Raw genomic sequence first — 276,598 nt, 5'->3', positions numbered from 1 at the left:
AATAAATATGTCTTTTGATAATTATTTGCTGGTTCTGAGGTCTAGCTTATCAAAACCGAAAATATTTCTGAAACGAAAAATTGAGGATCGGAGTTATTCAAATATTTTGAATTAACTGAAATTATGAGGCAAAGGGAGGATTAGGCTTTTGTTATAGCGTTAAACCGCATGGCATCTGGCACTATGATAAATGATCATATATCATTAATTCAAACTCGGGTAGAAGAAGTTCCCGAAGATGCGATACATTTATTTTGGTCTAATGAAGAGACAAATAATTGCAATGCCCTTAAGCTAAGTCGAATTCCAACTGAAGCTATTTCTTCAACTGCCAAAGACTCGGTAAGAGGAATCAACTACTAGAGAATATTTTGGAAAGAGCTAAACTTTTCAAAACTTCTGAAACGCAGGGACTTCCTTATGAGTTGACACTAAAAACCACTGCCAAATATATGATTACAGTGAATATAAACATGTATGAGGGCTTGGTTAATGGGGCAACTGGACAACTTATGCAAATTGGTTCTCATTGTAATTTTCCAGCAATTCTTAGGATTAAATTCTTTGAACCCTCTGTTGGCTTGATAGCACGATCAAAAAAGCCTCATCCTCTAGAAAATTCTTGGACTCCAATTGAGAAAATTATGAGATCCTTTCAATATAAAAGAAATGAACAAATTTCAATTCAGAGAAATCAATTTCCAGTTGTTCCGGCTGAGGGAACTAAAAGTCAGGGTGCCACATATAGTAAAGTTGTAGTTCATACTCGACCTAATGCCTAGAGCTTCGATATATGTCGCTTGTAGTCGAGCAGCTTTAAAGTCGACAAAGAGATGGTGTGTGTCGATCCTCTTTTCACGGGTCTTCTCCAAAATTTGGCGCATGGTGAATATCTGGTCTGTTGTTGATTTTCCAGGTCTAAAGCCACACTGATAAGGTCCAATCAGTTTGTTGACGGACTGATCCCACGGTAATTGGCGCAAATTGTGGAGTCTCCCTTTTTGTGTATTGGGCAGAGTACACTGAGATTCCAATCGTCAGGCATGCTTTCTTCCGACCATATTCTACAAAGAAGCTGATGCATGCACCTTATCAGCTCTTCGCCGCCGTATTTGAATAGCTCGGCAGGTAATCCATCGGCCCCCGCCGCCTTATTGTTCTTCAAGCGGGTAATTGCTACTCGAATTTCTTCACGGTCGGGATATGGAACATCTGCTCCATCGTCGTCGATTGGGGAATCGGGTTCGCCATCTCCTGATGTTGTACTTTCACTGCCATTCAGCAGGCTGGAGAAGTGTTCCCTCCACAAACTCAGTATACTCTGGTCATCAATAACTAGATCACCTCTGGGGGTCCTACAGGAGTGTGCTCCGGTCTTGAAACCTTCAGTTAGTCGCCGGAGGATGGGACCATGTGATTTGCGCCCACGGAAGAGAAGGACGATGTGACCAAAGATGCTTTCTATGAGCGCCTAGAACGCACCTATGAGCGCTGCCCCCGCCACGATGTAAAAGTCGTGCTTGGCGATTTTAACGCCAGGGTGGGTAAAGAAGGTGTCTTTGGCACAACAGTCGGAAAATTCAGCCTCCATGACGAAACATCGCCAAACGGCCTGAGGCTGATCGACTTCGCTGGGGCCCGAAATATGGTCGTCTGTAGTACCAGATTCCAGCATAAGAAAATACATCAAGCTACTTGGCTGTCTCCTGATCGAAACACGCGGAACCAAATCGATCACGTTGTGATAGACGGAAGACATGTCTCCTGTGTTTTAGACGTGCGTACGCTCCGAGGACCAAATATAGACTCGGACTATTATCTGGTCGCAGCGAAGATACGCACCCGCCTCTGTGCAGCAAAGAACGCCCGTCAACAAACACAAGGAAGGTTCGACGTCGAAAAGCTGCAATCGCAACAGACAGCCACGAAATACTCTACTCGACTTGCACTCCTGCTCTCTGAGAGCACTCATCAGCATCTCGGTATAAGGGAACTGTGGAACGGCATCTCAAACTCACTGCGTACCGCTGCAGCCGAAACAATTGGTTTTCGGCAACGACAAAAAACAAGCTGGTACGATGAGGAGTGCCGTCTCGCAGCGGAGAGAAAACAGACTGCCTACCTCGCAACGTTGCAAACGACCACAACACGTGCGGAATGGGATAGATACCGAGAGCTGAAGAGGGAAGCGAGACGCATCTGCAGACAAAAAAAGAAAGAGGCCGAAATGCGTGAGTACGAAGAGCTTGAGAAGCTGGCAGACAGAGGGAATGCTCGAAAATTTTATGAAAAAATGAAGCGACTAAACGAAGGTTTCAAGACCGGAGCATCCTCATGTAGAGACCACGGTGATAATCTGGTAACCGATGTCCAGGGCATACTGGGATTATGGAGGGAACACTTCTCCGACCTGCTGAATGGCAGTGAGAGTACAACACCAGGAGATGGCGAACCCGATCCCCCAATCGATGACGATGGAACAGATGTTCCATTACCCGACATAGCAATTACCGGATTGAAGAACAACAAAGCAGCGGGGGCCGATAGATTACCGGCAGAACTATTCAAATACGGCGGCGAAGAACTGATAAGGTGCTTGCATCAGCTTCTTTGCAAAATATGGTCGGAAGAAAGCATGCCAGACGATTGGAATCTCAGTGTGCTCTGCCCAATCCATAAGACGGGAGATCCCACAATCTGCGCCAATTACCGTGGGATCAGCCTCCTAAATATCGCATACAAGGTTCTATCGAGCGTACTGTGTGAAAGACTAAAGCCCACCGTCAACAAACTGATTGGACCTTATCAGTGTGGCTTTAGACCTGGAAAATCAACAACTGACCAGATATTCACCATGCGCCAAATCTTGGAGAAGACCCGTGAAAAGATGATCGACACACACCACCTTTTTGTCGATTTTAAAGCAGCTTTCGACAGCACGAAAAGGAGCTGCCTTTATGCCGCGATGTCTGAATTTGGTATCCCCGCAAAACTAATACGGCTGTGTAAGTTGACGTTGAGCAACACCAAAAGCTCCGTCATGATTGGGAAGGACCTCTCCGAGCCGTTCGATACTAAACAAGGTTTCAGACAAGGTGACTCACTATCGTGCGACTTCTTTAACCTGATGCTGGAAAAAATTATAAGAGCTGCAGAGCTAAACAGAGAGGGTACCATCTTCTACAAGAGTGTACAGCTACTGGCGTACGCCGATGATATCGATATCATTGGAAACAACACCCGCGCCGTTAGTTCTGCTTTCGCCAGACTGGATAAGGAAGCGAAGTGTATGGGTCTGGTGGTGAACGAGGACAAGACGAAATATCTCCTGCCGTCAAACAAACAGTCAGCGCATTCTCGTCTTGGCTCCCACGTCACTGTTGACAGTCATAACTTTGAAGTTGTAGATAATTTCGTCTACCTGGGAACCAGCATTAACAGCAATAACAATGTCAGCCTGGAAATTCAACGCAGAATCACTCTTGCCAACAGGTGCTACTATGGACTAAGTAGGCAATTGAAAAGTAAAGTCCTCTCTCGACGAACAAAAACCAAACTCTACAAGTCTCTCATCATTCCCGTCCTACTTTACGGTGCAGAAGCGTGGACGATGTCAACATCCGATGAGACGGTACTAGGAGTTTTCTAGAGAAAGGTTTTGCGGAAGATTTATGGTCCCATAAGAATTGGCAACGGCGAATACCGCAGACGATGGAACGATGAGCTGTATGTGTTATTCGACGACATAGACATAGTCCAGCGAATAAATAAACAGCGGCTACGCTGGCTAGGTCATGTTCTACGAATGGATGAAAGTGCTCCAGCTCTGAAAGTATTCGATGCAGTACCCGCTGGTGGAAGCCGAGGAAGAGGGAGACCTCCACTCCGATGGAAGGACCAGGTGGAGAGGGACCTGGCTTCGCTTGGAATAACCAATTGGCGCCAAACTGCCAGAAAGAGGGATACATGGCGCGCTGTTTTGGATTCGGCTATAACCGCGTAAGCGGTGTCTACGCCAGTCAAGAAGAAGAAGAAGTCGAGCTACAACAGCAGAAGGTCTCTTCATCGTAGGAAATTTTATTCCCCATAATAAATTTTCTGAATCAGATCCAGTATTTAGAGAACTGATGGAATTGAGCACAAATAAAGCTCTAACCACAAATTTCAATTTTATGCTTTCTCGGGTATCAGCACTTCAAATTTTATTTCATAATGTTCAGAGCCTTCACGCTCACATTAACGGTATAAAAGGCGACTGCCTGATGCTATCGTCAGATATTTTATGCTTTGTAGAAACCTGGAGCTTCCCTGGTGAACATCTTGAGATACCAGGATTTACTTTAATCAACGAGCTGCGGATAGACAGCACTGAAACGAGCAACAGAAATAAACGGGGTGTTATAATATATGCAAAACATAGTGTTGTTAGCTCTATAGAACCAAAAATTGTGAAGAAACTTTATTCAGCACGCAAAGTTTTAGAAGCAGTTTTATTTAAATGTTTCAACATTAATATTTTGGTTCTATATAGAAATTCAGTTTTTACAGTCAGACATTTAATTGCAGAACTTCAAGAGGTCCTCACTACTGAGTTATGCAATGAAAATGTAATAATCGTTGGAGATTTCAATATTTGTCTTAAGCCTACAGGGATTACAATAAAAAATCTTCTTGAAGAAAAAAATTTTAGTTCCCTTCTTGGGTTAGAATACTCAACTACACCAGCAGGTACACAAATTGATTGGGCGTTTTCCAACATGGATCCTTCCCATGTAAATGCCATTACTTATGAAACAGTACATAGTTATCATGACAGTATTTGTCTTTCTGTTTTAAATTAACATCAGACATAGTATAACATTTCTTAACTTTTTCAAGGATAATGAATCGTACCAAAAAAGTATATAAATTAATATATAAATATTTTAAATTAAAAAGTTTACTTTGTACACTTTTACATTTGTAATTTTTGTTAATGTATAAGGATTTGTAAAAATACGACTAACAAATTGAATTACATAAGAATAAACGTACGTTGGATAAATGTGTACTTATAAGAATCAATATAAAATATAAGAAATTATCTTTAGAACTGTAAAATAATATATGTATATATTTGTAATAGTTGATACATTTTTTTATTTTTAAGTTTAAAATGTATAATCATATTGATGTATCAAATAAAATTCTGAATTCCTTGCCAAAAATCTAATATGTTCATACTCATAAATTTGGTTTATTTACAACAAAGTTTTGTCAACATTTTAAAATAATCCCGCACTTCTGAATCATATAGTTGCGAGATTATAGAATGTTCGGTTACAACCGAACTTAGCCTTTCCTTACTTGTTTTCAATAATTTTAAGCCTTTTTATAAAACTCAACATATACTACGTTTATGCTTCATTTCTACTCGGTTATATTATAAACGGGTAAGTTCAATCCACATGCATAAACACTTTTTCACCACGAGTTAAATGATCTACTCGGATAGAATATACACATTTTCTTTACGTATGTAGACGAGTTAACTCGGATGCATAAACGGATTTAGAGTTAAGTTGAACGTCAAATCAGATGATTTTTTGTGCCGGTGTATATTGTTTTGACAAATTGCATATACAGGGTTCCCGTATTGCCAATTTTTCGCTAAAAACCCCTACCCCACTTACTACCGAATTTTTGCGGCAAACGCCTGGTACTGTGTAGTACTACAGTAACCGGTTATTGGTTATTTTTTGGCACCGCTGTTTTTTGTGGCCCACCCGTGGTGCTGTGCGTATTCGGATGGTGTAGCGAAAACCGGTTTTTTTCCAAAAATTCGACAAGTTTGTATATTAATATTAGTATTATGTATACTCTAATTTATGAGTTTTCTTTTATATGCAATGATTTTCACATTTTTATGAGCAAGTCTCATATCACAATTTTGTTGCTTACCATTGCACTTGACATTTAGTGGACTGTATTTACTTTTTATTTAATTTATTGCTTACATGTATATTTTTTTGTATTAATGTATTTGTGTCAAAAATATAATGTTCTACATATAATTCAATCTTAATGTAATAAGAATTTCATGTTCATATATTTATGAACATTCTGCCAGGGGCCAAAGTTGTATCTTAACTTTACTTGTATATTATGTTTTATTATTTATATTTTTTAATAATGTCTAACTGGAAGTTCAAATGGAACAGTCACAGTTCTTGTTACACATTTGGATCTTATATATAAAATAGTAATGATTAATGCTATTATCAAAACTAATGTTAGCGAAACGTGACCACTTACGTGATGAAAATTTATACCTTTTAATTTTATATTTTCTGTTTTGAGGAGTTATATTTGTTGTTTAAGATGTACGATATCTTTGGTATTGTTTATTAATGTTGAATCAAAAGGTTTTATTTGTAGTTCGGAAATATCTTCAATTTTTAACCCAAGAAGCGGATAGCAATTCTTTATTAATTTCAGATTGTACGTGATGAGATGCTGTTAAAGTTACTCCTACATGCCGGAATGTGCATCCTTCTCTTATTGGCATAATGCCTTGACTATGGATTTCCATATGCATTTGTTGATTATTATCACATTCTAGATATATCATTGCTTTGCTAAATAATTTGTAAAGCCACCGATTTTGAGAAGATAATTTTATCCAAACGTTTTCATTTGTAGAAGGTTTGAAATCACATGCTTCATTTTCTCATTGTTTTAAAGCTACTGCTACTTCACATGAATTATCCGTCGCTGATTTCCAAGCTAAATTTCTAGGACATTGGTAATGATTCTCTGAGTTAGTAGAACATTTATCTAGATCTACTTGGTTTATAAGTGAATATTGATTCAAATCAAACTTGTATATTAAATATTCCGCCTTTATTTCTGAAATAATCATATTCCCTTTGTATTTTATTGGAATTGGATTTCATTTATATACGTTTGACTGTTCATACGATATTAAGGGAATTTCTATGTTTATGACTAGCCGTGAATCAACAATTAAACCTTTAGCAGTCATCGATTTATAAATTTCTTTTAATTCATTACCCGATTGTCTTCCAGGTAGTATTAATTTGTGTGGTTGTTTGTTTCGAATAAATTCAATTTCTTTATTAAGTTGCGAAGGCTGTAATAGTTTTGGATTTATGCGACCATGATTTATGTCAATTAGAAGATTAATTATTGAAGTTTGGATTTCTTCACATTCGTCCATAACTATTCCTATTGAAATGGTTAATATTTGAAACATCAAGGTTCGTTCGTTATAAAATTTATTAAGTTGTTGATTCATTTTCTCAAAATTACGGTTAACTTCATCTGTTGTCTTTTTTAATATATTTATGGTAGAATCAACTACCGATGTCTGCCTTTTAAACAATTTTGCTATATCTTTTTGGTTGTCGAAAATATTTCTAATATTTGATTCCATATTTTCTCGGTCATCAGCATCCATAATTCCAAATAATATATGGTAAATTGAACCAACGTGCTCGCTTTTTTATTTTCGTTGTTTCATAAACAATTCATTATTTGTTTTAAGACTATTATATTTGTCCTTTAAAGTTGCAGTAATCATTATTCAGGCATTTTCGTAATAGGTCAAAATTTTGCATTGATGTTCAAGTCTGTTAATAAATTCTTGTACTTCACGCATCTGATCATAATAAGTACTCGTAATAGACTACGATATTAAATTCCATTTTGAATTTATAATGTCCATTTTACTAATCATTAATGTATAATGAATTAGTTTGTGTTGCTAGCATGAGTATCGTTAACACATCAAATTGATGCTTGTTTTACTCGGTCGTTCTGAGGTTGCAGTATTTTTATACTCTCGCAACAAAAGTTGCTACGAGAGTATAATAGTTTTGTTCGCATAACGGTTGTTTGTAACACCTAAAACTAAAAGAGTTAGATATAGAGTCATATATACCAAAGTAATCAGGGTGACGAGTAGATTTGAAATCCGGATGTCTGTCCGTCCGTCCGTCTGTCCGTCTATGCAAGCTGTAACTTGAGTAAAAATTAAGATATCTTGACGAAACTTGGCACACTTATTTCTTGGCACCATAAGAAGATCAAGTTCGAAAATGGGCAGAATCGGACCATTGCCACGCCCACAAAATGGCTAAAACCAAAAACATACAAAGTGTCATAACTAAGCCATAAATGAAGATATAAATTTGGAATAAAGGATCGCACTAGGAGGGGGCATATTTGAAAGTAACCACTTCACTTGGAAAATTATATAGGTTATCAAAAGCATAATCACAGTAGGTCGTGTATTAGGGAAGTAAGAGGACAACAATTTTGTCGTTTTGGAATACCAAATCCACCGATGCCTTCCACACAAATATTGCTACCTCTTTGTGAAACAACTCAAAATGTTGACATTCATAAGGAGCACTTTTCTAGAATTCAAAATATTTTGAATTCAAACCCAACCCCTGAAAACATTTCAAATCTAAATGATTTTGATAATTTTTTATCTGATAGCCGAATAAATATGTCTTTTGATAATTATTTGCTGGTTCTGAGGTCTAGCTTATCAAAACCGAAAATTGGTATAGGTGGTCAACTAGAGAATATTTTGGAAAGAGCTAAACTTTTCAAAACTTCTGAAACGCAGGGACTTCCTTATGAGTTGACACTAAAAACCACTGCCAAATATATGATTACAGTGAATATAAACATGTATGAGGGCTTGGTTAATGGGGCAACTGGACAACTTATGCAAATTGGTTCTCATTGTAATTTTCCAGCAATTCTTAGGATTAAATTCTTTGAACCCTCTGTTGGCTTGATAGCACGATCAAAAAAGCCTCATCCTCTAGAAAATTCTTGGACTCCAATTGAGAAAATTATGAGATCCTTTCAATATAAAAGAAATGAACAAATTTCAATTCAGAGAAATCAATTTCCAGTTGTTCCGGCTGAGGGAACTAAAAGTCAGGGTGCCACATATAGTAAAGTTGTAGTTCATACTCGACCTAATGCCTAGAGCTTCGATATATGTCGCTTGTAGTCGAGCAGCTTTAAAGTCGACAAAGAGATGGTGTGTGTCGATCCTCTTTTCACGGGTCTTCTCCAAAATTTGGCGCATGGTGAATATCTGGTCTGTTGTTGATTTTCCAGGTCTAAAGCCACACTGATAAGGTCCAATCAGTTTGTTGACGGAGGGCTTTAGTCTTTCACACAATACGCTCGACAGAACCTTATACGCGATGTTGAGGAGGCTTATCCCACGGTAATTGGCGCAAATTGTGGAGTCTCCCTTTTTGTGTATTGGGCAGAGTACACTGAGATTCCAATCGTCAGGCATGCTTTCTTCCGACCATATTCTGCAAAGAAGCTGATGCATGCACCTTATCAGCTCTTCGCCGCCGTATTTGAATAGCTCGGCCGGTAATCCATCGGCCCCCGCCGCCTTATTGTTCTTCAAGCGGGTAATTGCTACTCGAATTTCTTCACGGTCGGGATATGGAACATCTGCTCCATCGTCGTCGATTGGGGAATCGGGTTCGCCATCTCCTGATGTTGTACTTTCACTGCCATTCAGCAGGCTGGAGAAGTGTTCCCTCCACAAACTCAGTATACTCTGGTCATCAATAACTAGATCACCTCTGGGGGTCCTACAGGAGTGTGCTCCGGTCTTGAAACCTTCAGTTAGTCGCCGGAGGATGGGACCATGTGATTTGCGCCCACGGAAGAGAAGGACGATGTGACCAAAGATGCTTTCTATAAGCGCCTAGAACGCACCTATGAGCGCTGCCCCCGCCACGATGTAAAAGTCGTGCTTGGCGATTTTAACGCCAGGGTGGGTAAAGAAGGTGTCTTTGGCACAACAGTCGGAAAATTCAGCCTCCATGACGAAACATCGCCAAACGGCCTGAGGCTGATCTCTGTGCAGCAAAGAACGCCCGTCAACAAACACAAGGAAGGTTCGACGTCGAAAAGCTGCAATCGCAACAGACAGCCACGAAATACTCTACTCGACTTGCACTCCTGCTCTCTGAGAGCACTCATCAGCATCTCGGTATAAGGGAACTGTGGAACGGCATCTCAAACAACGACAAAATCAACGACAAAAAACAAGCTGGTACGATGAGGAGTGCCGTCTCGCAGCGGAGAGAAAACAGACTGCCTACCTCGCAACGTTGCAAACGACCACAACACGTGCGGAATGGGATAGATACCGAGAGCTGAAGAGGGAAGCGAGACGCATCTGCAGACAAAAAAAGAAAGAGGCCGAAATGCGTGAGTACGAAGAGCTTGAGAAGCTGGCAGACAGAGGGAATGCTCGAAAATTTTATGAAAAAATGAAGCGACTTAACGAAGGTTTCAAGACCGGAGCATCCTCATGTAGAGACCACGGTGATAATCTGGTAACCGATGTCCAGGGCATACTGGGATTATGGAGGGAACACTTCTCCGACCTGCTGAATGGCAGTGAGAGTACAACACCAGGAGATGGCGAACCCGATCCCCCAATCGATGACGATGGAACAGATGTTCCATTACCCGACATAGCAATTACCGGATTGAAGAACAACAAAGCAGCGGGGGCCGATAGATTACCGGCAGAACTATTCAAATACGGCGGCGAAGAACTGATAAGGTGCTTGCATCAGCTTCTTTGCAAAATATGGTCGGAAGAAAGCATGCCAGACGATTGGAATCTCAGTGTGCTCTGCCCAATCCATAAGACGGGAGATCCCACAATCTGCGCCAATTACCGTGGGATCAGCCTCCTAAATATCGCATACAAGGTTCTATCGAGCGTACTGTGTGAAAGACTAAAGCCCACCGTCAACAAACTGATTGGACCTTATCAGTGTGGCTTTAGACCTGGAAAATCAACAACTGACCAGATATTCACCATGCGCCAAATCTTGGAGAAGACCCGTGAAAAGATGATCGACACACACCACCTTTTTGTCGATTTTAAAGCAGCTTTCGACAGCACGAAAAGGAGCTGCCTTTATGCCGCGATGTCTGAATTTGGTATCCCCGCAAAACTAATACGGCTGTGTAAGTTGACGTTGAGCAACACCAAAAGCTCCGTCATGATTGGGAAGGACCTCTCCGAGCCGTTCGATACCAAACAAGGTTTCAGACAAGGTGACTCACTATCGTGCGACTTCTTTAACCTGATGCTGGAAAAAATTATAAGAGCTGCAGAGCTAAACAGAGAGGGTACCATCTTCTACAAGAGTGTACAGCTACTGGCGTACGCCGATGATATCGATATCATTGGAAACAACACCCGCGCCGTTAGTTCTGCTTTCGCCAGACTGGATAAGGAAGCGAAGTGTATGGGTCTGGTGGTGAACGAGGACAAGACGAAATATCTCCTGCCGTCAAACAAACAGTCAGCGCATTCGCGTCTTGGCTCCCACGTCACTGTTGACAGTCATAACTTTGAAGTTGTAGATAATTTCGTCTACCTGGGAACCAGCATTAACAGCAATAAAGATGTCAGCCTGGAAATTCAACGCAGAATCACTCTTGCCAACAGGTGCTACTATGGACTAAGTAGGCAATTGAAAAGTAAAGTCCTCTCTCGACGAACAAAAACCAAACTCTACAAGTCTCTCATCATTCCCGTCCTACTTTACGGTGCAGAAGCGTGGACGATGTCAACATCCGATGAGACGGTACTAGGAGTTTTCTAGAGAAAGGTTTTGCGGAAGATTTATGGTCCCTTAAAAATTGGCAACGGCGAATACCGCAGACGATGGAACGATGAGCTGTATGTGTTATTCGACGACATAGACATAGTCCAGCGAATAAAAAACAGCGGCTACGCTGGCTAGGTCATGTTCTACGAATGGATGAAAGTGCTCCAGCTCTGAAAGTATTCGATGCAGTACCCGCTGGTGGAAGCCGAGGAAGAGGGAGACCTCCACTCCGATGGAAGGACCAGGTGGAGAGGGACCTGGCTTCGCTTGGAATAACCAATTGGCGCCAAACTGCCAGAAAGAGGGATACGTGGCGCGCTGTTTTGGATTCGGCTATAACCGCGTAAGCGGTGTCTACGCCAGTCAAGAAGAAGAAGAAGTCGAGCTACAACAGCAGAAGGTCTCTTCATCGTAGGAAATTTTATTCCCCCTAATAAATTTTCTGAATCAGATCCAGTATTTAGAGAACTGATGGAATTAAGCACAAATAAAGCTCTAACCACAAATTTCAATTTTATGCTTTCTCGGGTATCAGCACTTCAAATTTTATTTCATAATGTTCAGAGCCTTCACGCTCACATTAACGGTATAAAAGGCGACTGCCTGATGCTATCGTCAGTTATTTTATGCTTTGTAGAAACCTGGAGCTTCCCTGGTGAACATCTTGAGATACCAGGATTTACTTTAATCAACGAGCTGCGGATAGACAGCACTGAAACGAGCAACAAAAATAAACGGGGTGTTATAATATATGCAAAACATAGTGTTGTTAGCTCTATAGAACCAAAAATTGTGAAGAAACTTTATTCAGCACGCAAAGTTTTAGAAGCAGTTTTATTTAAATGTTTCAACATTAATATTTTGGTTCTATATAGAAATTCAGTTTTTACAGTCAGACATTTAATTGCAGAACTTCAAGAGGTCCTCACTACTGAGTTATGCAATGAAAATGTAATAATCGTTGGAGATTTCAATATTTGTCTTAAGCCTACAGGGATTACAATAAAAAATCTTCTTGAAGAAAAAAATTTGAGTTCCCTTCTTGGGTTAGAATACTCAACTACACCAGCAGGTACACAAATTGATTGGGCGTTTTCCAACATGGATCCTTCCCATGTAAATGCCATTACTTATGAAACAGTACATAGTTATCATGACAGTATTTGTCTTTCTGTTTTAAATTAACATCAGACTTAGTATAACATTTCTTAACTTTTTCTAGGATAATGAATCGTACCAAAAAAGTATATAAATTAATATATAAATATTTTAAATTAAAAAGTTTACTTTGTACACTTTTACATTTGTAATTTTTGTTAATGTATAAGGATTTGTAAAAATACGACTAACAAATTGAATTACATAAGAATAAACGTACGTTGGATAAATGTGTACTTATAAGAATCAATATAAAATATAAGAAATTATCTTTAGAACTGTAAAATAATATATGTATATATTTGTAATAGTTGATACATTTTTTTATTTTTAAGTTTAAAATGTATAATCATATTGATGTATCAAATAAAATTCTGAATTCCTTGCCAAAATTCTAATATGTTCATACTCATAAATTTGGTTTATTTACAACAAAGTTTTGTCAACATTTTAAAATAATCCCGCACTTCAGAATCATATAGTTGCGAGAGTATAGAATGTTCGGTCACAACCGAACTTAGCCTTTCCTTACTTGTTTTCAATAATTTTAAGCCTTTTTATAAAACTCAACATATACTACGTTTATGCTTCATTTCTACTCGGTTATATTATAAACGGGTAAGTTCAATCCACATGCATAAACACTTTTTCACCACGAGTTAAATGATCTACTCGGATAGAATATACACATTTTCTTTACGTATGTAGACGAGTTAACTGGGATGCATAAACGGATTTAGAGTTAAGTTGAACGTCAAATCAGATGATTTTTTGTGCCGGTGTATATTGTTTTGACAAATTGCATATACAGGGTTCCCGTATTGCCAATTTTTCGCTAAGAACCCCTACCCCACTTACTACCGAATTTTTGCGGCAAACGTCTGGTACTGTGTAGTACTACAGTAACCGGTTATTGGTTATTTTTTGGCACCGCTGTTTTTTGTGGCCCACCCGTGGTGCTGTGCGTATTCGGATGGTGTAGCGAAAACCGGTTTTTTCCAAAAATTCGACAAGTGGGTAGTCGGTTTTCGTAGAAAACCCGGTTTTTTTGGGTCGGTCAGTGGTCGGTTTTGCTCGTGCATTTCTGCCCGAACACTTCTCAACCGATTTATGCCGCACACCCCTTATATCTGGAAAATACGGACATATTTATAATATGTGGGAGCCTTCAATTTAATTCAATTCAGAATGTACCTCGAGTAGAGTATTTGGCGTTTATGCTTATAGGCTTTACCCATGTGGAATATAACCGTGTAGAAATGAAGCATAAACGTAGTAATATTTTCAATTTGCACATTTCTTTTGAATTTTCTCAAGTTATATGTTTAATTCTGGTTCGATGATATTTGATTTTTTTCTCTTTCTTCATATGTCTTCTTCATGTTGTTCGTTAAACCAAGTACTTACAAATCTCCGATGTTCGTTATTTAAGGTACTCAATGTAACAAATTTGGGTTTTCGTTATAAGCGGTTTTCGTTAAAACGAATATTCGTTATTTCGGAAAACTACTGCACTTCAATGTATATTGCACAGCTCTGTGCAATACTTCGAAAAGATCTCTGAAGAAAAAGAAAAAAACAACAAACACATGCAAGAGCTGTAGCTCATGAAAATTTTCATTAGCTCTGCTGTGCTACCGCTCTCAATTTTTTGCTACCGCTACGCCAGAGCATAGCGCAGAATTTAATTTTTGTTCCCGCTCCAGCTATAGTTTTTTACCTAACAAAACTACAGAGTAGAGCACATACTTTTACATTGTTATGCGAGGCTATGCTGTGGCTCTCGACAAAGTGAGAGCGGTAGCGATAGCATGGCAATAATTCTAGAAATGTTGCTGCTACAAAGTAGTAAATGAAAACCCTGGTATTAAACCACTAAAGCTATATCAACCAAATTTTCTGGAGTAATAATCCCATGAAAATGGAGAAAATCGGATTATAACCACCTCCCATACAAATTGTATAGCAAAACACTTTGTTTTAATCCATACTGTGAGAGTTTGACTCTGATTTTCTTTATTCAAATTTATTTCGTCAATACATTCCTTAATTCTAATCTCTTAACTAGGTACATACATATGTATATGTGTGTGTATGCTTAGTGTACATACACATGTGTAAATATGTATTTTATTTTTATTGCATTTTTCAGATACCAACGCATTGATATTTTATAGCTCTTTAGATTAGTGCATCTAACGCACTTATTCACATACGTACACACGATTGATACTTTCTTATCTGTTGCTTGTGTGCATTAATATTTGGAGTATGTGTGTTTTGTATATTAATATTAGTATTATGTATACTCTAATTTATGAGTTTTCTTTTATATGCAATGATTTTCACATTTTTATGAGCAAGTCTCATATTACAATTTTGTTGCTTACCATTGCACTTGACATTTAGTGGACTGTATTTACTTTTTATTTAATTTATTGCTTACATGTATATTTTTTTGTATTAATGTATTTGTGTCAAAAATATAATGTTCTACATATAATTCAATCTTAATGTAATAAGAATTTCATGTTCATATATTTATGAACATTCTGCCAGGGGCCAAAGTTGTATCTTAACTTTACTTGTATATTATGTTTTATTATTTATATTTTTTAATAATGTCTTACTGGAAGTTCAAATGGAACAGTCACAGTTCTTGTTACACATTTGGATCTTATATATAAAATAGTAATGATTAATGCTATTATCAAAACTAATGTTAGCGAAACGTGACCACTTACGTGATGAAAATTTATACCTTTTAATTTTATATTTTCTGTTTTGAGGAGTTATATTTGTTGTTTAAGATGTACGATATCTTTGGTATTGTTTATTAATGTTGAATCAAAAGGTTTTATTTGTAGTTCGGGAATATCTTCAATTTTTAACCCAAGAAGCGGATAGCAATTCTTTATTAATTTCAGATTGTACGTGATGAGATGCTGTTAAAGTTACTCCTACATGCCGGAATGTGCATCCTTCTCTTATTGGCATAATGCCTTGACTAAGGATTTGCATATGCATTTGTTGAATATTATCACATTCTAGATATATCATTGCTTTGCTAAATAATTTGTAAAGCCACCGATTTTGAGAAGATAATTTTATCCAAACGTTTTCATTTGTAGAAGGTTTGAAATCACATGCTTCATTTTCTCATTGTTTTAAAGCTACTGCTACTTCACATGAATTATCCGTCGCTGATTTCCAAGCTAAATTTCTAGGACATTGGTAATGATTCTCTGAGTTAGTAGAACATTTATCTAGATCTACTTGGTTTATAAGTGAATATTGATTCAAATCAAACTTGTATATTAAATATTCCGCCTTTATTTCTGAAATAATCATATTCCCTTTGTATTTTATTGGAATTGGATTTCATTTATATACGTTTGACTGTTCATACGATATTAAGGGAATTTCTATGTTTATGACTAGCCGTGAATCAACAATTAAACCTTTAGCAGTCATCGATTTATAAATTTCTTTTAATTCATTACCCGATTGTCTTCCAGGTAGTATTAATTTGTGTGGTTGTTTGTTTCGAATAAATTCAATTTCTTTATTAAGTTGCGAAGGCTGTAATAGTTTTGGATTTATGCGACCATGATTTATGTCAATTAGAAGATTAATTATTGAAGTTTGGATTTCTTCACATTCGTCCATAACTATTCCTATTGAAATGGTTAATATTTGAAACATCAAGGTTCGTTCGTTATAAAATTTATTAAGTTGTTGATTCATTTTCTCAAAATTACGGTTAACTTCATCTGTTGTCTTTTTTAATATATTTATGGTAGAATCAACTACCGATGTCTGCCTTTTAAACAATTTTGCTATATCTTTTTGGTTGTCGAAAATATTTCTAATATTTGATTCCATATTTTCTCGGTCATCAGCATCCATAATTCCAAATAATATATGGTAAATTGAACCAACGTGCTCGCTTTTTTATTTTCGTTGTTTCATAAACAATTCATTATTTGTTTTAAGACTATTATATTTGTCCTTTAAAGTTGCAGTAATCATTATTCAGGCATTTTCGTAATAGGTCAAAATTTTGCATTGATGTTCAAGTCTGTTAATAAATTCTTGTACTTCACGCATCTGATCATAATAAGTACTCGTAATAGACTACGATATTAAATTCCATTTTGAATTTATAATGTCCATTTTACTAATCATTAATGTATAATGAATTAGTTTGTGTTGCTAGCATGAGTATCGTTAACACATCAAATTGATGCTTGTTTTACTCGGTCGTTCTGAGGTTGCAGTATTTTTATACTCTCGCAACAAAAGTTGCTACGAGAGTATAATAGTTTTGTTCGCATAACGGTTGTTTGTAACACCTAAAACTAAAAGAGTTAGATATAGAGTCATATATACCAAAGTAATCAGGGTGACGAGTAGATTTGAAATCCGGATGTCTGTCCGTCCGTCCGTCTGTCCGTCTATGCAAGCTGTAACTTGAGTAAAAATTAAGATATCTTGACGAAACTTGACACACTTATTTCTTGGCACCATAAGAAGATCAAGTTCGAAAATGGGCAGAATCGGACCATTGCCACGCCCACAAAATGGCTAAAACCAAAAACACATAAAGTGTCATAACTAAGCCATAAATGAAGATATAAATTTGGAATAAAGGATCGCACTAGGAGGGGGCATATTTGAAAGTAATTTTTTTGGGGAAGTAGGCGTTTCCCCGCCCACAAATGGGTTATTTGTATTTAACTCGAAAACTAATAAAGCTATATAAACCAAACTTTCTGCAGTCGGTTCTCTTACTTACCCCACCACACACCATGAAAATAGTTGAAATCGGATAATAACCACGCCCACCTCCCATACAAAGGTTAGGTTGAAAATGACTAAAAGTGGGTTAACTCACTAACGAAAAACGTCAGAAACATTAAATTTTACAGAAGAAATAGCAGAAGGAAGATTTTTTACAAAATGGAAAATGGGCGTGGCATCGCCCACTTATGGGTCAAAAACCATATCTCAGGAACTACTCGACCCATTCGAATGAAATTCGGTATATAATATTTTCTTGACACCCTGATAACACGGACAAAAACTTTCCTTATAACTCAATTTTGAAATCCATCTTATTCCTTCACTTTATAATGTAAACATAAGGAACCAATGAAGATAACGGAATAAAACTTTACACAGTTAGTGCTTATCATCTCTGGCTTCACTTGTGAAAAAATTGTCGAAAACGGACCATAACTTTTAGCTAAGGATAAATTTTAACCGAAAATATGGGTAAATCTCTCAAATATCTCAATTTAATTCAGAGGAAATTGTTTTCTTCTAATAGTGTGTCTCTGTTCCAAAAAATTATTAAAATCGGGTCATAACATTTCCATATACATACCTCATTGTAGGTTTTTCAAAAGTATCTTCTCCTAGCTCCTATATACCTAATTATAGGTTTTTCAAAAATACGGTGAGCTTTATTCCGCATAGATGTATTGGTTAAATTTCTTCAATAAATTGCGAGAGTATAAAATGTTCGGTTGCACCCGAACTTAGCCTTTCCTTACTTGTTTGTTATTCTCGAAGTCAGCAAACTTGTAACATGATTTGCTTCCTCTGTTCTACTGCTGTTTGTTATCTCCAGTGGGCATAATTTGTGAACGGGCCGTTTAAGTATGCCATTTTGTAATTTACAACTCTTATATTTCCATCCTTTCCTGGATGAGTTTCAATAATTTTTCCTAATGGCCATTTGGCTGGATGAGTTTCTTCAACTTTAATAATAACTATTTGTCCTTGTACGAAATGCCATTGAATATTATCTGCTTGTAATATGAGAGCTACGGTTGAATTATTTCTGATTGCCATTTTAAAATCTCGGTCTAATCTTCTACAAGCTCGACAAAATTTGTTCCATTGTCCGAGTATATATGTTGACTTTTACCTCTTCTAGCAAAAAATCTTTTCAAAGCAGCTAGGAACGCTTCGGTTGTTAAATCACTTACTGCTTCTAAATGAATAGCTTTTGTTGTCATACAAACAAATACAACTATATATCCCTTAAATGTTTTTTGTCCTCTTCCTTTTGAACATTTTATATGAATCGGTCCTGCATAGTCTATACCAGTGGTCGGCAAACTTATACAATCAAACAATTTATTTTGTGAGAGTGTATGCGTGTTGAGAACTACTCAACTGACCAAGCGTTCTGTTCTACTGGTCCCGGACTTTTTTAGCACTGGGGAAATTAGGACCAATACTGGTTACCTAACCATAATTTTTCTAGTGTACGTTAGCTTAACACATACAATCAATTGTTTTTACTGCGTAGAAATGTGTATGAAAACATTATAAAGCAGTAAACTTTATGTAAATTACATTTTTTGCAAAACAAAAATCGATAGTACTACTACGAGTTAAACACACAATTATTAATTATATTACAAACATTTGAAATGGCGAATGAAGTTGGAAAATTAATCGTTGTGTTTTTATGAACTGATTTGCAAAAATAATAAAAAAATTAATAATCTAAATAGAAATATAATAATATATATAAAAGCATTGTCTTTTGTGTTTATACATCCGTGTGTACCAGAGAACGGCATTTGCTGAATGAAAAACATTCGTACGCGCTCAACAGCCGAATAATCACACTGTTCGGATCAGCCGATCAAACTTGCCTGAGCTCACATTTTCGTTGTTGATTTTAAATTCACTCGTGTGTGTGCGATTTTTTGTTTCACTCCGAGTTTGTTCGGCTCGTGTTCAATATAATGATTTCGGGCGCTTGCTCATTCGGTTCAACAATCATTGTTTTGAACAAGAACAACACTCAACTCGCAAAAATCAACTCGTATGATTTTACTCATGCGCGCAGCAAGCGGCACTTTTTCTGCACAGATGAAATGTGAGAAGAAGAACAAGACAAGCTACAACAACAACCTGTTAAATTGTTACGGTACATGCAGTCGTAACGCTCACATCGTGTCGTCTTGTCGCTAATTGTTTACTCATAATCGATCAACTCAAATTGAACCGAATGATGCTTTCGTCAACACAGGCTCATTTTATTGAACGCTGCCTTTTGTTCAGTGAGTTGAATTGAGTGAGAAATTTTGAACCGAGGACTCAAAATCCAAAGAATGATGTGTACGGCAAATTGAGTTGATTTTTACTCATCACTCTGTTTTTTTCAGTGAGTTGAGTTGAATGAAAAAGGTCGCGTATGAGTAAATCAAGAAAATAGTGATTTTTGCAGTTCTCTGGTGTGTACCATCCACCATACGTCCTGCTCGCTGTGAAGTCAGCAAGCAACCATTGTATAGAGAAGTAGAGAAACTCCAAAAACCCACCTCCAGAAACTACTTTTGACATTTAAGCCAAGATGGCCGCCTATGTTGAGCTAATTCATATTCCCCAAATAGGGTTTCACATAATCAAAAATTTGTGTATTATTGTTTATTACCTTTCGAATTTTTGGTAGTAAAGGGTGATTTTTTAAGAGCTTGATAACTTTTTTAAAAAAAAAAACGCATAAAATTTGCAAAATCTCATCGGTTCTTTATTTGAAACGTTAGATTGGTTCATGACATTTACTTTTTGAAGATAATTTCATTTAAATGTTGACCGCGGCTGCGTCTTAGGTGGTCCATTCGGAAAGTCCAATTTTGGGCAACTTTTTCGAGCATTTCGGCCGGAATAGCCCGAATTTCTTCGGAAATGTTGTCTTCCAAAGCTGGAATAGTTGCTGGCTTATTTCTGTAGACTTTAGACTTGACGTAGCCCCACAAAAAATAGTCTAAAGGCGTTAAATCGCATGATCTTGGTGGCCAACTTACGGGTCCATTTCTTGAGATGAATTGTTCTCCGAAGTTTTCCCTCAAAATGGCCATAGAATCGCGAGCTGTGTGGCATGTAGCGCCATCTTGTTGAAACCACATGTCAACCAAGTTCAGTTCTTCCATTTTTGGCAACAAAAAGTTTGTTAGCATCGAACGATAGCGATCGCCATTCACCGTAACGTTGCGTCCAACAGCATCTTTGAAAAAATACGGTCCAATGATTCCACCAGCGTACAAACCACACCAAACAGTGCATTTTTCGGGATGCATGGGCAGTTCTTGAACGGCTTCTGGTTGCTCTTCACCCCAAATGCGGCAATTTTGCTTATTTACGTAGCCATTCAACCAGAAATGAGCCTCATCGCTGAACAAAATTTGTCGATAAACACATTTCGAACCGAACACTGATTTTGGTAATAAAATTCAATGATTTGCAAGCGTTGCTCGTTAGTAAGTCTATTCATGATGAAATGTCAAAGCATACTGAGCATCTTTCTCTTTGACACCATGTCTGAAATCCCACGTGATCTGTCAAATACTAATGCATGAAAATCCTAACCTCAAAAAAATCACCCGTTATTATGTTGTTATTTAGTATTACGAAATTAAATTATATTAATTCTGATAGGGATGAATACCCAACATAATTGTTTGTAATGCGGTATGGTACGAAAAGTTGGCAGTAATTTAAATAGTATTTTAATTTAATTATTTTAAAGTATTTATAGACAAAATTGGGAATGGAAAATACAATTTATACATAAGTAAATATGCATGTGTATATTTTTATTGTAAATACAAATCGATTTTATGCGCTATCATCAAGGAATAAACATGAGAGAGATCATGCAGTTATTAAAATAACACTTCTTATAATAATGATATAAATTTGTTACATTATCAATTTTATGTATTTGTCTATATTTATACCTAAGACAGACATATGGTTTTCATACTATTACATGTACTACAACAAAAGCTCTAGAAACCTTGAACCAGCATAGTAACACACATGTAGTATATTGTACTAAGTTTACATTCATCAGCTGATACAAATAAATTCAAGCAAATTGTAATTATGAATAACAGGCAGGAAAATTTATCCTGACTTAGTTATAACTTCAAGCAATCTTAAAATATTATTGTTCAATATAATTATTACATATTACATATTATTACAAACATATTACATATTTTTCACATTTTTTTTCAAATTTTGTTTTTTGATATCAATTAATTTTGAATTTAATTTATTTTCTACATGTCAAAATGTCAAAAAACATATGATTGTGGCAGAAGAGCTTAAAGCTTTCGGTGTGTTCAATGCAATCCATTGTAGTACATTTCATAACACCACAAAATTTCAATGGTTTCTAGAACTCTATTGTATTACGGAACACCATTTGCTTTCAAACAAAATTCGGAAAATCGGTGATACACATATGGTTTCTGAAGCATACTACAATGTACACTACATGTCTGTCTCAGGTATTAGACAATACATTAGACCTATATACGAAGTTAAGGTTTTTTTTTTCAAATTGTGTAAATATTTGTCCCTTTTAAACAGCTAACGCTAAATCATATAAATCAAAAAAATTTACACTATATTTACAAATGAGTACAATACATTATATATTACCTATATTAAATTAAATTCTGTTCATTGTGCCCTTTTCCATAATTAATACGGATGTACTGCCTTTTTATAACTTGTTCGTTTTATTCTTTTGCTACCCTATTCCAATAAAGCTTTAATTATGAAAAGCAAAAACAACAACTAGAGAAACTGTCAAATAACTTACATGGTTGCTCAATTCTTGCTACCATATTTCTGTGGTGAATAATTATGTCACCACATTCGATAAAATGAAGCCCAAATAAATGCTTTCATTATTCTTAAACTTGGAAGTAAAAACGACTACTGTAATATTCAGTGTAAAGAGGAACCCTTTTTATATCGATAAAATATTAATTGCTTTCAAGTAATCTGTATTTTTTTTAAAACTTTTCATTAAATTTCGCAAAAATTCTACAATGCAACCATTTTCCGGTAAAAAGTCGGCCATCTTGGACGCCCAAAGAAACCTACCCCCGAGGACTACTTGACAGTTCTCCATGAACCTCTCTCAGCTGTGGATTGTTTACGTTTTATCAGCTGATAGTTTCTCTACTTCTCTATACAATGCAAGCAACTGACCTGACATCGCGTATATGGTGTAAAACTGATTGCAAGTACGTGTGTTTCACACGTACACTCAGTGTGCGCTCAGAGAGCGCTCAGCGGGCAATGGGCTGCCGATCACTGGTCTATACGAACGTGTGTAAATGGAATTGACATAGATACTCGAAATTCTGGAAGATTTCCCATTAATTGCTTTGCTACTTCTTTGCGGTAACGTACGCATCGACTACAAGTTCGAATTGTCTTTTTTATGGAATTCTTTAATCCAGTAATTCCTTCTAATCACTGATTCCATTAACCTGTTTCCTCCATGCAAAGTTATATTATGAATATTTTCAATCATTAAGGCAGTAGTCTGTTTAAGAAGCCGAAAAAAAAGCGTTTTTAGCAATTTGCAAGGAAATGATTGCGGTAAACGGAATTTTAAGACGATAGCGTACTATATTTAAGGCTTAAAAACAATATCTATTATTAAAAAATATTGAAATTTTTTCAAAGTTGTAAGTATTTTTCTGGAGCGCCTGGAGTCTGCACTTGTAAATCGGTGCCGGTGATGGAGGTCGTGCGATGCATCTGAAACAGTCGAACCAAAGGAAAGGCTAAGTTCGGGAGCAACAGAACATTTTATACTCTCGCAATTTATTGAAGAAATTTTATTATGTCCAACGGACTTTATTCCATATATATGTCGAATATGTGGGTCAAATTGTGTATTATATGTATAATATTAATAAAATTAAACAATTAAATTGCGAAAGCATAAAATGTTCAGTCACAACCGAACTTAGCCCTTCTGTTTAGTCCAAACAAATACTCCTCTGCATTACTCTCCAAAAAGTAATAGAGAGGTAATGCAGTGGAAATAAACCGCCCCAACTTCACCTATCACCATCAACCCTTTACACATAACAATATAGAGAAAAAGAAGAAAGTGAACAACACAACACCCAAACACAAACTACAAAAACCCGCGCTTTAATAAAAAGAACAAAAAAAACCCGCGCTAACAAAGTGATTAAAAACACAAACCCAAAATTCACATAAAAATCATTAACGATAAAAGAAGTGAAACAACATAAACCCATAAAACCCAGGAGATAACAAAATAAGGAAAAGGAATCCACATAACCAACAGAAGGAGGAATTAAACACTACACAACATAAGGAATTATACCACAGGTCAATATAGTTACGATATACTAACATTAATTATAACTAATTACACAAAAACAATTAACAATATTGTCCACCCACACCCCCATATAAATAAACGAAATTTATAACGTTTAAACTCAACTCAAACATTCATCTTTTCTTGAAACGGAATCGGCCTCATCGTCATCTTAACCCGACATTGTATGGTCCTATCGAGCCGCGATAGTTTGGAGGAGAGAAGAGGAGTTCAGCAACAACAATTACACCCAACAACAGTAACAACATCGTTGGAATAAACCGACACCCATTATCATCTTTGGATTTACACCAAAACACAGTGCACACAACAAAAAGTTTGTACACCGGTCACCACCAACAACAAAGACAGTCCGCGACAAAAAGATAGCACAATTAAACTTTTGCAAAATTTTCTCTTTAAAACATGTTTGTTTTTCACTGTAGCAACTGTAGTCACAACCAAAGATAACAGTCCGCTTGGTTTTCTGCACATACTAATGTACCATAGTTTAAACAAAGCAACAACTACCAAAGAAAATAACTGTTTATGACGCGTCAAAATGATAGCACAAATTGGCATAATTATGTTTAGTTGCTGTTTAATTTATTAAATTTTATTAAGATAACATACAAATTTACCCATAAATTCGGCATAAAGTTTAATAGCATAACGAAAATCGTCATATATAGTATATGAGGGCTGAGGTAATTATTGAACCGATTTCATTCATTTTCACCAGCAAGGTACACTATATCCAAGACTATACGCTCAATTAATTTGGCTAAAATATCTCACATATTAACCAAAACATATATGCGGAATAAAGCCCACCGTATTTTTGAAAAACCTATAAGTAGATATATTGGAGCTAGGATATGTTATGACCCGATTTTAATAATTTTTGGAACAGAGACACACTTTTAGAACAAAGCATTTTCCTCTGAATTACATTAAATTATCTAAGAAATTTAACCATATTTTCGGAGTTCAACATTTTCGATATCTGGGGCCTTGAAAAGTTATAGTCCGTTTTCGGTAATTTTTTCACAAGTGAAGCCAGAGATGATATACACTATTTGTGTAAAGTTTTATTCCGCTATCTTTATTGGTTCCTTATGTATATATAATAAAGTGAAGGAATCAGTTGGAATTCAAAATTGAGTTATAAGGAATGTAGTCGTGGTTGTGAACCGATTTCGCCCATATTTTATCCGTGTTATCAGGGTGTCAAGAAAATATTATTTACCGAATTTCATTGGAATCTGTCCAGTAGTTCCTGAGATATGGTTTTTGACCCATAAGTGGGCGATGCCACGCCCATTTTCCATTTTGTAAAAAACCTGAGTGCAGCTTCCTTCTGCTATTTCTTCTGTAAAATTTAATGTTTCTGACGTTTTTCGTTAGTGAGTTAACCCACTTTTAGTCATTTTCAACCTAACCTTTGTATGGGAGGTGGGCGTGGTTATTAACCGATTTCAACTATTTTCATGGTGTGTGGTTGTGTACGTAAGAGAACCGACTGCAGAAAGTTTGGTTTATATAGCTTTATTGGTTTGCGAGTTGAATACAAATAACAGATTTGTGGGCGGGGCTACGCCCACTTCACCAAAACATTTACACCCAAATATGCCCCTTCCTAGTGCAATCCTTTATTCAAAATTTTACTTTTATCACTTCATTTATGGCTTAGTTATGACACTTTATGTGTTTTTGGTTTTAGCCATATTGTGGGCGTGGCAATGGTGCGATTCCGCCAATTTTCGAAAGCAGCCCTCTCTCGGTCCCAAGGTGTTAGAAAACGGTGCCGGCGATAGCAAAAAGTCCGATCGAAAAAAACCAAAACGATCTAGATTCAGTATTAAATTATCTTCTATTTGAACTAAAAAAGTTGGACAAAAGTATAATTTTAACTACTTGCTTCGCAACTTAAAGTCAATTTTTATACTCTCGCAACAAAAGTTGCTACGACAGTATTATAGTTTTGTCCACATAACGGTTGGTTGTAAGTCCTAAAACTAAACGAGTTAGATATAGGGTTACATATATCAAAATGATCAGGGTGACGAGAAAAGTTCAAATCCGGATGTCTCTCTGTCCGTCCGTAACTTGAGTAAAAATTGAGATATCTTGATGAAACCTGGAAGACGTATTTCTTGGCACCAAGTTAAGTTCGAAAATGGGCGTAATCGGACCACTGCCACGCCCACAAAATGGCGAAAACCGAAAACACATAAAGTGCCATAACTAAGCCATAAATAAAGCTATGGAAATAAAATTTGGTATGAAGGATCGCACTATGAAGGGGCATATGTGGATGTAATCTCGCAGACTACTAAAGCTATATCAAGGAAACTTTCTGGAGTCGTTTTTTTAGGTACTTCCTTATACATTCCAAAAAATGTAGAAAATCGGATTATAACCACGCCTACCTGCACTCAGATTTTTTTTACAAAATGGAAAGTGGGCATAGCATTGCTCACTTATGGGTCAAAAACCATATCTCAAGACCTAACCGACCGATTTCAATGAAACTTGGTTTGTAATAGTTTCCTTACACCCCAATGATAAGTTGTGAAAATAGGCCAAATCGCTTCACAACCACGCCTACTTCCTATATACCAGAACTTTGAAGACGATCTGAATCGTTTACTTTACAAGAACTTTGCACAAATACTACATATATAGTGTGGCAGCCCCATTCTAAAAATCACCGAAATTGGACCATAGGTTTTCAAGGCCCCATATATCGAACATGAGGACCTTGGTGCTTCTAACCTAATATTAGGGTTTCCAACTTTCAAGGGACTTTATACAATATATATGACGAATATGTGCGTCAAATTGTGTATTATATAATATTAATAAAGTTAAATAAATAAATTGCGAGAGTATAAAATGTTCGGTTACACCCGAACTTAGGCCTTCCTTACTTGTTTTAATATGTTGTAACCGACTCCAGTTATGATCGTGGTTAACTGGTCTATATTAAAGTTATTGGGAGAGGAAGAAGCTGGTTGCTGAGGAGCAGCGATAAGTACAGGAGGTCGGATTAGGTTATTAGGGTTTGACATATTGTTAAGTTTTTTTATGTATTTATATTAATTGTTCTTTTACTCTGGAGGGTCCCTTGGGTGGTGAATCGCAGAGTTGAACTTTAATTATAAAGAACCGGAGGACTCGCGGCTCCTGATTTTATATTAAGTTATTGGCTGTACAAGCCTATGTTTACATTTATTTAAGATTTATAATTCTCTGGAGGGTCCCGTGGGTGGTGAATCGCAGAGAATTTTGTTTTTTATAAGTTGGAGGGTCCCCCCGAAGGTGGTGAATCGCAGCTTGATTTTTTATTTTTTATTGGCTCTACGAGCCCGTTGTTATGTTTTTGTTATAATGTCAGTTAAGGTTAGTAAATATACAATTAAAATTTTAAATGTAGATAAAGGTTACTAAAAAAATTTTCCTTAAAATTTTTTTAAAATATTTTCTTAAAAATAATGATTTATATGCTGTCTTTCTTTTTGTTACGTATGTATGTATTTCTTTATTGTATTTTTCTAATTATTATTTTTGTTTAATTTTTAAAATGTTTTTATTTTTTTAAATTCTTAAAAATTTACTTGTTTTTCTTTCTCCCTTTTTTATTATTTATTCCTTTTTTTAATCAAATTTTAAGCTTGTAAAATTTTCTTACTTCTTTTTAATATCTTTATTATTTCTTGGCGCCTAGGGTGTCCTCTCGTTTGGCTAGTACCTACTAAAGCTCCCACGGTGCGCACGTTTGGAGGGTGGGTCTTCTTCCTACAGGATCCTGACGCTTGTTGGGTGTTGGACCAGCTCGTCCAATCAAGTGTTTTCTATCCTTCAACGGATTTGAGGTTTGGGGTAGTAATACTACGTTGCTTCGGCGTCTTTCCCCGGGCGATTGATGTAGTACTATTATGTTGCTTTTACAGCAGTCTTTTCCACGGTTGCGTTTTCAGCCGTCTTTTCCACGGTTGATTTGATATGTTGCGTTTCGGCCGTTTTTTTTCACGGGCGATCCTTTCACTCAACACATTGCTTTAAATTATTTTAAAGTACACTTGAACTAAACTTCAGCTGCTCCCTGCTTGGGCGCCAGTTAAGTTTTCTTATTAAAACTTTATTAAAAAAAAGACGGCTTGCGTCCGCAGTTCATTTTATTAATTAAAATGAGTTCTAAAGACTAAGACTGTCCATTAAAGACTCCAACTAAAAGCTGTTGTCGACTCAAGACTGTCTACTAAAGACTGAATTCAAAATATTTCTTAAGCCTAAATTAAAGCTATGTTATTTGCTGGTCACGTTGATGTTTGTCCCCAATTGCAAATATGCTGATGCGGAGTCAGCATTTGAACGGATGCGTGTGAGGAGTCAACAACTGATGCAGAGTCAGCAGTTCATCGATTATAGGTGAAAGTTATTGACCGATGTCTTTTCATAATCAATTGTGTTAACTTATATACTTTTTATTTAATTTATTGCTTACATGTATATTTTTATACTCTCGCAACAAAGTTGCTACAAGAGTATTAAAGTTTTATCCACATAACGGTTGGTTGTAAGTCCTAAAACTAAACGAGTTAGATATAGGCTTATATACATATATAAAAATGATCAGGCTGACGAGAAAAGTTCAAATCCGGATGTCTGTCCGTCCGTCCGTCCGTCCGTCCGTACGTGCAAGCTGTAACTTGAGTAAAAATTGAGATATATTGATGAAACTTGGATTACCATAAGAAGGTTAAGTTAGAAAATGGGCGTAATCCGACCACTGCCACGCTCACAAAATGTCGAAAACCGAAAACACATAAAGTGCCATAACTAAGCTATAAATAAAGTTATGGAAGTAAAATTTGAAGGATCGCACTATGAAGGGGCATATGTGGATGTAATTTTTTTGTGGAAGTGGGCGTGGCCCCGCCCCCTACTAAGTTTTTTGTACATATCTTGCAAACTACTAAAGCTATATCAAGGAAACTTTCTAGAGTCGTTTATTTTAGGTACTACCTTACAAAAATGTAGGAAATCGGATTATAACCACGCCCACCTCCCATACAAAGGTTATGTTGAAAACATAAATAAAAATGCTTTAATTCAGTAAGGAAAACCAACAGAAACCTTAAATTTTATTACAAAGAAGGTGCGGAAGAGGTGCGCACAAAATGGTATACAAAATTTTAAATGGGCGTGGTTGCGCCCATTTATGGGTCAAAACCCATATCTCCGAAACTACTCGACCAATTTCAATGAAATTGGGTTCATAATATCTTCCTACCTTCCCAATGATATGTTGTGAAAATAGTCTAAATCGGTTCACAACCAAGCCTACTTCCCATGTACCAGAACTCTGAAGTCGGTCTGAATAGTTTACTTTAGAATATATAAAGTTAGTACTAGTGAAGATATCAACAGAACTTTGCATAAATACTGCATTTAATAGTGTGGCAGCCCCGAAATCGGAAATCGGACCATAGGTTTTCAATGCCCCTATATATCGTACATGAGGACTTCGGTGCATTTAACCTAATATTAGGGTTTCCAACGGACTTTATTCCATATATATGTCGAATATGTGGGTCAAATTGTGTATTATATGTATAATATTAATAAAATTAAACAATTAAATTGCGAGAGCATAAAATGTTCGGTCACAACCGAACTTAGCCCTTCTGTTTAGTCCAAACAAATACTCCTCTGCATTACTCTCCAAAAAGTAATAGAGAGGTAATGCAGTGGAAATAAACCGCCCCAACTTCACCTATCACCATCAACCCTTTACACATAACAATATAGAGAAAAAGAAGAAAGTGAACAACACAACACCCAAACCCAAACTACAAAAACCCGCGCTTTAATAAAAAGAACAAAAAAAAAAAAAACTCGCGCTAACAAAGTGATTAAAAACACAAACCCAAAATTCACATAAAAATCATTAACGATAAAAGAAATGAAACAACATAAACCCATAAAACCCAGGAGATAACCAAATAAGGAAAAGGAATCCACATAACCAACAGAAGGAGGAATTAAACACTACACAACATAAGGAATTATACCACAGGTCAATATAGTTACGATATACTAACATTAATTATAACTAGTTACACAAAAACAATTAACAATATTGTCCACCCACACCCCCATATAAATAAACGATATTTATAACGTTTAAACTCAACTCAAACATTCATCTTTTCTTGAAACGGAATCGGCCTCATCGTCATCTTAACCCGACATTGTATGGTCCTATCGAGCCGCGATAGTTTGGAGGAGAGAAGAGGAGTTCAGCAACAACAATTACACCCAACAACAGTAACAACATCGTTGGAATAAACCGACACCCATTATCATCTTTGGATTTACACCAAAACACAGTGCACACAACAAGAAGTTTGTACACCGGTCACCACCAACAACAAATACATATATTTAAAATTACATTACATTTATTTATATTAATAGTGCAAAAGAAATTGTTAAAATTTAAATTTCGAATTGTGTATTTAAGTTTACTTAAATTCATTTTATTTGTTCCTATCAAATTTTACTTTGCACTTACTACACATATATACATATTTATATATACGTACGTACCCAAGAGAAGAAGTGCAATAAAAAACACACCGTCAGTTATTGCACTATTTTCGTCAAAAATAACACAGCCACACAAAAAAAAATTTTGGTTCTAACCTGGGGGTCTCACTATGTAGACTTTATGTGTTTTGGGTCGTTGAATCCGAATCCGAGGTCCATTTAACCCCATCAGTTCAGGATTTTGACATAACCTCAAAAAACCAATATGGCGGACACGTTTTCGAAAAATTCATCGGATTCGCTTGAAATTCGTTACTCGGGGGTTTTTGGGGTCGCTGATTACGAATTTGAAGTCAGTTTTTGAAAATTCAAAATGGCGGATCCAATATGGCGGACACTTTTTTGAAAAATTCATCAAATTCACTTAAAATTCGTTACTCGGGGGTTTTTGGGGTCGCTGATTACGAATTTGAAGTCAGTTTTTGAAAATTCAAAATGGCGGATACACTAAAGAAAAATATGGATAATAAATCTTATTTCGGTTCTTTGTTTGAGAAGAGTACATTTTGCTTAAGTCCTATGCTGAGTAATTGGATCTTGCGTGTGTCTGCATCCAGGGCACCTCCACGTGGTGACGGTGGGCAACGGAGATTGTCCGCTATCCGGCTAAGTCCCTGGATAACGGCTTTGATGCCGTCATGGCAGACCCGCGTAAGAAACGTGTTACGATGCAGGGACTCCATCAGGACAAATCGCTAAAATAATTTCGACTGATACCTAAAATTCTTTCCACAACCATTTTGAATTTTTAAAAACTCATTTTTAATTCGTAATTAGCGACTCCTGAAACCCCTGAGTAACGAATTTCAAGCGAATCCTATGAATTTTTAAAAAAGTCGTCCGCCATAGTGGATCCGCCATTTTGAATTTTCAAAAACTGACTTCAAATTCGTAATCAGCGACCCCAAAAACCCCCGAGTAACGAATTTTAAGTGAATTTGATGAATTTTTCAAAAAAGTGTCCGCCATATTGGATCCGCCATTTTGAATTTTCAAAAACTGACTTCAAATTCGTAATCAGCGACCCCAAAAACCCCCGAGTAACGAATTTTAAGTGAATTTGATGAATTTTTCAAAAAAGTGTCCGCCATATTGGATCCGCCATTTTGAATTTTCAAAAACTGACTTCAAATTCGTAATCAGCGACCCCAAAAACTCCCGAGTAACGAATTTCAAGCGAATCCGATAAATTTTTCGAAAACGTGTCCGCCATATTGGTTTTTTGAGGTTATGTCAAAATCCTGAACTGATGGGGTTAAATGGACCTCGGATTCGGATTCAGCGACCCAAAACACATAAAGTCTACATAGTGAGACCCCCAGGTCAGAACCAAAAATTTTTTTTGTGTGGCTGTGTAATTATTGCTAATATATACATACACCCGCACTCAGTTAGATACAAACGAACTAGCGATCTAGTTCGTATAACCATTGTTAGTAGCGATCACCTAAAGCGGACAGGGCAAAATAAAGAAAACACCCAATAGGAAATCCAACACGTGACCCAGTAGGAAAATTTGCAAAAATTTGATTTCCGAATTTCTGGCCATATTTCATTCCTAAATTATAAAAATAACTGTTTTCATTAAAATTCATAACCCGTACTCAACAAAAAGCAAAAAAACTCAGATTTTAAAATTAATAAAAATAAATACTTTTTGGAATCAAACAATATTATACCCTTTCAAATAATTTCATTATCTTATAACACTCACCCAAATTATTAAAATGGAGGATTTTAAACTCTCAACCACAGATTTAATCGAATTCGTGGAAGACCATTTCCAAACACAAGCTGAAGAAGAAACAGCTTATACTCTGGAAATTAAAAGAGTAGAACTCAACTCGCTTTACGATAAAGCAAAGAAAGCATACAATGCTATTCGAAGAATTTCGAGTGACACCCGAGAAACCATCGACTTTACTAGAGTCAAGGATAGATACAAGAAATCGTATAATATGTACCTCTCTTGCTTAGCTTCCATAAATGAAGATATAGACTCACGCAAAACCCACGTGTCATCCCAACAGAATAAGGAAATAACCTCAGAAGCCTTAACGATGGATTTCGGCCCCTCAATTCAATTACCACCCTGCGACACCGATATCTTCTACAGAGATTACTCGGCTTGGCCCACATTTCGTGACATGTTCACCGCCCTGTATAACCATAACCCAAAGATCAGTAACGTCGAAAAACTCTTTCATCTAACCCAGAAGACCCGAGGCGAAGCAAGAGAAGCTATTAAAAACACACCCCTAACAAACGATGGTTTCATACTGGCCTGGAAGAATCTGGTCGAGCAGTATGAAAATAAGAGAATGCAGATAAACACCCAATTGAAAACCCTCTTTAATTTACCCGATGTCACTCAAGAAACAGGCTGCGCCATAAAAGCCCTGCAACGAATGGTTAACAACGTTTTAACCAATTTAACCCATCTTGAGATTGACACAAAAAGTTGGGACCCAATACTCATATATCTTTGTAGTTCGAAACTACCCAAACAAACTCTAGAAGCATTCGAATCCACCCTAGCTGATATTACTTCCATACCCACATGGTCAAATTTCGACTCTTTCTTGACCCAGAAATATAAAACCCTCGAATCCGTAGCAAATTTCAAGGATTCAGTAACAAAACCCCGCTCATCCCACCTTGGATTAGTAAAAAAGACTGAGGGAAAGAAATATTATACATTTCATGCCAACGTGTCAGAAAACCCACTAGCTGGACCCTCAAATTATCAAAACAGATACACTTCTTCTCAACCCCACCCGGCAGCAGAAAGTTGCAAACTTTGCAATAAACATCACCCGATTCGAAAATGCCCCAAATTCCTAGAAATGAATGTTGAGACCCGCATATCGACAATTAAAAGGTATGGTGATTGCAATAACTGCTTAGCAATCTCACACAGCTACAAGAACTGTAGTAGTAAAAACACTTGTCGCAAATGTCACAAGAGACATAACACATTGATACATAAAGAATATAATCCTCGACCTGAATCCATCCCAACTCCAATAATAACCAGTTCAACTCCAGAAACTACAATACCCACCCAAAACACAATTCAGCAAGCCTACACCAACACAATACAGTCCACTCAATTCTCAACCCGAGACCCACACAACCCAAGTAGGAAGCAGACTTTATTGGGTACTGCTATGGTTCAAGTAGAACATAATGGTCAGCGATATTATGCGAGAGCTCTAATAGATTCAGGATCGGAGGCCACATTTATATCTGAAAGACTTCAACGAAGTCTAGATATGCTCACTCAACCTTTATCAGCCCAAGTGACAGGAATAACCAACACGGTTCTAGCAACCCCCACGAAATAGCCTTTCCGATAATGTACCCACATACCCAATAAACCCAAATCTGGGCCTAAATAATATTGGCTTCACTCTAGCGGATACTCAATTCCACAAACCGAGACCCGTGGACATACTAATTGGTAGTGACATCTACCCAAATATCCTACTAGGTGGAGTAAAACAAAATATTCTAGGCTCACTCCTAGTCCAAGAGACTGAATTCGGATGGATTTTGTCCGGACCCATAACCCAACCCTTCCTAAACTCATCCAATGCATCATTTCATTACACTATTAACCCTGAGTATCTACTCACTCGCTTTGGGGAGGTGGAGGATATCCCAAAGGATCCCGTAAGTCCCAGATCTGATAAAATATGTGAAGAAAAGTTTCAAAAAACTACCCGAAGTAAATCAAATAAATCAAATACTTATCGGCTAACTTGCATAAAAAATTCGAAGCTGCCATCAAATACCGCTATTGTATTAATTGTTTAGCCAGGTCACAAAGGAAGGATGCAAAAGTAGGAATCGATGTTCTACATGCAATGGGAAGCACCATTCCCTATACATGGTCACCCAAGACTACACCCAGCCAACAAGAAAGAAGTTTTTGAGAAACTCAGATCTCAAACCCTACCAACAGAAACCCGGCCATCATCCTTACAGGCTAAACAGACCCTTATACACTCTCATAAACCCCTTAAGAGACTCAGTGACGTTGTTCAAAAGCTCTTTGACAACATTGTCCTATCTGACCCTAATACTCACACCAAAGCAGAACTAAAGCTGGAGATTGGAGCGGATATCTACCCACACATTACTCGGATTGTTCAACCCTAACTTGCACCCTATAATAGATAAGTATACTCCAGTATACAAACCCACAAACCCCACTAATACAAAATTTATTTCGCAGATACTGCAAGGCGGCCGGGATGTTTAGTCCAAACAAATACTCCTCTGCATTACTCTCCAAAAAGTAATAGAGGTAATGCAGTGGAAATAAACCGCCCCAACTTCACATGTCACTATCAACCCTTTACACATAACAATATAGAGAAAAAGAAGAAAGTGAACAACACAACACCCAAACCCGAACTACAAAAACCCGCGCTTTAATAAAAAGAACAAAAAAAAAACCGCGCTAACAAAGTGATTAAAAACACAAACCCAAAATTCACATAAAAATCATTAACGATAAAAGAAGTGAAACAGCATAAACCCAGGAGATAACAAAATAAGGAAAAGGAATCCACATAACCAACAGAAGGAGGAATTAAACACTACACAACATAAGGAATTATACCACAGGTCAATATAGTTACCATATATTAACATTAATTATAACTAATTACACAAAAACAATTAACAATATTGTCCACCCACACCCCCATATAAATAAACGAAATTTATAACGTTTAAACTCTACTCAAATATTCATCTTTTCTTGAAACGGAATCGGCCTCATAGTCATCTTAACCCGACACCTTCCTTACTTGTTATGTATTAATGTATTTGTGTCAAAAATATAATGTTCTATTTGTAATTTAATCTTAATGTAATAAGACTGTCAGGTTTATATATTTATGAACACAAATGCTATGTTGAAAAGTACTAAAAGTGCTTCAATTCAGCAAGGAAAAACACTCTAAATTTTATTTTAAAGATGGTACAGAAAAGCTGCGTTAAGCTTGGTATAAACAATGGACAATGGGCGTAGCGACACCCATTTATGGGTTAAAACCCATATTTTAGGAACTACTCGACCAATTACAACGAATTCGTTTCAAAAAATTTGTTTGCATCCCAATACTAAAGTTTGAAAATGGGCGAAATCGGTTTACAACTTATACACCACAATTTTGAAGCCCATCTGATACAAATACTTTTTACTGCATTAGAGTGTGGCATCGCCGGTGTAAAAATCGGCGAAATCGGACTATAACCTCTCAAAGCCCCAGATATAGATCAAGAGGGCCTCACTACTTTTGGCTAATTCGGTAAATCTCTCAGATGCGAACTTAGCCCTTCCTTACTTATTTTTCATTTTTTTTTTTGTTAAATATCTGATTATACATGCAGGTTCTGTAATTTACTTGTAAGTGAAATTCAAGCAAATTCAAAGCTTTTTGTGAAGAACTAATACAGGAATTCGACGTAAAATACAACAGTGCCGATACACATCAGAAGCTTATGCAAAGACGCAAGAAAAATGAGGAGAACTTCCACGAAGATGTACTACAAATGAGAAAACTGGCAGCATCGGGTTCGATAGAAGACGAAGTGATTATTCGCTACATCGTGGACGGAATAAAGGTACGTGAAGATCTGAAATATCCATTGTATATTTCAAAAACATTTAATGAGCTAAAAGAGCGTTTCGAGACCATACAGCAAATGAGTGCCAAACAGAGCAGCAGTGGCGCTGTACAAAAACAAAACTATACAAAGCCTGCGCATAAGGTTAGAGACGATGATGTAGAAAATCGAGTAATAAATAAACATTGCTTCAACTGTAGGTCATCTACTCATATACGTGCAGAATGTGAAGCAGAAACAAAATGCTTTAAATGCAACGGCAACGGTCACATAGCGAAAAATTGTGAAAGCCAAAAAATAATTGTAAACTTGCTAAAGCGTGATAAACGAAGCAAGCAAATGCGAATTGGCAACAAGTACTTTTCATTTTTGATAGACACAGGGGCGGATGTGTCACTTCTGCAGCAAAGTATTTACGAAAACAATTTTAGTAATTACGAACTAAAAGAAAGTTTTACAAAATTATATGGTTTGGGAAATATTGCGATATCGGCGATCGGTGCATTAACTTTAGAAGTCGAAGTTGATAACATAAAAACCGAACATACATTTCTTGTCGTATCCAATAACAAAACAAACAATAAAGTTATTGTTGGATATGATTTCATTCATAATACCAAGAGACGATTCTTTTAATTTCAATGAGAGTCCAACTCGTTTATCTGCAGCAGAGCGCGAAGTTGTTAAGAACCAATTAGACGAATGGTTAAAACTTGGTATAATCCACGAATCCAGCGCAAACATAGCAAGTAAAGTAGTACTTGCAAAGAAAAAAGATGGAAGTTATCGTGTGTGCATAGACTATCGTAAATTAAATGCTGCTGTGTTAAAAGATCGCTTTCCTGTTCCAGAGAGAGTCAAAAATATACAGCATTTGTAACCAAAGAGGGTTTATTTGAATTTGCTAAGGCACCATTTGGTTTTTGTAATTCGCCAGCAGTATTCATGCGGTATGTAAACTACATTTTTCGGCAAATGATAAACGATGGTATTATGGAATTATACGCAGACGACATATTTGTTTTCGGACAGACAGCGGATGAATAGTTGAAGCATGTCGAAATAGTTTTACAGAAGGCTCAAAGTTTCGGTTTGGAAATAAAATGGTCCAAATGCAAGATCTTAAAAGAGAAAATTATCTTTCTGGGTCATGTAATACATAATGGTAGCGTTTCTCCTGGAAGAGATAAAATAAAAGCTGTTAAAAATTTCATTGTTCCCAAAAATATCAGAGGCATCCAAGCTTTCCTAGGATTGACGGGATATTTGCGGAAGTTTATTCAAAACTATGCCGTCATAGCTAGACCACTAACACCGTTGCTGAAGAAAGACGCAGAATTTCAAATTGGTCCTGCACAGCAGCAAGCAATACTCGATTTGAAATCAGTACTTACGCAAGAGCCTGTTTTGAAAATTTTTAAGCAAAACGGTAAAACTCAACTTCATGTAGATGCTGCGAAATAAGGGTTTGGCGCAACATTAGTACAAGAACATGATAGGAAGTGGCATCCTGTGTTTTATTGGAGTCGAAAGACTTCACCTCAAGAAGAGAGGCTACACAGTTACTTTCTAGAAGTCAAAGCTGCGTACTTAGCTACAAAGAGGTTACGCCACTATTTACTGGGAATCCACTTTGATTTAGTCACCGATTGTTCGGCATTTAAGCAGACTGCCGCGAAAAAAGACATACCCAGGGAAGTTGTCCAATGGCTTATGTATTTACAAGATTTTAACTGCAATATTGAACACCGAGTGGGAGAAAGAATGAAACACGTTGACAGCTTATGTCGTTATCCGGTTATGGTCGTTATATCACAGATGCAAGTACAGATTCAGAAGGCACAGCATAATGACGAGCACCTAAAAGCGATAGCTACAATTCTCGACGAAAAACCATACGCAGATTACGTCATGAAAAGCGGAGTGTTATACAAACAATGGAATGGTCCGGAGCTTCTGGTAGTACCGAGAAATATGGAAAAAGATATAATACGAAACGTTCACCAATTTGGTCACATGAACTCACAGAAAACGATGCATACGATCCGACAAGATTTCTTCATAGCACATTTAGAAAAAAAGGTGAAGCAGCACATATCAAACTGCGTTGAGTGCATAATATATATATATATATATTTGGCGTAGCAACCGCTTAAGCGATTATAGCCGAATCCACCAGAGCGCGCCACTCGTTCCTCCTTTTTGCTTTTTGGCGTCAACTGGAAACACCAAGTGAAGCCAGGTCACTGTGCACTTGGTCTTTCCACCGGAGTGGAGGTCGTCTTCTTCAGCGGCTTCCTCCAGCGGGTACTGCATCGAACACTTTCATAGCTGGAGTGTTTTCATCCATTCGTACAACATGACCTAGCCAGCGTAGCCGCTGTCTTTTTATTCGCTGAACTATACCAATATCAATGTCGTATAAATCGTACAGCTCATCGTTCCATCGTCTGCGGTATTCGCCGTTGCCAATGTTCAGAGGACCATAAATCTTACGCAAAACCTTTCTCTCGAAAACCCCAAGAGTCGTCTCATCGGATGTTGTCATCGTCCACGCTTCGGCGCCATACATCAGGACGGTGATAATGAGCGACTTGTAGAGTTTGAGTGTGCATAATACACAATCGTTAAGCAGGTAAGCAAGAAGAGTTCATACATTCTATAGACAAGGGTGATTATCCACTTGCAACTATCCATATCGATCATTTGGGTATCTTAGATCCCACGTCGAAGAAATATAAGTATATTCTCGCTTTAGTTGATGGTTTTTCTAAATTTGTTTGGCTATTTTCGACCAAAACTACAGACGCTCAAGAAGTAATAAAGCATTTGAGGCGCAGCATTCTTATCAAATGCATTCAAAAATTTTTGCGACGAAAATAAAATTGAGCATATAAAAATAACCTCAGGCGTCCCGAGAGGCAATGGCCAATTTGAACGAGTCAATAGGGTAATCCTTTCTATGTTGGCGAAGTTATCAAATAATGATCCAGCTAAGTGGTATAATTATACATTTATGGTGCAAAAAGCTATAAATGCACACGTACACTCATCAACGAAATTTACACCATACGAGATTATGTTTGGCGTAAAAATGAAAAGCGAAATGTCAACTGACATTATAAAAATACTCCAAGAAGAATGGTTGGAGGTATTCCAAGAAAATCGTCGTGCTCTGAGAGAAGAAGCCAGGGTGAATATTCAGAAAGCTCAGGAAGCGCGTAAAAGAAACTTCGACAAAAAACGCAAAAGCGTCACAGACTACCAAAAAGGAGACTTGGTTGCAGTAAAAATAACTCAATTTTTGAATAAAAAATTATCGAACAAATTTAATGGACCGTACAGAGTCATTGAAATAAAACGTAATGGCAGATATGTTGTTGAAAAAGCAGCAGACTTTATGGGACCTAATGTTACATCAACTAGTGTGGATAATATGAAGCTTTGGGCACATTTCGAGGTTGATGAAGATATGTCATCTGGGACAGAAGACGAAGAAGCAGACATACACGGTAACCATGATAATCAAAAATTAGTGTGGAGCTTTCCTGTGCCCTCTTCTCTTGTGTTTCTGTAATTTTTTGTTATGAGTTAACACACTACTATCAGTTGCCAATATTATTATTACATTTTTTCTTAAAAAACTGCATACGTAGATGCTCCTTCACATAGTGATCCTCTGTACCGAATTTCACTTTTGTAGCTGAATTTGGCTTCGGTTAGTTGCAATGGTTGTTCCCAATAAGAGGAAACACACTTAGATTTAAAGGACAGCCCTTAGGTTAGGTTAAAGGACTGATCCCTGTGGCACATGAGATCCCACTTGGGCAGCTAAAAAGAAATTCCTTTGTGAGGCCGCAAATTCCTCCAAAAGTTTTAGTGACGACAGAGCGTTTTGAGTATTTGTACAGGCAAGTAATGTGAAGCAAACGACATTGATAGTAAGTATTCAAAAAAAAAAAATTTTTGATCAGTTTCGTACATTTTACGGTATTAAATGGTGTGACTTGGGGTAATACATCATTAAATTGGTTTTTAATACTGCAATTAACCAAAAACAAAATTGCCCATCGGTTGCTTTGATTTTGACTATAGCCTATAGCTCGTTTTAATGATTACTAATTAATTATTAAAATTTTGTTTTAACATTTAAACTAAACATGTTAGCTTTGGAAATATCTGAACATTATCTATTCTCACGTCCAGCAGGAGGAGGATCAGAAGATAAATCAGTACATGTATCAGCTGTTTTAGGTGAAAACTTTAATAGGTCTTTTGTTACAACCACTTAGTCAGTATGTTGGCTTTTCAGGAGATTTTTGGCTGTTCATTATAACCTCAACCAACTTCATGTTGATGCAAACATTTCATAATACAGTTACAGACGAGGACTCTGTAAGAAGTTTCGACGAAAAATGAAAGAAGCATTCTTCAACATATCGCCGATTTGCGCCCACGCCCCAACGGAAGAGAAGGACGATGTGATCAAAGGTGCCTTTAATGTTCTTTGTCAAAATTTGTGCTTGGCGACTTTAATGCCAGGGTGGCATCTTCGGCTAACCAGTTGGTATATTCACCCTCCAAGATGAAACATCGCCAAATGGGTTAAGGCTGATCGACCAAATATTCATCAAGATACTTGATCCCGAGATCGAAAAAATCACTAGCAGATCGATCAAGTTTTGATAGATGGAATACATGTTTCCGGCGCTACGCTCTGAAGTCCTAACATCAACTCGGACCACTATTTGCTGCAGCAAAGATATGCACCCGCCGCTGTGCAGCAAAGCGCGATCGGCAACAAACACAAGGAAGATTCGACATTGAGAAGCTGTAATCAAAACAGTTAGAATAGTTTTTTACACGACTTGCACTCCTGCTCTCAGTTAGCTGAGACAATTGGATTTCCAAAAACGTAAAAACACATAGTAAGACCCCCAGGTCAGGACCAATTTTAGTTTGTATGGCTGTACATATACATATGTATATTTTAAAGTGAACGAATTAGATGGAATCAAAATTGTTTATTATTATTGGAATTTCCTCTTTTATTTTTTATGACCTCTGCCAATCGTTTTGGCATACTGGCAAGATGCTTTATTAGATTTTAATTGAGAGTTTGAGTGGGTCAGTTAGGAAGATTGGAAGATATAATCACTCAAGGCCATTTCCTAAGCTCTTTTCGAACAGGTTTTCCTTTAATATATCATAATAGAGCTTTTTCAGTTAATTGTAACCAGTTTTTCAACTCCTGGCGATGAAAAGAAATATCAGGCTATGAGAGGCCTACCTCCGGGCTTGGCAGTGGGTGAAATAGTAAATGAGAACCCTGATTTAAAGGTTTTAATAAATATCATCAATAATCGTATCAATAACTTTTGAATGAGTTTCACATATGTATATACCCACATATCTATATGACGGAATAAAACCGAGTGGGGTTGCACTCCGGGAGTGGAGGCAGTAGTGAAAACTTGAACTTATGGCGCGTTGGGCACTTTTTTGGGTGATCATTTTTAGGTGCGCTCGCGACATGAGAAATTGTACATAAAAAATCAAGTTTATCAAAGCAATGTGGGCACTTTTTGAATGGACATGAAGTATAATAATATAGAAGCCATATTCGAAGAAAGTGGTTTTATTTAAATGATTAAATATTAGTAAATAGTAAATACAAAATTTATCAATCCTCATCCATAATTTCAACAACTCTTACATCATCATTATCAGCATTTTCATCATTATTATCAGGATTTTCATCAAATTCTAAAACTGCAACAATAGGTCTATGGTAACTAAAGTATGAAATAAACAATTTTTTGATATGATTTAAATCTATTTATATATCTTGTGAAAAAATAGATAACCCTTTTTTGTAGAAATTAAATCAATAAATGTCAAATGAAATATTTAAATAAATAAATATTCCATTAAAAATCAAAATCAAAAAATAAATATAAAAAACTCTCAATCTTGTCTTTCGCGAGGAACGAATTCCCATGCAAAGACTGCGTATAGTATACATATATTATAAGAATACACGCGGTGTATATCAGAGAACTGCAATTATTCCTTTTTTTGAGTCTTTGGTTGAGTAACATAAAAAATAGTATTAGTGTATATACAAGAATGATAGAAGACAAGATTACGACAGGCGTTTACAGTTAGCTTTTTGGGTTTTGAGTTCCTGTTGAGTGACAACTTTCACGACCCCGAACACGCGAGCAAAACAAAATTGCACTGTGGTACAAAGCAATAAAACCAAAGCAAAGAGCTGAAGTCAAGGCTAGTGATTAATTATTATTTAAAATTCTACGTGAAAAAATATTAACTTGAAAAAGAAGTCCGCAATGGCGGAATTAAACAACAATAGTACAAAAAAGTCTATAAAGAATTTTTTTCACTTTTCCAACCAACAAAAAAGTTGGCAAAATGGCGACCTTTTTGTAACAAAACATATAATTTTAATTATAAATATGCATTATTATATTGGATCATTTTATAAATGAAGATTTTAAGAATTACGTTCATTGTGATATTTTATCTGCACATTATTCAATTTGGTTCACTATGTTTCACATTTCCGTTTTCCCTTTGACAATTCCTCTGTTGCCTATTCCCATTCGTGGGTCGTGAACGCTTCAGCCTGTCGTAAACTTGTCTATTAACATTCTTGAGTGATTCACTAGCTACCGGTAATCACCACTCATGAATTTAATACGGTGATGTCATTGGCGGTAACCAGTTTACACTATTCTAGCTACTTCGCCATATATCACTGATGCCATCTTGGTAACAGTGCTGTATATATCGAGTACTTAAATTTTTAAGACTTAAGTAATAAAATATCAAATATTATATATATAGTTGTCTTATTTAAAGCGAAATTATTTATTTATGCTATATTTCACTTATAGAAGTTTTTAACATCAATGTGTGCCATATTATATGCAAAAAAATTTATTTAATGTATATGAGATAAGATTTATAAGTGGTGAGAATAAAATACAGCTCTCATACAAGTAATTATCTGTGGTAAGTTATTTTTGGCCACATTTATTTAAACTTTACTTACACAAAATTAAAAAAACGCATTTGTTTGTTAAGAAGGAAATATTTGAATCGCATTATACATATGAATCTAAAATATTACTAATTTAGCAATAAATAACATTTAATACTACAGCAACATTGAAAAAAAAGCGAAACAATTTGAAATAATCACAATAATAATGAAACAAATATTATTTAATTTTTATTTAAGTGCTGCTCATCAGACTTTAAAATTTATGTGAAGATTAAATGCAACACCCTAATTACCATAATTGTGGCATAAAAAGCGTATCACACAACCCAAATACGCATCGGTGGTGTGTAAAAAGATGAAAAATAATGTAAACAAACCAAAGGTTTTCTACAGTATATATTAGGGATAAAGGGATGTCCAACTTATTCCAGTGTGAGAGCGCCTCAAAATTTGCGTTTTTTAGAAAATTTTTCAATATTACCAGATCAGACAAAATGCTAATTTTTGGGCATTTAAATTAAAATACCCAACATTTATTTGGGCTAATAATTATTGTACACTTAACGATTAATATAAATAATAACTATTTAAATCTCGGTTAGCGATATTATGGTATATTAAAACAACCGGTTTTCGAACTTTCAGTGGAAAATAAAGTGAATTAATACGTATCAACTGGAAATTAATACATTCTTTTATTATTTTCCATGGAAAATTAAAATCCCCCTGCTGCGGATCACAAAACATTCCTTCAAATACCTTAAAATTTCGCGTTTCCATTTATATTTATTGTTTTAAGTTCTTGCACGGCGGTTATAAATGTCTCCGTCGCATTATTTGTCCCTCTTTTCCAATTGCAAAACGTCAAAACCTCCTCATCTCGACAAACTGTCAAAGTTTATCGGCACTGCTTGGCACAATTGTACCGACTCAAGTGCTGAACACATAGATGACGACAAGCGACGAGCGTCAAATATTAAAATACACGCGTTCTTATGGGCGCAGTTTTTTAGACAACAGCACGACTTCACGACAAAATGGTTGAAGTGTTCGCTGTCGGCAAAATTAGAAACATTTCTATTCCAATGGCCGCTGTAGAGCTAACAAGTATGACGCTATGTTGCCAGTAGAAGAGTAGAATAGCTTTAATATATCATTTGTAATAACAATCAATTTTTTAAAACAGATAAATCGACCTTTTTATACATTTTTTGCGCAAAAAATTTTACTTTACATTATATATATAAATTTTATTGAAGTGAATTGTTTCAGTACGGCAACAATGAAATTGCTGTTTGATATGTCGCTGACGTCTTCAAAATATTCAAGTCGCTTCAAAGCAAAGCAATTTCTACGCAGTAATAACAGCGTTTTCCAGACTAGATAAAGAAGCGAAGCGTATGGGTCTGGTGTGAATGAGGACAAGACGAAATATCTCCCGTCATCAAACAAACAGTCAGCGCACTCGCGTCTTGGCTCCCACGTCACTGTTGACAGTCATAACTTTGAAGTTGTAGATAATATCGTTTATCTGGGAACCAGCATTAACAACACCAACAATGTCAGCCTTGGAATCCAACGCAGAATCACTCTTGCCAACAGGTGCTACTTTGGACTGAATAGGCAATTGAAAAGTAAAGTCCTCTCTCGACGAACCAAAATCAAACTCTATAAGTCGTTCATTATTCCCGTCCTGATGTATGGCGCTGAAGCGTGGACGATGACAACATCCGATGAGACGACTCTTGGGGTTTTCGAGGAAAGCTGTACGACGACATTGACATAGTTCAGCGAATAAAAAGACAGCAGCTACGCTGGCTAGGTCATGTTGTACGGATGGAAGAAAACACTCCAGCTCTGAAAGTATTCGATGCAGTACCCGCGGAAGAGGACGACCTCCACTCCGGTGGAAAGAGTTTGTGTTTCCAGTTGGCGCCAAAAAGCAAAAAGGAGGAATGGAATATATATATATATTAGGGTGTCCCTTATATGACGAAAAAAAATTTTTTTTAGAAATTCAAAACGCATACCCTATATATTTTTTATAAATGTAAATATATACTCAAATATAAATTTTCATCTTTCTACGACGAGTGCAACTCGTGCCGACCAACCCCCAAAGATTTCTTTGTCTTAGTATATAGCCATTTTTCTGAGATATAGCCTATCTATTATTTGTGTTACTGTAAAATTGATTAAAACGCTATTAAATAAAAAAAAGTGGTTAGGTTAGACAAATATTTATTAAAAGAACCTTAAAATTAAGCAGGATAACTTCTTTTTAGAGTATTTTTTTACAATCTGGATATATGTGCCTATGTTCCTGGACACATCGTAACAAAAATTGTTTTTGCTCTTCTTCGGCTGTGATTAGTCCGTTAAAGTCTTGCATTAATTTAACGGCCCTTTCAGCAGTGTCATTTACGACTTTTAACTGGCTTACTTTTCGTAAAGCATCCTGAAAGGCAGCATTACCTTTCCCAGCAGATACATCGACGTGGAAAAACCTTGCATCTATTTGAAATCTTGAAAAAATATGGATGCTCCGCATAGAAACAAAATCATCTAGTTTTATCTGAAACAAAACAAAAATATATTAAACTTTAAATAACAAAAATAATATACATAAGATCTATAAAAATTAGACTTACCAAACAACGTATCAGATATTTCTAGCGTCGATGGAATGTAGCGCTTTCCAATATTCGGACTTTCCTCTCTGTTTAAGTTGGCAATAATTTTCCTTTTAGTCTCATTATCAACTTTATTATCAAAAAGTGATAAACTAACAGTTTCTTCACAAAGGTACCATAAATGCTGACTAAACTTGCTTATGGAAGCTTTAGATATAGCTGCATCAACTTTTTCATACGCTTTCAATGCTTAAAAAGCAAAAATCTTGGTTTGGTGCTTTAGTCGCCACCGAGCATTGAAGCCATGGTTTAACATACAATGTTACAATAAACAAACAAACATCTTGCAGAGCCTTTTTATACTCTCGCAACAAATGTTGCTAAAAAGAGTATTATAGTTTTGTTCACATAACGGTTGTTTGAAACACCCAAAACTAAACGAGTTAGATATAGGGTTATATATACCAAAGTGATCAGGGTGAAGAGTGGAGTTCAAATCCGAATGTCTGTCTGTCCGTCCGTCCGTCCGTCTGTGCAAGCTGTAACTTGAGTAAAAATTAAGATATCTTGATGAAACTTGGCACACTTATTTCTTGGCACCATAGGAAGGTTGCTTTCGAAAATGAGCAAAATCGGACCACTGCCACGCCCACAAAATGGGGAAAACCGAAAACACATAAAGTGGCATAACTAAGCCATAAATAAAGCTATGGAAATAAAATTTGGTATGAAGGATCGCACTATGAAGGGGCATATTTGGATGTAATTTTTTTGGGGAAGTGGGCGTGGCCCCGCCCCCTACTAACGGATGGATGCTCCGCATAGAAACAAAATCATCTAGTTTTATCTGAAACAAAACAAAAATATATTAAATTTTAAATAACAAAAATAATATACATAAGATCTATAAAAATTAGACTTACCAAACAACGTATCAGACATTTCTAGCGTCGATGGAATGTAGCGCTTTCCAATATTCGGACTTTCCTCTCTGTTTAAGTTGGCAATAATTTTCCTTTTAGTCTCATTATCAACTTTATTATCAAAAAGTGATAAACTAACAGTTTCTTCACAAAGGTACCATAAATGCTGACTAAACTTGCTTATGGAAGCTTTAGATATAGCTGCATCAACTTTTTCATACGCTTTCAATGCTTAAAAAGCAAAAATCTTGGTTTGGTGATTTAGTCGCCACCGAGCATTGAAGCCATGGTTTAACATACAATGTTACAATAAACAAACAAACATCTTGCAGAGCCTTTTTATACTCTCGCAACAAATGTTGATAAAGAGAGTATTATAGTTTTGTTCACATAACGGTTGTTTGTAACACCCAAAACTAAACAAGTTAGATATAGGGTTATATATACCAAAGTGATCAGGGTGAAGAGTGGAGTTCAAATCCGAATGTCTGTCTGTCCGTCCGTCCGTCCGTCTGTGCAAGCTGTAACTTGAGTAAAAATTAAGATATCTTGATGAAACTTGGCACACTTATTTCTTGGCACCATAGGAAGGTTGCTTTCTAAAATGAGCAAAATCGTACCACTGCCACGCCCACAAAATGGGGAAATCCGAAAACACATAAAGTGGCATAACTAAGCCATAAATAAAGCTATGGAAATAAAATTTGGTATGAAGGATCGCACTATGAAGGGGCATATTTGGATGTAATTTTTTTGGGGAAGTGGGCGTGGCCCCGCCCCCTACTAAGTTTTTTGTATATATCTCGCAAACCAATAGAGCTATATAAACCAAACTTTCTGCAGTCCACTTCCTAATACAGTCCAAAAATGAAAGAAATCGGATCATAACCACGCCTACCTCCCATACAAAAGTTAGGTTGAAAATTACTAAAAGTGGGTTAACTCACTAACGAAAAACGTCAGAAACACGATTTCACATAAGAAATGGCAGATGAAAGCTGCACTCAGATTTTTTTACAAAATGGAAAATGGGCGTGGCGTCGCCCACTTATGGGTCAAAAACCATATCTCAGGAACTACTCGACCGATTTCAATGAAACTTGGTTTGTAATAGTTTCCTTACATCCCAATGATATGTTGTGAAAATAGGCCAAATCGCTTCATAATCACGCCTACTTCCTATATACCAGAACTTTGAAGACGATCTGAATCGTTTACTTTGCAATATATAAAGTAAGCAGTAGTGATGATATCGGTGCAGAGCTTTACACAAATACTATGTTAATAGTGTGGCAGCCCCATTCTAAAAATCGCCGAAATCGGTCCATAGGTTTTTAAGGCCCCATATATCGAACACGAGGACCTCGGTGCTTCTAACCTAATATTATGGTTTCCAACTTTCAATGGACTTTATGCACTATATATAACGAATATGTGGGTCAAATTGTGTATTATATAATATAAATAAAGTTAAATAAGTAAATTGCGGGAGTATAAAATGTTCGGTTACACCCGAACTTAGCCCTTCCTTACTTGTTATCATTAGCGTTCATACGAAATTGAGACTGCAGTAAACATATTTTCAATGAATATATGGCTCTTGACATCCATCTTGCCTGGTGCATAGCTCCAGGAGGTCTGATTTTTATTTTACATTCTTTATCTCCTCCCAAAAATACTACACATAGCTCTACCAATTCCCGATAGTCATCTCTTACAATACATCAACAATCAACAAGGATGTAATATCAGTCTCAGCAGTATAATTCTGTATGAAATCAAGGCAGAGTTCAATATTATTAGAATCGATGTTTTCCAATTGTCTATTAGTTGCTTGTTTGAGTTTGATTTCAAAGACAGATTTTAGGACCAGCTCATAAATATGATGGCGACAAGCAAATAGCAGCAACTCTCTCTCTAAAATCTGCTCTAGAAGAACACAAGCTCCACTGAAACGGCCGGTATTAGAAGCAGTTGTATCGCAGCACATTATCTGTACTTTTTCATTAAGATTCCAATCGGAGAGGGCGATTGGAACGGCATTGGCTTGATCCTTACCAGAAGAACTGTCTAGTTTTGGTACTGCGAGAAGCTGTTCTCTATTGTCAAATGAAGCAATAATTGGTAAACGTTCTTCTTTTGAACTTCGCACGTCCAACCCAGGTAAAAGTTTCCCATCCCAATGAACTGTTACTACATCAGGTACAGTGGCTCACAGCTTATTTCGTGTAAGCGACATTTTTGATAATACTGATATGAAATTAATATTTTTGCTCTGAACTAAATGAACGAATGATGCAATTATATTGATAATTTAGTTTTAAATACAAAACATGTAAACAAATTTACAGAAGTATTCAAATTCAATATTTTATTAAACAAAAACCAAAAACACTCATAATTCATGGGTCACAGCTTATTTCGTGTGTTGATTTTCGTTCATGTGATACATGCAAATAACGGATGCAGAAAACTAACGGTAAATCAAAGTGTGAACTATGAATACTTAAGAAGCAGTTTATGTTCTAAAAACAATGCAGATCAGTTGCAATTACGCGGTATATCAACATGGGTCCACGCACTTCAATTGAAAAACGCGAATTAGTTATTAAACATTTTCAAAGTGGAAAAATGCAAAAACAAATTGCTGAAATGGTTGATTTAAGTTCATCTACAGTTCAATATATAATTCAGCGCTTTGTACTTGAAAATCGCGTGCATAACAAGGGTCGAAAGGCTCCTAATAAAATTTTTAATGAAACGGATGAGAGGTGGATTTCAAAAAAGATTAAAAAAGAACCAATGTTAAGTGCTCCAGCGGTGACCAAAGATGTTGAAATGTTTCTCGGCAAAAAATGTCATCCAGAAACTGTGCGCAGAATATTAAGGGATTCCAATTTTCATGGGCGAACAGCATGGAATAAGCCTTTTATAAATAAGAAAAATAAAAAATCCCGTTTACAGTTCGCAAAAGACCATTTAAACAAGGACAATGCTTTTTGGAATACGGTTATTTTCGCCGATGAGAACAAGTTTAATCTTTTTGCGTCAGATCGTAAAGCATACGTATGGCGGAAACCAAATACTGAGCTCCAAACAAAAAATTTACGCGCAACAGTAAAACATGGCGGCGGTCATGTAATGGTTTGGGGGTGTATGTCATCTGCAGGCGTTGGTCGATTGGAGTTTATAGACTCAACTATGAATAAAGAAGTGTACCTAGACTTACTGAAGCAAAATTTGCTTCAAAGTGCAGAAGATCTGGGTATACGTGACACTTTTCGCTTTTACCAGGACAACGACCCTAAACATAAATCTGGTCTTGTACAAACTTGGCTCATTTGGAATTGTCCACACCTCCTCCAAACACCTGCACAGTCACCAGATTTGAACGTTATTGAAAATGTATGGCACTTTCTGGAAATTAATATTAGAAAACACCACATTTCTAGCTTCCAAACTCTTAAAGCGGCTTTGAAGGAAGAGTGGGGTAAAATATCGCCAGATTATACAAAAAAATTGGTGGAATCAATGCAAAACCGCATGAAAGCTGTAATCGAGCAAAAAGGCTTTTCCACAAAATATTGAAATTTTATTTTTGTTTACTTTTTATAACTTTTTAGTAAGAATTTTTATACCACACGAAATAAGCTGTGACCCATGAATTATGAGTGTTTTTGGTTTTTGTTTAATAAAATATTGAATTTGAATACTTTTGTAAATTTGTTTACATGTTTTGTATTTAAAACTAAATTATCAATATAATTGCATCATTCGTTCATTTAGTTCAGAGCAAAAAATATTAATTTCATATCAGTATTATCCAAAATGTTGCTTACACGAAATAAGCTGTGAGCCGCTGTATATTGTTCTGAAAGTCAGCTTTTATTGCTTCTGCTCTGGATTTTCTAGTCTGAGTACGAATTCGCTGAATTGAGGATTTGCTGATGGTGAAATCATCGCTACTTAGACCAAGTGCCTCTACAACTGCATGAAGAATGTAAACAGAGTCTCTTATGCTGAGTTGACACCGATCCAATGTCGGAACAAGTTTAGGTGTTACAATATTTTTTCCACCTCTTTTTTTAGTGCATGGAGCTTCTTCTGGTACTGCGTTTTGTGTATCCAAAATCTCTTCTTCCCCTGAATCATCTGAGTTTATTACATTAATGGCTGTTGAAGTTGATGGGACTGCCAATAACTCCCTATGTCTGACATTTCTTTCCTCTTCTCCTATCTGTCTTTGTTTAGCTCTTTCTTATTTATCCGCTAACTTTCTGTCCACACCACCAAGACATCCTGGTCGACCTGGCTCCCGTTGTTTCGTCAGAAATAGTTTCTCTTCCTCTATTCTTATCATATCGAAAGCATTAGCATGTGCGATATCAAATAAGTTATCAAGATTATTCTTAAAATCATTTTCACGATTTTTAAACGTAACTTGAGTTTTTTTGATATTTTTTTGCAGTTCTCTCCATGAATGATATAGGTCTATTAGTTTCTTTACGCAGTTGGGAAATGCTTTTGTGGGAATTCTTGCCTTTTCCCAATATATGATACACTCCCTAATCACTAAATTTCCACTTTCACAGACAGTCAATTTTACTTCTCGAATATTATAAAACAATACAGCGAGAACTTGTCGATTTGATGGTAATTTTGCACCACTAATTTGATGGCTAGGCAAACCGATAAGGAAAATATTTTGTTTATCATTTCGTAATTCAACCGACATCTTTATGCATTAAACAATTGCACTCTAATGACCTAAAACATAAATACGAAATGGCAATTGCAACCCGTCGCTACAGGTTGCAGCGCTCAGTTGCGCGGTTCGTTCTTGTATGAACAAGTTTCAATCGCAAGTCGGCACGGGTTAACGTTGATAAAACGAGCTGATATTTTTTTTTAATAGTATTATGCTAAAACAAAACTTTTAAGAAGGTATGCATAAAAAATTAAACACTTCGCAATTTAAGGGACACCCTAATATATATATAATAACAGTTGATTGTATGTATTAAACTAACGTACACTATAAAAAACGATTGTTAGGATACCAGTATTGGTCCTAATTTAAGTAATCCTGAAAAAGTTCGGGACTAGTAGAACATAATACTCTGTCAGCTGAGTAACTCTCAACACTCATAAACTCTCACGAAATAAATTGTTTGAATGTATGAGTTTGCCGACCAGTGCTGTAGATCATGCTCTCTTCTCTCTCAAGTACAGGGATGGGCAAATCCCCCACAATTAAACGACCATCACAAAATGAGATTGTCGTTTTGATCCATTTTTTCTCTTGGTCCGTTGGGCCATCACTTTGAGAAATGGTCCATTTTGAATGCAATACTTTAGGAAATTTAATTTATCCAATAAATTAACAAGCTTTTTTCATTAACTCTTCAATAAAATTCAGTGGCAGCTTTGCTAATTGGTTTCACAACCCTGCAAGACAGGTACCGGCGAATTCTCCGGTGAAATGCCAGGGAGCGGTACCCGCAGTTTCAATGAAAGTTTCTATGCCATTCTTAAGGGCGAATTGACAAAAGTACCCAAAACTATTGTGTACGTGTGATCGTTCATCCCTTTCTTGCACATTACATTCATCATTTAGCAATGTATATATACCTCTTGCACAATTTGGGGAATGGTATTGGTACAATCACGGATGAAAGACCCAATACTGCGAACGAAAACTCCACGTGTACTTTCAGTACTGCGACCCACAAAAGTCCAGAAACTATACCCTCTGTTTTCGGTTAGTTCTACCAAAATCCCAAATGAGAATTTAATAACAAAATCATTAATTATATTACATATTTATTTAAAATATCATGCCATTTAGTTGTTTATTATTATATTTACTTTATAAATATATTATCGTACTACACTATATATATATGTATATAGTAGGTGAAAATGAATATTTGAACAATTTTTGCTATCGGACAAAGGCTGGAGGAAGAGTGGAAAATGTCAAATACCCCGTGCGGTCTGGAAGTGTAAGCTGCGCACATTATGTGAGGACTCTTTTGGTTTCTTTCGGAGTTTTTATAAGATCTGGGGGGTTACTCTGTAAGGCGTTGCGCAAGTGAAAATGCTCGTTAATGAAAAAAAGCAACTCTGTAAGGCGACAAGCGAATTCGAAATTGCGTTTTGCGCATTTATTTTTACCCCTTCGCAATGGCAGCACTCTGTATTGCGTAAACGACTGTCAAATCTGTGCGTTTAACGAGTTTTTGATTCGATATCAAAATAGCAAACGCAACGGACAAAAAATGTAAGTATATAAAGCATATTTGTAGTTTTAATTTAAAAAAATAATTTTTTAACAGGGAAAATTCTAAAAATAAACAAACAAACCCAACACAATTCGAAATATTAATAAATTACATGAAAACACATTCGGAACTTTCCAAAGGACAGCTGAAAACTGTGGACGCGAAAAATGCTGCAAATAATTTATGGAAAGAGTTGGTATGTGACCTTAATGCTGCAGGGCCACCATCACGCGATGTCTTAAAATGGAAAAAGGTAAAAAAGATTAATTATAAATGATTTTTGAAGCACATACTAATTAATTATTTAAAGGTTTGGTCGGATTATAAAACCCATTTGAAAGCAAAAATGCGGCGGAACAAACTAAGCATCTCTGGAACTGGTTGTGGTCCTTCAAGTCATTGCTCCTTAACACCGTTGGAGGAGCAGGTTAGTGAGCTTCTGGCAATGGAAATATCCGTCAGTGGAATAAGTGGCACTTTAGAATTTGGTGCAGCACAGTTAACGCAACCAAGTGAGTCAGACATCACAACCGACGAATTCCGACAGAATGAACCAACGTCAGTGGATGAAATGCCACATTGTTCACGTCGAAGAGTCGCTCCGCAAAAGAAAGATAGCCTTTTAAATAAGCAGGTGGATAACCAAATCTCATATCACAAAGGTTCATTAAAAGTGTTGTCTGAAATTAATGAAAACCTAAAGGTGATTTCAAAATGTATGAGAAAAAAACAAAAAATGAGTAAAAGGAAATATAAATTGGCTGTTGAAAAATTCGAACACAAAAAAAGGATTGATTTGGACAAAACAAAACTAAAATTTGCAACATTAGAACTAAAAAAGCAAATGCTAGACATTAAACGGTCCGACCAATAAAAATATGGTATTTTAGTTATTGACATTGAAATCTGTTACTTATTTTTTAATACTTACTGATAATTATTTATTTATTATATTAATAGTTTAAATGAATTGTTTTGATTTAAAAACTTTTTTTTACTTTTTATTACATATATAATACTTACATATATAGATATGTATACACATGTGCAAGATATATCAATGATATATATATTAATTAATAATTAATGGAAATGTAAAAAATTAAAAAGTTTACTTCATTAAATAGTGTTATATGTTTATAAAGTAATCATACTGTTTTTTATTTGATCCCTTAAACGTTTAGCAATATTGGTTTCATTTGTATTTCCTATGGTTTCAGTATAACTAGCATCGACTTCTTCAACTTCTATTGCTATATTGGCAGGTGATTCCACATTAAAAATAGTGCAAATATTATGAAGAGCACAACATACGTTCAAAATTTGCACCACTTTTTCTGGGGCATAATGTAGTTCTCTAGCAGCTAAAAGGCATCTAAACCGCGCTTTTAATACTCCAAATACTCGTTCGATAAGGGATCTGGCTTTTGAAAATTTGTAGTTGTAGTAACTTTCAGCAGAGTTTTCAGCAGCATTTCTGTATGGAGTTAAAAGCCATGGCTCAAGCGGATATCCAGAGTCGCCTATAAGAAAAAAATTAAGTTATCAAAATAATTGATGCATATTATAGCTAACGAGTAAAATTAAAGAATGTGTATATGCTCACCAAGAATGCGAATTCCTATTTCTCCATTCACATAGTTGGTTTGTAAATATTGGCGCTCGCTTGACAAATTCCACACATGTGAATCATGACACGCCCCAGCAAACCGACCGTTAACGGCTTTTATCATCATCTTATGATCACATATCTAGGTTTTGGAAACAGTATTTATAAAAAACAAATATAAATTAAAGCAACAATTGTCTTACCACCATAGCGTTTATACTATGCTTTAATTTCCTATTGAAATATAAATGCTCATTAACTGCCGGACGTATCATTTGGATGTGAGTACCATCCACCACTCCAATTACTCCTGGAATTCCAGACACTGAGTAAAAAGCTCGTTTCGCTTCATTTTTCTCCTCTGAAGACATTGCAAAAGTTATGTGTTTTGGACACAGCACTTTCTCAATTGCTTTACAAACTTCAAACACACAACGCGAAACAGTTTGTTGAGCTAGTCCTGTATGGTGATCTTGTCCAATTTGCTGTTGATAGCCTCCCTGCGCCAAAAATTTTAAAGTTGCCGCTAATTTCACAATTTCGGGTATTCCTGTGGACCTGCATGGAGTTTTTAGCTCACTACTTATGCTATCCAACACATATTTGAATGAATCCTTGCTTAAGCGAAAGTTTTGCACAAAACTATTTACGAGTAGAAGCACAAACAATTTTAAATAATTGCATTACACTTTATCATTCAAACTTACCTTTTTTCACTAAGACTCATCACATTAGAATTGTCTCTAATAATTTTCCGCTCAACTCGTTCATTTTTTGAGTTTTCCTCCCATAACACAACGGAATCCATATTCACAGCTTTTTTATTGATTTAAAATTACTTTTATTTATAAAACAATTCAAATTTAAATATGTTTGACTGTCAATTTTCTACACTTCTTCACTTTTCTGTTATTTATTTTGTTTTCATTTTCCTTCGTTTCGGTCAGTAATGTCAACTATACTGGAGATATGTCAACTCGAAAACAGTGCAACACTGTTTACAATGCAAAAGTGTTACAGAGTACCGATTGCCCTTCGCAACGCAATTCACTTTCGCAACGCATTGCTATTCGTAACGCCTTACAGAGTAACCCCCCTGTTCTTTCATTAATTACACTAGTACTAGATTCATCTGGGAGGAGGGTTTCTATAAAATATAAAGTAATAAAAGTTGGTAATAATTACCTTATGTTTCAGGAATTCTAAATCTAACACGGCACCGTTCAAGTCTTAACATCCACGCTCTTGCTGTAGTATTTCCATTGAACTAATTTCGGTGTATTTATGTCCTTGTAAAGCGATACAACAACGTTATGGTTCCTCAATACAAGGTGAAAATGAATCAAAAAAGTCCTCCTAATTAAACATACAAAAGTTTTTAAATTTCTATGAGCACAAACATTCACTTAAATTTACCCTTTAATTTCTGTGTTTTAGCTGCTAATGGCACGGCCAAGTGCCGGTAAGCTCAAAGATACTGAAACTGCTTTGCCCTCTAGCTCATTGGCAAAACCCAGTTGAAACACGCCATGTCGTTCCAATTCTCGTGCTTGTGTTGACCAAAAGGTTTAATTGCACGCAAAAAAGTGACATTAAACGTAATATCTGGTGTGTGAATGATTTGTGTTCCATGTAGCAGCGTTTGCGTCCATAGTTTTGGATTTGCTTGCAGCACATATTCATCGCTTCGAAAGTTCTACGCTGCTACAATAAGTGACACCAATAAGTTTGCGTACCTTTAACGCGCCATATGAGGTTTGAAATATCTGTGTGGAAAATTAATTAGAATTTAAGGCAAGATAATATTATTATATTCAACAATTATTTACGTATTTAATGGTTTCGCCATTGATGTTGACCATTGTTGGCGTAGCTTCTATTGCGTGCTTCGAATTGACAGTGCAATGAACTATTTCTGTATCACCCTCTTCAATTCCATATTTTGGCTTTAGAAAACCTTTATTTTACGTTTTACTTATTTAAATATGCGTGCTTCAAAAATTTAAACTTTAATTAGGCTGCAGATCACTGAATTAAATAAAACACGCAAAATAATACTTCACAAGCAGCCATGATATAGCTCAAAACAAAACTTGTTCAAACACGAGAACTTTGGTTGTTTCTTTCTATCATTCAGTGTGCTGTATGAGAGAAGAGTTGAGTTAAATGTTTATGCACATTTTACCCTTTGTTGTGTATGTGTGTATGTAGTGGTGTTATTAAAATTTCTTTGAATGTGTTGGAGTTTCAGTACCCATGACTTGCTGGGAACTGTTCTCGAAGTTATCGAATCTGGTAACACTAAACCGCTATGAAATTGGGGAAAAGTTACGCGGTGTTCCAATATAATTTTTGATTGTGAAATATAAATACATGTATTTAGTGCTTTGTAGCAATTATGTTGTGGAAAGGAAATTGAATGGTAAACCAATTTCACTTATGTATTTTTAGATGTATAAACAAAATTTATTTATCGCATACTGCAGAGATGAAAGCAAAGATCGATAAGGTAGCAATCATATATATCCTCCAGTTGCTCGACGAAATTTTACCTAGTGATGATTCTGTAGAATTTAACGCATTAAATAACCCGGTCGTAACACGATCAAGAAATTGTTTTCATGTTGCCACACGCTCACCCTTTTTTACTACTACTACGTCTTGATTTCAATTTTTTCGGGCAAGGACGTTTCAAGTTGGTGATCAAGAAATTATCAGCTGAGTATAGAGTTCTCCAATTCTCAAATTACAAGTATCAAAATTTTAAAATTAATGACGAATAAAGTTGAAATAAGAGAATTATTCACTTTTACGAAATTGTACACAAGCAGTGCATTCGTGTTCGTTAGTGTGATCAACTTCAATGCAAGTTCTTTCCCGTGTAACGGCGGCGTAATATGTATAATGTTGGCGAAGGAACTCGGTTTTTCGTAGGGGAAATCCTCATTACATTTGGTCGGCAAAAGATTTTTTTAAATTATTTGAAATAAAATGTAAAAAAGTGAACGTATATTTCTTTTGTTTTTGGAAAAATAATCATTTACATGAGTAGTGTCACAACTCGAAAAAGCTATTTAAAGTTTTCTATTGTCTCTTATTTAGCAAATATAGAAAAATACTACACTTTTATTGACTAAACTAGTAAAGTGCTGATAATAAGTGCACTAAAAAGAGTGTACTAAAGTTTTTTCTTGGTCATAAACGTCTGCCAATTTGAATGTGTCGTTATTGCTAAAAAACAAAATGGTAAGAAGAATTCAAATTTCTTTTCACCAAAATCTATGTAACGTAAAATATGACGTTCTTTCTGAAAAAAAAAACATGACTAATAGTTAAAACAGTGAACGACGTAAACCCGTAGACGGAGAGAGCCGAAACGACCTGTCCTATGAGATTTTAATGTAAATCATCACCGCTTCAACCGTACGCTGCCATAGATATCAGGGATAAGGGGATGTCCAACTTATTCCAGTGTGAGAGCAATCGCCAAAACCGTCTTAAACTATTTATATTAATTATCCAAGCTGTTTTTGCTCTTGGGAACCTTCAAAAACTTTTTAGTAGGTACAATAGCCTCAACAAAACTGCTATTAAAAATTTCGAATAACTTATTAAAAAAATAAACGATTTCCGCGATATTAATAAAGCTAACACTATTTGAGCTTAAGGCTCCAGAGCTGTAAAGGGATAACATACCAGAAGCGACCGTATTAATCAACACTTGAGACGCGAATTTAACCCTATTTTTTTGGAAGGTATTGGGATAAATATGAGCATTTATGCGCGCACCGATAACTCGACTTAGAGTCCATTTTATAAAAATGGATTATATAGGACCAACTTACGCGACGATTTTTAAAGAAAACTTGATTTTTATTATTTTGTAAGCAGTTCCGGCTGCATTTTATCAAATGGGGGCTATCGTAAAAAAACATATTTCCATATTTCCTTGCCATTAACATTGAAAAATTAATTTCTAACGATTTTACGCTGCTTTGAGTGCAACCTGGAAAACGAGGCCAATCTGAAACAAAAATATGCAAAGTGTTTTCTGATGGAAAACTAAACTGGTGCTTTAGGTATCTGTAAGCAACGGGCGACAAGAGAAATACACCCAAAGCTATGGTTTTAAAAAAACTATCATACCGCTGACCGTGATTTTGACGTTCACAATTCAAAAAACGACTCCTAATACAAGCTCCTATCTGAAGAGGAACATTGCTACAAACTAACTCAAGAGTGTCGGACTCTTCCCCAAATGAACTATTTCTTATTATTTCCCTACATATTTCTAATTCAGTGGCCATTTGGACCAACTGAGCCTTTAAACTTCTATTCTCCTGTTCGTTTTCATCTAATTTTAGATTTGAGACAGCTTCTTCAATAGGAGCGAAATCTTTCGTACCCATCTCTATGGGTTATTCAAAAAGAGAATTAGAGGCATTAAATGTAGGCTCGACAATTAAATTAATATCAGGACCGGCCCCAGGACGTAATTTTTTTTTGTCGCATTTTTTCCGAAAAATGCCGTTCACAGGCAAAAATGTGTTTAGGTGTTTCATCCTTCATATTTTCAAAAACACCTAAACTTTCAAGCCAACATTTAAGGGTATTAAAAGAATAAAGTATAAAAAGCATGAGAAATAAAATATATAATAATAGAAAATATATATAATTTCGAAACACAATATTTTCATTTTTTACTATTATACACACAGATTTTCAACAATTTTTCAATAATTTAAATTCTCCTATTTATACCAAATTTCGATATATCGCAAATTATCGAAACAAAATTTTCACTACAATTGAAAAGTTATCTATATCATTTTTATACTCTCGCAACCTCTTGCACAGAGTATAATAGTTTTGTTCACCTAACGGTTGTTTGTGTCGCCAAGAAATATAAGAGTTAGATATGGGGTTATATATACATAAATGATCAGGATGACGAGTGAATTTGAAATCCGGATGTCTGTCCGTCCGTCCGTCTGTCCGTCTAGATAAGATATCTTAATGAAACTTGGAACACATGTTCCCTGACACCCTGAGGAGGTTGCTTTCGAAAATGGGCAAAATCGTTCCACTGCCACGCCCACAAAATGGCGGAAACCGAAAACACATAAAGTGCCATAACTAAGCCATAAATAAAGCTATGGAAATAAAATTTGGAATAAAGGATCACACTAAGAGGGGGCATATTTGGATGTAATTTTTTTGGGGAAGTGGGCTTGGCCCCACCAACAAATCGGTTATTTGTATTTAACTCGCAATAAAGCTATATAAACCAAACTTTTTGCAGTCGGTTTTCTTACATACCCCACCACACAGCATAAAAATAGTTGAAATCGGATGATAACCACGCCAACCTCCCATACAAAGGTTAGGTTGAAAATTGCTAAAAGTGGGTTAACTCACTAATTGTATAAAGTCCATTGAAAGTTGGAAACCATAATATTAGGTTAGAAGCAACGAGGTCCTCGTGTTCGATATCTGGGGCCTTGAAAAGTTATGGTACGATTTCGACAATTTTTTCACACGTGAAGCCAGAGAAGATATGCACTAATTATGTAAAGTTTTATTCTGTTATCTTCATTGGTTCCTTATGGTTACATTATAAAGTGAAGGAATGAGATGGATTTCAAAATTGAGTTATAAGGAAAGTAGTAGTGGTTGTAAACCGATTTCGCCCATTTTTTGTCCGTGTTATCAGGGTGTCAAGAAAATATTATATACCGAATTTCATTCGAATCGGTCGAGAAGTTGCTGAGATATGGTTTTTGACCCATAAGTGGGCGATGCCACGCCCATTTTCCATTTTGTAAAAAAATCTGAGTACAGCTCCCTTCTGCTATTTCTTCTGCAAAATTTTGTTTTTCTGACGTTTTTCGTTAGTTAGTTAACCCACTAATAATTTTCAACCTAACCTTTCCATGGGAGGTGGGTGTGGTTATTATCCGATTTCAACTATTTTCATGGTGTGTGGTGGGGTATGTAAGAAAACCGACTGCAAAAAGTTTGGTTTATATAGCTTTATTGGTTTGCGAGTTAAATACAAATAACCGATTTGTGGGTGGGGCCACGCCCACTTCCCCAAAAAAATTACATCCAAATATGCCCTCTCTTAGTGTGACTTAGTTATGACACTTTATGTGTTTTTGGTTTTCGCCATTTTGTGGGCGTGGCAATGGTCCGATTCCGCCCATTTTCGAACTTGATCTTCTTATGGTGCCAAGGAATATTTGTGCCAAGTTTCGTCAAGATATCTTAATTTTTACTCAAGGTACAGCTTGCACAGACGGACAGACGGACGGACGGACAGACATCCGGATTTCAAATCTACTCGTCACCCTGATCACTTTGGTATATATGACTCTATATCTAACTCTTTTAGTTTTAGGTGTTACAAACAACCGTTATGTGAACAAAACTATAATACTCTCTTTAGCAACTTTTGTTGCGAGAGTATAACAAGTAAGGAAGGGCTAAGTTCGGTTGTAACCGAACATTTTATACTCTCGCAATTTATTTATTTAACTTTATTTATATTATATAATATACAATTTGACCCACATATTCGTCATATATATTGTATAAAGTCCATTCAAATTTGGAAACCATAATATTAGGTTAGAAGCATCGAGGTCCTCGTGTTCGATATATGGGGCCTTAAAAACCTATGGTCCGGTTTCGGCGATTTTTAGAATGGGGCTGCCACACTATAAACATAGTATTTGTGTATAGCTCTGCACCGATATCATCACTACTGCTTACTTTATATATTGTAATGTAAACGATTCAGATCGTCTCCAAAGTTCTGGTATATAGGAAGTAGGCGCGGTTGTGAAGCGATTTGGCCTATTTTCACAACATATCATTGGGATGTAAGAAAACTATCACAAACCAATTTTCATTGAAATCGGTCGAGTAGTTCCTGAGATATGGTTTTTGACCCATAAGTGGGCGACGCCACGCCCATTTTCCATTTGAAATTGTGTTTGTGACGTTTTTCGTTAGTGAGTTAACCCATTTTTAGTAATTTTCAACCTAACCTTTGTATGGGAGGTGGGCGTGGTTATTATCCGATTTCTTTCATTTTTGGACTGTATTAAGAAGTGGCTAAAAAAACGACTGCAGAAAGTTTGGTTTATATAGCTCTATTGGTTTGCGAGATATATACAAAAAACCGATTTGGGGGCGGGGCCACTCCCACTTTCCCAAAAAAATTACATCCAAATATACACCAACTTTGTTGCGAGAGTATAATTATTAAAAGATATTAAATTATCTAGCAAACATTAAAATTTACTTATATGTAGTGTCCGACCAATACCAAATTTTTGGCCGATGTCGATGCCGATGCCGATTCTTTCATTAACAACTTTATTTGGTAAATTAGTATAGTAGCTAAAGAAAAACAAAGACAAATATCATCATAAAATAAGTAAACAACTCAGTTCATATGTAAATATGAAGTTGTTTAATCATTTAATTAATATTCAAAACTAAATAAATTATTATTATAAGATATATGTTGATAGAAAAAATGAGTTATTCGGGTTTTCTCAAAGCGAATCAGTAATATAGCTTTTTCCTTTAAGGAAAAAAAGTAGGTCTAGTAAAAATAATCCGTTATTTTCAAAGAGATGACTTTTGTCATTTATATCTCGCATTGTGAAAGGCGTCACATAGTGATAGTCACCCGATAGAAACTTCGGAAGCTTGTTTGAGAGGTTCTTTTGCATGCACCCTAAGTACAGGCCAGCACCAAGTGATTATTACGAGATCCTGTCTATGGCAACGTTTTAAAAATTGACTATCCTAGTTCCGAATGCTTCTATAACAGCCTCGACCAGCTCCTACTATTTTTAGTCTTCGTTTTTCACACCTACAGTTGAGCGATCGTTTTTTCACACCAACATGCCCGAAGCTTCGCAGCAGAACAAGCGAAAACAAATCAGTTGCTGTCTGAATTTTGAACAAGCAACATCTTACTCGTTCGCTAAAGCACTGAATACACTTGCAGACTTGTCTGTACTACATGTCATGTATGACATACCGTCGCATCGTGTAAAGCCTGGTCTGCATACCAAATTTTAGGTCTGCATGCAAGTATGCACAAAATTGAAATGTTTCAATTTTTCTGCTCGTCTTTACGACGGGTAGCAAAGTGTATTGTGTGATACGCAGACCGATCTCATTCTTGCTACATTCATTCTCCTACAGGAGAGAATTCAGTAAAATCTTTACAAATATGTTCGCACAAAAAGCGTTGCTTTCGTTTTTTTGCTTTTCATTTTCAGCGCATCCCGAAATTACAAGCAGCGTCACACTTGCATCATCCGATACCATAACGTCCGCTCACAGATTGCAACGAAATGATGTATGAACAACTTGTCGCATAAGTGTACAGTGAACTGACTTGCGACACGGTATGCATACAAGTCTGCAAGTGTATTCACTGCTTAAAGCAAATCAGACACTCGCTACGGCAAAATTTGTTCTTGCACTGAGCAAAAAAATGGATCAATTTTTTATGTATAAAAATGAAAATAATCTTGCGCAATATATGTTGAGCATTTTTTAAATTCTTATAAAGATATTTCTAATCTTCAAATTTCCGAATAAAAATAAATATAGAAACCACCTAACGGACAAACATACATATATGCGATTTAATGAGAATCAAAAATTATGAATATGAAATTGACGTTAATAAAATAATTGAATAAATCAAAATAAACATATTTTTTAATTATGAAAACTTTTTTCGGTGTAGCTGCTTTGTTTACTTTTTCTTTCGCTACTTGCTTCGTTTCTTGTTCTTCTTAACTAACATTTGTATAATTTTTTACTTGTGGTAGTTTGGTCGAGACTGTTCTATAATAATGGCTTTATGACAATTTTTCAGTTATTCGGATTGTTTTCCCGCAGAGAAGAGTCGGCCGAGTCTTACTCTCGAGTCTCTCACAACGCAGGGTTACCAGTACCGAGTATTGTATTAATTAAAAAGTAAATTTTAAATTCTTTAAAATTTTCTCAAACTAACTCAAAATCACAGTCGAATACAATTATTTATAAATCGTTAGACTATTTTTAATTGTTGGATAGGAGTTTTGATCTTTTATATTATGGGAAAACAAAACTGAAAATCTAAATGTGTGAAAACCAATCTAGACAAGTTGAGCAATGGGAACATAAATTTCTCATTATTTCTTTGCTTCTACGGGCATGACATTTTACAAATTTTGGTTGCTACGGACGGGCGGAACGTTTTTGGCTGTTTGAACCAGAGAACGTATAATATAGAGAAGGTCCAATTGCGGACCAGCGTGTGAATTGTCAAAAACTAACAAAACACGATGAGTGTGTTTCACCTCAGCAAGTTCGGAAGGAGAAATTTTAACAGTGCCACGTTTACAGAACTGACCATTGAACGAAAAATATACTCAGACATTAACATCGATTCTCTTGTCGTGTGTTGGGCTTTTGGCTTATATGTTTTCACATGTATGTATGTACATATATGCTGATATATTTATTTTTGAAATATTTATGAATACATACTTGTTTTTAGGCACAATGTACTTATAGACCAAAATATGTATATTTGTTATATTTTCAAAATGTACTTATGGACCAAACTATGTACATTTGTAATCTTTTATAATATGATATATGTACATATGTACTTTCATAAAAAATATTTACATATTATTATACTTAATAAATATGCACTTACGTACATATGTATGTATGTACACGCTTATCAGTAAAGAGCACGTGCACTATATACATACATATATATGTTTGTAATAAGTGAAGCATACATAAGCTTACATATGTATGTATGTACATATTTGCGTGCACACCAGAGACCTGCACAAGCGCACCGCCACTCTAAATACACCGCGTGCTTACTCGCATCCCAGCAGATTTTAGGATGATCGTTTGAGACCTCCTGGATTAATCCTTTAGGAGATATCCTATACTCCCTATTACTCCTATTACTCGTGTGTAAATACACGTAAAATTGTATACTCGTTTTTAACATTATGTCATTGGAACGCGAGTACTCCTTTTAAACTCCTAATGGAGATCTTTATGATTACTGCTATAGGAGATCTCTATGATTAATCCCAAAGGAGATCTCTATGATTACTACTATAGGAGATCTCTATGATAAATCCTATATTATTTTCAACCTGCAATTATTTTAACAAAAACAAATTTTTATAATTTTATTTTTTATTAAAGTTTTTTAATTAAATGAATGTACATGAAATCAATTATTTTTTTATATTATAAGTGTTCCTGTAGAACTGAGCCTTACATTTGAGAAACGCCTTTTTGATCTTTGCCTCAAAATCAGGGTATGCGTAATCATCTTTTAAGTCCTCTAAAAATTAAACTTGATGACATGAATTGAAATTATGTATTACCGTAAAGAAATTTATTAAAAAGTGCATAATTCTTCAATGCAACTTTTTTTTGGCTCCATCCCAATTCATCCAAAATTTTTGATAGGGGTCTCTTTGAAAATTTTTGCTTCAGATACGCCACCTATAATAAACTCAAACTGTTTAGTAACATCTTATCAAATGTATTTTGTCATACTCACAATTTCTGCCTCATGCTTATTCAAAAGCAAGGATTCTGTAGATGCTAAATCATTCATGTTTTTAATAGGAAATATCATAAATTCAATCTTCATCGTCAATAATCCGCTCCAGGAGTATAGTGTTCTGCGCCGATATTTCCTCTAGCTTCGGTATTCTTTGTTCCATGTTTCTTTCTTTCCACATCATTTTCATTTTCACTTTCCACATAATTTTCATTTTGTGTATTATTATTTTGTTTTTTATATAAATTATTGAATTTTTTATTCACTAGGCGTTTTAAATGCCTTTTAGAGTACATTTAATTGTCAATTTAAAATATTTAATACTCATTAGATATAAAACACTTACGTCTGCACGCTTTAAAAAACACAGTTGAAATGAACAATTGCTTGAAGACAAAAATTAACAGTTATTATTTCCCGTTAAATTGTAATTTTTGAATCAAAAGTTTAAGCTACGAAAAATTAAAAAATCTCCTTTATTGCTCCTAAAGGAGGACAAAAGGAGATCAATACTGAAATGAAGTAAAAAAAATCACAATAGAAGTATAAAATCTCCTTTTTTGCTCCTAAAAGATGACAAAAGGAGGTCAACACTAAAATAAAAAAAAATATATAAGAACAAAATTAAAAAATCTCCGTTACTGCTCCTAAAAGAGGTCAATAGGAGGACTCCTTCATTCCTCCTTTCATGAGATCTCGCTTTTAAATCTGCTGGGATATTTCTCATACTTGTGTATCAAAAACACTTAGCCAAATATGTCGCGATGGTTTTAACACTCACAGAATTTTTCCACTTAGCTCAAAGCGGTTAAAAAAAAACTTAACTCTCTTCTGCTTATTCATGTTATTACTTAAGCTGAGCGACAACACAAAAAAAGCGGTTTGAGTAAATGACATTCTCAAATTTTAGCAACTCTCTGAGTATTGAGTTCATTTAATACTTTGTTGTTCTTTGCACGCCTTTTTGTGTGTTTTGTATGTGATTTACACGAGTGGCAGATCAAGCAGCCGAAGACGCTGTCATCCATGTGCTAAACCCCTGTAAGAAACAGCTGAAGGTCAAATGATCAACAAAACAATAGTTAGCATGGACAAGAAATAATAATCACTTTTTTCTAAAAGCAAACTTTGACTATATTAAAAAGGGATATAAATATTTAAATTTTACATGCTAAAGATTTTTTAATACTAATTATCGTACGAACAGTCAATAGGTTGAGTTTGTTCTTGCAGGGAATGTTCCACAACGAATGACACACTTGCGTCAGCATACATAAAACAACAAAAAAGTTTGCAGTTCTTAATAAGCAACGCACAAAAAACTGATACACGACGAAAAAAGAATACACGAACAACAATATAATAGTAAACACTCAAGTACACGCGCTACTGGTGATGAGTGTGTCTTGCTTTTTCCTTTGCTGGTCTTGAGTATGATCACCACTTGTCAGTGAAAATCAGAAAGAAGAGTGTGTAAAACAAATACAATTAATATGCAATAGAAAGTATACGACAGGCTCAGTAGCTTCTCCACTCATAGTTCTTTGAGTAGATGTTAGCTCACAATGCATGTCTATGAGTGCATTGAGTGCTTTTGAAGCAGCCCAGTAGCAAAATAATTCACTACTGAAAAAAGTAAGCGAGTTGGTAATGGATTGTGGGGCAAGAAACGAAAAAAATTTCGCTTTAAAATCGTTGTTGTTATCTTCAAGAAATGTGCGAATTTTATTCATATGAGTTGGTCATCCGCACAACTGATCGACTCAGCCCTCTAAATTTCATAGGAAATAGGTTGTGTGAGAAAACCGATGCTTTTTTGTTGTTGTTCTTGGTTGTAATTGGTAACCGTTAGTCCTGCCATGACGCCGACAACTGTTGTCTTCAATTTTAATGATTGTCGTTTTTAGTAAATTTTAAGTATCGGTTGAAAGCGGTCGCGTGTGAAGTATTAAAAGTTATTTAAGTATGTACAGCAAACGTCGTCAAAGAAGATTAATTAATGCCGAAATAAATGAAATTCTGAACAATTTGCTGATAAAGCAAGTGCTTAATAAAGTGGAGAAGAAAACAAGATTCCCAGTTTGTGACGTAATGCAACTCGCGGAAATTGAAGATGATGTTTCCAAAAATAAAGGTATATACGTAAGTCTAAAGTCTTACCAACATATATGTATATAATAAATTCATTATCAGCAACTAAATCGGTGTATCAGGTGTCTATTATAAAAAACATTATTGGATCACTTGGAGTTACAAACGGAATGAAAAAAATTCTCAGCGACAGCGTCATGGTGCAGTTAAATTATGATGGACTGCAAGACAAGGTGGCATTCAAGAAGTTTGAGTGCCTAAATAATGCCATATATGGTATATTTTACTTTTCCGTAATTAATAAGTCTTTGTTTTGATACACTTTGTTTATTTTTTAGAAGCAATGCAAGTGGAAGGTTTCACTAAAGAGAATTATGAGCGGGAGCTCAAAAGAGCTTTCAAGATGGGTAAGAACCGATATCACAAAGCGGGCTCTTTGAAAAAGCAAAAAGATAAACAAATATAATAAATTAAAGTATGAAAACAATTAATTTAAGTAACATTGACATTATTTTTAAATGTAAAATCTTAATTATAGTAATTTTGTACAGAAATGGATTTCTTTATTATTTCTAATTGAATTAAAAAATATAAAACTACACTGAAAAAAAAAACTAGTAAAACCAAAGTATTCTGCATTTGCCACAAATACTTTTTGCATTAGAAACGTGCCCAAATACTTTGAGTATTTGTTTTAAAAGTGCGAGCACTGTTGAAGTAAATGCGTCAAGTATTTAAATTAACAGTGGAACACTTTTGATCGAAATACGGGGCACTGTTGTAGCAAATACTTATACATTTATGTTAACAGTAGAAGTATTTGAGATTAACAGTAATTGCTCTTGATTCAAATGTAATCGTATTTGTGTTATTGTTGTGTTTAATGATTTGCTTACATTATTTTCTAAACGCCATTTTTGCAAGTTATACCGGAACTTAATTTTGTCCGCAATTAGTTCTCTGGCATTAAAAATTTCGTCAATGTCGTGGGAATGGATCATCTGCAAAATTGCTACAAACTAAAATGAACACAATAAATTAAACTGTTCATCACTATCCAAAATTACGGACTCATTGTCGACATTTTTCGTTGTAGGGGACACATCTCTCAACGGACATTGCTCGGCAAATAACGACAGCTCAGTTGATGGTATCAACTCCTCACTCATTGTGTAAACGAAAATGCACAAAAATTGTTTTTAAACACATATTTTTGTTGAAATAAATGTGTATATAAACCATATCATACCTGCAGAGTAGACTTTTCGCAAATGTCGTCTTTTATATAAAAAAATCACTGTAGAAATCCCTTTTAAACAGCCTCCGTAAGCAGCGGGCGATGCGGCAGGCACACTAATGCAATTGCAAACTATGTAAGCTCCTTTTGCGCAGCTTCACTAAACGCGAAATGTCTTGAAGTAATCACTTTCACTTAAATTAATACTTTCAGCACATATATTTACCTATAAAACCCAAATTAAAGTATTTGCGCACGCAACACGTGTTTCTGTTAGAATGATCGATGGAAAAATGTAAGCGTCAACTTCCCTGTCATCGTATGGAGAAACAGTAAAATTAAATGCGAAATGGTTGTGACAAATACTTTTACATTTAAAACTGTAATCAAAAGAAAATTAAATACGAAACCTTTAAAACAACTATTTTTATACTCTCGCAACAAAGTTCCTACGAGGGTATTATAGTTTTGTCCACATAACGGTTGGTTGTAAGTCCTAAAACTAAGCGAGTTAGATATAGGGTTATGTATATCAAAATGATCAGGGTGACGAGAAAAGTTCAAGTCCGGATGTCTGTCTATCCGTCCGTCTGTCCGTCCGTCCGTGCAAGCTGTAACTTGAGTAAAAATTGATATATCTTAATGATACTTGGAACACGTGTTCCTTGGCACCATAAGAAGGTTAAGTTCGAAAATCAGAAAAATCGGACCACTGCCACGCCCACAAAATGGCGAAAACCGAAAACACATAAAGTGTCATAACTAAGCCATAAATAAAGCTATGGAATTTAAATTTGATATGAAGGATCGCACTATCGTCGATTCGGCTATAACCGGCTAAACGGTTGTAACGTCAATCACATACATACATACATGAAGGATCGCACTATGAAGAGGCATATTTGGATGTATTTTTTTTTGGGGAAGTGGGCGTGGCCCCGCCTCCAAATAGGTTTTTTGTATATATCTCACAAACCAATAGAGCTATATAAATCAAACTTTCTGCAGTCGTTTTTTTAGCCATTTCCTTATACAGTTCAAAAATGACCACGCCCCCCTCCCATACAAAGGTTAGGTTGAAAATTACTAAAAGTGGGTTAGCTCACTAACCAAAAACGTCAGAAACACTAAATTTCACATAGGAAATGGCAGATAGAAGCTACACTCAGATTTTTTACAAAATGGAAAATGGGCGTGGCGTCGCCCACTTATGATTTCAATTATTTCAATGAAACTTGGTTTGTAATAGTTTCCTTACCTCCCAATAATATGTTGTGAAAATAGGTCAAATCGCTTCACAACCACACCTACTTCCTATATACCAGAACTTTGGAGACGATCTGAATCGTTTACTTTACAATATATAAAGTAAGCACTAGTGAAGATATCGATCATATATCAGTGCTTCTATCCTAATATTCGGGTTCAAGAGTGGAGTTCAAATCCGAATGTCTGTCTGTCCGTCCGTCCGTCTGTGCAAGCTGTAACTTGAGTAAAAATTAAGATATCTTGATGAAACTTGGCACACTTATTTCTTGGCACCATAGGAAAGTTGAGCAAAATCGGACCACTGTCACGCCGAAACCGAAAACACATAAAATGCCATAACTAAGCCATAAATAAAGCTATGAAAATTTGGTATGAAGGATCGTACTATGAAGGGGCATATTTGGATGTAATTTTTTTGGGGAGGTGGGCGTGGCCCCGCCCCCAAATAGGTTTTTTGTACGTATCTCGCAAACCAATAGAGTTATATAAACCAAACTTTCTGCAGTCGTTTTTTTAGCCACTTCTTAGTACAGTCCAAAAATGAAAGAAATCGGATAATAACCACGCCCACCTCCCATACAAAGGTTAGGTTGAAAATTACTAAAAATGGGTTAACTCACTAACGAAAAAAGTCACTAACACAATTTCAAATGGAAAATGGGCGTGGCGTCGCCAACTTATATGTCAAAAACATATCTCAGGAACTACTCGACCGATTTCAATGAAACTTGGTTTGTAATACTTTCCTTACATCGCAATTATATGCTGTGCCTACTTCCTACATACCAGAACTTTGAAGACGATCTGAATCGTTTACTTTACAATACAGTATACTCTCGAAAAGTAAATTCTTAGAAAGTAAATAATCGCGGAAAAGTTAATCACCTTTAAGATTGATTACACATGCACCTCGAAAAAGTAAATTTTTTAATTTACTTTTCAGAGAGTGTGATAAAAAATTCTAAACGAAGCAAGCAGCGTTTTTTACGATGTTGCAAAAACTCTTACTCTCTGGTTTATCGCGTCTTTTTAGTAAATAACTTGATCCACTGGTTTAAAAATGAAAACGATGCAAATCAGGTGTCAGATTTTTTGAATTGTCGTACAAAAATGGCCAGAAAAAATATTGCAAAAGAAATTAAACAAAAGAATATTCAAGATTTTTTCTCTTCATAGTAAATACATATGTATGTATGTAAATGTAAATATGTTTTTCATGTAAATCCAAATCGCTCATTTACTTGAATAGTGTCACAACTCAAAAAACACGATTTTTGAGTTGAGTATGCAGAAATGTGCTCAATTTCATCGTCCATATTGTATAAAAATTTCATTCCGATGCGCAGAAAAATAAGCGGTGGAATAAGAATGTGCCGTTATTAAACTTGTTATGTTGCAATATTGTTTAACCACAATAACGACACTTCTCAGTTGTGCCAGAATTAGTTATACTTTTTTACGAAACAACGACATATTTTGTGTTACAACACATATTGTCATAGGGTGAAGTTGGTTTTATTTTCAGAAAGAACGACATATTTTGTGTTGGAACGATATTGGTGAAAATTAATTAAATTTTTCATATTGCTTTTTTTCAGCAAAAACGACACATTTGACTTATGACAGCGAAATTGATTTATATTTTTCACAAATAACGACATTATTCAAAATGGGTCACATTTATGCCCAAGAAAAAGCATTAGTACACTCTATTTGGTCTATTTCTGCTCAACATTGTATTTAATATATTACAGGCCACTAAATTTGTCATTAAACTGATGGCAATTTTCTATATTTGCTAAATAAGGGACAATTGAAATCTTTAAACCGCTCTCCTGAAAAATCGACTTTTTTGAGTTGTGACACTATTCAAGTAAATGAGCGATATGTTTTATTGAAGCAAATAAATGAATGCATTTTTTAAGTTTAAAAATGCATTTAATATTATAAAAATAGATAATTTATGTATATATTTGGAAAAGTAAATTATTCGAAAAAGTAAATTACCCAAATACCAATCGATTTACTTTTCGAGAGTATACTGTATATAAATTAAGCATTAGTGAAGATATTGGTGCAGAACTTTGCACAAATACTATGTTTATAATGTGGCAGCCCCATTCTAAAAATCGCCGAAATCGGAGCATAGGTTTTTTAGGCCACATATATCGAACACGAGGACCTCGGTGCTTCTAACCTAATATTATGGTTTCCAACTTTCAATCGGACTCATTGTCGACATTTTTCGTTGTAGGGGACACATCTCTCAACGGACATTGCTCGGCAAATAACGACAGCTCAGTTGATGGTATCAACTCCTCACTCATTGTGTAAACGAAAATGCACAAAAATTGTTTTTAAACACATATTTTTGTTGAAATAAATGTGTATATAAACCATATCATACCTGCAGAGTAGACTTTTCGCAAATGTCGTCTTTTATATAAAAAAATCACTGTAGAAATCCCTTTTAAACAGCCTCCGTAAGCAGCGGGCGATGCGGCAGGCACACTAATGCAATTGCAAACTATGTAAGCTCCTTTTGCGCAGCTTCACTAAACGCGAAATGTCTTGAAGTAATCACTTTCACTTAAATTAATACTTTCAGCACATATATTTACCTATAAAACCCAAATTAAAGTATTTGCGCACGCAACACGTGTTTCTGTTAGAATGATCGATGGAAAAATGTAAGCGTCAACTTCCCTGTCATCGTATGGAGAAACAGTAAAATTAAATGCGAAATGGTTGTGACAAATACTTTTACATTTAAAACTGTAATCAAAAGAAAATTAAATACGAAACCTTTAAAACAACTATTTTTATACTCTCGCAACAAAGTTGCTACGAGGGTATTATAGTTTTGTCCACATAACGGTTGGTTGTAAGTCCTAAAACTAAGCGAGTTAGATATAGGGTTATGTATATCAAAATGATCAGGGTGACGAGAAAAGTTCAAGTCCGGATGTCTGTCTATCCGTCCGTCTGTCCGTCCGTCCGTGCAAGCTGTAACTTGAGTAAAAATTGATATATCTTAATGATACTTGGAACACGTGTTCCTTGGCACCATAAGAAGGTTAAGTTCGAAAATCAGAAAAATCGGACCACTGCCACGCCCACAAAATGGCGAAAACCGAAAACACATAAAGTGTCATAACTAAGCCATAAATAAAGCTATGGAATTTAAATTTGATATGAAGGATCGCACTATCGTCGATTCGGCTATAACCGGCTAAACGGTTGTAACGTCAATCACATACATACATACATGAAGGATCGCACTATGAAGAGGCATATTTGGATGTATTTTTTTTTGGGGAAGTGGGCGTGGCCCCGCCTCCAAATAGGTTTTTTGTATATATCTCACAAACCAATAGAGCTATATAAATCAAACTTTCTGCAGTCGTTTTTTTAGCCATTTCCTTATACAGTTCAAAAATGACCACGCCCCCCTCCCATACAAAGGTTAGGTTGAAAATTACTAAAAGTGGGTTAGCTCACTAACCAAAAACGTCAGAAACACTAAATTTCACATAGGAAATGGCAGATAGAAGCTACACTCAGATTTTTTACAAAATGGAAAATGGGCGTGGCGTCGCCCACTTATGATTTCAATTATTTCAATGAAACTTGGTTTGTAATAGTTTCCTTACCTCCCAATAATATGTTGTGAAAATAGGTCAAATCGCTTCACAACCACACCTACTTCCTATATACCAGAACTTTGGAGACGATCTGAATCGTTTACTTTACAATATATAAAGTAAGCACTAGTGAAGATATCGATCATATATCAGTGCTTCTATCCTAATATTCGGGTTCAAGAGTGGAGTTCAAATCCGAATGTCTGTCTGTCCGTCCGTCCGTCTGTGCAAGCTGTAACTTGAGTAAAAATTAAGATATCTTGATGAAACTTGGCACACTTATTTCTTGGCACCATAGGAAAGTTGAGCAAAATCGGACCACTGTCACGCCGAAACCGAAAACACATAAAATGCCATAACTAAGCCATAAATAAAGCTATGAAAATTTGGTATGAAGGATCGTACTATGAAGGGGCATATTTGGATGTAATTTTTTTGGGGAGGTGGGCGTGGCCCCGCCCCCAAATAGGTTTTTTGTACGTATCTCGCAAACCAATAGAGTTATATAAACCAAACTTTCTGCAGTCGTTTTTTTAGCCACTTCTTAGTACAGTCCAAAAATGAAAGAAATCGGATAATAACCACGCCCACCTCCCATACAAAGGTTAGGTTGAAAATTACTAAAAATGGGTTAACTCACTAACGAAAAAAGTCACTAACACAATTTCAAATGGAAAATGGGCGTGGCGTCGCCAACTTATATGTCAAAAACATATCTCAGGAACTACTCGACCGATTTCAATGAAACTTGGTTTGTAATACTTTCCTTACATCGCAATTATATGCTGTGCCTACTTCCTACATACCAGAACTTTGAAGACGATCTGAATCGTTTACTTTACAATACAGTATACTCTCGAAAAGTAAATTCTTAGAAAGTAAATAATCGCGGAAAAGTTAATCACCTTTAAGATTGATTACACATGCACCTCGAAAAAGTAAATTTTTTAATTTACTTTTCAGAGAGTGTGATAAAAAATTCTAAACGAAGCAAGCAGCGTTTTTTACGATGTTGCAAAAACTCTTACTCTCTGGTTTATCGCGTCTTTTTAGTAAATAACTTGATCCACTGGTTTAAAAATGAAAACGATGCAAATCAGGTGTCAGATTTTTTGAATTGTCGTACAAAAATGGCCAGAAAAAATATTGCAAAAGAAATTAAACAAAAGAATATTCAAGATTTTTTCTCTTCATAGTAAATACATATGTATGTATGTAAATGTAAATATGTTTTTCATGTAAATCCAAATCGCTCATTTACTTGAATAGTGTCACAACTCAAAAAACACGATTTTTGAGTTGAGTATGCAGAAATGTGCTCAATTTCATCGTCCATATTGTATAAAAATTTCATTCCGATGCGCAGAAAAATAAGCGGTGGAATAAGAATGTGCCGTTATTAAACTTGTTATGTTGCAATATTGTTTAACCACAATAACGACACTTCTCAGTTGTGCCAGAATTAGTTATACTTTTTTACGAAACAACGACATATTTTGTGTTACAACACATATTGTCATAGGGTGAAGTTGGTTTTATTTTCAGAAAGAACGACATATTTTGTGTTGGAACGATATTGGTGAAAATTAATTAAATTTTTCATATTGCTTTTTTTCAGCAAAAACGACACATTTGACTTATGACAGCGAAATTGATTTATATTTTTCACAAATAACGACATTATTCAAAATGGGTCACATTTATGCCCAAGAAAAAGCATTAGTACACTCTATTTGGTCTATTTCTGCTCAACATTGTATTTAATATATTACAGGCCACTAAATTTGTCATTAAACTGATGGCAATTTTCTATATTTGCTAAATAAGGGACAATTGAAATCTTTAAACCGCTCTCCTGAAAAATCGACTTTTTTGAGTTGTGACACTATTCAAGTAAATGAGCGATATGTTTTATTGAAGCAAATAAATGAATGCATTTTTTAAGTTTAAAAATGCATTTAATATTATAAAAATAGATAATTTATGTATATATTTGGAAAAGTAAATTATTCGAAAAAGTAAATTACCCAAATACCAATCGATTTACTTTTCGAGAGTATACTGTATATAAATTAAGCATTAGTGAAGATATTGGTGCAGAACTTTGCACAAATACTATGTTTATAATGTGGCAGCCCCATTCTAAAAATCGCCGAAATCGGAGCATAGGTTTTTTAGGCCACATATATCGAACACGAGGACCTCGGTGCTTCTAACCTAATATTATGGTTTCCAACTTTCAATGGACTTTATACAATATATATGACGAATTAAATAAAGTTAAATAAATAATAATAGAGTATAAAATGTGCGGTTACACCCGAACTTAGCCCTTCCTTACTTGTTTTTATTACAATTGTACCTAGTATACAATGTTTAAATACTAACAACAATTCAATTCTAATAACTTAAAAATAATAATTAAAAGCTAAATGTTAGAGAAATTCATTTGCTGATACAGTTGCCTTGCTAAGTCTGAAGGCCTCTTACGTTTCAGTCAGTTTTCTCGTTCAGCAGTACCGATGAGTCTGGATGCCTCTTCATTTACATTTCATTTCAATTGAAAATTATTTTTTAATGCCTTTCCACTTTTTCTGCAATTTTATGCAAAAACAGTCCTCATTCATGAACCGTTGCAATTTTGTATTTTTCCTCCACAGATAAAACAATTATTTTTCCCAAATTTTAGAACAAATTGAAGAAAACTAATCAATTAAGTACCACACAAAATTTGGTGTCAAATTATGCGAGATAATTAACATTGCATTTGAGGGCAAATTTTTATACTGTTTTGGCTTTCATTTCATTAAAATTTTATAAAGAATCGTATTATATCCTTTTATAGCTTATTTTGAGGCAAATTGTTTTAAAAAAGTAGTGCTCTAACTTAAATACTATGGAAAATATTAGATATCAACCAAGCAAGCATGGGGGGAGGCGGTATCCTGGTGACGCGCAGTGCACCTGCAAATGAAGATATAATGCACCTCTCACTCCAAAAATAGTACTTTTCAAGGCAATAGACACCGAATTACCTTTTACTGACACAAACGTGGGACAATTTGTACATTAATATTATTATAAACATTATACCGCTGGAGAATATGTATGAAAAAATGAGTTTAAAAAATTTAACATACCTAGAGATAAATTTAAACTGCAACTCAAGTTTGAATTAGGAAACACTGCACTTAGGCGTTTATTAAGTTTATCATATATAATATGAAAATAAACTGCTCTCACTATTTATTAGAACCGAAAGCGAGAAAATATTTAGCTGAAATAGCTGTTCAACTAATGTCATTCATACTTTTTCACATTTTACATGCATATGTACATATTATTATTAATTTGTAAAGACTGGTTTAAAGAACCGGTGACTTCGTATCGAGACTTTCTTTTCTTTTGACAATTTTCGTGCGCGTATTAATAATATGTTATATCTAATTTGCTTGATTTTTTTTTTCATACCACTTTATCAAGGTATTGATGCATTCAACGGATTCCGAAAACTCACTTTTAAGCTGTTCACGGTAAGGTGGTTATCGGGTTATGTGATTATTAGATTAAAAATAACCTCTATGCTCCGTGAACAGCCTATGTATGGTTATTTGCTTATTTTTACACAAACAGCTGTTCATTGTTTACAATTTTAGTTTAATGAAATTCCTACTTATAAAATGCCTAAACAAAGTTTAAAAAGCAAAATAATTGAATATAAAATAAGTTCTGCTGTTCAGGAAATGGACTTTATTGAAGGTGTGTGCTTATTAAATAATCCGAATTTTGAGGCATTTCTGTATTTCTGTAGACACTAAAATTGGAGTATAAATTAATGACAAAAAATGTATATTTATTTTTTACTTTATGATTCTTACTTACTTTGATGATTTTTGATAGTTTTAATGATTTGTGATGCTTTTCGAAGCTTTTTATTTCGGTTTTAATTTGCCGATTGTAAACAAAAAACAGCTGTTAATAGCAGGTTTTCCAATAAGAAAATCTAATTGGAAATGCCATTCGCTTAGTTTTATTTATTTTTTGTGCTGCCATTTAGTAAAATTCCAACGACTTTCTAACACTGGAAATAAGCAAACAACCACATAATCTGTAAACAAGGGCCTAGGTTGGTCAAAGTTGGTTATTTTGTCATAACTATTGTACCTCTCGAAGTGTATCATCGTGAGAACTATTTGTTCTAATCAATATAAGCAATAGAATTTCGTTTTCGCTGTCGTATTGATCATCGTTCCGCCATAGGCCATGCATGAACAACTGTATTTTTTTAAAACACATCAGAAATTTTTTGTTTAAATTTCGCAGCAACAACGAACTTCCATTTGATCTGGTAAGTGTACATGTTAACGTACAGGTTAAGGTGGATTTTGAAGCTAAAGGTATTTATTTTAACTTGTCAAATTAATTAAGACTAACATGATTTGTATTTTTTGTGAAATTAGTGTTTTTTATTACCTATTTTTTTATATTTTTTTCTGCGTCTTCAATGTGTGTGTTTTAATTCCCCCCTTTATTTATATTTTATATAGTATTTAACAGAGTCTTAAGGTAATAAAAGTGTTAAGGTTAGGTGCGGAAAGCTGCGGATGTATTTGCAATCGTCAAAATAGTAATTGCCTTTGAATTAACTATTTTTAACTTCAAACTGATCATAATTTGGCTTAGAAAGCTTGGAAAGAACCATATAAGTTTTTATTCTAATTATAATGGCTGCTGAATGGCAGTGAAAAAATTAACTATATTAAATTGGTTTATAATTTGCTTTTTTCCTACATGATTTTTATACTCTCGCAACAAAGTTGCTAGACAGTATTATAGTTTTGTTCACATAACGGTTGTTTGTAACACCCAAAACTAAACGAGTTAGATATAGGGTTATATATACCAAAGTGATTAGGGAGAAGAGTGCAGTTCAAATCCGAATGTCTGTCTGTCCGTTCGTCCGTCCGTCCGTCTGTGCAAGCTGTAACTTGAATAAAAATTAAGATATCTTAATGAAACTTGGCACACTTATTTCTTGGCACCATAGAAAGGTTGCTTTCGAAAATGAGAAAATCGGCCACGCCCACAAAATGGCGAAAACCGAAAACACATAAAGTGTCATAACTAAGCCATAAATAAAGCTATGGAAATAAAATTGAAGGGGCATATTTGGATGTAATTTTTTTGGGGAGGTGGGCGTGGCCCCGCCCCCAAATAGGTTTTTTGTACATATCTCGGAAACCAATATAACTCTATAAACCAAACTTTCTGCAGTCGTTTTTTAGCCACTTCTTAATACAGTCCAAAAATGAAAGAAATCGGATAATAACCACGCCCCCCTCCCATACAAAGGTTAGGTTGAAAATTACTAAAAGTGGGTTAACTCACTAACGAAAAACGTTAGAAACACTAAATTTCACGTAAGAAATGGCAGATGGAAGCTGCACTCAGATTTTTTTACAAAATGGAAAATGGGTGGTGGCGTCGCCCAGTTATGGGTCAAAAACCATATCTCAGGAACTACTCGACCGATTTCAATGAAACTTGGTTTGTAATAGTTTCCTTACATCCCAATGATATGTTGTGAAAATAGGCCAAATCGCTTCACAACCACGCCTACTTCCTATATATCAGAACTTTGAAGACGATCTGAATCGTTTACTTTACAATATATAAAGTAAGCACTAGTGAAGATATCGGTGCAAAACTTTGCACAAATACTGTATTTATAGTGTGGCAGCCCATTTCTAAAAATCGCCGAAATCGGACCATAGGTTTTCAAGGCCCTATATATCGAACATGAAGACCTCGGTGCTTCTAACCTAATATTAGGGTTTCCAACTTTCAATGGACTTTATACAATATATATGACGAATATGTGGGTCAAATTGGGTATTGCGAGAGTATAAAATGTTCGTTTACATCCGAATTTAGCCCTTCCTTACTTGTTTTCTTTCGTTTCTGTTTCATTTCTGCGAATTCTCAACTAGTTTATGTGACTTTTGGTGAAATTCTCTGCGTATGCCGTTGAAAAGTTAAGACTATGCTTCACAGGATCATTTCTTGAAGTCAGTCTTCATGTACTTTCTTTGCAAATCGAAAGTATTACTCTTGGTTGGTGACATATTCACATGTGTATGTATTACATTTTTTTTTTTATAGTAGGAGGAAGCATCGAAAGCCGAAGTGCGGAGCTTTAATCCGCTAAACCTAAGCTACTCCCAACACTGGACTCTCCCACGGAACCACCGGATTAAGTATTACTTCGTGGGAGTGCCTAGACATTTTAAGTCTCCTCTAAGAAACGGACGGACTGACGCCTACCCTGCTGTAAATGTCTCAGTTCTGTCATAATTAAAGCTGCTGCTTCGCTAACAGCGTGCCATTTATCGGAGGACTGACACATAAGTGCAGTCAAATTTCCACCCGTAAACTACCTCCTAAGGTAATTCTCAGCTTATCCCGTATACTTAAAAAACGAGGGCAATGAAAAAATACATGTTCACAGTTTTCTAACGACTCTGTACATATCGGACAGTACGGACTAGTGTCATGACGGAATTTGTACAGGTAGCTTCTGAAGCACCCGTGACCACTTAATATTTGGGTCAGGTGGAAATCAAGGTCCCCATGCAGTCTATTTATCCACGAATGAATGTCGGGTATTAGTCTGTAGGTCCACCGTCCTTTGGTTGAGGTTTCCCACCGTTGCTGCCACATTGTGATGCTCCTGTTCCTCTCTTCTACCTTTCTTGTATATGAGTGGGGCCCTCGAAATTCATGCATTCGGGCGAATTCTTTTCCCTGGATGTCTATGTGCGGCATACTAGGTAGTACTTCAGCTGCTTCGCTGGATATTGTTCGGAAAGCACGTGTTATGTGCTGAACACATAGAAGACGACAAGCGACGAGCGACATCTGTCAAATATTAAAATACACGCGTTCTTATGGGCACAGATTTTTTGACAACAGCACGACTTCACGACAAAAGGGTTGAAGTCTTCGCTGTCGCCAAATTAGAAATGTTTCTAATTTTGCCGACGACAATGGCCGCTGTAGAGCTGCCACTAATATGTGATATGTAAAATTATTCAAAGTTCTAACAAGTATGACGTTATTTTGCCAGCAGAAATGTAAAATAACTTAGATATATCATTTATAATAACAATCGAATATTTAAAACAAATAAATCGACCATTTTTACATTTTTTTCACAAATAATTTTACTTTAAACTAAATATGTAAATTTTATTGAAGTGAAAGATGTTAGTACGGCAACAATGAAATTGCTATTTGATATGTCGCTGCCGTCTTCAAAATGTTCAAGACGCTGGCTTCAAAGCGACATTTGTGATCAGCCGTCGCTACGTCGTGTCGTGTCGCCGTCTTTGTGTTCAGCACTTTACTCTTATTGCTGAGAGTCTGTGCACTGCGTTTATCGACTTGGCATACGCTTTTATGTCTAGCGCAGTGGTCGGCACTCCATACCACAATTGTGGCGACTCAAGTCACACCTACGCTTACGCTCTATCGTTCAGTCGTTGTCGAACCAGCAACGCGTGAACATCAATCAAGCCTAACACTTTGCAAACATGCCCTGCGAGAAATATTTCATGATTCAAAATGCTTTTAATGACATGCAATGTCTTTTATGTTACAAGTCATTTAAAGACAATAAGAAATATGCCCTTAAAAGACATTTTGTTTCTTTTCATTATGATATTAATTTATTAGATGAAGAAGCAAGGAAAAGTATTTTTAATAAAAAGAAGTTAATTTTTTTAGATAAAATAAGAAAATGGTTAATTATAATGGAGTGTTCCGATATAAATGACCATTTGAGGGACCATTTAGAAGCGAAGTTATCAAGATCTATTAGTTTAGACATAGTTAAACAAGGCAGGCCATTTTCCGATGGAAAATTTATTAAAAATATTTGTATCAAAGTTTTCAAAAAACTTAATTGTAGCCATAAGTTAATTGAAAATATCCCTTTATCTCCTCGAAGTGTAGCGCGGCGCACTAATGAAATAGGAGCTCGTTTTCTATTTGTTTAGACGAGAGCACAGACATTAATGATATGTGCCAATTAGCATTATGCGTGCGATGTGTTGACAAAAATTATGCTATATTCGAAACAATATTTTCTTTTCAAACGTTGAATTCTAATGTGACTGGGAAATTATTATTCGAGGTCATTAATGAAAAGCTTTTTTCTGTTGTGGATATGACAAAATTATCAGGAGTCTGTACAGATGGTGCAAATGTTATGATTGGAAAATGTGAGGGTTTTATAGGACAACTGAAAAATCATGGAATAGATGTTCGTAATTTCCATTGCATCATCCATCAAGTTCCACTTTCTTCTAAATTTATTAGCAAACTTCCAGTAATGAAAGTTGCAGAGGGAATAGTAAATAAAATACGCGGTGGGCATCATGCACTTATACACAGAAAGTTTGTAAATTTTTTAAAATTAATTGGTCACACAGATCTTAAAATGTTTACAGAAGTGCGGTGGTTAAGTAGAGGTGAGTGCCTTAACAGGTTGTTTGATTTAAGGAAAGAAGTTTTGCAGTTCCTTGAAACTGAGCAAATTGAAAAGCCTGCGATAAATTGTTTAAAAGATAATAATTTTATTTTGAGTTTGGCATTTTTGGCCGATATTTCCTTAAAAATAAATGAATTTAATTTGCAACTACAAGGTAGCGAAAAAAACATGCAAGATGCGGTGAAACTCCTTTGCCACTTTAAAACTACACTATATTTGCTTATAGCTGAAATAAAATCTGATAACACTGGATCACAAATTTGAATTTGTTTTGCCACTATCCAATTTGTATGTGAAATGGCTCGCTGATTTCGAAAATCGAGTTAATTTTTTTTTATGGATACGTTTTTGAGATATTTGCAATTTACCGTTATTCAACCAAAAAAAAAAGTGTCTTCATTTAATCATGTATATCTCACTGACCAGTTGAGCAATCTTACTGCAAATTATAGAAAATAAAAGTGAATGAAATTTTCTAAAAATATTGCCTACTCCATTTTTCCATAAGCCTTATAATTTCTGAGAAATTGATTAATCACTTCGAGTTTTTAAATTTTTTTATGAAAAAATAAAAAAAAAATAAACTTTGGCAAGAAAAAAAATTTAAAACAAAAGATATTTTTTAATTTTTTTTTTTTATTTTATATGAAGTCCTGTTTCTTTATAAAAAATTAAGCTACCAACGAACAAAATCCATGGATAAATAGGAAAGTTGTACATGATCAAATAAATATATCCAAGTCGCGCAAAGTCAATGTATACGTATATGCGTATGTAGTGTGTAAAGAAGGGGTGGGATTGTTTTTGAATATCATTAGAATAAACTAATAACGCTATTCGTTTAAAAAAATTAAATAAAAATATCTTGGTAAATTCATTAATTTTTTTAAGGCCAACGTCAACAGCAGGTAGTATTTTCTTTTCCCGGCTCGTTAATATGAAGGAACTTTTTTGTTTAGGTAGGTTTTGCCTTTTTTATTTTTTCGCGATCAAGCTATATATAAGGATAAATGCCCATTAAAAGTTCATAATATCTGTAAGGCTCGCCGGTTCCAGTTTATAATTACAATATAAAAAACCGTGAGCTATTTTTTAAAATAAAATGAGTAAACGTACGCGAGAATTTGAGTGTACCAACGATCCGGTACAATGAGTGTACAATGATATGGCGAGAACCTACATGCCACTCAGAAGATTGTTATATTTGTATGACAAAAGAACTTGGCTTTGGAAAATCAAGAAAAGTGATTTATGCTAACGTACCTACCGTTTCATTGCCAGTTCCACATTCAGCTGAAGTTGCGTATCCAGTTTCGTTGTCAACAGCAGTATCTGAAGGATCATCTGAATATGGGAAATTAAGTTGTAATGAATTTTTAATGGAAAACGAGAGAAACGTTCTATCAAAAGCGCAACTAAACGATTGGATTAGAGATTTGGAATTATCCAAGGAAAAAGCTGAGCCACATGCCTCTCGTATGCAACAATTTCAATTCGTGTCGCCCCATGTTAAGCTGACATATTATAGAAATCGTTACGAACCATTTGCCAAACACTATACGAAGGAAGACAATGTATACTATTGCAAAGACATTCCAGGATTATTCAAAGAGTTTGGTCAACCATAGGATTCCGAGGAGTGGTGATTGTTCATAGACAGCAATAAACTGAGCTTGAAGGCCGTATAACTTCATAATGGCAACAAAAAGCCCTCGATCCCGATCGCGCAGAAGAATCGATACCAAGGTTTCTGGGACGTCGGTATGATGGGTGACTACTCATAAGAGAAACCGATCCCAAACTAAATAAACGACAAAACAAAACACATAATCATTCCGACTATAATGTAAGAACATCAATTTAAGACAGCAATAGCACATTGTTTTAGTATATATTACAAATACATAAATAAATGAGTTTATAAAAACTAAAAACGACATGAAAATTTACTTTTTACTTAACAGAAACAGCGCATAGCTAGATATCCCACCCCTACTTTACACACTACATACGCAAATACGTATACATTGACTTTGCGCGACTTGGATATATTTATTTGATCATGTACAACTTTCCTATTTATCCATGGATTTTGTTCGTTGGTAGCTTACTTTTTATAAAGAAACAGGACTTCATATAAAATAAAAAAAAATTAAAAAATATCTTTTGTTTTAAATTTTTTTCTTGCCAAAGTTTATTTTTTTTTAATTTTTTCATAAAAAAATTTAAAAACTCGAAGTGATTAATCAATTTCTCAGAAATTATAAGGCCTATGGAAAAATGGAGTAGGCAATATTTTTAGGAAATTTCATTCACTTTTATTTTCTATAATTTGCAGTAAGATTGCTCAACTGGTCAGTGAGATATACATGATTAAATGAAGACACCTTTTTTTTTTTGGTCGAATAACTGTAAATTGCAAATATCTCAAAAACGTATCCTTAAAAAAAAATTAACTCGATTTTCGAAATTAGCGAGCCATTTCACATACAAATTGGATAGTGGCGTTCATGGTACATTTTTGCTGTAAACCAGTGTAATTATTCAAATTTCCCTAGAACTTCGTTGATTTTCTCCAAAATGAAATATGTTAAACAACATGATCATTTAGTAATTTTAGAAACTCTTTTTAATAATTTTGAAGATAGATTCAAAGATTTTGAACAAATACAACCACTATTAGCAATATTAGAAAACCCTTTTCATTGCGATGTACATAAGTCAATACGAATTTTGTTTACAATCGGAATTAATTATTCTTCGAAGTGAATGTGATTTTTCAAACCATTCAAATATTATAGAGTTCTGGAAAAATTTGGATGACTCATTATACCCTGAATTAAAAAAATTTTCATTTCAATGTTTAGCCTTATTTCCATCTACTTATTTATGTGAACAAATTTTTTCAGATTTAAAATTTATTTGTTCGAAGCAACGTAATAAAATTTCTTCAACACATTTAAAAAATATAATTTTAATAAGAAATTGTCATAAAAGTATTGATTTAGATAAATGCATTAGTAGCACAGCTTGAAAAAAAAGTCTCAAGATAAATTTGATTAAAATTGATATTAATAATAATTTATTTAATATAGTTGTATTTAGTTTTATGACTTTTTCATTTAGTCAGACCTAGTATAATATTTTTTTTTGTTCTTATTATATGCCTTTCAAATTTCTCGCTGGGTTGCTGTTTTTTCGCGCTCACCTACACAGTCACAATTCCTCTCGTGCCGACCACTGGTCTAGCGCCTGGATCCATATTGGAGCCTCATACAGGATTGCAGAGCTCATTGCTTTTGCAATTATACATCTTCGGCTGGAACGCAAACAACCTTTATTTGCCATCATTCTGGATAAGGCGTTATGCACCTTATTTGCTTTTCTAGAAGTGTACGCTAAGTGCCCTTTGAATTTGAGTTTTGAGTCCAATATTACCCCTAGGTACGTTAGCTGTGGCTGTGACCCTGTGTCACAGTCCCCTATAGTGATGGTTATTCTTTCTTCAATTTTTTTTGCAATTTCCAAGCGGTTTCTTATTTTACTTTCGTACACTTTTCCCATTGTATCAAGCTTGCACAGTGGTCGATATGATGAAGGTTCTTCTGGAGGTTTCTTCGGTTTGGGAAGAATAACCAGGCGCTGGACTTTCCAGGGATAGGGGAACACCCCTTCTTGTAAGCATGCGTTATACATTTTGACAAACAGGGCAGGTCTTGAAATAATAGCGTCCTTTAGAACTATGTTAGGTATGCCGTCAATCCCAGGTGCTTTGTTGCTCTTGATTTTTTTCACTATGGCCAATAGTTCTTCTTCCGTAACTAGGGGCGGTTATTCTGCCGCTTCGGTTTGTCGCTCAGGATATGAGATCCGATCTTGCGTTGGAAATAATGTTTCCACGACTTTTATCATAAACGCTGCGCTTTTAGGTTGCTGCGTCTTATTTTTAAACTTTGACATAGATATTCCCCATGGGTCTATGTTTGCTACTTCGCAGAGCTTTTCAAAGCAGGATTTTTTGCTACGGGTAATAGCTGATTTCAGTAGCTTCTTATTGGTTTTAAATGCTTCTCTGAGGCTGTATTCGATTTCTCTATCCCGGTTGCGCTGTAGGCGCCGTCTAGCTGAATGACAGCGCTTCCTCAGCGTGGCAATTTCATCATTCCACCAATATACTGGGCGTTGCTTGTTATGGTATTTCATTCTTCTCATTGTTGCGTCGCATGCTGTGACCAGTTCCTTACGCAGTGCGGATACTAAATGGGTGGCATCATCGCCTATTGCCTTTGCTGTACTCCAGACTATATTAAAGACTTCAGGGTCGAACTCTTTTTGCCTCCAGCTTCGCTTTTGAGAAGTGTTTCTCCTCGGGGAGCACCGTGTCTCGAGAGAACAGTACTTCCGCTATGATTGCCATGTGATCACTATTTGTGTACATGTCTCAGACCTCCCACTTAATGTGCCTGGTAAGTGCGTCATTTGCAAACATTAGGTCTATTATCGAACCTTTATTTCCTTTTTGGTAGGTGTTTTTTGTGCCACTATTTATCAACGCAAGGTTTGTTTGGCTAAGAAATTCTAGAAGTATACGCCCGCGGTGGTTTGTACATTTACTACCCCAAGCAGTAGACCATGCATTAAAATCCACAGCTATAATTATCGGCGATTTCCCTCTAGTTTCTAAGAACAGGTCCAGGAAAAAGTCTTCAAATTCTATAATTGACGCGCTAGGGCGAGCATAGCAACTTACAAAATATATACCCTGAATATTCGCCCAGGTGAAACCATTATGATCTTCTCTGGAGCAAGATGCGAACGGTTGTCCTTTACAGGACCATATTGCTGCTTTGCCACTTATGTCTGCGATCCACGTGCTTTCCAAACGCTGAGTGTATTGCTCACTTAGTAGAGCGACATCGATGTTTTTTTCTATTATTATTTGACTGAGCAAATCTTGTTCTGCAGCGCAGTGATTTAAGTTAAGTTGCAGTATCTTCATTTTTGTAGAGTCGTCACCATCTCTTGGTACTTGGGGCAAGTCGTGCTCAGGGCCGAATGTTCTCCTTTGCAGAGCATGCAACTCGCAGTGTTGATACATACCTTTGCAACGTGCCCTGCGATCCCGCAATGTGTGCAGAGAGAGGACCTATCAATCGGGTTGTTGCAGCTGTTGTTGCAGACCAAGTTGGAAACACCTAAAACAGCGAAGGATAGGTGAATATTCGCGGAGACGGCAGATCGACCAACCGATCTTTATTTTCCCGCGCTGTAGGGCTGTCTTGGCATCCTGAGCACGGAGGCATATGAGAGCAATCTGTGTGCCACTTCGGGTTTTTCGCATGTTTTTAATATTGGATTTGTCAATATTTTTCAATCCGCATTCCTTTTGTAATGCGTTGCAAATTTCTTCTGGAGTAGTTACCTCGTCCAGGTCTTTGCACATGATGGTAATATTGTGTGTTTTTGGCTGAATTGCAGCCATTTCACCAACTACTCCCTCTAGGACACTCTGGAACGTTTCAGCTCCCTTTTCTCCTTGATTCTTGAGCTCTATTAGTAGATCGCCTTTAGTGGCTGTTTTAGGGGAAAAATAAAAAAAAAAAAATCTGCGAATTTGCCGCGATAAAGTGCAGGTTAGTGCGAGAAATTAATATATTTCTAATGTGTACTTATCTATTTGTATAGATTTAGTGTCCATCTAGGTGTTCCAGTTTCTAGAACGCTGTGGTGCAAGAATATTGCGATGTTGTTGAGGAAAACTGGGACCGCACAAAAGCACGTCCACTTCACTTCACTTCACTTCTAAGGGTGTATGTATTACATATTCACATGTGTATGTACTTTATTTCAATAAAATTAAATTTTTAAAATTTCTTCGGATTGTGGGTTCGAGCCTCAACCGGGACATTAAATTTTTTATTTATTTCAATAAAATTAAAATTTTCAAATTTCTTAAGGTTGTGGGTTCGAGCCTCACCCAGGGCAGTAAATTTTTTATTTCAATAAAATTAAATTTTTTTGAAGTTATACGACTTCGTAAAAAATGTGTACGCATATGTATGATTGAAATATGAACATATTCGCATGTGTATGTATGTATAAACATATTCACATGTGTATGTAGGAGCTGAACCAATACTAGCATTCCTCAGAGAGAAATTTTCATTATAAATGATCAATGGAAGAAATGATCATACGACAAAAGGAGGTACGACTATTGATACGGTATCCGCGAGAAATATAGATAAAATAGATGTAAGACATTTCATATCGTATTTTAGTTATCATAATTCAATTGTAAATATTATAGATATCAATCCGTCAGAACCCAGAAATGATAATTGATTTGGACTTCGGTTTATAAAATGTGCATAATAAATTTTTAAAATGTGAATTTAAAAAAGTGTCTCTCGCTAGTTTTCTTTCATACAAAATGATATGCATTTCTTGGAATATCACTAAGAAGTATAACTTCATCCGCGCGTAGGGACTCCACGCACTCTTTTTTTACATTTAAATATTTTGTTATATATTTTATATGTAGTTTTATTAAGATTTAAGTTAATATAAAATTAAATTCAAATAAATTAAATTAATATAAAATTTATATTTACAAATCTACATCTTATACATAGTTTAAAGTTAAAAATGCATTTCTGAATTACGAAATTTTCCATTGTTAAAATGGAAATTTCTCACATGACTCAATAATTAAATTAAGTCATTTAATTTCACCAGCTTTTTTAAACACAACTTAGTCCATCTTGATTAAGATCAACAATTGTGTTTAAAAAAGCTAGGCTCAGATGCATATGTATATATGTGCTAAATAAAAAAAGAGAAGAAAATAGAACAACCTGAAAATATAAGAGAAAACTGAAAATAGAATAAAAGAAAATAAAAAAACCTGTAAATTGAATAAAGATAAAAATCATTTAAAAAATGTAATTAGTTCTCATTTCGTTAGTTTTACTTACCCGAAAGTAAGACGCTTTTAAAACTTAGGGTTATGGCTTGCAACATTTTACTATTTGTGCAGTTTGTCAACGCGCTTCCGATGTCTTTCCCTGCCTAATTCCTCTGTCATAAACCATTTAGAATTTTTATCTAAAAGGACAGTCACTAGGTATTCTAACAATTTCATTTTATGGGCAAGGCACTCATCGGTTTCCCAAAAACCACTGAGGGAAAACTTTTTCCGTTTTTTTTTAATTGCGGACAACATTAAACTCTGAAGATTCGAATAGTGCGCATATTTGTTGAAGAGCCTGGCGTACCACATCATTTGAAGTTGACACACTTCGAAGACCCTATCATCAGGATTAACAAGCCGTAAGTCGGTGTCTTCCTTGTTGTTTTTGTATCGCTTTTTATCTTCGTCATTGCTTTTTTACATTTTTCGCAATGGATTTTACACAAAAGTTTTTGATATATACCATAGCCTGTCTAAAATCGCTAGACGTGGACGTCTGCTGTGTCATCCTCCTCAACAAAATTTTCGCCAGAAATATTTATTTCAATGGCTAGTTGCTCACATTCCTGCTCGGTTCCCTGTAACTCTAGATGACGATCTTCGGAGCCTACATTCCAGTCTAAATTTATATCGTCATCATCCTGACAAGTACGACCCTTATTAATAAACTGATTCCTCAAAATTTTCATCGAAATTAAACGTCCAACTATATATTGAATCTCATTGGCACTAGGGTGGGTATTTATACCCTGACTTGCTCGGACTCTATAAAAAAAATGTTCCAACGCATCCTGATTCAATTTCCCCAGGAATACAAACTTTAATTCTTCTTGTTCTTTAAATAGCTCTTGGCACAATTTAATCATACCACTTACACAACCCCTTGATACACTTAACTTTAGCACCATTCGGAAGTTCAATTGACTTTAAATACCTGATGTAATCATTGAGGCGTTGGACCTTTCTAGAATCATTCTTAGCTAACGGAGATTTGAATGGATTTTTGTGATGTAATACTTTACAGTCTAGATCGTCAAAGAGGTCGTTCATCTTTTTCACAAATAATTGTGTAGGCTTTGCACATTTTATTATATATTCGTCGGAGCCTAACAGATTTTTGCTTAAGGCCATTTCAATCCCAGAAGCGACGGAATTGCTTAGGACCTGGGTGGCACCCTTTAAAGACATTTTTTCGAATACGCTGGGATAAATATGGGGCTCAGTTAATTTGGGACAGATTTTAAAATTGACGTTACTTTGATCGATAGAGTATAATGTTTTAATGACATTGAAACTAGCTATTCAGCCAGTTATATATACATACATACATTATATAAAAATAATAATTATATATCCCATATATTATATAAAAACATCTACAAAACTTGCATATAAATAATAATAATTGATAATTATTTTCAAGATATGCAACTTTAATAAACACACTAGAGGGTGCTTTCATTTTAAACAACACTGTAGTTAAATATATATATCATAATTTCGTACACGCATATCAACAAATTCAATTGCAAATATATCTTCCCGGTATTCGAAACAAGGGTGGGTAGAGAAGGTGTCTTTGGCACAACAGTCGGAAAATTCAGCCTCCATGACGAAACATCGCCAAACGGCCTGAGGCTGATCGACTTCGCTGGGGCCCGAAATATGGTTGTCTGTAGTACCAGATTCCAGCATAAAAAAATTCATCAAGCAACGTGGCTGTCCCCTGATCGAAACACGCGCAATCAAATCGATCACGTTGTGATAGACGGAAGACATGTCTCTGGTGTTTTAAAACATTGACTCGGACCATTATCTAGTAGCAGCAAAGATACGTACTCGCCTCTGTGCAGCAAAGAACGCCCGTCAACAAACACAAGGAAGGTTCGACGTCGAAAAGCTGCAATCACAACCGACAGCCGAACGATTTTCTACTCGACTTGCACTCCTGCTCTCTGAGAGCACTCATCAGCATCTCGATATAAGGGAGCTGTGGAATGGCATCTCAAACTCATTGCATACCGCTGCAGCCGAAACAATTGGTCTCCGGCAACGCCAAAAAACCAGTTGGTACGATGAGAATTGTCGTTCCGCAGTGGAGAGAAAACAGACTGCCTACCTCGCAACGTTGCGATCGACCACAACACGTTCGGGGTGGGATAGATATCGAGAACTGAAGAGGGAAGCGAGACGCATTTGCAGACGTAAACAGAAAGAGGCCGAAATGCGTGAGTATGAAAAGCTTGAAAAGCTGGCCGGCATGTGTAATGCTCGAAAATTTTATGAAAAGATGAGGCAATAAACAGAAGGTTTCAAGACCGGAGCATTATCATGTAGGGACCGAGAAGGTAATCTGCTAACGGATGTCCAGAGCACACTGGGATTATGGAGGGAACACTTCTCCGACCTACTCAATGGCAGTGAAAGTACAACACCAGGAGATGGCGAACCCGATTCCCCAATCGATGACGATGGAATAGATGTTCCATTACCCGACCATGAAGAAATTCGAATAGCAATTACCCGCTTGAAGAACAACAAAGCGGCGGGGGCCGATGGATTACCGGCCGAGCTATTCAAATACGGCGGCGAAGAACTGATAAGGTGCATGCATCAGCTTCTTTGTAGAATATGGTCGGCGATTGGAATCTTAGTGTGCTCTGCCCAATCCATAAGAAGGGAGACCCCACAATCTGCGCCAACTACCGTGGTATAAGTCTCCTCAATATCGCATATAAGGTTTTGTCGAGCGTATTGTGTGAAAGACTAAAGCCCACCGTCAACGAACTGATTGTACCTTATCAGTGTGGCTTTAGACCTGGAAAATCCACAATGGACCAGATATTCACCATGCGCCAAATCTTGGAAAAGACCCGAGAGAAAAGAATCGATACTCACCATCTCTTTATCGATTTTAAAGCTGCCTTCGATAGCATGAAAAGGAGCTGCCTTTATGCCGCGATGTCTGAATTTGGTATCCCTGCAAAACTAATACGGCTATGTAAGCTGACGTTGAGCAACACCAAAAGCTCCGTCAGGATCGGGAAGGACCTCTCCGAGCCGTTCGATACCAAACGAGGCTTCAGACAGGGTGACTCACTATCGTGCGACTTCTTCAATCTATTGCTGGAAAAAATAATACGAGAATAATACTGCAGAACTAAATAGAGAGGGTACAATCTTCTACAAGAGTGTACAGCTCCTGGCGTATGCCGATGATATTGATATCATCGGAAGCAACAACCGCGCCGTTTGTTCTGCGTTTTCCAGACTAGATAAAGAAGCGAAGCGTATGGGTCTGGTGGTGAATGAGGACAAGACGAAATATCTCCTGTCATCAAACAAACAGTCAGCGCACTCGCGTCTTGGCGCCCACGTCACTGTTGACAGTCATAACTTTGAAGTTGTAGATAATTTCGTTTATCTGGGAACCAGCATTAACAACACCAACAATGTCAGCCTTGAAATCCAACGCAGAATCACTCTTGCCAACAGGTGCTACTTTGGACTGAGTAGGCCACTGAAAAGTAAAGTCCTCACTCGACGAACCAAAATCAAATCCTGAAGCGTGGACGATGACAACATCCGATGAGACGACTCTTGGGGTTTTCGAGAGAAAGGTTTTGCGTAAGATTTATGGTCCTCTAAACATTGGCAACGGCGAATACCGCAGACGATGGAACGATGAGCTGTACGAGTTATACGACGACATTGACATAGTTCAGCGAATAAAAAGACAGCGGCTACGCTGGCTAGGTCATGTTGTACGGATGGAAGAAAACACTCCAGCTCTGAAAGTATTCGATGCAGTACCCGCTGGAGGAAGCCGCGGAAGAGGACGACCTCCACTCCGGTGGAAAGACCAAGTGCAAAGTGACCTGGCTTCACTTGGTGTTTCCAGTTGGCGCCGAAAAGCAAAAAGGAGGAATGAGTGGCGCGCTCTGGTGGATTCGGCTATAATCGCTTAAAGCGGTTCCTACGCCAAATATATACAGATATATATTCGAAACAAATTTGACTAAAGTTGAATTATTGTTTTATTTTATATACGATTGAATTGTTTGGTTATTAAGTCAATTTAAAAACTGATATTTTTGCAAAAGGATTTTAAGGTATATTAATATGTTATTAAGGGTGATCCATTTCGAGGTTTCCTACTTTAAAAAAAAAAAAACACAGAAAATTCAAATTTAATGGGTAATGTTTATTATCATTCATTGTTATTTATTGTTTAAAGATTATCCTTTTCAAATGTTGGCTGTGGCTACGTCTCAGATGGTCCATCTGTTGAATTCAAAATGTTCTCTCAATAAATCCATTCATCGTCGCCGAAATCACTAGCTTTCATTAGGCATCAAATAGTTGGTTATCAAGACGCGATAACCGTCGCCACTGTTACGTATTCACCGGCATAATTTTTGAAGAAATATAGAGCGATGATTCGACCGGCCCAAAAAATGTACCTCTACATGGATCACCCGATATATATTATTATTTTATATTTATTGTATAAATTGATAATTGAATTTCACTTTTTTATGAAAACCCAAAAGTTTTCCCTATACGTAAATGTACACTGTTATTTTTATTAACACGACTGTTTAAACTTGCTACCAACGTGAAAGAAAATACATTCGATATAAAAGCCAGTGCTTTGGCCTATAGTAAATAGATACATTTAATATTTTGCCATAAACGTAAAAATCACAAAACGCTCAAATTTAAGCTTAATTTTTTCACATATTTAGTAATTTTAAAAATGTATACAAATATTTACATTCAATAAATATCCTTTTTGTACACGCACACACTTGCTACATTCATAAATAAACAAAAACTTACCAAGGTTTAGGGTGGGCACTGCATTCGCCGTCAACTTTTTCACACCCTGTGCACTTTTCTCAAAGTGCCTAATGCATACAAATGCATTGCGGGTGGGTAAATCCAACGTTGGTGGGATCCGTAAGTTTTCCACCCACTTCCTAAAATCCTCCTCATTTTTGGGGAAAGAAAAGAATCTTTCTCCCGAATCTGCATCACATCCGCGAACGCGACACTTTCTTACATTTTTGGACATTTTTTATTAAAATTTAAATATATTATAATAGCGAAACGATTAGCAGTTTACAAAATTCCTTTGCAAGTGAATTGCAGTTTCATATTCAGGGATGGGCACCACCACAATCAAACGAGCATCACAAAATGAGATTGTGTTAGTGCGCTTACTGTGGTACCAAGCGAATCAGCGATCAAAAATATCAAGAATGATAGAAGACACGATTACGACAGTCGTTTACAATTAGCTTTTTTGGGTTTTAGGTTCCTGTTGAGTGACAACTTTCACGACCCCGAACACGCAAGAAAAACAAAAAACATAAGAAAAATTTACAAATTGCACGGTGGTACAAAACAATAAAATCAAAACAAAGAGCTGAAGTCAAGGCTAGTGGTTAATTATTATTTAAAATTCTAAGTGAAAAATGTATTAACTTGAAAAAGAAGTCCGCAATGGCGGAATTAAACAACAATAGTACAAAAAAGTCGTCTATAAAGAATTCTTTTCACTTTTCCAAACAACAAAAAAGTTGGCAAAATGGCGAACTTTTTGTAACAAAACATATAATTTTAATTATAAATATGCATGATTATATTGGATCATTTTATAAATGAAGATTTTACGAATTACGTTCATTTTGATATTTTATCTGCATATTATTCAATTTGGTTCAATATGTTTCACATTTCCGTTTTCCATTTGACAATTCTTCTGTTGCCTATTCCCATTCGTGGGTCGTGAACGCTTCAGCCTGTCGTAATCTTGTCTTCTATCATTCTTGGTATTGTCCCATCGTAGGTGCTCGTTTTATGTGCTGAACAGAGAACTGCAAAACTCACTTTTTCCTTGAATCAGCTCATACGCAAAAGTTTGTATTCAATTCCAATCAGTGAGCGAAGCACAGCGTTGAGTAAAAATCTGCTCATGTTGCCGAACCGCTCTTTCGCGTACAATGTGAGCCTTCGGTCCGAAATGCTTTGCTCACTTCACGAAATGTTTAGCTCACTTTTGCTCAGTGATTGGAAGTGAATAGAAACTTTTGCGTATGAGCTGATTCAAGGAAAAATTGAGTTTTGCAGTTCTTTGGTATACATATACAATTATATATGTACATATATATATGTATATATGCATGTGTGTGTGCCAACGGATTTTACAAAACCAGTAGCGCTGCTGGTTGCGCATTTATTCAATCACAGTGAGTTTATTCATATGTGCTGAGTTTGCTCATACCCGTTGAGTTTGCTCATAGACGTTGAGTTTGCTCTTTTGTGTGCTTGTTTTCATTCAACACGATCATTGTTGAGCCGAATGAGCGAACGCCTGGGTAGAGCTGTTTCAACACGAGCGTGAATAAACTCAGCAAGCAAACGAATTTACCGCAATTCTTATGGGCACAGATTTTTTGACAACAGCACGACTACGCAACAACAGGCTTGTAGTTGTCGTTGTCCCCAAATTAGAAATGTTTCTAATTTTGCCGACAACAATTGCCGCAGTAGAGCTGCCACTAACATGTGAAATGTAAAATTATTCAAAGTTATCACAAGTATGACGTTATTTTGCCAGCAGAAACGTAAAATATCTTTGATATATCATTTATAATAACATTCGATTATTTAAAACAAATAAATCGCCAATTTTTACATTTTTTGCGTAAATAATTTCACTTTAAACTAAATATGTAAATTTTATTGAAGTGAAAGATGTTAGTACGGCAACAATGATATTGCTGTTTGATATGTCGCTGCCGCCTTCAAAATGTTCAAGACGCTGGCTTCAAAGCGACATTTGTGGTCAGCCGTCGCTACGTCGTGTCGTCGTCTTTGTGTTCAGCACTTTACGCTCTTCGCTTGTGCGTGTTAGTGACAATCGGTGTGTGTACGTATACGATAACTTACGCTCTTTTAGCACCTGCTAAGACCTTGCCCATGCCTGTTCATATTTATTAGAAAATATTTAGAAAAAGCATATAATATACAAGAACTTTTCCAATCAAAAAGCACCTGCATGTATATATATAACAGCTTTGCTCTCTCTTATTCATACATTGGCCTGCTGTTTCTCTTTTATCATAAAATACCCTCAATTCTGCAATTTTCGGCCCCGCTAATGTTAAACTGTGGTGAAACAAGCAAATAATTTTCTGTGGTGAAACACGCTCATCTTGGCAAGTACCCCTGCGAAAAGAGGACCAGTGTGACAATCGGCACACCATAAACCTTCTCTATATTACACGTTCTCTTGTTTGAACTATAATTCTGGCACAACTGAACACACACACAGTGTCGTTATTGTGGATAAAAAATATGCTCGACTGTTTACTTTTCTACGCATCAGAATGTATTTTTTACACAATATGGGCAATAATATTACGCACATTTCGGCATACTCATGTTAATGTTATGGTTTATGGGTAGAGTTGCCAGATGTGCAGATTTATTTTTAAAATTAATTTTTTAAATTAAAATATCACCAAGATTGAAGATTTTAAAACTAGTATACAAAAATAATCTTCACTATCAAGAAATCTGAGAACAGGTGAAGATTTACTGTTTGAAAGAAAGCTTGGAGCCAGCCCAGCGCATAAATGATTTGTGAATAAATAATTTATTCAAATTGTATTTGAACATTTAGAATAAATTTTTTATTACATAAATTCGCAAAATAGTTTTTCAAATAGTTATGTTTTTGTTGCAAAAATTACCGTCATTTGATTTGTTTATTCCACTTAAAGTTAAATAAGTTTTTCGTTATAAATAAAATAAAATATTTGTATTTAATTAAACCCTTTAAAAAAATAATTGTTGTGAAAAAAGTATTTGTTCTGAACTTTTATCAATTTTTGAAGATTTATAAATATTAAAGGTTAGAATTTTAACATATTTAATTTTAACTAAAAACATTCAGGCAACACTGGAGTAATGTTATAATGAGAATGAAAAGAGAAACAGTGAGATGGAGAGAGCAATTCAAATGTCAACGCAACTGAAGTGCTGAAGTGCTGAACGCAACGACGGCTGATCACAAATGTCGCTTTGAAGCCAGCGCCTCTAATATTTTTAAGACGGCAGCGACATCTCAAACAGCTATTTCATTGTTGCCGTACTAAAATCTTTCACTTCAATAAAATTTACATATTTAGTTTAAAGTGAAATTATTTGCGGAAAAAAATGTAAAAATTGGCGATTTACTTGTTTTAAATAATATATTGTTATTATAAGTGATATATCAAAGCTATTTTACGTTTCTGCTGGCAAAATAACGTCATACTTGTGAGAACTTTGAATAATTTTACATTTCACATATTAGTGGCAGCTCTACAGCGGCCATTGTCGTCGGCAAAATTAGAAACATTTCTAATTTCGCGAGAACGACAACAAAATCTGTGCCCATAAGAACGCGTGTATTTTAATATTTGACAGATGTCGCTCGTCGCTTGTCGTCTTCTATGTGTTCAGCACTTCATGTGCCAACGACACGACACGACGTAGCGACGGTCGACAACAAATGAAGCCAGCGTCTTGAACATTTTGAAGCTGGCAGCGACATACCAAACAGCAATTTCATTGTTGCCGTACTGTAACCTTTCAGTTCAATAAAATTTACTTATTTTGTTCAAAATAAAATTTTTTGTACAAAAAATGTATAAAGAGGTCGGTTTATTTGTTTTAAATAATCGATTGTTATTATAAATGATATTTCAAAGCTATTTTACTCTTCAATTTAAATAAATGTGGCCAAAAATAACTTACCACAGGGGATTACTTGTATGAGAGCTGTATTTTATTCTCACCACTTATAAAATATCTCATCTAAATTAAATATTTTTTTTGCATACAATATGTCACACATTGATGCTAAATATAGCATAAATAAATAATTTCGCTTTATATAAGATTGCTATATATATAATATTTGCTATTTTATGAATAAAGTTTTACTAAAATTATGTACTCAATATATACAGCACTGTGTTTTTCCAAGATTTCGGCTATCTTAACACCGAGAATTCCCCACGAATAAGGTTTTCTACTGTATGTACTGTGGATTATACATGTATATATACATAAGTATGTTGTAATAATGTGGTGAATTCGTTGATTTAAGATAGAAAACTATCTCTCAACGATAGTTGACTTGCTAAATCTTTCTGTTTACGAACTAACTTTCAAAACCAGTTATTGCACTGAGCTACATGGAAACAGAAAGTACCAAAGTATGAGCGAAACTTTTTAGTGACACGTCAGATATTTTCCATTTTAAAAGACATTTTAATTAAATTTAATATTTTATGAAACAATTAACCACTTGTTAACTGCAATGAAAACATCTGATGGAAGTGAACTCAAAATTAAGAGTAATGCCGAAAAAGTTAAGCCTGTAAAAAAAGATCAGATGTAAGTGAATTTGATCGTGTGTTTGTGTATATCAGTTTGCATTCGTAATATTATACATTAGGTTTTGTTTTGTGCCATTACTTTAGATTTAAGAAACAAGCGCCAAACTTGTTGCCTCGTCTGAATTTAGTTGTCTCACATTCTGTATGTATGTACATTGTATGTGTATTCTTACATCTCTGTCAAAAATTTACGGATAACCTGACAGAAAGTTATTGAGGACATTCTACATTATGTGAATCTTAAATTTAAACTTCATTTGCGAACTATCAAAGAGACCATAATCCAACAATATAATTTACAACACAACAAAGAGATTCAGTGAGTAAAAAAGTTATTTTTCTGTTTTTTGAAATATATACAAATCTACTTATAAGAAGGATGCATCTGTTTTGAGTATTGGAGCAATTATTTTGAGATATTCAGTGAGTAAAAAGCGAGTTCTGTTCGCTGAGTATAGTACTTTTGTTTACTTAAATATAACTCTAACTATGCCTTTAATATACAAAAACATAATTTAGTATAATTTTCGGGTATTAAAATATGCCTATCAAAGTGTGTAAGTGTAGTGAAAATAAAATAAATTAATAAATTCTATTATTAACGAATGGAAATTATATTACTGTTTCTAGCTGCGTCCATGCCTTACGTTTTGTTAATCAATTGTAAATTACGCAATATACAGCCCACCGGATGTTTGAAAATCCTTAATTCGGTATGTGGGAACTAAAACAAGTTTTGATTCGATTGATTTTCACACTGTAACATCAGCAACTACTTAGAAGAGTTTCACACGAATTCATATGCAACGCCTCTATCACTCATTCTTATGGCCCATATCCTAGTATGAACCGTAACTCTAAGTACTTCACGATCGAAAACGCTTAATTTGTGTTTGCGTTCATATGTACAGTAATCCCCGCTTAAATGCCACTTGTTAGCACGCAAGACTCTTGAGAACCTTAAGCGGGAAAGGCGCTTAAATGAATCCCGCTTAAGTGCTTCGAGGTTCTTACCAAGCTTTTTCTCAAATACTTCGATCTAATATTTTTTTCTTTTTGAATGAAAGTCACATTTATTTCTTTTTTTCAATATTTGTTTATTTATTGAATCTGCTCTTTGAAGCCTAACAATAAGTTATAAAATCTTAATTCTAATTAAAACTAGACAAGCTCAACCAAGTGATTGAGTTGTTTTGGTGAAACGTTGCTCTTCAGTGTGCTTGCATATCTTTTCTTTTTAGATGTGATTGATTACAAGAATGTACTAAAGCATTAGCCAATGGGTATGGGTGATCTCGGAGTTTGGTTAAATATTTGTTTCTGCTGTTCTCTACTTCTTTCTTTACCATAAGCCATAAGAATACCAAGATCTTTATGGATATTTTCATTACGCATGTCCCATGGTGAGCAAGTGATTGTTCTAAGCATTTTTGATTGGAATCTCTGAATTATATCGATATTAGTAGCACAGGTCGTACCCCACAGTTTAATGCCGTACATCCAAATCGGCTTTATGACCGCTTTATATAACAGAACTTTGTTGTCTAGGCTAAGTTTTGAATTTTTATTTAGAAGCCAATTTAAGTTTGCAGCTCTTATCTTCATTCATGTTATTTTGCTCGATATGTGTTTTCTCCACGTGAGCCTTCTATCCAAGTAAATACCAAGATATGTTACTTCAGTCGCTTGGGGTACTAAAATATTGTTCATTTTAACTGCCGGGCACGTTTTTGGTCTTAGGGAAAATGTAATATGTTTGCACTTTTGTTCATTTACATTTATACGCCAGTTGGGTAGCCATTCTTCGACATAAATCAAATGCTCTTCTAATACTCTTGATGCTATAATTTGTTTCGGTTCACTAAAGCTGTGTCATCCGCAAAAGTTGTTGTCAAAATATAACTAGCTGTTTGAAGGTCAGCTGTATAAATTATGTATAGAGTTGGCCCTAAAACACTGCACTGCGGTAAACCAGCTCTTATTGGTCGTTTTTCAGATATGAAGTCCCCTACTTTGACAGTAAACTTTCTATTTTGAAATAAGACTCCAAGGTTTTATGCATTTCGAGTGGTAAGCTCTTTTTAATCTTATATAAAAGCGCGTCATGCCACACTTTATCGAACGCCTGAGCCACATCTAGAAATATAGCAAAACAGTACTCTCTATGTTCGAATGCCTTCCTAATTTCGTTAGTTATTCTATTTACTTGCTCTACAGTGCCATGTTTTGCACGAAAACCGAATTGGTGCGTTGGTATTACATTATTTTCATGAAGGAAAGGAGACATCTTTAATAGTAACACTTTTTCAAATATTTTAGAAAGACAGGGTAGAAGACTGATTGGTCTGCATGAAGACGGCTGTGTCAGGTCTTTCCCCGGTTTATCTATCATGATTCTTCTTCTTGACTGGCGTAGACACCGCTTACGCGGTTATAGCCGAGTCCAAAACAGCGCGCCACGTATCCCTCCTTCTGGCAGTTTGGCGCCAATTGGTTATTCCTAGCGAAGCCAGGTCCCTCTCCACCTGGTCCTTCCATCGGAGTGGAGGTCTCCCTCTTCCTCGGCTTCCACCAGCGGGTACTGCATCGAATACTTTCAGAGCTGGAGCACTTTCATCCATTCGAACAACATGACCTAGCCAGCGTAGCCGCTGTTTTTTTATTCGCTGGACTATGTCTATGTCGTCGAATAACACATACAGCTCATCGTTCCATCGTCTGCAGTGTTCGCCGTTGCCAATTCTTAAGGGACCATAAATCTTACGCAAAACCTTTCTCTCGAAAACTCCTAGTACCGTCTCATCGGATGTTGACATCGTCCACGCTTCTGCACCGTAAAGTAGGACGGGAATGATGAGAGACTTGTAGAGTTTGGTTTTTGTTCGTCGAGAGAGGACTTTACTTTTCAATTGCCTACTTAGTCCATAGTAGCACTTGTTGGCAAGAGTGATTCTGCGTTGGATTTGAAGGCTGACATTATTATCGGTGTTAATGGTGGTGCCTAAGTATACGAAATTATCTACAACTTCAAAGTTATGACTGTCAACAGTGACGTGGGAGCCAAGACGCGAATGCGCTGACTGTTTGTTTGACGACAGGAGATATTTCGTCTTGTTCTCGTTCACCACCAGACCCATACGCTTCGCTTCCTTATCCAGTCTGGAGAAAGCAGAACTAACGGCGCGGGTGTTGTTTCCAATGATATCGATATCATCGGCGTACGCCAATAGCTGTACACTCTTATAGAAGATTGTACCTTCTCTGTTTAGCCTTGCGGCTCGTATTATTTTCTCCAGCATCAGGTTAAAGAAATCACACGAGCGTAAGTCACCTTGTCTGAAACCTCGTCTGGTATCGAACGGCTCGGAGAGGTCCTTCTCGATCCTGACGGAGCTTTTGGTGTTGCTCAACGTCAGCTTACATAACCGTATTAGTTTTGCGGGGATACCAAATTCAGACATCGCGGCATAAAGGCAGCTCCTTTTCGTGCTGTCGAAAGCAGCTTTAAAGTCGACAAAGAGATGGTGTGTGTCGATCCTATTTTCACGGGTCTTCTCCAAAATTTGGGGCATGGTGAATATCTGGTCTGTTGTTGATTTTCCAGGTCTAAAGCCACACTGATAAGGTCCGATCAGTTTGTTGACGGTGGGCTTTAGTCTTTCACACAATACGCTCGACAGAACCTTATACGCGATGTTGAGGAGGCTTATCCCACGGTAATTGGCGCAAATTGTGGGGTCTCCCTTTTTGTGTATTGGGCAGAGTACACTGAGATTCCAATCGTCAGGCATGCTTTCTTCCGACCATATTCTGCAAAGAAGCTGGTGCAAGCACCTTATCAGCTCTTCGCCGCCGTATTTGAATAGCTCGGCCGGTAATCCATCGGCCCCCGCCGCCTTATTGTTCTTCAAGCGGGTAATTGCTATTAGAATTTCTTCACGGTCGGGCGATGGAACATCTGCTCCATCGTCGTCGATTGGGGAATCGGGTTCGCCATCTCCTGGTGTTGTACTTTCACTGCCATTCAGCAGGCTGGAGAAGTGTTCCCTCCACAAACTCAGTATACTCTGGTCATCAATAACTAGATCTCCTCTGGGGGTCCTACAGGAGTGTGCTCCGGTCTTGAAACCTTCAGTTAGTCGCCGGATCTTTTCGTAAAATTTTCGAGCATTACCCCTGTCGGCCAGCTTGTCAAGCTCTTCATACTCACGCATTTCGGCCTCTTTCTTTTTTTGTCTGCAAATGCGTCTCGCTTCCCTCTTCAGCTCTCGGTATCTTTCCCATCCCGCTCGTGTTGCGGTCGATCGCAACATTGCGAGGTAGGCAGTCTGTTTTCTCTCCACTGTGAGACGACAATCCTCATCATACCAGCTGTTTTTTTGACTTTTCCGAAAACCAATGGTATCGGTTGCAGCTGTACGTAAGGAGTTTGATATGCCGTCCCACAGCTCCCTTATATCGAGATGCTGATGAGTGCTCTCAGAGAGCAGGAGTGCAAGTCGAGTAGAAAATCGTTCGGCTGTCGGTTGTGATTGCAGCTTCTCGATGTCGAACCTTCCTTGTGTTTGTTGACGTGTGCGCTTTTCTACACAGAGGCTGGTACGTATCTTAGCTGCTACAAGATAGTGGTCCGATGTTGGGACCACGAAGCGTACGCACATCAAAAACACTGGAGACATGTCGTCCATCTATCACAACATGATCGATCTGGTTGCGAGTGATTCGATCCGGGGACAGCCAAGTAGCTTGATGGATTTTCTTATGCTGGAATCTAGTACTACAGACGACCATATTTCGGGCCCCGGCGAAGTCGATCAGCCTCAGACCGTTTGGTGATGTTTCGTCATGGAGGCTGAATTTTCCGACTGTTGTGCCAAAGACACCTTCTTTACCCACCCTAGCGTTGAAATCGCCAAGCACGATTTTGACATCGTGGCGGTGGCAGCGCTCATAGATACGTTCTAGGCGCTCATAGAAGGTATCTTTGATCACTTCGTCCTTCTCTTCCGTCGGGGCGTGGGCGCAAATCAGCGATATGTTGAAGAGCCTCGCTTTGATGCGGATTGTGGCTAGACGTTCATCCACCGGAGTGAATGCCAGGACTCGACGACGGAGTCTCTTTCCCACCACGAATCCCACACCGAATTTGCGCTCTTTTATATGGCCGCTGTAGTAGATGTCACAAGGACCCACCTTCTTCCGTCCTTGTCCCGTCCATCGCATTTCTTGGATTGCAGTGATGTCAGCCTTTACTCTTACGAGGACATCAACCAGCTGGGCAGGGGCACCTTCCCAATTAAGGGTCCGGACATTCCAGGTGCATGCCCTTATTTCGTAGTCTTTTAAACGTTTGCAGTGGTCGTCATCAAAATTGTGGTCTCTCATCCGAGGCTGTTTTGTTCTTTTCATTGGGGGGTGTTTTTATGTGGTGGGTCCCAAACCCTACGCACAACCGCATAAGCGGGTTTCGCCTTCTCACTTTAGCTCGCCTCCAAACGGATGTCTGTTGGCTACCCAGAGGATACTTGGTCTAAGACCGGAAGTCGTGAGCTGCTTGAGCCACATGTAAAAGAATCGTTCCTGGCCACTCCCAAGTGAATGACAGTCAGAAACTTTCCTCACTTGCGTGAACTTCTACATATGACTCCATCCTCCTATCATGATTATCTGCGACATTTTCCATGAAATAGGATAGTATCCGAAACTAGAAATTGCATTCAAGAGCAAGGAGAGCACTGTTAAAGCAATATTTGGAAACTCAATTAGCATTTTTGGAGTAATTTTATCGTGTCCTGCCGAATTTTTTCGATTGAGCTCTTTTATGATTTTAATAATTTCAGAAGATTACGTTTTAATAGACTCAAGCGACTTGTTAGCGCTATTGGATATGATCGGCGGCTTATAGCTGTTCTTTGGGCAATTAGGTTGAAATACCTTTTCTAGGTGATTTGCAAAACAATTTGCCTTATCCTCGTCACTTCGTGCCCAGTTTCCATCCAAGCCTCTTATAGGCAAGTTGGAGTCGACTGGAGGCTTCATTGACTTTTGGGCTTTCCAAAGAGAATTTCGTTTGTTTGAATTTGGCCACAGTTTCTTTATATACTTCTTCATCACGTTTAAGCCCTGTTTTTAGTTTTCGTATAGCATATATTAGTTGCAGCTGAGTAGAAGGGGAGTGATTTAACTGCCATTCACGTCTAGCTCGCCTTTTTTCATTTACAAGCTTTTCTATTTCATTATTAGGATTTTTTCTTTGGCTAATTGGTTTATTATTTCTGTTTGGTGTTGCTACGACGGCTGCATTTGATATTACATCATTAAATTCTCTTATACTTTCATCAATATCTCTTTCCGTATCTATTTTTAAATCAATATTAATGTGGCTACTCACATATTTTTTATATTTTAACCAGTTCGTTTTGTGAGATGTTAGACCCACTTTTGGCTCAACGAATATGGGTTGTTCACACAACTTTATTAGTACAGGTCAGAGACCTGCAGAAGTGCATCGCCACTCAAAATACACCGCGTGCTTACTCGCATATTTCTCATACTTGTGTGTCAAAAACACTTAGCCAAATATGTCGCGGTGGTTTTACACTCACAGAATTTTTCCACTTAGCTCAAAGCGGTTAAAAAAACACTTAACTCTCTTCTGCTTATTCATGTTATTACTTAAGCTGAGCGACAACACAAAAAAAGCGGTTTGAGTAAATGACATTCTCAAATTTTAGCAACTCTCTGAGTATTGAGTTCATTTAATACTTTGCTGTTCTTTGCACGCTCGTTTTGTGTGTTTTGTATGTGATTTACACGAGTGGCAGATCGAGCAGCCGAAGACGCTGTCATCCATGTGCTAAACCCCTGTAAGAAACAGCTGAAAGTCAAATTATCAACAAAACAATAATTAGTGTGTATATGCATGGACAAGAAATAATAATCGCTTTTTTCCAAAAGCAAACTTTGACTATATTAAAAAGGGATATAAATATTTCAATTTTACATGCTAAAAAAATTTTGAATTCTAATTATCGTACGAACAGTCAAAAGGTTGACATTGTTCTTGCAGGGCACTTGTCAGTGAAAATCAAAAAGAAGAATGTGTAAAACAAATACAATTAATATGCAATAGCAAGTATACGACTGGCTCAGTAGCTTCTCCACTCATAGTTCTTTGAGTAGATGTTAGCTCACAATGCATGTCTATGAGTGTGAGTGGACACCGCCATCGCTTTTGAAGCAAGTTTACTCTAAGTACGGAAATTAGGCACTCATGCAGTTCTCTGGTACAGGTGAATGATCAGAAGATAAGTCTGTACATGTATCAACTGTCACAAGCGATCTATCTATATTTTTGGTTACAGCGAAATCAATTAAATCTGGTATTTTGTTGCGATGACTGGGCCAGTATGTGGGCTTGCCTGCTAGAAATCTATGACCGAGCGTTCCAAAAAAGTCTTTAAATTTTCTATAGCCGTTAGATTTAAATCACAATTCCGATTTTTTAAGGATATTGTTGTAGCTTGTAACTGGGCTGTAGCATGAGATTCCCGTGCATAGTGGTTTAACTTATTTCTAACCAACACTGCTGTTCCGCCATGTGCTTTTCCATCCGGGTGATTTGTTACATACAGTCTAAATCCCGGTATTTTGAAATTGTTTTTGTGTGTTAGATTTATTTCTTATTAATAACAATAAATATGAAAAAAACATTACAAAACGTATGTACAAGAATGATAGAAGACAAGATTACGCCATTCGTTTACAGTTAGCTTTTTTGGGTTTTAATTTCCTGTTGAGTGACGCACGACCCCCAAACACGCGAGCAAAACAAAAAATTAAAGAAAAACTGACAAATTGCGCGGTAGTACAAAACAATAAAACCAAAACAAAGAGCTGAAGTCAAGGCTAGTGCTTAATTATTATTTAAAATTTTAAGTGAAAAATGTATTAATTTGAAAAAGAAGTCCGTAATCGCGGAATTAAACAACAATAGTATACAAAAGTCGTATACGTGGGCTGCTATATATATTTCTGGTCTAATAATGAAAATAGGAATATTTATCAACGAAAATGGTTTTATTGTTTTTCAAAATATTCTCCATCAAGATTTATACACTTTTGCATGCGCTCAAACCAATTTTCGAAGCACTTTTTCTGAGCGATTGTCAAATTGTGCGGGAACCAACGAGAACAAACCTTTTTTACGGCCAGGTGTTCATGCAATATCGAATGTATGCTGGTGGGAGAAATGCATAGGCTGAAGGTATGTTACATGACGGTCTTGCATTATCAGTTCACGTACGTCATCGATGTTTTCTGGCACAACGGCTGTTTTTGGACGACCTTCACGGAATTCGTCTTTGAGCGAGCGTCGGCCACAATTGAATTCGTTGTACCAGTTTTTCACAGTGCTATAGGATGGTGCTCCATAGCCATACAAAGATTTTAGTTCATCGATGCACTCTTGTCGCGATAATCCACGTCGAAAGTTGTGAAAAATGATCGCACGAAAATGTTCACGAGTTAATTCCATTTTTTGGCCGAGATGAATTTTTTAATTCCCTGTAAATAAAACAATTCACGATTAAATGACAAAACGTTCTGAGTGATGTTAAAAATGTCAAACTTTCCACTGGAAATGTCAGATTGCACCTGGCAACACTTAGTGTTGCCTAGACTAGAAATATATATAGCAGCCCTCGTATAAATAGTTTTTTCACTCTTCCAACCATCAAAAAAGTTGGCAAAATGGCGAACTTTTTGTAACAAAACATATAATTTTAATTATAAATATGTTTTCCATTTGACAATTCTTATGTTGCCAATTCCCATTCGGGGGTCGTGAGCGCGTCACTATGTCGAAATCTTGTCTTCTATCATTCTTGCGAATGTATAATATATATTTTCCTTTTGACAATACTAAGCGCATTCAATGTCAAAAATATAAGCGTGTATCACTCTATATTAATTTAGATCTATTTAAATTTTTTTGGTGAAAACCGCTAAGTTAAAGTAACTATTGTAGTCTGTGAAATGTATTGCGAAAGTATATAAATAAAGAGTTAAATTAAATACTATATAGATAGATAGGATTTTTTTATATTTTTTTACAAGAACTGATTTTTCTTTTTTAGAAATAAATGGATGACATTTGGAGCAATTATAATTTTAACCATTTGCACGCGTTATTACAAAGTCACAGAACCTGAACATGTGTGGTAAGTAATAACTATACTATTCAAATGCAGTTTTTCATTTATTAAAATTGCATTAAATCTCTTCCGTACAGCTGGGATGAAACACATTTTGGGAAAATGGGTAGCTGGTATATTAATAGAACATTTTTCTTCGACGTTCATCCACCATTGGGAAAGGTAATCTTAATAAACTGAGTAACATGTCACAGTTGTCACAAAATTAGAAACGGAATAGTTAGTGGAAATAATGATGCATATCTGATGATAAACAAACTAACGTTTTTGTGGCACATTTGAATTCTGTGCCCCAACCAAACCATAAATTTACTCAGAAATCAGGCCACATCGATCTCAAAACCTCTTGACAGGAAAGGAAATGTACTGCAGTTATTGCAGTTCAACAGTACTTTAATCTAGCTGGACATAATTGAATATGTTATATATATATAATATAATAATGCACAATATACGAAAATGACTTACTGTCAATTACACAGTCCGACAAATTTAAAAAAAATGTTTGCATCTTTGAATTTATCAACTGATTCTAGTTAATTTGGGCGCGATGAATTCAAATCTGTATTCAGTTTGTCTCTATCAGCTCTATTTTCAGGTCATAAGTAAAGTGGAGGGTATAAAAAAGCTATATCATTGAAACTAGAGCTGATAGAGACACACTGTTACAGATTTGAATTCAGCGCGCCCAAATTAACAAGAATCAGTTGATAAATTTAAGGTAAACATTTTTTTAGCGAAATTTTTTTTTTTTCAGGTCATGAGTTAAGTGGAGGGTATAAAAAAGCTATATCATGAAAACTAGAGCTGATAGAGACAAACTGATTACAGATTTGAATTCTGCCCAAATTAACTAGAATAATAAACTAATTTACTAGAATCAGTTGATAAATTCAAAGAAGCAAATTGAGTGTTGGCCGGTGTTATTCATAAAAAATAACGCATGTATATATTGGTTAATTGGCCCAAAATCTTAGAGTGCTCATTAGGGGTATAACTTTTTGAATTTTTTTGAAAAAAAAAAAAAATTTACATGGCATAACACGATGAGGAATAGTAAAAAAATGATAACTGCGTTTTTAGTTTTTCGATTTATTTCAATAACTTCACGCAGAATTTAAATTGAAAATTCGTATGAAAATTTCATACATATGCCAAGAAAAAACACCATATGAGATTATGTTATTTTCTTTGTGTCTGTTTTGTTTTGCTCTTCTTCCGTTATTCGTCGTATTTTTGCATATGACAAAAATAGATAACGGTAAATTTGAGTAAATGCTTTATGAATGATTGAAACTTCGTATAAGCGTCGCGCCAGTTGCCTTTATTTAGCTGTCGGTCTCTCATTCAGTGCGTGGCGGCTGGAGTGAAAGTGTCTTTTTTAATTAACAATGTCTTTTAAAAAAGTGGTGCTGAAGTTTTAAAAAATACAAAACAATGGGAAAACAATTTAATAACATTTGAAAAATCTAAGAATAAGAGAAGAGAAATCAATCAATAACATTGAAAACCCCTTCAGTGAATTGTGTAAGATTCCAAAACAGACCGTGATTATAGGAAGGTATAATGAATTAGCAAAAACGGAGAAATTGAAAAAGAAAAGATGCCAGATTATTTCAAACGAAATGATTGCCTTGTGGTCGAAACTAAACTTTCCGAGCATAACACGTATAGCTGCACAACGGAAGATAACAAAAGTTTTAAATGATTATTCAACATTTTTAAAATTCCCGGATGGCAGAAATGTTACAATGGCGTTCAACAAGTTATGTGATATAACTGATTTAAAAGGTGTCAGGCTAAGAACTGAGGACAAAAAGTTGTATGAACTCCAAACAACTACAAATGGAGAAGTAGGGTACACGACAGCTAAAGCAGTTTGTGTGCATCCCTCCAAAGCTGCCCTTTTAAGAAAAAATGTTCAAAGCACCTCGTGTTTAAATAAAGTGGCGCTCAACACTTCAACATCATCAGCTGAATCTGTCGAGCAGTTCGAAACTGTGCATAAGTGTTTTCTTAAACACTGGGTAAAAGAAGATTCTGCCATTCTGAATTTAAGAAGATCTAATATTTGCGCTGAAAGAGCCATCAAAGTTATTCAGGAAATTTACCCTTTTTGTAAATCAGAATATAGTTTAAATCTTAAGTTTATCTCAAATAATATCAAAATGAATTAAATAATGAACTAAAACGTATATTTATTATAAAAATGTATTTGTCTTGTACTTAAATTAGTCTTATTGCTTCTAAATCAAAATTTGTCTTCTTCTTCTTCGCATATAACATATGAATTTTTTCAATATAAATTCTGCGTGAAGTTTTTGAAATAAATCGAAAAACTAAAAACGCAGTTATCATTTTTTTACTATTCCTCATCGTGTTATGGCATGTAAAGTAGGTGTTACAAAAATAGACTACCCCTAGTGCTCATACATATGTACATTAGAAAAAAATCTCTTTTATAGGTTTTTTGTATAATGTTCTTATATGCAATAAGTAATGCACTCATATATTTTCAGTGTTAAATTCACATGGGGGTAATGAGCTGACTCCATGTACTTGTGGCATTATCTATAGTTTGCTAGAAAACATTTCAATATACATATCTTTATTTGTTAAGATAACTCACAATTTGTCCGATATATTCATCATGAAGTTCACAATAATAAAAAAAAATTGTAAAGTAGGTTGAAGTGATTCGTAGACCGATTTCACTCATTTTCCCAATCTTACTTTTGCAAAGATTATAATCGCTAAATTATAATTAATATTTACACAAATTTCTAAGTATTCTCTTCTTTGAAATATACATTATCATGTAATAAAAATATCATCAAATGACTGATTAGGTCATGGCAGAACATATAAGTATACTTTTATTTCGTGAGAGCTTAAGTTGTCCTATTTATTTTCTTGGCTTGAAAATATTGCTTTATTTTACAATGAAACCGACTTAACCAACTTAAATCTTGAAGATGCTTATTGGACTCTCTGGCTACTTAACTGGGTATAATGGCACATATCCCTTTGAAAAACCTGGAGATAAATATAACGGTACTCACTATGAAGGAATGCGATATGTAAGTCCATCTTTGAATAACGTATTATTGTTTTTAATGCATCGAGATTTTAGTTTTGTACAACCTTAGGGGCACTTATAATGCCCATGGCTTTTGACACAGTCTATGATATGACGCAATCTTGGGAAGCTGCAGTGATATCTTCACTTTATTTAATATTTGGTTAGTAAATTTTTAATTCATAAGAAAGATGCAAATTGAATGTTGTATATGATAAACAGATGTGGGTCTCTTAACTCTAAATCAATACATTCTGCTTGACCCGATTCTGCTTTTTTTCTTGACTGCTTCCGTTTGGGGAATGACCAAGATATCGAGCCTTACGATAGCTGAAAAATCGTATACCCGTTCTTGGTGGGTTTGGCTATCCTTTACCGGTACTATGTTAGCTTGTGCGACAAGTACGAAGTTCGTAGGCCTCTTTGTTGTAATGCTCGTGGGTTTGCACACAATTCATCAACTTTGGATAATATTTGGAGATATGGAAAAACCAATTGTAAGAAATAAAAAAAATAAATATATATATATTAGTAACTAACATAAACAACTTTCATTATTTATATGCATAATAAAGATGGAGACTGTTAAACAAATTGCTTGTCGAACAATTACCTTGATTCTATGGCCAATTATTTTGTATATGTGCTTCTTTTACGTTCATCTGACTGTATTGAATCGGAGTGGAAATGGTGATGGCTTCTACAGTTCTGCTTTTCAATCACGCTTAATTGGAAATTCGTTGTATAATGTCAGTATGCCGCGAGATGTGACATATGGTGCCGTTGTAACCATTAAAAATCATAAGACTGGAGGAGGTTATCTACATTCCCACTATCACTTATACCCGAAAGGTGCTGGAGCCAGGCAACAACAGGTAAATAATACATAACTACAAAGTATACATATTTACAATTGCTAAATTCCCTAAAAGATGTTAATGCCGGTGTATTGCCATTTCAATATTTCTACTCAATTGACAATTGCACTAGCAGAAAGAAAATCTATGAAAATTACTTAAAAGAACTAATCCTTTTCTTGTATTTCATTCAAAAAGAACCTTAAAAAATTAAGATTCAGAGGATCTAAATAAGTTAAGATACAGAGGATCAGGATAGGCGCTTCTACGAGTTAAAGAATACACGTTTTAATGTATTTATATAAAAATTTTAGCGAAGTAAATAAATAAAACTGGATATAAATCTATAATTTACAACTTTTTGAGAAATTTATGTTTCAATGAAAATTTCTATAACTCGAAGTCTTTCTAACTTGAAGTTTTTTTGTGGATTATGGTTATTCGAGTTAGAGAAGTTCCACTGTATTTCAATGGAAACTTTTCCTTTAGTGCTTCACCAACTGGTCACAAACACTGAGGTCCTCATTTTCTTGCAATTTTTTTGTAGAAATGAAGTATTTGTACAAAGTTTCCGATATCTTCCCTAGTGCTTAATTTATATATTGTAAAGTGAACGAATCAGACGGACTTCAAAATTGTGATATATGGAAACAGGAGTGGTTATCAAATGATTTTGCCCATTTTCGAGCTATACTATTGGAAAAATTTTGTTATGAACCGAATTGGAACACAAATAAAACTGAATACACACACAAAATCTATAAAAAAGCAAGGTAAACAAAAGCATTGATCTAAAGAAGACTCCAAAAACAAGTTAGCTTTTAGTAATTTTAGAACAAAAAATAAACACGTTTCACTATAAAATCCATTGAAAATCTTTTAAATTCGGGAATGTAATTATTCGACAGACCACTTTAAATCGCGTTTTAGTTGTGAATTATTCGCGGCACTTTTAGAAATTAATTGAGAATGGAAATGTGCATACGTCTTCAATTCTATTTTTAGAAAGTATCGTTAGTTTTCCAGATAAAACTGGTTTGCCATTTAGAATTATGGTAATTTTAGATATATATATATATATATATATTTGGCGTAGGAACCGCTTTAAGCGATTATAGCCGAATCCACCAGAGCGCGCCACTCATTCCTCCTTTTTGCTTTTTGGCGCCAACTGGAAACACCAAGTGAATCCAGGTCACTTTGCACTTGGTCTTTCCACCGGAGTGGAGGTCGTCCTCTTCCGCGGCTTCCTCCAGCGGGTACTGCATCGAATACTTTCAGAGCTGGAGTGTTTTCTTCCATCCGTACAACATGACCTAGCCAGCGTAGCCGCTGTCTTTTTATTCGCTGAACTATGTCAATGTCGTCGTATAAATCGAACAGCTCATCGTTCCATCGTCTGCGGTATTCGCCGTTGCCAATGTTTAGAGGACCATACATCTTGCGCAAAACCTTTCTCTCGAAAACCCCAAGAGTCGTCTCATCGGATGTTGTCATCGTCCACGCTTCAGCGCCATACATCAGGACGGGAATAATGAGCGACTTATAAAGTTTGATTTTGGTTCGTCGAGAGAGGACTTTACTTTTCAATTGCCTACTCAGTCCAAAGTAGCACTTGTTGGCAAGAGTGATTCTGCGTTGGATTTCAAGGCTGACATTGTTGGTGTTGTTAATGCTGGTTCCCAGATAAACGAAATTATCTACAACTTCAAAGTTATGACTGTCAACAGTGACGTGGGAGCCAAGACGCGAGTGCGCTGACTGTTTGTTTGATGACAGGAGATATTTCGTCTTGTCCTCATTCACCACCGATGATATCAATAGCATCGGCATACGCCAGGAGCTGTACACTCTTGTAGAAGATTGTACCCTCTCTATTTAGTTCTGCAGTATTATTCTCGTATTATTTTTTCCGGCAATAGATTGAAGAAGTCGCACGATAGTGAGTCACCCTGTCTGAAGCCTCGTTTGGTATCGAACGGCTCGGAGAGGTCCTTCCCGATCCTGACGGAGCTTTTGGTGTTGCTCAACGTCAGCTTACATAGCCGTATTAGTTTTGCAGGGATACCAAATTCAGACATCGCGGCATGAATTGATGAATTTTTTTATGCTGGAATCTGGTACTACAGACAACCATATTTCGGGCCCCAGCGAAGTCGATCAGCCTCAGGCCGTTTGGCGATGTTTCGTCATGGAGGCTGAATTTTCCGACTGTTGTGCCAAAGACACCTTCTTTACCCACCCTGGCGTTAAAATCGGCAAGCACGATTTTGACATCGTGGCGGGGGCAGCGCTCATAGGTGCGTTCTAGGCGCTCATAGAAAGCATCTTTGGTCACATCGTCCTTCTCTTCGTTCGGGCGTGGGCGCAAATCAGCGATATGTTGAAGAACCTCGCTTTAAGGCGGATTGTGGCAAGACGTTCATCCACCGGGGTGAATGCCAGGACTCGGCGACGTAGTCTCTCTCCCACCACAAATCCAACACCGAATTTGCGCTCCTTTATATGACCGCTGTAGTAGATGTCATATGGACCCACCTTCTTCCGTCCTTGTCCCGTCCATCGCACTTCTTGGATGGCGGTGATGTCAGCCTTTAGTTGTATGAGGACATCAACCAGCTGGGCAGAGGCACCTTCCCAATTAAGGGTCCGGACATTCCAGGTGCATGCCCTCAAATCATGATCCTTAGTACGTTTGCAGGGGTCGTCATCAAAAGGAGGGTTTATCATCCGAGGCTCGGTGTTTGTTTTAATTGGGGAGATTTTTTTTATGTGGTGGGTCCCAAGCCCTACGCACAACCGCAGAAGCGGGCTTCGCCTTCTCACTTTAGCTCGCCTCCAAACGGATGTCTGTTACCTACCCAGGGTATACTTGGTCTAAAACCGGAAGTCGTGAGCTGCTTGAGTCATATGCAAAAGAATCGTGCCTGGCCACTCCCAAGTGAATGGCAATCAGAAACTTTCCTCACTTGCGTGAACTTCTACGTATGACCCCATCCCCCAATTTTAGAGATAATTCGTTTATATTTGGTTTACAATATATTAGAATATTGTTGTTAATATCAAATTGTTGAAATCGCACTTTTAATTATTATAGTTTTAGGCTTTTTGTGTTTTTTTGTTCACTTTAAAAGGGTGCGATTCTTTTTTGGTTTGTTTCACTTTGGTGGTTTCACTTCTCCTTTTCTATTGTAGTCCTGTAGAGGGCAATGGTCATTAGCAAAGTTGGGTGAATTTCCTCTTCTTTACTTTTCTATTACTCTTCGCAGTGTTTGAGAGTTATACAGAGGAGTATTTATTTGGATAATACATATTTACTCAAATAAAGAACAATTGGTACAAACCTTTTATTTTGATCTGCAGGTAACTACTTATACGCACAAGGATGATAATAATAAATGGCTTATAAAACCTTACAACAAAGATTCATTTGTTAACATAAAATATGTTTCGCATGGTGACCTTATAAGACTAGAGCATGTTGCTACGAGACGAAATTTACACTCGCACGGTGAACCAGCACCAATCACCAAAAGACACCTACAAATAACAGGATACGGAGAGGTAAGGATGTATATATTTACATACATATGTGTCTATTTGTTTAAATGAGGAATTCACCGAATTTTGTTCTTTCCAAATATATCTTCAGGATGGCCAGGGGGATGCAAATGATATTTGGCAAGTTATATTAGTTGATGGTAAGAAAAACGCCAGTGTTAAAGCCGTTACAACAAAGTTTGTGTTACTTCATTACCTGCAAAATTGTGCTCTGACTACCAGCGGAAAACAACTACCGAAGTGGGGATTTGAACAACAAGAGGTTTCTTGTAATCCTAACCTCAGAGATAAAAATGCATTCTGGAATGTCGAAGATAATCGCAACGAGAAATGTAAGTTTGTATGTATGTGATTGGCGTTGAAACCGTTTAGCCGGTTATAGCCGATTAGTAAGAGTGTAAGTTTATTTAAATTTATTTTCGTAATTCAAGTTTCAGGTAAATAATTATGAAATAAAATATGGAGACTAATTTATTTTATTTTTGGATCAAAGACTGGAATATTTCCAGTAAGTTTGCGCTCAGCAAAAATTTAAGTTTCTCCGTTATCGAGAGCGTTTTTATATTATTTTAATCCTGTAAATATAACCACTGTAGAAATTTTATAAAAGGTGGAATATTACTTGACTAACACTCTTTCCATAGTTTACTGATTTACTGATTGTTTCCTCAAAATACTTTTGCTAATATTCTATTCTATTTTATTTATGGCTTAGTTACACAATTTTATGTATTTTTTATGTATTTTCATTTGTATTTTCCATTTTGTGTGCGTTGCTGTGGTCCGATTTCACCCATTTTCAATACCAACCTTATGGTGCCAAGAAACACGCTTACCAAGTTTCAACAAGATATCTTAATTCTTACTCAAGCTATCGCTTGCGTGGCGTCGCCCACTTATGGGTCAAAAACCATATCTCACGAACTACTCGACCAATTTCAATGAAATTCTGTATATAATATTTTATTGACAACCTCATAACACATATCAAAAATGTGTAAAAACCGGTCATAACCACGACTATTTTCCATATAACTCAATTGTGAATTCCATCTCATTCCTTCACTTAATAATATATACATAAGGAACCAATAAAGATAGCCGAAATAAACTTTGCACAAATACAGTATATGATCTGTGGCACTACTTGTGGAAAAATTGGTTAATATGTGAAATATCTGAGCCAAATTAAGTGAGCATATAATTTTGGATATAATGTATGTTGGTGGTGAAAATGAGTGAAATTGGTTCAGGAATTATCTCAGCCCTCATAAACTTTGTATGATGATTTTCGTTATTCTTAATAAAACTATAGCAATAAATTGCGAGAGTATAAAATGTTCGGTTGCACCCGAACTTTGCCTTTCCTTACTTGTTATACCCTGAACAGGGTATATTAAGTTTGTCACGAAGTGACAGTGTATATATAAATGATCAGTATGTTGAACTGAGTCGATTTAGTCATGTCCGTCTGTCTGTCTGTATATATATGAACTAATCCTTCAGTTTTTAAGATATCGTTTTGAAAATTTGCAGATGTTATTTTCTCTTCAAGAAGCTGCTCATTTGTCGGAACTGCCGATATCGGGCCACTATATCATATAGCTGCCATACAAACTGAACGATCGGAATCAAGGGCTTGTATGGAAAACTTCCGCATTTTACTAGATATCTTCACGAAATTTGGTGTGAGTTATAGAAATAATTTAATCTCCGAAAAAATTGTTCAGATCGGTTCACTATAGCATATAGCTGCCATACAAACTGAATGATCGGAATCAAGGGCTTGTTTTTTGCTTACCTTTTTCTTACGTTTTTAGATTTGCTTAAACACATAGTTACTACAAGGAATGCACCTATGAAGGGTATATTAGCTTCGGTACAGCCGAAGTTAACGTTTTTTCTTGTTTTAAATTGTTTTTATCACGAATTTATTTGATTTTTAACTCTTTCTGCATATGTACATATATCTTCTTCATGTTGCTCGTTAAACCGAGTACTTACAAATCCTCGATGTTCGTTATTTAAGGTACTCAATGTAAATAAATAGTTTTAAAAAACTAAAGAACACGATTTTAACCCATATCAAGCTAAAAAATTAAAAATTATTCTTATTATACTATGCTGATAAAAATAATTAACGAACAAGTAAGGAAGGGCTAAGTTCGGGTGTAACCGAACATTTTATACTCTCGCAATTTATTTATTTAACTTTATTTATATTATATAATACACAATTTGACCCACCTATTCGTCATATATATTGTATAAAGTCCATTGAAAGTTGGAAACCATAATATTAGGTTAGAAGCACCGAGGTCCTCGTGTTCGATATATAGGGCCTTAAAAACCTATGGACCGATTTCGGCGATTTTTAGAATGGGGCTGCCACACATTTAACATAGTATTTGTGCAAAGTTCTGCACCGATATCTTCACTAGTACTTACTTTATATATTGTAAAGTTAACGATTCAGATTGTCTTCAAAGTTCTGGTATATAGGAAGTAGGCGTGGTTGTGAAGCGATTTGGCGATTTTCACAAAATATCATTGGGATGTAAGGAAACTATTACAAACCAAGTTTCATTGAAATCGGTCGAGTAGTTCCTGAGATATGGTTTTTGACCCATAAGTGGGCGACGCCACGCCCATTTTCCATTTTGTAAAAAAATCTGAGTGCTGCTTTCATCTGCCATTTTTTATGAGAAATTTAGTGTTTCCGACGTTTTTCGTTAGTGAGTTAACCCACTTTTAGTAATTTTCAACCTAACTTTTGTATGGGAGGTGGGCGTGGTTATTATCCGATTTCTTTCATTTTTGGACTGTATTAGGAAGTGGCTAAAAAAAATGACTGCAGAAAGTTTGGTTTATATAGTTTTATTGGTTTGCGAGATATGTATGAAAAACTTAGTAGGGGGCGGGGTCACGCCCACTTCCCCAAAAAAGTTACATCCAAATATGCCCCTTTATAGTGCGATCCTTCATACCAAATTTTATTTCCATAGCTTCATTTATGGCTTAGTTATGGCACTTTATGTGTTTTCGGTTTTCGCCATTTTGTGGGCGTGGCAGTGGTCCGATTTTGCTCATTTTCGAAAGCAACCCTCCTATGGTGCCAAGAAATAAGTGTGCCAAGCTTCATCAAGATATCTTAATTTTTACTCAAGTTACAGCTTGCACAGACGGACGGACAGACAGACATTCGGATTTGAACTCCACTCTTCACCCTGATCACTTTGGTATATATAACCCTATATCTAACTCGTTTAGTTTTGGGTGTTACAAACAACCGTTATGTGAACAAAACTATAATACTCTCTTTAGCAACATTTGTTGCGAGAGCATAAAAATATTTGTATATTTGGTTAACAATCGTGAGTTCAATATGAAAAAAATTTAATACGAAGCTCCCACGTTTTTATAAAAGTGTACTTTCTTTAAGGATATGTATTTGAGTATATATGTATGTAAATATTTGGTATAATTTTATGCGCATCTTTTTGCTGAGTTGCTCATACTTTTGATCGCCTTCTTTAAATGTCAGAACATGTGTTGTCAATCGAGAAAATCCTTATGTACCAAAATGCCTACTAAATCTCCTTTCAAACTACCAAATTTTTTTCATCAAAACATGTCGTTTTATTTGTTTTCATATTAGGAAATATATACATACATATGTATATGTTCAACAAAAAAAAAAGAAAAGTTGGGTACATTGTATGCATGTATATGTATATCAAACATTTTATGTTTGAACAAAAGAAAAAACATATACAGTTACAAATTTCATGTGTTTAAATAAAGTTTAAACATATTACATAGTGTAAAAGGTTATACATTATTAGAATCGATAATTGAAATCGATAACTTGCCAGATTTATCCAGACATCGATATTCGTAGTTGCCAGAATGTTCGAGTGGTCGATGTTGCCAACAAGCGACTACATAAGGGCTGCCGGACTGACAGTAAGACACAGTTCTAATTAGAGAGTTGCCGAGTAAAGTGCCAGAAGTTATAAGTAAGAGGTTGTAAACTCGAATAACGAGTAATAAAGTGTTAAGTCCTTTGAATTAGAAATAAAGGTAAGTGTATATACATTAAATAGTGACAGATAGAAAAAAGGAAGAGACTCCATGTTTCTATGGGATATTGGATATGAATACGTTTTTGTCTCAAATGTCAGCTAAAATGTCACAGAATTCATCGCAGATGTTGTCACAGAAATGATGGAGATGAAAGCCCGGCAGCAATCAGGAAACACGCTTAGCAACAAAGTTGTCCCAACAAAGAAAGGAAATGAAAGAGCAAATAACAGAGCTGTCAACGCAGATATCAGCTCAAGTATCAGTACAGTTGGAAGAACAGGACGCACGTATATCACAAGTGACCTCGAAAATACAGGAACTAAAAAAGAAGAGCAAGATAACGTTATGGCTGATGTGGAAGAACTGAAAGATCGTTTCCGTGACCTGCAACTAAATCGACCAATGGTGTCAACAAGTTCTGTCAAAGTCAGGACTCCATCATTTGACGGCACAACTCCGTTCCAGATTTTAAACGCTAATTTGAAAAGACGGCAGTTACAAACAATTGGAGCGCGGAAGACAAAGTCACTGCGTTATTCGTGGCTTTAAAGGGGGCTACTGCAGAAATTCTACAAACAATACCCAATTGCGAGTCAATCAGCTACGAAGCGTTGATGGGTGCTGTAGAAAGACGGTATGGAAGTGAGCACCGGAGACAAATTTTCCAAATAGAACTGCAAAATCGGAAACAGAAAACTAATGAAAGGCTAACTTACTTGGATTATGCTCTTAAGTCGGCAGACTACATAGAGGATATAAAAATAAAGATTTTCTTTAATAGTATACGAGACGAGAATACGCGTTTTGCTGCACTAGCTTGCCTGGACGAAGAAATTGTTTGAAGAAATGCTGGAGAAATCTGGAGAGATACGTAAGAAAAATTATGCCGTGGTTAAATGCTTCAACTGCGTAAATAGTGGCCATATTGAAATTACTTGCAATCTAATCTAATCGATCCAATAATCTAGTTGGACGCAAACACAAAGCTGAAGAAGACCAACCAACTCTGAAAAGCAACCAATCGTTATACTAAAGCGAGCCAGTCGAAAGGGGCGCGTGCTGGCTCCCCCAAGTGAATGCCCTATAATCTCTGTCTCTAAAATAAATAGAAATACGGACAACATTACTGTTAATGTTAGTAGACGAGCGCTTTCTGCATACTGACTGTGTATACTGGCGCAACACATTCCATAATTCGATCGGATCTGGTCAACATGGAAGTAAGACCACTAGCTGGGGCAAAGTTCCACACTGCAACTGGAGATGACACTCAAGTTCTCGGGGAAGTAACGTGCGAAATTGTTATAGGAAAGATAGCCGTGTTACATAATTTTATAGTGGCAGATATCGTCGATGAAGTCATAATTGGAGTAGACTTTCTAGCCAACTAGACTTAGAAAAGAGAATTATGACTTAAACCAATATGGAAGTGCCTCTTATGTTTGGTTATGATAACAAATGCAACGTTAGACGAGTGTTAGTAACAGAAAATCAGAAGATTCCACCAAAATCAGAAGCAGTTGTTTGGGCAGGAGTAAATGGAGACTGTGGGACGGACACGTTGTGGGTTGTTGAAGGCGCAAAAGAATCTATACCAAACTTACTTATAGGAAAAACCCTGGCTATGACACGACAAGACAAAAGAGTTCCAATAAGAGTCCTTAATGAGTGTAAGTCACCAATCACAGTCCCCAAAGGAGCTATAGTCAAAGAATGTATAATAATAAGAAGGAGCAAATGTTAACTCGCAACTTTTTGAGTGCGAAATTATAAGGGAACATTGAAAACTCGCCACTTCGAAAGAAAAAAGTACACCACAGCATCAGAGAAATGGGAACAATGATACAAACAGACGAAAGTGATCTGAACAAAATACTGACTAAGGCGCTCGCATTTCCATTTTCCCTATAGCGCAGATTGTAAGCGCGAAGGAGTTAACGAAATGCGGTCCCGAGCATTTACGTTCGAATTTTGTAATGCTGAAACTTTTTATACTCTCGCAACAAAGTTGCTAGAGAGTATTATAGTTTTGTTCACATAACGGTTGTTTGTAACACCCAAAACTAAACGAGTTAGATATAGGGTTATATATACCAAAGTGATCAGGGTGAAGAGTGGAGTTCAAATCCGAATGTCTGTCTATCCGTCCGTCCGTCCGTCTGTGCAAGCTGTAACTTGAGTAAAATTAAGATATCTTGATGAAACTTGGCACACTTATTTCTTGGTACCATAGGCATAAATGAGCAAAATCGGACCACTGCCACGCCCACAAAATGGCGAAAACCGAAAACACATAAAGTGCAATAACTAAGCTATAAATAAAGCTATGGAAATAAAATTTGGAATAAAGAATCACACTATGAAGACGCATATTTGTTTGTAATTTTTTGGGGGAAGTGGGCGTGGCCCCGCCAAACTTTCTGCAGTCGGTTCTCCTACGTACCCCACCATACACCATGAAAAATAGGTGAAATCGGATAATAACCACGCCCACCTATCATACAAAGGTTATGTTGAAAATTACTAAAAGTGGGTTATCTCACTAACGAAAAACGTCAGAAACACTTAATTTCACATAAGAAATGGCAGATGGAAGCTGCACTCAGATTTTTTTACAAAATGGAAAATGGGCGTGGCGTCGTCCACTTATGGGTCAAAAACCATATCTCAGGAACTACTCGACTTATTTCAATGAAACATGGTTTGTAATAGTTTCCTTACATCCCAATGATATGTTGTGAAAATAGGCCAAATCGCTTCACAACCACGCCTACTTCCTATATACCAGAACTTTGAAGACGATATGAATCGTTTACATTACAATATATAAAGAAAGCACTAGTGAAGATATCGGTGCAGAACTTTGCACAAATACAATGTTTATAGTGTGGCAGCCCAATTCTAAAAATCGCCGAAATCGGACCATAGGTTTTTAAGGCCACATATATCGAACACGAGGAGCTCGGTGCTTCTAACCTAATATTATGGTTTCCAACTTTCAATGCACTTTATACAATATATATGACGAATATGTGGGTCAAATTGTGTATTATATAATATAAATAAAGTTAAATAAATAAATTGCGAGAGTATAAAATGTTCTCTATTGTAATAATTATTATATTTCATGAAAATATTTGATCATCTGCCAAAAATTCAGCAAAACGTTTATGCCTATGAACGCAAATCAAATTCACGCACACATTAATCAATACACATAAGTTTGTTGTCACTTTTGCCTTTTCCTCGAGTACAGTTTAAAGAAGCAAGTGGGATGGTCGATGGCAAGGAGGGGTCGCGGCGGAGTGGTCCCCTAATTTCCTAATGATATATTTATTACTGGATTAAATTATACAGAATTGAAAAAAATTTAAGAATTATTTTGAATTCATATATTCTTAATTAAATGACCCCTTAATATATCAATACTTCGCAAAACAAATAGATATCTAGCATTATATAGAGAACCCTCCGTTGAAACGCCTCTGAGCATGGTGTTGTGTCGATGGGGTAACGGCGATTTTGCGCGAAGGCGGCGTGACGCTAAATTGTGTTATTGTTGAGTTGTAGCAAAATCTGTCTGGAAAGGGCTATGTTGCCACTTTTCACTTCTGATGTGAACAACTCTTGATTTTTAGCATCGTCGTGAAGAAATAACTTGTGGGCGGCTTGAATATGCGGGGGTCAATGGTTGGTTGACTCTTCAATATTCTAAAATTGAATTTTGTCATCCTCGTTAGAAGATTTCGCATCATCATCATACTGAAACGATTTTTGCTTACCAGGCGCCCAAAAAACGAAGTGCGACGCTGAGTTCCGAATTCACGCACTTTACTTTGTGGAAGACGCGCGTTCCTTATGAATGAAATTGTTTTTGTTGTAGCATAAAACATTTAAGTGTTCTAATTAGAATACATATGTAGCGCAAACGCAAATATTGACCAATCAGGAAGCGCTTGCGCATATGATCGGTTGTTGTTTGTGTAACTTGCGCGAATGTTTAATTTTTTGCTATGTGATTGTTAGAAGGAATTGTGAAGAAAATATGTGTGTATGTTTGCGTATGTGTACATCTCTTCGGGCATACTTATGTGTGGAGCAGAGACCTGCACAAGCGCACCGCCACTCAAAATACACCGCGTGCTTACTCGCATATTTCTCAAACTCGCATATAAAAAACACTTAGCCAAATATGTCGCGATGGTTTTAACACTCACAGAATTTTTCCACTTAGCTCAAAGCGGTTAAAAAAACACTTAACTCTCTTCTGCTTATTCATGTTATTACTTAAGCTGAGCGACAACACAAAAAAAGCGGTTTGAGTAAATGACATTCTCAAATTTTAGCAACTCTCTGAGTATTGAGTTCATTTAATACTTTGTTGTTCTTTGCACGCCTTTTTGTGTGTTTTGTATGTGATTTACACGAGTGGCAGATCAAGCAGCCGAAGACGCTGTCATCCATGTGCTAAACCCCTGTAAGAAACAGCTGAAGGTCAAATGATCAACAAAACAATAGTTAGCATGGACAAGAAATAATAATCACTTTTTTCTAAAAGCAAACTTTGACTATATTAAAAAGGGATATAAATATTTAAATTTTACATGCTAAAGATTTTTTTAATTCTAATTATCGTACGAACAGTCAAAAGGTTGACATTGTTCTTGCAGGGAATGTTCCACAACGAATGACACACTTGCGTCAGCATACATAAAACAACAAAAAAGTTTGCAGTTCTTAATAAGCAACGCACAAAAAAACTGAAGCACGACAAAAAAAGAATACACGAACAACAATACAATAGTAAACACTCAAGTACACGCGCTACTGGTGATGAGTGTGTCTTGCTCTTTCCTTTCCTGGTCTTGAGTATGATCACCACTTGTCAGTGAAAATCAAAAAGAAGAGTGTGTAAAACAAATACAATTAAAATGCAATACAGTGGTCGGCACGAGAGGAATTGTGACTGTATAGGTGAGCACGAAATAATGAATACCCAGTGAGAACTCTGTAGCCTAACATTTTAAGAATGTTTTTAATTTTTTCATAAAACATGAATTTTTGTGCTCATTTATTCATTTTAGTTATTTTATTATTTAAACAAATATATTAGAACACAAAAGCATTAACTGTCTTTAAATAGCTTAAACCCATAAATATAATACATAACATAAAACGACATTCATAAAAGTTGGCATTTCGCGCAGGGCACCTATGCAAAGTGCCATAGCCATGCGCGATGTTTACTCGTTGCTGGTTCGACAACGACTGAATGATAGAGAGTACGTGTGACTTGAGTCGGCACAATTGTGGTATCGAGTGCCGACCACTGATGCAATAGCAAGTACACGACAGGCTCAGTAGCTTCTCCACTCATAGTTCTTTGAGTAGATGTTAGCTCACAATGCATGTCTATGAGTGTGAGGTGTGAGTGGACACCGTCATCGCTTTTGAAGCAAGTTTACTCTCAGTAAGGAAATTAGGCACTCATGCAGTTCTCTGGTGTGCAGTAAAGTCGAGCTGTATATGATTGTAATCTTGTAGGACGTCTTTATGTTGCAACTTGAAATATTTTGTCAAAGTTCAAATCCCACCCGAAATTCTACAATTTTATTTTTATTTTTTATGTTTTTTTTTTTAATTTTATTTTACTTTACAATTAATCCGTATTATCTTGATTATTTTTATATGGTAGCTATAAGTAAATTGCTTATTATTACACATTATTCTGGTATTCTCTAATGCGCGTGTGCAAGATCAAGCTGCGCAAGCAATCTCTGTTCTCATGTTCCTTTATATTGTGGTAAACACTTGGTTGGTTCCCTTATCGAGTGGTAACCTTTTGATTTATTCCCCTTTTGAGTGGTGTGTTCCTTTATAGTGTTCGAAATTTTTTCGATGTTTCCTAATGTCAAATAACATTTTGGCATAGCTAACATTTTCACCTTCTTATAATTTTACGTTCATTGCTATAGTAGGGCAGTTACAGGAAATTGAGGTCGTAATAAATTGCGAAACACATCTTGAAGGAAATTCTGTGGGTAAAAATGATATTTCGAACGAGATTAAAGCTTGGACCGAGGAACTAGAGGTTTACCATAAAAAGAAGGCCAAACAACTTCTTCTCAGATACTCCACCATATTTGATAAAGATGAATCCAAACTAGGTAGAACCAAAATTGTGAAACATTTCATCAACACCGGAGATGCAAGACCAATCCGCCAGCCTCCTCGCAGCGTTCCATTAGCCAAACGTAAAGTTGTAAGCCAGACCAAACGTGAAATGAGCGATATCGGCATAATTGAACCATCTTCGAGTCCATGGAGTTCACCTGTAGTACTCCATGTAGAAAGTTGGCAACATGAGGTTCTGTGTGGACTACAGAAAGTTGAATGATGTCACGAAGAAATACAGTTATTCGTTACCTAGAATAGATGACACTCTAGACTCGCTATAAGGCACGAATTGGTTTTCCACACTCGATTTGAAAAGTTGCTATTGGCAAGTGGAAGTAAACGAAGAAAAAAAGTTAAAGTTAAAGTAAAAATTTTGATGAGCACCTCAAAAACTTGAAAGAGGTTTTTCAACACATAGCCAGCGCTGGTTCAAAACTGAGCCCGAAGAAGTGTTCACTATTCAAGAAGGAAGTGAGTTATTTAGGACACAAAGTGACAACGGAGGACATTTGTGCAGCTCAAGAAAAGATATAGGCAGTAAAGGATTGGCCTAGACCCCAAAATTTACATGAATTACGGAGTTTCCTTGGACTATGTACCTATTACCGACGATTCGTTCCAAATTTCGCCATCGTAGCCAGTAGCCTCCATGAACTCACGAAGAAGAACAAAGCCTTTGAATGGAAGGAAGAACAGGAAGGTTGACAAAGTAATCCAACGAAATGGATATTTTGGTCAGCTAGAAAATCTTCATATTGCCATGCTTGGTGACGACAGATAGGTTATAAGACATATTGCATATCGATGAATTATAAAAGCAAGATCAGAGAATGCTCGAAAAATCCGAACGTTTAAAGTACCTGCATTCAACTTCGATGCCAAATGTATTATTATGTGGCGAGACTGTGATATAACTGAGCCATCTCTAACTTTAAATATGTCTGAAGAAATCTTGAAAGGCATTGTCAAAAACGGGCTTGGCACATGCCACACCCAAGCCGTGGAGCGCTGCATCATGTTGTTGGGGAAACTAAACGAGATGAGCGTCAATAAATGCCTTATATCAATACAAAAAATAGTTTAATGTGTAAATAGTATTTTAAGTAATGAAAGATAATATTTTTCTTAATAAATGTTTAAAATGTAAAATATTATTATACATATGAATGTATGTAAATGTTTCGAAATATTTTATAACCAGTATTATTACTCACATTTATATAAACAATAGTAATTAGTTTTTTTTTAAGTTCGACACTCATAACCAGCACTGAAAGGTCTTTCTTACAAAAGTTATCTTTAAAATGAATCAGAATTTGATACCCCAAGGATTTTAGTGCAGATGAGAGAAATACAAGATTATACCATGTCATTACTATTTATAATTTATTTAAGTTTACCACTGTCTTTCTTATTGGGCATATTATGTTCTTTTCTTTAACTCTAGTACCAAGTGTCAATCTCAACATGTATGCGCCAAATTTTTTTTCAAGATTTATGGAATCTCATGCAGTAATGTTTCAAGGAAACGCTGGACTTAAGCCGAAGGAGGGAGAACTGACAAGTAAACCTTGGCAATGGCCTGTAAACTATCGGGTAAGACAAGTTCTCTATAATATATTCCTAAATTAAAGATCACATCTAATTTTCTACAGAATTATATTAGTCTATGTATGACAAAAAACAAGCAATTGCTTTAAACAGAAGATGTAAAAAAATAGATGTGAAAAAGTATATATTTAAGTTCGCAAGTTCTAAACAAGTCTCTAAACTGACTTATATTCTATATAAAAACAACTAAGAAAATGACTTCAAAAATTTCTGAAATTTCTTACAAAGTATAAAAAAGTATCTCCCCTGGCTTGTCCCCTTGCTACTTTTTATTTAATTTTCGTACAATACATATATTTTTTGTATGAGATGCTAAACCTAAACTAAGTTCAATCTGAAGTGAAATAATTAAAATTAAATATTGTTAAATAAAAACACGTAAGGAAAGGCTAAGTTCGGGTGCAACCGAACATTTTATACTCTCGCATTTTATTGAAGAAAAAAGATAACACACAAATTTACCTATAAATTCGGCATAAATTTAATAGAATAACGAAAATTGTCCTATATAGTGTATGAGGGCTGAGGTAATTTCTGAACCGATTTCATTCATTTTCACCAGCAAGGTACACTATATCCAAAACTATACACTCACTTAATTTCGCAAAGAATTAACCAATACATATGTATATGCAGATTAAAGCCCACCGTATTTTTGAAAAACCTATAATTAGGTATATGGGAACTGGGAGATGATATTATCCGATTTTAATAATTTTTGGATCAGAGACACACTATTAGAAGGAAACAATTTCCTCTGAATTACATTAAATTATCAGAGAGATTTATCCATATTTTCGGTTAAAATTTATCCTTAGACGCGGAGTTCAACATGTTCGATAACAGGGGCCTTGAAAAGTTATAGTCCGTTTTCGACAACTTTTTCACAAGTGAAGCCCGAGGATATTATACACTATTACACTATTTGTGTAAAGTTTTATTCCGCTATCTTCATTGGTTCCATATGTATATATTATAAAGTGAAGGAATCGGATGGAATTCAAAACTGAGTTATATGGGAAGTTGTCGTGGTAATGAACCGATTTCATCCACTTGGATGAAACTTGGTTTGTAATAGTTTCCTTACATCCCAATGATATTTTGTGAAAATAGGCCAAATCGCTTCACAACCACGCCTACTTCCTATATACCAGAACTTTGAAGACGATATGATTCGTTTACATTACAATATATAAAGAAAGCACTAGTGAAGATATCGGTGCAGAACTTTGCACAAATAAAATGTTTATAGTGTGGCTGCCCAATTCTAAAAATCGCCGAAATCGGACCATAGGTTTTTAAGGCCCCATATATCGAACACGAGGACCTCGGTGCTTCTAATCCAATATTATGGTTTCCAACTTTCAATGCACTTTATACAATATATATGACGAATATGTGGGTCAAATTCTGTATTATATAATATAAATAAAGTTAAATAAATAAATTGCGAGAGTATAAAATGTTCGGTTACACCCGAACTTAGCCTTTCCTTACTAGTTTAATAATACTTCTTAAAAGGAATTTTTGAAGATCTCCGTTCATATATTCATTTCAATAGCATATTTTCTCTATTGTAATAATTATAATATTTCAAAATGTTCGGTTACACCCGAACTTAGCCCTTCCTTACTTGTTAAAATTAACGTTTGTCCCGAGTTTTTTATGTATCTTCTTCTTCTTCTTGACTGGCGTAGACACCGCTTAAGCGGTTATAGCCGAGTCCACAACAGCGCGCTACGCATTTCTCCTTATTTCAGTTTGGCGTCAATTGGTAATACCAAGTGAAGACAGGTCCTTCTCCACCTGGTCCTTCCATCGGAGTGGAGGTCTCCCTCTTCCTCGGCTTCCACCAGCGGGTACTGCATCAACAATTTTCAGAGCTGGGGCACTTTCGTCCAATCGAACAACATGACCCAGCCAGCGTAGCCGCTGTCTTTTTATTCGCTGGACTATGTCTATGTCGTCGTACAACACATAGAGCTCATCATTCCATCTTCAGCGGTATTCATTTTGCCAATGTTTAAGGGACCATAAATCTTCCGCAAAACCTTTCTCGAAAAAACTCCTAGTGCCGTCTCATCGGATGTTGACACCGTCCACGCTTCTGCACCATAAAGTAGGACGGGAATGAGTTCAAAGTTATGACTGTCAACAGCGACGTGGGAGCCAAGACGCCAATGTGCTGACTGTTTGTTTGATGACAGAAGATATTTCGTCTTGTCCTCGTTCACCACCAGACCCATTCGCTTCGCTTCCTTATCCAGGCGGGAAAAAGCAGAACTAACGGCGCGGGTGTTGTTTCCAATGATATCGATATCATCGGCGTACGCCAGTAGTTGTACACTCTTATAAAAAATTGTACCTTCTCTGTACAGCTCTGCAGCTCGAACTATTTTTCCAGCATCAGGTTAGTCACACGATAGCAAGTCATCTTGTCTGAAACCTCGTTTGGAATCGAACGGCTCGGATAGGTCCTTCCCGATCCTGACGGAGCTTTTGGTGTTGCTCAACGTCAGCTTAAACAGCCGTATTAGTTTTTCGGGGATACCAAACTCAGACATCGCGGCATAAAGGCAGCTCCTTTTCGTGCTGTCGAAATCAGCTTTAAAGTCGACAAAGAGATGGTGTGTGTCGATCTTTTTTTCACGGGTCTTCTCCAAGATTTGGCGCGTGGTGAAAATCTGGTCAGTTGTTGATTTTCCAGGTCTAAAGTCACACTGATAACGTCCAATCAGTTTGTTGACGGTGGGTTTTAGTGTTTCATACAGTACGCTCGATAGAACCTTATAAGCGATGTTAATGAGGCTTATCCCACGATAGTTGGCGCAGATTGTGGGGTCTCCCTTTTTGTGGATTGGGCAGAGTACACTGAGATACCATTCGTCGGGCATGCTTTCTTCCGACCATATTCTGCAAAGAATGGGGGGTCCTACAGGAGTGTGCTCCGGTCTTGAAACCTTCAGTTAGTCGCCGGATCTTTTCGTAAAATTTTCGAGCATTACCCCTGTCGGCCAGCTTGTCAAGCTCTTCGTACTCACGCATTTCGGCCTCTTTCTTTTTTTGTCTGCAAATGCGTCTCGCTTTCCTCTTCAGCTGTCGGTATCTTTCCCATCCCGCTCGTGTTGCGGTCGATCGCAACCTTGCGAGGTACGCAGTTGTTTTCTCTCCACTGCGAGACGACAATCCTCATCATACCAGCTGTTATATTGACTTTCCGAAAGACAATGGTTTCGGTTGCAGCTGTACGTAAGGAGTAAGATATGCCATCCCACAGTTCCCTTGTACCGAGATGCTGATGAGTGCTCTCAGAGAGCAAGAGTGCAAGTCGATTAGAAAATCGTTCGGCTGTCGGTTGTGTGCGCTTTTCTACACAGAGGCGGTTGCGTATCTTAGCTGCTACAAGATAGTGGTCCGAGTCGATGTTGGGACCACGAAGCGTACGCACATCAAAAACACTGGAGACATGTCTTCCATTTATCACAACATGATCGATTTGGTTGCGAGTGATTCGATCCGGGGACAGCCAAGTAGCTTGAGTGTATGACAGGACTCGACGACGGAGTCTCTCTCCCACCACGAATCCCACATCGAATTTGCGCTCCTTAATATGGCCGCTGTAGTAGATGTCACAAGGACCCACCTTCTTCAGCCTTTACTCTTACGAGGACATCAACCAGCTGGACAGAGGCATCTTCCCAATTAAGGGTCCGGACATTCCAGGTGCATGCCCTTAAATCCTTTATACGTCCTTTATACGTTTGCTGTGATTGTCATCAAAAGGGGGCTGTCTCATCCGATGCTGTTGCTTCCTATTCATTGGTTATTCGTTTTTATGTGGTGGGTCCCAAACCCTACGCACAACCGCATAAGCGGGATTCGCCTTCTCACTTTAGCTCGCCTCCAAACGGATGTCTGTTGGCTACCCAGAGGATACTTGGTCTAAGACCGGAAGTCGTGAGCTGCTTGAGTCACATGTATAAGAATCGTGGGGGGAGAGTTAGAGACCAGGGGAGTTACTATTCACCCGGACCGGTAGTCGGTAGGTTCATAAACAGCATCAACAAAACCAATAATATTAGCCTCGCAATCCAACGCAGAATCGCTCTTACCAACAGATGCTAGTTTGGACTGAGTGGACATCTCTCGATGAACCAAAACCAAACTCTACAAATCCCTTATCATCCCCGTTCTGCTTTACGGTGCAGAAGCATGGTCGATGTCAACATCCGATGAGACGGCACTAGGAGTTTTCGAGAAAAAGGTTTTGTGGAAGATTTATGGTCCTTTGAACATTGGCAAAAACGAATACCACAGATGATGGCACGATGAGCTATACGACGACACTGACATAGTTTAGCGAATAAAAAGACAGAGGCTACGTTAGCTAGGTCATGTTGTTCGAATGGACGAAAGGCGATGCAGTACCCGGTGATGGTTGGAAAAACCAGATGTAAAGTGACCTGGTTTCTATTGGTATTTCCAATTGGCGCGTAACAGCAAAAAGGAGAGATGACTAGAGCGTTCAATTAGATTCGCCTATAATCGCATAAGCGGTGCATACGCCAAATGTGTATATATATATGTATGTATATGTAAATAAGATCAGGTTGTCCAGATCTTCTTTTGAAAGGGCAGAGGATATATTACGTCTTTAAAAAGTCAGAAATGTTTTTGAAAGATCTTAAGATATTATATTTAATATTTGTTTCGTTTATTTAGGATAAAGAGTGAATTTATTGATTTGTTATTTTAATTTTATGGTTTATTCATCTAGGAAAGAGAGCGCCTTTAATTTGTAATACTATTTTAAATTAATTTTTTGCTTATGGTAAAATAAATATCTACCATAAACTTTACGTCTCTCCCCTAGCCGATGTATTTACCTGATCGTCGAAAAAGTAATTAAATATGTATTAAGTGACTTGCCCTTACGTGAGAAAATAAATAAAAGGGACAAAAATCATAATATAGAGTTTTCATGAAAAAAATCCAAAATTTTTCGTTGGCTGTATTCTCTATACAATTGAAACCTCTTATCGTAGAAGCACCATATAGAAAGTACGATATAGGACAATGTTGCTAATTTTTAAGACGTAACGTAACCCTAATAAAATTTATTTGAAATTAGTCGAGTTCTTGCTGTGATATGGGATTATTTAAATATTTGGTACCGTAAAATTTAATGCTTGTGGCGCCCACCTACTTTCCCAAAAATAATTTCATCAAGGATGGCAATATATACTCTAATCGCATCATCAAAGTTTTACTTCTATAGATTCAATTTTCGCTATGTTTTATCACGTTATATCTTTTCGGTTCACGACATTTTCCTGTGTTCTTTTAGTTTTAGGTGTTACAAACAACCGTTTGGTGGAGAATACTACTAAATATTTGCCCCTATTCCCGTTGTCGTTTTTATAGTCGTCGTCGTTCTTATCGTCGTTTCGTTCCTAAATTGGTATTCTTGAAGTATATCGTAACGCCTAAGAAAAGTTACCGAAATTTGTCTACATATTTTATATAGTATACTTTAAGGCGCTCTTTTCCCATGTAAAAATTTATTTCTTATGTAAAGAGACATATTTTTACAGCAGTCCTTAATGGCTTTTATGCTATTCTCTATTGACTCTAAATAACGTTATCACTGTAATTATTGTACTTACGTACAACAATTTTAGTCTTCCATATTTATTTGATTTTTTAAAAGAAGTAGTGGTGACACCTGCGTCCTCCAATCTTTCTTCTAAAATATGTTATACTTCCAGCGTCTCATGCTCCTTGCTTCTGGCTAATCCGACTACTCTACCGAGTGGTCCAGCCAAAGGAGGTTTGGGTATCTGTTTATTAACTCCTCGTCTTGTTGGAGTACTATTTTGTTTTTCGTTTTGAATTTTAAGACCTTTCGTATCTTAAATATACTCTTAGATATAAAAGTGCAATTTCATTAATGCCAACAATTTCCGACGCGAGATGGCGGTGGAATGGATTTAGTTTTTTTTTTTAGAAAAAAAAATATCCCTCCCAAAAAATCGAAATTTAAAGGATTTATCCCTTTTCTAAAGTCCTTGGCATATGCAGGATATTTTTCCATTTCAGAAATTAAATTTTCAAACTGTTTCCGATTTGGAATTTTCATCTTCACTTTAAATATTCCTTCAAACAACCGCGTCGTTTTTATGTCGCTTACAATTATAGCAACGACAAAAAACGACTGTTTCTATGTCGTTTCTAGAGTCGTTTCAAATTGGGGAATCTCAATTTATTTTAGATAAATGTCGTTAACGCCAGGAAACAGGAATGCCAAATAGACGTTCTTAAGTCGTTTTAAAACGATAACGACAACGGGAATAGGGGCGATTATACCCTGCGAAAAATATTGTATGCTCGAGAGTATAAAAATAAATCTTATATATTGAAGTCTATGCATTATTTTTTGTATTATTTTGGCATACGCATTATGTTTACACAAAGTTTAGTTTTTAAATAATTGGAAACCTATTATTCATTTGTATGTCGGAATGAAAACGAATATGAAAATGATCAAAATTCTCGTTTTTAAGAACCGGTCTGATTATTATTGTTTCTACATTTTCCAATACTTTCAGTTGCTAAATTTCTGTTAGTTGCTTTTGAATGTCCGAAAATCCTTTTTATAAACTAATCCTATTAGTTTATGATATATGTAGATACATTCAAATGCAATATACTGGGAAGCAAGTGCTTTAAATCCAGATACTTCCGATTTCCCTGGGGCCTATTGCACAAAATACCGTTTGGAATAATTTAAATAAGACTGGGTACTGGATGTATGGGGGCCATGTAAATTAACGCAACAATCCTCTGGGCGGATTTTCAATTTGCGAGTCGCTGCTGATTCGTATCATTTCTTAGGCGGATTGTTACTGTTGATGAAAAGAGTTTCACTAACACAATATTAAGCAAAAATGGTGGTGGTCGAATTGGGGTGACCGTCACAAACTATAACCAAGTCATGTTTGACGGTCAGGAATGTTTTGCTACGTGTATGGTGAGATTGGCAGGAAAGCGTCTACTCTGAGTAATTAACCAACGGTCCAGAAACGACCACCTTTGGCTTATATTATTTTATTTTATTAATAATTTTTTATCTTTGCATGTAAAAAAAATTACGTTTTGTTCTAACTGAAATAATTTTAATTCACACTAATGCTTTATCAAGAAAACTCGAAAGAAATTTGCACATGTATAATTTTATAAATATATTTTTTATTTTCTATCATATCATACATATTGGATTGGAACATTGCAAAACACAACATGTGCAGGGACAATACTTTTCTGGAAGCTCTTACCGTATATATCTGCTTGGAAATCCTATAATTTGGTGGAGTAATCTGGTTTTCCTAATATTATTTTTATTGGTTTCATCAATCACCATTATCAAACAACGGCGTTTAGATGGCCGGCGATTATTAGAACGGGCTGCAATACCTCCATTATACAGCGATGAATCTACATATTCAAATGACGGTAATAGAATGTACATAATAGATAATGTTAAAATTTGCCATAGGAGGAAAATATTTGCCAGGCTTTATTATTATTATTTATACTGATTTATTCAATTTAATCAATGCTTTTGAAAAAAAATAGAGTAAACAATAATTAATTATCAAATGACTAATTGTTGGTATTTATTATTTGTTGTCAAATGTTGTACAGCTCTTTAAAAATAGTTTGATGACAAAAGAATTTACACAACGAACTTGTTTGCACATTCCACGGCAGCATCATTTTCTTATAGTTGTTGTTGCAATATATAAATATGTCATATCGCCAAAAAAATTCAGCAACCGCTATATTTGGTCGATTATCTTAGCCGATTCGTTGTACTTCTTTCGAATGTCACTTAAATCAATATTTCGTATTTTTTATTTTTATAATTTCTTCAAAGCTTGAATACTAGCTGGCCTGGCGGCAAACTTTCTTCCGCCGTAGAGGCAATAGATAAGCTGATTTTGGATGTTTTTAAATTAACTTTTTTATTTGGATGGCCTTGTGATTTATTAATATTGATAGCGAATGCAAGACGGATCCTCCAGATCCACTATTCACAGTTTGTATTTAACTATCGTATGCAATCCTATGTTGTCCATTCAATTGTGTAAGAATTGTGCGAACTATTTCGGTCAATGTTTCAGTATCATATTGTTGTTACCTTTGTAACTCATGGTCGTTTCTTGTTTACGTTTACATAAAATAAATAATTTATTATATTTAAAAAAAAAACAATGCCGAATGAGTGCAGCTTCCATCTGCCATTTCTTATGTAAAATTTAGTGTTTCTGACGTTTTTCGTTAGTGAGTAATTTTGAACCTAACCTTTGTATGGGAGGTGGGCGTGGTTATTATCCTATTTCTTTCATTTTTGGACTGTATTAAGAAGTGGCTAAAAGAAACGACTGTAGAAAGTTTGGTTAATATAGTTTTATTGTTTTGCGAGATATATACAAATAACCGATTTGGGGGCGGGGTCACGCCCACTTACCCAAAAGAATTACATCCATGGATGGAGTCATATGTAGAAGTTCACGTAAGTGAGAAAAGTTTCTGATTGTCATTCACTTGGGAGTGGCCAGGAACGATTCTTTTACATGTGGCTCAAGCAGCTCACGACTTCCGGTCTTAGACCAAGTATCCTCTGGGTAGCCAACAGACATCCGTTTGGAGGCGAGCTAAAGTGAGAAGGCGAAACCCGCTTATGCGGTTGTGCGTAGGGTTTGGGACCCACCACATAAAAACACCCCGCAAAGAAAAAACAGCCTCGGATGAGAGACCCCAATTTTGATGACGACCACTGCAAACGTTTAAAGGACTACGAAATAAGAGCATGCACCTGGAATGTCCGGACCCTTAAGTGGGAAGGTGCCTCTGCCCAGCTGGTTGATGTCCTCGTAAGAGTAAAGGCTGACATCACCGCAATCCAAGAAATGCGATGGACGGGACAAGGACGGAAGAAGGTGGGTCCTTGTGACATCTACTACAGCGGCCATATAAAGGAGCGCAAATTCGGTGTGGGATTCGTGGTGGGAGAGAGACTCCGTCGTCGAGTCCTGGCGTTCTCTCCGGTGGATGAACGTCTAGCCACAATCCGCATCAAAGCGAGGTTCTACAACATATCGCTGATTTGCGCCCACGCCCCGACGGAAGAGAAGGACGAAGTGATCAAAGATACCTTCTATGAGCGCCTAGAACGTACCTATGAGCGCTGCCCCCGCCACGATGTAAAAATCGTGCTTGGCGATTTAACCGCTAGGGTGGGTAAAGAAGGTGTCTTTGGCACAACAGTCGGAAAATTCAGCCTCCATGACGAAACATCACCAAACGGTCTGAGGCTGATCGACTTCGCCGGGGCCCGAAATATGGTCGTCTGTAGTACTAGATTCCAGCATAAGAAAATCCATCAAGCTACTTGGCTGTCCCCGGATCGAATCACTCGCAACCAGATCGATCATGTTGTGATAGATGGACGACATGTCTCCAGTGTTTTTGATGTGCGTACGCTTCGTGGTCCCAGCATCGGACCACTATCTTGTAGCAGCTAAGATACGTACCCGCCTCTGTGTAGAAAAGCGCACACGTCAACAAACACAAGGAAGGTTCGACATCGAGAAGCTGCAATCACAACCGACAGCCGAACGATTTTCTACTCGACTTGCACTCCTGCTCTCTGAGAGTACTCATCAGCATCTCGGTATAAGGGAGCTGTGGGACGGCATATCAAACTCCTTACGTACAGCTGCAACCGAAACCATTGGTTTTCGGAAAAGTCAAAAAAACAGCTGGTATGATGAGGATTGTCGTCTCGCAGTGGAGAAAAAACAGACTGCCGACCTCGCAATGTTGCGATCGACCGCAACACGAGCGGGATGGGAAAGATACCGACAGCTGAAGAGGAAAGCGAGACGCATTTGCAGACAAAAAAAGAAAGAGGCCGAAATGCGTGAGTACGAAGAGCTTGACAAGCTGGCCGACAGGGGTAATGCTCGAAAATTTTACGAAAAGATCCGGCGACTAACTGAAGGTTTCAAGACCGGAGCACACTCCTGTAGGACCCCCCATTCTTTGCAGAATATGGTCGGAAGAAAGCATGCCTGACGATTGGAATCTCAGTGTACTCTGCCCAATACACAAAAAGGGAGAGCCCACAATTTGCGCCAATTACCGTGGGATAAGCCTCCTCAACATCGCGTATAAGGTTCTGTCGAGCGTATTGTGTGAAAGACTAAAGCCCACCGTCAACAAACTGATTGGACCTTATCAGTGTGGATTTAGACCTGGAAAATCAACAACGGACCAGATATTCACCATGCGCCAAATTTTGGAGAAGACCCGTGAAAATAGGATCGACACACACCATCTCTTTGTCGACTTTAAAGCTGCTTTCGACAGCACGAAAAGGAGCTGCCTTTATGCCGCGATGTCTGAATTTGGTATCCCCGCAAAACTAATACGGCTGTGTAAGCTGACGTTGAGCAACACCAAAAGCTCCGTCAGGATCGGGAAGGACCTATCCGAGCCGTTCGATACCAGACGAGGTTTCAGACAAGGTGACTTACGCTCGTGTGATTTCTTTAACCTGATGCTGGAGAAAATAATACAAGCTGCAGAGCTAAACAGAGAAGGTACAATCTTCTTTAAGAGTGTACAACTACTGGCGTACGCCGATGATATCGATATCATTGGAAACAACACCCGCGCCGTTAGTTCTGCTTTTTCCAGACTGGATAAGGAAGCGAAGCGTATGGGTCTGGTGGTGAACAAGGACAAGACGAAATATCTCCTGTCGTCAAACAAACAGTCAGCGCATTCGCGTCTTGGCTCCCACGTCACTGTTGACAGTCATAACTTTGAAGTTGTAGATAATTTCGTCTACCTGGGAACCAGCATTAACAGCAATAACAATGTCAGCCTGGAAATCCAACGTAGAATCACTCTTGCCAACAGGTGCTACTATGGACTAAGTAGGCAATTGAAAAGTAAAGTCCTCTCTCGACGAACAAAAACCAAACTCTACAAGTCTCTCATCATTCCCGTCCTACTTTACGGTGCAGAAGAATTGGCAACGGCGAATACCGCAGACGATGGAACGATGAGCTGTATGTGTTATTCGACGACATAGACATAGTCCAGCGAATAAAAAAACAGCGGCTACGCTGGCTAGGACATGTTGTTCGAATGGATGAAGGTGCTCCAGCTCTGAAAGTATTCGATGCAGTACCCGCTGGTAGAAGCAGAGGAAGAGGGAGACCTCCACTCCGATGGAAGGACCAGGTGGAGAGGGACCTGGCTTCGCTTGGAATAACCAATTGGCGCCAAACTACCAGAAGGAGAGATGCGTGGCGCGCTGTTTTGGACTCGGCTATAACCGCGTAAGCGGTGTCTACGCCAGTCAAGAAGAAGAAGATGTGGGTCAAATTGCGTATTATATATATATATGGCGTAGAAACCGCTTAAGCGATTATAGCCGAATTGTGTATTATATAATATAAATAAAGCTAAATAAATAAATTGCGAGAGTATAAAATGTTCGGTTACACTCGAACTTAGCCCTTCCTTACTTGTTATTTAAATGATCACTCTTTGCCATTTAAATATCATTTAAATATTGTCATATGTAACTTGTTACGTTTTTCTATCATCTGATTTCCAATATTTTTTTTCCATTTTGACAAATAAATAAAATTTATTGTTTACATAAATATGCTTTCATTCTTTCCTACATTCATGCCTTTTAAATTTTGGTATGTCAATTTTGAATAATGGTGAAAACCAAAAAACTTAAGTACAAAGTTAAATAAAATTTAAAATTTAAATTAAATATAACTTAAATTTCAATGAAAAAATTTCGTGAAACCGGCTGTCAGTTATTTAGTTTTCAATATTATTTAAAGAAAAATTAGATGACACGCGCCCTCATATTATGAACTTATTTTGTGATGCTATTTGTTTGTTGTTCACGATCAAAATTACGCATTATCAAAAATGCGTTGCATTAATTACAAAAATATTTATTAAATCATTTTTAACAATATGCCAAACTTCTGGAGATAACAATAGAAGCCATTAGCCTTCATATTCGCCAGACATGTCTCCATGTGACTATTTCGTGTTTCCAAAAATAAAGAGAACCTTAAAGGGTAGTCGTTCCACAAATGTACGAGGAATTGCTAAAATCCGAATGTCTGTCCGCACATCTGTCCGTGCAAGCGATAACTTGAGTAAAAATCATTTACAAAGTAAGATACAGTGGAACTTCCATAACTCGAGTCGAAGATCGCCAAATCTCGAACTTTTGAATTGGCAATAGCGTTTAGAAATCGAATTTCATACAAATTGCCTTCCATAACTCGAACTTCTATAACTCGAAGTTCTCCAAAGCTCGAACTCTTGAATTGGCAATAGAAGTCAAATTCCATACAAAATTCATTCCATAAATCGAATTTTTTGACCAGGGGATAATACAAAATTTAAAATTTTACTATCGAGACAGTATTTTAAAATAGTCTCTCTATATCGAATGGAGGCTAACAATAAATCATGTAACAAAGGCATGGGATACAGACTTCAATAGCCAAACAATATCAAACTGCAACGAACAAAATTACAGAATACATGTTTTAACATATGTACATAAAACTATATGCGAAGTAAATAAATAAAAATGTGTATACATCTATATTTTACAGTTATTTTTTTAATTGCATGTTTTAATGACAATTCTGTAACTCGAAGTTTTTTTGTGGATTATAGTGATTCGAGTTAGAGAAGTTCCACTGTATCTTAATGAAATTTGGTACATATATTCCTTGGCAGGAGTTTGGTACTGAAAATGGGATAAATCGGAAGGATTACCACGCTCACAACATGGCGAAAACCCAAAACATATAAAGTGCCATAACTAAGACACAAATACAGTTATAAAAGTAAAATTTGGTACAAAGGATCGTATTAGGAAGGTGCATATTTGGATGTTATTATTTTCGGAAAAAGGGAGTGACCCCGCCCCCTATTAATTTTTTTGTATATATTTCGTAAACTATTAAAGGTTTTTTTCAATATTTCATTATTTATTGAATCGGCCTTTTGAAGCCTAAAAATAAGTTATAAAATCTTAATTCAAATTAAAACGAGACAAGCTCAACCAAGTGATTGAGTTGTTTTGGTGAAACATTGCTCTTTAGTGTGCAAACTTATCTCTTCTTTTTAAACGTGATTGATTACAAGAATGTATTAAAGCATTAGCCAATGGATTTGGGTGATCTCGGAGTTTGGATATATATTTGTTTCTGCTGTTCTCTACTTCTTTCTTTACCATGAGATTATCAAGATCTTTATGGATATTTTTATTACGCATGTACCATGGTGAGCACGCGATTGATCTAAGCATTTTTGATTGAAATCTCTAAATTATATCGATATTGCACAGGTCGTACTCCACAGTTAAATGCCATACATCTAAATCGGCTTTATGACCGCGTTACATAACAGAACTTTCTTGTCTAGGTTATGTTTTGAATTTTTGTTTAAAAGCCAATTTAAATATACTGCTTTTATCTTCATGCAGGTTATTTTGTTCGATATGTGTTTTCTCCAAGTGAGCCTTCTATCCAAGTGCTAAAATATTGTTCATTTTAACTGCCGGGCACGTTTTTGGTCCTAGGGAAAATGTAATATTCTTGCACTTTTGTTCATTTACAAAAATTATTCCGGTTGGCTAGCCTCTTCTAATACACCTGATGCTATAATTAACTGGGCATTTGTTTCGGCTCACTAAAGTGTGTTGCAAAAGTTGATGTCTGTTTAAAGGTCTTCTGTATAAATTATGTATAGAGTTGGCCCTAAAACACTGCCCTGCGGTACACCAGCTCTTATTGGTCATTCTTCTGATATGAAGTCTCCTACTTTGACGGTGTCCTTTCTATTTTTTAAATAAGACTCCAAGGTTTTATGCATTTCGATAGGTATGTTTTAATCTTATATAAAAGCCGACATACCACACTTTATCGAACGCCTGAGCCACATCTTGAAATATAGCAGAACAATACTCTCTATACTCGAACGCCTTTCTGATTTCATTAGTTATTCTATTTACTTGTTCTACAGTGCCATGTTTTGCACAAAAACCGATTTGGTGCGTTGGTATTAGATTATTTTTGTGGAGGAAAGGAAATATCTTTAATAGTAACACCTTTTCAAATATTTTAGAAAAACAGGGTCTGTGTGATTGGTCTGTATGAAGACAGCTGTGTCAAGTCTTTCCCTGGTTTGTCTATCATGATGATCTGCGAGTTTTTCCATGAAATTGGATAGTATCTGAAACTGAAAATAGCGTTAAAGGGCAAGGAGAGCACTGTTAAAGCAATATTTGGTAACTCAATTTGCATTTTTGGAATAATTTTATCGTGTCCTGACGACTTTTTTGGAATCAGCTCTTTTATGATTTTAATAATTTCAGAAGATGACGTTTGAATAGACCCAAGCGACTCGTTAGTAGTATTGGAGATAATTGTCAACTTAAAGTTGTTCTTTGGGCAATTAGATTGAAATACCTTTTATCGGTGATTTGCAAAATAATTTGCCTTATCCTCGTCACTTCGTGCTCAGTTTCCACACAAGCCTCTTATAGGCAAGTTGGAGTCGACTGGAGGCTTCATTGACTTTTGGGCTTTCCAAAGAGAATTTAAAGAATACTGCCCGACTAATTTCAATGAAATTCGGTTCATAATATTTTCCTTGCATCACAATAATACGTTGAAAATAGGTCAAATCGGTTGACAACCACGCCTACTTTCCTTATGCCTGACCTTTGTAGTCGATCTTAATAGTTTACTTAACCATATATAAAGTAAGCACTAGGAACAGAACTTTGCACAAATACTACGTTTATAGTGGAGCATCGCCCTTCCAAAAACCGGCGTTTTTATAAGTTTTCATGGCCCCTTATATCGAACATTTTTCGAGCTTCCCCTAGCTCCCATATACCTACGCTTTCGCGATTATAGCCGAGTCCACAACAGCGCGCCACAAATCTCCCCTTTTGGCAGTTTGGCGCCAATTGGTTATACCACGTGAAGACATGTCCTTCTCGACCTGGTCCTTCCATCGGAGTGGAGGCCTCCCTCTTCCTCGGATTCCACCAGCGGGAACTGCTTCGAATACTTTCAGAGCTGGAGCACTTTCGTCCATTCGAACAACATAGCCATCGTAGCCGCTTACTTCTTATTCGCTGGACTATGTCTATGTCGTCGAAAAACACATACAGCTCATCATTCCATCTTCTGCGGTATTCGTCGTTGCCAATGTTTAAGGGACCATAAATCTTCCGCAGAACCTTTCTCTCGAAAACTCCTAGTGCCGTCTCATCGGATGTTGACATCGTCTACTCTTCTGCACCGTAAAGTAGGACGGGAGTGATGAGAGACTTGTAGAGTTTGGTTTTTGTTCGTCGAGAGAGGACTTTACTTTTCAATTGCCTACTTAGTCCATAGTAGCACTTGTTGGCAAGAGTGATTCTGCGTTGGATTTCAAGGCTGACATTATTATCGGTGTTAATGCTGGTACCTAAGTATACGAAATTATCTACAACTTCAAAGTTATGACTGTCAACAGTGACGTGGGAGCCAAGCCGCGAATGCGCCAACTGTTTGTTTGATGTCAGGAGATATTTTGTCTTGTCCTCGTTCACCACCACACCCATACAGATGTAGATTTTCCAGGTCTAAAGCCACACTGATGATGTCCAATCAGTTTGTTAACGGTGGGCTTTAGTCTTGCAGGCGTCTCTCCGCTTCCCTCTTCAGCTCCCGGTATCTATCCCATCCCACACATGTTCGGGTGGGTAAAATTGTGTGTTATATTAATATAATTAAATAAATAAATTGCGAGAGTATATAATGTTCGGTTACACTCTAACTTAGCCCTTCCTTACTTGTTTTATATGCATGTGTATATTAAGTGTATGTTAAGTTACGGTGTAACTTAAGTATAATGTAATTAATTTAAAAAGCAAAAGATATTTCCTTTTACTAATTTGGTATTCTATTATAGCGAGAAAAACACAACGAAAATCATTGAACGCAGCCTTTTGGCTTTTCATTGGATGGGTTACGCATTATATACCTTTTTGGACAATGGGTCGAATTCTGTACTTCCATCACTATTTTCCAGCCTTAATTTTTAACTCGATGTTGGCAGGTAAGATCACGAAAACATTTGTTGGCTTTAAATAATGTTAATTTTTTAGTTTAATTTAAATTAATTTAATTACATATGTATGCATTATTAGTATAGGATGCCAATGGAAAGGAAAGTGTGGGTCGCTTAGTGGTAAATGTTCTTTTTCATTGCTAAGATCGCTAATCTAATTGAATAATTATTTGCTTGTATATTTTGAAGTAAGAATCTACGTTATTTCTTTGCAATGGCTGCCATAATATAATACAGTTGTACCCTGTCATTTTACATGCACGAAGGCTTAATTTGTTATTGATTTAGATAGAAGTTTTTTGGAAAATCCGGGTGCAATTAAATTTAATTAAAAACAAATAATAAAGAACTAAATTCGACCAAAGAACGATATTACACATTCTTTTACTAATACTTTTTGGCTTTAGTAAATAGCTTTCATAAATGTCTTTCATATTGACCAAAATGTCCCAAAGTGTATACAGATTTCATAAATTTTTCCAGATCATTATAATAAATAATATGGGGTAATAAGGGATAAGTCAACTTCGCTGGCGAAAATCATTGTAATAGGGGTTTAGGAGTTAGACCAAGGTCGAGATCGATTTCAACATTATATTAGGAATATTTAGAGGAAGATTCTTGTATATAGTAAATAGGACAATATAATTTCTGGATCGATATCTTCGATTTTCGCCACGATAGTTGGTGATTACCGTTCACTAAATTTTTCTGAAATATTTTACATAAAGATTTTCAAAGTTAATCGGTCAAACTTTGAAAATCTTTATATCAGGTAAATGGGCCCTAAAGGAAGAATTAACCCGATGTTTTGTTATCTTCAGTAGTAGGGCATCTGGAAAATATGTCTTCTAATTTCTTTAATATTTCCTCATAATTTGACAAACAGTCAGGCTTAGGCAACGAGGTCTTCATATTCGGTATCTATCTCTCTGCGGTGTGTTTACGTCGCTTGAACCGGTTCTAGTGCTATAAAAATAAGTGAGAATAGTGCAGATAGCATTTTATAATTCGGTAATAAAATTAGTGACAATTTGTATTCTTTAATTATTATTATAATATTTGTTATTGAGAAATTTAAATAAGTATTGAATAAGTGGGATATATCCTTTGTGTTATTTTTTCCACATTACTTACAGGTGTTATGTTTAAATATTTATCAACCTACTTGCCGAAATGGATGCAGCACACACTGCTTGGTGGAATGATCTCAGGACTAGCATATAGTTTTAAATTATTCTCGCCCCTTGCCTACGGCATGAGCGGACCTTTGGCCAATGAACCTAACTCCACAATGTATGGGCTTAGATGGCTTTCATCATGGGAATTTTAATTTATTTTACTCAAGCTTTCATTGGGAATTGTAGCGAAAATAAAGAATATGATAAGTTATTATTTTTTTCGTTTGTTACTTCAGGAGTTTAGTGCAGTGTTGTCCAACGTGACTGTGTGCACGTTATGCTTGTGTTGGTTATTAGCGTACATTTGGAAAGCTACAAACAGACAACACGAATACGGAACAGTGCGTACAAATAAGTAAACGTACTTTTTAAAAAATTTTAAAAATTATTAATTAATAATTAAAATTATTTATTTCTTTATTATATTGCTTAATTCTAATGAGATCAGAAATGTGATTGTTTGATAGTAGATTTCTATATTTGCTTTGAATATGCTTTAAAGTGGAAAATGCCACTTCGCACTATATGTTGATCCGAACATTGAAAATATTTTTAAAATTTCATCTTTCGCTAGTGGATACTTTTTTTCATCAATCATTTTCCAAAAATCAATACCGGAGTCAATAAGTAACGAAAAATCTAATCGCATTTCTCTGATTTCTTTTTGAAGTAACGGATCAAAGGTAGGAACATCACACGTCAATGGATTATCATATAGGTTTATAATTGGTTGTATTTGAGCTAGATCTTTAAATCTTTTGTTGTAATTTTCTAAAATGCGGGATATAATTTGGCTATAGTATTCTAATTTATTTGTGATTGAAAATTCCTCTGCAAGTGATGATAGGTTTGGCATACTTATTAAATTGTTATTGTTGATTTGATGGGTTAAATTCTTTAATTTTTCTTGAAATGTTGTTATTGTTTTATGTAAATTGAAAATTAGTTTATTGTTGCCCTGCAATGTCAGATTTAATTGATTAAGTATTTTTGTGATGTCGCACAGAAAACCTAAAACCTGTGTAAAAGTAAATCGTTATGTTCAGCGCCGATTTCTTCTAAGAAAGTTTTAAATTTTCGATGGCTAAGCGCATTATGACCCCCTTGATTTTATTTATAATTTTAATTGCTGTTTCCATTGCACAGTGGTTGCGCCCATAGGACAAAATTAAAAAATTTCATAACAACAAAAATTTGCGAAAAGTTACCAAATCGTCTCTAAAATGTCCAAGCTTCTTCATGTCAAAACGGTTTTTACTGCAAATCTAACGGGACATTCTAAAAATAGAATGCAAAGTGTGATCAACTGTTCAATTTTGCAGCGAAACTGCGCTAAGTTAGCTTTTTGTGAAAACAAAATTGAATTTCAAAGTGGTCAAACATTTGCTAGAGAGGTCCGAATTTGATTATTTAAAATGAATTTTATTGTTGCAGGTATTTACTTTAATAAATTCATCTTGTGAAATTAATTTTATTGATTTATTATTTGTTGTGTACTTTTGATTGATTATACTTTTTTTGTGTATTTTTTTAACGTAATTTTCATGTTTAAATAGACATTTAGTTATGTTACCCCACGATCCCCCCTTTATAAGTGTTATCAGTGTATTTGTCAATGTTCTAAGGTACTATAAATGTTAGGTATAGCTGCCGATATTTGCCCATATGTTTATATTCGTGAATAAACTTAAGCTGTCGTCTTACTGTTGCTCAAATTTGGTTTGGTAGAACAAAGCATTAAAAACAAAGGCTACGCAGTAGAGATGAGAAAACTTAACATTTGTATTGGTTACATTTGCAAAAAAATTATTGCTTATTGGACTAAATACAATCGTTGTAAGATTTCAATTGTTCAGTGGTTCCGCCGTAGGCCAAAAATCAAAAAATCCATCTATCGATTTTTTGACAAAATGTAAACCGATGGCCTCTAAATTGTCCAAACTTCTTATTTTCAAACCGGGTTTTCCCAAAAATCTAACGGTACTTTCTAAAAATAGAGTTAAACGCATGAACAACTGTATTTTTTTAAAGCACATCAGACATTTTTTTTTAAATTCGCAGCAACAACGCACTTCAAATTGTTCTGGTAATTGTTCAAGTTAACGAATCATGATTATTTTAATGGCTTTTGAAGCTAGAGGTTTTTATTTTAACTTGTGAAATTAATTAAGACTAACGTGATTTGTATTTTTTGTGAAATTAGTGTTTTATATCACCTATTTTTTTAACCTTTTTTCTGCGTCATCAATGTGTTTACATAAAGTTTTTGTTGTGTTCCCCGCGATCCCCCGTTAGATTTATTTTACATTATCTTTACCAGAGTCTTAAGGTAATAAAAGTGTTAAAGTTAGGTGCGGAAATTTGCAGATGTAGAAGTAATCGTCAAAATAATAATGGCCTTTGATTTAACTATTTTTAAGTTCAAACTCATTATAATTGGACTAAAAAAGCTTGGAAAGAAGGATAAACCATCTTTATTTCAATCTATGTACGGTCTACTAGAGGATGCATTATAAGTTTTTGTTCTAATTATAATGGCTGTAGAATGGCAGTGAAAAAATGAACTGTATTAAATTGGTTGATAATTTGCTTTTTTCCTACATGATTTGTTTATATGATATTATTCTTACAGGTTGAATTTGGGGGTTGGATGGGGGAAACTATAACGACAAATCATGTTCAGCTTGTTTATCGCTTCCTTAAATGTTTTTACAAAGCCTTACTGAAAGTTTTGACGCTCCGACCATGACCATGAGAAGTATTTTTGCGCATGATTGCCATATAATTACAATTACAGTTCTATGGGAGCTATAGGACCTAGTAGTCCGATCCAATTTTTTTACTATATATTTAAAATAATTTTCTAGATTTTTGGTGAAAATTTCAAAGCGATATCTCAACGGGAAGTATTTATGACCGCACCTTCATACAAGCCCAACCACTGTGCATTGCTTGTACACAACCCGGTTCTTTTGAAAAAAGCACTTGTTGGTGAATGCAACAATGAAATGCGGGAACCTTAATGTTATTCATAGATAACTGTCCAACCAAACCAATATTTTTGCCTACCATGACCTTCGCATCATCTGTACATATTGCGCTCAATTTATTGGTGTTCGCTATAGAGAAAACATGCTCTTGTAAAGTATCAAATAGAGTTTTCCCGGTGACGTTACCAAAGAAAGCAACAGTAGTAACAATTTCTTCAAAAGTCTCAAATCTATCATTGACAGTTTTTGCACAAATAACTAATTGGCATATGTTGTTACTCTCTGTGCTTTCATCTAAGCATATTGAATAATATCTACAGTTTAACAATCTTTGTTTGGTACAGGACTGTATATATGCATTGAGAACCTCAGTTCTACGTGCTATAGTTTGGTGCGATAATGGAATGGTTTTCAAAATTTCCTGCATTTCTTTACCTTCATCAAAGCATTGCAAAACATTGTCGCATAAGTTTCTGAAAAACTCGCCATCGGTGAAAGGTCTGCCTTGCTTTACTAATGCAAGTGCAACTACAAAAGATGCCTTTTCACGTGGGCATACTTTTTTGTTTGCCATAGGCTGCGAATTTAATTGTAAATAAAATTTTCTTTTAAAATTATCAAGAAGACTTTTTCGGGCGTCTCCCTCGATATTTACAAGATTTTTGTGACAACGTTCATAATGTCTTTTTATATCATGTTTGCTACAACGCTTTATTTTTTTATAACAAATTAAGCATTCTGCATGCTTTTCCTTGTTCTCAATAAAAAAATAACATATTTCCCAAATTTGTTGGAACATTTTTAGTGCGTTCTGTTTTTAAAGCGTAAAACGTGAATGGTGTTGCTTGCTTGAAATTCTAGCGTCAACTGATCGCAAAATTCTGCTTTGCTTGCCTACGAAGTTGAATACAGTAGCACAATCGTGCTTTCACAGACACTTGTCGCGACATGTTGGTGTGAGGTGCCTGGCTTGCTGTACAACCCCTGTAGTTCGGTACCATCGGAGAAGAGCTAACGATATAACTAATTCCGAATCATTAGCATCCTAGCCCGATTACATGCAATGTTATTTGACTAACGATTTTTACATTGCAATGTCCTACGAGAGTCATCGAGCGGTGCGACTCTGCATTACCAGTCATTGGTGAAAGGACTAGTTCCAAAATCGTTAGTGAATCGCTAGTACAGAATCACTAGCGTTTTCGTTAATTTAAAATGGCTAGTGATTTGACTAATTCGAACACGCTAAAGGTTTCATTAATTCAAAATCGCTAGCGATTCTACTGGTCCATTAACGCTTGTGGTTCTACGCCTGAGAAAAACTTTTGAAAACAACACTTTTACAAAAAATAAAACAAATGTTTACGAAATACAAAGAAATATATTTATTTAATTCATGTACAAATATTTATTTTCTTATTTTCTACTATTCTATCTCCTCCTTTTTTTCGTCCTTAAAAATTATCTTACATTATATTATTCTTATTTACTAATTATTTATTTTCTTTATTAATATTAATTTTTTATTATTGGTTATTTTAATTAATTTTTATTTATTATTTAATATACGTACATATGTGTGCAAAATAAAAAATATTATTAGTTTTTAGTATAATAATGTTAAATTGATGTACTTATAATAATATGTTTTCAATTATATTAAGTATATAACCTGATCTATGGGTGGATAATCCAGCGATGGTTCTATGGGTTGTAGAGTTTGGGTGATCTGCGGTGATTTTGTTGTTGTTTATGATGATTCGGTGTTGGCGCCTCCGTCCGTGTTTTTTTTGCCTTCTTCTCGTGCTGCGTTCTTATTTTTATTGTATTATTATATTTATTCACTTATTAAATTAATTTTCACCTTTTTGCACATTACTTTTTCACTATGTATATGTAAAAATATTCTATAATTTTCATTTTCCTCTTAGTCGGAAAAATGTGAAATGACTCGTCAAATTTTTGGAAAAAAATTGTTTGACAAAAGAGACTAGAGAGATAGAGCGCGAAATGTAAAAACAAACAAGAGTACTGGTTTTTGGGGTGGGTTTTGCCAATCATTTTTCGAGTAATGCGTCGTTGCATTACAAATCATTAGCGAAAAGACTAATTACTAGTAATGCATGAAATTGCTAGTAGGTTTAGCGCTCTAGTAAACGCTTGACACCAGCCGAACTACTGGGACAGTGCACTATGGGGAATTTGCCCGATTTCATGGTATTTAGTCATTTTATCAAAGTTTAAATATTTTGGTTTTTTTTATGTAAACATATTAAAAACACATGGCTCCATATGACTCCATCCCAAAAATGTTAATTAACAGTGCACTGTTAAGGCTATGCACTGTTAAAGTCAGCTGTTGTAGCCCAAAAGCACGTGGTTGAGAAGAGGCAGTTTTTGGTTAGCTATTTTGAAAGTGCGATACTTAAAAGTTAAACAAGTTATTAATTCAATTTATGATGGAAAACAATCATACTGGTTTGTATTATATGTTGTGTGTACTAATATTTTAATATGTGCATGTCTTGCTAATATTTAGACAATTTTAAGACAGGTCTAAAAGGTAATTTTTTTAAAAAAAAAAATAAGGATACGGAGAACTCAAACCAAGAAAGATCAATTCTTGATTTTCTTTCGAGCAAAATAAGTAGAAACATTGATGTTGTAAAACACAACAACTATTTGAAAAAGAAAATCAGTTTATTTTGCCTAAATATAAATGGTAAATGGAAGATATGCAAGAGAAACAAAAAATATTTTGGGAAGAAGTATGCAAATTGACTGCAAAGTGCAATAAAACTTTGTGTCTCTGAATCGAATCAAATTGAGAAACGTCAAATTGGACGCACGAAATTGGCTTATTCGGTTAAAGGAGAAGAAGCACAGAGGAAAGAAGCTGCAGCTCTATCTAAATCACACGGATGCAACGTCTCCTTGTTAATTCAAACAGCCAGTAAAGCTGCCCTATCTCAGGGCCTCATTGATCTTTCTGTAGTCCTTAATACTCTTGCAATTAGTCCGGAAGAAGCACAGAGGAAAGAAGCTGCAGCTCTATCTAAATCACACGGATGCAACGTCTCCTTGTTAATTCAAACAGCCAGTAAAGCTGCCCTATCTCAGGGCCTCATTGATCTTTCTGTAGTCCTTAATACTCTTGCAATTAGTCCGGAAAAGGCAAAGGACATAAGGGAGATTTTGAAATGACGAAGCGTTGGCCCTTTTATTAGATCAAGGCTTAAGCAAGGAGCAGTGTTGCGCAATTAGGGACGATGCTAAGCACAGAGATGCCGACATATACCCTCTATATAAAGATGTAAAAAAAAGCTTTGTACACCTGCTAATATATACATTAGCGATACTGTAGCAAAGGTCCCAATGCATTGCAATGCTACTAGAATTGTTGTGCTTCAAGAAGAAGTCATTATGAATACGATGAGGCAGCAGGAGGTAGATTTTATATCAGCTGATTTAATCCTAAGTTATGGGTTCGATGGTAGTACCGGGCAGTCGAACTATAACCAGGCCTATGCTGAGCAAGGATCATGCGATTCAGATGCATGCCTATTTGCCTCAACCGTAGTGCCTCTTCGATTAATTGATGCTTCTGGACTTGTTTTATGGAATAACCGTACTCCACAGTCGATAAGATTTTGCCGCCCTCTCAAATTGGAGTTTTTGAAAGAAACAAGAGAAGCCATATTAAAAGAGGACCTGAACATCAAAGAAGAAATTAAGAAAATTTTACCATGAAAAATAATGTTCAGTGACAGGCAGAGCATTTACATAAAATTTCAACTTCATTTGACTGTCATAGATGGAAAAGTGCTCAATGCACTGACAAATACAACGTCTTCTCAAGCATGCCCAATATGTAATGCAACACCTAAGGACTTTCTTGCCAACAAAAATTTTAAGTACCTCGAAGAAGAAGCGTCGGAAGCACGTAACAAAATTTATAAAGCAGATAGACTGCATCACGCACGGAAGCATAGTCGTGTTAATAATTTCATGGATGTTTTCAACAGAGCCTTAGATACTTCATTTTTTTTCAATATTTCCTTATTTATTGAATCTGCTTTTACTTTAAGCCTAACAACAAGTTATAAAATCTTAAATCTATTTAAAAACTAGACAAGCTCAACCAAGTGATTGAGCTGTATTGGTGAAACGTTGCTCTTTAGTTCGTAGGTATATCCCTTCTTTTTAGGCGTGTTTGATCGCAGGAATGTACTAAAGCATTAGCCAATGGGTTTGGGTTATCACGGAGTTTAGATAAATATTTCAATCTGCTGTCCTCTACTTCTTTCTTTACCATAGGGATACCAAGATCTTTATGGATATTTTCATTGCGCATGTACCATGGTGAGCACGTGATTGATCTAAGCAACTTCGATTGGAACCTTTGTATTATATCAATATTAGTTGCACAGGTCGTACCCCACAGTTGAATGCCATACATCCAAATTGACTTTATGACCGCATTGTATAAAAGCACTTTGTTGTCTAAGCTAAGTTTAGAGTTTTTATTTAAAAGCCAATTTAAATTTGCAGCTCTTATCTTCATGCACGTTATTTTACTAGATATATGTTTTCTCCACGTAAGCCTTCTATCTAGGTGAATACCAAGATAGGTAACTTCATTCGCTTGAGGCACTAGAATATTGTTCATTTTTACTGCCGGGCACGTTTTTGGTCTTAGGGAAAATGTAACATGCTTGCACTTTTGTTCATTTACATTTATACAACAGTTTGCTAGCCATTCTTCGACAGAACTTAAGTGCTTCGCTAATATTCTTGATGCTATAATGGGGCATTTGTTACGACTCACTAAAGCTGTGTCATCCGCAAAAGTTGATGTCAAAACATTATTAGCAGGTGGAAGATCAGCTGTATATATGATGTAAAGAGTTGGGCCTAAAACACTGCCCTGTGGTACTCTAGCCCTTATTGAACGTTCATCAGATATAAAATCACCTACTTTTACAGCAAATTTTCTATTTTTTAAATAGGACTCCAAGGTTTTATGCAATTGGAAAGGTAAACTTTTTTAATCTTATACAAAAGTCCTTCATGCCACACTTTATCAAACGCCTGAGCCACATCTAGAAATATAGCAGAACAGTACTCTCAATGTTCGAATGCCTTCCTAATTTCGTTAGTAATTCTATTTACTTGCTCTACAGTGCCATGTTTTGCACGAAAACCGAATTGGTGCGTTGGTATAACATTATTTTCATGAAGGAAAGGAGACATCTTTGATAGTAACACTTTTTCAAATATTTTAGAAAGACAGGGTAGGAGACTGATTGGTCTGTATGAAGACGGCTGTGTCAGGTCTTTCCCCGGTTTATCTATCATGATTATCTGCGACTTTTTCCATGAAATAGGATAGTATCCGAAATTAAAAATTGCATTAAAGAGCAAGGAGAGCACTGTTAAAGCAATATTTGGTAACTCAATTAGCATTTTTTTTGGCCTGACGATTTTTTTGGATTAAGCTCTTTTATGATACTAACAATTTCAGTAGTTAAAGTCTTAATAGACCCAAGCGACTCGTTTGCGGTATTGTGGATGATTGACAACTTAAAATTGTTCTTTGGGCAATTTGATTGAAATACCTTTTCTAGGTGATTTGCAAAACAATTTGCCTTATCTTCGTCACTTCGTTCCCAGTTTCCACCCAAGCCTCTTAAAGGCATGTTGGAGTCGACTGGAGGCTTCGTAGACTTTTGGGCTTTCCAAAGGGAGTTTCGTTTACTTGAATTTGGACACAGTTTCTTTATATAATTTTGATTGTTATATTCTTCCTCGCTTTTAAGTGCTTTTTTTAGTTTACGCACAGCAGATTTCAGTTGGAGCTGAGTAGAAGGGGAACGATTTATTTGTCATTCACGTCTAGCTCGCCTTTTTTCATTTACAAGCTTTTCAATTTCGCTATTAGTGATTTTTCGGCGACCAAGAGGCTTATAATTCTTATTTGGTGTTGCTGAGACTGCTGCATTAGTTATTATATCATTGAGTTCTCTTATGCCTTCGTCAATGTCACATTCTGTGTTTATTTTTAGATCAATATTAATGTGGCTACTTACGTATTTTTTGTATTTTAGCCAGTTCGTTTTATGAGATGTTAGGCCCACTTTCGTTTCAACAAATATGGGTTGTTCACATAACTTTATTAGTACAGGCGAATGATCAGAAGATAGATCAGTACATGTATCAGCCGTCATAAGCGATCTATCTATATTTTTGATTAAATTTGATTTTGATACTTCTGATCCTGTCATTTCTTCAACAAACCTTATGAAGCGAATTCGGAAGCATAAAAGTATGGAACTTCCTTCAGAAGTTTGAAGCCTTTTATTGTGCAATTTTGAAGGCCAGGATCAAATTGAGGAAATTGGGGATGAAATTGACGATTTTTATTTTATGTCTGACGAAGACCTTGAGAATAAAAATATTTTATAAACTTATTATTGTATTATTTGGTTGTCACTTTATCAACTTTTCTATATGCAATAAAAAAAATTGTTTCTCGTCCTGGGAGGGCGGAACCACACCCATTTATACAACAACTATTTCCAACAGAGTCCATATCAATAAAAAAAAAAACGTTTTGAAAAATCTTATTTATTTAAAAAGTTTTTGATTAATTTATCCAAATGGGAGGGCGGAACCACGCCCATTTTACCAACAACTATTTCCAACAATCTCCATAAGACTAATACAAAAAACCGTTTCAAAAAATCTTATTTAGTTTAAAAGTTAATAAATAATATATCGTCAGAGAAAGGGCGGAGCCACGCCCATTTTTCTAAAAACATTCCTATCGGTGTCTATAACAATAATAAAAAAACCGTTTCGAAAAATCTTACTTAGTTTAAAAGTTATTAATTAATACCCTGAAATCGGCCAAATTCCCCATAGTGCAGTGGTCGGCACGAGAGGAATTGTGACTGTATAGGTGAGCACGAAATAATGAATACCCAGTGAGAACTCTGTAGAATAACATTTTAAGAATGTTTTAATTTTTTCATAAAACATGAATTTTTGTGCTCATTTATTAATTTTCTGTCTTTAAATAGCTTAAAACCATAAATATAATACGCTAGCAGACCCGGCCACACGTTTTTGTGGCTAAGGTATACATTAAATTAAGTTGGTCCAATCTTGGCTTCGGCGACGATATTGATTACTCGAGGTTGATTTATGTTACGCAGCATGATTACAACTCACACTACTTTTAATTGCAAAGTACAAGCAATTTTAAATAGTTTGCGATAATAGACTACGTCATCCTGGTTAGTAGCTGTGTCAACTCTCTTGGACCGAAATTCTAAATTGTCGCATTAAGATCATAGATATTTTTTTTTACCACCAATATAGGTCATTCAATCAGTCATTTATGGTTATCATATCAGGAAAACTTCTCTTTCGAGTCAATGAAGTGACAGAAATCTGTTGGAAATGTTATTAATCCATCGAGGTGTCAACTGCCAACTATTTCTACAATCGCTATTTGGTATTGTTGCAAAAACACTCATATGTTAGTTGTTAATTGGCGATTCTTTATGTGTCGCCACAAATTAATATTTTAGGCATGCGATTAGCCCGTCAGTAACAGTTGATCCAGGAATAATTGGAAGAGTCTGGCGTAAATCACCTACTAACAGAATCCTGGCTCCACCAAAAAAGGTTCATCGACAATCAAGATCTGTCGAATATATAGGTAAAATTGTGTGTTATCTTACTAAATTACATCAAAAAATTGTGAGAGTATAAAATGTTCGGTTGGACCCGAACTTAGCCTTTCCTTATTTGTTACAAATTGTTTTGGGTTATCGACACAACCTTATACAATTGAACAATAACAAAAATATTTTAACAAAGCAACAATGACAACCTTCAAATTATAATTTTTTGTTTTCTCTTTTATATTTTTCTTGTCAACTCGAATAAAATTCTCTTATTATTATCTTCCTCGAAATTTTTTCATATTTACTCACTTTCTAATCTTTTTCTGGCCTTCCACGAATATTTCAAAACTAAAATTAGCCAGATCGGTTTGACCGTTCTCGTTTTTTTGCGGCACAAACGAACAGCTATTCATTTTTATATCATATTATTATCAAGCGACAATTATTTTTAATTCCGCACAGGACCATTCAAAAATTTCAAAATTTTTAACTCGTGATATTTGAATGGTATGTAAGATCTAATAATTCAAAAAGTTATATAAAGGTTTTGAAGTGATCTTAAATAATAAATCATTTATTTCGATAAGGATTAATACTAAGGTATAAATAAAGAGCCTTTTCAAGTAGTGGTGTTTTAATTAATTTTTTATATAAAATCGCTTATTGTGACAAAACTATAATAGTTAGAGATATGATGTCGCGACATTTTCTGTAGATAATGATAAGTTCTACAAAATTGTAGTACATCACTTTGTTATATCTTCAATCGTTTTCGCAGCATTCGCGATTAAAGAAAGTTTTTTGGAACTTTTTTTACATTATCGGAGTTTTGGTAAGGAACCCTATTTTTTTTTTAAACTAAATATAGCCTTTGTCACTCAGGGATAGTATAGCTTTCCAACGGTGGAAGAATTTTTCAAATCGGTTCAGTAGTTTCGGGGCCTATTCGACACAAACAAACAAAAAAACAAACATTTCCTCTTTATAATATTAGTATAGACTAGTATAGATGATAGAAGACAAGATTACGACAGGCTGAAGCGTTCACGACCCACGAATGGGAATAGGCAACAGAAGAATTGTCAAATGGAAAACGGAAATGTGAAACATAGTGAAATAAATTGAATAATGTGCAGATAAAATATCACAATGAACGTAATTCTTAAAATCTTCATTTATTAAATGATCCAATATAATAATGCATATTTATACAGTTGATCTCCTTTTTGCACGGTTAACTGGGACATTAAATTACTCGTGTGAAAAAAAACCGTGCAAAAAAATCAAATTTTTATATAAAACTCACTATTGGGACCAATTTAAGAAAAAAATCGTGTAAAAAATAGAAAACGTGTAAAAAAGATCTAATTTTACATGAAAATCTATCTATTCGTACAGTGAGAATTTACACTGTTGTTGTTGTTATAGACTTTTCTGGTATTATATGTATGTAATTGAAATTGTTGCAACCTTTTCACTGGCTTTCGAATCTAAGATTTGTATTTTTTAGTTTAAACCTAATTTAGAATTTATTAAATTTTATTAACAGCAATAGATTTGTGACGTATGGAATTTTGATTTTATTGCAAAAAAGTATACAATTAAAATAAAAAATCCGTGTAAAAAAAGTAAAACCGTGTAAAAATGGTTACTGGGAAGTGTTCAAAAACACCGTGTAAAAAAAATCGTGCAAAAAAAAACCGTGTAAAAAGGAGATCAACTGTAATTAAAATTATATGTTTTGTTACAAAAAGTTCGCCATTTTGCCAACTTCTTTGTTGGTTGGAAAAGTGAAAAAAATTCTTTATAGACGACTTTTTTGTACTATTGTTGTTTAATTCCGCCATTGCGGACTTCTTTTTCAAGTTAATACATTTTCCACTTAAAATTTTAAATAATAATTAAGCACTAGCCTTGACTTAAGCTCTTTGTTTTGGTTTTATTGTTTTGTACCACCGTGCAATTTTGTTTTGCTCGCGTGTTCGGGGTCGTGAAAGTTGCCACTCAACAGGAACTAAAAACCCAAAAAAGCTAACTGTAAACGCCTGTCGTAATCTTGTCTTCTATCATTCTTGGTGCAATATGATAATAGTATGTATAGTGTGGCCTGTTTTACTGTTTTTATACCGTTTGATGAAGTAGAATTCGAACAGTAGTGATGAGCGATATTTCACTGGCGGTGATTTTTTCCGTCATTGAAACAACTCATATAGCAACTGCGATCAATTTTTATACTATAATAATAATTGAGATATCTTAATGAAACTTGGAACACATATTCCTTAGCACTCTGAGGAGGTTGGTATTGAATGATGGCGAAATCGGTTCATGGCTACGCCCACAAAATGTCGAAAACCAAAAACATATAAAGAGCTATAACTTAGCCATAAATTAAGCTATTGAAGTGAAATTTGGTATGAAGGTTCGCACTATGAAGGGGCATATGTGCCCCTACTAAGTTTTTGTACATATCTCGTAAACTACTCAAGCCATATTTCTATAGTCGTTTCTTTTAGGTACTACCTTATATAGTCCAAAAATGGAGGAAATCGGATTATAACCACGCCCACCTCCCAAACAAAGGTTATGTTGAAAACTACTAAAAATGCTTAAACATATACAATTATATGTTCTAAAAATAGGCTAAATCGGTTCACAACCACTACAACTTCCCATATACCAGAACTGTGAAGTCGATCTGATCTGATCTGATCTGATCGTTTACCTTACCATATATAATGTAAGCACTAGTGAAGATATCGGAACAGAACTTGGCACAAATACTGCATTTAAAGAGTGGCATCGGCTTTCTAAAAATTCTCGACATCGGTCCATAAGTTTTCAAGATCCTATATATCGAATATGAGGGCCTCGGTGCTTCCAACAAATTTTTTACCGAAAACATAGGTAAGTCTCTCAGATATTTTGAAGAAATTCAGAGGAAATATTTGTCTTCTAATAATATGTCCCCGCGCCAAAAATGAGTGAAATCGGGTCATAAATTCCCCTATCTCCCATATACTTAATATTAGGGTTTTCAAATATTCAATGGACTTTAACCATATATATGCCGATTATGTGAGTCAAATTGTTTGTTATATTAATAAAATTAAATAAATAAATTGCGAGAGTATAAAATGTTCGCGGAACCCGAACTTAGCCCTTCCTTACTTGTTTTATTTGAGTTCGAACACCGCCGTTCAGTGATTCTGATTCGATCACATTAGCAATAGCAGTTCAATGATTGATCACAGTAGCAGTTTTAGTTGCGATTTCGATAATTTTGGATACGTTAATTACGAAAGTAGTTAAATTTATCCACAATTTATTAATTAGTTAATTGTGATTAGAAAAGCAGGTAAATTTTAGGCATATGTTAAAAATATTTATTTTTTTTTTTCATATATTTCTTTATTTATTGAATCTGCTCTTTGGAGCCTAACAATAAGTTATAAAATCTTAATTCTAATTAAAACTAGACAAGCTCAACTAATTGATTGAGTTGTTATGGTGAAACGTTGCTCCTCAGTGTACTGGCATATCTCTTATTTTTAGACGTGATTGATTACAAGAATGTAATAAAGCATTAGCCAATGGGTTTGGGTGATCTCGGAGTTTGGATAAATATTTATTTCTGCTGTTCTCTACTTCTTTCTTTACCATGAGAATACAAAGATCTTTATGGATATTTTCATTGCGCATGTACCATGGTGAGCACGTGATTGATCTAAGCATTTTCGATTGGAACCTTTGTATTATATCAATATTAGTTGCACAGGTCGTACCCCACAGTTGAATGCCATACATCCAAATCGGCTTTATGACCGCATTGTATAAAATCACTTTGTTGTCTAAACTAAGTTTAGAGTTTTTATTTAAAAGCCAATTTAAATTTGCAGCTCTTATCTTCATGCACGTTATTTTACTAGATATATGTTTTCTCCATGTAAGTCTTCTATCTAGGTGAATACCAAGATAGGTAACTTCATTCGCTTGAGGCACTAGAATATTGTTAATTTTAACTGTCGGACACGTTTTTGGTCTTAGAGAAAATGTAACATGCTTGCACTTCTGTTCATTTACATTTATACGCCAGTTTGCGAGCCATTCTGCGACAAAAATCAAATGCTCTCCTAATACTTTTGATGCTATAATGGGGCATTTGTTACGACTCACTAAAGCTGTGTCATCCGCAAAAGTTGATGTCAAAACATTATTAGCAGGTGGAAGATCAGCTGTATATATGATGTAAAGAGTTGGGCCTAAAACACTGCCCTGTGGTACTCCAGCCCTTATTGAACGTTCATCAGATATAAAATCACCTACTTTTACAGCAAATTTTCTATTTTTTAAATAGGACTCCAAGGTTTTATGCAATTGGAAAGGTAAACTTTTTTAATCTTATACAAAAGTCCTTCATGCCACACTTTATCAAACGCCTGAGCCACATCTAGAAATATAGCAGAACAGTACTCTCTATGTTCGAATGCCTTCCTAATTTCGTTAGTAATTCTATTTACTTGCTCTACAGTGCCATGTTTTGCACGAAAACCGAATTGGTGCGTTGGTATAACATTATTTTCATGAAGGAAAGGAGACATCTTTGATAGTAACACTTTTTCAAATATTTTAGAAAGACAGGGTAGGAGACTGATTGGTCTGTATGAAGACGGCTGTGTCAGGTCTTTCCCCGGTTTATCTATCATGATTATCTGCGACTTTTTCCATGAAATAGGATAGTATCCGAAATTAAAAATTGCATTAAAGAGCAAGGAGAGCACTGTTAAAGCAATATTTGGTAACTCAATTAGCATTTTTTTTGGCCTGACGATTTTTTTGGATTAAGCTCTTTTATGATACTAACAATTTCAGTAGTTGAAGTCTTAATAGACCCAAGCGACTCGTTTGCGGTATTGTGGATGATTGGCAACTTAAAATTGTTCTTTGGGCAATTTGATTGAAATACCTTTTCTAGGTGATTTGCAAAACAATTTGCCTTATCCTCGTCACTTCGTGCCCAGTTTCCACCCAAGCATCTTATAGGCAAGTTAGAGTCGACTGGAGGTTTCATTGACTTTTGGGCTTTCCAAAGAGAATTTCCTTTGTTTGAATTTGGACACAGTTTCTTTATATAATTGTGAATGTGGTATTCTTCCTCACGTTTAAGCGCTGTTTTTAGTTTTCGTACAGCATATTTTAGTTGCAGCTGAGTAGAAGGGGAGCGATTTAACTGCCATTCACGTCTAGCTCGCCTTTTTTTATTTACAAGCTTTTCTATTTCATTATTAGTGATTTTTCTACTGATAATCGGTTTATTACTTATGTTTGGTGTTGCTATGACAGCTGCATTTGATATTACATCATTAAATTCTCTTATACCTTCATCAATATCTCTTTCTGTATCTATTTTTACATCAGTATTAATGTGGCTACTCACATATTTTTTGTATTTTAACCAGTTCGTTTTGTGAGATGTTAGACCCACCTTTGGCTCAACGAATATGGGTTCTTCACACAACTTTATTAGTACAGGTGAATGATCAGAATGTAGAGACCAAGGTGGTAATCTGGTAACCGATGTCCAGGGCATACTGGGATTATGGAGGGAACACTTCTCCGACCTGCTGAATAGCAGTGAGAGTACAACACCAGGAGATGGCGATCCCGATCCCCCAATCGATGACGATGGAATAGAGGTTCCATTACCCGACCATGAAGAAATTCGAATAGCAATTACCCGCTTGAAGAACAACAAAGCAGCGGGGGCCGATATATTACCGGCAGAACTATTCAAATACGGAGGCGAAGAACTGATAAGGTGCATGCATCAGCTTCTTTGCAAAATATGGTCGGAAGAAAGCATGCCTGACGATTGGAATCTCAGTGTGCTCTGCCCAATCCATAAAAAGGGAGATCCCACAATCTGCGCCAATTACCGTGGGATCGGCCTCCTAAATATCGCATACAAGGTTCTATCGAGCGTACTGTGTGAAAGACTAAAGCCCACCGTCAACGAACTGATTGGACCTTATCAGTGTGGCTTTAGACCTGGAAAATCGACAACTGACCAGATATTCACCATGCGCCAAATCTTGGAAAAGACCCGTGAAAAGAGGATCGACACACACCACCTTTTTGTCGATTTTAAAGCTGCTTTCGACAGCACGAAAAGGAGCTGCCTTTACGCCGCGATGTCTCAATTTGGTATCCCCGCAAAACTAATACGGTTGTGTAAATTGACGTTGAGCAACACCAAAAGCTCCGTCATGATTGGAAAGGACCTCTCCGAGCCGTTCGATACCAAACGAGGTTTCAGACAAGGTGACTCATTATCGTGCGACTTCTTTAACCTGATGCTGGAATAATTATAAGAGCTGCAGAGCTAAACAGAGAAGGTACAATCTTCTACAAGAGTGTACAGCTGCTGGCGTACGCCGATGATATTGATATCATCGGAAGCAACAACCGCGCCGTTTGTTCTGCTTTTTCCCGCATGGATAAGGAGACGAAGCGAATGGGTCTGGAGGTGAATGAGGACAAGACGAAATATCTCCTGTCATCAAACAAACAGTCGGCGCATTCGCCTCTTGGCTCCCACGTCACTGTTGACAGTCATAACTTCGAGGTCGTAGATAATACCTGGGAACCAGCATCAACAACACGAATAATGTCAGCCTCGAAATCCAGCGCAGAATATCTCTTGCCAACAGGTGCTGCTTTGGACTGAGTAGGCAATTGAAGAGTAAAGTCCTCTCTCGACGAACCAAAATCAAGCTCTACAAGTCGCTTATCATTCCCGTCCTGCTTTACGGTGCAGAAGCTTGGACGATGTCTACATCAGATGAGACGACACTAGGAGTTTTCGAGAGGAAAATTTTGCGTAAGATTTATGGTCCTCAGAACATTGGCAACGGCGAATACCGCTGACGATGGAACGATGAGCTGTACGAGTTATACGACGACATTGACATAGTTCAGCGAATAAAAAGACAGCGGCTACGCTGGCTAGGTCATGTTGTCCGAATGGACGAAAACACTCCAGCCCTGAAAGTGTTCGATGCAGTACCCGCCTGAGGAAGCCGAGGAAGGGAAAGGCCTCCACTCCGTTGGAGGGACCAGGTGGAGAGCGACCTGGTTACACTTGGGATCTCCAACTGGCGCCGAACTGCGAAGGAGAGAGAGAGGTGGCGCACTATCGTCGATTCGGCTATAACCGGCTAAACGGTTGCAACGCCAATCACATACATACAATGATCAGAAGATAAATCTGTACATGTATCAGCTGTCACATGTGATCTATCTATATTTTTGGTTACAGCGAAATCAATTAAATCTGGTATTTTGTTACGATCACTGGGCCAGTATGTGGGCTTACCAGGAGATATTATATCAAGGTTATTGTGGTTCATAATGGTTTGGTACAACTGGCGTCCTTTCGGATTATTAAGACGTGACCCCCAGTACATGTGTTTTGCATTATAATCTCCCCCTGCTAGAAATCTATGACCTAGCGTTCCAAAAAAGTCCTTAAATTCGCTATCTGTAATTTTAAAACGAGGTGGGCAGTATATAGCCGTTAGATTTAAATCACAACCCCGATTTTTTAACGATATTGTTGTAGCTTGTAACTGTGATGTAGCATGAGAACCCAGAGTATAGTGGTTTAACCGATTTCTAACCAATACTGCCGTTCCGCCATGTGCTTTTCCATCCGGGTGATTTGTAACATACAGTCTAAATCCCGGTATTTTAAAATTGTTTTTGTTTGTCAGATGAGTCTCTGATATTAACATTACATCTATATTTTTTTCAGACAGAAATCTAATAATCTCTAGTTTATGTTGGTTAACACCGTTAGCGTTCCATATACAAATGTTTAGTATGCTCATTTTTTACTTAATAAAGTTTGCAGCATTTGGTTTTGTGATTTTATTAAATCTTGGATCATGTTTTGCATTGTAGACATAAATTGTGTCATACATTTCGTAAGATTTATGATCATAGTTTCAATACTACTATTTGGAGGATTTTGCGGTGGTTGCATTTGTACATTGTTGCCTTTTACAACATTGGCATAGCTCCCTTGTACAGTATTATTTTTAATATTACTAGATTTCGGAATATGGTCTGTGATATCTATAATGTCGGTACGGGGAGTATGTAACACTTGGTTACGTCGTGATTGTATTCCCTGTGACAACTTCGATTTCAAATCTTTATAAACAGGACAACCCCTGTAGTTGGCAGTGTGACTTCCTCCACAGTTGCTGCATTTTTTGTTTAAATCCTCTTTCTTGAGGATACATTTTGAAGTGGGATGTAAATCCCCACATACCACACAAACACTGCGTAGAGTGCAATAAGATTTGTTATGCCCATACTCTTGGCAGTTGGTGCATTGTACCGGACCGTTTCTTTTGTGTGGTTCTTCTACGGTTACTCTACGGTGCAGTAAATATTTTAAATTATATATTGGATGCACTTCGTTCTTTTTAAGCTGGTTAGAATTCTAAACATTGGTTGTGGTACTTTATTTCTGTTAAAGATGTTTACGACAGTTTTAACTTCAAAGCCACATTCTTCAAGAGCTTCTTTGATTTCACTAGAGTCTACAGATGACTCTATACCTTTAATTTCTACAGCTAGGCCCTTTGAGCTCTTCAACTGATAGGAATAATAATTTTTGTTTTTATCCGACAAAAACTTTACAACATCCATAAAACTGTTCTCAGTGTATGTCGGTATTTTCGTTTCATCTATATTGCCTTTCTTTAAAGGCACTATTTGAAAGTTTTTTGTACCTACAATTTCGCTTAATTTAGCAACAAGAGTATTTGAGCTACGCTCGCGCAAATATATTGGGGGCGGTTTGGCATACGCGACCTTCGCATCATCATCAGAACCATTGCTTAGTACGGCAAATCTGTTACCATTTAAAACGTCAGGTTTATTCTTGGTTGGCGTGCCGCCTTGAAATTTTTTAGGATTGACCGCTGACTTCACAGGACTTAATTTCCTTTTAATATTGACGTAGCGGTCAATGCCAATCTGAACAGATGGACCTTTTTTGATTTGTGCATTCTCTCCTTGCGTTATGCTTTTCTTCGCTGTCTGCTCGCTTGCAGGTACCTGCTTATTTGTTGATGCGTTCGTATTAGTTGCTGGCCGTTGTTGGCTGCCGTTCTCTGCTGCTATTGTTGTTTCTAAGCTCTGCTTAGGGTGCTGCTCATTTGATCGCTGTGATGTCTCATCCTTCTCGCCTTTGCCTTGTTTGTTGGTAGGAGCTGGTTTTGCAGGCTCGACAAAGCTAAAGTAGGCATTCAGAGAATGCCTACGGCCTTGTTGGTGAGACTGCGCAGCGCTCATGTTATTGTTTATTTTCTCGCACTTAGAATTTGTTATTTAGTATTTTTTATTGTTTGTACACTTTTATTTTTGTGATTTTTTGTTTTGCTAACAATTTCGGCGTTATTGACTAACGCTTGGCTTAATGCACTGTTTAAGATGTTTTGTTTTTTAAGTATTTTCTTTTAATTTTAGGTTTTAGAAAATAATCACGGAGCGCATAAAATACACGTCCGTGTAGGTTGAAAGCTCTCTATCTTATGAATATGAAAATGTTATCAATTAAAACAAGTAAGGAAAAGCTAAGTTCGGGTGGAACCAAACATTTTATACTCTCGCAATTTATTGCTATATTTTTATTAAGATCACACACAATTTGACATGAAGTCCCTATCCGGCATGAAGTCCAATAGAAAAACGAAAATCATCATATATATTATATGGGCTGAGGTAATTACTGAACCGATTTCACTAAATTTCACCAGCAAGGTACTCTAATCCAAGACACTCACTTAATTTTGCTAAGATATTTCACATATTAACCGATTTATAAGCTATTAAGCCCATCGTATTTTTGAAAATCTTATAATTAGCTATATGTGAGCTTGGTGAAGTTATGGGCCGATTTTAACCATTTCTGGTACAGAGACATACTATTAGAAGAAAACGATTTACTGTGAATTAAATTGAGAGTTCTGAGAGATTTACCGATATTTTCGGTGAAAAATTACCATAAGACACTGAGTTCTTCATATTCGATATCCGGGGCATTGAAAAGTAATGGTCCGATATCGACAATTTTTTCTCAAGTGATGCCATGGATCATATACAGTATTTGTGTAAAGTTTTATTTCGCTATCTTCATTGGTACCTTATGTATATCTTATAAAGTGAAGGAATCAGATGGACTTCAAAATTGAGTTATACGGAAAGTTGTCGTGGTTGTGATTTCATCCATTTTCCACACGTGTTATCAGGGTGTCAATATTATATACCGAATTTCATTGAAATCTGTTCAGTTGCCAACAATTATTTTTCAATCGTTACAAATTGCGTTTAAAAACCGTCATATGAATGGATAAAAAGTAAGTTATTTGTATTAAAATATCCATCGGAGTGGAGGCCTCCCTCTTCCTCGGCTTCCACCAGCGGGTACTGCATCGAAAACTTTCAGAGCTGGGGTGCTTTCGTCCATTCGAACAACATGACCCAGCCAGCGTAGCCGCTGTCTTTTTATTCGCTGGTCTATGTCTATGCCGTCGAATAACACATACAGCTCATCATTCCATTTTCTGCGGTATTAGCCGTTGCCAATGTTTAAGGGACCATAAATCTTCCGCAAAACCTTTCTCTCGAAAACTCCTAGTGCCGTCTCATCGGATGTTGACACCGTCCACGCTTCTGCACCATAAAGTAGGACGGGAATGATGAGGGAGTTGTAGAGTTTAGTTTTTGTTCGTCGAGAGAGCACTTTACTTTTCAATTGCCTACTCAGTCCATAGTAGCACCTGTTGGCAAGAGTGATTCTGCGTTGGATTTCAAGGCTGACAATCGTTTGGTATCGAACGGCTCGGAGAGGTCCTTCCCGGTCCTGACGGAGCTTTTGGTGTTGCTCAACGTCAGCTGACAAAGCATACTTACACGTATTAGTTTTGCGGGGATACCAAATTCAGACATCGCGGCATAAAGACAGCTCCTTTTCGTGCTGTCGAAAGCAGCTTTAAAGTCGACAAATAGATGGTGTGTATCGATCCTCTTTTCACGGGTTTCTCCAAGATTTGGCGCATGGTGAATATCTGGTCAGTTGTTGATTTTCCAGGTCTAAAGCCACACTGATAAGGTCCAATCAGTTTGTTGACGGTGGGCTTTAGTCTTTCACACAGTACGCTCGATAGAACCTTATAAGCGATGTTAAAGAGGCTTATCCCACGGTAGTTGGAGTAGATTGTGGGGTCTCCCTTTTCGTGGATTGGGCAGAGTACACTGAGATTCCAATCGTCAGGCATGCTTACTTCCGACCATATACCGCAAAGGAGCTGATGCCTGCACCTCATCAGCTCTTCGCCGCCATATTTGAATAGCTCGGCCGGCAATCCATCGGCCCCGCTGCCTTGTTGTTCTTCAAGCGGGTAATTGCTATTCTAATTTCTTCACGGTCGGGAAATGGAACATCTGTTCCATCGTCGTCGATTGGGGAATCGTGTTCGACATCTCCTGTTGTTGTGGAGAAGTGTTCCCTCCACAAACACAGTTTACTCTGGTCATCAACAACTTGATCACCTCTGGGAGTCCTACAGGAGTGTGCTCCGGTCTTGAAACCTTCAAATGTTTCATAAGGAGTTTGATATGCCGTCCCACAGTTCCTTTATACTGAGATGCTGATGAGTGCTCTCAGAGAGCGGGAGTGCAAGTCGATTAGAAAATCGTTCGGCTGCCGGTTGTGATTGCAGCTTCTCGATGTCGAACCTTCCTTGTGTTTGTTGACGTGTGCGCTTTTCTACACAGAGGCAGGTGCGTATCTTAGCTGCTACAAAATAGTGGTCCGAGTCGATGTTGGGACCACGAAGCGTACGCACATCAAAAACACTGGAGACATATCGTCCATCTACCACAACATGATCGATCTGGTTGCGAGTGATTCGATCCGGGGACAGCCAAGTAGCTTGATGGATTTTCTTACGCTGGCATCTAGTACTACAGACGACCATATTTCAGGCCCCGGCGAAGTCGATCAGCCTCAGATCGTTTGGCGATATTTCGTCAGTTTGAATACTACTAGTCGGCAAAAATCTTCACTGAACCCTCCGCGAGGGTGCCGACTGGTAATAGATACCACAGTATTGCAACGATCGTGAGGTATCTAGCTAAGGTATGACTCTATTGTTGAGTGTTTGTTGTTCCTCAAGAGCACAGCATTCGGTGCTGTAGTCATATCATGGTAGGGGGTACAACAAAGGGCTGGATCAAGGTGTCATGTGCCGAGGATCAACCTGGTCGTAAGCGGAGCTTACGGATACCTGGCGCCCTCCGTAATAAGATAGCTTTGCTTGCGTAGCGGGGGCTATGCGCAAGTGGACATTCATTCCCCTACACTCGTGGGTCCAAATATGAGCACAACAAAAAAAAATTAAAAAATCTTGGGAGTCCGGTCCTCCCTTAACAAATCCGGAAGGAACGGATTGTTTCGAGAAAAGTGCAGCGTTTGTAACAAGCTCTAAGACAGTCAGCACGAATACAGTGGCTAAGACTTTTCTGAATGTTAAGGCTGGCACCAATGCTGGAACTATAGCTAAGCCAGGTTCCAGCAAGGCAGCAACAACAACGGCAGCCAGAGCCAGGCCTACCAACCAGAGGCAGAAGGCAAAGGCAGAAGACAAGAGTGTAGTTGCTGGTGCATCGTCTAATGAATGGCCTGCCTTTAAGGTTGGAAGAGCCATAGAAAGCGAAGTTTGCAGAGAGGAAACGCACTGCATACATCCAAAGAAGAGCACACCTGCAACCACCAACGAAGGAGGAGCTCACAAAAGAGTATGCTAAAGCTGTTCTTCCCAACTTCAGCCTAGAACCGCCAGCAGGTGCAACAAAAAGGCAGAGGTTAGCTGAAGAGGTTAAGCCGTCAGCTAAGCGACCGAAAATAAGGGGTGAGATGCCCAACAAATCTGTTGCGGATGTAGCCGGGAACCGCATTATTATTGGTGTTCTGGATAAGGGAGATCCCGAAGGCAGAATTTCTAGAACCCAATGAAAATGGGTACAGGCTGCGCTGGCTAACGTGGCTCTGAAAGTGCTACTAAGCAATCCAGGTCCACCGTCGTCCAAGGCCAAGGCGAGAGTATGGATACCGGCTACACCATCTCAGCCGGAACAAATTATGCAGCTGATTAGGCTTGCAACCCTAACTTACCAACAGAGGGTTGGAAGTTTGTCAAGGCATTCGACGAAGCAACAACCGAATCGGGCGTGGAGACCAAAAGGGCCACAATGCAGATTTTGTTGTTGCTAACGAATGACGCAATCGAACCGCTGAACAAAAGTGGCGCTGAAATTAATTATGGCTTCACTAAAATCAAGGTGAAGACATATAAAGCAAATGCCGGCGCTATCGACCATCTTACCTCGGATAACGAGATGGGTGAAGTGGAGAAAGATCCTATGGAGACCTCCGGAGATGTCGATAGCCTCGAACATGGTGAGTGTACCTCAGGGTCTGAACTGGCGGACAAGCTCTCCAATTTATATACAGAGAAAGAGCTTTTAAGCGAATCTCAAGATGATGTAGATGTTAGACTCTAACTAATGCATCTCTTACAAACTAGCATCAGTAGCCCTAATTAACCGCATGGCAACAGACCAGGCTGACTTTGTCCTTATTCAGGAGCCATGGGTTAATGGAGGGCGCCTAATTATAAACTATACGTGTCACACTGCGAAGGTAAGAACAGGACATGTATATTGGCTAGAAAGGATCTTAAAGTTTTTCTATTGTACAAATATAGTGACAAAGACACCACGGCAGTAAGCTGGGAGACGGGCAGAGGTAGCTACTGGCTTGTCTCTTGTTACTTGCCGTATGATGAAGAGCAGGTACCATCACTGCAAATAAAAAGGATGGTGCAAGAAAGCAAAGCCTCCAAGAGCTTATTAACACTTGGATGCGACTCTAATGCACATCATTCGCTTTGGGGCAGCTCTTTAATTATTTATTAGGCAGTAAGCTCTTGTTGTGTAATAGAGACAACACGCCAACTTTTATTACTAGAAATCGACAAAAAGTATTAGATATAACACTTGTGTCGGAAGAACTGTTAGATAGAGTAACGCGATGGAGGGTTTTAGAAGAACACTACTTTTCCGATCATCGGTATATTGAATGTGTGTGTACTGAGGGATGAAGTAGGTCGAGATAACAAATATAAGAAACATAGGAAAACAAACTGGCTTGTGCATTTGCAAGAGCTAAAAAGGAATATTCCTATGATTCCTCCATTCCAACCTAAGAACAGGGAGGACATAAACACCTTAGTTGAAAGGTTCACAGAATCTTATCAACAAGCATTAGAAGTGGCATGTCCACTTAGTCGCAGTAAGGAAAGAATTAGACTCCAATGGTGGTCCCCCGGGCTTAAGAAATCTCAGAAAGAGTGCATAAGGCGTACACCTCAAGGAGGCGTGCTATCCCCACTTCTATGAATCTTAACAATGAACAGTATGTTGTTAGATCTAGAGAAGGGGGGAGTACATGCATTGGCCTACGCTGATGATGTGGCTGTTTCAATTAGGGGAAAATTCCCACATATCCTCTCCGACCTTATGCAAACAAGGCTAAATGAGATAAATCGTTGGGCAAATCATGTGGATTAAGTCTAAACGCAAGTAAAACTGAGATAGTGATGTTTACAAGGAAACACAAGATTCCAGAGTTCACACCACCTTCAATAAACGGCACCTCGCTACCAATAAATGAAAAGGCAAGCTACCTGGGACTTATTTTAGACAGGAAGCTGTTATGGAAACCAAACTTGGCAAAGTGCTTTGGCACTATACACTTGCAAAAGGATGGTTGGACCAAAATGGGGACTAACCCCCCGTGCATCACATTGGCTCTACACAGCTGTGGTAAGGCCGATTATGACATATGGGATATTGCTCTGGTGGCCAATAATTGACAAGAAGTACGCAGTAAAGCGTATGTTAAGTTTACAAAAAGCGGCATGTATATGTATCAGTGGAGCTCTTAGAACAACGCCGAGCCTGGCACTAGATGCGATTCTGTATTTACTGCCTATAGATCTATTCTGTAAGCAGCAGGCGGCGAAATCGGCACTAAGGCTACGGACTTTCGTAATCCTATAGAAATGAATCTAAACTCGGACCCACACATATCCTTCCCCTCTAGAGAGGAGTGGGAAATGGGAAAAGTGGACAAAGATTCAGAGATAAGTATCTATACAGACGGTTCAAAACTAGACAAACGAGTAGGAGGCGGGGTATTTTCAGAGTAACTGGATACCAGAATCGCTTTCCGGTTACCGGATCATTGCAGTGTTTTCAGCAGAGATCACTGCAATTAATGAAAGCTTTCACGCTCTGTCAAAAAGAGTGCTAACGACTAGACACATAATCATATTCTCAAGCATTGCTGCCAAACTCTAACCCAATTAAAAGGAATGAAACCTATCCAATATACAACTTAAAATATTTGTTACATCGTAGAATTACCGTTGAAGAACCTCATAAAAGAAATGGTCCGGTACAATGCACCAACTGCCAAGAGTATGGGCAAACCGAGTCTTATTGCACTCTACGCAGTGTTTGTGTGGTATGTGGTGATTTACACCCAACATCAAAATGTACTCTTAAAAAAGAAGATACAAAAAAAAAATGCAGTAATTGTGGAGGAAATAACACTGCTAATTACAGAGGCTGCCCTGTATATAAAGACTTGAAATCAAAATTATCGCTGGGAATTCAAGCTCGTCGTAACCAAATGATGAATATCCCTCGTAACGAAAATATAGAAATTACAGACCACGGTTCGAAACCTGGTAATTCTAAGAATAGTCTTATTCAAGGAAGCTATGCAAATGTGCTAAAAGGCAGCGTTGTGCAAATGCAACAACCCCAAAATCCACCAAATGGAGGTATTGAAAATATGAGCCTAAACCTTACTCAATGTATGACACAATTTATGTCTAGCATGCAAAACATGATCCAAGATTTAATCAAACCACAAAACCAAATGCTACAGACCTTATTATCTAAAAAATTAGTATACTAAATATGTGTATATGGAATGCCAATGGTATAAACCAACACAAACTGGAGATAATACGATTTCTGACTGAAAAAGGCATAGATGTTATGCTGTTGTCAGAAACTCATTTAACAAATAAGAACAATTTCTTTATACCGGGATATAGACTTCATGCTACAAATCATCCAGATGGAAAGGCGCACGGTGGAACATCAGTATTGGTTAGAAATCGGTTAAGCCACCACGCTTTAGAACCGCATGCTACAGCCCAGTTACAAGCTACAACAATATCTTTGAACAAGTAAGGAAGTTCTAAGTTCGGGTGTAACCGAACATTTTATACTCTCGCAATTTATTTATTTAACTTTATTTATATTATATAATACAGAATTTGACCCACATATTCGTCATATATATTGTATAAAGTCCATTGAAAGTTGGAAACCATAATATTAGGTTAGAAGCACCGAGGTCCTCGTGTTCGATATATGGGGCCTTAAAATCCTATGGTCCGATTTCGGCGATTTTTAGAATGGGGCTGCCACACTATTAACATAGTATTTGTGCAAAGTTCTGCACCGATATCTTCACTAGTGCTTACTTTATATATTGTAATGTAAACGATTCAGATTGTCTTCAAAGTTCTGATATATAAGAAGTAAACGTGGTTGTGAAGCGATTTGGCCTATTTTCACAACATATCATTGGGATGTAAGGAAACTATTACAAACCAAGTTTCATTGAAATCGGTCAAGTAGTTCCTGAGATACGGTTTTTGACCCTTAAATGGGCGACGCCACGCCCATTTTCCATTTTGTAAAATAATCTGAGTGCAGCTTTCATCTGCGATTTCTTATATGAAATTTAGTGTTTCTGACGTTTTTCGTTAGTGAGTTAACCCACTTTTAGTAATTTTCAACCTATCTTTTGTACGGGAGGTGGGCATGGTTATGATCCTATTTCTTTCATTTTTGGACTGTATTAAGAAGTGGCTAAAAAAACGATTGCAGAAAGTTTGGTTTATATAGCTCTATTGGTTTGCGAGATATGTACAAAAAACTTAGTAGGGCGGGGCTACTCCCACTTCCCCAAAAAATTACTTCCAAATATGCCCCTTAATAGTGCGATCCATAGCTTTATTTATGGCTTAGTTATGGCACTTTATGTGTTTTCGGTTTTCGCCATTTTATGGTCATGGCAATGGTGCCTAGGATGGAGTCATATGTAGAAGTTCACGTAAGTGAGGAAAGTTTCTGACTGTCATTCACTTGGGAGTGGCCAGGAACGATTCTTTTACATGTGGCTCAAGCAGCTCACGACTTCCGGTCTTAGACAAAGTATCCTTTGGGTAGCCAACAGACATCCGTTTGGAGGCGAGCTAAAGTGAAAAGGCGAAATCCGCCTATGCGGTTGTGCGTAGGGTTTGGGACCCACCACATAAAAACACCCCCCCAATGAAAAAGAAAAAACAGCCTCGGATGAGAGACCCCAATTTTGATGACGACCACTGCAAACGTTTAAAGGACTACGAAATAAGGGCATGCACCTGGAATGTCCGGACCCTTAATTGGGAAGGTGCCTCTGCCCAGCTGGTTGATGTCCTCATACAACTAAAGGCTGACATCACCGCCGTCCAAGAAGTGCGATGGGACAAGGACGGAAGAAGGTGGGTCCTTGTGACATCTACTACAGCGGCCATATAAAGGAGCGCAAATTTGGTGTTGGATTTGTGGTGGGAGAGAGACTACGTCGCCGAGTCCTGGCCTTCACCCCGGTGGATGAACGTCTTGCCACAATCCGCATCAAAGCGAGGTTCTTCAACATATCGCTGATTTGCGCCCACGCCCCGATGGAAGAGAAGGACGAAGTTATCAAAGATACCTTCTATGAGCGCCTAGAACGTACCTATGAGCGCTGCCCCCGCCACGATGTCAAAATCGTGCTTGGCGATTTCAACGCTAGGGTGGGTAAAGAAGGTGTCTTTGGCACAACAGTCGGAAAATTCAGCCTACATGACGAAACATCACCAAACGGTCTGAGGCTGATCGACTTCGCCGGGGTTCGAAATATGGTCGTCTGTAGTACTAGATTCTAGCATAAGAAAATCCATCAAGCTACTTGGCTGTCCCCGGATCGAATCACTCGCAACCAGATCGATCATGTTGTGATAGATGGACGACATGTCTCCAGTGTTTTTGATGTGCGTACGCTTCGTGGTCCCAACATCGACTCGGACCACTATCTTGTAGCAGCTAAGATACGCACCCGCCTCTGTGTAGAAAAGCGCACACGTCAACAAACACAAGGAAGGTTCGACATCGAGAAGCTGCAATCAAACTCCTTACGTACAGCTGCAACCGAAACCATTGGTTTTCGGAAAAGTCAAAAAAACAGCTGGTATGATGAGGATTGTCGTCTCGCAGTGGAGAGAAAACAGACTGCCTACCTCGCAATGTTGCGATCGACCGCAACACGAGCGGGATAGGAAAGATACCGAGAGCTGAAGAGAGAAGCGAGACGCATTTGCAGACGTAAAAAGAAAGAGGCCGAAATGCGTGAGTATGAAGAGCTTGACAAGCTGGCCGACAGGGGTTATGCTCGAAAATTTTACTAAGAGCCGGCGACTAACTGAAGGTTTCAAGACCGGAGCACACTCCTGTAGGACCCCCAGAGGTGATCTAGTTATTGATGACCAGAGTATACAGAGTTTGTGGAGGGAACACTTCTCTAGCCTGCTGAATGGCAGTGAAAGTACAACACCAGGAGATGGCGATTTGATTTTTGTCGAAGAATGGCTAGCAAACTGGCGTATAAATGTAAACGAACAGAAGTGCAAGCATGTTACATTTTCTCTAAGACCAAAAACGTGTCCGGCAGTTAAAATGAACAATATTTTAGTACCCCAAGCGACTGAAGTAACATATCTTGGTATTCACTTGGATAGAAGGCTCACGTGGAGAAAACACATATCGAGCAAAATAACCTGCATGAAGATAAGAGCAGCACATTTAAATTGGCTTTTAAATAAAAATTCAAAACTTAGCCTAGACAACAAAGTTCTATTATACAACGCGGTCATAAAGCCGATTTGGATGTACGGCATCCAACTGTGGGGTACGACCAATATCGATATAATTCAGAGATTCCAATCAAAAATGCTTAGAACAATCACGTGCTCACCATGGTATATGCGTATTGAAAATATCCATAAAGATCTTGGTATTCTCATGGTAAAGAAAGAAGTAGAGAACAGCAGAAATAAATATTTGTCCAAACTCCGCGATCACCCAAACCCATTGGCTAATGCTTTATTACATTCTTGTAATCAATCACGTCTAAAAAGAAGAGATATGCCAGCACACTGAGGAGCAACGTTTCACCAAAACAACTCAATCAATTGGTTGAGCTTGTCTAGTTTTAATTAGAATTAAGATTTTATAACTTATTGTTAGGCTCCAAAGAGCAGATTCAATAAATAAAGAATTACATGAAAAAAAAGTGTGCTCTGCCCAATACACAAAAAGGGAGACCCCACAATTTGCGCCAATTACCGTGGGATAAGCCTCCTCAACATCGCGTATAAGGTTCTGTCGAGCGTATTGTATGAAAGACTAAAGCCCACCGTCAACAAACTGATTGGACCTTATCAGTGTGGATTTAGACCTGGAAAATCAACAACAGACCAGATATTCACCATGCGCCAAATTTTGGAGAAGACCCGTGAAAATAGGAACGACACACACCATCTCTTTGTCGACTTTAAAGCTGCTTCCGACAGCACGAAAAGGAGCTGCCTTTATGCCGCTATGTCTGAATTTGGTATCCCCGCAAAACTAATACGGCTGTGTAAGCTGACGTTGAGCAACACCAAAAGCTCCGTCAGGATCGGGAAGGACCTCTCCGAGCCGTTCGATACCAGACGAGGTTTCAGACAAGGTGACTCACTCTCGTGTGATTTCTTTAACCTGATGCTGGAGAAAATAATACGAGTTGCAGAGCTAAACAGAGAAGGTACAATCTTCTATAAGAGTGTACAGCTACTGGCGTACGCCGATGATATCGATATCATTGGAAACAACACCCGCGCCGTTAGTTCTGCTTTCTCCAGACTGGATAAGGAAGCGAAGCGTATGGGTCTGGTGGTGAACGAGGACAAGACGAAATATCTCCTGTCGTCAAACAAACAGTCAGCGCGCTCGCGTCTTGGCTCCCACGTCACTGTTGACAGTCATAACTTTGAAGTTGTAGATAATTTCGTCTACCTGGGAACCAGCATTAACAGCAATGACAATGTTAGCCTGGAAATCCAACGCAGAATCACTCTTGCCAACAGGTGCTACTATGGACTAAGTAGGCAATTGAAAAGTAAAGTCCTCTCTCGACGAACAAAAACCAAACTCTACAAGTCTCTCATCTTTCCCGTCCTACTTTACGGTGCAGAAGCGTGGACGATGTCAACATCCGATGAGACGGCACTAGGAGTTTTCGAGAGAAAGGTTTTGCGGAAGATTTATGGTCCCTTAAGAATTGGCAACGGCGAATACCGCAGACGATGGAACGATGAGCTGTATGTGTTATTCGACGACATAGACATAGTCCAGCGAATAAAAAAACAGCGGCTACGCTGGCTAGGACATGTTGTTCGAATGGATGAAGGTGCTCCAGCTCTGAAAGTGTTCGATGCAGTACCCGCTGGTGGAAGCAGAGGAAGAGGGAGACCTCCACTCCGATGGAAGGACCAGGTGGAGAGGGACCTGGCTTCGCTTGGAATAACCAATTGGCGCCAAACTGCCAGAAGGAGGGATGCGTGGGGCGCTGTTTTGGACTCGGCTATAACCGCGTAAGCGGTGTCTACGCCAGTCAAGAAGAAGAAGAATGGTGCCAAGTTTCATCAAGATATCTTAACTTTTACTCAAATTACAGCTTGCACAGACGGACGGACGGACTGACAGACAGACAGCCATTCGGATTTTAACTCCCCTCTTCACCCTGATCACTTTGGTATATATAACCCTATGTATATCTAACTCGTTTAGTTTTGGGTGTTACAAACAACCGTTATGTGAACAAAACTATAAAACTCTCTTCAGCAACATTTGTTGCGAGAGTATAAAAATCGGGGTTCTGACCTCAATCTAACTGCTATATATTGTCCACCTTGCTTTAGAATTACAGATTGTGAATTTAAAGACTTTTTTGGAACGCTAGGTCCAAGATTTCTGGCAGGTGGAGAATACAATGCAAAACACATGTACTGGGGCTCACGTCTTATTAATCCGAAAGGACGGCAGCTTTACTACACTATTATAAATAAGCACAATAACCTTGATATAATATCTCCTGGTAAGCCGACATACTGGCCCAGTGATAGAAACAAAATACCAGACTTAATAGATTTTGCTGTAGTCAAAAACATAGATAGATCGCTAATAACAGCAGATACATGTACTGACTTCTCTTCTGATCATTCTCCTGTACTAATAAAGTTATGAGAACAGCCCATGATAGTTGAGCCGAAAGTTTCTCTAACAACTCATAAAAAAATGGTTGAAATATAGAAAATATATCAGTAGCAACATTAAAATATATTTAAAAATAAATACAGAAAGAGATATTGATAACAGTATAGAAGAATTTAACGATGTAGTAACTAATGCAGCTGTCTTGGCAACACCAAAAAGAAACATTATGGTTTTTAGAAACATGACTAACAATGAAATAGAAAAGCTTGTGAACGGGAAAAGGCGAGCTAGACGCGAATGGCAGATACATCGATCTCCTTCTACTCAGCTTCAACTGAAATCTGCTGCACGTAAGTTAAAAAAGCGCTTAAACGCGAGGAAGAATACAGCACTGAAAATATACAAAGAAACTGTGTCCAAATTCTACCAAGCAAAACTCTCTTTGGAAAGCCCAAAAGTCTTTTAAGCCACCGGTAGATTCCAACATGCCTATAAGACAGTCAAATGGTAATTGGGCACGAAGTGACGAAGATAAGGCAAATTGTTTTGTAAATCACCTAGAAAAGGTATTTCAATCAAATTGCGCAAAGAACAATTTTAACTTGCCAATCATCCACAATACCGCAAACGAGTCGCTTGGGTCTATAAAGACTTCAACTACTGGAATTGTTAGTATCATAAAAGAGCTTAATCCAAAAAAAATCGTCAGGACACGATAATATTACTCCAATAATGCTAATTGAGTTACCAAATATTGCTTTAATAGTGCTCTCCTTGCTCTTTAATGCAATTTTTAGTTTCCGATACTATCCTATTTCATGGAAAATGCCGCAGATAATCATGATAGATAAACCGGGGAAAGACCTGACACAGCCGTCTTCATACAGACCAATCAGTCTTCTACCCTGTCTTTCGAAAATATTTGAAAAAGTGTTACTATCAAAGATGTCTCCTTTCCTTCATGAAAATAATGTAATACCAACGCACCAATTCGGTTTTCGTGCAAAACATGGCACTGTAGAGCAAGTACATAAATAGAATAACTAACGAAATTAGGAAGGCATTCGAACATAGAGAGTACTGTTCTGCTATATTTCTAGATGTGGCTCAGGCGTTTGATAAAGTGTGGCATGAAGGACTTTTGTATAAGATTAAAAAAAATTACCTTTCCAATTGCATAAAAGCTTGGAGTCCTCTTTACAAAATAGAAAATGTTCTGTAAGAGTAGGTGATTTTATATCTGATGAACATTCAAGGGGGTGCGAAACCTTACTCGGGGGGTCGCCAGCTTCTTACACAACAAAAACACAATTTTAATGAGAAAGATGTGCTTGTTTATTTTTCATTAGTTTATCAAATTGTGGTGTTATTTTTGTAACATTTATAATTAAATCATTTTCTAATTGCAATCTATTTCGTTTTTTAGTTTTAATATCTACCATTGAAGAAAATGTCAATTCACATAAGTATGAAGTGGCGAATGGCACTGATAATTTAAAAGCTTCCCTTGCCAGCTCTGGATATTCGTGTTTTCTTTTCATCCAAAATACGTCGACACTTTGCGAATAAAATTCCATTTTAAGCATGCCATCAGTAGCTAATTCTAGAAGATATTTTTTAATTTTTGTGTTGACATCAGCCAGATCTATTGATTTGCCCAAAAAAGGGTTTAAAATCTATCTACACCCATTGTCAGCTTCAGAGTGCAAGTCTGGAAAGTATGTCAAAAGTTTCTCTTGTAAATTAAGCAAGCTTTGTATCATGCAAACATTTTGTTTTGCAGAGTGGTCGACCACAAACGAAGTTTTGCGTGAAATGCTTTTACTTTATGTTTAGCTGTTAAAATATTTTCTTCTCTTCCTTGAAGGTTCTTGTTCAAATTGTTAAGGTGGCTAAAAAGATCTGCCAAAAATGCTAATTTCAAGAGCCAAATAGGGTCAGAAAAACGGTAAGCATATTCTGATTTTGCATCTTGTAAGAACATTAACAATTCAGCTCTCAGTTCCAGAACTCTTGTCAATACCTTTCCTCTGGATAGCCACCTGACCTCTGTGTGATAAAGGAGATTTTGATGAAGCGATCCCATATCTTCACAAACGATTCTGAATAGCCGGGTTTGCAAAGCCTTTGATAGAATTCACAATTTTTATTACCTCCTTGAGCAGTCATTTAAATCAGAAGGTACTACCTTAGCAGCTAGAGCCTGTCGATAAAGAAAACAGTGTGTCCAGGATATGTTTGTTATTATCGATTTTAATTTTGCAATGAGTCCGCTATTTTTGCCAGTCATAGCTTTAGCGCCATCGCTACAAATAGTGATAAATTTTTTTCAATCAAAACATATCGTTCAAACACTGGCCAGTAGTGTTTGCAGGAAGTGATTTGCAAAATAAGATTTCTTCCGTAATACTTCAAAGCGCACAAATACTACAAACTGTGCATAGTCGGAAACATCTGTAGATTCATCGAACTACAAAGCAAAATGTTGGCTATTCTTAAAATTCGACTACTTGTTCTTGAATATCCTTGGCCATGTCGTTTAATCTGCGTGAAATAGTATTGTCAGAAAGTGGTATTTTTCTCAATTTGTTTGCCTCCTGCTTACTGACCATAATTTCAACCATAGTGCCGCTGGCAAAATAAGATTTTCGGCGCTTTTTAAGAGCTGATTTATAGTGCACCCCACGGGTTTTTCGTTATTTTCTTACTTACCTGAATTATAGTATTTTGCTGCTGACTAAGAGCTTTCAACTTTCGTTCAAAAAAATCCATCGGCTATCAGCTTCTTTTTGATGCTTGGTTGTGAGATGCCGCATAAGCTTTGATGGTTTCATACTCTCACGTGATAAAACATCTCCGCAAATTACACTTTGAGGTTTATTATTTATGACTGTGAACCCGTATTTCAAATAACTGTCATCGTAATGTCATTTTTTCGGATTCGATTCACCACCATCGCTATTGATACTCGTACCAGATGGTGAAGGCTGCGATCTTTTGAGAAATTTATCAATTTTATAAACGCGCAGAGCAAGCGAAAAAACAAAAGAATGACGTCTGAACACATCGGCGACTACGCTTAACTGAGTGATGAGAGTTGAATTAAAAGAACATTGCGGATGACGCGCGCGGGGCTCTTGCTGTTACCGCACCGACAATCATGCCGTGCAGTGTGGCAACGTCGCCGACGCAGTATGACCCGCTCGAATAATAGATAAATTTGCCAAAATAGGAAAAACTTATTACCTAAAGTATGTAGTCTTTTAATTAAAATTAAATTATTTCTTTGACTTACTATGACACAATGGAGTCGCTAGAATATTTCAACCTGTATAGGGGTCGCGAAATCAAAAAGATTGAAAAACACTGCTTTAGTACATTCCTGCGATCAAACACGCCTAAAAAGAAGGGATATGCCTGCGTACTAAAGGGCAACGTTTCACCAATACAGCTCAATCACTCGGTTGAGCTTGTCTAGTTTATAAATAGATTTAAGATTTTATAACTTGTTGTTAGGCTTAAAAACAAGCAGATTCAATAAATAAGGAAATATTGAAAAACAAGTAAGGAAGGGCTAAGTTCGGGTGTAACCGAACATTTTATACTCTCGCAATTTATTTATTTGACTTTATTTATATTATGTAATACACAATTTGACCCACATATTCGTCATATATATTGTATAAAGTCCATTGATAGTTGGAAACCATAATATTAGACTAGAAGCACCGAGGTCCTCGTGTTCGATATATGGGGCCTTAAAAACGTATGGTCCGATATCGGCGATTTTTATTTCTGCCGTTTTTCGTTAGTGAGTTAACCCACTTTTAGTAATTTTCAACCTAACCTTTGTATGGGAGGTGGGCGTAGTTATTATCCGATTTCTTTCATTTTTGGACTGTACTAAGAAGTGGCTGAACAAAACGACTGCAGTAAGTTTGGCTTATATAGCTCTATTGGTTTCCGAGATATGTACAAAAAACCAATTTGAGGGCGGGACCACGCCTCGCCAAAAAAATTACATCCAAATGTGCCCCTCCCTAATGGGATCCTATGTTCCAAATTTCATTTTCATAACTTTATTTATGGCTTAGTTATGACACTGTATAAGTTTTCGGTTTCCACCATTTTGTGGGCGTGGCAGTGGACCGATTGTGTCCATTTTCGAAAGTTTTCCAAGTTTCATTAAGATATCTTAATTTTTACTCAAGTTATCGCTTGCACGGACAGACGGACGGACCCACTACCACTACCACTCGTCATCCTGATCATTTATGTATATATAACCCCATATCTAACTCTTATATTTCTTGGTGACACAAACAACCGTTATGTGAACAAAACTATTATACTCTGTGCAACAGGTTGCGAGAGTATAAAAAGATAGTCAAGCGGCTTTCAAGTCACTAAATTCGCAAAGAATATCGTCGAAGATAGTGGAAGAATGTTTGGATCTATTAATGACAATGCCTTCATATATCGCCACACACCTACAATGGTTACCGGGACAAAGTGACATTCCTGGAAACTGTGTAGCAGATGAACTAGACATATTGGGCACAACACTGCAGTTGGATGCTACAGATATCTAATAGAAAAACATTCTGTTCATACGGCTGAATCACAATGGAAACAATCAACTCCCGTAAGAAATCCACGATTTCATAAGTCAATAGTTAATTTTGTGGGGGTGTATGACAGTTGTGGGTCAGAGTGGATCCATTGACAATTTAAAAAGCAATTTAGCCGAAAGTGCCGAAGGATGTAATTATGGAGGAGTGGACCAAGATTACAAAGGAGAAAACAAAAGAGCTGGTTGATTACATGCCAAAACACTTTACGAAGATTTTGCAAAGGAAAGGAAGGATGATATAATTAGGTGGATATCATCCTAACTATAACTATATACAAATAATTTAGTTGTAAGTTAATCCCGACTGTACGCAGACTTTCGCGTGTTAATTTTTTCGTACAATTAATTTTAATATTAAAACTAAAATTTAAGACATTGTTAAAAAAATCTCGAAGAAATACTTACATTATTAAAGATAAAGAACTATAATTATGTTAAAAAAATCGTTTGAATATACAGTAATCCCCGCTTAAGTGATCCTTCTTAACATGCATGACTTTTGAGACACATAACACGCTATTAAATGAATCCCGCTTAAGTGCCTCAAGGTACTTACCAAGTTTTTTCTCAAATATTTCGATCTAATCTTTTTTCTTTTAGCATGTAAGTCACATTTATTTCTTATCAATAACAAAAATACGTATTAATAACAATAAATATGAAAAACAAGTAAGGAAGGGCTAAGTTCGGGTGTAACCGAACATTTTATACTCTCGCAATTTATTGATGTAATTTTATAAAGATAACAAAAGTCGACCCATATATTTGGTGTAAAGTTCAATAGAATAACGAAAATCATCATAAATAGTATATGGGGACTGAGGTAATTCCTAAACCGATTTCACTCGTTTTCACCACCAAGATACAATGTATCGAAGACTATACGCTCACTTAATTTAATATTACTTATAATTAGGTATATGGGATCTGAGGGAAGTTATGACCCGATTTTTACCATTTCAGGTACAGAGAGAAACTGTTATAAGAAAAAAATTCAGAGGGAATGAATTACATTAAAATATCTGAGGGATTTACCTATATTTTCGGTGAAAATTAACCTTAGGCACTGAGTTCTTCATGTTCGATATCAGGGGCATTATAAAGTGAACGAATCAGATGGAATTCAAAATTGAGTTATATGGGAAGTAGACGTAGTTGTGAACCATATTCCACCCGTGTCATCAGGGTGTCAAGAAAGTGTTATATACCGAATTTCATTGAAATCGGTCGAATAGTTCTTGAGATATGGTTTTTGACCCATAAGTGGGCGACGCCACGAACTTTTTCCATTTTGTAAAAAAAATCTCAGTGCAGCTCCATTTCTGCCATTTCTCATGTAAAATTTGGTGTTTCTGACGTTTTTCGTTAGTGAGTTAACCCACTTTTAGTAATTTTCAACCTAACCTTTGTATGGAAGGTGGGCGTGGTTATTATCCGATTTCTTTCATTTTTGGACTGTGTAAGAAAATGGCTAAAAGAAACGACTGCAGAAAGTTTGGTTTATATCGCTTTATTGGTTTGCGAGTTATATACAAAAAACCTATTTGGGAGCGGGGTCACGCCCACTTTTCCAAAAAAATTACATCCAAATGTGCCCCTCCCTAATGGGATCCTATGTTCCAAATTTCATTTTCATAACTTTATTTATGGCTTAGTTATGACACTGTATAGGTTTTCGGTTTCCACCATTTTGTGGACGTGACAGTGGACCGATTTTGCCCATTTTCGAAAGCAACCTCCTCAGGGTGCCAAGGAACATGTGTTCCAAGTTTCATTAAGATATCTTAATTTTTACTCAAGTTATCGCTTGCACGGACAGACGGACAGACGGACGGACAGACATCGGGATTTCAAATCCACTCGTCATCCTGATCATTTAAGTATATATAACACCATATCTAACTCTTATATTTCTTGGTGACACAAACAACCGTTATGTGAACAAAACTATGATACTCTGTGCAACAGGTTGCGAGAGTATAAAAACATTGCAAAACTATGGCTATGTTTTCCTTTTGACAATACTCTGCGCATTCAATGTCCAAAATATTAAAAGGCATTTAAAAGAGGAAAATTGCAAACAATTCGTATTTGTGGTTTAAATGTTACTTAAACGGGGGTGCACTTAAACTGGGGTCACTGTATATACATATAAATGACGGAGAAAATTAAGTTGAAATTTTTTTGAGATGTACGCAGACGAGGCGGGCGAGTTTATATTAGGCGTATGTAAAGTTTACAAAGACTTTTAAATAAATATAAAAAAATTATGAGGAGGATTAGGAGAGAATTAAGAAAAACAAGTAAGGAAAGGCTAAGTTCGGGTGCAACCGAACATTTTATACTCTCGCAATTTATTGCTATATTTTTATTAAGATAACACACAATTTGACCCATATATCTGGTATAAAGTCTAATAGAAAAACGAAAATAAATATATAGGGTATATAAGCAATACTAGCATGGTGGTCATTGTACTCCATAATGTTAATGGCATACAACTGTTTTAGAAGGTTTTGATGTATTGGGTGAACAGAAGATCTCTGAGATCGTGGGATTGTCAATAACAAAAAATAATACTGCTAACGTGTTGAAAGGATGTAGATATTTGACTCGCAATTACAGTGTACATGTTGCTAGCTAATTTGCTAGCTGAAGATATCGTTGACATAGAACTTGAAAGAAAAGTGACAACAGTTTTAAAGTAGTTTCGCCACACTGATTTGCAGATATATGTATATTCTGTTAAAGGTGGCACAAAAATTAAAATCACTGCTGAAATACCGAAACAGTTTTTTTGTTTAAAATAAAATTTGCATATAAAGCGGAGTATAGTTGAGTTAAGAGTTGAGTTAAGTTAAGAGTTGAGTCCATTTCCATCTCAACGGCAACTTCATAATAACTTCCTCGTAAAAGCCCCACTCCTTCTTTGCGAAAAATTCGCACAGCCTCTTTAGAGTTCAACTTTACACCACCTTCGCCCTTCGCCATGGATAGGAACAGGGGGTAATCACTTGGCGCTATGTCCGGGCTATGGTGGATGCGATAAAACATCCCATCCGTGCTCTCGCAGCTTCTGGCGAGCTATCAACGAAGTGTGTGGTCTGGCGTTGTCCTGGTGGAACACTACACCCTTCCTGTTGGGCAATTCTAGACGCTTCTGGTCGATGGTCTGCATAAAGCGGTCCAGTTGTTCGCAGTAGATTGTAGAATCAAGCGTCTGGCCATATGGGAGAAGCTCATAGTGGATGATTCCCTTCCAATCCCACCAAACACACAGCAAAACCTTCCTGGTCATCAATTCCGGCTTGTCCACTGTTTGGGACAATTCACCGGTACATAATGAAGACTCCGACTCTGATTTATAATCTATGTGTAACAAGTAAGGAAGGGCTAAGTTCGGGTGTAACCGAGCATTAATACTCTCGCATTTTATTTAAAGGGTGATTTTTTAAGAGCTTGATAACTTTAAAAAAAAAAAAACGCATAAAATTTGCAAAATCTCATCGGTTCTTTATTTGAAACGTTAGATTGGTTCATGACATTTACTTTTTGAAGATAATTTCATTTAAATGTTGACCGCGGCTGCGTCTTAGGTGGTCCATTCGGAAAGTCCAATTTTGGGCAACTTTTTCGAGCATTTCGGCCGGAATAGCCCGAATTTCTTCGGAAATGTTGTCTTCCAAAGCTGGAATAGTTGCTGGCTTATTTCTGTAGACTTTAGACTTGACGTAGCCCCACAAAAAATAGTCTAAAGGCGTTAAATCGCATGATCTTGGTGGCCAACTTACGGGTCCATTTTTGAGATGAATTGTTCTCCGAAGTTTTCCCTCAAAATGGCCATAGAATCGCGAGCTGTGTGGCATGTAGCGCCATCTTGTTGAAACCACATGTCAACCAAGTTCAGTTCTTCCATTTTTGGCAACAAAAAGTTTGTTAGCATCGAACGATAGCGATCGCCATTCACCGTAACGTTGCGTCCAACAGCATCTTTGAAAAAATACGGTCCAATGATTCCACCAGCGTACAAACCACACCAAACAGTGCATTTTTCGGGATGCATGGGCAGTTCTTGAACGGCTTCTGGTTGCTCTTCACCCCAAATGCGGCAATTTTGCTTATTTACGTAGCCATTCAACCAGAAATGAGCCTCATCGCTGAACAAAATTTGTCGATAAAAAAGCGGATTTTCTGCCAACTTTTCTAGGGCCCATTCACTGAAAATTCGACGTTGTGGCAGATCGTTCGGCTTCAGTTCTTGCACGAGCTGTATTTTATACGGTTTTACACCAAGATCTTTGCGTAAAATCTTCCATGTGGTCGAATAACACAAACCCAATTGCTGCGAACGGCGACGAATCGACATTTCACGGTCTTCAGCCACACTCTCAGAAACAGACGCAATATTCTCTTCTGTACGCACTGTACGCATTCGTGTGGTTGGTTTAATGCCCAATAAAGTAAACTGAGTGCGAAACTTGGTCACAATCGCATTAATTGTTTGCTCACTTGGTCGATTATGTAGACCATAAATCGGACGTAAAGCGCGAAACACATTTCGAACCGAACACTGATTTTGGTAATAAAATTCAATGATTTGCAAGCGTTGCTCGTTAGTAAGTCTATTCATGATGAAATGTCAAAGCATACTGAGCATCTTTCTCTTTGACACCATGTCTGAAATCCCACGTGATCTGTCAAATACTAATGCATGAAAATCCTAACCTCAAAAAAATCACCCGTTATTTAGTGTTACTAAGATTACACACAATTCGAGCTGTATATTCGGAATGAAGTCCACTAGAAAAGCGGAAATCATTATAATGTGTTTGGAAGCTGGTTTTATTCCTTTACATTATATCCAAGATTTTACTTTCAATTACTTTCCTATTATATCAGTTAATATATACGCTATAAACACCAGAAATCCGTATATGGGGGCTATAAGAAGAATTGACCTGACTTTGTAGTCCATTTTTGATAAGAAAAAAAAACATATTTATATTATAAGAATTACCTTCTTATATCCTTTGAATTTCTTTAAAATATCTGAGAGATTTACCGAAATTTTCGATAAAAAAGAAATAAATTTATGTATTGTAAAGTGAACGAATCAGATGGACTGAAATTTGTAGTATAGTTTAAGTAATCGTGGTTGTGATCCGATTTTCAATTTGACATTGGATTGTAAAATTATATTACGAACCAAATTTCAATTAAATTTGTTGAGCAGTTTCTGAGATATTGTATTTGGCCCACAAGTGAGCAGCGCCACGTCCATTTCAAATCTTGTATACTAATTAGAGCGCACCCCTTTACTGGAAACTTTACTTTGAGGCTTCTGGTGTTTTCCCTTACTAAATTAAAGCGATTTTAGTAGCTTTGAACATTAACTTTCTATGGGAGGTAGGCGTGGTTACAATGAGATTTCCTCCATTTTTACACTGTATGAGGAAGAGACTAAAAGAATTAACTCCAGATGTCATATCTGGATAATTTTTTTTTAAGATGGGCGTGGTCCGATCCTCTAATAAGTGTTTCGAAATGCAGACCTCAATGCCAATGGATAAATTTTTACCGAAAATATCGGTAAATCTCAGATATTTTAAAGACTTTCAGAAATAATCTTATTCTTCTGATAATGTGTCTCTTTGCCAATAATGGGTAAAATCGAGTCATAACTTCTGACCAAAAACTCACATTAGTGTTCACTTTCGATTTCGTCACTTTCTTAAAAAGAGATAATGCGCTTATTTCTGAAATCCTTATAAAAATTTATTGATTTTAAAATTAATGATTTTATAGAAATGAAAAGTTGATATAAGAATGTATGTTTGAAAATGATGGTAAAATGTTTGATTTAAATGTTGTTAAAAATGTTATAATAAATGGTTGTATTAAATGATATGATATGCTTATGTATATAAAATAGTAATTTACAAAAGACGTTGTTAAATATGAAAAAAACCACGATGCTGCGAAATACGGAGATGTGAGGCGATCGACGTCGTATCATCGCGGTCGGCGACATAGTGGGCATCAAATGCGGATCCGCTGATAGTGTGGGTGATACTGCCGTGTCATTACGCGGGGCTGTTGACGCGGATGTACCTGTCGTTGGTTGAGGCGCGGCCGGTTATTGGGGCAGCTCCAGAGCGCGGAGCGGGAACTACCTAAAGCATCGTTGGCGTTGAGGATGATGCCATATCCACATCCATATTGCTCTCTGTAGAAAAATGGTTATATTAGTTATATATTGTGGAATTTACAATAACATGGACATTTGTGCCCCGTTATGTGGCATAAATGGGTTGTCACATTTTATCGATCATTTGTTTAAAGTTTTTTTGGGGTTTTATGTTTTTACGAGTTTTCGGTTTTTTAAACGGTTTATATGTTTTAGCGATTTATTAATTAACATTCGGTTTTCGATTGCATTTACGTTTCTTTATCTTAGGCGGTTGGTAGAAAGCAGAATTATACGAGCGGTCTGGTTAGCGTTCTGTTTTTTGCGGAGATCAACTACTCCAACATGACCGTATGGGGGGAGACAATCGCCTTGTATAAGGACCCATTCTCAAAGCTTTGGTTCCTTTTCTTGAGTTTTCCACCGGTACCTCTTGTGGTGATTCTTTATATAGTCTTCCTTCCATTGGCGGCTGAAATCATGATGGAGAATTTTAATTTCTTCTCATTTGTTTAATAAGGATAGTGACTCCACGCCTGGCTCAGGTATGGCCAGATTGGGTGCTCCTTTGAGAAAATGCCCCGGGGTTAAGGCTGTGAAGACGGAGGGATCTTGCGAGAGTGGTGAGATAGGTCGTTTACTCATGATGATTATTCTTTTGGATTTTTTTCGACTGAAATAGCGAGTTTGGGTATATATGATAAGACTGACCTTGGCATCTTGCAAGTCAGAGTGAGTTAGTTGTGCGCAATGATTTGGTATTCCCTTAATTTTTTGTTTAATTACTATTCTTAGTGCTCTAGGGAATGATGAAAATCGGTGGAGAATATCATCCTCATCTGGAGTGATATGAAAAGTTTAAATTTACCGACTTTCCGGAGGTATTATATTCCGAGCGGGAGATTTTAGCCAGAATTCTTGTTTCTGTTAGCCACATAGGAGCGTTTCCCCTGTGTGTAGTGCTGGTGAGGTGCAGTGGTTTGCAGCCTCTTGTTCCAAGATCCGCTGGATTATCCGCACTTGCAACATGTTGCCATTTTGCTGGGCCAACTTAGGATCAACCCACATAGAAGCAGTCAAAAACGTCTTTCTACAACTGCCCATAGCATCAAAATGGGCCAACCCACACCGAACAAGACGAAACTAAAAGACATGCTCGATTCTTGACTTGTTCGAAGAGATGTTGTCGAACTTCTTATGTATGTTCATACAGCCAACGCACACCAAATGCAACAAATTTGTCTCAAACCGTTTTCGTTGTAGAACCATACTTGCTGAGCTATAACGCAACCCACTCCGAATCAAACATGACAAGAAAACCTAGACAAAACTGAAAAACCCGTTTCGTTAAATGTTTTATTAAAGACAGCGCATATTCGAATGTTGACACCTGCATCTTTGTGAAATTTCGAAATATTTTCGGTTGCATCCTCAGTTCTTAAATAAAATATTTAATAATATTTTTAATTATTAAAAATAGGACTGCATAGATCAGTATATCAAAAAAACATATATAAACAATATTCAGTAACATTTTTAATAACAAATTCCATAAACTCAGCCGTTGGCACCTCATTTTCCATGACAAAAAAGGTCTTGCCGTGGACATCATAACTCATGATTGATTAATCAAAAGCAATAAACTAAATATATTTCGATAGTACATCAATAAAACTAATTAATGAACTAAGGAAAAAAGAAATTATTGAATTTTAAATTTTTGAGCACAATTTTTAGATACATTTTTCGCCATATTTCGCCAATTTGACCACCGACTTAAAAAATGGCTTTTGAGATAAACGCGTTTAGAGTTTTACATTCATACTGACGTGGCCCTTGGGCAGGAAGTCCCATATATACTTATAAAAATAATCATCATTTAAATAAACTTAAATAACTAAATTAATTAAAAACATAGTGTTATAATTAATCTTTCCGCAGGAGTTATGCTTTCTTGGTAGTTTGTATTTAGCTTAAAAATGTAATGTTTTACGTTTTGAATTTCTTTATATTTACGTTTTGTTTTATTTCAATGCACACCAAGCGAGACAAAAAGACAAATTTTTTTGCAACGTCGCATTGTGTTGCGCTTGGTGTGGGTTAGAGCACAACACTTTTTTGTGTCTTTTTTGGTCAAAAACGTTTTTGACTAATCCGGTGTGGGTTCACCCTTAAACAATAATAATTTAATTTAAAACTAATTAATTTATTACTTAACAAATCATAAATAAAAATTAAAAAAAAACATTGCTCCTACATATTATGATTTTTTGTTAAATCTTAAATTTTACGATTAAAAGTATTAGGGACAGAAAATAAATTATTCTAATAGTCAAAAAACATTTGAGATCGAGTACAGCTTTATAATCATTTCTTCTTCTTCTTCTTGACTGGCGTAGAAATCGCTTACGCGGTTATAGCCGAGTCCACAACAGCGCGCCACGCATCTCTCCTTTTGGCAGTTTGGCGTCAATTGGTAATACTAAGTGAAGACAGGTCCTTCTCCACCTGGTCCTTCCATCGGAGTGGAGGTCTCCCTCTTCCTCGGCTTCCACCAGCGGCTACTGCATCGAAAACATTCAGAGCTGGGTCACTTTCGTCCATTCGAACAACATGACCCGGGCAGCGTAGCCGCTGTCTTTTTATTCGCTGGACTATGTCTATGTCGTCGAACAACACATACAGCTCATCGTTCCATCGTCTACGGTATTCGCCGTTGCCAATGTTTAAGGGACCATAAATCTTCCGCAAAACCTTTCTCTAGAAAACTCCTAGTGCCGTCTCATCGGATGTTGACATCGTCCACGCTTCTGCACCGTAAAGTAGGACGGGAATGATGAGAGACTTGTAGAGTTTAGTTTTTGTTCGTCGAGAAAGGACTTTACTTTTCAATTGCCTACTCAGTCCATAGTAGCACCTGTTGGCAAGAGTGATTCTGCGTTGGATTTCAAGGCTGACATTGTTCGTGTTGTTGATGCTGGTTCCCAGGTATACGAAATTATCTACGACCTCGAAGTTATGACTGTCAACAGTGACGTGGGAGCCAAGACGCGAATGCGCCGACTGTTTGTTTGATGACAGGAGATATTTCGTCTTGTCCTCGTTCACCACCAGACCCATTCGCTTTGCTTCCTTATCCAGGCGGGAAAAAGCAGAACTAGCGGTGCGGGTGTTGTTTCCAATGATATTGATATCATCGGCGTACGCCAATAGTTGTACACTTTTATAAAAAATTGTACCTTTTCTGTTTAGCCCTGCGGCTCGAACTATTTTTTCCAGAATCAGGTTAAAGAAGTCACACGATAGCGAGTCACCTTGTCTAAAACCTCGTTTGGTATCGAACGGCTCGGAGAGGTTCTTCCCGATCCTGACGGAGCTTTTGGTGTTGCTCAACGTCAGCTTACACAGCCGTATTAGATTTGCGAGTATACCAAATTCAGACATCGCGGCATAAAGGCAGCTCCTTTTCGTGCTGTCGAAAGCAGCTTTAAAGTCGAAAAATAGATGGTGTGTGTCGATCCTCCGTTCTATCTGTTCAGTTGTTGATTTTCCAGGTCTAAAGCCACACTGATAAGGTCCAATCAGTTTGTTGACGGTGGGCTTTAGTCTTTCACACAGTAAGCTCGATAGAAACTTATAAGCGATGTTAAAGACGCTTATCCCACGATAGTTGGCGCGGATTGTGGGGTCTCCCTTTTTGTGGATTGGGCAGAGTACACTGAGATTCCAATCGTCGGGCATGCTTTCTTCCGACCATATTCAGCAAAGAAGCTGATGCATGCGCCTTATCAGCTCTTCGCCGCCGTATTTGAAGAGCTCGGCCGGCAATTCATCGCCCCCCGCCTTGTTGTTATTCAAGCGGGTAATTGCTATTCGAATTTCTTCACGGTCGGGCAATGGAACGTCGTCGTCGGTTGGGGAATCGGGTTCGCCATCTCCTGGTGTTGTATTTTGACTGCCATTCAGCAGGCTGTTCCCTCCACAAACACAGTATACTCTGGTCATCAACAACTAGATCACCTCTGGGGGTCCTAAAGGAGTGTGCTCCGGTCTTGAAACCTTCAGTTAGTCGCCGGATCTTAGCACCGGGTTGTAATGTTGGCCCTGGGTATAGGACGTCATTGAGTGATTTGCCTGATGCATTGAAAACCACTCGTACTTTCGTTGTGATTTTATTGGGTCTTATTATCCCATGTTGTGGAAGGTATATCTGCCTTTGGATATTTTCTCATATTATTACCCCATGATGTGGAAGGTATATCTACCTTTGGATATTTTCTCATATGCTATAGTTTCTTTATATGATTGAGGTCAAGATATTCGTCCATCACATTATCATATGCTGATTTAAGCTCACGTTTCTTTATCAGGCTTTTTTCCATGCTCAGGAATTGCTGGACTGCTGATATTCTAAAATGGCCTAGAGCTATGGTTTCTGGAAAAGTGGGTTTGAATGAGAGTCGCACGCCATAACGACGATCTTGTTGTTGTGGACTTGTAGTAGGCTTTGCATGCCTGGTCTTCTTCTGAAAGTTTGCAATTTGGGGAATTTCTTCTACTTTAGAGATTTTTTTTAAGTTCATTATTTAGATATCGTTTGAGATATTATCCACTTGTGTGGTGAAAGAATTAATTTCTTCAGTGACTTGGCCACTTATAATCCACCCAAGGATTGTATTTTGGGCTAACAATTTAACAAAGATTTTCTCAATAGCTTCAAGAATTATTTGAGGTACTAAGTCACTGCCTTCTAATATATCGATTTGTGATCGGGTATGACAGTTGGGATCTGCTAACAAGAGATGTGAGCATTTTTTCCAGTGTATTTTATTTACTTCATAGCTTGGAAGCAAATTTGTAAGTTGCGGGAGAACGATGGCTTGTGCATCTATTCTTATATCCGCTTTTGGAGAAACTATGGTTATTGGCCAATTTTTTTCAATTTTGAATAATTCTTCTCATTCCTGAGATTTAAAAGTTGGAATGTTTTATTGGCAATTTTAGCCGATTTTGAGCTTTTGATGATATGAAGAATCTTTGAGAGCCTTGATCTATTAACGCTCTTAGTTTGAATAACTTACCCTTATGTTCAACGGTGGTGACCGCAGTGGGTTAAATAATTTTACATTCATTTTCTGAATGAAGCGCTTGAATTTTTGTTGATTTAGAGTAACATGGTTGGTCTTCCCTTATTTCGGGATTTGCGGTTTCAGGATTACTCGATGAGGTTGTAGGGACTAATCCCGTGGTTTTTATACTCTCGCAACAAAGTTGCTAAAGAGTTTATAATAGTTTTGTTCACATAACGGTTGTTGGTGTCCCCCAGAAATAAAATATTTAGATATAGGATTATATATATCGAAATGATCAGGATAACCTATAAAGTGTCATAACTAAGCCATAAATAAAGTTATGGAAGTAAAATTTGATACAGATGATCACATTAGGGCGGGGCATATTTGGGTGTAATTTTTTGGGAAGTGGGAGTGTTCCCGCCATAAATATGTTTTTTGTATATATCTCGCAAACCAATAAAGCTATATAAACCTAACTTTCTGTAGTCGGTTCTCTTACGTACAACACCACACATCATGGAAATAGTTGAAATCGGATAATAACCACGCCCACCTCTCATACAAAGCTTAGATTGAAAATTACTAAAAGAACGCTAACTCACTAATGGAAAACATCAGAAAACTAAATTTACAGGAGAAATGGCAGAAAGAAGCTGCACTCAGATGGGCGTGGCGTCGTCCACTTATGGGTCAGGAACTACTTAACCAATTTCAATGAAATTCGGTATACAATATTTTATTTATAGCCTAATAACACATATCAAAAATCGGCTCACAACCACGACTAACTTCCATATAACTCAATTTTGAATTCCATATTATTCCTTCACTTTGTAATATATACATAAGAAACCAATAAAGATAGCGGAAATAAACTTTGCACAAATATGATCTGTGAAAAAATTACCGAAATCGGACTATAACTTCTCAAGGCCCCGGATATAGAACATGCAGAACTCAGTGGCTAAGGTAATTTTTCACCGAAAATATCGGAAAATCTCTCAGATATTTTAATTTAATTCAGAGGGCATCTTTTTCTTCTAATATTGTGTTTCTGTACCAAAGATGGTTAAAATCGGGTCATAACTTCCCATAGCTCCCATATACATAACTATAGGTTTTTCAAAAATACTGTGGGCTCTACTCTACATATATAAGTTAATATTATATAATCTTGAATATAATGTATGTTGGTGGCGAAAATTAGTGAAATTGGTTCAGGAATTACCTCAGCCCTCATAAACTTTGTATGATGATTTTCGTTATTCTATTGGACTTTATGCCGTATATATAGCCTTTCCTTATCTGTTTGAAATTGATTTTGCTTCATATTTTGAGAATTGGTAATATGAAGCAATGAGTAATAATTTGTGTTTTTAACACTGATATGCAATTAGTCACTGTCGAGTAGAATTTTTGAATTTCCTGGCAGGCTTCTTGTTGAATTTTTGGTAAATGCAATACAGCTTTTATTGGGTTTTCTATCATAACTCTTTTATTTTCGTATCTTTCGACCAGTGCTTCCCAATCCAGCTTAAAATTTTTGCTATTTAAAGTGTTTTGCTTGACGAAGATGGTATAGGTTAGGTTAAACTGGTAGGCCAATACGCCACACATAGACCTATTTAGGTCCTTTGCGATGCCAGATGGAGTGTCGTCACGTTGTCCGAGAGGAGTAGTCATCCTTTAGGATGCCTGCGCTTGACGCGAATTTTAAAAGCATTTGTGGCTTCACTTTCAATACCTCTTCCATATTGTCATATTGTGAGGCCCCCAAGTAGCGAAGTCATTGCCTTGACAATGCAGGGCAGGTGCACAGAAGATGCTTCATTGTTTCTATTGGACCTTGCTCTTGACATTTCGTGCAGTCATCTCCATCTGTAAGTCCCATTTTGTAGGCATGTGCCGCCACCAGACAGTGGCCTGTGAGTATTCCCACCAAACTCCGACAGTCCCTTCTATCGAGTGACAGAATGAGTTTGGTGTACTTCTGGTCTACGGTTTTACACATGGCCTTAGATGGTATAACTTTTGTGCTTGTGCGAGTTTAGGATTGTTTATATAAATGGCAGTGAACATGTCCCGGAAGGATGGCCATTGATCATAACATCCATTAAAAACTTCAGTATCACAAGCTGGTACTTTTAGATACATTATTTAGGTCTTCTTTTGGTGTTGTGACTACTCTGGGAGGGGGAGTAGTGCCTCTATTTGGCCTTAATAAACTTATATGTTCATCGATCATTCCCTTTATTAATTCGTACTGCAATGATCATATTTGGCTGTCGCCGAAGATTTTATGTTTTCTGGGAGTTCAGCGTCGTCAGTATCTATTACTGTATCGTGCGCTGCCAGAAGCGTGCCAATAAATTGTGGAATTTTTTTTATTTAAACCCGATTCCGTGATGTCAGTAATAAGGGAAGCTTGAAATCGTATGCGATATCTTATAAAAATATCACTTTCAGTGAAGAATCTTGATATTGAAATATATTTTGATCTTTGTTGTTTTGTAGCTTCTCCAGGTGTGCTTTGTTTATCGTCATCAACCATTTTAGGAATTTTTATACTCTCGCAACAAAGTTGCTACGAGAGTATTATAGTTTTGTTCACATAACGGTTGTTTGTAACACCTAAAACGAAAAGAGTTAGATATAGAGTCATATATACCAAAGTGATCAGGGTGACGAGTAGATTTGAAATCCGGATGTCTGTCCGTCTGTCTGTCTGTCCGTCTGTCCGTCTGTGTAAGCTGTAACTTGAGTAAAAATTAAGATATCTTGACGAAACTTGGCACAAATATTCCTTGGCACCATAAGAAGGTTAAGTTCGAAAATGGGCGGAATCGGACCATTGCCACGCCCACAAAATGACGAAAACCAAAAACACATAAAGTGTCATAACTAAGCCATAAATGAAGTTATAAAAGTACAATTTTTAATAAAGGATCGCACTAGGAGGGGGCATAATTGGATGTAATTTTTTTGGCGAATTGGGCGTGGCCCCGCCCACAAATCGGTTATTTGTATTTAACTAGCAAACCAATAAAGCTATATAAACCAAACTTTCTGCAGTTGGTTCTCTTACGTATCCCACCACACACCATGAAAATAGTTGAAATCGGATAATAACCACGCCCACCTCTCATACAAAGGTTAGGTTGAAAATTACTAAAATTGGGTTACTAACTAACGAAAAACGTCAGAGACACTAAATTTTGCAGAAGAAATAGCAGAAGGGAGCTGTACTCATATTTTTTTACAAAATTGAAAATAGGCGTGGCATCGCCCACTTATGGGTCAAAAACCATATCTCAGGAACTACTCGACCGATTTCAATGGAACTTGGTTTGTTATAGTTTCCTTACATCCCAAAAATATGTTGTGAAAATTGGCCAAATCGCTTCACAACCACGCCTACTTCCTATATACCAGAACTTAGAAGATGATCTGAATCGTTTACTTTACAATATATAAAGAAAGCACTAGTGAAGATATCGGTGCAAAACTTTGCACAAATACTGTATTTATAGTGTGGCAGCCCATTTCTAAAAATCGCCGAAATCGGACCATAGGTTTTCAAGGCCCCATATATCGAACATGAGGACCTCGGTGCTCCTAACCTAATATTAGGGTTTCCAACTTTCAGTGGACTTTATACAATATATATGACGAATATGTGGGTCAAATTGTGTATTATATAATATTAATTAAGTTAAATAAATAAATTGCAGGAGTATAAAATGTTCGGTTACACCCGAACTTAGCCCTTCCTTACTTGTTGTAAATTGACTTGATTTAGATTCTTTTGAATAATGAAGATGGCAATGGAAAAGCAGAAGAATGTCAGCATGGACGTCAAAAACGTAACGGGGCAACTAGACGAACTTTTTACCGCAGAAATTGGCTTATCGCGGAAAAAGGGGCAAAACATTTTTGCTAAAAAAGAAGAAAAAGAAATTAAAGTACCAAAGAATACGGAAGAAAAAACAAAAGGGAAGAACGCAGCTGCAAGCCAGAGAACAAATAGTAGGATCAAGCGGCAATCAGAGGCTGTGCTCATTAAACCGGCAGAGGGAAATAGCTACGCCGAGGTGCTAAAAAATATACGTAGCAAGGTAAACATGAAAGAAGCGGAGGTTAAGATAAAAGGTATCCGCAAAACAAGAAACGGGGCACTACTAATGGAGTTGGAGAAGAAGCAGAGCACAAAAGCCGTCTTCTGTGATGCGCTCAAGACCACGCTTCCAGAATCCGCAACCGTTGCCGACCTCAAACCAAAGGCCACTATAGAGATCAGAGACCTTGACTCCTTTACAACAAAATAGGAAGTCGCAGGGGCTGTAAAAGAAGCGCTACACAGCGAAGAATATAAAATAAATATAACGGTTCCTAACACAAGAGAGCAAGTAAAGGAATACATAGCACTTCAAAACGAAAACGACAAAGCTGATATACTTGTGCGACAGGTACGCATTAAAATTGGATTGGTCAACTGAAGGTTGCGACTCAAAGGAAATATCAAAAGGTGCTTCCGCTGCTTTGGACCAGGACACTTATCCTGGTACTGCAAAGGACCCGACAGGAGAGAGCGAGGTATTAAAAATAAAAACATAAAATGCGGCCAATCAGGTCACAAACTAAAAGAGTGCACATAGCCCCCATCTTGCTGCCTTTGTATTGAGAAATGAATATTATACAGGCCAATATGCATAGATGCAAGACTGCTGACGCACTACTGTCTCAAATGGTTATGGAGATCGGCTACGATTTACTAATCATTAGCTCAATAGCTGCTATGTGGCTACCCCCAGCAAGCAAATTAAACAATGTAGATAAAGAGAAAGGCAACGGTTTCGTTTGGGCCAGATGCGATCTTTTTACAATAATTAGCTACTACCTTACGCTAAGTGATAGTATTCCAGAATTCCAGGACAAGCTCAACAATATTGAAGATACGGCTAGGGCTATAGAAGGCCACCTAATCATCGCCGGAGACTTAAAGTCGTAAGCCATAGAGTGGGGAATGCCAAACACTGATTCAAGAGGCAAGCGCATTCTAGAAATGACCGCGATGCTCTGCCTAATAGTACTCAATAAAGGCGATGCAACCACATTTAGAAGACCGGGTTGCGAAGAAACGACTCCAGACATTACTCTATTGTCTGAACGTATGGCAAGCTCAATAAAAAGATGGAAAGCCCTAGAAGACTACACAGGCAGCGATCATCAGTACATCCCTTTTACGATTCATACCTTAACTAACCCTAATCCGATCTGAAAAAACAAGGGCATTCAAAAATGGAACGTTTTAAAATTAAACCCTTCAAAACTAATTTCCGAATTGGACGAACATAGCCCACCCAACTCTCCAAAATATGCAAGGGAAATTGTTGAGCACACAATGAAAAATATCACGGTGAACGGATAATATTGCCCTACTCAGACGCACATGCACATGGGAGGAACTACGCGAGGATATTAACAAAATCCCCTGGGGACTAGGATAGAAAAAAAGTTTTGAAGAAAATTTTAGACCGACAGTACTTCCCATCATGTACAACGCTTGCATCAAAGCTGGAAAGTTCCCTGAAGTCTGAAAGAAATAAAGATATGTCCTAACCAGTAAGGGAAAAGGAGAAACCAACTTGCCATCAGCATACCGCCCACTATGCATGATCGACACAGCGGGAAAATTTTACGAAAGACTACTTAAACCTAGACTTCGAGCGGCTTTCGGGGAAGCTGGTGGACTCTCCCCTAGACAACACGGTTTCAGACCCGGTATGTCTACTCTAGGAACCATTAAGAGCGTCATTGAAAGTGTAGAAGCCGCACAGCGTAGATGTCATATATACAAATGAATAGTTTTGCGACATCAGACGTCCGAATAATAAATAATAATAAGCATATCCCACTAGAAGTTAGTGTGCAAACGACTACGGACACTATGAAGACACAAAAATCAGTGAACTACATAGGCTTAAGACTCAGCCATCAGCGTCTTGTTATATTAAAACGGGAAAATCGGCGCAAATTACTGGCTAGAGTGCATCGCACCGAGGCCCTCAGAGTTGCATCAGCCTATTGGACAGTGCCAGGTGACGCAATATTAGTTATAAGCGGAAATGTCCCAATTGACCTCCTAGCATACGAAAGAAATAAACTGTGGCAACTAAAGGCAGTATGTCAAAACGACAAAAGCGCGATAGAACAAATAAAGAAGGATACGGTACTCATAATTAGGGATGGCAAAAAAATTTTTTTAATCGATTAAATAATCAAATGATTAATTGAAAGATATAAAAAATTAATTGTAATTAATTGCAATTAATGTAAAAAAATCGATTAATCGATTAATTCCAATGTTTTCAAATAATACTAAATTGCATAAAGACCACCACCAGCTTCAGCGCCGAATCTTGTATTATAATGCTCTATCACAGAGTCCCATACATATCCAAAAAGAGAAAATGGCCTACATTTGAAGTTAAGTAGCACAATGACATTAAATTTTTCATAATATGCACAGCAATCTTAAAGTAAAACAATTGCCTCTTGCTTGAAAGACTATGTTTTGCAACTTTGCGTAAAAATAAAACCAATAAAATATGTATGTATGTATGTGATTGATGAGAGCGCGCCACTCCTCTCTTTCCTTCGCAGTTCGGCGCCAGTTGGAGATTCCAAGTGTAACCAGGTCGCTCTCCACCTGGTCCCTCCAACGGAGTGGGGGCCTTCCCCTTCCTCGGCTTCCTCCGGCGGGTACTGCATCGAACACTTTCAGGGCTGGAGTGTTTTCGTCCATTCGGACAACATGACCTAGCCAGCGTAGCCGCTGTCTTTTTATTCCCTGAACTATGTCAATGTCGTCGAATTTCTCGTATGCTCATCGTTCCATCGTCTGCGGTATTCGCCGTTGCAAATGTTCTGAGGTCCGTAAATCTTGCGCAAAATTCCTCTCGAAAACTCCTAGTGTCGTCTCATCTGATGTTGACATCGTCTACGCTTCTGCACCATAAAAAAGGACGGGAATGATAAGCGACTTGTAGAGTTTGATTTTGGTTCGCCGAGAGAGGACTTTACTGTTCAATTGCCTACTCAGTCCAAAGTAGCAGTAAATAGGAGACTATATTCGTATTTCAGACATTCAAATTGTGTTGGTGTATACACAAAAACAAAAACGGAAATAAAATTAAAATATCGTATTAAAAATTCATTTGTCTTAGCATAAAGGAAAATATATTCATTGAAGTCAAGAAAATTTAGAAGTCTGTTCAACCAAGTTTGAAGAAAAAGCAATTTCGATAAACGTTTTGTTGTCAAACGATTGCGTTTTTCGGTCGCAGTTGCACCCGCTTTTGATATTTGAGTTGATATTTAACGTAGTTAATGCTTATTTTATTAAAAAATTTCCATACTTCGCTTTTAACTGGCGCCTTTGCACTTCAAACAACTGAACGTAAAATGCGTTTGACTTAACTGTAAATGCAGTGTTACCAGACATTCATTTTTTGATATTAAACTACGTTGACATATTAGAATTTAACTATGTTGACAACGTTTGCAGTCATTAATGACTGATGTGACCAATTTCGACCCTTGTAAGCTAACTTAGATGAACATAAAATGTATTAAATTTGAAAATGCTGTTTGCGATTACTCGAGTAATACTCGAGTAATTAGAAAAGGTGTTTCGATGCAATTAAATCGTAAATTAAATGAAAATAATCGATTAATTTAATCAAATGATTAATCGTTGCCATCCCTACTTATAATGGATCTGAACTCAAGGACCAGTCGTAAATTTGGTGAAGTCGACTACTTCAAAACACAGCTGCTATCCGGCCACGGATACTTCAAAAAGTACCTCACACACATTCTTTAAATGTGTGCATTGGCAACGGGCTCGCACCGCCCTAGAAGACCTGGTTGGACCAATAAACGCGGACAATATAATCAGCGTCATGTTGGAGAGCAAAGAAAACTGGAACATTATCCAGAGATACGTAGCTAATTTGCTACGGAACAAAAAGCGAGAGCTGGACTCAGGTGCGCAGATGTAAATTCCTCTATGAGAAAAATGGAACGCCACCCTGAAGTAATGTGAAAACGGTTCCAGGGTGGGCGACGGTTCCCTAGAGGGGGAGCTTTTAGTGACCTGCAAGTGGCACATACCATTGCTGCGAAGACAGCTTTGATGATGCGGTAGGCATTTTCCACCCCCTCTCCCGCGAAAAAAAAAATTTCATTTCATTTCAATTCATGCTATTTGAATTTATTTAATTTCAAGTGGCACATACCATTGCTGCGAAGACAGCTTTGATGATGCGGTAGGCATTTTCCACCCCCTCTCCCGCGAAATATAAAAAAAATAATTTCATATCATTTCATTTTAATTATTTTATATATATGGAAGTCAAGAGTCAATAGCAAACTGCATCAAACAAAATTGCAGAATGCATGTTTTAAAGTATGCATATAAAACTTTTTGCGAAGTAAATAAATAAAACTGTGAATAAATATAAAATTTTTTGAAAAATTTTATTTTTTAATGACAATTCTATAACTCGTAATCTTTCTAACTCGAATTTTTGTTGTGGATTGTAATTCAAGTTAGAGAAGTTCCACTGTATATCGTTTCATATTTGAGTTATTTTAGCAAAATTAAGTCAGGAATTACCCATCCCTCATATATTATAAATCATAATTTTCGTTATTCTAGTGACATTATGACGAATATATGGATCGACATTGAAAACATCTTTTTCTCCTTCTTATATTGCAATTGTACCTAGTATACACTGATTAAATACTAACAACAATTCGATTATAATAAGTTAAAAATAATAATAATTAAAATCTAAATAGAAATTCATTTTCTTGCTAAGTCTGAAGGCCTCTTACGTTTCAGTCGGTTTCGATGAGTCTGGATGCCTCTTCATTTACATGCTGTGTAAGCCTCATTTCGTGTGCCTTTGCATTCAGATGAATTTACACCAAGATCACGGTTAAGGTCAGCAGATCTAGCATACCAAGCATTAACTGTACTTCTTAGTACCTTATTTAGGAAGCTTTGACTTGAGCAACCCCATAGCTGAGCTTCATAGGCGCAAATTGGCTTTAGTACTTGATTATATATAAACAGCTTGTTTTCGATTGAAAGCGTGGATCTCCAACCGACTAGATGGTAAAACTTAGCAAATTTTAAGTCAAGCTCACCCACTTTTTTTACATGCTCTTTCCAGCGAAGCATAGCATAGGGTGATTCCTAGGTACTTAGCATTATTGTGATGTGGTATAGGAGTATCATTTATATAAATGGGATGGTATGATTTTTTTTTAAGTAATCTAGGTGCATTGATATAGAATCGTTTAATTTAATGCGCCACTTGGAAGCCTATTTAGTAATTGCATTGACTGCTGTTTGTACTCTTAGGATAGATACTGAGGTTGCTGCTAACAGGGCTGTGTCATCCGCAAATATCGGTGTCACATAACTTGAATCAGTGGGGATATCATTTGTAAAAAGCAAGTAAAGCATTGGCCCCAACACGCTTCCCTGGGAAACACACGCTTCTATCGGTCGCAAGTTTGAGTATACATCCTCTTGTTTAATGCGAAAGTATCTATCTTTTAGGTAGGAAGCAATAATTTCGATTTGCGTTGCGTTTTTTGTGGATACATTCAATGATGTAGTTTGGAAATTTGTTTCCACTTAAATTCACGCGAGTATTCGGTGTACTCTTCTACTCTCATTATACTCTCGCAACATGTTGCACAGAGTATTATACATAGTTTTGTTCACATAACGGTTGTTTGTGTCATATATATAAATGATCAGGATGACGAGTGGAGTTGAAATCCGGATGTCTGTCCGTCCGTCCGTGCAAGCGATAACTTGAGTAAAAATTTAGATATCTTAATGAAACTTAGAACACATGTTCCTTGGGACCCTGACGCCACGCCCACAAAATGGCGAAAACCAAAAACACAAAGTGTCATAACTAGGCCATAAATAAAGTTACAACAGTAAAATTTGGAATAAAGGATCGCACTAGGAAGGGACATATTTGGATGTAATTTTTTTGGGAAAGTGGGCGTGTTCCCGCCCCAAATCGGTTATTTGTATATATCTCGCAAACCAATGAAGCTATATAAACCAAACTTTCTGCAGTCGAATCTCTTACGTACCCTACTACACACCATGAAAATAGTTGAAATCGGATAATAACCACGCCCACCTCCCATACAAAGGTTAGGTTGAAAATTACTAAAAGTGGGTTAACTCACTGACGAAAAACGTCAGAAACACTAAATTTCACATAAGAAATGGCAGATGGAAGCTACACTCAGATCATTTTACCAAATGGAAAATGGTCGTGGCGTCGCCCACTTATGGGTCAAAAACCATATCTCAGGAACTACTCGACCGAATGAAACTTGGTTTGTAATAGTTTCCTTACCTCCCAATAATATGTTGTGAAAATTTGATAAATCGCTTCACAACCACGCCTACTTCCTATATACCAGAACTTAGAAGACGATCTGAATCGTTTACTTGACAATATATAAAGTAAGCACTAGTGAAGATATCGGTGCAGAACTTTGCACAAATACTACGTTTATAGTGTGGCAGCCCCTTTCTAAAACTCGTCAAAATATATGGTTTTCAAGGCCCCATATTTCGAACATGAGGATCTCGGTGCTTCTAACCTAATATTAGGGTTTCCAACTTTCAATGGACTTTATACAATATTTATGACGAATATGTGGGGCAAATTGTGTATTTTATAATATTAATTAAGTTAAATAAATAAATTGCGAGAGTATAAAATGTTCGGTTACACCCGAACTTAGCCCTTCCTTACTTGTTATACTCTCGCAACCTGTTGCACGGGGTATTATAATTTTGTTCACATAACGGTTGTTTGTGTCACCAAGAAATAAAAGAGTTAGATATGGGGTTATATATATATAAATGATCAGGATGACGAGTGGAGTTGAAATCCGGATGTCTGTCCGTCCGTCCGTCCGTGCAAGCGATAACTTGAGTAAAAATTGAGATATCTTAATGAAACTTGAAACTCATGTTCCTTGGCATCATGTGAGGGTTGCTTTCGAAAATGAGCAAAATCGGTCTTCTGTCTCTAATTTTTAGCAGTTCTTTCGTTCTGACCGACATAATGCGTTTTCGATGAGTTTTCGTTGACAGTTCACAAATTTATTTGCTTGTTGAAATTTGTACCAATGAGAAAGTTTAAGAATCTTTAATATTTGCTTATAATTATTATTAATGATCGTGTTTTCTAGAATCACAACAAGAAAATTTTTATAATGAAGGTATTGGATTTGAAAAGCCAGATAAATACCTTGCACAACGATGATTCTTCAAGATTATTGATAGGGACTTTGCCTTGCAAAAAAGATAGAAGAGTTCAACAAGCAACGTTTAATCCTATTAGGTATAATAAATCATGTCGGACAAAAGTTTGTATATGTTTTTACTGACGCAAAAGTTTTCAAATATATATCATTAATTCCAGCAATGTAAGAATAATTATTGGGAACACGATTGCCAACGAAATGGATCTGTGTTTTTTTAAGAAAACTTTCGAATGAACCGAATTTCATTTAATAAATTATGCGACATCCTTCGTCCTCTACAAAAAATGAATACGAACTACCGAAAAGCTATTACGCTCGAGAAAAGAATGCCTATAGCAATACTTGCTTTAGGCTCATCTGCGGAGTATCGGAGTACCGCTAATATGTTCGCAAGCCGTAGCGATATTTTATCGGAATTCTGCACCGAAATCTGGAGACTACTACAACCATCCTGTTCCAAAATGTTTCCACTAAATAGGGAAAGCATAACAGAATTGGTGACTGGTTTCGAGGTATTGGGATTCCCACAATGCTTAGGAGCAATTGGTAAATATTAGTTATAAATTCTTAAATTTACAACGATTATATAATAATTGTTTACAGAAGGATGCCACATTGAGGTTCACCCATCATTTGAACAAACTGTGGATTATTTTAATGACAAAGGATGGTATTCCACCGTTTAATGGCATTAGTTGATGCAATGTAAAATATGGAAACGAATTATACATATAAGTACATACTTAATGTATGCAATGTGTTTTCAGATACCGTTTTATTTACATAAACGTTTGACGCCTGGGACAGGCGATGTAATGACTCTCAAATTCATGAGACGTCGTCACTTAAGTGAGAAATGAAGAATTGTCCTTTATAAGTGAAATGTCTCGAGAAATTTCAGTTTTAAATGCACCTGTATTTATTATTGGGCATTCTTCTTTATCAAACAACAGATGGAACCGTATCCTTTTAGCGTAAATCAAATTAATCGTGAGTTGTCGAAAATGCTTTTGGACAAATCAAGGCTCGCTTCATTTTTTGACTAGTTGTGTTGAAATCCTGATTTGCTTTTTCAAGCTTTTTTTTCTATTTACAGATTCACTCGGCTCAGGTGATGACTAGGGATGCAAACGATGTATCAAAGTTTTTGAAACATCGATGTTTTCGTCAAAAAGCATCGATATTAGCCATCGATTTCTTGAATCTAAAAATATCGATGCATCGATGTCACTTTCAACAATGTTTTATGTCGATGTTTTATATAAAAATTTGACTTCACACTTTTTCGGGTATTAACTCGAAACTCTCTATTTGGATACGCTTTATTACATTAGAATTCGATTTTTGTAAAATACGTAGAATTCGTTAAAGGAATGTGCGCTTGGACAATACTGCGGTTACTTTTATGATTTATTTATACAATTTAATTCTGGCGTAGGCTACTGCGTTAGATCAGAGATTCAAATTACTGCATTTTAAAGATGCTATGGCTAAAAGAAATATTTTTTTTTGTTTCATAAAAAATTCAAAGAATCGCGCTGATACAACAGAATTTTCGGATGAGTGTGAAACATAATACTCGTTTGATATTTGGAACCAGAATAAACATTTGGTCCACCAAAAGGTGAAATGTAAGCTGTCAAATTTATCTACAATTACAGGGACGGAAGGTTGAAGAGAAAGTGTATCTCGGCTGTTACCCTTACCAATCAGAAGCCAATATAGTTTCGGTTGACATGAATACTGTGTTTCCGGAGTTCTATAAATAGGCTTATTAATATTTACACATTGTGGCCACTTCAGTGCCGAGTAAACGACCGTTTTCTAAACCCTAAATTCTAAATAAAGGCGACTGCGAGTGGGAACCGCCAGAACTGCTACTATCTCCTATAAATACTATATTTTTTATCAAATTTGATTACTTACCTAAATATTTGCAGACAAAAGAAGAAAGAGACCGAAAGGCAATGGTAATGCATGTTTTGGAACGAAAACCCATTTTTTCTATGAAAACATGTTTTCAATGTCGGACCGAAAGTAGTGTTGTCTTAATAAAACTAAATAAATAAATTGGGAGAAAATAAAATGTTCAGTTTCTCCCGAACTTGACTTAAGGCGTTAGATGGGTTTCTAAATATATTTTTTTAATTATTAAATAGTGCAATATGTTGAAATATTCTCCAAGAAGTTCAAATCCGAGTAAAATTCTAAGAGGTAGACTTTTTGGAACTTCTGCCCATCAGGCCACATTGTATTAAAACTTAGGGTGAACCCACACCGGATTAGTCAAAGATGTCTTTGGCTAAAAAGACACAAAATCGTTTTCGAGTTTTTCATTTTAGTTATATACTATTTTTGCAATAAAATTAAAATTCTGAATCTATTCGAATATATAAAGATTCATTATTCAAACAAATGCAACTCTCAATTTTCTTCTTCTTCTTGACTGGCGTAGACACCGCTTACGCAGTTATAGCCGAGTCCAAAACAGCGCGCCACGTATCCCTCCTTCTGGCAGTTTGGCGCCAATTGGTTATACCAAGCGAAGCCAGGTCCCTCTCCACCTGGTCCTTCCATCGGAGTGGAGGTCTCCCTCTTCCTCGGCTTCCACCAGCGGGTACTGCGTCGAATACTTTCATAACACATACAGTTCATCGTTCCATCGTCTACGGTATTCGCCGTTGCCAATGTTTAAGGGACCATAAATCTTCCGCAAAACCATTCCCTCGAAAACTCCTAGTGCCGTCTCATCGGATGTTGACATCGTCCACGCTTCTGCACCGTAAAGTAGGACTGGAATGATGAGAGACTTGTAGAGTTTGGTTTTTGTTCGTCGAGAGAGGACTTTACTTTTCAATTGCCTACATAGTCCATAGTAGCACCTGTTGGCAAGAGTGATTCTGCGTTGGATTTCCAGGCTGACATTGTTATTGCTGTTAATGCTGGTTCCCAGGTAGACGAAATTATCTACAACTTCAAAGTTATGACTGTCAACAGTGACGTGGGAGCCAAGACGCCAATGCGTTCACTGTTTGTTTGATGACAGGAGATATTTCGTCTTGTCCTCGTTCACCACCAGACCCATACGCTTCGCTTCCTTATCCAGTCTGGAAAAAGCAGAACTAACGGCGCAGGTGTTGTTTCCAATGATATTGATATCATCGGCGTACGCCAGTAGCTGTACACTCTTATAGAAGATTGTACCTTCTCTATTTAGCTCTGCAGCTCGTATTATTTTCTCTAGCATCAGGTTAAAGAAATCACACCAGAGTGAGTCACCTTGTCTGAAACCTCGTCTGGTATCGAACGGCTCGGAGAGGTTCTTCCCGATCCTGACGGGGATTTTTGTGTTGCTCAACGTCAGCTTACACAGCCGTATTAGTTTTGCGGGGATACCAAATTCAGGCATCGCGGCATAAAGGCAGCTCCTTTTCGTGCTGTCGAAAGCAGCTTTAAAGTCGACAAAGAGATGGTGTGTATCGATCTTTTTTCACGGGTCTTCTCCAAGATTTGGCGCGTGGTGAAAATCTGGTCAGTTGTTGATTTTCCAGGTCTAAAGTCACACTGATAACGTCCAATCAGTTTGCTGACGGTGGCCTTTATTGAATAGCTCGGCCTTATTGTTCTTCAAGCGGGTAATTGCTATTCGAATTTCTTCCCTCCACAAACACCGTATACTCTGGTCATCAATAACTAGATCACCTCTGGGGATCCTACAGGAGTGTGCTCCGGTCTTGAAACCTTCAAAATTTTCGAGCATTACCCCTGTCGGCCAGCTTGTCAAGCTCTTCATACTCACGCATTTCGGCCTCTTTCTTTTTTTGTCTGTAAATGCGTCTCGCTTCCCTCTTCAGCTCTCGGTATCTTTCCCATCCCGCTCGTGTTGCGGTCGATCGCAACATTGCGAGGTAGGCAGTTGCTTTCTCTCCACTGCGAGACGACAATCCTCATCATACCAGCTGTTATTTTGACTTTTCCGAAAGCCAATGGTTTCGATTGCAGCTGTACGTAAGGAGTTTGATATGCCGTCCCACAGTTCCCTTATACCGAGATGCTGATGAGTGCTCTCAGAGAGCGGGAGTGCAAGTCGATTAGAAAATCGTTCGGCTGCCGGTTGTGATTGCAACTTCTCGATGTCGAACCTTCCTTATGTTTGTTGACGTGTGCGCTTTTCTACACAGAGGCGGGTGCGTATTCTAGCTGCTACAAGATAGTGGTCCGATGTTGGGACCACGAAGCGTACGCACATCAAAAACACTGGAGACATGTCGTCCATCTATCACAACATGAGTGATTCGATCCGGGGACAGCCAAGTAGCTTGATGGATTTTCTTATGCTGGAATCTAGTACTACAGACGACCATATTTCGGGCCCCAGCGAAGTCGATCAGCCTCAGACCGTTTGGTGATGTTTCGTCATGGAGGCTGAATTTTCCGACTGTTGTGCCAAAGTCACCTTCTTTACCCACCCTAGCGTTTAAATCGCCAAGCACGATTTTGACATCGTGGCGGGGGCAGCGCTCATTGGTACGTTCTAGGCGCTCATAGAAGGTATCTTTGATCACTTCGTCCTTCTCTTCCGTCGGGCGTGGGCGCAAATCAGCGATATGTTGTAGAACCTCGCTTTGATGCGGATTGTGGCTAGACGTTCATCCACCGGAGTGAATGCCAGGACTCGACGACGAAGTCTCTCTCCCACCACGAATCCCACACCGAATTTGCGCTCCTTTATATGGCCGCTGTAGTAGATGTCACAAGGACCCACCTTTTTCCGTCCTTGTCCCGTACATCGCATTTCTTGGATTGCGGTGATGTCAGCCTTTACTCTTACGAGGATATCAACCAGCTGGGCAGATGCACCTTCCCAATTAAGGGTCCGGACATTCCAGGTGCATGCCCTTAATTCGTAGTCCTTTAAACGTTTGCAGTGGTCGTTATCAAAATTGGGGTCTCTCACCTGAGGCTGTTTTTTCTTTTTCATTACGGGGTGTTTTTATGTTTTGGGTCCCAGACCCTACGCACAACCGCATAGGCGGGTTTCGCCTTCTCACTTTAGCTCGCCTCCAAACGGATGTCTGTTGGCTACCCAGAGGATACTTGGTCTAAGACCGGAAGTCGTGAGCTGCTTGAGCCACATGTAAAAGAATCGTTCCTGGCCACTCCCAAGTGAATGACAGTCAGAAACTTTCCTCACTTACGTGAACTTCTACATATGACTCCATCCTCCACTCTCAATTTTACTTACTTAAAAATACACTGCTGTTATTGGATGTTAAAGTAAAGAATTGATAGAAAAGGTAAATAAGGAAATGTCATAAGAAAGCTCAGCGACATGGCGTCCAAGCGAAGAAAATTAAATTTAAAGGAGGAATTTTAGATGAATTAAAAGCGGGGGAAAAGATTGCAACAATCTCAAAGCGTACAAATATACATGAAGCAACAATTCGTACCATAAGGAAGAATGAAACAACGATAAGAAAAGTAGTTGCAGCCGCCAGTACTGTGTGCTTTTTAAGTGGGTTTTATGTTCGCGATGTTGCAATTTTGAAAGCAGAACGTGCACTTCTATGTTGTATTGATGACCATGCAGTAAAGAGGATGCCTATTGATACAAGGTCTATAAAAGCAAAGACGCAACAATTTTATGTGACAATTAAAAACGAAGAACCTTCCACTTCAATTAATAGCGAGCGATCCCATTTTAATGCCAGTCATGGCTGGGTACGAAACTTCCTGAAAAGAAATTCACTACACAATGTTAAAGTTATAGGAGAAGGAGCCTCAGCTGATGAACATGCGGGGAGAGCGTTTCCTAAAGAGTTCTTAGAAGCAATTACGTTTGGAGGTTATGAGGCTCACCAAGTACTCAATGCGGATGAGACCGCACTCTTTTGGAGGATAATGCCTAGTCGGACTTATGTGGCAAAGCAAGAAAAGTCTGTGAAAGGTTTTAAAGTAGCAAAGGAGCGTATCACGTTATTGTTATATAGCAATGCATCAGGAGACAAAATGTTGAAACCTCTTCTTGTTAACAAAAATCTTAACCTTAGGGCCTTAAAAGGTCAGTTAGAATATTTCGTTTTAAACACTGATATGTATTCTAATTCGCTAATTCGTTCCACATGTATTGATAAAACCAAGCTTCCGGTCCATTGGATGGCAAATAAACAGGCTTGGGTCACAGCTTCACTTTTCAAAACAAAACTTCTCCGTTCAAAACAACTTGATTTCAAAGTTTTACTAGTTATAGACAACTCTCCTGGTCATCCAGACATTTCTCATAAAAACATGAAGATAATATTTCTACCTCCTAATACGACGTCGTTAATACAACCACTCGATTAGGGCATAATTGCTGCTTTTAAACGTTATTATGTGAAGCATTCTTTTCAACACATAATAAACGGAATTGAAACAAATAACGAAATGAACGTAATATCAGCGTGGAAAACATTCGATTTAAAAAACTGCATTAGTTGTTCTGTAAGAGAAATTAAGCAAACCACTTTAAATAGGTGCTGGAAAAACCTGAGGGCGGATGTAGCGGTAATGGATACTGAGAATGAGACATTATCTGAATATGCCGATATTTTCCAAGTTTCCCATGCGATCGGAGGAGAAGGATTCCACGATATAACCATTGAAGATATCAATGAACTTTTCGAAAATGTTGTTATTTCCGACGATGAGATTTTGCAAAATTTTGCAGAAAACGATTGTAATGACAACAAAGAGAATGATGAGGACAGCGAAGCACATTCAAACGCTGCTGGTCTTAGTGCATCTTTGATCCAAAATGGGTTAAACATAGCGATGGAGTTAGAAAATCATTTCCTCAACTTGGACCCAAACACGGAACGGTCTGCAAGATTCCAGCGCCAATTAAATGAAACAGTAGAATGCTACCGTGAGCTGTATGAAGAAGTGAAAGAAAAGAAGACGCAGCGAATAATGACTGATTTTTTTAAACCATAAACGTATTTTATATTATATTCCTTTTGTTAACATTCCCTGTTTTGTTCGTTCCTTTTAAAAGTAATACATATGTATATAATACCATGAAAATCTATAGTGTTTTAATTGTGTAAGTAGTGTACAGTGAGAAAATAGATAGATTCACATATAAAATTAGAAATTTTTTTCACGTTTACCTTTTTTGCACGATTTTTTTTTTTGTAAATTGGTCTTTATAGAGAGTTTTATATTAAAATCTGTCTTTTTTTGCACGGTTTGTTTTTGCACGGGTAATTTACTGTCCCAGTTAACCGTGCAAAAAGGAGATCAACTTTACTCTTTGGAAGTTCCGGCCATCAGGCCACGTCAGTATGAATGTAAAACTTTAAACACGTTTATCTCAAAACTCAATTTTTTAAGACCGTGAACACGACATATCGAAAAGTTATAAAGCGATTTTATTTTATGACATTCTTGCATCAATTAAAAATAATGAGATACCAACAAAACTTATACGGCTATGCAAAATAACGTTGAGCGCTACCACCAGCTCGGTCAGAATAGAGAAGGATCTCTCCGACCCGTTCGATACCAAACGAGGTTTCAGACAAGGCGATCGCCTATCGAGAGATTTCTTTAACCTAATGCTTGAGGAGAGAATTCGCTGCAGATCTTAATCGTACTAGCACAATCTTTTTCAAGAGTCACCGTTGGCCTGTGCCGACGACATCGACTTTGTCGGCTGCAACAACAGGGCCGTGTGTGCAGCATTTTCAAGCCTGGAAAAAGAAGCGAAGCAAATGGGTCTAGTAGTGAACGAGGGCAAAACGAAGTACCTCTTGTCATCATGCAAAGGGTCTCAGCGGTTAGGAGACCACGTCACTGTTGACAATTACAACAAATATTCTAAACATATTGCACTATTTAATAAGACAAAATATTTTTTTTTTCAAATTTTAAATTTTTGAAACACGCCGGTGGCAGAAAGCCCCATATACATATATATTTATAAAAATAATCATCATTTGAATAAATAAATACATAAATTAAAAACATAGTGTTATAATTAATATTTCCGCAGGAGTTATACTTTCTTGGTAGTTTTTATTTGGCTTAAAAATTTAAGGTTTTACATTTTGAATACTTTCTTTTATTTCAATGCATACCAAGCGAGGCAAAAGACATAGATAATTGCAAATTGTCCTATTACGGGCGCAGTAGGCAATTGAAAAGGCCAAAGTTACGGTATAGACATAGTGCGGCGCATAAAAATACAGCAGTTGCGCTGGCTTGGATCTATCGCCCGAATGTAAGAAAAAACGAAAAATGTACGACACCGAACCCACTGGTAGCCGACAAAGAAAATGACGACCGAAACTCAGGTGGAGGATCAAGTGGATATGGACCTGACGAAGCTTGAAATCCCCAACTGGCGCCGTTGTGCGCAATACAGAGAAGACTGGCGAAGGCTTGTAGTGCCAATGGATGATGTTCTGAAAGTGATGGCATCAACACACATGTTCATTTCTGATTGCACTCATATTTAAAAAAGCAATTTCTAGTTATTTAACGAAGGTTATTTGTTTGTTCTTGGACAATTAATTTTTGCCAGTCGTTATAAGGCAAAAGTTTGTCAAAAAAATTTTTAATTTTTTTTCGTTGGTTCAAAAATGGCATCCATGTACTATCGAAATATTTCAGTTTATTGACTTTAAATTAACCAATAATTAGTAACTGTCCACGGCAAGAGTATTTTTTATACGTACATTTTTATTAAAAATAATTAAAACGCCCTGTTTTCAACCTCTGAAACCCACCTAACCTCCTTTACAAAGGAATGAAAAGTTATTAATATTATAGATATTATTAACGCTATAAGGTCTTAATGAAGACAACGACTGTAGCTGTTGAGAAGGGGAATTTCGGATATCCATTCGCAAAGCTTCTTATATCGCGCATGTCAGACCGAATGTGATGTGATCTTCACAATATGTGCCACCTTTCTAATTTTAATTTTGCATGAAAGAAGGCAGAAGCAGGCTCATCTAACGACTTATTGTGAAAGGGGAATTTCGGATAACCACTCGCAAAGATTCTTATATCCCGCATGCCAGACCCAATGGGATCTACTCTTCACAACATGTGCCGCCTTCAGAATGTAGATTTTGCATGAAAGTAGGCAGTAGGCTCATCTTGAATAATAATTTTTCATCATTAACAAAGATTCTCCTCTTGGTGTCGTCGTGTATGTAGTTCCTATATGCTATTTCACAGAGTTTTCTAATATTATTATTATACTAAATAAAGCAGTTATTGCACACATTGCATTTAACATAGCAAATAAATTCATAAATTTGTTATAATTGTTCCTTTTCAATTCCACTGGGCTTGAGTTGCCTGCATTATAAGATCTTGAAGTGACTTAAACTCTCCCTCACTGTTTGTTTTTGATGATATTGTAGCATCCTGATCATCTTCATATAAATTTTCGTACACATAATCAACGTTTGGAGTTCTTAGGGGCATTGAAGTAATTGAATCATAATCACTGTCATCATAATTGTCTTCTAACTCATTGCTTTTATTTGAATCTGAATGATCGATACCATGTTGATGATTAAAGAGCTTAATAAGTTCGTCAATTTGCTCCGTTGGCATATCGGAAACCATCCTAACAGCAATTTTTCTTCGCGAACGTTTAAAATCCTTATTTGATTTTTCGTCATCCTCATTGAGTTTTTTTAATGAGGTCTTTAACAATTGTTTAGATAATATCATATTTTCTAATAATGAGCTTTGCCGAGTTCCTTTTTTCGCATTCATTACTACGTATTTAGAATTCTCTCCAATAATACGATTCCGAATATCCATTGAATCTGCTTGATCCTTTTCTGACTTTAATAACTCAACTATAGAACGAATTACAAGTTAGTATAACATATCACTATTATCATAAACAATGCAGCTTTTACTTACCTCTTTCAGATGAAAGTCCTAACTTTTGTTGATAAACGTTCCTCTGATTGTAGAGGTGTTTTGATTCCTCAGTTTTTGGTTTAATGTAATACCCATAAGTACTGGGGAAAGTTAATATTTGTGTAACTGCAATTATATATATAATATTCATATTTAAAAATAAAAATTTCCGATGACGAAGTCTTATTAAAGTGATGACACTCAGTGCACAACTGACATCCTTCCACATTATCCGCATTCTTTTATATAAGTATGTGAAGTACGCGCTTAAGCAATAATAAAGTGGTGACACCTGCCATTAGCAAAATTATTAACGCGTCATCCACTTCAGCCAGTTGACTGCGCTTCCAGACACATTTTATGTCGTTTGGTGCGAAAACCATTTTGGCCGCCGGTTGCACTTTAAATAGGCGACAGTTTAATAACAATAAAAAGAGTAAGACCTCTACAATGTGACTCCATTACAAACGCTTGCACTAGGAACCAAACGTATACTGATGATTTGAAACCGCCATCAATTCAGGTATCTTAAGCAACTATGTGTATGTGCAAGCATAAATATTAATTAGTACAAATACTAGCTTCGCGAATATTTACCTAGATTTAGATCACTTAAAATTTGCGCATGCATATGCGTGGTACCTGCATATCCTTTCAAATGAGCTCATCATTATTTTGAGAAAAAATGCAAAGGAGGCATCGGACATTAAATTATATAACACATTTTCAATAATTAAGCGAATTAAGCCGAGAACTGTTGCACGATAACTTAATAGTCCCACAATTCAGCATATAATCCACTATAATAACGAAAGTCATTATACTATATATAGTATATGGGCACTCCTGTAATTTATGCACCGATTTTCTTCATTTTGGACATCCACCTTTGGTAACATTTAACCATTCCTACGAACTAAGACGAGACAAGGACGAATACACGTACAAACAGACATCCCTAATTTGACTCGTCTCGTCATCATGATCAAATGTGTTACCAAACAGTCGTTAGGTGAACAAGTCTATAACATTTTGTGCTACATGTTCAGTATATTATATGATGTTTTATTATACTGCAGTTGAACTTCCCTAATCCACAAAAAAACCTTCGAGTTAGAGAGACTTCGAATTATAGTAGTTTTCATTAAAACATACAATTTTTCAATAAGCTGTAAAAAATAGTTTTATTTATATACTTCGCATAAAGTGTTATGTACATATGTTAAAACATGTATCGTATTTTTTGTTCGACTCCATACCGTATACAGAATTGAATACTCCCAAGAGAAGAATGTTATCAGTGCAAATGAAATTTATTCGGGCAATGATTTGATATTTAACCTGAAAGAAATAGTTAAAACTACTTTTCTCATTTCGATTTTACTACTGCATTTGTTTTTTCGTCAAAGTTGTTAAAGAAACATATCATGTATTAATTTTTGCTTTGTGCAAAACCTTTATAAGGGTACAAAGAGCAAAATAAAATGCAAAAGAAGTTTTTGTTCTCTTATTATTTCATATTTCAATGTCCCGTGCGACATCAAAAAGTAACACTTGCTACCACTGCATCGGAAATATATCGCAAAATTAGTTTGAATTTGAGTACAAACGGTTAATTTGTATACAATTAAAATAAAAAACCTTGTTCAAATATCTGAAGATTTGTGATTTTGGTAACTACTTAAAATAGGTCACATGCGACATTGTGGGTGTGGAGTTCAAAAATTGAAAATTATTTTTTTCTTATAATATTAACCGCACTTTAAATTCCACTGAAATAGCTATTCAAATAGATTTTGTCAAAAATTATAGGCTTACAAATCAAAATAAGAGTGCTCAAGGTTGTCAGGAGAAAATCGTTTGCTTTTATAAGTGATAAGCTAACGCATGACATATTATTTTCTTGATAAATCTCTTAACTAAAATCAAGAAATCCTTTAGTTGCTTGTCTAAAATATTTATTTTTTTAAGGTAACTGCTCTCAGTTTAAAAACAAATGTATATTATCAAGCCGTCGATGGAATGGGAGCAGTGGGAGTTATCAAAAGGAAAGTCTGGCTGATAACGAAATCCAAAAAATTGTATACCCGAGGACAGCAATTTCTGAAAAAAAAACTGTATTTCACGTTCATAATACTATTTTCATTTCATACTATAGAATTTTTGTTGTTTCTCGTTGGATATTAGTTAAAATAAATAAATACATTTACTACTTTTTTAAGCCAGTTTATTGGACTTGTTGTTAAATAATTCCGTATTATAACAACAAAATCAACATAAATATTATGATGGAAAAACGGTCTCGTGCAACATGTCCCGTGCGAATGTGGTAAATATTTAATTAAAAAAAAAACTATAAATTATTTTTGGGTGAAATTCATACCAATTTTAAAGGCATCCATGCACAGCGCTCTACAATCAAAAACATTTGAATATTACCTCACAATTCGCTGAAATCGCCGTTTGAATCGTTGTCCCCAAAAACGACTCCCATTGCAAAAATGAAGGAAGAAGGAGATCGGTCTGCGTACCACACAATACACTTTGCTACTCGTCGCAACGACGAGCAGAAAAATTTAAACGTTTAAATTTTGTTCATAATTGTATGTTATAGAGACTTCGAGTTATAGAAATTTTTATTAAAACATAAATTTTTCAAAAAGGTATAAAATATAGATTTACCCACAATTTTAGTTATTTTCTTCGCAAAAAGTTTTAAAACGCGTAATCTGTAATTTTGTTTGTTGCACTTTCCTATTGTTTAGCTCTTGACGTCTGTATCTCAGGCCTTTGTTACACGATTTATGAAATCTATAAGAGTAATATCATATTTTTTGTTCGCCTCCATACCAATATAGGGACTCCTTTAAAATTGTTCCTTGATAGTAAAATTTTAAATTTGTATTATGTCAAAAAGTTCGATTTATGGAAGGTAATTGTAGATATTGTCGGGAAAATAGTATTATTGCCAGAATGGGGCTTCATATATAATTATAAAAATAAGCATTATTTAAATAAATAAATTAAATATATACAATGTGTTTTAATTAATCTTTCCGCAGGAGTTATGCTAGTTTATGTTTTATTAAAGCATGCATCTTCAGTTATTGAATCAAATTTTTTATAATATTTGTAATTATTGAAAATAGGACTGCATAGATCAGCATATCAACGAAACATATTTAAACAATATTCTGGGACATTTTTATTTACAAGTTCCACAAACTCAGCCGTTGGCACCTCATTTCCCATTACAAAAAAATGTCTTTCCGTGGATATCATAACTCATGATTGGTTCATCAAAAAACAATAAACTAAAAATATTTCGACAGTACATGTGTAAATCAAATTAATGAACAAAGAAAAAAAGAAAATATTGAATTTTGAATTTTTGATCACACTTTTTAGGTCAAATTTCCGCCATATATTGGGTCATATATGTGTGCAAAATTTGAACAAAATCGCTTTATAACTTTTCGAGATGTCGTGTTCACCGACTTAAACCGAGTGGGGTTGCACTCCGGGAGTGCAGGCAGAAGTGAAAACTTGAACTTATGGCCCGTTGAGCACTTTTTTGGGTGAGCGTTTTTAGGGGCGCTCGAATTGCGTTGATAATTTTGGATAATATTCTAAACATATTGCACTATTTAATAAGACCAAAAAATTTGTTTAAATTTTTGAAACCCAATTGAGGCAGGAAGAAAATGCTATGTTGTTGTAAACAGCTTAAAGGTTAGTTTCCAGCTCTCAAGAAAAAGTTCCAGAAATAATCGGTATTGTTTCTTTTGTATGAAATAGTAGTAAACAAGAAATTTTGACATTTCATATTGCACCGTGAATGTTAAACAATGGAAGAAGAAGTGTGTGAAAAATTCAAAACAAACAAAAAAGAGATTTCTTTAAGCAAGAGTAATTGGTAAGTTACTTAAATTTATTTAAAAATATCGTGATTAACTATTTGTATTTATTTTTCAGGTGGTGCTCTTTAGTTTCTAGAATGGAAGACGATGGGTAAATTTTATACACTATTTCACCAAATTATAGTTTTTATACAAATATATTTTCTTATATTTTAGGCTAAATTTGATGATATTATTGAACTGTGGTGCTTTCATGACCATCATGGAATCTGGAATCAACAAAAGAAATCGCAGAAAAATGTGTCATTTGGTGAGCCCTTATCTCAAGGCAAGAAATGAGAAGGGAGGTTTGTCACCGATTTCGAAAACTTGCGGAATGATTCAGCTCGTTTCGTTGAAAATTTCCGCATGCCGCCATGTATATTTGATGAGTTTTGGGAGATGCTGGAGCCGCATCTGCTTCCAAAGCGAAATAGCAGACCAAAGGATTTCATCCCAGCTAAAGCTAAATTTGCAATTGTACTAGAGTATGTTATGAAAATATATAATATACTATATTAGCACAAATAGAATTTGACCGCCTTCTTTTTTCAGGTACCTGGATTCTGGAGATTTACAACGTCATATTGCCTCCTGCTACCGAATTAGTAAGCAGCATTTTGGAAGAATCGTGTCCGACGTGTGTAAGGCAATATGCTGCGTATTGAAAAATGAAATACCAGAGTGGACTGAATACACGTTGTTGGAGATATCTAATTGCTTCAGAACGCAATGGAATTTTTCGAACTGCGTCGGGGCTATCGATGGCAAACACATAGCTATCAAAGCCCCACCAAAATGTGGAAACGTGTTTTATAATTACAAAGTATGTAAATATGTCTGTATATGTATAGATTATAATACCCCGTACGCTAGGGTATGAAAATGAGTAAAATCGGTTCAGGAATTACCTCAGCCTTCACATACTATATATGTCGATTTTCGTTATTCTATTGGGCTTTATGAAGAATATCTGGGTCAAATTGTGTGTTATATAAAATTACAAAAATTAATTGCGAGAGTATAAAATGTTCGGTTGCACCCGAACTTAGACTTTCCTTACTTGTTATTAATATGTTTTTATTATAGGGATTCCATTCCATTGTGTTAATGGCTATATGTGGTGCCAATTATAAATTCACATACTTCGATATTGGTGCTTACGGAAGTGAAGGAGACTCCAATATTATGAAGAATTCGAGTTTCGGTATCAGCATTCATAATGACAGCTGCCAATTACCGGCCGACGGCTTTATCGATGGCAAAAAAGTATCATATTTCATTGTAGGAGACGACGCATTTCCACTGTGTAAACGTATACTGAAGCCACATAATAGCAAAAACCTTTCCAAAGAGGAAAAAATTTTCAATTATCGTTTAAGTAGAGCAAGACGGTGTATTGAAAACGCGTTTGGAATTTTAAGTGCAAAATGGCTTTGCCTGAGAAATGTATTATTTTGTCATCTGGATCGTGCACAATCGATTGTTTCAGCATGCTGCTTACTACATAACTTCCTGATCAATAAATGTCGACCGGCTTATAATCCTCCTACCTTCTCTGGATTAGAAGGCATCGACGGGGTATGGGAATCAGGAGAATGGGAAACTATACAACAAGAAGGCCCTTTGAATGAATTAGTTGCCTACCGGGGAAGAGCATCAAATTATGGCAAATATGTACGAAATGTCATAAAAGATTACGTAAATTCTACATCTGGATCTGTTCCATGGCAAAATAATGCAACATTTCTTTGAACTTTCCAATATTCATGTTTATTTATAAAAAAATACTTACTATTTATTTTATGTTACCAATATATATGTTTTTTATTAAAAAATAAGTTTAATATTTCTAAATTTCATGTTTATTTATTTCATAACTAATGATAAGGTAAAAGTGTATAAAAAGTTAATTGTTAGTTTTATTTCTGTTCCTTATTCTATTTTTTTGTTTTAAGTTCATTTACTTGCTGTAACAGCATACTGTTAAATTCCATACACATATCATAACCAACTGACCGTGGAAGCTTATTCAACAACCAGTCAAAACCAGCAAGAACTTGTGCATATGGTGAGTTCTTCTTTCCTGCTACCAAATCCTCTTGTTTCTTCAAGGTGTTATTGAATCGACTCCATGCCTCATCATTTTGGCTTCCGCTAAATTTCCGCTTACTTGTGGTGGGTGTTGGATTCTGAAAAATACACAAACAAAAAATAAAACATTTTCATTTACATGCACATTATATACACATGATATAAACTTAAATAATCATATTGCGGAACATTTAACTCCTCCACATCCGCTCTATTTATGGGGGAAGATTTTTTTTTTTCAATATTTCTTTATTTATTGAATCTGCTTTGTTTAAAGCCTAACAATAAGTATTAAAATCTTAAATCTATTTACATCTAAGTAAGCTCAAGAATGTGTTTAAGCTTTTTGGCAGAACGTTGCTCTTTAGTAGGCAGGTAGATCTCTTCTTTTTAAACGAGTTTGATTGGAATGTACCAAGGCGTTTGCCAATGGGTTTGGATGTTCACGAAGTTTAGAATATTAAATATATTTCTTTCTGCTGTCCTCTATTTCCTTCTTTACCATAGGAATATCAAGATCCTTATGGATATTTTCATTACGCATGTACCATGGTGAACCCGTTATTGTTCTAAGCATTTTAGATTGGAATCTCTGAATTATATCAATGTTGGTTGCACAGGTCGTACCCCACAGTTGAATACCATACATCCAAATCGGTTTTATGATTGCATTGTATAACAGGACTTTGTTGTCTAGGCTAAGTTTAGAATTTTTGTTTAGAAGCCAATTTAAATTTGCTGCTCTTAACTTCATGCAAGTTACTTTACTCGCTATATGTTTCCGCCACGTAAGCCTTCGATCCAGGTGATAAGTTACGATAAGTTACTTCATTCGCTTGGGGTACTAATACATTGTTTATTTTAACTGTCCGACATGTTTCTGGCCTTAGAGAAAATGTAACATGCTTGCATTTTTGCTCATTAATTTTTATACGCCAGTTGGCTAGCCATTCTTCGACACAAGTTAAGTGCTCCTCTAATACTCTTGATGCTCTAATGGGGCATTTGCTTCGGCTTACTATGGCTGTGTCATCCGCAAAAGTAGATGTCAATACGTTATTAGCTATTGGAATGTCTGCTGTATATATTATGTACAGAGTGGGGCCTAATACACTGCCCTGAGCTACACCGGCTCTTATTGCTCGTTCTTCTGATATAAAATCTGCTACTTTAACCGTAAATTTCCTATTTCTTAAATATGACTCCAATGTTTTATGCAATTCGTAAGGTAAAACGTTTTTGATTTTCCATAAAAGTCCTTCATGCCACACTTTATCAAACGCCTGAGCCACATCTAGAAATATAGCAGAACAGTACTCTCAATGTTCGAATGCCTTCCTAATTTCGTTAGTTATTCTATTTATGTACTTGCTCTACAGTGCCATGTTTTGTACGAAAACCGAATTGGTGCGTTGGTGCATTATTTTCATGAAGGAAAGGAGACATCTTTGATAGTAAAACTTTTTCGAATATTTTGGAAAGACATGGTAAGAGACTTATTGGTCTGTAGGAAGATGGTTGTGTTAAGTCTTTTCCAGGTTTATCTATCATGATGATCTGCGACTTTTTCCACGAAATTGGATAGTAACCGAAACCAAGAATTGCATTAAAGAGCAAAGAGAGCACTGATATAGCAATATTTGGCAACTCAATTAACATTTTTGGAGTAATATTATCGTGTCCTGAAGACTTTTTCGGATTTAGCTCTTTTAGGATCTTGATAATTTCATAAGTAGACGTCCTAATAGACACGCTTGACTCGTTTGCAATATTGGGCAAAGTTGGCAACTTAAAGTTGTTTTTTGGTCCATTGGGTTGAAATACCTTTTCTAGGTGATTTTCAAAGCAATTTGCCTTTTCTTCATTACTGCGCGCCCAATTACCATTCGACTGTCTTATAGGCATCTTGGAATCTACTGGCGGCTTAAAATACTTTTGGGCTTTCCAAAGGGAGTTTTTCTTGCTAGAATTTGGACACAGGTGCTTTATATAATTTTCAGTATTGTATTCTTCATCGCGTTTAAGTGCTTTTTTTAACTTACGTGCAGCCGATTTCAGTTGACGCAGAGTTGAAGGGGAACGACTTAACTGCCATTCACGTCTCGCTTGACTTTTCTCATTTACAAGCTTTTCTATTTCATTATTAGTCATGTTTCTAAAAACCTTAACTTTTCTTTTAGGTGTTGCCAAGACAGCTGCATTTGTTATTACATCATTGAATTCCATTACGCTTTCATCAATATCTCTTCCTGTACCTTTTTTTAAATCGATATTAATGTGGCTACTGATATATTTTCTATATTTCAACCAGTTAGTTTTAAAAGATGTTAGACTTTTTACTTTTGGCTCAACTATCATGGGCTGTTCGCATAACTTTATTAGTACAGGAGAATGATCTGAAGATAAGTCTGTACATGTATCTGCTGTTATTAGCGATCTATCTATATTTTTGACTACAGCAAAATCTATTAAGTCTGGTATTTTGTTTCTATCACTGGGCCAGTATGTCGGCTTACCAGGAGATATTATATCAAGGTTATTGTGCTTATTTATAATAGTGTAGTGCAGCTGTCGTCCTTTCGGATTAATAAGACGTGAGCCCCAGTACATGTGTTTTGCATTATAATCACCACCTGCTAGAAATCTTGGACCTAGCGTTCCAAAAAAAAAATCTTTAAATTCGCAGTCTGTAATTTTAAAACGAGGTGGACAGTATATAGCTGTCAGATTGAGGTCAGAACCTCGATTTTTCAATGATATTGTTGTAGCTTGTAGCTGCGCTGTAGCATGTGGTTCTAAAGTATGGTGGTTTAGCCGATTTCTAACCAATACTGCTGTTCCACCGTGCGCCTTTCCATCTGGATGATTTGTAACATGAAGTCTATATCCCGCTATAAAGAAATTGTTTTTATTTGTTAAATGAGTTTCTGATATCAGCATAACATCTATGTTTTTTTCAGTCAGAAATCGTATTAACTCCAGTTTGTGTTGGTTTACACCGTTGGCATTCCATATAAAAATATTTAGTATGCTCATTTTTTAGATAATAAGGTTTGTAACATTTGATTTTGAGATTTGATCAAATCTTGGATCATGTTTTGCATCGTAGACCTGAATTGTGTCATACATTGAGTCAGATTTAGAATCATATTTTCGATACCTCCACTTGGTGGATTTTGCGGTTATTGCATTTGCACAGCGTTGCCTTTTACCACATTTGCATAGCTTCCCTGGACAAGGATATCCTTAGAATTACCAGGTTTCGAACTCTGGTCTGTAATTACTACATTTTCGTTACGAGGGATATTCAACATTTGGTTACGACGAGCTTGAATTCCCAGTGACAATTTTGATTTCAAGTCTTTATATACAGGGCAGCCCCTGTAGTTAGCAGTATGATTTCCTTGATTTTTTATTGGATTAGAGTTTGGCAACAATTCAATTTTAAACATTGGTTGTGGTACTTTATTTCTATTGAAGATATTTACCACATTTTTAATTCCAAAGCCGCATTCTTCAAGGGCTTCTTTGATATCATTAGATTCTACCGAAGACTCAATGCCTTTTACAACAACAACTAGGCCTTTAGAGCTCTTCAGTTGATAAGAATAATAATTCTTGTTGTTATTTGACAAAAATTTCACTATATCCATAAAACTTTTCTCAGTGTAGGATTGTATTTTAGTTTCATCTATCTTGCATTTTTTCAAAGGCACGATATGAAAATAGTTGGTACTTACAATTTCACTGAGTTTAACAACAAGTGCATTTGAGCTACGCTCACGTAAATATATTGGCGGCGGCTTGGCATTCGCGACTGTGGTGGCACCCTTCGCATCGTCGCCCAAAGATGGGGGAAGATGAATCGAAATCTTCAAAAGCTGGACGTAAGCTAATCCACCCAGCTTTGCACTCACTAACTAATAAAACATAAAAAATAAAAACATGTTAAGAGATTCATAAAATAAAAGTTTAATTTATATACACTTACCAGTTTTGCCAAGGGAATTGCTTATGTGGACCCAGGCCTGCTCCACAGCATTTTTATTTGAATGCAAAACGTTAGTAATGTCCCATATTCGGGGCCATTTTTCCACTTCTTTAATTAAGTTTTGTTTTTCACCTGCAGTGAAATTTCCAATTCGCTTTTGCCGCTTTGTTGTAGGTATTAAGTCTTCCATTTCTAATGTTTAAGCCAAAGAATATATAAAATTCAAATCAAATTCAAATAAAACCACAAACTTGCTTCTTCTTCCCGCTCAATTTACTTCAGAAATATATAGAAACTGTTATGTTTCTTCGCAAAACCAGTGTTGCCTATCCAAAAAGTAAAAAATAAAAGTAGTAAATATACTTACTTAATTTCTTGAGAGCTGGATATTGCCACAAGAAAATTTAATACAAAAAAACTGCTTGAGCTTTTCTTTAGTGTTTTTTTTTGTATGGAGTTTTAGCTTTTCTTGAGAGCTGGAAACTAACCTTAAAAGCTTAAATCAGTGGTCGGCACGAGAGGAATTGTGACTGTGTAGGTGAGTACGAAAGAAAAGATACCCTTTGAGAACTATGGAACCTTACATTTTGAGAATGTTTTCCATTTTGCCATAAAACATGCATTTTTGTACTCATCTTTTAGTTATTTTATTATTAAAACAAATATATTAGATCGTAAAAGCCTTAACTTTACTGTCTTTAAACAGCTTAAATCCATAAATATAATACATAACATTCATCACACTAAGGCATTTCGCGCAGGGCACTTATGCATAGTGCCGCAGCCATCCGCGATGTTCATTCATTGTTGGTTCCAGAGATAAAGAGATGTTCAACTCTCATTTTATTGGAAGTGAGAGCATAATGACAAACGTCAAAACCTACTAATCTTTGACATTTGACTGGAATCAGTAGGTTTTGACGTTCCGCAATTGGGAAACTGGAACGGCCAGATTGAAATGTTGCTAAAAAAATTTGAAAACAGACATATTTTCCATTTTTTCCATCCATTTGTAACTGCCACAAATAAGAAGAATAAGAATAGAAAAACAGCACGCAGCTTTAGTACATGTAAGTATATTTCAATAACATTTAATTTTTATCTAGATTTTTCAGACAAAATGCCGAAAGCAAAAGAAAGCTGGAAAAAGTGTGTTGTTGGCTGCGGTGAGGGAGGAATGGTGTTTAAATTTCCCAGCGTGGGAGCGGACCTCGAACGGTAAGTAGTTCAAAAAACGTACAAAAAATAGTGCAAAAAGTGTCATAAACCAATAAAATAAAGTGTAAAGTAATTGCGGTGCGATAAATTTGAGACAAAAAAATTTCTTACGATCATTATATTTTTCCTTTTAATAGGCGTAAATGTTGGCTCAAGCGTTTAGGTGTTTTTGAAGAAGTTGGCGAAAAACCGCCTAAACACATTTTCGCGTGTGAACGTCATTTTTCCGAAAAAATGCGCCACGAACGAAAATTGCGTCCGAGGGCCGTTCCCGACGTAAATTTAGTAATAGAGCCTACATTTAATGCCTCTAATTCTCTATTAGAAAAACCCATAGAGTTGGGTACGGAGGATTTCGATCCTATTGAAGAAGCTGTCTCAAATGCAATCGGTGCATCGAAGCAGCTTCTTCCTCTTTTTGAAACGGAAAATCGCGATGTAGTTCTAGAGCCTCTTCCATTCTTTGAGGAGGAGCATTTAAATAGTATTAGTAGTAGTATAGTATGTATTAGGTGTAGTTTTTTGAATAGTAAACGTCAAAATCACGGTCAGCGGTATGATAGTTTTTTTAAAACCATAGCTTTGGGTGTATTTTTCTTGTCGCCAGTTGCTTATCGATACCTAAAGCACCAGCTTAGTTTTCCATCAGAAAACACTTTGCATAATTTTGTTTCAGATTGGCCTCGTTTCCCAGGTTGCACCCAAAGCAACATAAAATCGTTAGAAATTAGGTGTAGGGGACTTTCTTTTGAACAAAAGTTCGTATCCGATTCTTGTGATGAAATGTCACTGAAATGTCATTTGCAGTATGATAGGAAATTTGATAAGGTGATAGGTCTCGAAGATTATGGCGATGAAAATCGTACATCTAGATTAGCCAATACTGCAATGACCATAATGGTGCAAGGTATAAGTGGCGAACCTTGGTCCCACCCATTAGCATATTTCTTTGTAAGAGGTTCTTGCAAAGGAGATGCCTTCAAAAAATATATTCTTGAAGCCATTACACAACTTCAAAATATAGGACTAGTTCCTTGCCATTTTGTTTGCGACCAAGGTACTAATTTTCAAAATTTTGCTAATTTGTTAGGTGTTTCAGCGTCACGGCCTTTTTTCAATGTTAATGGCAAGGAAATATGTTTTTTTTACGATAGCCCCCATTTGATAAAATGCAGCCGGAACTGCTTACAAAATAATAAAAATAAAGTTAAAGTAAACAGTTTTTAGATGAGGCAGAACAGGTTTTAAAAACAATCCGGGTCGTAGATGAGTTAGGAAACGACACAACAAATAATTTCAATTTTATAAAAGGGTGGATAATTAATATACATAGTTTAAGACGCTTGTGGCGATTGCTGCCACATTCAGGATTTCCCTACCTAAAGACAAGACGACTATGCCAGGACAGTTTAGAACATTTTTTTGGTCAGATTAGAAGTAGAGGAGGTACTAGAACACCTTTCATGTTCTCTAGCTTATTTAGAAAGTCGTGGGGTCTACGTTACGTAAATATCGTAACGAAAGGAAACTGTGAGCTGCCTTTAGAACCCGAAGCTACAGTAATTTCAGAACATAGCAACAATGTTCTTCTTAATGTGTGCAATGATTCCCTTTTGAACGACCTTTCTTGGCAGGATTTTCAAGGCTTACCACGGCCCGAACACTTCATTGTTAGATCCATCATTTTAGATAGTAGTTTAGAAATCAATTTTTTAAAAGAAAACGCATTTAGTTACTTCTGCGGCTATCTATATTTGAAAATTTTCAAAATGCACACATGCCTCCTGCCCTTGCCTTATTTAGGAGATGAAATTCCTTCTGATGAATTCATCTTCATGCACCAAAATCAAATCGATAAATGCAACTTAGTTAAGCCGCCTAATGAATTTGTTGCATTTATTAATAACTTAGAAACTAAATTTGTTGAGGAATTCGACAGAAATTGTCACAAGATAGGTGTAGGAGAAATTCTTTTTTCTAAATTAAAAGTTGTTAGGCCCTTCTTGTGTTGTGAAGACTGTGACCCAAATATAGTAATTGCTCTTTTTATTAGAATTAGGATTTATTTTATAACTAAATTTTTAAATAGAGTTCTTTCAGTCCCCAATTTTAAGAATAAAATTTTATGTGTTTCTAATTTGTAGCTTTCTTCTTTTTTAGGGGTTACAATAGCCAAAATTTAAACAATGTTTTTTTTTAATATACAGAGGCTCTAAAGTCAGGTCTTAATTTTTAGATTAAGTGAGAATTAGGGTATTAAATGTAGGCATTTGTATATATGTATATATTTATTTTATTATAAAAATTGTTATTGCATGCTGTGATATTGTTTTTGTCAATTTAATTTGTTATTTATGAATTTATTGTTATTGCATGCTATTGTTTTTATCAATTTTATTTTTTTATTCATGAATTAATTGTTATTTTTTTGTTTTTTTCGTTGATTTATGTAAATAAAATATTTTTATGGGTGATATAGGCCTACTGGGGAACCGAGCACCCAAAAATAACTTCGATAACGCGCCCTTTTGCATACCTCATAGGTGGTGTGGAAAATGCAAATTGGGTGTTTAATTTAGAATGCCCAAAAAATTCTCTTTTTTCAGATCTGGCAACAATGCGAAATGTTATAAAAAACGCAAATTTTCAGGCACTCTCACACTGGAATAAGTTGGACATCCCTTTATCCCTGATGCCATGTTCGCGAGCATGTGTGACCGTGTAAAAGCCGCTTATGAATCTAATGCAGTGGTCGGCACTCCATACCACAATTGTGCCGACTCAAGTCACACGTACGCTTATAGCCTAGACAGACGACATCGCTAATTTGCATTAGCGGCGATGATTTGCTTTAACTCGCGCATTAATTCATTTTAAAGCAAATTAGTAATGCACAAAAATTTCGTGCATTTAGCTGAATTTACCACATTTGTGCTGGCAATGCTGCCCAAAAATGCCCGATTTTTGCTATTGTGAATGTTAATTGATAGAAAGAAGAAGAAGAAAACGTCAACAAATGATAGAAAGGAAAGCGTTAGAGGTAAGAAGTTTTAAATTTCTTTTTCAATTATGTGCAAGTTTATTGACAAAATCAAATTTTAATATTTTAGAAGATGGCAGAAATTAAGCAGCGAGTGGTTTGGACTAGCACTGATGAATGTGTGTTAATTGACTTGTGGCGTGAGCGGGCCGATGATTTAAGACGTGCCAAGCGCAATTTGCATATATATGCCGATATATCTGTGCAAATGGCACATAAATTTACTCCGAAGGAAGTCCATATTAAAATTAGAAACTTATCACAAAGATACAGGTATACTATGCTATTATAAAACATTTTTAACATTATTAACCTTTGTGAAATTGTAGAGAAGAAAAGAAGAAAACTGGCCCATCGGGGGGCAGCCCATCGACGTGGAAATATTTTGATGCGGTGCATCAAATCATAGGGCTGACTGCAGCCAATAATGCAGAAATTTATGAATCATTAACTGTGGTAAGCTTAAATTTCATCTTTTTATTTCTTTATCGTATTAACTTAAAACAATTTTTTCTTTAGGACATATCGTCATCAACATTGCTGCCGTTACCGCCATCTGTACCTGCAGCATCACCAGTAACAATGTCCCCGGAGCCGTTGTCGCCAGTAATACCATCGACCAGCTCGCCATTGTTGTCGCCACTGGATACCTCGTCCACATCCATGAGCACTTCTAAAAAGAGAAATTATATGGGTGAATTGGTGAAAGTGGCAAAACAACAACATGAATTGCTTAAGGTAGTGGTGGAAGATGGAAGAGATTTAAAAGAAAGAATCATTAATTGTATTGAAGAACAAAATAGTTCTACAAAAGAATTTAGAAGTATTTTTAAAAAGTTGTTGGAAAAAATGTAAATATTATATTTATTTTGTATACTATTAGTAGTTATTTATTTTTATTATTATTAATATAAATGTAACTGAATTAAATGTTAATTTAAAAAGGAAATATTAAATATTTAAAATAAAATGAAATGAATTAAAATGTAATGTAATAAAATGAATTTATTAATAATAAAAATAAATTTAAAAAAAGGAAATTTGAAATGAAAAATAAAATAGCTACCGTGGTATGTAACATAATTTGTACCGTTTTGAAATCTCATTGCTATGGCATTCCTAACCGCTGTCGCAGTTTGGTCATTTTCTCCTAATCTTGTTGTGTGATTGGGTTGATGTCTTCTTTCATCTTCTGCTGCTTCTTGTATCCATGCGGGAAAAACTTCATCGTTCTCAATCTTTAGAAAATTATGCAAAATGCAACATGCTCTAATTATAATATTAACATTTTTAGGAGCAACTTGCAAGCCTCTTCCAACTTTACGGAAGCGCGCTTTAAGTTGACCAAAGGCATTTTCGATCACTCGGCGACATTTGGACAGTCGATAATTAAAGTGCTTTTCAACAGGCGATTGATTAACCCCATATGGATATGGTTTCATCATATGATGTGATAAACGAAAAGCTGAGTCGCCAATAAGAAGCATAGGTACATTGATGCCTTCAATTATTTCGCTATTTTCCTTAAAAATACGAGCGTGTTCATGAAATTTCTTAAGTGAACTCCTCTCAAATATGTACGAGTCATTATTTCTCCCAGTGGATCCTATGTTTATGTACGTGAACTTTGATCTGCAAGTTATAAGAAATGTAAACACATGTGTATGAGAATCAATACAGTCATAAATTTACCTCTGATCACAGCTTGCCAACAAAATGACTGAATACCAGCCTTTATAATTGTAATAGTCTATGGCTTCCACTTTTTTGGGTTGCACTTCGATGTGGCAGCCATCAACAGCACCAAAGCATTGTGGGAACCCCATCAGTTTGAAACCTTCTACAATTCTTCTTAATTCTTGCGGATGTGGGGGGTATGCATTAATGCAATCCGAAAGAGTACCACATACTTCATGACAAAAATCGATCACAATTTCTCCAACTGTGCTGCGCCCAACGCCAAACAAACTGGCAACAGTCCTATATTCCGCTGCCGAACCCAAAGAAAAGAGTGCTATAGCTACTCTTTTTTCAAGTGAGATACAGCGCCTCATGTTGCTATCCATTTTTCCAATACTCTTTACCTTTTCGCACACTTTTTTGAATGCCCTTCTATCTAGCCGAAAATTTTCTTTGAACCTTGAGTCATCCATGGTTGGGACATCGTGCTCCCAAAATATACCACCTCGATCCTTAAAATATGCAATTTTTGATTTCAATCCCAAATTGAAATAACTATTTACTTACGAATTTCCAAATATGTCGATGGTGCTCCTGAGCGAATACAAGTCCAGCATGTATGATTTCGTTAAAATCCACTATTGCTTTTAATTGCACTTCATTATCTTGTAATGTATTTAATAACAATTTAATTCTTTCATTAAATTTCTTTTTGTTTTCCAAAAATACCAAAATTGCCATTAATAACTCTTTTTTATCCATTTTTATTTCACGTTTGTAATAAATAAACAAATTTCTCAATCAGCTGTATAAATGCACAAAATTTGTCGTCTGTCACTATAAAATTTCAATGCGCATTATCATTTCTTAATGCCAATTAATTTTGTTCGTCTGTCTAGGCTATTACGCTCTATCATTCAAGTGCTGAACACAAACACGACGACACAACACGACGTAGCGACGGCTGATCACAAATGTCGCTTTGAAGCCAGCGTCTTGAACATTTTGAAGACGGCAGCGACATATCAAACAGCAATTTCATTGTTGCCATACTAACATCTTTCACTTCAATAAAATTTACATATTTAGTTTAAAGTGAAATTATTTACGCCAAAAATGTAAAAATGGTCGATTTATTTATTTTAAATAATCGATTCTTATTATAAATGATATATCAAAGCTATTTTACGTTTCTGCTGGCAAAATAACGTCATACTTGTTAGAACTTTGAATAATTTTACATTTCACATGTTAGTGGCAGCTCTACAGCGGCCATTGTCGTCGTCAAAATTAGAAACATTTCTAATTTGGCGACAGCGAAGACTTCAACCCTTTTGTCGTGAAGTCGTGCTGTTGTCAAAAAATCTGTGCCCATAAGAACGCGTGTATTTTAATATTTGACAGATGTTGCTCGTCGCTTGTCGTCTTCTATGTGTTCAGCACATAACACACACACGTGTCTCTCACATATTGTTTGTCTCAAGTGTTGTGCTCTCAATTGCGCTCATTCCTTTTGCTTAAGCATTTTCGTCGGCCTCAACTCATGTACATGCAGAAGAAGAGCACGAAATCGGTTTGAGCTTGTGCGTATGAGCATGTTCGAAATTATCAGTACAAGGCAACAAGCCATATTTTAGAGTGCCGATCACACTCTAAGCAGAGATAAAGAGATGTACAACTCTCATATCACTGGAAGTGAGAGCGCAATATTAAACGTCAAAACCACCTAAACTTTGACAGTTTGTCGAGATGAGGAGGTTTTGACGTTTCGCAATTGGAAAAAGAGGGACTACCAGATTGAAATCCCTCAAAATTATTAGTCGAGTGGAGACATTTCTAATTTTTTCTGTCAATTTGTAACGGCCATGTACGGTTATTTATAAAAAAGCAATAAGCAGCTCGTGTACATGTGAGTAAATTTTAATGTTTGTTAGATAATTTAATATCTTTTTAATCATTTTATAGACAATATGCCGAAAGCAAAAGGTAATTGGAGGAAGTGTGTTGCTGGCTGCAGCGAGGGAGGACAATTCTATAATTTTCCAAAAGAGGGAACGGACCTCGAACGGTAAGTAATTAATAAAAAGATAGATAGTGCAAAAAGTGTACCAAATAATTAATAATAAAGTATTGATAAAGTGAAATATTTGTGAATAACAAGAGATTAAAAAAGGTTGTAATTTAGAAAAGTGAAGAAATTGTATTTCGATAATGTTCGATATATCGAAATTTTAATATTAAATAAAATTAAACAATCTTCTTCGCTCTTATAGTTGAATGTTTTAGATGTGTTAGAATTTAAAATTTTCATTGCATATTTTAAATGTAAAAATGTTACAGATAACTTTTAAATTGTAGTGAAAATTTGTTGCGATAGTTTGCGATATATCGAAATTTTATTTTAAATAATATAACACTAACTTCACGCATATTGTTCAATAAATAGATGTGATATAAATAGTAGAATTTAAATTGTTGTTGTCTCCATATTTTAAATGTAAAAATGTGTGGGTATAATAGTAAAAAGTTAAAATATTGTGTTTCGATAATTTTCGATATACCGTAATTTTTATTTTAAATTGTTTTTTTTTCGCGTTTTTCGTTGGTAGTTACAAAATAATTAAGCAATATTAAATATAGATATGTTTTAACGGCTAATTAAAATTAAGTTTATTTGTTTTGGAACTTTTTGCACTAATATTATTATTATATATATTTTATATTATTTCTTATTTTTTATACTTTATTCTTTTAATAGGCGTAAATGTTGGCTCGAACGTTAGGTGTTTTTGAAAATATGAATGATGAAACACCTAAACACATTTTTGCCTGTGAACGGCATTTTTCGGATAATATGCGCCACAAAAAAAAATTACGTCCGAGGGCCGTTCCTGATATTAATTTAATTGTCGAGCCTACATTTAATGCCTCTAATTCTTTTTTTTCAAAAACCCATCGAGAAGGGTCCGGAAGATTTCGCTCCTATTGAAGAAGCTGTCTCAAATGCAACCGGTGCATCAAAGCAGCTTCTTCCACTTTTTGAAACGGGAAATCGCGATATAATTCTAGAGCCTCTTCTATTCCTTGAGGAGGAACTTTTAAATAGTTCTGAAAAGGCCGCGCAAACAGGTCGGGGTATGACAGCAGGGACAGATAGAAAGAAGAAATTGAGGGAAGAGAATAGGATTTTACAAATAAAATTAGATGAAAAAGAACAGGAGAATAGGAGTTTAAAGACTCAGTTGGTCCAAATGGCCACTGAATTCGAAAGATGTAGGGACATAATAAGAAATAGTTCATTTAGGGAACAGTCAGACCCTCTTGAGTTAGTTTGTAGCAATGTTCCTCCTCAGTTAGGAGCTTGTATTAGGAGTAGTTTTTTTAATAGTAAACGTAAAAATCACGGTCAGCGGTATGATATTTTTTTTAAAACCATAGCTTTGGGTGTGTTTTTCTTGTCGCCAGTTGCTTATCGATACCTAAAGCACCAGCTTAGTTTTCCTTCAGAAAACACTTTGCATAATTTTGTTACAGATTGGCCTCGTTTCCCAGGTTGCACCCAAAGCAGCATAAACTCGTTAGAAATTAGGTGTAGGGGATTTTCTTTTGAACAAAAGTTCGTATCCGTTTCTTGTGATGAAATGTCACTGAAATGTCACTGAAATGTCATTTGCAGTATGATAGGAAATTTGATAGGGTGATAGGTCTCGAAGATTATGGCGATGAAAATCGCACATCTAGATTAGCCACAACTGCAATGACCATAATGGTGCAAGGTATAGGTGGCGAACCTTGGTCCCACCCATTAGCGTATTTCTTTGTAAGAGGTTCTTGCAAAGGAGATGTCCTCAAAAAATATATTCTTGAAGCCATTACACAACTTCAAAATATAGGACTAGTTCCTTGCCATTTTGTTTGCGACCAGGGTACTAATTTTCAAAATTTTGCTAATTTGTTAGGTGTTTCAGCGTCACGGCCTTTTTTTTAATGTTAATGGCAAGGAAATATGTTTTTTTTTACGATAGCCCCCATTTGTTAAAATGCAGCCGGAACTGCTTACAAAATATTAAAAATAAAGTTTTTTTCAAAAATCGTCGCGTTAGTTGGTCCGATATAATCCATTTTTACAAAATGGACTCTAAGTCGAGTTATCGGTGCGCGCATAAATTAACCGATGCTCATACTTACGCCAATACCTTCCAAAAAATTAAGGTTAAATTCGCGTCTCAAGTGTTAAGTAATACGGTCGCTTCTGGTATGTTATCCCTTTACAGCTCCGGAGCCTTAAGCTCAAATAGTGTAAGCTTTATTAATACCGCGGAATTCGTTTCTTTTTTTAATAAGTTATTCGACATTTTTAATAGCAGTTTTGTTGAGGTTATTGTACCCACTAAAAAAGTTTTTGAAGGTTCCCAAGAGCAAAAACAGTTTTTAGATGAGGCAGAACAGGTTTTAAAAACAATCCGGGTCGTAGATGAGTTAGGAAACAACACAACAAATAATTTTAATTTTATAAAGGGGTGGATAATTAACATAAATAGTTTAAGACGCTTGTGGCGATTGCTGCCACATTCAGGATTTCCCTACCTAAAGACAAGACGACTATGCCAGGACAGTTTAGAACATTTTTTTGGTCAGATTAGAAGTAGAGGAAGTACTAGAGTAACACCTTTCATGTTCTCTAGCCTATTTAGAAAGTCGTGGGGCCTACGTTACATAAATATCGTAACCAAAGGAAACTGTGAGCTGCCTTTAGAACCCGAAGCTACAGTATTTTCAGAACATAGCAACAATGTTCTTCTTAATGTGTGCAATGATTCCCTTTTGAACGACCTTTCTTGGAAGGATTTTCAAGGCTTACCACGGCCCGAACACTTCATTGTTAGATCCATCACTTTAGATAGTAGTTTAGAAATCAATTTTTTAAAAGAAAACGCATTTAGTTACTTCTGCGGCTATCTATATTTGAAAATTTTCAAAATGCACACATGCCTCCTGCCCTTGCCTTATTTAGGAGATGAAATTCCTTCTGATGAATTCATCTTCCTGCACCAAAATCAAATCGATAAATGCAACTTAGTTAAGCCGCCTAATGAATTTGTTGCATTTATTAATAACTCACACACAACTGTCACAAGATAGGTGTAGGAGAAATTCTTTTTTCTAAATTAAAATATGTTAGGCCCTTCTTGTGTTGTGAAGACTGTGACCCAAATGTAGCAATTGCTCTTTTTATTAGAATTAGGATTTATTTTATAACTAAATTTTTAAATAGAGATCTTTCAGTCCCCAATTTTAAGAATAAAATTTTATGTGTTTCTAATTTGTAGTTTTCCTCTTTTTTAGGGGTTACAATAGCCAAAATTTAAACAATGTTTTTTTTTTAATACACAGAGGCTCTAAAGTCAGGTCTTAATTTTTAGATTAAGTGAGAATTAGGGTATTAAATGTAGGCATTTGTATATATGTATATATTTATTTTATTATAAAAATTGTTATTGCATGCTGTGATATTGTTTTTGTCAATTTAATTTGTTATTTATGAATTTATTGTTATTGCATGCTATTGTTATTATCAATTTTATTTTTTTATTCATGAATTAATTGTTATTTTTTTGTTTTTTCGTTGATTTATGTAAATAAAATATTTTTATGGGTGATATAGGCCTACTGGGGAACCGAGCACCCAAAAATAACTTCGGTAACGCGCCCTTTTGCGTACCTCATAGGTGGTGTGGAAAATGCAAATTGGGTGTTTAATTTAGAATGCCCAAAAAATTCTCTTTTTTCAGATCTGGCAACAATGCGAAATGTTAAAAAAACTCAAATTTTGAGGCGCTCTCACACTGGAATAAGTTGGACATCCCCTTATCCCTGCTCTAAGTGTCGTAAACGCACAAATGATTCGGGTACACTTATTGTTAGGGTGTACCCTTGCCGTTCTCTGATTCCGATCGTTCAGTTTGTATGGCAGCTATATGATATAGTGGTCCGATATCGGCAGTTCCGACAAATGAGCAGCTCCTTGAAGAGAAAATAACATCTGCAAAATTTCAAAATGATATCTTAAACACTGAAGGACTAGTTCGTATATATACAGATAGACGGACGGACAGACAGACAGACGGACATGGCTAAATCGACTCAGTTCAACATACTTATTATTTATATATAAACTTTATAGGGTCTCCGACGCTTCCTTCTGGGTGTTACAAACTTCGTGACAAATTTAATATACGCTGTTCAGTGCTCTAAACAGTGTACATACATACATCGAATTAAGCAACGGAAGGAACAATCAAACTGCCTACCTCGTTTATTAAAACTTCATCACCCCTTATCTTTAAAAATTTCATAAATGCCCGGTTTCACAGTTCGTGCTTAAGGTCTGCCCAAATAAAATCTTAGCTTAGAATTGTTGTGTACTGATTAGTCTTTTGCGTTTCACAGTCGATGCTTATTTTCTATAAAATTTATTATTATTAAATATGGTAACACAATGGAAAACATATGTTTTTCGAATGCCATGTATACAAATATGTTTGACAAATTGAAATTTCTATTGATAAAAAATAAATTTGAATTGAAAAAATATTAAAATTAATATTGAAAATGAAGGTAAACAATAAAAGGACACCGAAATTGACCGCATGCGATTCGGGGCACCTATTAGAACTTGTTGGAAATCATAAAACCGCCATGGATTTCAAGCGATTTCATATTTTATTTTTCAGTAAATTTTTTTTATTTTTTTTATTTTATTAAAGCTTACATAATAAACAAATTATTAAATAAACTAAAGTACGCAGCGCTAGCATCATAGGCTTTCGGCTGAAATAATTTCTTATTTTATTCTTTTGACAAATAATTCAAAATTCTAAGCATTTCAAAACAAAAATCAGCTGTTGCTTATGCACTGCATAAGTCTCCCATTAAAACACTATTAAGCTCCAGTTACCGATACTTGACTTGACTCAGCTTCGAAAAATTTGACTTGGAAAACTTAGATGCAGTTATACTAAACACAGCGCGTAGAAATCAGCTGTTTTTGAATGTTGAGAGAGCACACAAATGTGACATTTTAATTGATTTGTGAAAATTTAATAAATAATAAAACAAATTGTTTTGCCGAATACCTTAATAATAATAATAAATTTTAATAATGGATAGTGATTTATTCCAAGAACTTGTTTATTTAAATATTCTTCGCCTTCAAAGAAGAAAAGTTTTGAGAAGACGTAAACGCCGCTGGTCCGTTCATACAGCTAATCGGGATAGAAACCCAAATGGTTTCTTCTGGAAGAACTTTTTAAAATTAAAAGAAGACGACCAAAAACTATTTCTTTTAACACGGATGAATCGGACAGTGTACAATATTCTTTTAAATATAATTAGTCCGTTTTTAAAAAAACCAAAACAACAAGTTGGCGTCGAGGAGCGAGTGGTTATAACATTAATGTAAGTTAAACAATCCTTGAAACATATTCATTTAATTGTATTCTCATATATTTTTTAGGTACCTCGCTTATGGAATACCTTTCGAGGTCATAGCCTCGATGCATAAGTTAGGCAAAACAACAGTGCGGAATATCGTACTTGAAACGTGTGAAATACTTTGGTTACATCTGTCCCCGATATACCTTAGCGAGCCAAGTACCGCACAATATAAAGATATTGCTGCAGATTTTTTAAAACTGTGGAATATACCCAACTGTGTCGGAGCAATTGACGGGAAGCATATAGCTATTGTTCGTCCACAAAATTCAGTCTCGTTATTTTATAACTATAAAAAGTTTTATAGTATAGTTTTAATGGCATCCTGCGACGCTAGGTATACGTTTACCTCTGCCAGCATTGGTAGCTATGGAGGACAAAGTGACGGAGGTACATTAAAAGATTTGCAATATATAGATATTTACTTATTTTTATTTTATTTCAAGGTGTCTTTCAGCAATCTAAATTTGGTAAAGCGCTCTTGGAAAACAAATTGCCACTACCACCAAGAGCTCCATTATGGAATGAATCCTCAACAGATTTTCCACATTTTTTTGTGGCCGACGCAGCGTTTCCGTTGAAGGAAAACTTAATGCGACCTTACCCCGGTGCACAGCTGTCACGAAACAAAGCAATTTTCAATTACCGGTTATCGCGAGCTCGTAGAGTAATCGAAAATAGCTTTGGTATTTTAACCGCTCGATGGCGTGTTCTACGAAAGGTCATAGACTTTAGTCCAAAGAACTGCGAAACAATTGTGTTAACCTGCTTGGTTCTTCACAATTTTGTAATGTTGAATGACCATGATCGTTGGTATTGTCCAGATACATTTGTAGACACAGACACCGCAGACCATGGAATATTGGAGGGAGAATGGCGTGAAGATTTAGAGAGTGTTGGAGGTGCATTACATTCAATAAGTTCAACTCGACGCAATGCATCTTGTATCGCATTCCGTGTAAGGGATTTTTTGGCTTTTTTTATTAACCAGGGAGCAGTTTCATTTCAAGAAGATCGTATTTAGTGTATATTTATTTTATTTATATTTATATTTGTTTATATCGTATTTAATGTGTAAAATTGTAATCCAAGTATGAAGTACTATACTTTTTGTTACGTTAACTTTTTTATGATATTTTATTAAACCATATGTTTACATGACTTAGTAACATATTTTACCGCTTTGTATGTGTGTGGTGAATCTTAGTAACCCTCATTAATTTTATTAAACTTGTAACAAACCAATTGTATTTCAAAGAGAATTTCCATTTAATAAACCTAATAATAATTTTTATAACGTTTTACAAATATCGTGTGTTTGTCCCTTTCACATACTGGTTATAATTCCGCACGTAAGTATACCTGTGTCATACGTATACACCATAGATATATCTATAAATATTGTTTTATTTACTGAAAAAGATGGTAATTATCTGTATTAGGAAGATTACACAGGCATATGACAAATGAATTCTGTATAGTAAAGTTTATTACGAAAATATATGTATATATTTTATTTACCGACAAAATCATAATTATGACGGTATCTAATTAGTAAATAAGACATAGGCTGTATAATCAAATAAATGTACATACAAAATAGGATAATTTTTCCCTATCAAAACGCCATGATTCTTTAAAAAAATTGGTGAATGTTTTCTGCAACTACACAATGACAACAACCTTCCAATCACTAATCACTACCAACATAACTACATAACACACAAAAAATAAAAGACAAAGACACAAAATTAAAGAGTTATAAAAACAAATTGTTTTATTTTTTTCAAATACATTCTTAAAACTATTTTTGAAAAATGAGGTACATTGTTGTTTCTTACGTCTAGGTAACAAGCCTTTTAAACATTTTAAAACTATTTTTGAAAAATGAGATACATCGTTGTTTCTTACGTCTAGGTAACAAGCCTTTTAAACATTTTTACATATTAATTCAATATATGTATAAAACATCAAACAAATGATTTAAAAATTAAAAAAAAATTATTCGGGTTCCGATTTAATAGCAAATAATGAATTTGTTAAAACTTGTATTGCTTTCATTTGTTTTATGTTATTATCGTTCATGATAGAGGTCAACATAACACCAAACGACCTCACCGCCTCGCTGCCTTTGCTCCTCTCTGCACACATGCTTTAGTATAGCTCGCACGCTTCTTTGAAGCAGCCGTCGTCATCGCTGTTTGTTTTCTTTACTCTTTTCCGGATCGGAGTTGAAAACGACAACTCCGAAGGCGACGATAAATTAGTCTGAGAACATTCAAAACTAATTGGCTCCAACAGCTCCTGCGAAAACATATCATCCAAAATGTTTGTGGTGCAACGATTTCTGTAAAAGGGAAATAAATATTTAATACGTATACAATATTAAAAAAATATTAACTTACGGTCTGGGCTGTATATATTGTTTTAAAAAGCTCATATTATCGAACAATGGCCAGGTTTCGGCGTTACTCGCCCCACTTCCTGATGGTGCCTCCATTTTCCTTACCTCCCTACTGAATCTTTCCCTTAGAGTCAGCCACCTCTTCGAGCACTGCTCTTCTGTAAAATAAACACAACTTAAACTATTAACATCTACACATATATATATACAAAATATATTACAATCTAATAAATAAATTGTTAATAACAATTACTTACCAGTAGCACCTAGCTCCTTCGCCACGCTTACCCACGCGTCCCTCTTCCGGCTCGGCACTCGGTAGCCTACGCAGGCCTTGTTATATAAAATTTCACGCGCCCGCACTTCTTCTATTAATTTTTCATCATTCATTGTGTTTATTCGGATTATTTATCAAATGGCAAATTAAATATAGAAAATTAAATGAGATTATGAAAATGAAATGATGAAAATGAAATGAAGCGTGCTATCAAAAAAGCGAGCGAAATAACTGAGCTGTCACTCTCTGAAATGTCAAAATAAAGGGAGAGAGCAAAGATGCCACTCTCTGAAATGTCAACTTAACTTGAAATTCTAAATTCAACAGACTTTCAAGTCACGTCATGCGTTCGGTAATCAAATACATGCAAGGCCCATTAAACGGATCTTTTATGTGACAGTTATCAAGTCTCTCTAGGTCAAGTCAAGTATCGGTAACTGGAGCTTTATTCTGTCTTATCTTAAGCACAACCGAAGTACGAACTGTGAAACCGACGACAAGCGACGAGCAACATCACTCAAATGTTAAAATACACGAGTTCTTATATGCACAGCTTTTTAGACAAAAGCACGACTTCGCCACAGCATCCTTGAAGTTGTCACTGTCGCTAAATCGCTAAATATGTAAATTTTATTGAAGTGATTTTGCTGTTTTGTTTTGTTTTGAAGTGAAATTGCTGTTTGATATGTCGCTGCTGTCTTCAAAGCGATATTTGTAGCCAGCCATCGCTTTAATTTTCCATGGAAAATAATAAAAAAATGTATTAATTGCCAGTTGATATTGTAACGAAAATAGATACCAGAACAAACTAGAATCAACAATCGAAATCGATAACTTGCCAGATGTATCTAAAGAGAGAGTTGTCGAGTAAAGTGTAAATCTATACTAATATTATAAAGAGGAAATGTTTGTTTTTTAGTTTGTTTGTCTAGAATAGGCTCCGAAACTACTGAACCGATTTGAAAAATTCTTTCACCGTTGGAAAGCTATACTATCCCTGAGTGACATAGGCTATATTTAGTTAAAAAAAAAATAGGGTTCCTTACCAAAAATCCGATAAGGTAAAAAAGTACCAAAAAACTTTCTTTAATCGCGAATGCTGCGAAAACGATTGAAGATATAAAAAAGCGATGTACTACAATTTTGTAGAACTTATCATTATCTACAAAATCATACCTCTAACTATTATAGTTTTGTTACAATAAGCGATTTTATATAAAAAAAAAATAAATTAAAATACCACTACTTGAAAAGGCTCTTTATTTATACATTAGTATTAATCCTTATCGAAATAAATGATTTATTATTTAGAAAACCTTTCAAAACCTTTATATAACTTTTTGAATTATTAGATTCTGACATACCATTCAAAGGATATCACGAGTTAAAAATTTTGAAATTTTTGAATGGTCCTGTGCGGAATTAAAAATAATTGTCGCTTGATAATAATCTATACTAATATTATAAAGAGGAAATGTTTGTTTTTTTGTTTGTTTGTCTCGAATAGGCTCCGAAACTACTGAACCGATTTGAAAAATTCTTTCACCGTTGGAAAGCTATACTATCCCTGAGTGACATAGACTATATTTAGTTTAAAAAAAAATAGGGTTCCTTACCAAAAATCCGATAATGTAAAAAAATACTTCAAAACCTTTATATAACTTTTTGAATTATTAGATTCTGACATACCATTCAAAAGATATCACGAGTTAAAAATTTTAAAATTTTTGAATGGTTCTGTGCGGAATTAAAAATAATTGTCGCTTGATAATAATCTATATATATATAAAATGAAACCCGTTTTCCATTGTCACGACATAGCATTAAAACGGCTTGACCGATTTGGCTAATTCATTTTGTGTGTTTTCCAGGGGGTTTGAGAATGGTTCTTACGGAGAGAAAATTTTAGAAAAATTGCCTGAAAATGTCTAAAATTCACACTTTTCTAATCTCCCGTACAAATAATTTGTTATAGGTATTCATTTTTATATGGAGGATATTATAGATTCCAGTTCAAATTGAATTGGTACGCATACATAAGATAGGTCAGCTATACAAAATAAAGTAGTGCATTAAATTTACACTAAGGCGGTACGAAGTTCGCCGGGTCTGCTAGTAAGTTATAAATTAGAGTTGTTAAGTAGAGTACAGTATAGTCCGCATATAAGAAACTTTGAAAATGCCACTAACATTTTTCTTATATCCGGTTTTTCTTTTAGGCGGAGTCCGTATATAAGAAACAGTTTCTTATATGCAGATATCTTAAAAATTTCATGCACAAACTTCTTATAACCGTACATCGCGTTATGTTGCACGAAAATAAATCTTTTATTTGATTTCATTTATTTCATTCAATATTTTTAATAAAAAAACAATAAACATTAACGAAAATTAACAAAACTTTAAATTCATAGAAAATTCATATTACATGTAAAGGAACTTAAAAAGTCGACACTTTGCGACAGTTGCTTTTTATAATAAATATTGCATGTTTTGTATGTATGTACATGTATGTATGTATGCACATATAAATTTATCATTTTTTTGACGTTGAAAAGAAGTCATTTATATTTTCTGAACAAGAGATTTGTCACGTTCATTAAAGAGAATTTTCTCAATATTTACTAAGTTATCATCATCATTTAAATATTGCATCAATACAAACAAAGCTTGTAACGCTTCCTCTCTGCTAGGTGGCACTGCACTATCTGCAGAGTCTTCTATAATATCTCCACTCTCATCTTCTAGTATTTCGTCTATTATATCATTATCGATTATAGCCCCAAAACAGTTCTCAATTTCCAAATCAGCTAAATTTTCGAAAAAAGAGTTATTGTCTTGAATCTCCCAAAAATCATCATTTGAGTCACGGCTTTCGGTTTCACAATAAATATTCTCTGAGGTTGTATCTTCATTTGAGTCCATTACAGGGATTCCTTCGTAAATTCCGGCTTTGGTAAAACAATTTCGAATTGTTTGAGGAGTCACGAACCACCAAGTGCGCTTGACAATGTACAAGACTCTCAAAATATTAACGCTTTTTAAGAAATTAGCCATAAATCTACCTTCTGCTGCTAGTATCTGTTCGCGAACTAGACACTTTCTCTAATGTGATTTGAAAGACTGAATAATACCTACATATAACAAATAAAAAGACATGAAACTTAAAAGTGGCAAATGGTGGTATAGCAAACCTTGGTCCAAAGGTTGAATTAGACTTGTAGTACACGGTGGTAAAATACAATTTCAATGCTTTTGGTGTGAAATCCAATTTGTGGCATGAAGCGTTATCAATAAGGAGTAGAATCTTTTTATTTTTTGCTGCCAGTTTATCATCAAACTCTTTTATAATTTCTCTCCAGATGCAACTAGTCATCCACGCTTTTTTGTTAAATTTATATGGGATAGGAATGATCTTTCCTCGAAAACACCTTGGGTTTTTATATTTTCCGATGACATACGCATATTTGTCTGTACCAATCGCATTAGACGTGCGTACGCTCCGAGGACCAAATATAGACTCGGACCATTATCTGGTCGCAGCGAAGATACGCACCCGCCTCTGTGCAGCAAAGAATGCCCGTCAACAAACACAAGGAAGGTTCGACGTCGAAAAGCTGCAATCGCAACAGACAGCCACGAAATACTCTACTCGACTTGCACTCCTGCTCTCTGAGAGCACTCATCAGCATCTCGGTATAAGGGAACTGTGGAACGACATCTCAAACTCACTGCGTACCGCTGCAGCCGAAACAATTGGTTTTCGGCAACGACAAAAAAACAAGCTGGTACGATGAGGAGTGCCGTTTCGCAGCGGAGAGAAAACAGACTGCCTACCTCGCAACATTGCAAACGACCACAACACGTGCGGGATGGGATAGATACCGAGAGCTGAAGAGGGAAGCGAGACGCATTTGCAGACAAAAAAAGAAAGAGGCCGAAATGCGTGAGTACGAAGAGCTTGAGAAGCTGGCAGACAGAGGGAATGCTCGAAAATTTTATGAAAAAATGAAGCGACTTAACGAAGGTTTCAAGACCGGAGCATCCTCATGTAGAGACCAAGGTGGTAATCTGGTAACCGATGTCCAGGGCATACTGGGATTATGGAGGGAACACTTCTCCGACCTGCTGAATGGCAGTAAGAGTACAACACCAGGAGATGGCGAACCCGATCCCCCAATCGATGACGATGGAACAGATGTTCCATTACCTGACCATGAAGAAATTCGAATAGCAATTACCCGCTTGAAGAACAACAAAGCAGCGGGGGCCGATAGATTACCGGCAGAACTATTCAAATACGGCGGCGAAGAACTGATAAGGTGCATGCATCAGCTTCTTTGCAGAATATGGTCGGAAGAAAGCATGCCTGACGATTGGAATCTCAGTGTGCTCTGCCCAATCCATAAAAAGGGAGATCCCACAATCTGCGCCAATTACCGTGGGATCAGCCTCCTAAATATCGCATACAAGGTTCTATCGAGCGTACTGTGTGAAAGACTAAAGCCCACCGTCAACAAACTGATTGGACCTTATCAGTGTGGCTTTAGACCTGGAAAATCGACAACTGACCAGATATTCACCATGCGCCAAATCTTGGAAAAGACCCGAGAAAAGAGGATCGACACACACCACCTTTTTGTCGATTTTAAAGCTGCTTTCGACAGCACGAAAAGGAGTTGCCTTTACGCCGCGATGTCTGAATTTGGTATCCCCGCAAAACTAATACGGCTGTGTAAATTGACGTTGAGCAACACCAAAAGCTCCGTCATGATTGGGAAGGACCTCTCCGAGCCGTTCGATACCAAACGAGGTTTCAGACAAGGTGACTCACTATCGTGCGACTTCTTTAACCTGATGCTGGAAAAAATTATAAGAGCTGCAGAGCTAAACCGAGAAGGTACAATCTTCTACAAGAGTGTACAGCTCCTGGCGTACGCCGATGATATTGATATCATCGGAAGCAACAACCGCGCCGTTTGTTCTGCTTTTTCCCGCATGGATAAGGAGGCGAAGCGAATGGGTCTGGAGGTGAATGAGGACAAGACGAAATATCTCCTGTCATCAAACAAACAGTCGGCGCATTCGCGTCTTGGCTCCCACGTCACTGTTGACAGTCATAACTTCGAGGTCGTAGATAATTTCGTATACCTGGGAACCAGCATCAACAACACGAACAATGTCAGCCTCGAAATCCAGCGCAGAATAACTCTTGCCAACAGGTGCTACTTTGGACTGAGTAGGCAATTGAACAGTAAAGTCCTCTCTCGACGAACCAAAATCAAGCTCTACAAGTCGCTTATCATTCCCGTCCTGCTTTACGGTGCAGAAGCTTGGACGATGTCAACATCAGATGAGACGACACTAGGAGTTTTCGAGAGGAAAATTTTGCGCAAGATTTATGGTCCTCAGAACATTGGCAACGGCGAATACCGCAGACGATGGAACGATGAGCTGTACGAGTTATACGACGACATTGACATAGTTCAGCGAATAAAAAGACAGCGGCTACGCTGGCTAGGTCATGTTGTCCGAATGGACGAAAACACTCCAGCCCTGAAAGTGTTCGATGCAGTACCCGCCGGAGGAAGCCGAGGAAGGGGAAGGCCTCCACTCCGTTGGAGGGACCAGGTGGAGAGCGACCTGGTTACACTTGGGATCTCCAACTGGCGCCGAACTGCGAAGGAGAGAGACAGGTGGCGCACTATCGTCGATACGGCTATAACCGGCTAAACGGTTGCAACGCCAATCACACAGACACAATCGCATTGGTTATAAAGAACAATGTGATTCTCTCTTTTGATGTCTTAAGTCCACTTACGGCTTGGCTTCCCGCGACATATGAATCAGTCGGAAGAGCTTTATAAAATAGACCTGTGTCTTCGGCGTTATAAATATCTTCTAATGAATACTTCTGTAGTAAAACTGGAAGAACATTTTGCTTGAAGTTTAAAGCCGATTGATTATCCACGGAAGCAGCTTTGCTGTGATGTTTTTTGAAACGCACATTTTCGTTTTTCTTCCATCTTTGCAGCCAGCCTGGGCTAGGTTTCAAGGATGCCTAATTTGATTGCAAATTGCTGCGCTTTTTCAAAGATCAATGGGCCGGTTACACGATCGTTTGCCTCCATCATTTGCCAGAACCAAATGGACATTGATTTGTTTAGCGCTTCATATTTTGATGTGCGTGTCTTCTTTTGCTCTAAGTTCCGGCAGGTATAGCTCTTTTCACTGAGTTCTTTCGATTGTTTCAAAATTTTCGAAATCGTGCTGCTTGCAATATTATATTTTTTGGAGATTTCGCTTCGGGCTTTGCCCGTTGTTTTAATTGGCAAAACGTTTCTTTTAATTTTTTCGATTATTTTCTTTTTTTAAAAACAGCTGTGAAGCAAATTTTAATACATTTAAGATATAACATTGCCAGCACAAAGTTTTGAAAATTATTTCTTTTAAGAGGTTTTTTATGTATGGACAGATAAATTTCCTGAGGGAAAAAAATGTCTTTTATTCGGTTTTTTCTTGTAAGCGTTTTTTCTTTTAGGCGCTCTTATTTAAATGAAAATACTTAAGTGGTCCAAGGTGTTTCAAAATTATTTCTTATAAACGGACTTTTCTTATAAGCGGGTTACTTATACGCGGAGCGTACTGTATTAAGTAATAACGTGTTTAGTTATAACGATTTAGAAATTTAGATTAGTGTATAGCCATTAAAGTGTGAATTTATTTAACAATCCAGTGATCGAACGCATTGTAGATTTTCAGCGTTACAATTGGTGTCTGAAGTGGGATTGACAAATAAAACAACATATGTAGGTGACAATGGCCAAATTCAGTGAATTAAAGATACCGCAACTTAAAAAGATGTTCGAGCAACGAGGCTAAGCAATGAATGGGTTGAAAACTGAGTTGCAAGCCCGGTTGCGAGAGGCCATGGAAGAAGATAACATCAACGCTGACGAATACGTTTTCGAATCGGCTTTGGAGGAAACAACAACGAAGGTAGAAGAAAAGGAAGATACTTCATGTTCCTCAGGGATATTGGATATTAACGTGTTTTTGACTGAAATATCTAAAATGTCAGCTCAAATGTCAGCCCTAATGTTGCATATGGCGACACAGATAGCATCAGAGATATCATCACAATTGTCCAGCCATTTGGGTAGTCAATTGAAAGGGACGTTGTCTAGTATGTCATCGGAAATTTCATCACGGTCGGAAGCGTTTGGGGTAGCTTCACAGTTGGAAGAGGAAGAGAAGGAGTCAATGGATGTGGCCTCAAAAGGAGCAGACGTGTTAACACAGCTGGAAGCGCAGGAAATTTTGTCAACACAGTTGGAAGCGAATGTGGCGCTTGCTGGTGGACAAGTACTACCACAGTACAGAGGATACCCATATATCCGTGCTCCTGGCTTATCGACCTTCTGTCCAGGAAACAACGGGAATTCATGCCAATGCAGTAAGGAATGCTATGGGAGCCAACAGTGTCCTTGAAGACGAGATTAGAGGGAGAAAATCTAAGCTTTTGGTTCTGGAAGTATGTATAATCGGGACGATCAGACTTAAGTGGGGGGCAGTGTAACGAAAATGGATACCAGAACAAACTAGAATCAACAATCAAAATAGATTTTTTTTTATTACAATTGTACCTAGTATACAATGATTAAATACTAACAACAATTCAATTCTAATAATTTAAAAATAATAATTAAAAGCTAAATGTTAGAGAAATTCATTTGCAGCTACAGTTGCCTTGCTAAGTCTGAAGGCCTCTTACGTTTCAGTCGGTTTTCTCGTTCAGCAGTACCGATGAGTCTGGATGCCTCTTCATTTACATGCTGTCTAAGCCTCATTTCGTGAGACTTTGCAAGTTTGGTTATTTCGTTTACTACTGAATTCACACCAAGATCACGGCGAAGGTCAGCAGATCTAATATACCAAGGAGTATTAACTATACTTCTTAGTACCTTATTTTGGAAGCGCTGAATACAGGCAATACAGTTTTGACTTGAGCAACCCCATAGTTGAGCTCTTTCCAGCGAAGCTTAGCATCTAGGGTAATTCCTAGGTACTTAGCATTATTGTGATGTGGTATAGGAGTACCATTTATATAAATGGAATGGTATGATGTTTTTTTTTAAGTAAAGTCTACGTGCATTGATTTGGAATCGTTTAATTTAATGCGCCACTTGGAAGGCCATTTAGTAATTGCATTGACTGCTGTTTGCACTCGAAGGGAAGATATTGAGGTTGACTCTCCTGCTGCTAAAAGGCTGTGTCATCCGCAAATGTCGCTGTCACATAACTTGAGTCAGTGGAGATAGCACTTGTAAAAAGCAAGTAAAGCATTGGCCCCAACACGCTCCCCTGTGAAACACCCGCTTCTATCGGTTGCAAGTTTGAGTATGCATCTTCTTGTTTTATGCGAAAGTATCTATCTTTTAGGTAGGAAGCAATAATTTCACAATATTGTTTGGGTAACATGCATTTCAGTTTCAGCAGTAGACCCGAATGTCAAACTCTATCAAAAGCCTGAGACACGTCTAAGAAGGTCGCAGAACAAACATTCTTTTTATCCATAGCATTTTCAACGAAATTAACGATTCGGTGTACCTGGTCAATTGTTGAATGATGATCACGAAAACCGAACTGATGTACTAGTATAAGGTGTTTTCGATCTATTATTGATTTGAGCCTCTTTATGAGAACATTCTCGAAGACTATCGATGGAACGTATCTTAAGTACAATGCGCTGTTTACAATGTTTACAACTTTTTTTATACAATTCTTTGGTTGATTGCGTAATATCTCTCCGGTTATTAAATCAAACCCAGGAGCTTGTTTGAGCATTGCGTTCCTGATAAGACTTCTAATTTCTTTCCAAGTAACTGGAGAAATGCTGACGAGTGGATCCAACCAACTATTATCACAGTTTAGCTCATCTCCAGCGTTAGGTGTAAATGTGTTTCTCAAATGATTTGCAAATACTGCATCTTTTTGTGCATTCGTTTTGGTCCATTCAGTTTCATTTAATTTTATTGGTGCGACATGTTTTATTTTTTTATTAATTTTCCTTGCAGCTTTCCAGAGCGAATAATCGGTAGTTTTATCAACAGTGAGTTTGGACAAATACGTTTTGAAGGAATAGTTTTTAAACTGTCTAATTTTTGTTCTTAGTTCCGCTGTATATCTGTTAAGCTCTGTTTTGAGAGCAGCCGACCTAGTTTGCTGCCATCTTCGTCGATGTTTGCGTTTTTTATGGATGCCATCTAAGATGTATTTTGGGAATTTGTTTCCACTTAGATTCACGCGAATATTCGGTGTACTGTTCCACGCAGCATTTTGAATTACTTTTGTGAAAGATTCAACTTCACAATCTAAATCTGTCGATATACGCTTTAGCTTAAAATCGATTTTATTCAGTATAGTCTTAAATTTATAGTATGTTTATTAGATAAAGAACACGTGTCGGACACAATTGCTGGTTTTTTACATAAAGTTAGTAACACTGGTGAATGATCAGAGCTTAAATCTGAGCTATCTTCAATACATAAACTGATTTTCGATACTTACTTGATGAATGACAAAAAAGTCACGTAGATCTGGTAATTTTTTACTATCTGCAGGCCAATAAGTGGGTCTCCCTGTCGAAATGATATTGCATCCAATAACTTGTATAGCTTTCAGAATAGTTTTCTCGATCTTTGGTTGTAGTTCAACGAGATCCCCAATGAGTGTGTTTTGCAATAAAGTCACCACCCATGATGTACCTTCCGTTATATTTTTTCAATAAACTCGTATAAGTATCAGTTTTGATATTATGCCTGGGCGGACTATATAGAGCAATTGCAATTGCATAGAGCTGTGCATTTCTACTGAAATTGCTGTAGCTTGAATTTCTTCAGTCTTAATCTGGGCTTCTTCGAAATGCTTAATAATACTTTTGATTAAAACCTCTCGCTTCCTCCTCGTGCTGAGTTTGCTGGGTGCGGAGTGTGGTGTAAGTCATAATTTTTTAATTTAAAAAACAAATGGTTCGTAAAATGTGTTTCGGACAACAAACATACATCATTATTTCTGTCATTTATGCCCGGTTTCACAGTTCGTACTTAAGTTGTGCCCAAATAAAATCTTAGCTAAGCATTGTTGTTGACTGAGTAGTCATTTGCGTTTCACAGTCGATGCTTATTTTCTATAAAATTCTATTATGATATATGGCAGCACAATGAAAAACATTTGTTTACAAATACCATCTGACAAATTGGAATTATTGTTGATGAAAAATAACTTTGCGACGAATAAATTTAGAATCTGGGAAATGGATGGAAACAATAAAAGGACACCGAATTTCACCGCAAGCGAGTGAGGGCACCTATTGCGACTCGCAGGAAAGCATATAACCGTCATTGAATGCAAGAAATTCCACAATTTTTTTCAGCAAATCATTTTCATTTTATTTTTTTGACAAATAAGTCAATATTCAAAACAAAAATCAGCTGTTACTTAAGCACTGCTTAAGTATCCCATTTTCAGTACTTAAGCAGAACTTAAGTATGAACTGTAAAACGCAATATTTCTGTTTTATCTTAAGCACTGACTGTGAAACCGGGCATTAGAATAACTTCCAATTCATTTTTACTTTTGGAAAGACCATTGGCGTTCCATACCATTATTTTAGAGTTACTGTTCATCAATAAACTGTTTATGGTATTCAAGAGCGCTGAGCCGCTCATTTATGGACTTAGATATCTTAATGAAACTTGGAACACATGTTCCTTGGGGCAGTGAGAGGGTTGCTTTCGAAAATGGGCGAAATCGGACCATTGCCACGCCCATAAAATGGCGAAAACCAAAAACACATAAAGTGTCATAACTAAGCCATAAATGAAGTTACAAAAGTAAAATTTGGAACAAGGGATCGCAATAGGAAGGGGCATTTGGGTGTAGTTTTTTTGGGGAAGTGGGCGTGGCCCCGTCCACAAATCAGTTATTTATATATAACTCGCAAACCAATAAAGCTATATAAACCAAACTTTCTGCAGTCGGTTCTCTTACGTACCCCACCACACACGATGAAAATAGTTCAAATCGGGTAATAACTACGCCCACCTCCCATACCAGTGTTAGGTTGAAAATTACTAAAAGTGGGTTACCTCACTAACGAAAAACGACAGAAACACTAAATTTCACAGAAATAATAGTAGAAGGAAGCTGCACTCAATTTTTTTTTTAGAAAATGAAAAATGGGCGTGGCATCTCCACTTAAGGGTCAAAAACCATATCTCAGGAACTATTCGACAGATTTTAATGAAATTTGATATATAACACTTTCTTGACACCCTGATAACACGGGTGGAATATGGGCGAAATCGGTTTACAACCACGTCTACTTCCCATATAACTCAATTTTTAATTCCATCTGAATCCTTCACTTTATCATATATACATAAGGAACCAATGAAGATAGCGGAATAAAACTTTACACAAACATATCATCTCTGACTTCACTTGTGAAAAAATTGTCGAAACGGACTATAACTTTTCAAGGCCCCAGATATCGAACAGGTTGAACTCAGTGCCTAAGGGTAACTTTTAACTGAAAATTTGGGTAAATCTCTCAGATAATTTAATGTAATTCAGAGGAAATAGTTTTACCTAATTATAGGTTTTTCAAAAATACGGTGAGCTTTATTCCGCAATATGTATTGGTTAATATGTGAGATATCTTAGCAACATTATGTAAGCATATAGTCTTTGATATAGTGTACCCTGCTGGTGAAAATGAAAGAATTACCTCAGCCCTCATATAGTATATGTATATTACGATTTTCGTTATTCTATTAAACTTTATGCCGAATGTATGGGTAAATTTTGGTATGTTTGAATGTTTCTTCAATAAATTGTGAGAGTATAAAATGTTCAGATGCAACCGCACTTAGCCTTTCCTTACTTGTTTGAACTGTATTTGTCTGACCTTGCTTAGCCATTTGCGCAAAAGTAAGTTTAGAAGTTGATGGGAGGGGTGTTACTTCCTTCCTTCCTTTGTCCGCAACGGGTTTTTCGCCTGAGCATTGACATTCTCCTCAACTGTATTACCATTTTTGTCTCTAATTTTTTGCAGCGACACAACTTTGGTGCATTCAGTTGTAAGATGTTTGCCTCCACATTTCACAAATCTCGATGGTTTATCACAAAAGTTTTTTGTATGTCCAAAAGCTTGACAGTTTTTGCACTGAGGAATTAATTTAGATGCTTTGATAGGCTCAACCTTGATAACGGTATTAAGAATGCTTTTGATTAAGAAAGTTTATCAAAAGAATGCTTTTGATAAACTTTCTTAATGTCCTCGGTAGCATCGAATACTACTAAAAACATATCTAGCGGTTCTTTAGTCTTCCACTTAAGTTTGTTAATTGCATTTAACACATTAAAGCCTTGATCTTTAAGGTCGTTCAGGATGGATTAAGTATCACATGAGTGGTGTAAAATTTTTTACCTCATTATCATTACCTTTATTGGCCTGTTATGATTGCACTCGTAGCCAAAGTGTATTCAACAAAGTGAACTAAGTATTTGACATACCCGGTTTTGACAATAAAATAGTAAACAATTCATGTATTTGTTTACATTAACCCGTCTTTTTTATCTTGAACAATATAATATATATTGATAAAATTGTTTGCAATTTGCCAGTTGGAACACAAAACATTAGTAAACATGAGTTGTTTTGGATAAGCAGAATGTATTCGGCATTTTCTTTTATTCATTTAAAAAATATATTTTTTGGTTTGAAATTTGTTTACTTTTGAATTTCAAAATTAGAATTTTTGAATAAATGTAAGAGTTGAATCAATGGCAACAAACATGTAAAATTCGGGTAAAAAAAAATTAAATGTCATATACTTAGTTCACTTTGTTGAATACACTTTGCTCGTAGCTAAACCAAGGTATATTTTCGTTTGACAAGAATTTTGTTGTTGTTCGATAGTCAGTAGGATCAAATGTATTTAGTTTATAGGCACCGTTACTCAAAAGCTTTATTAAAAAAATTGTTTTTTGTTAGAGCGGTAATATTCGAATGTAATTTATTAAAATATTTAACATCGTTTATTATAATTGGTGGTGGTCGATGAATTTTGGTATCATTAATGGTCGTATTTTTTTTATTTTTATTTTCCAAAGGGCTATTAATTGTTGGGGAACTATCAGCTTTACGTTTTTTTGAAGAGCGCTTCTTTTTGAGTATCCACTCAGTTTCTTTAGCTAGCTTATCTTCATCCGTATTGTATACTTCATCAACACTTACATTTGATGGTTTTGGTGCTGTACTAGCAGGCTTGCTTATACTGGCTTTCAGTTCTTCGTTTTCTTTTTTGAGTGCTATATTATCTTTGTGTAATTGATTACACATCGCTTCTAAGGTTTTAAGTCTTTCATTTACAAGAGAGTAAGCCTTTTGTAACTCTTTAATTGTATTTACTCTAAACGTGCTTAGACTATTTCTCGGCGTCACCTCATGTTGAGGTTCAGCCATTTTTTGTTTTTAGCGATTTCCCTACTGGGTGTTAGCAACCTGTCGTTTGGTCGATAATGCAGTTGGGAATAAGACTTTATATTTTGTATTTATTAAACCTGTATGAAAGCTTTGATCACAGCTGGTAATTGTAAGAAGAGAACAGCTGATTGTACATATAATCACGGCTGTCCCCATCCCCAATAACGATTTGTGTTGTTTTTTTCTCCCTTCTCCTTTCTCTTTCTACAAATTGTTTTTATAAACTTTCGGTTCACTAACAAAACGTTTAAGCAACGCCAGGACTCTGTTTCATGCACAAAAAATTCCAATTCGGATTTAGTTCAACAATGTAATTTAGACTTTTCCACGGCACCGAAAATTGCACTTGCGTTCACTTCAACTGTTCACTATAGATGAAATAGATAACTTTTCAGATGTATCTAGACATCGATATTCGTAGTTGCCAGAATGTTCGCGGGACGATTTATCGCTTGCAATCGACTAGATAAGGGCTACCGGAGTTGTAGAGTAAGGAAAATTCTAAAGAGAAAGTTATCGAGTTATAAGTTAGAGTTGTAAAGTAGAGTATTGAATAACAACGTGTTAAGTTAAAACGATTTAGAAATAAAGATTAGTGTATAGCCATTAACGTGTATCTTTTATTTGACAGGCTAGAGTTTCAGCGTAAACGATAGATTTTGGAAATCAAAGAGTCACATTGCATAAGTATGGATGTTCTCTACAAGACGGATAGAGCTACTTATCTTATGGAACGGTGGTTACCACTAAAAAAAGCTCGTATTATTTTTGTGGTCACTCTTGTTCTGGCATCAGGAAGAAGGTTACATCTTCTCCTCTTTTACAACACGTCGGAGTGATATTCCACAAGTGATGTCACAGCTCAAATACAGTATTTGTGTAAAGTTTTATTTCGCTATCTTCATTTGTTCCTAATGAGTTATATGGGAAGAAGGCTTCGTTGTGAACCGATTTCGTCACCCGTGTCAAGAAAATATTATATACCGAATTTCATTCGACAACACAGATAAAAAATTGCCGAAATCGGTTCACAACAAGGACTACTTTCCATATAACTCAATTTTTAATTCCATCTGATTTCTTCACTTTATAAGGAACCAATGAATATAGCTGAATAAAACTTTACACAAATACTGCACTGGCTTCACTTGTGAAAAAATTGTCGTAAACGGACTATAACTTTTCAAAGCCCCAGATATCGAACATGATGAACTCAGCTCCTAAGGGTAAATTTTAACCGAAAACATGGGTAAATCTCTCATATAATTTAATGTAATTCAGAGTATGAATGCATATGTATCAAGATGTGCTATAAAAAAAATAATCAAAATGATGTTGTGTCTTTCTAATGAAAATAATGCCTTGTGGCGTACTCTAGTTAGCCAATTGTTGAAATATAACATCTTGTTCTCGTCCCAGTATATGACATCATCCCAGTAGTTCCCAGGTTCAGAAATATACTTAATAATAGCAAACAAAAAACGTTTCTCTACATTTGGTGCATACAGCATTTTTTTGTTTTTGCACATCTTCGTGTATGTTCATGTCGTAGCATGTTTTGTCGCGCAGTTTCATGAGAAATCTGAATATTGCACTCTTCCTAGAACTCTTTCGTAAGAACACTGATCGAAATTTTTGGAATTAGGTCAAGTTTTCGAGACATTAAGCACTGTACATGTCCATTTATTTATAATTTAGGGCATTTTTCTGGCTTTGATTCTTGCATTTCCATATTTTCCGATAAATTTTAGCCATTATACACTATTTAGAGGGTTAAAGAAAACATTGCTGTTAGATCTCAAACGTTTTTAACCCATTGGGGATTATGGGGCAATAATTGGACCTCTTCAAACTAAACCCTTTGCATGGAATATTAAAAAGACAATATTGGGTACTTTAGATATGAAAAAAGCAAAAATTAATCACCAACTAATTGACAAATTCAATGTAAATGTCTTTACGAAGAATAGGTAACGGTGGAGTACGGTTAACTGTATAACACGTGCTTAACAAGTAAAATAATCGAAGTGTGTAAAGTTTTTCTTGACACTAACAAGATTGAATGATTTTGGTTTTTTGTTATTCTTGGTTGGTTTTTGCATTGCTTTCGCAGCTTTTTTTGCATCACATCTCTTTAAATACTGTTAATAACCATCCCTGATTCAAAAAATATGTTGAACTGAAGTAAAAAGTAAAAAATTTGCTGCGGAAAGTGAAAAAGTGTATTTATTTTCAATGTGTAAACTGTTTCTTGGCATACTGTACCTAATTATAGGTTTTTCAAAAAATACGGTGTGATGAGTGAAATCGGTTCAGGAATTATCTCAGCCCACATATACTATATATGACGATTTTCGTTATTCTATTAAACTTTATGCCGAATTTATGGGTAAATTTGTGAGTTTCTTAATAAAACTATATATAAATTGCGAGAGTATAAAATGTTCGGTTCCACCCGAACTTAGTGTTTCCTTACTGGTTTTATTTATTTAATTGTATGGTATTTTACATTATTAATACATATAAATATATTATGAAGTTAGTATTAATTATTAAATTTTATAATTTATAATTTCTTAACAGTTGTAATTAGTGATTTTTTGTGTTGTTATATAGTTCAATAAAAATTACATTTCACTACTATTACGATTGTTACAAATATTCGTAAATTCATTTGTATATAGATGCTAATTTAACAATATTTTACATATAAATCAATAAATTTAGTGATATTGCGAACGTTCAAAATTTATAAATTAACAATCATTATATTGAAAATGATATAATGTAAGTTCAGCTTAATAATTCTTGCATAGTCAAATCAGAAGCAAGATGAAAAACTTCGGCGTCTCAATGTTGTTTTTTTGAGCTCTGTTAATTGTTAACTATCCATTGTGTAGATCCAAGGGCATCATAGTCAAAAGTCCGATGACATTTGTTGTACATCATCCCATGCCTGAAAAATATTTTTAGTTCGTTAGAAATAATTAAAATATGTTTATTCGTAAAACAAACCTTGTTATTTGCTCGTTGCGTTGTGCGATTTTGACTTTTATTCTGAATTTGAATATGTAATAATTGTTTCTACTGCCGGTGTTGTTGTCTGAGTAGTGATTACTTGCTGGTTGAAGACATATACATGTTGCACTATTTGGCGATTATCCACCATTATTTATTATAAGCATGGAAAGTATTAATACCAATGTGCATGCTCTGTTAAATAATAAGAATATCGAAATTATTGTTTTGTTTTAGTTTTGCAATTAAATTCATTTCAATAATACTGTTGTTGTAGAATATTTTGAGTTGTATTTTTAGGTGCATGATTTTTGTTACTTCCTGACACAAACGACTACGAGTGCTTCTTACGAAGTTTGCAAATATCTGAGAAGGATAATAAAAATATAAAAGTAAGCTTTATGGGAAAATATATTCTAACAAAAGATTTTATATTATGGTATATACATATGTAAGGCTTGATTAACTCACCCACCTGCCTCCAATCTTTGGCCACCTGGCATAATCTTTGTTCTACTTCTCTTTTTGGTTTTGCATGTTTGTGTTTACATGTACGCACCAGATGTGCGTTGCAGCTCGATTTGCCTTCCAAGAACCAGTTTCTGCAATAATATTCCTTTAAAATACTCTGCAACACCCAGTCAAACATAGTATCGCTTTGTAAAAAGAAAATTTACCATAAATATAAAATAATATCAGTAACTAATTATGAATACGCACTTACATCCACTCACTTCAAATTTTCTTTTCAAATGAATGGCGCTGGCATGTGGGGTTTTTTCCCTTGCGGCTTCTAACTTTTGTCATTACTATCTTATATGCATCCCTCTATGGGTTTTCTTCCAATTTCCAGTACGCTGGCCTTCCGTGTGTACCCTGTTTTTCCTGGGCATTAGGCATCAAAGGCTTTACTGACGAATTTCACGAATTTCACGAGTTTCACCTCCTTCCGTTCCACATCTAATGCGTCTGCGTTTCCGTCTAACATCAGTTTGAAGAGAGTTTCAATTTTCCAACCTCTGGTTTGCACCTTCTTGGGGTCTTACGTCCTTGGGTATGTTCTTGGTTACCAATTTCTAATATAATGGCCAGATGGTCGCTATGGATGTACAGGTCACTCACCTGCCAGTTAGTTGTACGCACTAGGAAGCTGCTAGGGAAAATGATGTCAATCACGGAACCGTGGCCATTCTTTTCAAAGCTTTTTTTATTACCAGTGTTTAACAAGAAGATATCCTTTGACGAAAAAGCTTTCAGGAGAGCATCTCCTCGCCTGTTCGTGTATGTACTTCCCCATTTGGGTTACTAAGGATTCTGGCCTAGTGACCATATTCGAAGGTCCTGAAACACTTTATGAGGTTCGGCTTCCCCTTATCCGGCATATTACAAATCCAATTTTTATATTTTTTGCCTCGAGGTGTGCCCTGGCTGCATACGCCGACCTAATGTTTTTGATTGAACCTTTATCAAAGTCAGCAAGTTCTTTTCTGGCTTCGAATAGCATGTGATTGGAGTGATTTCATCAAGGTCCCGAATTTCTAAAGTGATTTCGTGGGTAAGTGCTTTAATTTCTGCTGGGTTCCCAAGTACTTTCCCTATCTCTTTGGTGTATCTAATCACCTGTGCTTTTCATTTGGGTATCCTTTACCTCCAATAACATTTCTTCATTTCTGATTCTGCTTTCACCGAGTCTCTGGAGAGCGTCCCCTTTCTTCACCGCCCTCAAAATGTCACTATAGGACATATTTCTGGTTCATGCAATGACTATGGCGTCGGGTCGTGGTGGGTGTTTTTTCACCATCTTCTTTTTCTTCTTTATCTCTGCCCAAACATATTTTGTTTCCTTCACTTGTCCTTTTTATAGCCACGATAGGCCTATCATCTTTCCCCTCCTTTATTGTTTCATTATCTGTCTCTTCCTCAAAGGTGATTTTATTCTTCTTTGGGGGCGTTCGACGCTTGGTCTGTCTTTCGTCTCTCGGTCTCCGAAGTGTGATTTCAATAGTCAAAGGCATGTGTAAAATGTTCCTCTCTTTGTTTTTAATATGTTCTTCATGCGCCTTTTCGTATAACTTTCTCACAAGGTTGAGCAAATCTATGTGATTGTTACTGATCTTAACAACGGAGCTTAGAGCAAAGTGGACATCGGAGGCGGAGTGGCTCATTCAGTATTGTTGCCAAGTGGTGTGGCATGAGTGAGTCGTCATGTGGATCGACCCTTTATGTTATTTTGTTGCCTGTAGTAATTAATTATTTGTGGTTTATTTTGTGGTTTTTTATCGGTTTATTATTTACGGCTTATGTTGCGGTTTAATCGGCTGTTGGCAAAAGAGAGGACTTGTGACTGTGTAGGTGAGCACGAAAGAAATGATACCCAGTGAGAACTCTGTAACCTAATATATTGAGAATGTTTTCTATTTATTCATAAAACATGCATTTTATAATATTAGTTATTTTATTATTAAAACAAATATATTAGATCTTTAAAAAGCTTAAAACCTTAAATGTATTACATAACATCAAAAACATTCATAACAGCAAGGCATTTCGCGCAGGGCACTTTTGCAAAGTTCCATAGTCATGCGCGATGTTCATTCGTTGCTGGTTCGACAAAGACTGGACAATAAAGCGTAGGCCAAAGATAACATGATACGAAACTCTTTCATTCGAGAGAGAGCTTCGAAAGTCCGCATTTTTTATAACATTTGGGAGTGGTGCCACTGGGGGAAAACATAAGTTAGGAGATTTTTATTCGATTTCTTGTGTATTTATTGGATCGCAATTTACGCTTAATAGAGACTTCTTAACCAATATTACGCCAACACATACATTTATAAATATATATTTTAAGATAAACAATAAACATCTACACATAAAAATAATAAAATATTATAATATTTAAAAATCGTACAAATTATAAGTCAACATAAACAAAAATGTAGCTTAGTTTTCTGCAAATATTTCAAAAACATATATATTTATTTATATATTATAAACAAATAAACTCCTTAATATATTCGCTAAAAGTTGAAGAGAAAATTTGTATCCAGATATGCATTTACGTTAATGGCATTTAACACTGCTAAAGAACGTACAATTATTAAATAATATACACATATTAACTCCATTTAAATAAAAGTTAATAGTAATTAAAAAATCACAAAAAACTTATCGTACGAAAACGAACCATTTAATCATTTATTTCTGCGGGATTCTTAGTGGTAGCACGTCATTTTGACTGTCAGCTGTTCAGTAGCCCATGATCTGGCTTTGTTGCCAACATCAAAAATGAGTTCATGGGCTCTCTCAACAAGCAAAAGAGAAGAGTTTCGTATCATATTATCCATGGCGTAAGCGCTGCCCCCGCCACGATGTCAAAATCGTGCTTGGCGATTTTAACGCCAGGGTGGGTAAAGAAGGTGTCTTTGGCACAACAGTCGGAAAATTCAGCCTCCATGACGAAACATCGCCAAACGGCCTGAGGCTGATCGACTTCGCAGGGGCCCGAAATATGGTCGTCTGTAGTACCAGATTCCAGCATAAGAAAATACATCAAGCTACTTGGCTGTCTCCTGATCGAAACACGCGGAACCAAATCGATCACGTTGTGATAGACGGAGGACATGTCTCCTGTGTTTTAGACGTGCGTACGCTCCGAGGACCAAATATAGACTCGGACCATTATCTGGTCGCAGCGAAGATACGCACCCGCCTCTGTGCAGCAAAGAATGCCCGTCAACAAACACAAGGAAGGTTCGACGTCGAAAAGCTGCAATCGCAGCAGACAGCCACGAAATACTCTACTCGACCTACACTCCTGCTCTCTGAGAGCACTCATCAGCATCTCGGTATAAGGGAACTGTGGAACGACATCTCAAACTCACTGCGTACCGCTGCAGCCGAAACAATTGGTATTCGGCAACGACAAAAAACAAGCTGGTACGATGAGGAGTGCCGTCTCGCAGCGGAGAGAAAACAGACTGCCTACCTCGCAACGTTGCAAACGACCACAACACGTGCGGGATGGGATAGATACCGAGACCTGAAGAGGGAAGCGACAAAAAAAGAAAGAGGCCGAAATGCGTGAGTACGAAGAGCTTGAGAAGCTGGCAGACAGAGGGAATGCTCGAAAATTTTATGAAAAAATGAAGCGACTTAACGAAGGTTTCAAGACCGGAGCATCCTCATGTAGAGACCAAGGTGGTAATCTGGTAACCGATGTCCTGGGCATACTGGGATTATGGAGGGAACACTTCTCCGACCTGCTGAATGGCAGTGAGAGTACAACACCTGGAGATGGCGAACCCGATCCCCCAATCGATGACGATGGAACAGATGTTCCATTACCCGCCCATGAAGAAATTCGAATAGCAATTACCTGCTTGAAGAACAATAAGCCGGCGGGGGCCGATGGATTACCGGCAGAACTATTCAAATACGGCGGCGAAGAACTGATAAGGTGCATGCTTCAGCTTCTTTGCAGAATATGGTCGGAAGAAAGCATGCCTGACGATTGGAATCTCAGTGTGCTCTGCCCAATCCATAAAAAGGGAGATCCCACAATCTGCGCCAATTACCGTGCGATCAGCCTCCTAAATATCGCATACAAGGTTCTATCGAGCGTACTGTGTGAAAGACTAAAGCCCACCGTCAACAAACTGATTGGACCTTATCAGTGTGGCTTTAGACCTGGAAAATCGACAACTAACCAGATATTCACCATGCGCCAAATTTTGGAGAAGACCCGTGAAAAGAGGATCGACACACACCACCTTTTTGTCGATTTTAAAGCTGCTTTCGACAGCACGAAAAGGAGTTACCTTTACGCCGCGATGTCTGAATTTGGTATCCCCGCAGAACTAATACGGCTGTGTAAATTGACGTTGAGCAACACCAAAAGCTCCGTCATGATTGGGAAGGAGCCGAGCCGTTCGGGTACCAAACGAGGTTTCAGACAAGGTGACTCACTATCGTGCGACTTCTTTAACCTGATGCTGGAAAAATTTATAAGAGCTGCAGAGCTAAACCGAGAAGGTACAATCTTCTACAAGAGTGTACAGCTCCTGGCGTACGCCGATGATATCGATATCATTGGAAGCAACAACCGCGCCGTTTGTTCTGCTTTTTCCCGCATGGATAAGGAGGCGAAGCGAATGGGTCTGGAGGTGAATGAGGACAAGACGAAATATCTCCTGTCATCAAACAAACAGTCGGCGCATTCGCGTCTTGGCTCCCACGTCACTGTTGACAGTCATAACTTCGAGGTCGTAGATAATTTCGTATACCTGGGAACCAGCATCAACAACACGAACAATGTCAGCCTCGAAATCCAGCGCAGAATAACTCTTGCCAACAGGTGCTACTTTGGACTGAGTAGGCAATGGAACAGTAAAGTCCTCTCTCGACGAACCAAAATCAAGCTCTACAAGTCGCTTATCATTCCCGTCCTGCTTTACGGTGCAGAAGCTTGGACGATGTCAACATCAGATGAGACGACACTAGGAGTTTTCGAGAGGAAAATTTTGCGTAAGATTTATGGTCCTCAGAACATTGGCAACGGCGAATACCGCAGACGATGGAACGATGAGCTGTACGAGTTATACGACGACATTGACATAGTTCAGCGAATAAAAAGACAGCGGCTACGCTGGCTAGGCCGCTGGCTAGTACCCGCCGGAGGAAGCCGAGGAAGGGGAAGGCCTCCACTCCGTTGGAGGGACCAGGTGGAGAGCGACCTGGTTACACTTGGGATCTCCAACTGGCGCCGAACTGCGAAGGAGAGAGAGAGGTGGCGCACTATCGTCGATTCGGCTATAACCGGCTAAACGGTTGCAACGCCAATCACATACAAGCGTACGTGTGATCTGAGTCGGCACAAATGTGCCAAGTAGTGCCGACCACTGGATTAGTACAAATCTCAAGGTGCAGTGCAAGAATGATAGAAGACAAGATTACGACAGTCGTTTACAGTTAACTTTTCTGGGTTTTGAGTTCCTGTTGAGTGACAACTTTCACGACCCCGAACACGCGAGCAAAACAAAAACTAAAGAACAATTTACAAATTGCACGGTGGTACAAAGCAATAAAACCAAAACAAAGAGCTGAAGTCAAGGCTAGTGGTTAATTATTATTTAAAATTCTAAGTGAAAAATGTTTTAACTTGAAAAAGAAGTCCGCAATGGCGGAATTAAACAACAATAGTACAAAATAGTCGTATATAAAGAATTTTTTTCACTTTTCCAACCAACAAATAAATTGGCAAAATGGCGAACTTTTTGTAAGAAAACATATAATTTTAATTATAAATATGCATTATTATATTGGATCATTTTATAAATAAAGATTTTAAGAATTACGTTCATTGTGATATTTTATCTGCACATTATTCAATATGGTACACTATGTTTCACATTTCCGGTTTCCATTTGACAATTCTTCTGTTACCTATTCCATTCGTGGGTCGTGAACGCTTCAGTCTGTCGTAATCTTGTCTTCTATCATTCTTGGTGTAATGCTTTTGTCGTGAAACAGACAAAGACAGCCACATAGAATTTCAGTCTGTCGTAATCTTGTCTTCTATCATTCTTGGTGCAGTGCTTTTGTCGTGAAACAGACAAAGACAGCCACATAGAATTTCATGAGGGTAGGCCTTAGCATATATGCCTTTATTTATAAAAAATCGACACCTGTAGTGGTGAAAGGCAGAGCGAAATTGCAGCATTCAGGTAGAAATGGTATACAGCAATCCCCGCTTAAGTGCCCCTTCTTAATATGCAAGCCTTTTGAGACACTTAAGTGAGAAAGTTTTGAGATGAATCTTGTTTAAGTGCCTCGAGGTACTTACCAAGCTTTTTCTCAAATACTCCGAACTAATATTTTTTCTTTTAGAACGAAAGTCATATTTATTTCTTATTACTAACATAAATTCTTATTAATAACAATAAATATGAAAAAAAAACATTACAAAACTCTGTATGTGTTTTCCTTTTGACAATTCTCAGCGCATTCAATGTCAATAATATTAAAAGGCACTTAAGAGAGAAAAATTGCAAACAATTTTCTATTTGTGGCCTAAATATTACAGTCACTTAAGCGGAGGCTCGTAAGCAGGGAATTTCATATATAAATTTAGAGAAGAAACAAAGATGCCGCAAAATATGGACACTTAAGCGGGAAAGGCACTTAAACGGGGGGCAATTAAGCGGGGATCACTGTATACAACTCTTGGCGGACCATATGTTGCATGAGAAGATGTACGGCGTGGAGCATTAGTATGTGGATATATTAGATGAATAAGGTGGTAAAAATGGAGACCTCTCTGGCATAATTACAGAGTGGCATTCATTATATGTTAGGCTTGATTTAGCCAGCCGATCATTCGCACGAAGTAGACCTTTCGTATCTAGAAATGGGTTTAAAACTAAGAGTGAGCTTTTTTTTCAATCGGCTTCGATTCTCTTAGTGAGGATATGTCGCGGCTAAAGTATCGCGTTTGTGTTGATGTAATAAGAGGGACTTTTACTCTTTGTAATTCTTGGTGTATTAAAGTATCGTATTAACCTTTATGTGCTCGGGATTGTAAACTTACGTTGGCGGTCGGAAGTCTACATTTGTAGCAATTATGTATTGGTATGGAGAACTATGTCAACATATGAACAAAAACACTGGCACGAAGAGTTTTATACTTGAATGCATAGTTATTAAGTAATATATGATTTTTAGATACATAGTTAAGTTGAAAATGTTTAAATATCATTCTTGGTACAACATTTACCCAAAGTATATGTTGTAGCATGTGTGTCACATACAGGTTTTTTACACTAACTGCAAATCTTGCTTGTGGTTTTACGCTTTCCAGCTTCATAATTTTGACCACGAACAGGTTGAAAGTCGTTAGAAATATCAGGCAAGTGGTTCGCAATAGTGCCGGAAACAGGAGAACTACCGAGTACCATTTCAATAGCCAGGCGTGTTGGAGCATGGCCTAATACCCTTGGATTTTCAGAGCGCTGTTCAATTGCTGGCATGAAAAGCTGTTTTGCAAGGCTTCGCAGGAAATTTCGTCGTTTGTCAACGCAAAGTTTTCCGTTTTCTATTGCATCGACGCCTCCTTTGGTATCGTTGTAGTCAAGGATATACTGTGGCTTGTTTTTCTTCTCAGGTACAATAGCATTTGTCAAGGGCGTACTGGATAGTAGTATAACAGCTTTTCCGTTTTTTGGCACGTAAGATACCAACTCAAATTTTGATTCGAGAAAGCCAAAAATTGTTGACTGTTCTGCTCTTTTGCAGTCTGCTTTCATTTCATTTGACACAAATGTTTTGTTTTGACGAACAGTACCAAGAAGAGAGTTCCCTTTCGACATCAAATGCCTAGCCAGATTCAATGAAATAAAAAAGTTATCACAGATTATGGTTATTCCGGTGTTTTTCCAAAGGTAAACCAGTCTTTGCACGACTTTCTCTCCAAACAATACGCCTTCTATTTGCTCATCGGATCGAATATCGTCTTCTTCAAGTATCATTTCGTTTTCGGCATCTGATTCTTCAGGATTTATACCAGGTGTTACGTAATCATCAGTAGAATCATCAAAATCTAGGCCCTCTTCTGCTTCTTCATCAACCTCACTCAATAGATTCTGAATATGGTTGTCTGGGTGACAGACAAAACTGCCAAGGCAGCAATATGGTCTTGTAAAGGACAACCATTTGTGTCCTCCGCTAAAGTAGCATCAAATGGTTTCACATGGGTAAAGTTGAAAGGAATATATTTTGTAATTTGCTACGCTCGTCCCAGCGCATCAATCACACAATTTGAAGACTTCCTCCTAGAGTTGTCTTTAGAAACTAGGGGTAAATCGCCAGTAATAATAGCGGGTGATTTTAACGCATGGTCGACTGCTTGGGGCAGCAGAAGAACAAATCATCGTGGACGTTTGGAGTGGAATTCCTCAGTCAAACTAACCTTACTATTATGAATAATGGGACGCAAAACACATACCAAAAAGGAAACAAGGGCTCCATAATTGACCTAATGTTCGCGAGCGATGCACTTGGGAGGCGTATTAAGTGGATGGTGACGGACATATACACGAATAGCGACCACATGGCTATTATTGCTAAAGTCTCACCATGTGGAGAGTCGGAACATCTCAGCAGAAACAAGTCAAATAAAAGAAGTTGGAAACAAAAAGAGTTTGATACCGACCTTTTTGCGATAGTCTGGCGCGCAGCAAATTCCCCATGCGAAGACGCAGCCAACCTGGTGTCCGCGGTTCGTAAAGAATTGGTCGCAGCATGTGACGCAACTATGCGCAGGACAACACACCACAACAAACGAAGGCCAGTATATTGGTGGACTGAGGAAATAGCCACGCTCAGAAAACTTTGCCACTCATCCAGACGTCGACTACAGCGCAACCAGGGTGGCGAAGACGAAAACAGCCTCAGAGAAGCGTTCAAAAGGCATAAGAAGGACCTGAAGTCGGCTATCATCTGTAGTAAGAAAAATTGCTTTAGAAAGCTCTGCGAAGAAGCAAACGTAGACCCCTGGGGAACAGCATACAAAATTTGCATGTCAAAATTTAAAAACAAGACGCAGCTACCTAAAAGCGCATCTTTTATGAGGAAAGGGGTCGAAGCATTGTTTCCGACACATGACCCGATTTCATATGCTGAGCACCAAAATGAAGATGATGAGTCACCCCAACTCGTCTCGGAAGAAGAACTAATGGCCATTGTGAAAAAAATTAACAACAATAAAGCGCCTGGACTAGATGGTATACCAAACAGAGCCCTAAAGGAAGCAATAACTGCGAAACCCACCCTGTTCCTAAAAATGTATAATGCCTATATAAAAGAAGGAATATTCCCCGACCCATGGAAAGTGCAACGTTTGCTACTAATCCCAAAACCAAAAAAGCCAGCAGATGAACCTTCATCGTATCGACCTCTGTGTATGCTTGACGCAATGGGCAAAGTGTACGAAAGCATAATAAGAAACCGCTTGGAATTTGCAATCCAGGAAGCCGGCGAATTATCGGAGAGACAATACGACTTCATAAAACGGAGATCCACTATCGACGCACTAAAGGAAGTTGTAGGCACAAAGAGCCACTCTATTTCAAGTGGAGTACCACAAGGATCGGTGTTAGGTCCCCTACTATGGAACCTTATGTATGACGGGGTACTAAAAATACCTCAACATAAAAATGTCAAATTAATAGCATATGCAGACGACCTACTAGTAGTAGCAGTGGCTAAGCACCTAGACGACCTCCGAATCAAATGCAATGAATGCATAAGTGGTGTGCGCCAATGGTTCTTTTCCATGAGTTTGGAGCTGGCCGAGCACAAAACAGAGGTATTGCTCATAAGCACTAGAAAAATTGAAGAAAAAATAACCCTCACTATAGGGGAGTGTGAGATTACCTCACAGCCACAGTTGATGTACCTAGGGGTAATATTGGATTCCAAACTAAAATTCAAACAGCACCTATCGTACACTTCAAGTAAAGCAAACAAGGTGTACAACTCCTTATCGAGAATGATGGCAAATAGAGGCTGCGTTCGTTCCAGTAGGAGATTGTTAATTGCAAAGGCGATGAGCTCCATAATCATTTATGCGGTGCCAATATGGATCCAGGCGCTAGACATAAAAGCGTATGCCAGGCCGATATACACTATACATAGACTCACAGCTATAAGAGTAATAAGTGCTTTCCGAACTATATCTAGCGAAGCAGCCGAAGTACTAGCTAGTATGCCGCCCATAGCCATCCAGGGAAGGGAATTTGCGCAACTGCATGAATTACCAGCGCCTCATACAAATACAGAAAAGCTAGAGCAGAGAAAAGTGAGCTTCACAATGTGGCAGCAACAGTGGGAAACCTCGACCAAAGGACGGTGGACCCACAGACTGATACCTGACATCAACTCGTGGATATATAGAAAGCATGGGGACCTTGATTTCCACCTGATCCAAATATTAAGTGGTCACGGGTGCTTTAGAAGTTACCTATATAAATTCCGTCAAGTCGTTAGTCCTTATTGTCCGGTGTGTGCAGAGTCCGTAGAAGACGTTGAGCACGTTTTATTCTATTGCCCTCGCTTCTTAGATATAAGGGAAAAGTTGAAAACAACCATGGGTGAGAGTTTGACGGTGGAAAATTTGACTGCACTTATGTGTCAGTCCTCCGATAATTGGAAAGCTGTTAGCGAAGCGGCAGCCTTCATTATGACAGAACTAAGACATTTGCAACAGATTAGGAGTCAGTCAGTCCGTGCTTTAGATGAGACGTAAAAGTCTATTCTCTCCCACGAAGTGATACTTAATCCGGTGGTTCCGTGGGAGAGTCCTATGTTGGGAGTAGGTTAGGTTTAGCGGATTAAAGTTCCGCACTCCGGCTTTCGATGCTTCCCCCTACTATAAAAAAAAATGGTTTTGAAGCTCTTCCTACCCTAGCCTGTGTTTACAATTTTCTTTTATATCATCCATATCATGGAAAAAGATTCACTTACCGTTTAACGACTCGTTTCGGACGGTTTGAGGCATAGACATATTTATTGTTGTTATGCACCAAGAAATGCTTGAGAAGCAATGCAAAACTGATCACCACAATATGTATATTGAATATAAATCACTGCAAAAACAATTATTGCTATTGCGAAATACGCTGAAAAGTCAGTAACGCAAGCACAGCCTAGTTATTCAAAAATTGCATTCAAAAAATTAGAGTTGAGTGAAAGAGTGATGTGAATTTTCATACATTTTCAGCCCAATTCTCATGCCCTCACAAAAATCACCACACTCACTACTGTGAGGTTTTTGGATTTTGTGATGATTACCTTATGCTGGAAAAAATTCAAAAGCCCACAATTTTCTCAAACATCTGTGATGTGTGAAAGCAGCCATCACAATACAAAAATATTTGTGTTTGTTTTGGTTTTTAGCAATATTTGGAAACAAATGTGTAAATATTTGCGTGCTATAACGAGCATGAAGGAATTGTTCTTTGTGTGTGCGGCTATTATTGAGGAGCAGGAGGAATCGGGGAGTAGGAGGAAAATTTTGAAGGGTTTGCGAGACACAAGCGATCCTTTTACCATGCAAGTCACATCATTTATGAATACATTTCGATTTCCAAAATCACTATGTAAAGTTCTTATAGATGAATTAGTGCCGCATGATGTGCAGAAGTCGAATATTCCTTTCACTCTTTAACTTATATTTATTTAGTTATTTGCGATTGCTGTTGGCAACGTTGTCACTGCTGCTATCGCCCTCCCGAACTTCTACATTAGACTCACGTTTTTCCTCGGAAGCCTCTTGTATTTGCCTACGCACAGCTTCGTCTTCCTTGGTGCCATTCCTGTTGCAGGTAGCTTCTGTTGTTTCCTCCTTACTGGTTTCATCGTCGGCTTGTTGTACGTTGTATGTCTCTTTATTTACTATTTCTTCCTCCTACACATGTACTTCCATTTCAATATGTGTAAGTTCTTCGGTTTCATATTCCTCTTGTTGTTTTTCATGCTCTTGTTGTAGTTCCTTTTAAAGCTCATTTTCACTTATTTGCTGAGTTACGACATTGGCTGTTTCGAATTCAGGGCCGAACGCATCTACTTCTAGAAATACGTACTCCTCATTGCCATTATCGTTCTCCAAATCCTTTTCTGTAATTACGAATTCTGGCTTTGTCATGCCGTCTGGTATAAATTCTGCTTCACCTTGTTCGTCTTTCCTGGGTGGTGGACGCAAATATGGCAATAAAAATTTCATTACTTTTTTGGGAAACTGATTAGTGTCTATCTGATTGTCTGATATGGCATTACGCTTGTAATGTTCACGTAAACAATGCCAACGAGTCTTCAAAAGGGCCTCTATAAAAGTTCAGTTATCGAATAATTGTGTTTAACCGAATCTGGAGCAATATGGACGTACCTTGCATTTTCATTTGTTGAGCGATTTGCTGCCAACCACATCAACGATCCGATAAGGACGCATTATTTTTGCAAAGCAAAGGACACTGACGCACAGCCTCTATAAGACGATGATTTACATCCATGTTATTTTTTATAATTCTTTTGTTTTTTAACTTTCGACTGTAAATACGCAATTGTGATGTTTTTCATTTGTTTACAAATTTTATAGCAATTTGTATTTACAGTAGTTTTCCGAAATAACAAATATTCGTTTTAACGAAAACCGCTTATAACGAACAAGCAAATTTGTTACATTGAGTACCGTAAATAACGAACATCGAGAATTTGTAAGTACTCAGTTTAACGAACAACACGAAGAAGGTATATGAAGAAAGAGGAAAAAATCAAGTTACATCGAACCAGAATTAAAAATAAAACTGAAAAAATTTCAAAAAAAAAGTGCAAATTAAAAAAATGTTGAATTTTATAAAAAAGCTTAAAACTATTGATCAGCACCAAGTAGAAGTATGAGTGTCAGAATTTATCCATTTTGGAAGAATTTATTGGATTTGAATTGTTTTGTTATGGTTTTTCATTTTTTAACAAATAATTAATAAAACAATTTATTAAACTGCAATTTACGGATATATAACTCATTTTTATTGATAAAAATACCTCTAAGTGAGTACTCGAATTAACGAAAAATTCGATATAGCGAACAGGCATGACAATTAATGTGTTCGTTATTTCGGAAAACTACTGTATTTTGAATTTATTTCTTTTGAAACAACTGTTTGACAGCGAAATGCTTTTCACCTCAATTGGTGACTTTTTTAAGCTTTTTTCTTATGATGTTTGAGCCAGAATAGACTCACAAAATATACGTCACAAGAAACCTCACAAATTTTTCCTCTCAACATAGTTATGAGGTTTTTTCAGAATAGGGCTGTTTATATGTTGTCTACATTTGTAGACTAACCGCCAGAAGATGGTCATTTTGAAAAGTAGGGTCTGGGGGGTGCTGTAGACTATTTTTTTTACGTGTTAGTGGCCAAAACTGCTTAGACTTGATTTGTTATGAAAAAAAATTGTATTCAACTTTTTCTGCAAAAATGCTACAAATGTAGACCACCGAGCACATAAATGTTAAGTGTTAGTTGCTCCTTTAACTTTAAGTTTAAGTCGCTCGATGAACTTTAGCATATAGGCAACTACTCGGAGGGCTCGGGGGAACGAAGAAATTCGTAATCGGACCATAGTTTTAATTTGTATTTCGCCATGTTAGGTGGGTCTGCACCATAGAAACTAGTTTTGCTTAGTTTTTAGCAGGGCGCCACACAGTTCAAGTCGTGGTAGACTTAGTTTTAGAGGAGTAACTTTTGCTTTTGCTACTAGTAGGTGGCTTGTGGTTACGACATCTCTTTGTGTGCGCATATAGATAGTGGCATAATATGCCTTATCAGAGGCATAGTTTACCAACCGTGGAATTTGTATCTGCGAAATGTCATTCAGATTATTAGCGAACTGGGATCATTTTTCTAAGCAAAGATGTTTCACTTGTTCGTCCTAGTCGGTAACGTCTAGCCATAATTCTTTTGTCAGAATTTTTGGTTGTATCATAATTAGCGAAAGCCATCGGGGTCGTAATGTTTTGCAACAGAATATAAAATTTGTCTCTTTGTTATGGCGGATAATGCGGTTATTGACTCTGTAGTGTATGAAAACTGGTCAGATATAACATTCCATTTAATGCCTAGTGTTTTTGTTGTACTTTCTTTTTCGAATATAAGGATATTAGTATCTAACAAATTGACTTTCGGTATATTTTGTAAGACATTTGGGTGATTGACTGTGATATTTTTTAAGAGGAACCCTACCGTGTAAGGACTCGTATGCTTGTGGAAGACTGTGGCTTCCAGACATAATATCAGTATACATACATTTGTGTTTTTAACATTTTCGTTGCTTGAGGACATTTTGACTTGGTGTCTTCTGCCAGTTCGTGGAGTGTAGCAATGTCTAAGTATGGTGCACAGTTTACATCAAAGATAACTGATTTTAATATAAAGTCGCGGAGTGAACTATTGAAAGATTTTCGGAAAATAATTCGCTAAAAAACTTGATCATCTTTATGTACGGCTATTTGCCGATTAATTTTTTCGACATCCGCATTGAATGCGTGTTTATATATACACCAATTTAATATGAGGAGCATTAAATCTTGTTGTAGTGTGGGTCCCGTAAATAGAATATCATTAAAGGAATTCACCGAGCATATGGATCATCAGGCATTGAAGACAACTCTAAGTGTAGTTGTTTTTTTGTCTGGCTTTATTACTGCATGTTGTGGCAAGTATAATGAGTAATATATGCCTTTAATAATTTTTCGCATTGTCTTACTTCCTCCATGTGATCTAATTGTAGGTATTATTCTAAGACCCCATCACAAACTTGTTTGAGCTCACTTTTTCTATGGAGATTTTTTCCATACTTAGAAACTGCTGTATAAATGGTTGTTCTTCAATTTTTTCGGGATTACCTGATGTGGTTGTGGCGACTAACCCCGAAATTTTATGAAATTGATTTTGCTTCATATTTTGAAAGTTGGTAATATGAAGCAATACACACAATTGAATTTGCTTTCACAGTCTTTTGACAAATGAGGATTCGACAGACAGCTGATGCAAAGTTAGTGCTGCCGAACAAGATTGTTTCGATCTGAAACATACAGTTTTTTAATCTCTGGCAAGATCTTAATTTATGACCTCCCTTACAGAGATCACATGATTGCCATTGATTGCTTTGATTGGACACGAATGTGTGACTTTTATTAACGTGTCTATTGTATTGTATGTTGTATCTGGCTTAAGGTTTAAACAATTTTTTACTTGAGTCATTTTGATGAGTTTTTGGCTTTATAGTTTTTTTGTCTACTCGCTCAGCTACCTCGTACTGAGCAGTGAGGAGTGTTTTCATTTGTTGCCATGTGGGCATTATTTTTCTTTTCACTAGTGATTGTTCCCCTCGTAGTAACGCAACATCAGGGAGCGTTTCTGCACAAATAGTTACTATCATAGGGTCCCATGATTCTGTCGAGATATTTTGTGATTTTAACACTGATAAGCAATTGGTCACAGCCGATTTTAAATTTTGAAATTCCTGTCTGGTTTTTTTGTTGAGTTTTTGGTAAATGCAATAAAGTTTTTATTGGGTTTTCTATCATAACACTTCCATTTCGTATCTTTCGACCAGTGTTTCCCAAGTCAGCTTACAATTTTCATCACTTAAAGCGAATCGCTTGACGAAACTGCCTGCTTCCCCTTCTGTTTTATGATTCATTTCAGGAGTAGCCTTAAATTTTTAAGATAAATTAATATTTTTTATAGTCGAACAGATTTTGGACCGCGGGGCCCGTAGCATTTGCTACTCTTGCGAGGTGGCTAATCTGGCATTGATCCTTTTACTTATGCTTCCTATGGAGTTTACCTTTGCAGATATCATATCCCTAGCATTTTGTATAAGTCTCTTTAATTCAGGAAACGTTTTATTGAAGTTAGTGTTTGTTCAAATATTATTGAACATGTTTCCGTTTTAGCCTCGACAATGCCGAGATAGTACAAATCACAAACATGTACATATATATAAACAAACACTTAAAGATATATGTATGCATTTACATGCAATACGCATGCATTCAACACTTAGCACTACAAATATATTTGCTATTTAGGTTAAGAATTTAGAAATATTCATGCATTTGTATATAAATAAAAGTACACATACGATAAATTATTGAATTAGAAAGCCGTCTTGCATTCGATATTTTCAAGTAAGAAGCGTTTAAAGTTGATGATCAAAGAATGATCAGCTGGAAAACGAATCTTTCGACGAATCTACAGATTTAAAAATTAAGACTTATGAATCCATTTTGGCAATAAATGGAAGCAGTTTTTTTGACGACGGTATCTCTGCGACATTAATTGAATATAAAATTGCTTGTACCCTACGTCATGGCTTTCAATTTATGCCAATTTTGATAATTAGTTCGTGTGATCAGCTTGAAAGCAAATTCTTGCACGTGTAACGGCAGCGTAATAGACTCGACTGGCGGCACCGATAATCTACATTAGTGTGCTTTATTTGCTTTAACTTGCGCATTTAACCCATTTTAATGCAAATCAGTAATGTACAAAAATTTCGTGCATTTAGCTGAATTTACCAAATTTGAGCTGGCAATGCTGCCGATTTTTGCTATTGTGAATGCTGATTGATATAAAGAAGAAGAAGAAATTAAATGATGTGCAAATATAGAAAACAGACAGCCTACCTCCCAACATTACGAACGACCACAACACGTTGAGGGTGGGATAGATATCGAGAACTGAAGAGGGAAGCGAGACGCATTTGCAGACGTAAAAAGAAAGAGGCCGAAATGCGTGAGTATGAAAAGCTTGAAAAGCTGGCCAACATGGGAAATGCTCGAAAATTTGATGAAAAGATGAGGAGATTTACAGAAGGTTTCAAGACCGGAGCATCATTATGTAGGGACCGAGGAAGTAATCTGGTAAAGGATGTCCAGAGCATACTGGGATTATGGAGGGAACAATTCTCCGACCTGCTGAATGGCAGGAAGAAATTCGAATAGCAATTACTCGCTTGAAGAACAACAAAGCTGCGGGGGCCGACGATAAGGTGAATGCATCAGCTTCTTTGTAGAATATGGTCGGAAGAAAGCATGCCCGACGATTGGAATCTCAGTGTGATGTATATGTGAAAGACTAAATCCCACTGTCAACGAACTGATTGGCACTTATCAGAGTGGCTTTAGACCTGGAAAATCGACAATGGACCAGATATTCACCATGCGCCAAATCTTGGAAAAGACCCGAGAGAGAAGAATCGATACTCACGATCTTTTCATCGATTTGAAAGCTGCCTTCGATAGCACGAAAAGGAGCTGCCTTTATGCCGCGATGTCTGAATTTAGTATCCCAGCAAAACTAATACGGCTATGTAAACTGACGTTGAGCAACACCGAAAGCTCCGTCAGGATCGGGAAGAACCTCTCCGAGCCGTTCGATACCAAACGAGGCTTCAGACAGGGTGACTCACTATCGTGCGACTTCTTCAATTTATTGTTGGAAAAAATAATTCGAGCTGCAGAGCTAAATAGAGAAATAGAAGAGTGTACAGCTGCTGGCGTATACCGATGATATTGATATCATCGGAAGCAACAACCCCGCCGTTTGTTCTGCTTTTTCCAGACAAGATAAAGAAGCGAAGCGTATGGGTCTGATGGTGAATGAAGACAAGACGAAATATCTCCTGTCATCAAAAAAACTGTCAGTGCACTCGCGTATTGGCTTCCACGTCACTGTTGACAGTCATACCTTTGAAGTAGTAGATAGTTTCGTCTACTTGGGAACCAGCGTTAACAACACCAACAATGTCAACCTTGAAATCCAACGCAGAATCACTCTTGCCAACAGGTACTACTTTGGACTGAGTAGGCAATTGAAAAGTAAAGTCCTCTCTCGACGAACAAAAATCAAACTCTACAAGTCGCTCATTATTTCCGTCTTGATGTATGGCCCCGAAGTGTGGACGATGACAACATCCGATGAGACGACTCTTGAGGGTTTTCGAGAGAAAGGTTTTATGGTCTTCTGAACATTGGAAACGGCGTATACCGCAGACGATGGAACGATGAGCTGTACGATTTATACGACAACAATGACATAGTTCAGTGAATAAAAAGACAGCGGCTATGTCATGTTGTACGAATGGATGAAAATACTCCAGCTCTGAAAGTGTTTGATGCAGTACCCGCTGGAGGAAGCCGCGAAAGAGGACGACCTCCACTCCGATGGAAAGACCAAGTGCAAATTGACCTGGCTTCACTTGGTGTTTCCAGTTGGCGCCAAAAAGCAAAAAGGAGAAACGAGTGGCGCGCTCTGGTGGATTCGGCTTTAATCGCTTAAAGCGGTTTCTACGCCAAATATATATATATATATATATATATATATATATATATATATTACAATAACTAATTTTAATGTTTCTAGATAGCAGAAAGCAAACAGAGAACAGTTTAAACAACAACAACGATGAGTAACGACGAAATTGTGCTGATAGATATGTTTTCTTTTTTTAATATATAATATATGCAGATTTTTCAATCAGCTGTATAAATGCACAAGTCTGCCGTCTGTTACCATAAAATTTCTATGCGTCTTAGCATTTTTTAATGCCCATTAATTTTTCTTGTCTGTCTCTGGTATTAGGCAATACATTGTAAATGTGTGAAAATAACCCTCCCTGCCAGCCAAGCCTAACCACTTTCCGCATAGGTTTCAACACATTTACGCATTTTTTTCTAAAGTACCAACACCAACGCTCATGTTTACGTAATTGTTTTAAACTAAATTAGAATTTATCAAACAAAAGAAAACTAGTTATCTCCTTTCTTGTTCTTATTGAATGAGTACGAATGAGAAAACACGATTGTCATTATTGCCCAAAGAAAATCCCAAAATGGAAATAAGTTTTTTTGAAAAAACGTCATTTGCGATCATAACACAGAAAAGGTAAGTCCAATGAATTCATTGTTATACTCTCGCAACAAAAGTTGCTAAGAGAGTATTATAGTTTTGTTCACATAACGGTTGTTTGTAACACCTAAAACTAAACGAGTTAGATATGGGGTTATATATACCAAAGTGATCAGGAGTAGATTTGAAATCTGGATGTCTGTCCGCCCGTCCGTCTGTCCGTCTGTGCAAGCTGTAACTTGAGTAAAAATTAAGATATCTTGACGTAACTTGGCACAAATATTCCTCGCCAGCGTAGAGAGTTGCTTTCGAAAATGGGCGAAATCGGTCCACTGCCACGCCCACAAAATGGCGTAAACCGAA

General features: G+C 36.6%; 11 protein-coding genes and 1 pseudogene across 17 annotated transcripts; 7 read left to right on the top strand and 5 right to left on the bottom strand.

Annotated features, from left to right (window-relative positions):
- The first annotated feature begins 52,805 nt into the window (after positions 1–52,805).
- LOC128921905 (uncharacterized) lies at positions 52,806–54,214 on the top strand. Its single transcript, XM_054230905.1, has 2 exons — positions 52,806–53,420; positions 53,478–54,214. The coding sequence occupies exons 1-2, from the start codon at positions 53,280–53,282 to the stop codon at positions 54,039–54,041; spliced, it is 705 nt and encodes a 234-aa protein (XP_054086880.1). The 5' UTR covers positions 52,806–53,279; the 3' UTR covers positions 54,042–54,214.
- LOC128921901 (putative nuclease HARBI1) lies at positions 54,196–254,143 on the bottom strand. Of its 2 annotated transcripts, none has more exons than XM_054230881.1 (7): positions 253,823–254,143; positions 56,606–56,804; positions 56,193–56,542; positions 55,484–56,132; positions 54,980–55,418; positions 54,774–54,918; positions 54,196–54,690 (listed from the first exon to the last, which is right to left on the bottom strand). In XM_054230881.1, exons 4-7 carry the CDS (start codon positions 55,582–55,584, stop codon positions 54,305–54,307), a joined length of 1,071 nt encoding a protein of 356 aa, XP_054086856.1. In that variant the 5' UTR covers positions 55,585–56,132; positions 56,193–56,542; positions 56,606–56,804; positions 253,823–254,143; the 3' UTR covers positions 54,196–54,304. The 2 variants fall into 2 exon arrangements, with proteins under 2 accessions (XP_054086856.1, XP_054086857.1); XM_054230882.1 differs by having other exon boundaries at positions 253,986–254,139.
- LOC128921910 (uncharacterized) lies at positions 66,777–68,082 on the top strand. 2 transcript variants are annotated; one of them, XM_054230923.1, is made up of 3 exons: positions 66,777–67,534; positions 67,594–67,767; positions 67,833–68,082. In XM_054230923.1, the coding sequence occupies exons 1-3, from the start codon at positions 67,366–67,368 to the stop codon at positions 67,955–67,957; spliced, it is 468 nt and encodes a 155-aa protein (XP_054086898.1). In that variant the 5' UTR covers positions 66,777–67,365; the 3' UTR covers positions 67,958–68,082. The 2 variants fall into 2 exon arrangements, with proteins under 2 accessions (XP_054086898.1, XP_054086894.1); XM_054230919.1 differs by having other exon boundaries at positions 66,827–67,534; positions 67,830–68,082.
- On the top strand, positions 98,354–204,347 carry LOC105220035 (protein O-mannosyl-transferase 2). Of its 4 annotated transcripts, XM_054230873.1 has the most exons (14): positions 98,354–98,621; positions 98,708–98,942; positions 107,761–107,844; positions 107,916–108,000; positions 110,814–110,918; positions 110,972–111,080; positions 111,140–111,414; positions 111,493–111,792; positions 115,138–115,338; positions 115,427–115,667; positions 127,046–127,194; positions 134,517–134,721; positions 143,302–143,448; positions 144,600–144,855. In XM_054230873.1, exons 3-14 carry the CDS (start codon positions 107,771–107,773, stop codon positions 144,791–144,793), a joined length of 2,085 nt encoding a protein of 694 aa, XP_054086848.1. In that variant the 5' UTR covers positions 98,354–98,621; positions 98,708–98,942; positions 107,761–107,770; the 3' UTR covers positions 144,794–144,855. The 4 variants fall into 4 exon arrangements, with proteins under 4 accessions (XP_054086848.1, XP_054086852.1, XP_011194714.2 ...); XM_054230877.1 differs by lacking the exons at positions 98,708–98,942; positions 144,600–144,855 and adding an exon at positions 204,325–204,347; XM_011196412.3 differs by lacking the exon at positions 98,708–98,942.
- On the top strand, positions 204,338–213,064 carry LOC128919758 (tigger transposable element-derived protein 1-like). Its single transcript, XM_054230926.1, is given in 2 exon segments — positions 204,338–204,712; positions 204,770–213,064. A coding segment is annotated over 1 exon segment (1,377 nt). The 5' UTR covers positions 204,338–204,712; positions 204,770–209,764; the 3' UTR covers positions 211,142–213,064.
- On the bottom strand, positions 213,494–214,479 carry LOC105220212 (uncharacterized). Its single transcript, XM_054225868.1, has 3 exons — positions 214,389–214,479; positions 214,097–214,222; positions 213,494–214,029 (listed from the first exon to the last, which is right to left on the bottom strand). Exons 1-3 carry the CDS (start codon positions 214,477–214,479, stop codon positions 213,494–213,496), a joined length of 753 nt encoding a protein of 250 aa, XP_054081843.1.
- LOC128921902 (putative nuclease HARBI1) lies at positions 213,898–219,846 on the top strand. Of its 2 annotated transcripts, XM_054230892.1 has the most exons (5): positions 213,898–216,425; positions 216,491–218,107; positions 218,173–218,483; positions 218,551–218,821; positions 219,085–219,846. In XM_054230892.1, the coding sequence occupies exons 3-5, from the start codon at positions 218,365–218,367 to the stop codon at positions 219,748–219,750; spliced, it is 1,056 nt and encodes a 351-aa protein (XP_054086867.1). In that variant the 5' UTR covers positions 213,898–216,425; positions 216,491–218,107; positions 218,173–218,364; the 3' UTR covers positions 219,751–219,846. The 2 variants fall into 2 exon arrangements, with proteins under 2 accessions (XP_054086867.1, XP_054086862.1); XM_054230887.1 differs by having other exon boundaries at positions 213,898–218,107.
- On the top strand, positions 227,823–229,682 carry LOC128919957 (uncharacterized). Its single transcript, XM_054225866.1, has 5 exons — positions 227,823–228,338; positions 228,409–228,611; positions 228,668–228,794; positions 228,858–229,161; positions 229,633–229,682. The coding sequence occupies exons 1-5, from the start codon at positions 228,315–228,317 to the stop codon at positions 229,680–229,682; spliced, it is 708 nt and encodes a 235-aa protein (XP_054081841.1). The 5' UTR covers positions 227,823–228,314.
- Positions 229,998–231,128, bottom strand: LOC128921908 (uncharacterized). The gene is made up of 2 exons (XM_054230911.1): positions 230,586–231,128; positions 229,998–230,530 (listed from the first exon to the last, which is right to left on the bottom strand). Exons 1-2 carry the CDS (start codon positions 230,778–230,780, stop codon positions 230,027–230,029), a joined length of 699 nt encoding a protein of 232 aa, XP_054086886.1. The 5' UTR covers positions 230,781–231,128; the 3' UTR covers positions 229,998–230,026.
- Positions 237,303–238,536, top strand: LOC128919956 (putative nuclease HARBI1). Its single transcript, XM_054225865.1, has 2 exons — positions 237,303–237,902; positions 237,959–238,536. Exons 1-2 carry the CDS (start codon positions 237,575–237,577, stop codon positions 238,534–238,536), a joined length of 906 nt encoding a protein of 301 aa, XP_054081840.1. The 5' UTR covers positions 237,303–237,574.
- LOC128921909 (uncharacterized) lies at positions 239,276–253,630 on the bottom strand. Its single transcript, XM_054230915.1, has 5 exons — positions 253,497–253,630; positions 252,141–252,458; positions 240,174–240,284; positions 239,918–240,074; positions 239,276–239,859 (listed from the first exon to the last, which is right to left on the bottom strand). Exons 2-5 carry the CDS (start codon positions 252,175–252,177, stop codon positions 239,667–239,669), a joined length of 498 nt encoding a protein of 165 aa, XP_054086890.1. The 5' UTR covers positions 252,178–252,458; positions 253,497–253,630; the 3' UTR covers positions 239,276–239,666.
- A 14,858-nt stretch (positions 254,144–269,001) lies between the features above and the next one.
- Positions 269,002–269,652, bottom strand: LOC128921912 (uncharacterized; annotated as a pseudogene).
- Between the last annotated feature and the right edge of the window lie 6,946 nt (positions 269,653–276,598).

This window comes from Zeugodacus cucurbitae, chromosome 2, assembly GCF_028554725.1.
Source record: "Zeugodacus cucurbitae isolate PBARC_wt_2022May chromosome 2, idZeuCucr1.2, whole genome shotgun sequence".
Taxonomy (NCBI): domain Eukaryota; kingdom Metazoa; phylum Arthropoda; class Insecta; order Diptera; family Tephritidae; genus Zeugodacus; species Zeugodacus cucurbitae.
The sequence above is the reverse complement of the archived record's forward strand: the minus strand, read 5'-3'. Positions and strand labels throughout refer to the sequence as shown.

Excerpts from the sequence above, each read along its gene's own strand:
- LOC128919957 (XM_054225866.1), top strand. The coding sequence starts at position 228,315 with ATGATAGAAAGGAAAGCGTTAGAG. Across the intron at positions 228,339-228,408 it reads TAGAAAGGAAAGCGTTAGAG|AAGATGGCAGAAATTAAGCA; the intron begins GTAAGAAGTTTT and ends TTAATATTTTAG. Across the intron at positions 229,162-229,632 it reads TTCTACAAAAGAATTTAGAA|GAGCAACTTGCAAGCCTCTT; the intron begins GTATTTTTAAAA and ends TAACATTTTTAG.
- LOC128921909 (XM_054230915.1), bottom strand. The coding sequence starts at position 252,177 with ATGGCTAAGCAAGGTCAGACAAATACAGTTCAAACAA. Across the intron at positions 240,075-240,173 it reads GAAGGAGCTAGGTGCTACTG|AAGAGCAGTGCTCGAAGAGG; the intron begins GTAAGTAATTGT and ends TTTATTTTACAG. Across the intron at positions 239,860-239,917 it reads CAATATATACAGCCCAGACC|AAATCGTTGCACCACAAACA; the intron begins GTAAGTTAATAT and ends TCCCTTTTACAG.
- LOC105220035 (XM_011196412.3), top strand. The coding sequence starts at position 98,545 with ATGAAAACATCTGATGGAAGTGAACTCAAAATTAAGAGTAATGCCGAA. Across the intron at positions 115,339-115,426 it reads AAATAACAGGATACGGAGAG|GATGGCCAGGGGGATGCAAA; the intron begins GTAAGGATGTAT and ends ATATATCTTCAG. Across the intron at positions 127,195-134,516 it reads AATGGCCTGTAAACTATCGG|GGACAATACTTTTCTGGAAG; the intron begins GTAAGACAAGTT and ends CAACATGTGCAG.
- LOC128919956 (XM_054225865.1), top strand. The coding sequence starts at position 237,575 with ATGCATAAGTTAGGCAAAACAACAGTGCGGAATATCGTACTTGAAACG. Across the intron at positions 237,903-237,958 it reads TGGAGGACAAAGTGACGGAG|GTGTCTTTCAGCAATCTAAA; the intron begins GTACATTAAAAG and ends TTTTATTTCAAG.
- LOC128921908 (XM_054230911.1), bottom strand. The coding sequence starts at position 230,780 with ATGGATAAAAAAGAGTTATTAATGGCAATTTTGGTATTTTTGGAAAAC. Across the intron at positions 230,531-230,585 it reads ATCGACATATTTGGAAATTC|GATCGAGGTGGTATATTTTG; the intron begins GTAAGTAAATAG and ends GCATATTTTAAG.
- LOC105220212 (XM_054225868.1), bottom strand. The coding sequence starts at position 214,479 with ATGGTTTTCGCACCAAACGACATAAAATGTGTCTGGAAGCGCAGTCAA. Across the intron at positions 214,223-214,388 it reads AATAATTTTGCTAATGGCAG|TTACACAAATATTAACTTTC; the intron begins GTGTCACCACTT and ends ATATAATTGCAG. Across the intron at positions 214,030-214,096 it reads AGGACTTTCATCTGAAAGAG|TTGAGTTATTAAAGTCAGAA; the intron begins GTAAGTAAAAGC and ends TTCGTTCTATAG.
- LOC128921901 (XM_054230881.1), bottom strand. The coding sequence starts at position 55,584 with ATGGATTCCGTTGTGTTATGGGAGGAAAACTCAAAAAATGAACGAGTT. Across the intron at positions 55,419-55,483 it reads ATGAGTCTTAGTGAAAAAAG|TTTTGTGCAAAACTTTCGCT; the intron begins GTAAGTTTGAAT and ends ACTCGTAAATAG. Across the intron at positions 54,691-54,773 it reads AATAGGAATTCGCATTCTTG|GCGACTCTGGATATCCGCTT; the intron begins GTGAGCATATAC and ends TTTTTCTTATAG.
- LOC128921902 (XM_054230892.1), top strand. The coding sequence starts at position 218,365 with ATGCCGCCATGTATATTTGATGAGTTTTGGGAGATGCTGGAGCCGCAT. Across the intron at positions 218,484-218,550 it reads AAATTTGCAATTGTACTAGA|GTACCTGGATTCTGGAGATT; the intron begins GTATGTTATGAA and ends TTCTTTTTTCAG. Across the intron at positions 218,822-219,084 it reads ACGTGTTTTATAATTACAAA|GGATTCCATTCCATTGTGTT; the intron begins GTATGTAAATAT and ends TTTTTATTATAG.
- LOC128921905 (XM_054230905.1), top strand. The coding sequence starts at position 53,280 with ATGAAAACACATTCGGAACTTTCCAAAGGACAGCTGAAAACTGTGGAC. Across the intron at positions 53,421-53,477 it reads ATGTCTTAAAATGGAAAAAG|GTTTGGTCGGATTATAAAAC; the intron begins GTAAAAAAGATT and ends AATTATTTAAAG.
- LOC128921910 (XM_054230919.1), top strand. The coding sequence starts at position 67,366 with ATGTACAGCAAACGTCGTCAAAGAAGATTAATTAATGCCGAAATAAAT. Across the intron at positions 67,535-67,593 it reads TGATGTTTCCAAAAATAAAG|CAACTAAATCGGTGTATCAG; the intron begins GTATATACGTAA and ends ATTCATTATCAG. Across the intron at positions 67,768-67,829 it reads CCTAAATAATGCCATATATG|AAGCAATGCAAGTGGAAGGT; the intron begins GTATATTTTACT and ends TTTATTTTTTAG.